This window comes from Antechinus flavipes, chromosome 1, assembly GCF_016432865.1.
Source record: "Antechinus flavipes isolate AdamAnt ecotype Samford, QLD, Australia chromosome 1, AdamAnt_v2, whole genome shotgun sequence".
NCBI lineage: Eukaryota > Metazoa > Chordata > Mammalia > Dasyuromorphia > Dasyuridae > Antechinus > Antechinus flavipes.
Genome location: NC_067398.1, coordinates 308,510,569 through 308,723,093, shown reverse-complemented (window position 1 = coordinate 308,723,093; position 212,525 = coordinate 308,510,569). Strand labels below are relative to the sequence as shown.

Genomic DNA, 212,525 nt, shown 5'->3' with positions numbered 1-212,525 from the left:
AGAAGAGTTGGTTTAGAGATAAAGATAATGAGTTCAGGTTTGGAAATGTCTAAGATATCTCGAGACCTCCAGTTTTAAATGTCCAGTGAGCAATTGGTGAACTGAAACTGGGGAATTAGAGGAAGGAAGGAATATAAAATCAGATGAAAGGGGAGCAATTAAAATGGTTCAATTCTAAGACTAAGATATGCTTACAGGGACAACATCAAGTCAGCATTCCCCAATATCTCCCTATTTCAATCAACTCCCAATTTCTTTTCTCTTTTTTGGGGGGGAGGGAAGGGGATCATGGTGATGGTGATGAGGCAGTCATACAGCTAGTAAGTTTTAAGTGTCTGAGAATGGATTTGAACTGAAGTCCTCATGCCTCCAGGTCTGGTGCTATATCTACTGTACCACTTAACTTTTCTCCTCCCTCCCCACTTCCATATCAATAAGCTCTGAGTGAAGGGGAAGGGAAACTGTTCCATTTACTGAAACTGTGTTCCCTTTAAGATTATCTCTCTCAGACTGTATTTCCTTTTGATGTGTTATTCCTTTTGGAGTCTCAGCCCCTCCTAGAGAAGGCACATCCCCCTGGATAAGTTATCTTTCAGGGATGCCAGACCTTTGATTCAATTAGAAACCCTGGTCAAAAGGCACCCCTTTGAAGTATTGTTAATTCCAATAGGAGATCTGGGCTGAAAACTGATAAGCATCCAAGCCTGGAAAACCTTGGCTTCCCTCAAGCCTCAAGACTCCTTTAAAAGGGCAGTTTTGGAGCTCACTCTTTGCAGAGGGCCAAAAAGCAGGACATGCCATGCCAAGAAAGCTCTTTCTCTCTCTCTCTCTCTCTCCTTGGCATAGCTGCCTTTGAGGATCCTCTGTTCACTGAGAGCATTAACCCCTCTTTATCTTACCTATTTCTCTAATAGGACCTTGCAGAGGGCCAACCAATTTGCTAGGACCCTCTGCCCACTGAGAAGGCATTCTTTTCTCAGTGCAAGAATCCATTTCCCCAATAGGATTTTGCCACTATAGAAGTCAGTCTCTTAGCAAATTGGTTTCTATCCAACAACAAACCTTCATTTCTTCCATTAATAATTCAGGATATACATATTAATTGAATTAGTTACAGTAGCCTATTTATAATAGCTAAGAATTATTTTTTTTTAATGTATATGGTTATGGATTGAGGAATGATTAAACAAATCACAATACATGAATTTTATGTAATATTACCAAATTGTCTGCAATAACTAATGTGATGATTACAAAGAATCCTGGAAAGTTCAATATAAAGAAATATAGAATAAAATTAAATAATATAACAAAAAAAAATTCAGTGAATTCTTTCACTTTAAACTTGCGGCTGACTAAAATAGATATTTTTAACAACTCTTATTGCCACTAACCTCATCACTACCTGGAATTGAGGGGATACAAACCTCATCATGAGGGGAAAGGACCTCTTTTTCATAGATTGTTAGAACTGGAAGGGACCTTAGAAAAATCAAAATCAAGCCTTTTCTTTTACAGATTGAAAAGAGTCATAGAGAAAGAGAGGGGGTCTCCCAATCAAGAAGACCTGGTTTTAAATGCCTGCTCTTACATATAATAGCTTTGTAACCCTGAACAAATCAGAATCTCTTGGTGCCCTTAGGGAACTCTCTTAAACTCTCAATTGCAGAGAAAGTACATACCTGCATTGGAAAAAATCTTTTGCTAAAGAAAGAAGTCATATTTGGAAAGAAAAAAGAAGGAAGGAAAGAAAAAAGGAAGAAAAAAAGAAGGAAAAAAGGAAGCAAGGAAAGAAAGGAAAGAAAGGACTAAAGAAAATGATAAAGGGTTGGGAGAGAAAGGAAATCAGAGCACATCTAATCTTCCCTGAATGAGGGTATTATGAGAAATTTTTTAATTTTTGATTTTTGTAAATTTTTATTATCTGGAGGAAGAGTGTCAATGCTATTTCTCCCCTAGGAGGTTATTGAGCTGGCTGAAACTTGTCCCACAAGATGTGAAATTTTACTTAAGGCCACAAAGTTCCTTAGATAAAAAGGGAGTAAAGACTTTCCAAAATAACTTCTTTTCTTGCCTTATTTAAGGAAAGACCCCAAATGTCAATTGTATCAGACTCTTTGGTATCTTGGTGACATATTAATTCCTTTCAGTCATCATTGTGAACCCTCTAAATGTAGTTTAATTTATAACATGACTTAGTTTATCTTTAAAGTCTTATTTGTTTTCTTAGGTGATATATGAGATTATGATTCTGATTTGCTAAATTCATTCAATTTTTATATCATTGAAGTTTAAAACATGGGATTACAATTCTGTTTTAATCTAGCCTAAAAGAATGTATGAAATTGAAACGTATAAAAGAATTTATTTCTTAATGTCTCTGATGTAATTTTCTCATTAAAGCTTATCAGAAAGTCCAACTTGGGTTCAATTATTTTTCTAAATCCTGAATTTGTGCTTAAACATAATAAAATCTGGGTCTACTTTGTGGTAGATTTATTTTGGCAGTGGTAACCTGCAGGAACTCAAAGAGGAGTTATTTCTCTCATTTCAGCAGAAAGTTATTCTACCAGTCTAAGGAAATAAGGTGGTGCAGAGAAAGACAGACTGTTGTTATTGTTTGTCCTTATTTCTCAAAGAGAACCAAAGACATGCTAAGTGATGTTTTGACTTGAGAATGAATTGACTTTAAGTGAGGCAGAATGGCACAAAATCATCAATCTCATTCTTTCTTACCGAGTCATCAAAGTCCACCAGTGACAGGATAATGCAGTGGATGACTTTGATATCTTCTACGCCTGACCAAGCTCCATAGGTCCTCCTTTAGCTGCCTTCATGGCCATTGGAACAAATTATTCTCATCTGCCCATTCTGCCAGAGGAAGTCTTCACATGCTTAGAGTAGATATTCCCTTAATTCACCAGCTGGCTTGAGGTATGTTGGTTTCTCTGAACCTGGTGGAGGCTCTCTACTGAGATGATTTTACCAGGGGGTGGCTTCTGTGCATGCTACATACAGCTTCTTGGAGCCACAGCTGAGAATGGATGAGGAACGATACCATAGGTGCTAGTCCTTCCTGAACCCCAAAATAATCTCTTGAAAAGAGCACTTATCTGGGAGTCAGAGTGATGAGGTGCAAAGGATGAGGTGAGAATTGGGGTGGGAAATGCCCTCTGGTCAAAGCAGCTCTAAAGGGAATTTGCAAACCCGAAATCTGTGAGAAATTTTATTGTTCACTAAGAAGGAAGCTTTCTTAATGGACAGAGATGATTGACAAATCGTGATTGTATGGGATATATGTTGGTCTGGGCCTGGGAGATGTCTGGGCTATTCAATAGAGGACCATCAGATCTCTAATTGAACAAAATCACTTAAACGGAGAGTTGGAAGGCTTTTCCCAGGGTCTGGGAACTCCCTGAAGGGAGTACAGTTTCCAGGCCTCCCAAAAGATCTGTTTATGTCACCCCTCCTTGGGCCTCTTGCAGAGGAGAGTTTGGACAGTTTCCGGGTTCATCTCCATCAAGAGAATCCTAACAACATGTTGTTGGGCTGTGCCTCTGCTGGAATCAGCTCTGTGACCTTGATACAATATCTATTCTGACCCTTTCACAAGGTTGATGGAAGCCTTCCGAAGCTATAAAAGGGTTCTAAACAATGTAAGTTGTTATGATTAAATTATAAAGATAATTTCACTTTCATTACAACTGTTAGTTCAGAGTCCACAAGGTGATTTGATCAGTGCCAGTACAAGAGAAAACTTATGGTGACTTAAAAAAAAAAAAACAAAAAAAAAAAACCCCAACTTGTGTATAGGTATGTTTTAACATTGATAGACATATCCCATTGCGGGGAATTCCTGAGTCTCAAACTCTCCCAGCCTCTTAGGAGGGGCCACACCCATGTCCATAATGGAAACCAACCCAGCCCAGACTGGGGAGAATACATAGACATATGGGGACAGGGGGAAAAGATTGGGGTCGTTTTGTGTGTGTGTGACTCCAGTAGTATTTTTTTTTCCAACTACATGTAAAGAAAGTTTTCAACATTCATTTTTGTAAGATTTTTAGTTCCAAATATTTTTCTCCTCCTCCCCAAGACAGCAAACATATACAGATTTTACATGTATGGTCTTTTTAAACATATTTTGTTATTTGTCATGTTATGAAAGAAAAATCAGTACAAAAAGGAAGAAAAAAAGTAACCTCTTTTCAATTGGAAATATAGCCCTGGGGCATAGTCAACATTGAATGGTTCAAATCCCGTTTAAGTGATCTCATTCAATTGGAGATTTCATAGTCAATAGTCCTCTACTGAGTGGCTCATGGTGCTCCCCAGTGCCCAGCCCAAAGTCTACTGGATATAACCAAGGGTTGGTCAAACCTATCTCGGCAGCCATCCTGACAGGACCTTGCCCACTACTGAAGATATTTTCTTCTCAGTGTAACTTACCTTTGCTTTACCTATTTAACTTTACCTATTCCTTGCCCACTAAGAAGTCTGTCTTCCTGGCAAGCTGGCTTCTTAGTGCAAATAAACCCATCCTTTGCCACAAACCTCATGCCTGTATTCTTTGGGGTTTGCGAATTCTTTCACAAAGCCTACCACTGGCCAAGAGAATCTCACTGCTGTTAGGGGCTCTCTTTCTCTCAATTCTCACACCTCATCAATACTGTTTCGTTTTTTCTCTCCATCTCTAGCATTTAGCAGGATTTTGAATTAAATTGCATGAAATTTTCTACCCGCAGTCATATTTGGGAATTTCAAAGAATTCTGACAAAATTTTGCATTAAAAAGATTTGTGTCATTGCTGGTACATTCATTCACGTGATAAAAGGATGTAAGATTTGGGTATCCTGGGCTTTGTAGATCCTGGAGGCCCTTGTTTTGATTTAGAAGTGAAATTGCACTTCTGCATAACTGAATCTCTGGCAACTAACCCAGCCCAGACTGGGGAGAATACATAGACATATGGGGACAGGGGGAAAAGATTGGGGTCGTTTTGTGTGTGTGTGACTCCAGTAGTATTTTTTTTTCCAACTACATGTAAAGAAAGTTTTCAACATTCATTTTTGTAAGATTTTTAGTTCCAAATATTTTTCTCCCCCTCCCCAAGACAGCAAACATATATAGATTTTACATGTATGATCTTTTTAATCATATTTTCTTATTTGTCATGTTATGAAATAAAAATCAGTACAAAAAGGAAGAAAAACAAAAAAGAAAGCAAACAAGGAAAAAAGTGAAAATAGTATTCTTTGATCTGCATTCAGTCTCCATAATTCTCCCTCTGGATGCAGATGGCATTTTCCAGTTCAGATTTATTGGAATTGTCTTGGATCATTTTGTGTACAATGTTCTAGTTCTGCTCACTACATATCTCCTTTTTCCCCCCTGAAATCATCTTGCTCATCATTTCTTATAGAATAATAATATTCTTTTATATCCATGTACCATAACTTATCCAGCCACTCTCTAGTTGATGGGCATCTACTCAATTTCCAATTTCAAGGCATCACAAAAAGAATTGTTACAAACATCTTTGTACATGTGGGTCCTTTCCCCTCTTTTATGATCTCTTTAGGATAGAGAACAAGTAGAGACACTGCTGGATGAAAGGGTAGGCACAGTTTTATAACTCTTTAGACATAGTTCCAAACTCCAGAATGGCTAAATGAGTTCACAACTCCACCAACAATGTTTGTTGTCCCCGTTTTCCCATATTTCCTCAACATTTATCATTATCTTCTCCTGTCATCTTAGCCAGTCTGATAAGTGTGAGGTGGGCTGTGAGGTTTTAAAACAATAAATTAATCCAATCCATTAAGCATCAACTGTGTGTCAGGGCACTTTTCTAATTGCTGAAGTTATAAAAAGCAGCAAAAAGATAGTCTCTGTCCTCAAGGAATCCACGATCTAAAGTCTACAGATGTAGAAAAAAAGACATTGAATTCTTAAATATGGGGTGAAAAGAAAACCAGCCCAATAGATCAAATAAATGTAACCCAGAGGTTGGATGAATTCCCTTGGAATCTGGAGCTATACTCATGAATATTCATACTTCACTATCTACAAGTCCTTTCTGCTTTGTGGGTGAAGGAATAATAAGCTAAGGAAGCCTATACCCACACTTTTGCCCTTTGTTTACAGAAAGTACAAAGTGAACCTTAACTTTAAAAGGATATCAACATTGTCCTTGGCATTTGACTTGAGTTCTGTGACCTTTTAGCATTGTCTTTTCACATATTGCTGTAATTATTGTGTATATTGTCTCTTAGCTCTACTTTCTTTGCTCTCCATCACTTTATACACATCATCCTATATTTTTGTAAATTATTCACATCTGTGGTTAGTTATGAGAATTTCTGGCAAGGCCTACATCCTTAGAGTTGAAAACCTAGTGGTGACATCAATAATTGCAGATCAGTATAATAATGTTTTTGTTTTTGTTTTTATATTTTATTTTATTTTATAATAACTTTATATTGACAGAATCCATGCCAGAGTAATTTTTTTTACAGCATTATACCTTGCACTTGCTTCTGTTCCGATTTTTCCCCTCCCTCCCTCCACCCCCTCCCCTAGATGGCAAGCAGTCCTATATATGTTAGATATGTTGCAGTATAGTATAATAATGTTTTAAGGCTTCACATTTTAAAAGTGATCTTGATACAATATTTATTTTGACCCTTTCACAAGGTTATAACCCACTTTATTAAGATTGTCAATAGGACAAAATTTGGAACCAAAGCAATAAAAGCATTGTCCTTTATAGAAATATTAACATTTTCATTCTTTTAAAAGTTATAATTACATTTTCCTCTAATACACAACAAAATTTATTTCACATCTTTTTAGCTTTCACTGGAAATTTTATTTTGTATTTCAGATATTATGGAGATTGAAGTTCAATTTAATTCAATTCAGTAAACATGTATTAAGCACCTACTATGAGCCAGGCAAGGCACTGTGTCCTGGGGATACAAACAAGAAAAGTTGAAAGACAATCCTTGTCCCCAAGGTCAAGTGCAAAGGACAATGTTTTCATCATCTTACTAAATCTAAATTTTATTTTGTGCCCATCTGTAAACAAATGATTACAAGTATCAGCCAATCAAAGTTAAACTGTACTTGTTCTGTTATGTAAACAAGAGATAAAAGATGAAGGTACTATTGCCGCAGGTTAGGTTACAATTGAATGTGGAAAGACAGTACAAGAAAGAAATCAGAAAGGTTCAGAGCCCTGCAACCTGGAAGGTTTTGTTGTTGAATTGTGTCCAACTTTTTGTGAAGTTATTTGGGGTTTTCTTGGCAAAAATACTCAAATGGTCTGCCATTTCCTTTTCCATGTCATTTTAGGAATGATGAGGAAACTGAGGCACTTGATTTCCAAGTCAAGTACTCTATGCACTATGGCACCACCTATTGGCTGCAAAGAAAGTCTTGGGGAGGAGTTAATTATTCCTCCCTCCAGCCATCTGATCTGAGGTGAAAGGCAACTGAGGGAGATGAAAATATGCTGATGATGTTTGTCCTATCTTTTCAAAGAGGAGGGCCATGACATCAGGGAGGTGATGCTCTGACATACAAGTACATTGGATTTAAGTGAAGGAGAGCTAGACAAGGTCACCTGCCTCACTTTCTCATATAGAGCCATACTTGACCACTGGATCCAGGATGACTAGGAATGGCCATGCAATGGAAAACTTTTGACATTTTTAAGCCAAGGTCTTCCAACAGGTGTTAGTTTAATTGGGGCAAAGAAAGGTCTCCTTTACCTACTTAAAAAAATCCAATCTGAGAGGGGAAGAGCCTTGGGATTTTTGGCCAAAACAGAAAGAACTGCTATTTACATTTATTCTAAGCCAATCAGACTGTTGAGGTGTGAGAAATGAGGATCAGAGATTCCCTGATTGGTGCCACAGGTTCTTTTTTTTTTTTTTAAATAGCTTTTTATTTGCAAGTTATATGCATGGGTAATTTTATAGCATTAACAATTGCCAAACCTTTTGTTCCAATTTTCCCCTCCTTCCTCCTACCCTCTCCCCCAGATGTCAGATTGATCAATACATGTTAAATATGTTAAATACAATATAAGTATATATGTCCATACAGTTATTTGGCTGCACAAGAAGAATCTGACTTTGGAGTAGCGTACCATCAGCCTGTGAAGGAAATCAAAAATGCAAACGGACAAGGATAGAGGGATTGGGAATTCTATGTAGTGGTTCATAGTCATCTCCCAGAGGTCTTTGACTGGGTGTAGCTGTTTCAATTCATTACTGCTTTATTGGAGCTAATTTGGTTCATATCATTGTTGAAGAGGGCCACATCCATCAGAATTGATCATCATATATTATTATTGTTGCAGTGTATAATGATCTCCTGGTCCTGCTCAAGTCTCTCCAGGCCTCTCTCTATTCATCCTGCTGGTTGTTTCTTACAGAACAATAATATTCCATAACATTCATTTACCACAATTTATTCAGCCATTCTCCAATTGATGGGCATCCATTCATTTTCCAGTTTCTGGGTGCCACAGGTTCTTAATGAAGAGGGTTGTGGTCCCTTGAAGAAACTGCATTTGTGATTCCTTTCAAATTGATCTGTGATTCTTTTCAGATTCCCTCCTGGCTGACACATTATCAATTCAGAATGCCAGGACATTTGATTCACAAATTCTGGTCAAAAGCACCTCTTTGAATTCCAATAGGAAATCCAGGCTTGTCCCAGCCCCCATCAGATCTGAGCCAATTTGGGACATCCCAGCCCCCATTCTGATGATCTGCTGTAAGCAAATTCTAGCCCTCCTGAAACCCAGGGAGGAGCCAACTTGGGCCTCCACCCAGGGCCCCCTTTAGCTAAATCTCTCATTATAAAAAGAGCTAAACTAAGATCCTATCTTTGCAGAGGTTCCAAACATGTTAATTATACCATGCTTGGCATCTCAAGGAACCTCTGCCCACTGGAATACTCTTTTCGAGTGCCATATTATTCTCTTTACCCTCACCTCTTTCCTTTTTTTTTTTTTTAATTTTTTTAATTTTTTTAATTTTTAAATTTTTTATTTAATAATTACTTTATATTGACACTCGTTTCTGTTCCGATTTTTTTTTCCCCTCCCTCCCTCCACCCCCTCCCCTAGATGGCAAGCAGTCCTTTATATGTTGGATATGTTGCAGTATATCCTAGATACAATATATGTTTGTAGAACCGAACAGTTCTCTTGTTGCATAGGGAGAATTGGATTCAAAAGGTATAAATGACCCGGGAAGAAAAACAAAAATGCAGATAGTTCACATTCGTTTCCCAGTGTTCTTTCTTTGGGTGTAGCTGCTTTTGTCCGTCATTTATCAATTGAAACTCAGGTCTCTTTGTCAAAGAAATCCACTTCCATCAAAATATGTCCTCATCCAATATTGTTGTCGAAGTGTATAATGATCTCCTGGTTCTGCTCATTTCACTTAGCATCAGTTCATGTAAGTCTTGCCAGTCCTCTCTGTATTCATCCTGCTGGTCATTTCTTACAGAACAATAATATTCCATAACATTCATATACCACAATTTACCTAGCCATTCTCCAATTGATGGGAATCCATTCATTTTCCAGTTTCTGGCCACTACAAACAGGGCTGCTACAAACATTTTGGCACATACAGGTCCCTTTCCCTTCTTTAGTATTTCTTTGGGGTATAAGCCCAATAGAAACACTGCTGGATCAAAGGGTATGCACAGTTTGATAATTTTTTGGGCATAATTCCAGATTGCTCTCCAGAATGGTTGGATTCGTTCACAGCTCCACCAACAATGCATTAGTGTCCCAGTTTTCCCGCATCCCCTCCAACATTCATCATTATTTTTTCCTGTCATCTTAGCCAATCTGACAGGTGTGTAGTGGTATCTCAGAGTTGTCTTAATTTGCATTTCTCTGATCAATAATGATTTGGAACACTCTTTCATATGAGTGGTAATAGTTTCAATTTCATCCTCTGAAAATTGTCTGTTCATATCCTTTGACCATTTATCAATTGGAGAATGGCTTGATTTCTTATAAATTTGAGTCAGTTCTCTATGAAAGGCCTTTATCAGAACCTTTAACTGTGAAAATGTTTTCCCAGTTTGTTGCTTCCCTTCTAATCTTGTTTGCATTAGTTTTATTTGTACAAAGGCTTTTTAATTTGATGTAATCGAAATTTTCTATTTTGTGATCAGTAATGGTCTCTAGTTCATCTTTGGTCACAAATTTCTTTCTCCTCCACAAGTCTGAGAGATAAACTATTCTATGTTCCTCTAATTTATTTATAATCTCGTTCTTTATGTCTAGGTCATAGACCCATTTTGATCTTATCTTGGTATATGGTGTTAAGTGTCCTCACCTCTTTCCTTAACCAGACTTTAACGTTACTTCCAATCCCCATGATAAACCTCTTTTATCAATCTAGGTTTTCAGGTCTGTAAATTCCTTTACAGAGAACTTCTTGCGCTCCAGAAGGGGTTCCCCAAAACTCCTTACTCTTGAACCGAATCCTAAGGGGGTACAGGGGAACCAAACCTACTTTGAACCTTGAACCTGCCACTAGACCTCATTTAACTCCCTGACTACCAGAAACCTTAATTTCATTTGGGTTCCCTAAATCTAAACCTCATCATTGTGATGCGGTTTGTGGCAAAAATGAGATTATTACATTGAGAAACAACTTCCTCCGTGAGCTAAATCCTGAAAGGAATTTTAGCAAAGATTTGGGATTCAGCCTTTGACTATATTGGGTTTTTGTGGCCTAAGGCTAGAGAGCAGATAAATTTGAAGGACTAATTTTCAATTCAATAAAGGGTCGTGATTATGCCCCAGGCTAAGAACTCCAATTGAATTGTAGATGGATATTAACATCTAGAAGTTTCCCCTAGGAACAGGAGGGTTGGGTTGCTCTCAAAGATCTGGAAGGGTTGAGATTCAGGGCCTTTTCAACCCAAATCCACCCTTTTCCCCAAAGATCAGGAGGACAATTTACATCAAGGCCCTCAAAAATGACCAAGTAGGGCTTGTCCTGGTACCTTTTGTTGGCCAATCAATGATTAAGGCTATGTAAGAAATTATGTTCATCTCTTATTTCCAAACCTTTGAATTGGCTGTCCATCAAAGCTTAATGTACTCTCTCCTCTCACTAGTCTCTTGGAACCTCTGGTTTTCTTCAAGGATTAGTTCAACATCTTCTTCATAAAACTTTTCATGGTCCTACTAGCTTATAGGTCCCTCCCTCCCAAGGGAAGTATATATCTATTTTGTATATATATTTTGTAGATCTGTTTTGTATCCCTTTAGAGTGTAAGTTTTTTGAGAACAGAGGCTTTTTATGCTTTGTCTTTGTATTTCTAGTTCCTGGCACAATGCTTGGCACATAGTAGGTGCTTAATAATTATGTTTAAGTTTCATAGAATGTTTGCTTAGGATCCGTAGGATTTTTTATCTACAATATAGCTCCCACCAAATTAACCTGAAATGTATTCAAGGTGATGAAAACCTTATATTTGGTGAATTGTAATAGCATGTAGAATAATTCTCTTCAGGTCATTGTTTTGTTGTATTTTCTATATCAAAGTAAAACATAGAAAATTCCAGATGTATATTAAACAGAGAATAGCTAGTTGACTCAGCTGATATGATGAGGTGTGAGAACTGAAGGTTAAGAGATCCGCTAACGGCAATGAGATCTCCTTGGCCAGTGGCAGGCTTTGTGAAAGAATTTGCAAACCCCAATGAGCACAGGTGAGAGGTTTATAACAAGAATGGGTTTATTTACACTAAGAAAACAGCTTTCTTAGCAGGCAAACTCCTGATTAGAAATTAGCTAAAACAGGTTTACACTGAGAAGGACCAACTTCTCAGCAGTCCTTCATGATTAGGAATTAGCAGAGATGGATTGGCAGGCCTTTGATTTTATTGAGTTTGTCCTGTCCGCAGCTAGGGCTAATCTTCAACTCTATAGCAGAGTTGACCATGCCCCAGGTCGAGATTTCCAATTGAATGAGATTACTTATCTGGGAGTTATCCTCATGATTGGCTGTGGCCCCTCCCAGAGGGTTTGAGAGTCAGGAGCACCCTTCCCCACAAAAGTTCCTTTCTGATCCTCCCCCCCCCCAAAAAAAGGGGCACAGTTTACATCAGGCCCCCTCCCCCAAAGATTAAAGGGGACACAGTTTACATCAGATAGAGCACCAGAGAAATGGAGTCAAGAAGATCTGAGTTTAAATTTAACTACAGACACTTTATACTAGCTGTGTAATCCTGGGCAAATCACTTAATCCTGATTGCATCAAAACCAAAACCAAAACCAAACAAAAGTGTATACTAAACAACTAAAATAATGTATAATTCGAGGATTATATTTAAAAAAACATAAAAATGGGATCCTAGAATTATCAACATAGATTATATTTGAGCACAAAAGAAAAATATGGAAGGCTACAGTCACTGAGGCATTATGATGTAACAAGTGTTAAGACTGTTGCAAGAGTGACAGGATTATGGAATGTTCTTGTTTCCTAACAGGCCAACTGACTCCTTCCTGAAAACAGTACCCTGTCATTTTGTTTGTATTTCCTCATCTTTTTACTGTTACTCTGTTTATTGGAAAATACTTTGTGAAAGCTAACATGACTAACAGGAAATTTCCACACATTCTGTCCAATTTTGAGATTCTGTGAATGTAGTACTGGAACACTTTGGTTTCTGACACCAGCAACATAGTAACATTGGCAGAGATGGGTGTAGGGGTTTCCTTTTGAAAAAACTCTCAGAACCAGTAACAAAGAAAAAAAAAGTACATAATGGAATGAATCAAAGAAGGACTTTTTTCTTCAGAACCAAGGACAAGCAACCATCTGCTATGATATAAGGGCATTATATGTAATGGACACAATCAGGTTGGAGAAACTGATGAGGTCCTGGTGCAACTAGCAGAGAAAGCTTAAAGTACTGATAAAATGATTCCCTGAGGCAAACAGGAAAGGGCACTGATAGAAATCAGTTCAACCTTGTAGGCTCAGACCCTGTGGAGGTCTTGGGTAATCCCACCTTGCTGTGTCCAATTAGAAATCCAAGTTATGTCAAACTCCAAAGATTAAATTTCCCCTATGAATCTGTCTGTGGCTCACATCTTTGCTAAATCCCTTTTGGGTAGTCTACCACATTCTGCTTCGGGGTGAGTTTTCTCTCATTCCTTCACCATAGCTCATGGTGAGTTTCTCCTAAGCAACTCTTTTAGGATGCTAAACTCTATGGATTTAGCCTCAGTCAATGGAGTACTTGCAACTCATGGTATATTCCCTTTCTCCTGGTTAATTGTGAATATTTGGGAACTTGTCTTTTCCCCTGTTTATTAACAGGGGTATTGTTTAAAAAAACAAAACAAACAAACAAACAAAAAAAACACCAAACCTTTCCTTAGTAACTATATGCTCTCCCAATTCTATTTCATATTTATCATTTCTGGTGTCTATTTTTCCTCTTCATGTTGTGTGAAACATCATACATAATACATACATAAATGTACCTTTTACCAAAGAGAATGACCACTGTGAATTCATCACATGACCAAATCCTTACATTTGGTGACAAACCCCAATTGCTCTTCTAAATCTCATCATTTGGTGATGAACCTCAAACACATCAAAACTACTTGGAGAAGGCATTTGCAACAGAACTATAATACACAATGGCATAACTAGCAAAGAAGTGAAAAGGCCAGTCCATGGCTTTGTTTCAGAGCTAACAAAAGCTCCTCCCAAAGCTTAAAACTGTTGGATATACTAACCTATAATTATCCTAGGTATAAACTGTTTATTTGTTCTTGCCACTCAAAAGGGCTAATGGCACAGGGATTAATATATACAGATTCTAAGACTGGGAAAGCCACAAGTTAATTAAACAAAATAAGTTTATTGAAGACTTGCTATATGTAAAGGCACTGAAGAAGAGTTGGATGGTACTAATGTGATTGCAGCAAATAATTTTAGCTTTGTAAACAGAACTCATCTAACTTGCTTTTTAATAAAACTTTTGCATTTTAACATGTTTTATATTTTTGTGACTCTGAACTCTACTGAAACACATTTTTGTTCGAGAAGAATTAGGAATAAAAGTGCAGTCTTAGAAATAGCTTTAATTGATACAAAGGAAAAAGGATGTCTATTATTCTTAGTAATCTTAGCACATTTTAATGTTGCTCATTTCAGAATCAATTCTAATATCTGACCTTATCATAAAATTTTGCATATGCAGTTTAATAAATACTATTCCTAAGCACTTCACATAGTAAAACTACCACAAAAAATGAGCTAAAAAACAAAAAACAAAAATTGAAAATGCTGCAATGCTCCCACTTTGGTGGGCCTAAATTTTTTTTTGAAAATACATATTTATTTTATTTAAAAAATATATAACTTTTTATTGATAGAACCCATGCCTGGGTAAATTTTTACATTATCCCTTGCACTTACTTCTGTTCTAACTTTTCCTTTCCCTCCCTTCATCCCCTCCCCCAGATGGCAAGTAGTCCTATACATGTTAAATATGTCACAGTATATCCTAGATACAATAGATGTGTGTGCAGAACTGAACAGTTCTTTTTGTTTCACAAGAAGAATTGGATTCAGAAGGTATAAATAATGCGGGAAGAAAAACAAAAATGCAAACAGTTTACATTCATTTCCCAGTATTCTTTCTTTGGGTGTAGCTGCTTCTGTCCATCCTTGATCAATTGAAACTGAGTTAGATCTTCTCTTTGTCGAAGAAATCCACTTCCTTCAGAATACATCCTCATACAGTATCGTTGTTGAAGTACATAATGGTCTCCTGGTTCTGCTCATTTCACTCAGCATCAGTTTATGTATGCCTCTCCAAGCCTCTCTGTAGTCAGCCTGCTGGTCATTTCTTACAGAACAATAATATTCCATAACATTCATATACCACAATTTACCCAACCATTCTCCAATTGATGGGCATCCATTCATTTTCCAGTTTCTAGCCACCACAAAAAGGACTGCCACAAACATTTTGGCACATGCAGGTCCCTTTCCCTTCTTTAGTATCTCTTTGGGGTATAAGCCTAGTAGTAGCACTGTTGGATCAAAGGGTATGCACAGTTTGATAACTTTTTGGGCATAATTCTAGATTGTTCTCCAGAATGGCTGGATGTGTTCACAATTCCACCAACAATGCATCATTGTCCCAGTTTTCCCGCATCCCTTCCAACATTCATCATTATCTTTTCCTGTCATCTTAGCTAATCTGAGAGGTGTGTAGGGGTATCTCGGAGTGTTGGAGTTCAAATGTTGGGTTCTTGTTCTTCTATAAAATATTATAAAAGTTTCTCTGGGTGCCTTCCCTGGAATCAGGATTTTGTCGGTCCCTGTTCGGGCGCCAAAATGTGGTGAGCTTTTTCTTCTCAAAACACAGCCAGGTGATAAAAGTTCAGATCTTTTATTATCTCCAATATAGCCCGGTTAGCTTAGAGGCCTATCTCTCTGCTTGATTCCAAGAGCTCCCTCCGAATGTTGCCAAATCCAAAGGTTTTGTCCTTCAGCCTCTGCTTCTGCTTTCTTCAGCCTCCAGCCAGCTCCACTCTTCATGTCATTCCGGTGAAATCTCTCAAAGTGCTCTCTGTCTGCACCAGAGTGCTCCTCTCCAGTCCAGCTGAACTCTCTTCTGCCACCAGCCAGCCAAGTGGAAAATATTCTCTCTTGCCTTGCCTTGGAGAGAGGGCTTCTGGTGTAATTCTGCTGAAATCTCACCGAGAGCCTCTGTCTGTTTCTTTTATACAAGAGGGAGGAATTGTGGGATACGAGAGAGAGGGATTATGGGTTTTCTCCCATAGTGCTCTCTGGCCCTAAGAGCTTTAAGGGAGGTGTGAATTCCCAAAGTTACAAAGTTTACTTTGTGAAGCTGGCATACTTGTGAACTCCAATGAGTAAAGGTGTAAACACAAGCATTGTACTAATTAGTTCTACTTAGTACCTTGTTTCAGGTTCTGCCCAAAACATCTTCTTGTAAGATTAGATCAACTCTAATTAGTTAGCAGTTTGTAAGGATTCCAACATCAGAGTTGTCTTTTTTTTTTTTTTTAATAACTTTTTATTGATAGAACGCATGCCAGGGTAATTTTTTACAGCATTATCCCTTGCATTCACTTCTGTTCCGATTTTTCCCCTCCCTCCATCCACCACTTCCCTCAGATGGCAAGCAGTCCTTTACATGTTGAATGGGTTGCAGTATATCCTAGATACAATATATGTGTGCAGAACAGAACAGTTTTCTTGTTGCCCAGGGAGAATTGAATTCAGAAGGTATAAATAACCCAGGAAGAAAAACAAAAATGCAAGCAGTTTATATTCATTTCCCAGTGTTCTTTCTTTGGGTGTAGCTGCTTCTGTCCATCCTTGATCAATTAAGGCTCTCTTTATCGAAGAGATCCACTTCCATCAGAATACATCCTCAAACAGTATCGTTGTTGAGGTATATAATGATCTCCTGGTTCTGCTCATTTCACTCAGCATCAGTTCATGTAAGTCTCGCCAGTCCTCTCAGAGTTGTCTTAATTTGCATTTCTCTGATCAATAGTGATTTGGAACACTCTTTCATATAAGTGGAAATAGTTTCAATTTCATCATCTGAAAATTGTCTATTCATAACTTTTGACCATTTATCATTTGGAGAATGGCTTGATCTTATAAATTAGAGTCAATTCTCTCTATATTTTGGAAATGAGGGCCTAAGTCTTTTTTTTTTTTTAATTTAATGATTACTTTATAATGACAACATTATTCCTTGCACTCGTTTCTTTTCCGATTTTTTCCCCCCTCCCTCCCTCCACCCCCTCCCCTAGATGGCAAGCAGTCCTTTATATGTTGGATATGTTGCAGTATATCCTAGATACAATATATGTTTGCAGAACTGAACAGTTCTCTTGTTGCATAGGGAGAATTGGATTCAGAAGGTATAAATAACCCGGGAAGAAAAACAAAAATGCAGATAGTTCACATTCGTTTCCCAGTGTTCTTTCTTTGGGTGTAGCTGCTTATGTCCGTCATTTATCAATTGAAACTTAGTTAGGTCTCTTTGTCAAAGAAATCCACTTCCATCAAAATATGTCCTCATACAATATCGTTGTCGAAGTGTATAATGATCTCCTGGTTCTGCTCATTTCACTTAGCATCAGTTCATGTAAGTCTCGCCAGTCCTCTCTGTTTCATCCTGCTGGTCATTTCTTACAGAACAATAATATTCCATAACATTCATATACCACAATTTACCCAGCCATTCTCCAATTGATGGGCATCCATTCATTTTCCAGTTTCTAGCCACTACAAATAGGGCTGCTACAAACATTTTGGCACATACAGGTCCCTTTGAGGGCCTAAGTCTTGACAAAAATTATGTGATATGACAGTCTAAATATTGGAAACTGCCTTATGAGGTATATATGCTCTCTCATATGTGGATCTTCCTATGAGGAATGATATGTGAGTTCAAACTAAAGTTTTTCTCACAGTTGGCACAGTCATAAGGTTTTTCTCCTGTGGAGTACTTGATGAATAATGAAGTCAGAATTTCTACAAAAACTTTTATCACACTCAGAACGTTGATAGTGTTTCTTTCCTGTGTGGGTTCTCTCATGAATAATAAAGTTAGAATTTAGCCTAAAATTTTAACTTTTTCTCCTGAATGAAGTCTCTGGTGAGTAATAAATCTGTTCTCCAATTTAAGTTTTTTCTGTACTTGTTACAGTAATAGAGTTTCTCTTTCTTGTAAATCTTTTGATGCTGCACAAACTCAGTATATAAAGTGAAGCTTTTCCCACATTCATTTCAGTAGTGAGTTTTCTCTCTCATATGAGTACTTTCATGTTGAAATTTGTTTCCACATTCATTACAATTGTGGATTTTCCCTCCCATACTAGTAATTTCTTTTCTTACAATAAACCTAGTCTTCTCCCTTCAGACTGATGTGGTGCAGCCATTAGGAAGGATGTGGCAATAATCCTAAGGCCACCTGGCCTTGGAAGTTATGTAATTGGAAGAGATGTATTTCTTACCCTAGATTATTCTCCCTCAGTTTACTCTATATGATCAGGATGCTATGGCTACAAATATTGGCTGGCTGTCAGATAACAGCCTGTTGAGCAGGGATGACAGAGTCTCTGAGACTAATAAGCAACAATAATGAGGTACTTAAAGCTGATATAAGTGCAGAACAAAATTGGGTATTCATCATTTGGCTTAGTGACATTTCAGACCTAAAAGCACACTTCTAGAAGGTCCGCTCTCTGCCCCCAGCTTTGCCCAGAGAGTTATGGTACTGAATCTGTGCACAGTCAGAACCAGACCACTCCTCAACTCTACCTCTAAACCAGAAAATTAGCATATCAGTGACATGAAGCAATTTATTTCTCTAACTTTTTCCTATAAATCTATCTTTCCTGTTCCTGGTTCTTTGCTAACTTCTTTTGGAATTTAGCCTGCTTTAATTGGCATTTCAATTATAATAAACGTTGTTCCTTGATTTGGAGATGTGTGAGAGCTTGCAAATTCTTTTGAGACACCTCACAAGACACTCGTCTTGAATCTCAACAAGACCTCCTTGGTTTATCTATAGCCATTTTTCTTAGCTCAGAAATCAGTTTTACAGACACTTCTAGAGATAGCCTACTCTGTATTCTCTTGCTAAAGTATCCTCTTTGTTTCCATTTCCTGATAAGACAAAAAAAGAAATTTCAGGTATAATTATTTTCCTGGTTGAAAAAAAAGGAAGCTGTGTATTGCAAGATTGAAAAACTGTTGGAATCCTTACTAACTGTTAACTAATTAGAGTTGATCTAATCTTACAAGAAGATGTTTTGGGCAGAACCTGAAACAAGGTACTAAGTAGAACTAATTAATACAAGGCTTGTGTTCACACCTTTACTCATTGGAGTTCAATGAGTTCATACCTCCCTTGAAGCTCTTTGGGCCAGAGAGCACTATGGGAGAAAACCCATAATCCCTCTCTCTGGAAGGAGCATAAATAGGCCAATGGGCCAGTCGAAGAAGTTCTTCAGAGTGAAGAAGCTACAAGTTGGGATTTCAGCAGAATTACGCCAGAAGCCCTCTCTTCAAGGCAAGACAGATTCAACTTGGTACTGGCTCTGGAGGCTGAAGAAAGCAGAGGCAGAAGCAAAGGACAAAGCGGCAAGAGCTCTTGGAACCAAGCAGAGAGATAGGCCTCTAAGCTAACCGGGCTATATTGGAGATAATAAAAGATCTGAACTTTTATCACCTGGCTGTGTTTTGAGAAGAAAAAGCTCACCACATTTTGGTGCCCGAACAGGGACCGATTCAGATCCATCTGAACTAGATCACAACATTTTGGCGCCCTGAACGTGGGACAAACAGACCCCTCAGTGGATTTCAGTGGAAAAGCTCCGATCCTGATTCAAGTGGAAAAATCTCTGATCCTGATCCAGTGGAAAAGACTCTTCAACCCAGAAATTAGGGTGAGTGCAACAAAGAAATTTTGTTAGAAGAGTTAAAGTAGAATTTCATCTAAGATGGGACAGATATTTAGAAAACAGCCTGTTTCTGTTCAAGGAAAATGTTTAGAGAGCATTGTCAAAATTATGAAAAGCCAAGGTTTAATTATAAGTTTACAGCAAATCACTGAATTTTTACAAACTGTAAAGGACATATGTCCTTGTTTCTCTCTTGATAAGGAATTAGATCTAAATGAATGGAAATTGGTTGGAGAGGATCTTTGTCAATTCTATGATAAAAATGGGCCTAACTCAGTAATTAATACATATAATGTAATACAATTGGCTATAAGAAGTTATTTAAGTGATAGAATGATGAAAAGGAAAGTACAGGAGGAAGAAGTGCCAACTTTACTAGGTGAAAAGGAGGACGAATCAGATGAGAATGGAGTTAATTACAATTCTGAGTATGATACTTCACAGCAGGAGGAATTAGGTGATTCCACATCTCATGACCCTCCCCCCGCAATTAACCCTTCATGGGTGGAACAAGGGGGAGGGAGAGAGACAGAAACACAGTCAGCTTCTCCTGTAAAGCAGAATTTGACAAGATTAGAAAAAGCATTAATTAAAGCAAAAAATGAAGGAGAAGATATGTCTGATTTTATAAACGCATATCCTGTGATTGAAAGGATTGACTCTTCAGGTCAAAAAGAGAGAAAATACACTCCTTTTAATTTGGGAAAAATTAAAGATTTGAAAAAGGGTTGCACTCTTTATGGGGCTACATCATCTTATGTGAAGATGTTACTGGATAATTTGTCTTATGAAATCCTAACCCCGAATGACTGGAAATCCATAGCGAAAACTTGTCTAGAACCAGGACAAAATTTATTGTGGCTTTCGGAGTTTCATGAATTATGTAGGATTCAAGCCCAACGCAATAGGCAAACAGGAGCTATTGTACAAGTTGCTTTTGACCAACTAGCTGGTGAAGGTCAGTATGCAGAGAGTTCAGAACAGATTTATTATCCCATAACAGTGTATGAGCAAATTTCTAAGGCTGCAATAAAAGCTTGGCATTCTCTCCCTGGACAGAAAGATGGAAATAATGTTTTCACAAAAATAGAGCAAGGTCCCAATGAACCTTTTGCAGATTTTGTGGGATGTTTACACACAGCTGTAATAAGAACCATTGGAGACAATGCAGTAACAGAAATAATGACTAGACATTTGGCTAAGGAAAATGCCAATGAGATTTGCAAGAGAATTATATGGGGGCTAGACAAAAATGCTTCTTTAGAAGAAATCATTAGACGCTGTGCCACAGTGGGCACAAATGCTTATTATGCCCAGACTATGATGAACATGGAAAGACAAGGTCCTTCTTGGCAGAGGAATTCTAGAGAAACTCGTCGATGTTTTCAGTGCGAAAAAATTGGACATTTGAGAGCTCATTGTAGATATGGAGATAGAGTGAGAAGACAGGGTGAGAGAAAACCCAAAACCCCATGTCCAAAATGTAACCGAGGCTTTCACTGGGCCTCTAAATGTATATTGACCCAGAGGAATGAGAGGCAGGGCCCAGCTCTAAAGTATCAATCAAAGGACAGGTGGGGCATGATAGCAGCTGAGGTTACACCCAGAGAGACTTTAGAAATTCAGAACTCTGATGTCATCAACCAACAGAAAAGCAATCAGGATTACAGTTGGGAAGAATACAGGCCTTTTAAGACAACAAGACAATATCCAATGCAAACAGCTCCAATGTAATTACCAGATGATGAGGAGAAATCCCAAAAGTGGTAAATAGAAGAGAATTAGATAGGTTAACTGCTTGGGGAAGAGTATCTGCTTATATTTCCACAGGTGGAAAAGGAATCAGATGGCTAACAATGAGACTGTCAAAAGAACTTTAAAATCTTCAGCTTTCAGTTCCTGAAAAACCAGCAAGAATCACTGGATTCCCTGAGATGAAAAATTGTTGATGAGACTTTTTGCAGTACTTCAGAGCTTACAGGAATTATTAGATTCCTGGCGCATGAACTAATGGACAATGGATTCCTTATGGACTATTTCTAGGACTTATGGACATTTGTAAATTTTCAGGTCGATTTATGTTGTTACATTACTACTAGCCTGTGTTATATTACTATGTGCTTATGTATTTTAAGCAATTGCAAGAATCATTGGGTTTCTTGAGATGAAAGATTGTTGATGAGACTTTTGCAGTAGTTAAATTTTCGTGTTGATTCATGTTATTTGTTACATTACCACTAGCCTGTGTTATATTGCTGTGTGCTTTTGTAAATTATGTATAATGCCTCCCATATTGATGGATTTATGTATATCTGTTACAAAGTTCTGGCCCATATTGATGGATTTATGTGTACCCCCTCAGAAACCCCCTATGTTTTAAAACAAAAGAAAGGGGGAGATGTTGGAATCCTTACTAACTGTTAACTAATTAGAGTTGATCTAATCTTACAAGAAGATGTTTTGGGCAGAACCTGAAACAAGGTACTAAGTAGAACTAATTAATACAAGGCTTGTGTTCACACCTTTACTCATTGGAGTTCAATGAGTTCATACCTCCCTTGAAGCTCTTCGGGCCAGAGAGCACTATGGGAGAAAACCCATAATCCCTCTCTCTGGAAGGAGCATAAATAGGCCAATGGGCCAGTCGAAGAAGTTCTTCAGAGTGAAGAAGCTACAAGTCGGGATTTCAGCAGAATTACACCAGAAGCCCTCTCTTCAAGGCAAGACAGATTCAACTTGGTACTGGCTCTGGAGGCTGAAGAAAGCAGAGGCAGAAGCAAAGGACAAAGCGGCAAGAGCTCTTGGAACCAAGCAGAGAGATAGGCCTCTAAGCTAACCGGGCTATATTGGAGATACTAAAAGATCTGAACTTTTATCACCTGGCTGTGTTTTGAGAAGAAAAAGCTCACCACAAAAAACCATTTGACAGTTTAATCCAAGATGAAATAAATATATAACCAATGTAAGTAAATAAAAGAAGCAAAGATAAAAAGCAAAAATTCATGACAGTAACATTTTTAAATTTTCACAAATTAAAAGAAATCTGAAGAAAAACTTGTTGTGAAAGGAAATTTGAATCAAAAGGCCTTGAATATAGCCTTAATATCTGTGAGTTACAGAAAGGTATTGAGGAAACTCAGTGATTTGTGAGCCCAAGGAAGCTTGTAGGGTGAGTTAAAATTGTATCTTATTTTGGTATAGTAAGTAGGTTGTATAAAGTAACAATAGCAAGAAATAAGATTGCACATTGTGAAATGATCAACTATTGTACTTAGCTCTTCTCACTAATGCAAAGATCCAAGACATTTCTAAGGGACCTTGGCAAATGTTGGCCACATCCAGACAAAGAACTATGGAGTCTGAATGCAGATTAAAGTATGCTGTTTTCACTTTGTTTTTTTTTTTTTTCCTTCTCATGGTTTTCCTCTTTTGTTTTGAGTCTTCTTTCACAATGACTAATGTGGAAATATAGGTTATATATGTATAATATGTATCAAATTACTTGCTGTCTTGGAAAGAGAGGAAAGGAGTGAGAAAAATTTGGATCTCAAGATATTACAATAATGTATTGTAGTGTGCTTTCTAAAGCCCCCAAATTGGGGTGCCAAAATATACCATTCAGGACTAGCCCAAGTCCTTGGTCTTAGTGGAGGAGTGAAGAAGCAGGGGAGCCATGAGGATGGTCAAAGATGGAGTCCATTTATTTCAAGTGCTCTCAGCCTCTAAATACCTTAGTATGATGATACACTACAGCACACTGAGCATGTGCCAACCATAGAACCATTACATCACTACATCACCACAGCTAACAAGTGCTTACTATAGTAGCATTACATCACTACAACACACTGTACAAATGGTAACTATATGCACTCTGCTATTGATATGTTAATTCCTCTTATTGTAAGTATCCCTTGTTTTAAGTAGAACACAGGTGATCAGGCCCTCCTTGAATTCTCAGAAAGGGTGAAAGGGAAATGGGGAGCCAAAACAGACATTGTCAGCAGGTTCTCTCTGGGCTTATAAGGTCTTATACCTTACCCAGAGTTCCCCTACTATCTGTGGCCCTCTACAATGAATGTTAAAAATAACCTTAATATGTAATTGCCAAAAAATACTATTTTTTTTAAAAAAGAAGATTGCAAAGAGGAACCTAGGAATCATGTACAGACAACCCCAAAGATCAAAGGAACATAATTTGAATGACCAACTCTGAAATCAGGAGGATCCGAGTTCAAATCTGACCTCAGACATTTGACTTACTAGTTGTATGACCCTGAAGCATATCATTTAACTCCAATTGCCTTGCAAAAATAATTTTTTTAAAAAGGAACATAATTTGCAAACTGCCTCATATATATTAAAATTTTTTATATTGTACATGTGTTTTTTTTTTTTTTTTTTTTTTTTACATATTTCCATATGAGTCACATTGGAGGAGAAAAATCAGAACAAAAGGGAAAAATCAAGACAAAGAAAAAAACAAGAGAAGGGAAAAAAAATGTGAAAACAGTATGCTTCAATCTGCATTCAGTCTCCATAGTTCTTTCTCTGGATGCGGATAGCATTTTCTATTCCAAGTCTATTGGAATTGCGTTGAATCATGGCATTGTTGAGAAGAGCCAAGTTCATCACACCTGATCATCACATAACCTTGTTATTACTGTGTACTATATTCTCTTGGTTCTGTTCACTTCACCTAGCATCAGTTCACGTAAATCTTCCTAGGCTTTTCTGAAATCAGCCTTTTTTTCATTTTTTATAGAAAAATAATATTCCATTATTTTCATATATAATAACTTATTCAGCCATTCCCCCAATTGATGATTATCCACTCAATTTCTAATTCCTTGTCACTATAAAAAGGGTTGCTACAAACATTTTTTGTACATGTGGGTCCTTTCCCCTCTTTTATGATCTTTTTGGGATATAGACCCAATAGTGGCACTACTGGATCAAAGAATATATATAATTTTATGACCCTTTGGGCATAAATTGTATCATATAATAAAAAAAACACATGTTGGAAATATGTGCTAAATCGGAGCAACTCTCTAGGTCAGGGCCTTTTATAATATGTAGATCTCAAATAAATTCCAGACGTCCACAGACCAGCAGAACACCAAATGGTGCTGAGATGACATGGATATATTAGCTTTAAAGAATTACCCATAAGTTTGAAGTGATTTGAATATGTTAATGAATTAACCCTAATATGACACAGATAGAAGTTAGTCCATTTCCCCTGTCAAAATCCTATAAAAATGAGATCTCAATTATATATTTCTCCTGCCTCCAAGTATTCTTCCATCTCCATCAAGATGGAGGTCCATGATGACAGGTGCTCCCAATATTAAGTATACATATGAGTGACCTTATGTAGCTCTCCCTTTCCCGTTCTCTTCCTCAGGATGTCTGCCTTCCTCCATCCATTAACCTATCCCCATTCCCACACCATCTGCCTCTGTACCCTGCCCTTTAACTGCTTTTCTTTGTACTTACTGTGCCTGTTTGCCCCTGCACCTTCTGTCTCTAATTTTTAAAATGTGATTGCAGCAAATGTTTGTAGCAGCCCTGTTTGTAGTGGCTAGAAACTGGAAAATGAGTGGATGCCCATCAATTGGAGAATGGCTGGGTAAATTGTGGTGTATGAATGTTATGGAATATTATTGCTCTGTAAGGAATGATCAGCAGGATGAATACAGAGAGGCTTGGAGAGACCTACATGGACTGATGCTAAGTGAGATGAGCAGAACCAGGAGATCATTATACACTTCGACAACGATATTGTATGAGGATGTATTCTGATGGAAGTGGATTTCTCTGACAAAGAGACTTAACTGAGTTTCATTGGAGAAATGATGGACAGAAACAGCTACACCCAAAGAAGGAATACTGGGAAATGAATGTGAACTATTTGCATTTTTGATTTTCTTCCCGAGTTATTTTTACCTTCTGAATCCAATTCTCCCTGTGCAGCGGGAGAACTGTTCGGTTCTGCAAATATGTATTGTATCTAGGATATACTGCAACATATTTAACATATATAGGACTGCTTGCCATCTTGGGGGTGGGGGAGGAGGGAGGGAGGGGAAAAAACGAAACATAAGTGATTGCAAGGGATAATGTCGTGTAAAAATTATCCTGGCATGGATTCTGTCAATACAAAGTTATTACTAAATAAAATAAAATTAAAAAAAAAAATGTGATTGCAGCCTTACTTCCCACTGTCATTGTGGTCTTTTCCAATAGAAACAAAGAACTGGATTGCCTTCTCCCTTTTCATAATTCCATACATTTATTAGCAATTCATGGAGAATTTGAATAATGCTTGTTAATATGAAAAGGAAATACAAAATATTCCACAAGTCTTGACTGAACAAAGAGAATTTGCTCTAAAAAATTATTTGGTCTCTCTTAGTGATTCTTTGTTTTATTACTAACATTTCAATGTGGAACTGAGAATTACATATATATGAAAAAGAAACAGCTCCATAAATATTAGTTTCTTTCTTTTTAATGAATAGGACTCCATCTAAATTAAATTTTGCCAACTAGTACAGCATCTAATATAATGCCTCAGATGTTACTGTCACTCAATTATTTGTGAATAAAGATTTGCAATAATTCCACTAAAACAAGACACCAGCCATGTAAAGGGGTGAGAAACACTCTTCTAGGAAAGGGGAGGAACCTTGATGTTAAAACCAATTATCAGAAATATGAAGCGTAGCAGCCAGATGAAATTGCTGTGGAAGATGGCCACAATTAGGAAGTTGTTGACTATCATTATTATGAGGCATTCCTTCCACTATGAGTTTTTCTCCAGATTTTTCTTAGACTAATCTCTCTGCTTTAGCACTGTAGGAAAATAGACTGAGTATTTGAAAGGTTGTTAAAAAGAACACAGTTCCTTGTCATTCTTTATTTCAACTGAAAACAGTATAAAAGAAAACAAGCTTAAATCAAACAGAAGAAAATATTTATATTAGCCATAAGAAAACATTTCCCAGTTGTTAGGAGCTATGAGACACTAGAACAAGTTATTGGAAAAGGTTATGAAATAGCTTTCCCTGAAAATCAGGAAGAAAAGGATGATCAACTAAATGTTTTTAGCTCAGACAAAATCTTTGGAGACAAAAGGTTGAAATAGCGAATAGTGATTGTTGTATATGTGGATTTGTGAAGAAGTCCAAGTATTTTGAAAAACAATTTCAAACTATAGTATAGAAGTGATGAAAAACCACTCCCTACTTCTGTCTAAGATGACAATATTCTGAATGTAAAGTGAAACCTTAGTGTTGTTTTGTTTTGCTTGCTTCTTACTAGGAGAAATTAGGAATTAGGAGTGTTGAGGTGTGGGAATAAGGGGGAGAGATTCCCCTTATTCTGCTCTGAGGCGCAGGTGCAATGCAAAAGAATTCGCAAACCCCAAATCTGTGGCAAAAAGGAAGTTTTATTGTTCACTAAGAAGAAGCTTTCTTAGCTGGCAAATTCCTATTGAGAAATTTGGCAAAGGTGTGTTTGACAGACCCCTGTTTTAAGAGCAAAATGTTGGCCTGGGACTGGGAGCTATCTGGGCTAATCAATAAATGACCATCAGACAGACATCTCTAATTGAATAAAATCATTTTGAAGGCTTTCCCCAGAGTCTGGGAATTCCCTGAAGGGGATGGGGGTGAGGGGCAATCCCCAAAAGATTCGATGGAGGGTTATTTGACCAAGATCTCCAATCGAATGACATTGCTTCATTTGGGAAGAGCTTGTTGAGAAAATATGCTTTTCCAGGGTTTGGGAGTATTGGGGCCTCCCCTAAAGGTTACATCACTTTCCCCCAAAAGATCTCAGTTTATATCAAGAGGAATCAAAGAACTGAAGACCTTGATTAAGGGCTTCTTAAACTTTACCACTTGTAGCTCTTTTTGCCTGAGAAATTTTTACACAACCTCTAGTATATAGGTATATAAAATAGATATTCAAATCAAACTCTGATAATAAATCATAAATTTTTTTGAAACAACTCTTTGGTATACATACAATTTTACCATTTATTAAAGACCAAAAATTTGCATCTAAGGAGATGTGCTTGTTTATTTTTATACAAAGAATTAAATCTTAGTGGAAAATCTGATCTCTTTCATTGTTGCCAAATTTTTTCATGACCCCCGCATTCAGTTACATGACCTCATATGGGATCATAACCTATGTTTAGGAAACTTTGCCATAGATGGTACAAGGAGAATCATGTCCACCTGGGATTCCACCATACCAAGAACCACTACGAATTCCTTGTCTTCAGTTGGCTCTTGAATGCCCTTCTCTAACAAGGTGAGAATCCCAGACTACTGGAAGAGATAAGAAGTCATTCTTATTCACCCAAGGAACTGGAAATTCAGTGGATGTCCCTCAGTTGAGAATGGCTGAATAAGTGATGGTATATTAATATAAAGGGATATTATTGTTCTATAAGAAATGATTAGCAGGCTGATTTCAGAAAAACTGGAAAGACTCACATGAACTGGTGCTAAGTCAAGTGAGTAGAATTTAGAATATTATACACATTAACAAGATTATGTGATGTATGGTTTTGCGAAGATGAATGCTGAAAATTATCTTTGCATATATTTTTAAAAATATCATTAAAAAAGAAATTGGAAGAATTATCCTCCAAAAAAGATTCATTGTATGATCAACAATGAAGTGATTCAAGGCAATTCCCATAGACCTGGGATGGAAAGTGCCATGCACATCTAAAGAGAACTGTGGAGACTGAATTGCAATAAAGGATAATATTTTCAATTTTTTTACATTGTTGTTTGTTTGCATTTTTTCCTTTCTCATTTTATTTTCCTTTTTGGTCTAATTTTTTAATGGACACCATGATAAATATGGAAATATATGTAGAAGAATCGCTCATGTTTGACTTGTATTAGAAAGCTTGCTGTCTTGGGATGAGGAAGTAAGGGAGAAGAGGGAGAAAAATTTTGCAAGGGTGAATGTTGAAAACTTTTCCCTTGCATGTATTTAGAAAAATAAAATACTATTACAATAAAGAAAATGATAACAAAAAAGAGGTTATCCACCTCTTGGGGATTATGTATCCTCAGAACTGTAGTAGGGAGAACCCAAATATGTAAATAACTGGATATCAGCTCATTTGCAAAGAGAACATCAGAATGAAGAACAACACCCTGTCATTTTGATACCGAAGAAATCCTCTTCATCCTGCTCTCATCTTTTCTAACAGAAAGCATATAAATTAGATTTGTTGTCTCATAAAGGCTTCTTTTTAGAAAACAGACCCAAGTCCTCTCCAACATATACTATTATAATAGCTTCCTATTTGGTCTCCCTCTCTCCAAATTCTCTTATTCCAGTCCATTCTTAAGAGAACAGACCTGTTAATTATTAAGGAACAGATTGATAATGCTAAGAGCTCTGGAAGCTCCAGGGATTCCCTATTGTCTTTAGAATAAAAGACAAATCCCACTATCATTTAAAGCTCTTCACAATCTGCCTTTAGCCTTTTCCAGGATCATTGCACATACATTGTTTACTGCAAAACTGTCCTACTTGCTATAGTTCTAGATGCCTAGTAGAATTCAATTCCTCCTAACTTCTGCCTCCTAGATTTCCTAACTTTTCAAAATTCTTAATTGCTACCATCTTCTACAAGAAGTCATTCCTGATCCTCTAAGTTGTTAGTGCCTTCCATCCTCTGCCAAATTACTTTGTACACATTCAATAATGATATAGTTGTGTAAATATTCCCTCTCCCAGCTGCCCCTGACCTAATATAAGCTACTTGAGAGAAGGGACTATTTGGGTTTTGTCTTTGTAAACACAAGATCTAGCATAATATCTGCCACACAGCAGGTGCTAGTTGAATGAAGTTAAATTCCTGACATATGCCCACTCATGTGTCCTGAAAAATTTTGCTAGGATTGTAATAATAGTTAACATTTAAGTAGCCATAATTTTGTGCCAACTACTACACCAAGCACATTACAATTCTCATTTGATCCTCAAACAAACCTCCAATGTGTTAGTCCAATTTTACAGATGAGGAAACTGAGGCAGAGATTAAGTGACTTGCCCAGGTTCACATACTATCAGAGGTACTTGAATTCAGGTCTTTTTGATTTCTGATCCAGCCTTCTGTTTCACCACCCAGCTGCCTCTTTTCCAGGAGTCCAGAAAATAAGACAAACTAGTTTTCCCCTTCCTTCCTCCACCCCTTTCCTATTGGCTAAAGTGCTATAGTACTCAGAAGAATATTTATCTATAGTATTCAACTGAACTGCCAAGGGTCAAATAGCCAGGATGTTAAGAGATTGCACTTGAATCCAGATCTGATTCTAAGACCAATTCTCTGTCAGATGCCTATTAACACTGGAGTTAAAGTTAACAGGGACAGAGCCTTCTGTGTCTCCTAGTGCACATTCATGAATGCTGCTGGACATTGCCCTTGGCTATCTTTCTGGCCATTGTGTCCCTCTCCTTCCCATGATGCTCCGGGTATATCCTCATGCCCCCAGCCTCAGTCCAAGATTTTGCTTTTACCCCTCTCCCCCTCCCTTTTTGGACAGATGCAGGGATGGTTTGGTCAATTAGACCGGAACCAGCCTCTAGCCTGTGGATGGCTGGAGCTGAAACAAAGCAGACCAGAAACAGGAGAATCAGGATATAGACGCAAGTTTAATTTCAAAGTGAGAAAAATTTGGAAGCCTCCTTCCTAGGGGTGACTTTACATGCCGGACAAAGGCAGGCCCACAAGTGGGCAGGATTGTGAATCATTTTTAGGTCTTGAGTTACTATTTCCACAAGCCCCTGTGATTACAGGGCTATCTCAAGTCTTGAAGACTGGGCCACACCCAGAGTTCTATGATGGGGTGTGAAGTACTTAGCAGGGACAAGGAACAGGGATTGTGAACATGTGATGGGATGGCCCCAGGTAATAGGGGGAGCTCAATCCCTATAAACACCCAGTGCTACTCCAAGCAATGAGCTTTGTCAGAGGGTGATATCCTGAGCACAAAGGATTAAGCCAAGCTCAGGACACAGCCTTCGTGCTGGGCCTTAGCTCTGGGGAATAGTTCTCTCTAAAATATTTTGATATTCTTTTATTCCTTCCTCTGTCCCCCTCCTCTCCCCCCAGTCTCCAAGAAGGAAGGGTCTGTGAGTGCTTCCAAGTGCCCAGGGTGGAAACTGAGGCACAGGATGTGAGATGACCTGGTGTCCAATCTTGCACCTTCTCTGGAGTGGGACAGGGCGAGTTGAGAATGACCCCCATCATGGCTGGTGTGGGACCCCAATTTCTGCTTCCAGTCCTTTGGGTATCCCTTGCAGGAGCCAGTCATTCGTGGTCACAGCTTCACCAGCATCTCAAGAGACAAGCCAAAGGAAGTGGAAACAGCTGGAATTGGAAGGCCTGGAGGAAGCAAGGAAAGCTCCCAGTATGGTGGGTGAGCCCTCTGTGATGAACTTATGGGAGGGCATAGACAAGAGCACAATATGGACAGACATAAGGGAGTGGGAAATATCTGCATCCTGGAGATTACAGATCTTTTTAAAGTTCTTGAGGTTATATTGTATTCCTTCACAGCCATCTCCCCAGTAGAATGTAATGTCCCAGTGCCAATATGGAAAAAATGGAGGTAAGGAAAGTGTACGTGACTAAATAAATGTTATCCGTCTTTGTCCTTTACATGCTACTGTTAAGTAAATTTCATTTTGTGTTGAGACAGTCTACAAGTATCTCCATTTTGTTCCAGTTCCAAACCGAAATCACTGGACTAGCCTGTGACCGTTTAAAGCCTGGAACAGAACAGAGACCCATTGAGGCCAATCTTTTCTTCTTACAGAAGAGGAAACTGAGGCCCCAGGAAGTTAGGTAATTTTGTCCAAAGTGATTTTTGTCCAGGGTAGTAAGAGGCAGACTGTGAATGCTTTTATTAATGAGTCCATCTCATCATAAATTTAGAGCTAGAAAAATCCTTAGACATCTAGTATAAAGCTTCTTAAACTGTGGGTCATGAGCCACATAAAGGTCTCATAACTGAATGTGAGGTCATAGAATTGTTATCAGTAAATGTTTGATTTAATGCCTGTTTTATATAACTGTATACCTGGGGCTGAGTAAAAATTTCTCAGTTGAAAAGGGATCAAGAGTGGAAAAAGTTTAAGAAGTGCTAATCTAATACAAACCCCTCATTTTATCTTTTAACTTTTGTTTTTTGGAGGCAAACAGGATTAAGTGACTTACCCAAAGTCACACAGCTAGTAATTGTTTGAGGCTGGATTTGAACTCTGGTTCTCCTGACTCCAGGGCCAAAGCTCTATCCACTGTGGTACCTCACTGCTCTAAGCCGCTTGTTTTACAAATGAGGAAACTGAGGCCCAAGGAGTTTGCCTAAGACGTGCAGGTATGATATATGACATACCTAGGATGTTCATTAATGCCAAATCCAATGTGCTTTCCCTGCCCTAAGTCATTGGAAATTCAGAGAGAGAAATGGCCTAGGAGCCATCAGGAAAAGCTTTATGTAATAGATGCGATTAAATGGCTGGGTCATTCTCTCTTACCTTATACCCACTGATGCTTTAGGTAGAATATAGGCTGCAAAATTTGTGGAAGGAACCTGGAATGAATTTTAATCCTGTACAAGATTTAGGGCAATGATTTGTTCAACAAAGTGCCATACTCAGTGAATACTGGTTAATGATAAAGTTGATTACCGTTGGGACCCAGAAAGTAAAAGATCTTCCTCCCTCTCAAGACTGTTCTGGGTTACTTGTGTTTTAATCTATAGGCTGGTTAAGGCAAAGCTTTTCAAATATCCTAATAAGCTGTGACATACATGTATCTTATGATAGAAGGAAAAGGTAGAAAGATATGAAGGATATACAATATTGAACAAATAGATGAAGATTTCTGGGAAATGTAATCATGGTGAATAGTCAAGTGAAATCAACAACTACTTGCTATGTTATCTCAAAGTGGGTTTTGAAAAGGAGTTTGGAATGGATAACTTGTCCATGAGGAAATATGTAATTTATTTAGGGATTACAAGTTTCAAATGCAACTTGTAAGTTATACTAGGTTAAAGTAAGATTGAGGCCAAGGAAACCCTACAAATCCTACAAGACTCCTGGCAATTGGGCCCAGAGAGTCTTTTGGTTATAAAAACCTTTTTTTAAAAGTTATATTTTTATTCATAAAAATTCATTGAAGCGCAAAAATCAAGCAATTTACAAAGCACAACTTTTCAAAGGCAAAATTTCTAACTTGATACTCCCATAGTTAGTACAAAGATAGGAGAATGGTTGGAATTGGTGGGACCAAGGCCTGCTTTCTTGAGAGAACCCAAATTTATCTGATTGTGGTTAAAAGGGTAAAGCATAAAGAAGAGTTGTGAGATTGAGAGTCTAAGGGGATTTGAGTATGAGATGTTTGAGAGATTTGTGTGTAGTATTGATTCAGCAGCCACTTTCTGTGTCCTCTCGGTTCCAGCGCTGGCTTCGGCTGGTTCCAGCAGAGGTCCTTCGGGTGGGTGGGCTCAAGGTCACCCATCCAGCCCCCTTTGTTAATAGGTGACTCTCATTTAATCTGTGTACTCGATAATTTTCATAGTGAACATTATGGGTGATGTCTTTAAGGTCCTGCATATGGGAGCTTGAGAAAGAAGGCCATCTAGTCACTTCAGACCTCTCTATACCCTCTTATTCCCTTTCCCCCATGTAGGCCTCTTCCTCTCAGGATCCAACTGAACCCAATATGTCTCTGCCCTTCTTTGTGCCCACATAACCCTCCCTAGTTTCTCTCTTACCGGATGAGCAAGTCTCTCAGGAGTGGGAATTCACAATGAGCCATGTTCTCCACTGGAATAATAAAAAATAGCCAACTTTTACATAGCACTTGAAGCTTAAAGAACTGAACAAATTGAGTATAAAGGCTCTTTTTTCCCTGGTATCATTTCATTCAATCAATCAATATTTATTGATTCCTAATTATGTGCAAGGTACTATGCCAGCTTTAACACCAACCCTTCCTCCACCAATGTTTCTTTCCCAGTATTGAAGCCTAACCATTATTAATGCCATACTCTACATCCTCTCAGATTCTCCTCTCCCACCTATCCTGTACTCACCTTCAATGATTCCCCATTTTGTCTTCCGGCCAAGGACACATTTCCCATTAACCATATGTTCACGATCTGCCCCAACCACAGCAAAAGGGATCTTCTCCTGAAGTAGTTACAGAATTACAGGATTACAGAATTTCAGCTTTAGAAGGAACTTCAGCAACCATCTAGTCCAATTCATATCTGAAAAGGAATCTCCACTACAAATCTCTACCTTCTGGAAAATTTTACTTCAGATCTGCCTTTTTGCAACTTCTAGCCACTGTTTCTGGTTCTGTTCTCTGGGCTAAACAGGAGTATTCTGCCATCACACAACAGCCCTTCAAATAATCAAAGATAACTATTATGTTCCCACTAAGCAAGCTTCTTGTTATCATCCAGGTTCCTTCTTCTGGACACTCTCTAGCTTATTAATGTTGTTGCTAAATGTGGTACCCAGTATCGAACACAATGTTCCTGGTATGTTCTGACCTGAGCAAAAGACAATTTTATTTCACCTCCCTATTCCTGGAAGCTATGCCTCTCAAAGCAGACAAGAGTTTGAAGGGCTTAGTGGGAGTATGGAACCTGGGGTGGGGGAACAAAAAGGGAAAAGGTAAATTGAGCAGGAAAAAGTGAATGGGGACACTGGTGTAGGGGAGGGAGTATTTATGTAGAGGAGGAAGTCTTCAACTAGATTAACTGGGAGAAATCAGGTCTATGAGTAAAAGTTTTTTTTTGAAATCCTAAGATTTCAAAGAACGGAGAAAAGCGTGAGCAAGAGGGAAAAAATAGAATAGGTGGTTGTTCTTTAATGTCAGGGTCATGACACAATATGTCTGACTGACTATTCAGATCAAATACAATCTTGGAAGGTTCTACCACAAGTCAGACACAAACAATCCATATGAACATTTGGGGTGGAAATGTCTGTAAATGTGCACAGCTCATTTCTTTTGAGCTATTACATTTTTGCTTTGCTCATGGATCACAGCACCTTCTTTGATGAGGGTACATTACACTATGCCCCAGCGCCAGTCCTTTGTTAGCATTTCCCATGTCGTGCAACCAATTCTAAAGTTCTTCAAGGAGACCTGAAAACCACCATTTCTCTTCACATGAAAATCTTACTTGCATGACTTCTCTGTTCAAATTTTTTAGGAAAGCATATGTTTGGCTTTCAAAATGCCCATCCCATCTGAATTGTTTCCTCTGCAGTAGAATTTGGATGATTGGCAGTTTATCTTGAGACAGGAAGTAAAAGACTTTCTAGAACCCCACATGGGGCCTCATTAACAGAACAGGACGGGTTGTGAAATTATAATTATCAGTAAATGTTTGATTTTTATATCTATATAACTAGGGGCATGTAAAAATTTTTTGGACAAAAAGGGTTTATAAATGAAAAAAGTATAAGAAGTCCTGCCTTTTTTTTTTTTCAAATAGATTTTAATAGCAGAAAAGAGAACAAGAAGTAAGGAGGAAATAAAAGGGTTAGAAAGAATAGTTACCATTGGAGCTGCAGAAGGAGAAGATCCATAAAACAGAAGGTAGAGGGCTAAACAGAAACTTTTCTAATTTTACAATTTTGCTGATGGGCAGAACTTGTTTGTCAATGTCAGGGAGCGAGTGTTGAAAATTCCAAAGAAAGAAGCCCCTCCCCCCCAAAAAAACAAAACAAAACAATTGTCGACTTTATTATATGTTTTAAGGTTTGCAAAGTACTTATGATCATTACTTTGCTTGAGCCTATAACTATCTATATGCTAAAATTATCCTACTTTTACAGATAAGGAAACATATTTAGTGAGGCTGTTTCCCAAGATACCCAAATGGGAAGAGTCTGAGGCAGGATTTGAACTGGTGTCTTCTTGATTCTAACTCCAGTACTAGGTCCACTCTAACATGCTGCCTCTTATGTTCCCCTTGGGGATGATATTTGGTTGCTTGCTTTAAGCTCCAGAACACCTTTCATGAGATAATCACTAAAGAGTGATTGGTCTAGCTGTCCAAATAGGAGGCAGGAGAAGTGGATGAGGAAAGCCTATTGCCTATCCCATATGTAGCTGAATGAAAAGCCCTAGAGCATTTTATCCCTATTCATATCCCCATTATCTCATAGCACATAGTAAGATATGCCATAAACTGGATAATGTCATAGCTGGGAAATGTTCCACAATTAAGTAGGAAGAAGACACCAGATTGTATCATTCTTGGAAAATTGCACAACTCTTTGGTTGAACCCCAGCTGCTCCAAACCCTCAAGGCTAATTTTATTAACATCAAGATCTTTCCAGGAATGTCTTACAAACAACATGATCCCAGTAGAGTCAAAACTACAGATGACTCAAAAGTCAATGTAAAAATTCATAGTATGTCTATCAAATCATTGGAAAAGACATTATCAGGAACATGTATGGCCAGAAAAGAAGGTGGGCCTGTCTGAGGCAAACTGGGTTAAGTGATTCACTCAGAGTCACACATTCTAGTAAGAGTTTGAGGCTGGATTTGAACTCTAGTTGATTCATAAATAAATAAATTCATGAATAAATTACTTATAAAAGGCAGGGTTGCTTTAGCATCCACAACATGTTGAAAGAACCAAAGAAAGGTCTGCATCATGCTGAATTTTTTCCGGAAGATTAATGGAAAGACATAGACAAAAATTAAATAGCATAAAAGGGCATCATGAATTACCCTTTAATAGAGTATGTTATTGTGAATCCATTTAAATACCAACGTCCACTCTTTGCTCAGACACACTAAATTGTTTGGTTTTTTCCCAGCAGCTCTGCTTGTCCTTGTAGCTATTGTTTATGTCTTGATTTGGAGGCGAGTTGAACTGTACAAACTTATCCGCCTCACTCTCTCCTTCAGAGAGCTGAAAGGAACTTTAGAAATCTCTAGTGTGAGGCTCATTTTGTAGATGAGGAAACTGAGATTGAGAGCAGCAAAAGTAACTTGGGCAATGTTACATAAGGAAAAAAGTAGCAGACCCCAAACTTTGAAACCAGGTTGAACCCTTTGAACTACATCATGCTAATAGGTTGAAAATCCTTTGAGGGGCAGCTAGGTGGTACAGTTGTTAAAGCACCAGCCCTGAAGTCAGGAGGACCTGATCAAATCTGACCTCAGACACTTAACACTTCTAATTGTGTGACCTTGGGCAAGTCACTTAATCCCAATTGCCTCAGCAAAAAAAAAAAAAAAAAAAGTAAAAATCCTTTGAAAGGGGGACCAGGGACTACTTACCTGGGGATGATGAACTGCGTGGGGATACAAATGAAACTGAATTTAAGGGCAGAATCTATAGACCCTTAGGAAAGAGTTTTATCGATAAGTAGGATAAAGACCCCAATTGGGAGAGGGACTGATCAGTTGGATGAAAGGTGGGAAAACCAGGAGAGGACTTCACTTGGGGTTGATAGTGAGTTTGGTGGAAAGCCTGTTTTCTTCAAGAACCAAGAAAACTTGAGATGGTTCTGGATTTTGGATTGTAGTGCGAAGTCAGATGAAAGCAGAAGAGAGGTCAGACTTCTGCAAAGGTTGCATAGAGAAGGATTTGGAATTAGAAACAAGCATAATATCTCTAAGAAAGCCTTCTTTTAGGTGGACAAGAAGTAACTCTTTAAGCACATTGTACCCTTATCAATTGTCCAGCTGTAGGACTCTCAGGTTCCTCATGCAAATGAACATAATTTGTTTGCTTATTGGGGAGTGGCAATGCAGATTCACATAGGTACTAAGTGTCTTTAGTCACATTTAAACTCAAGTCTTCCTGACTCAAGGGCTAGTGCTCTATCAAATGCTCCACCTGGCAGTCCCAACATAATTTCTTGTACCTGAAATGATGGGATCTGGATATACATGGTAATAAAGAGAGATAAGAGGGGATAAAAGGCTGCCATTTTGAGGTAGTTTTCCAAAAGAGAGGTCCCCAGCCCTTTGGTGATCCCATTACTGTTATCACTTGCTCCCTCACCCGGATCTTGTCATTCAAAGTTTTGTCATTAGTGTCTTCATCAAAGCACTTCTGGGGGTAAACAAAGATGCCATTGTTCTTCAGATCCTCCTGAATCTGAGGGAGGCAGAAATTGAATGTCAGTCCTTACCAGGCCATGGACCATCTCTCTCTGATATGGCTCTCCACCAAACTCCCAAACAACCCCAAATGAAGCTCTTTCCTGTTTTTTCCACTTCTAATCCAAATGATCATCTCTCTCCCAACTGGGGTCTTTACTCCCATTTATCAATGAAACTCTTTCCTAAGCCTGGGAATGAAGTCTCCTAGTCAGCTCTCTGAACTGTTCAGCATCCTGGTGATAATGGTCCTCCATGTCTGGCCCAGTTCCTCCTTACCTGCCACCTGAAAGCTTCCCTCTCTTCTAAGGTGAGGCTGTCTGCCCGGGCAATAACAGGAACAACATTTACCACTCGACATAGACGCTTCAGAAACTCAATGTCTAGAGGCCGAAGGCTAGGAAGCAGGAAGGTGAAGGAGACAATGAGCCCATTTTCCAGCTCAAATCGTCTAGATTCCTCTCTTTACCCCAGACTCTGGTAACACCTGGAGCTTTTAATCAACAATATTAGTGAGGATTAGGGAATAGGGACACATGGCCTCTAACGGAGGAGAGCCCCACGATTCATGTGTGTATGTCTAAAAGTGCTATCCCCTCACCCTGCCAAAGGCAGCTTCCCTTTGCTCTCTCCTCACCAGTGCCCTGTGGGAGGCACAAAGTACACACAGATGTGCACTCGTGTGTCAGGGATGTGGTGCTGCCGAGTGATGAGAACTTCCTCCTGCAGGTAGCGCTCATATTGATCATTGATGTAGTTCAGGATGGGGTCCCAACTGGGAAGGAAAGGGGAAAAACAATGGAAAAGCTCCTGAGCATCTCATTTAACCGTTCTTACCCTGCTGATACATGGTGAGGTTCTTTGGAATCCCACCTTTCTCATTCCCCCACCATGATTATCACCAACAGCAACTTAAGAACTGGGGGCAGCCAAATGACAAAGGGGATAGAGCACTGGCGCTGAAGAGGATCTGAATTCAAATCCATCTTCAGACACTTAAAACTTAGTAGCTGTGTGACCCTGAGCAAGTCACTTAACCCCAATTGTCTTACACCGCCCCCCCCACCCCTACATAAGAAATAAAGGTTACAGAATAGTCAAAGATACAATTCCCTTTATGTAGGGTATCCATATGAGAATAAACATACATAGACAATAGCAACACAAGGTAACCTTTAGCAAGTTCTGCAAGAATAGCAGAGATTAGTACTTCAGGATATTTGAAGGAGAAGTTATCAATGAAGCCTGAGTGATTATGGAGAAGGTGGGACTTGAACTGGACCATGAAAGATGGTCAGGCCTCTCACAGCCCCTCCTTGCACTAACTATAGGGATCTTAAAATAGCTGTCCTTGCTACAGGATTCTCTAAAGCAGAGCTAGATTTCACTACCCATCCATATCGTGTATCAAACATTGGATAGATGGAAGGATGGCAAAAATTTAAGGAATAGGGAAATGGACAGAAAGAAAAGTGTGCCTTAAATAGGGATAGAATTCCCAAGAAGGAACATACCACTTATCATTGTTGATCTGGTCCCCAAATCCAGGTGTGTCTGTCACTGTCAGCTTCAGTTTCACTCCCTTCTCCTCAATTGCTATGGAGGGAGGGTTGGGGAGCATCATAGAGGGACCTCAAACTCTGAGGAGCTATCAGGACCAGAGGAAGAGTTGAAGGAGGGGGATCATCTCTGGAGGGAGGACAGTTTTGGGAAGTTGGGACAGTTCTTGGTAGGTGAATAGGGTGAGGAAGATAAAGACGGGGTACTCACTATGGGTAACAGATTGCAGTTGAAGGGTTTGAGGTAAAGGTCCCAACTTGTTCACTGGTGATGATTTCCACACCTTGGACTTGAACAAAGTGTTTACCATTGTGGACTTACCTAATCCACTCCTCCCTGGGGATATACCAGAAGGACACATTCATGAACAGTGGGATAGGGAGGGAATGGAGATACCTAATGGAACGAAGAGCAGAATGGCATGTGTGGTCACAGACTAGGTTAAGCCCAGACACCTGGGTATGGTTGAAGGCAGCAGGGTACAGTAGAAAGGATGTTTTCTTGGGAATCAGAAGACCTAAATTCAAAAACTGCCTTTATCAGATAATATCTGTGTGGCAATCACCTAATCTCCATTGACCTCATCTGTAAAATGAGGGCGGGGAGGTTAGACTAGAGAGTCTCTGAGATCCCCTTTGAGATATAAATCTAAACACTTATGGTGATCAAGGAAATAAAATCATGGAGGGATTGGTTATTGGGACATAGAGTTTGCACAGGTTGATGAATGGCTTGTGGACCACAGAGTGGAAGAGAATTGAATTAAGGAGAATTAAGGGAACCTTGAATTGAATTCCTTTTTCTTCTCCCCTTCAACTTATTTTTATTTTTCTCTTTCCCTCCCACCTTTCTGGCCTCTGATTCACTTTTGCTCACCAACAACCATGATGTTGAATTCAAAACCAGTTTTCATAGCTTTGATCTTCAGCTGGTCCAGCACAGCCTCAATCCCCACATAGCCAAACATCTCGCAGGAGGAAGCTCTGGGGCTGGAAGGTTGTGGGGAGCAGGGCGAGGTGGGACGTTTTGAGGTTCCTGCCATGGTGGTAGGTCTGTGTGCCCAGTCAAACCCTGTTGTTGTCATAAGGGAGAGGAGAAAGGAAAAAGGATAGTTTGCTTCATAACACAGGAGCAAAACTGAATCATGATCCCCCAATTTTGAGGCTTTTTCCTTTTTCTTTATCCCTAACTTCTGACACCTCTCCCTTATTGTGCAAGGTATACGAAACCTTATGAACACCAGCTTGGTTGTCTGAAGTTCTAGGAAGGGTTGGAGTAAAGCATAACTGACCAACAATAGAAAAAGAGATGGCAGGGAGATTTGGGTAAATTGGTGGATTAGTTGAAGAAATCCTTTATCGTAGGAAATGCCCAGCTAGAGATATCACTACTCCCATTTCAAAAAAGAGAGAAGCCTGAGTTCATAACTACCTCATTTCTACTCCTCTCCTCAAATGGGTTATTGCACAGGGTTCAAATGCACTGACTACCTGCCTGGTTACAGGTTCGATATTTTCTCCATATACTCTCCCACTAGAATAACCAATAGTCAAAGTCTAGGCATATTCCAGTATTACATATTCCATATGTTATTGTAGAATGTAAGCTTCTTGACAGCAGGGACTGTTTCACTTTTCTATTTGTATCTCTGGCATATAGTAGACACAGTAAATACTTCTTGATTGACTCATTGATTGGGAAGCATATTCCATTTGGAGAATATACCTTCGTCTGTTGAAGAGTGGGGAAGGGGTGATCTGTCCCCATCAATGGAAAGGTGACAAGCTCACCTTCCCGTAGAAGAAGTGGGACTCATCAAGGGGAGATTCTTCCTGACCAAGAGTCCATTTATCCTGTTGGTGGTAAGAGTTGGGAAGACAAATAAATAAGGAAATTAGATAACAACAAAGAGAAATAAAAAGATGCAACGAGACAATGAAAGAAGCACAGAGACATTGAGGCAGATGAGAGGTAGGGACAGAAATGACAGACACCAAGAGAAAGATATAAATGAATCTAGACAGAGAAACAGATGAACAAGAGGTAACAAAAGATAGACCAACAGAGGAGAGAGACATAGACAGTGACAGATGGAAAAGAGAAAGACAGACTAAGCGCTGCCCTCTCTTGATCACCTGGTCACTCTGAAGGGAGTCAGCTATGGAGAGAGGTCACCTCGATCTCGGAGGTTCAGTGTATGACTGTAGTGGGGTGGGGGGGGAGTAGATGACAGTTAACTGAAGAATCTGAGCTCTTCCTCTCCCCTTCCCCCCTTCTTACACATCCACCCCCACCCCCAGCCCCCCACAAGAACTTCCTAGCCTGGGACTCTCCTGGTGTAGGAAGCATCCAAGTTAGACACAAAGTCTAGTGTTTATTTAGGATAGTAATGTTATGAAGAATACTGGGCATTAAATCGGGCATCTTTGGAAGGTTCATACTAAATAGCATCTGCCCCATAAATATGCATCTCAATGTAGTGGAAAGGGTAGTGGATATAAAAGCAGGAGCCCTGAGTTTAAATCTTAGATTTGATATTTACTAGCTGTGTGACCTGGGAAAAATCACATGTTATCAGAAAGCCCTTTCAGATCTAAATCCATGATCTTGAATGGGAGCAGAGGAAGCAAGTTGGGAAATCCTTGTACTCCAATCTCAATCTTCCTCTTCCAATTAATGTTTGCTCCCTCCCTACTCCAGTCCAACGATTTGGCTTGATCCAACCTCCTCTCTCCTTCCTTCCCTGTCTAAGAGACAGGAAACACATCACATATTTCAGTGACAATTAGTTTCACTTTAAAAAAAATTGACCAGGTCTCTATCAGATTCCATAAGCCTGTCTCCTTGTCACAGCTCTGTGATGCTATACTTTCATTAGCTAATACCAAAATTTAATGTGAATAAAATATCTTCATGTTTGGAAAAAAATATGATAGGTCACAATACTATATAAATGGTAGTCGGGAAGATACATTTGGGAAATGTATCTGTGGAAATATTTCAGAATGCCTCCCATCTTCATAATGAAAACTTTTAAGGAGAAAATTATAAGAAAAAAGGAACAACAATTAATCCATGATGGACAGAATCAGCCCAGAGAAGGAACACTGGGAAATGAATGTAAAGTGTTTGCATTTTTTTTCCCCCCAGGTTATTTTTACCTTCTGAATCCAATTCTCCCTGTGCAACAAGAGAACTGTTTGGTTCTGCACACATGTATTGTATCTAGGATATACTGTAACAAATTTAACATGTAAAGGACTGCTTGCCATCTGGGGGAGGGGGGTGGAAGGAAGGAGGGGAAAAATCGGAACAGAAGTGAGTGCAAGGGATAATGCTGTAAAAAATTACCCTGGCATATGAACTGTCAATAAAAAGTTATAAAAAAAAAAGAAAAAAGAAACAATAATGGAAAGTATGTCTAAGAAGAAAAAAAAAAAAACAGATCCAATAACACACCCATTTTAATCTTTGTAAGAGACAGAGGTCACAGCAAAGAATAATAGGTACATACACATTCGTGGAGCACAATGTAAATAAAAATTGGCACTCAGTGGCAACAAAACTTGAGCTATATATAATATTCAATGTTAGTGCTGTGGCAGATGAAAGATGAAATGATGAGAAAACAAAAGTTTGAGTTTTTGATCATGTTGATTTATTAAGCAACACATGGCAATTGCCCAATAAACCAAGACTAGATCTTCTCAGCTTACCCCTGGACCCTGAATATAGGAAGAGACAGACTGATTTTTAATTATAGAAAAAATTAGAGACTTTACAAGTTGGGAGGGGGAGAGTGAACAAGTGTGATTTCCTGAATTCAGAAAAAGAGTTGTCCCACTTCCCTCAATATCTGTAAACAATCAAAGGAACATGGAAACAATACTGATTGATCTATTTGAGGCTAGTTTTCAGATAAGATATACACGGGTTTCTTGAGATGTACAATTGTGAGAAGACTTCTTGCATTAATCTTTGGTTCTGACTTTTGGGAGTTTCTGTAAGCATAATCTAGGTCCTTAGTTAGAGGTGGTTCAGTTTCCTAGCCAGGCAGGTTCAAAAAATGCAATAATGTTTCTCCCTCCCCCCAATTTGCACAATTGAATAAGGTTTTTTTTTTTTTTTAATAGCTTTTTATTTACAAGTTATATGCATGAGTAATTTTACAGCATTGACAATTGCCAAACCTTTTGTTTCAATTTTTTCCCTTCTTCCCTCTCCCCCTCTCCCAGATGGCAAGTTGATCAATACATGCTAAATATGTTAAAGTATAAATTAAATACAATATAAGCATACATGTCCAAACAGTTATTTTGCTGTACAAAAAGAATTGGACTCTGAAATACTGTACAATTAGCCTGTGAAGGAAATCAAAAATGCAGGCAGATAAAAATAGAGGGATTGCAAATTCTATGTAGTGGTTCATAGTCATCTCCCAGAGTTCTTTTGCTGGGTGTAGCTGGTTCAATTCATTACTGTTCTATTGGAACTGATTTGGTTTATCTCATTGCTGAAGAGGGCCACATCCATCAGAACTGATCATCATATAGTATTGTTGTTGAAGTGTGTAATGATCTCCTGGTCCATTTCACTCAGCATCAGTTCGTGTAAGTCTCCAGGCCTTTCTGAAATCATCCTGCTGCTCATTTCTTACCGAACAATAATGAATAAGGTTTTCTTACAGGACAGAAGTTGGACTAGACCCATAATTGAACAGAAAGGGAATTGAGTTAGCTCCAGAATTTTCATAAGATGGAGTCATTGTTGTTCATTTAGTTCCTACAATTAATCACTTGCTGTCTTAATCCCATCAGTGCAACACCAACAAAGTGAAAAGAACTCAAGAATAAAGTACAAAAATGGCAAGGAGCATGTATTATCAATCAGTTCTTAATCATTGTTTGTTTTTCTGGGAGCGTATTCTATGATTTTGGGGGGCATTTTAAAAACTTTATTTTGAAATTTATATTTTTTGTTGTTTTATTTTATATTTCCCCCCAGTTACATTTTAAAAAAAAAACATTTTTTAACATTTGTTTTTAAAATTTTTGCATTCTAGGTTATCTCCTTATCTGTACCTACAATTAAGAAACCGCTTGTGAAGTTATGCAAAACATTTCCATAAAAGTCAAATTATGAAAAAAAAAATGGCTCTCCCACCCTAATGAAAATAAAACCCTCAAGAAAAATGAAGTTAAAAAAAAAAGAGAGAAATAGAAAATGAGCATGCTTCAGTCTGTATCAGACACAGTTACTTCTCTGGATATAAATAGGATTTTTTATCATAAGTCCTTCAGAGTAGTTGTTGATGATTGTTCTACTGAGAATAGCAAGGTCATTCACAGCTGGTCATCGGGGAACATTGCTATTACTTTGTATACGGTACCTTTCACTATGCTTGAGGTTCATGGAGAACTTTCCAGGTTTTTTTTTTTTTTCCCTGAGAGTATCACGCTCATCATTTTCCATAGAGCAATAATAATCCATCATAAACACACCCCACAGTTAATTGAGCTCTTCTTAGGGGACATTTTTTGAGGGAAGTGACAGGCCAAATTTTTTTTTTTAAACTTTAAAAGCTAACAAAAAAGAAGGGGCCACAGGTATTTAGCAGAAATTATGATATTTCATATTTACATAACAATTTAAAGTCCTATGTCTCTATCCCATATGTTGTCTCATTTGGTCCTTATTATCAGCCCTGGGATTTAGGCAGAGTGGGGATTAGAGGCACCCAGATGGAATCCTGGACCTCCAGTTAGGCCCAGATTAAGACCAGTTCAAATCTAGCTGTGGATACTCAATGGGCAAATCATTTGACCTGTTTTAGCTTCTTCAATTGTAAAATGAGGATAATCTGTACCTCCCAGGGTTGCTGTGAAGAGCAAATGAGATATTTGTAAAGCATTTAGCCCAACTGGCACATAGTAGGTGCTATTTTTTATATAAGCTATTGTTATTATTGTTCCCAGAAAGCAATAAACTTGGGTTATACACATTTTATATCTGAGGAAACTAAAAGGTAGCAAATGAGAATTTGTTAGGGGTCATGGTGTCGGTCAGTGACAGAACTTGGGTTGGACAGAACGCAGGTTTCCTGGCTACTAACTGATGGGTCTTTCCCTTAGGGTAGAATGTGGAGGAATGTACACTGAGTAGAGTTACTGATGATGGATTTCTTGAAGTTGCTACTCTGAAGCCTGCCCTCCTTCCTTTCTGCAGTCCTCACCATGCCATGGTAGCCTCCTGGGTCCTCTGTTCTCTCTGCTCCCTGATTCTTGGAGTCTTTCCAAAATCTCTTCTCTCCTCCTGGGGCAGAAAGCCTGATGCAGGAATTAGGAGTGAGTGAAGGGTGTCCAAGGAGAGACCGAGGATGAGTGATCGATAGATACCCCTACTTTCTCTAGGGACTTTTAGGGACACATTTTGGGATATTGCAGAGCTCAGCCCTTTGGAGGGGAGGCATTTTCCTTTCTCACCCTCTGTCTGTTGCTGTGGTAAACCTGCGCTGTTTAGACCCTCAACTCCCTGATTTCTGAAACATTAGCTACTACTGAGCTGGGCTGGGCTGGGCTGGGCTGGGCTGAGACTGGAGGAGGAGCTGGGTGGCCACAGGTGCAGCCAGACTAGGAAGCAGGAAGCCGAGGTGCTCTCCCCGAGCCAGGACAGTACTCTCTAAGGTAAGAGCATAGAGATTTCACTGGGGCAACCAGTGGGGACTTTCTTAGGAATTTGGGGGAGTTAAATAAGGGGAGAGATCAAGTTAGGTTAGGGTTCTCTGGGTTTTCTGTACTCCGTGAAGGGACAACAAAGGATGGAGGAAGAGGTAGAAATGGAAACTTCCTGTTGGCATCTGTGTCCTGGGCGAGACTTGGAAAGGAATGGACTGCCTTGGGATCTTGTGATTGCCTCACCTCAGTCACAGATCCAGAGCTGGAAGGGACCTTAAAAGACTGTCTCCCTCATTAGAATTACAGAATGTGAGGCCTCTGGAAGTTGTGATCAAGGTCACACAAGGAGCTGGGAGTCTTTCCCCCCAGATTTGGGCTGAGTTGGAGCCTGTGGAAAGTTGGGGGAAGGGGATTTTGGGCTCTATAGGCTCTTGGTGTTCTTGCGGAGATGATAGGTGCCCAAGGACTTGCAGGGATGGCCCCGTCCACCAGGGATGTGGAGAGTGAGCTGCAGGAGACGGTACAACAACTGCTGGGCAGGCTGAAAAGCCACAATCTGTTTCAGTCCGAATGGGACATTGCAGCCTTCACCGTCTTCTTCACCTTCGTGGGTGAGTATGTCTACAGCCTTCCAGATCCCCACCTCACCCCTGCCAGCTGACACTCCCATCTGTTCTTGTCCTTCTTCACTTACTCTCACCTACTTGGGTCAGTGTGGCCGGTGTCTCCAAGCCACCTGGATGATATAGTCCTAATTCTCTCTGATCCAAGCATCTTCCTCTCCCCTGCCAAGATCCCAGTGACATCTTTTCTCCTGCCCCTCAGGAACCGTCCTGGTGCTGATGCTCCTTGTCCTCCTGCACTGCTGCTGCTGCACCTTCTCCAGCCCCCCAAAGGTATACCACTTCTGTCCCCGAAGCCCCTCCAGTGGAACGCAGACTCCAGCTTAGCTCCTTTCCCATTTCCCTTTCATACCAGGGACTATCCTAGTCACGTTGGGTCTCTTTTGGAGTAGACTGCTTAAACCACACTGTCTTTTTATAAAAACTTCTCTTTCTTGCAGAGAAGACCTAAGGGAGTGGACAACTTGGCCTTGGAGCCATAGTCCAGCGCCACTCACCAGATAGCCTTGGATTCGGACTGCTTGAAATCAGGACCAGCACCAGCTCTTCCATAGCCCATACATTGAAGCAACATTAAAAAATCATATTGCATCTCCCTGGAGCTTCTCTTTAGCAATCTAGTCTCTTCCCACCTTCCTTTTTCATCCCCATGTAAACACACAATAAGGTGTGCTCTTGCTGCATTCCTAACACCCCTAGATACATAGCTCTCTGCCTTTGGCCCAGGAACACCATGACAGCAAGCCAGGCCACTGGAGAAAAGACTGAGCATATCAAACAAAAAACAACCTTTGTCTCAGGGGTGCTTACACATATTCCCCCAGGGACATCTGGGGAACATCAATCTCCAAGTCCTCCCCATCCCCCAAGACAGACACAGGTAGAAAGGATTGGGTCTTGACTCTTTATTTTTTAGTGGATGACTGATACCTTTGCAGAACATTGCCAGTCACAGGCAGCCAGCCCTTTGAATGCACTGTCCCCACTCTCCCTTCTTCCTCTATCATGGTCCCAGCCTGCAGTGCCGTCCCCACGGGTGCAGTTTCTCAGGGAAAGCTCTGGTGTTAAGGAGAAGGGAGCAGAAGCGGAGCCCTTCTCCCTGTGCTCCGCCTTCCCTTTGGGTCCAAAGGTCATCAATACCCCAGGAAGCTGGGGTTAGGAATGCAGGGCTAGCCCTCTGGCCTCAGTTCAGCCTTAACCTTTGGATTTCTATTTTCACAAATGTGCGTCCTCAGTTTCTGATGGCCCAGTGCTCCCGAGCAAGGGCCTCCGTCACCCAACGCAGCTCTACCTGAAGAGTTCCCTTCAGCTTCTAGTCTGGCCTCAGAGCCACTTCTCTAGTATTCACTATCATTCATGCAACTCTTAACAGGCAGAGAGGGCCTCTCAAAGCTTGGGGACCAGGAGAGAAATAAATAATGCACTTTTCCCATGCAGAACCAGCTGCATGCTGCACCTTGTCTATACTGTACCCTCCAGGAATTCACTCCTAGGGGGTGGCTCAGCCTCTTTAGGGACCAAATCCATTGGCTAGGCATCTCCTTTATTGGGAAAAATTGGTCAGAGGCTTCTCTTGGTCAGAAGGGCCTGTAGCTCCAGTAGCTGGAGAAGACTGAGATCTGGGGACAGAGCAGAGCAATGTCAGAAGTAGCCCTCTCTGCTTCATCTCCCCATCCCACCCCTAACCCTGCCATTACTGTCCTCCCCTTCACAAGCTTCTAGTTGCCTTCCTGACAAAGTGCCCAAAGCAGCTTGAGCACCTGCAGCCTAAGGTCTTAGTTAACTGTTTTAATGTACTATATCCTTGGCTTGGACCTGCCAGGACCCTCACATTAGGGTATGCTATACATGGATGAATTCTTCTTTGGTTCTAACTATCCCCTTACGAAGGCCTTTGAAAGTTCCTGCCTCCAAAACTACACCAACGCTGGCTGCCCACCTTGTCCTTGAGCTGCTGGCAGAGCTGCAGGGAGACAGTGAAGAAGACGAGAGCATCATTGAGCCAGGGAACCACACACTCGACCTTGTGTACGTGACTCACCTCCAGTCGTTGGGAACCCCACTCACTGCAGTCAACACAGGGAGGGAGGAGTGGGAAAGGTGATGGGCAACTCTAGGAATGGGCAAGAGAGAGGGAGGGCCCAAGCTGGGACTCTGTGACAAAGGACTACTCCTAAAGTAAATGGGGAGAGGTCAAGGCCTGGGGACACATGCTCCTTCCATTCATTGCCTCAAAGTGAGTACTTACAACATGGCTCCTGGACTGTGAAGTACAGCACCCCCCGCGGGGCGGAAGTTCTAAACAAAGCAGCAGACATAATGAGGTTAGTGCCAGGGTGGAACACCCCAGCAGGCAGCAGCACCTATGCTCAGAACCTCCCAGGTAACCGTGGGATTTCTCTTGGTGAAAGCAAATCCAGGATTTAGCTTTTAGGGTCCAAGGGTGGGCCCAGAGCTGCCTGGCCAGTAGCTGGGGAGTAATGTCTTAGCGAGCTCATTACCTTGGTGGAGCTGGGCTGCAGAGCATGTAGCTGGTACACAGTCAGGCAGAGTTTATTGAGATTGATGTAAAAATTCACTAGAAGGTCTGCAGGCAAAGCAGGAGCAAACATCCTCTGCAGGAAATTTGGATGCAGCCTCTGGTTAGACCAGCCGCTCAAAATGGCAGAAGTCAGAATCAGGGGGCGGTCAGAGGGAGTAAGAATGGCCCGCCCTTTGGATGGCAGTCTATCTCCCACCCTACCTTTCTCCTGCCCATCCCAGGGCCCAACTAGAGGGAAATACAAGGTCTTTGCACTAAAGTTAAAGCTGTCTCCCTGAAGCTCTGCTACTGAGAAAAAGCTATGACCTTAGGTGGACTCCAAGCCTGTTCCTCTGTATAGCAGGGATTCTTAACAAGACTCTGTGCTGGCTGAAGCCTTCTCAAAACAATGTTTTAACAAACATTTAAAAAAAATAGGATTATAACAAACATACTGAAATAGATCATGAAAACGAGAATGATGACCAAAAGAAGAACATTCCAATCCCCAAAGAAAAGCAAGGCCCAGATCCCAAGTTAAAAATCACTGAACCAGAGAATGGGAATGACACACAGAAGGGAGAAAAGCAAAGAAATGAGGGTTACTGATCTGTCTTCTGCAGATCCATTTGGTGGACTATCACTCAATTTTCACTCTTTTAGCTACTCTTCACCTGGAAATGATGGGGATGGGGACCTCTACCCCGAATGAATCACATAAAACTGCAAGTATGTTCTGAGCACTGACCGTCAGGCCACTGGAGGCGATCTCAGGCAGGGTGAGCGTAGCTGGAGTGGTAAGCCGATTTCGTGCTCGGGTTAGCTGCAGCATAACTGCATCCATTAGCTGAGGACAGACATGATTGTCATAGCAACTCCCAAGGGAGAACTGGTCAAAGCTCCAAGCTCCAGAAATGCCATTTCTCAAATGGGGAGGTAGGTGGAGTAAGGGCCATCAGTTCCATAGTCAAGTGGAGCTTCAGAGCTCAGGAAAGCTCTGAACAAAGTCTACATAGTTATTCCTGTGACTGGGGGGGGGGGAGCAAAGGTTCCTCTAGACACCCCTATGCTTATCCTGAAGGTGCTTAAGAGGCATGGCTTTTCTCTGAAGCCAGTGGGCGAGCACTGTCTCTCCCATGTAGAAGCTGCCAGCAAGAATTGGGGGTTTTGGGGGCTAGGATGAACTGCTTTTCTTTTTGAGATGGTGATAGCTTTATATGTTAAACTGTCATAATCTGTGGACAGTAAAAGTCAATGAGTATTGAGGAGATATACTTAAATATAAGAATTAAATAGTAATAGCCCCCACTACTTTCACTCATAACCTATTTTCCACTCATTGTTCTTCATTGATCAAATCTGGATTTCAGAGACCCAAACTTCTACTCTCTAATGATGGCCATGAAAACATTCTGGAAGCAGAGGTCTGAAGGCTTTCAGAGTTACAGAATTTGTCAAGAGTATGGAGAGAAATATAAGTAAAACAGCCTTTTTAGGATGGAGGGAATTGAGGTATAAAAGGGAAGCCACCACCAAATAAGCATTTTCCCCTTCAGAATCTTTCCCCCAGATCAGTCTCTGTGCTCACCTTGAGGACCTCAGCTCCTGTCTTGAACTGGTAGCTCTCATCCCGGTTGGCAAGGAGATAAATTGCTTGGCTCACATGATTCCTGGCATCTTGGATCTGAAGACACAAAATCCACAGCACCCACCCGGTATGGATTGGGGGGTGGGGTGGGAGGAGGAATACTCTATTATGAGATGGCTTCCCAGTTAATTTATCATTAGTCAGAACTGAGAATCAACTCAATAGGCCTCTAGGTGACCTGAATCACTTATACACATACATACATAAATAAATTCCTCTTTATGTCCAGAGTTTATGTGTATGCATGCATGAGGAGAGTTTTGGGGAAACAGGAGTACTCATGCTTTCCAAACATGCATGCCCAACACTCATTCCTGAACCAAGACACTGGGTGATGGAGGAATACCAATCACAGAATCCATGGGACTGGAGATTCTAACTCTTAAAGATCTCTGGCAAGGAGACACCCATCTCAGGCCAACACTTTAGTGACTAGTGACAATTAAATGAATATAGCTGCACAGACAGGGAGAGAATTACCTGTTGCAGTTTCCACTGCTTGTCTTCTCGGAATGCAAAGTGTAACAGCTGGTTATTTCTGGGCATTTTCAGATTTACATCCTGAGAAACAATAAAGAGTAGCAGCAGATCAAATGGAAGATGCTTGAGTTTTCTATGCCAGTCCTATTATGTGTCCTATTTCTTTCTTCCACAAAAACACAAGCAGTAAGAGCACTTGGACTATCAGTAGGGGTTCAGGAGCAGTCAAGACCCACCACATTCATTATGGGGTTGGATGGTTTTATGGAAACCTGAGATCCTGGGGAATGATGCTGGATCCAGACTCTAGCCCACAAAGAAGGGAGATTGGGAGGTGAGGAGACAAGAGAAAGGAAAGCTCTTCTACTTGATTTGGTGATAGTGATCTTGGGAAGAATGCAGCAAATAGCTAGACTGTAAGTTTCCTGAGGGCAAAGACTGTACCTCACATCACGTTATGTCTCGTTCTACTTGCTTTAGCAAAAACTCATATCGTTAGGGTAAACAGTAAGTACTCAAGGAATTTTTGTTGATACTATTGAGACCAAAGTGAGAAGGAAAACAAAGTCAAATACATGGGTAACAGTAATAAAAAATCTGTCCAAACAGTAGAACCAAAAAGTTTGTTCTCAGAATCTAGCAACAAGAAAGAGGCTTTCTGCTCTGTTAATACCAACTTCCAGGCATCTATTCATTTAAGAACCTTTATTCAATGCCATCTGTGCATAAGGCCCTGTATTAGGATGCTGCCCTCAAGAAGCTTAACATCTAGCAAATGGGGAAAGGAAAAAAATATGCAAATGAAGGTCACATGTAAGAGGTATAAAATGCTACGGAATTTTAGAAGGAGAGACATCACATGGTGAAGGGATCTAGGAAAGGCTTCATAGAGAAGGTGGGAATTGAGCTAGGTCTTGTACAAGATATGGGGTTTTAGCAGGCAAAGATGGGAGGAGGATATTATAATTTGAAAACACACAAACAAAAGGAAAAAGGTGGGAAAGGCCAGGGTCTTTCCCTTAAAGACTCACCGCTTGGCTCAGTGCGTCCCCTTGCAGAGTCAGCACACCCTTCACCTGGTCTGTGCTGTAACACATGACTGTCAGGGCAAAGCTTGTTCCCTCTTCAAGCCCACAGACACTTCCCTCTACTTTAGTGTAACCCTTGACCTTCCCTCAGACTCAACTCACCTCCCCACCCAAATCTTTCGATAAATACTCTCATGATTTGTGAAGAGATAGCAGAGACCTTAATACCTCTGGCAGGAAGGGAAGTACTTAGGAGGCCATACTTAGGGTTTTACCATAAACAAAAGTAACTTCTTGTACCTTATATGAAAATCAAAGCTGCCAACATTTAAGATGAGATTAGATAACAATGATGTCCAATCTGGGTTATTCTCTATTATTGTCCCTCATTCTTTTGCTCCTACTTTATATCCAAGACTAGGAGATGATGCATAACGGCCCTCTGCATTAATTCTGATTCCGTACTAGTGCTGACCTTAAATCTCAGAGATGACATGTTTCTTGGAGTTAAGCAATCCCAAATTTCTTCCCCAGACTTACGTGGAGCTGCCTAGGATGAAGTTCTCTTGCTTGGCTGGTCCTTCTGTTCCTGTCCCAGGCAGAGTGAATCGGTAAGAGGCTTCCTGTTGTGCATTAGGAGAGAAGAGTAGTAAATTAAGAAAAAGATTAAAGTTAATAAATATTACCACATAGAGGTGAATTCTAAGCCCACTGGGAAACCAAGGGAAGCCAAGAATAAAACTTCTAATCCTAAAGCAGAGACAGCAGTTAATCAACAGGCAAAATCAGCATATCCACAAGTCTATTCATTGCCCCAAGGCTACTGTCACAGCTAGAGGTCCATTCCAGTCTTTTCCCCAGGGTAAGTATAACCACAGTTTCAAGGTTCAGAAGTCTTACACACCTCCAGGATCTCTCTGGGGGTCAATGAAATGCAAGAAGGGACAACAGGAACATAGATTTAGTTTTGAAAGGAGGCAGTAAAGTTGCATGGGGTTGGAATCAGAAAGATCTGAATTAAAATGTGAACTCAGACAATGGTTGGGTGATCTTGATTTATCCTTTCTCTGCCTCCATATCCTCAACTGTAAAATGGAGATAATAACAGCACCTATCTCCAAAACCTGTGGTGAGGATCAAACGAATGTAAGGCTGCTTGACTTAATCCCTGAACACTGAAGGCCCTTAAATGCTTATGCCCTCTCCGCCCTGCTCAATTTCCCGAAGAGGAAGCTGCGGCTTGGAGAGATTAAATGACTTGATCACAGTCACACAAGACTGTCTGCAGCTTCGGAACCTGAACCCCTGACATCTTAAATACAAATCGAACCCTTTTCCATGAAATGATTTCTGGCTGGACACCCAATGGGCTATCTAGGAGGTGTCCAGAAAGTGAGTTTCACCTTCCCTACTCCCATCAGCGTCACAAGGGTGGGTAGAGTGTTGTAAAGGGGAGTGCAAGGGAACACAGTGGGGGGAAAAGAATGAGGGGGGAAAGAGGAGCGGGGGAGGGGCAAAGGAAGGTTACCTTGAGAATGTCCTGCAGTTGGCGCAGCACAGCGTGAACCTCGTCGTGCAGCAACCATCGGAATTCTTCCTCCTGTTCAAGGGGAGAAAGAGATAAGCGACACCCCCAGCCCGGCCCGAAGGGGCACTGATGGTGGGGTGTTCCAGGCTCCAGACGCTCTCAAGTACGGTGGTGGGTAAACAGGCCCTCCGGCTAGGCAGGCCCCTGTTACTTAGGTTCGCAGTGCAGCCCGAAGCTCGGGGGGTGGGGTGGGGTGGGGGGTGCGGGGGTGGCAGGACTCGGCCCGGGGGTCCAAGCTGGACTCGCGAGGGCAGGCATCTGTGTGGTGTGAGTGTCCAGGAGCGGAGCCTGCCCGGTAGACTCACCAGAACTGCCCGCTCAGCCGCCGTCGCAGCCATTGTAGTCGCCATCACAGCTAGGAGCAAAGCGTAGCTCTGAGCCGCCGCCACCCGCCGCTCGCCTTCACTCCAGCCCTCGGATACGACGCGATCGCCAGGTCCCGCCTCCTACGCCACAGCCAATAGGCTGACAGGCCCCTGTGAACGGATAGGATGCCTCCGAAGCTCGGCCTTCGCTCTGATAGGTAGTGAAGACTACCGATTCACAATTTAATTGGTTCGTCTCTTGCCCCCTTCCTATTCGGTTGAACTCTCGGAGACTGAACTCCACCCACTCTTCTCTAGTGTTGACAGGCTTTTCCTTCATTTCCTGGCATATATCCCAAGATCTGGAAAGCAGCTGATTAATGTATCTTTTCTCCAGCCTTTCGGTTGCTCTGATTGGACACCCCACTTCCACTTTACTCGCCGATTGGTTAACAGACAAGCGGAAATGGATAAAAACCGTTTAGCGAAAAATGGTTGGCTCTAAGGTCTGCAGGACCCTCCACCCCTTCAAGCCCTCCCACTTGATTGTAAAACTCTGGATGCACATCAACACGATTTTTTACCAAGAAAGGTTTTATTTTCTTGCAGTAGCTTTGTTAATTGCACAAAATCATTTTATTTTGCCATTTAAACATTATCACACAATCCTATTCTGAATGACAAACGTTAATTAAAAACAAAGCAAAAATAAAAATTCACAACCTTAATTACCTAGAGGGTTTGTCATTGAAAGGGGAAATAGGAAAACTGCTTTTCTTACAGGCTTTTCACAAATGTCACATTTTCTCTTTTTTAAAAAGGAGTCAAAAACAAAAGGGAAATAGCTAAAACAGAAAGTCATAAAAAGGAACTTTACAGAATTGTCAACAATATTAAGACAACACTGACTAGCCAGTTTCATTACAGCATCTCCCAGATCCAGAGCTTCTCCCCTCCCTCCCCCCCACCCTTTAGCCCCTTCTAATATCCTGGCCAGGTACAGAACTGGCATATTCAGAGACAGATATAAGGACAGTAGTGCCAGTGAAACAAACATCTGGACCAGAATTTGATACTGAATTTTCCCTGTGTCCCCTCTCTTCTTCCATAAGGTTTCATTTCTCAAACCTAGGCTGTAAGAGATAAAGGGGAAAGAGGGACAAACCTCCAGATGCTGGAAAAAAAATAAAGAAAAAGCCAAACTACACCCATAGAGCTGTCACTGAATCCTTCCCCTTCCCCTTCCCCTCCAATGAATATCGATCTTAAGCTGTATGTGACTTCAGAAAAGCATCCCACATAAAGGGGAAGGTAGATTTAGGATTACAGGGATGACAGCCTCTCTTTGTTCCTATGTACCATTTCAGTCCCATGCGGGTACCCTCCCCAAAGAGAACACAGGGATCTCCAAGATGGATGTGGGTTTACCTTTCCAGTCTGTCAGGACCCATCTCAGGCAAAGTCTTCTTTTTCCCCAAACAGAGGACCTTGTGGCCCCAGAGGCACAAAGAACATGATGCTGGCTGGAGTGCAATTACTCATTCCTTTACTAAGAACTGATCCCATGATTGGTCAGTGTTGGTTACCCAGGGCAGGGGAATCTAGGTCTGCATCAAAGCAGGTAAAAAGATACCCACTGTCTCTTCAAAGGCAGGGGTTGCAAGGAAGAAAAAGGTGGCATGCACAATGGGGCTCTCTTGTATGGACACAGATGGAAGGGCCTAAAGGGGATGATCAGAGGACTCCACAAGCAGTAAGAAGAGCATGTGACATAACGGAAACAGAAAGGAGTCATTCTTCCACACACACACATCTCACTGCTCTCTTGTTGGTGCGCTCACTGCCTTACCCATTGCCTATGCCCGCCACCCACTGCCTGCCCCCCAGGCTGGAGTGCAAATCCAAACACTAAAGTTAGCCATGGCTAATCCCATCTACACTAGATAAACCGCTTCCAGTATTCTCACAAGGGCCCGGGATTCCAATTTCAGCCAGGGCCTTACCAGATGGTAGATACTGTGATGGGATGGTGATGGTAGGGGTGGGCCTGTTCTTCACTCAAACCTGCAATTTTTCCAGTTTACAAAACCACGTAAAGAGTAATTTGAATTAGTTTACTAGAAGTTCTCTTTTCAGAATGTTGGTGGTTTAAACACCTAAATGCTCTCCAACTGGTTGCTTGTAGCCTGAGGTACTGCAGGCCCCTTTCTGGAGGCCACCTCACTGTCCTCTTCCCCGGGGAATATGCTGACAGGGGAGACCCAGGTGGCCTCCCAATGGAGCAGCCTGTTATTTCCATGGAATTCAGGGTGGGATCAAAAGGAAGAAGAGCCAATCCCAAGAGTTTTGAGAAACTCGGACTTCACAACTAGGACACTATGGAAGCTGCTTCTTACAACCCCAGTGAAAGAGGGGGAAGAGGGCACTATGTACTCTGGCCCCCTTTTCTAGGAGAAACTCAGACTCTGACAAACTCAGGAAGGAAAAAGAAGCCAAGCAGATTCTGGCAGCATCGCTTCTGGGAGTCAAGGGGGGTAAGAGGGCGGGGCCTGTTTGAACACAGCCACCATTCTGATCCAGGCAGCAAGTGCACAGCAGGGCTGCTCATCAGTTTTCCACAATCCAACATTACCTTTTCCAACCCCCTCCCCCCTTTTCCCTGAGCCCCCAGGAGAGGCCTGATGCTGCAGCTGCACTCATGGCAAATCTTTTCAAAGTCTGTGTATAAAAGGAAACGTAGAGACAGATGGACTGGTCCAGAGTTAAGTCCCAGGACCCTGACCCCATGTAAGGAATGGGGATTAGCAGGAAGATAGGGCCTCAGGGCTTAGTGTATATAGGCTCGGTACACAGCAGACATGTCATTGTCAGACTGGTCCAGTGCCTTGGCTCGTTTATATACCTGAAATGACAAAATGTTACAGTTAGATATTTGTTCTCAGAAATATCTAAAGGCTATAAGACAGCTATGTAACAGCAATCAATAAGTATTTATTATGCATGATATAATGATATAGAGAAGATATAGGCTAATTTACAATCACAAACTTTGAATGTCTGAAAATCTACTATCTAATCGGTCAGATCCCTTCAATTCAATCCCACAAATGTTTTATTAACAAATGCCTACTTGGGGGAGATAGGAGAAGTGAAAAGGCATATTCTTTGTTCAAATGTTTGATTCCAAATATAGTAATATTCTTCCTCTTGTTTGTGGGATAAACTGGCCCAGTCCTACCTGTCAAATTTCTCCCCTTATTGTATTCTCTGACAATTACTTAACAGTTCTTCAGACTTTAATTTTCCTTCTCAGAATAAGAAACAATCCTGAAGGTACCTCATTTGCTGCAGCTGCCATAGGAGTTGGGTGGTTGACAGAATCACCTAGTGCAATGGCTAATCTGAGATCCTTCTGGATATACTTCAGGTAGAAATCAGGTTTAAAGTTCCCTTGTAGGATATCTAGAAGGGACAAAATAGAATTTTTTCAAAACCACAAAAACCTAAAAAAGGGGAAGAAAGGGAGAGGTAACTTTTGGTAAAAGTCATCGAAAAAATAAATTTCTTCCAGAAAAATACACTAGCAGTTACATTATCATTGACGAAGACGACTATCCCTAAATAACACACATCCTTGGAAACTCAAGAAACCGAGTGCTGGTTCCAGAATGTACAAGTTCTACCACTGAACTTTTCTGTAGTCCCTCTGGCACAGAACAGTACAGAATAGTAAGAGATAAGGAACCTTATGAAGGAAGCATTTAGGCTTCCTTTACTCAATACAAACCAAGATCCTCAAGCTTAAGATGTTGAGTTCATTCACTAAGTCACAACAGGAGGACATTTGATGTAAAACAGGAAGGAGAAAATGACAAATACTTTACTTTGGCACTTCTGATCCAGGAAGATGCTAGCCAGTTGTCCCTGATTGAGGATGTCAAGCAAAGTCTGTTGAGACTGTCCTGTCACTTGGGCCAGTGTCAATCCTTCAGCTATGGTAGCCATGAAGCTGCCTTGGACCATATTCACAATCAACATCATCTTGGCTGCATTCCCAACCTCACCTGCCCAGGACAAAGAAACACGGTCACTTCACAAAGGACTCCTGTAATGGACACCCTCATCCCTATTCTGATAACCATCCACCTGGACCCACCTCTAAACCCAGGGGAGGCCCCATTCACCTGCCCCTGATAGAACTTGTTTTGACCCTTCTGGACCTTTGCATCTTCCTCCTTCCAGGTACTGAGTGTGCAAATCAAAGGAAACCTTCCCACTGGGGGACCCAGGCAGAGAGGCTGTAATTGACGCTGTCATCAGTGCAGTCTACAAGGGTATATGGCCCAACCCAGAATCCAGGCCTGAAGTGGTGGGGCGGGCAGGCAGGCAGGCATGTTACCTAGAAAGAAGGAGGTCTTCCCCATTGCCTGGAAGCAGCTGCTGCAGTCTTCATATAAGCCCCTATCACCGGCTGCTAAGATCACCAACATCCCATCATTAGACAGCTGCTGATTTCCTGAGACGGGGGCTTCTAGAAATCGACCGCCCCTGGACACAATCACCTGGAAAGGAAATTCACAGGTTCTGAAGGCTGTTCCTCCCACAGGTGTCCATGTAGGGTTGATGTTCTCTAGGTATAGAACACAATGGACAAGGGAAGATGGTAGAACCTACTGGAAAATGTTGCTTTCCCACTCCCACTTAGATTTAATTTGTAAATAAGTCTGGGTTTTTCATCTTCTTCTCACACATGCATTTAGAGGTGCAGGAACTAAAAAACTTGGCTAAGTTTGAGACCCCAAAGTTCAAAACTTTGTGCTATATGAAACGAGGCTGTGGCAGACATTACTTCAAGTGGAACTAACAAGAAACAAGAAAAAATACTGCTGTCCCACCAGTATTTATTAAAGCACCCACTAAATATAAAGCACAGAATTAGAAAGATGGATAGGAAGACAAAACAATAAATAGTCCATGACCTCGAGTTTATTTTTTACTGAAAGGGTGGGAGAGCTGTAAACAAATTGATATATATATATAAAGAGAGAGAGAGAGAGAGAGAGAGTTATTTGAGGAAAGAGAAAGCACTGGCAAGTAAGGGGAATCAGGAAAGGCTTCCAATAGGTGACGGCACATGAGCTGAACTTTGAAAGAATCAAAGGATTCTGAAAGGCAGAGATAATGAGGGAATATAATCCAGATCTCCCACAAAGACATGGGAGATGGAAGGTTGTATTTAGGCATGAAGCAAGCAGAATGTGTGAAGGGGAATTATGAGAAATAAAACCAGTAAGCAGATTGTAATGGGTTTTAAATGGCAAGGGAAAGAGTTTGTATTTTATCCTCAAAGCAAGGAAGAGTCCCTAATGGTTCTTGAGCTGGGAGTAAAATGGCCAGACACGGATTTTAGGAAAATGTTGGCAATTGTTTAGGGGATGGAATGGAGAAGGGAAAAAGGCTCAAGTCTAATTAGGAGATTTTATTTACTCTGAATTTTCCTAGTGAAATTAAAGCATAAGGAGTATATATAGCACAGCAAAAATTTCGCTAGCTTCAGTGACATTTATTGTTCCTTATGGTCCTGTTTTTCACAAAGAATGCTCAGGTGGCCAGTTACATTGTGACTGACTTCAACCACCCTCAAATAGAAATGCTTCACAGAGGCCAAGAGAAAATATACAGGCCAGTGGTTCTGGAGGAAGCCATACCAATCTTCTGAACAAGTTTATGGAAGAACTGCTTTCATATATCTGGGCCAAGGAAGACAAAGATCTGAGGATTTCTAGAGTTTGTTCCTGTGAAAACAAATACTTTTTTCTGTATCAGTTAAGAGAAAGCCTATGAAACCAAAATCTACATTTTGATAGATTATGATAGGATGCTTTTTTTTTGTATAGTCAGTAGTTACAAGAACCAATGCTCTAGCCATTTAGGTAGCAGCTCTCCAAAAACAAATTGAACAATACTGCTTTTAAGGTTTCACTAAAATCATATTAATGTTGTTGAATCACTTTTCTATGGACTAGTCTCTAGAATGGCCAAGTGAAAGAGTGCTCATTCCTGACCCCATATTTCACTTAGGGAGGGTGGGAGAGTTTGCATTGGACTTCTACCTGGGCCAATTCAGTAACCGTGTCTGCATCCACCGTTGACATGTCTACATAGCATTTTCCAGGGCGGATCCCTTGAAGTACACCACTAGGGCCCAGCACCAGCTGTGGGAACACAAGGGAAAAGCAATAGCCCAGGCCCTCAACAGCCTCAAGGCCTCTTTCCTCACCCTCCAGATTCCAAATAATTTTTGATTCTCCATATCCCTTCCTCCCCCAATAATATTAAAAGGAATATTGGTAAAGCCAGACCCAGATATCAGGCTGACTGTAGAGGCAAAGCAGGAACTGTGGAGATGTGGTGCACCTGAGCAATGTCTTCTTGAATGGCATTTGTACTATCATTAAACATAGTTCAGTCATGTTCCTATACTATCTTCCCAGATGTCTAGGGACTAAATAAATAGCCTAAAAAAGAAGAAAAGGCTTTGTTTACCTTCTTTAGAACTTTCCTTTTATTTACTCAGGTCTCAATCTTAAATAGCTTAAAAAGGTGACCACTACCATTTAGGCAAATAGGAAACAAATGGCTACCAAACATAGAATATTTTGGCACATAGCTTATAAGTATAATAAGAACAAGAATTTAAAGCATATAAAGAAAAACAAAGATTATTGATAATGGAGATATCAGAGTTCTAAATCTATGATTTGAGATGAAAGAAGTTTGTTTACAAAAATTGAGTCTATTTTATGCAAATCAACTTCATACAAACATAACTAGGAGATATGAACTTGAATTCCTCTAGTTTGATGTACACTATTTTCTGAATGGGAAAAGGACAAATGGCCAATCTCTCACAAGAGAGGCAACTACAGAAAGAAAAGAGGGGATGATCCTTACGTCCTTAGCTGCTTTGGGATCCGACACACAAGCGAAGGTGATGTCACAGGTGGAGACCACTTCAGCGGGGGTTCTTCCCAGACGGGCCCCCTCCTGGATGAACAAATCACACTGCAAAAGTCACAGATCCAAACGTAAGGAGAAGGTAGCATATAACAAACATGCCCTCTAGGTTTTATGGCCTCTGATTGCCTCACCTTATCTCCAATGGCCCCACAAGGCAGATGACTTAAGGGTTCACTCTGTCAATGATAACATCTGACCAGCGGCTGAAAATATCACTAATTAAGGAACGGTGACTCCCTGACTAGATTATAAATGAGAATAACTATGTCTCTTTTAACTAAGTTCAGTGCTTTAATTATAATAGGTGGTTAAATGTTTGCTGCTATTGCTAATGTGTTTAAAAGGGTGAAAGGGGAACAGTTGAGTCCACTTTAGCATATTATTAAGGATGAATCCAGTGGATCCAGTGTGGCTGACTGCAAGAACCATCATGATGAATTGTGGAAGATTTTGTAGTCAATTCTGTAGTACATCAGCTCTTGGGGAGGTTCTATCCAAGTCTCAATAAATGTACCCCACAAAAGACAAAGTACTAACAGTCTCCACTTTTTGGCTTGAAGGAGTGGGGAAGTATCAGAATAAATCCAGCAGCCTAATTCAAAGTGTCAGTTATGAAAGTATGGCTCCTAATAACTTTTTATAGATCCCTTCTAACTATTCCAATGCTTTCATTTGGTTACTCTGTTATAAAATCATACATTTAGAATAGAAAGGATACTACAGATGAGGAAATTGAGGTCTAGAGGTTAAATGACTTGCCCAGCATTACAAAGATACTAGGTTCCATTAATTCTTTCATGTTTAGGGAAGAACTTGGAACATAACTCAAATGTTTCATCATATCTCTTACTGCTCAGAGATCTCTGACAGTTGCCTATTGCTCACTATAATTTACACTATTTAGCCTGGCTTTCAACATTTGCCATCATTTCCTTTCCAATTCAGTCACTTATTATTTTTCTTTTCTTTCTTTCTTTCTTTTTTTTTTCTTTTGCTGAAGCAATTGGGGTTAAGTGACTTGCCCAGGGTCACACAGCTGGGAAGTTTTAAGTGTCTGAGGTCAAATTTGAACTCAGGTCCTTCTGACTTCAGGACTGATACTCTATCCACTGCACCATCTAGCTGCTCCCATTTATTATTTTTCAACACAAGTATGGCTCCAGTCAAAACTAATGTACAGATCAAAACTGTTCCTTTCAATTAGAATACTTTCTATTTTCAACATTATCAATCTAAATCCAAAATTTCCTTCATAAGCTTTGCCATAAACTCTCTCTCCTTCCTGGAAGCCCTTTCCTGATCAGCCCTATCTTCATTCTGTTTGCTTATTCATCCCAAATTCTTTCAACATTCAACATTGTTTGCAACATTTTAATTTGTTAAAACATTTCATATGTGAACATTCTGTTTCCTTATCAAGATCTTAAGCTCCTGGCACTCTTTTCTTAACTATTGTGCTGTGTATAATACCATGAAAAAAAAAATAGCATTCTGACTCTCCTGTCTCTACTACATGCCCAAATCTGTGTAGGGGTACAACTATGTTTCAAGTTTTGTTCCAGGAAGTGCTCTCTTTACAGAAAGTTTGGTTCCATCTTTAAATAGTATCTTGCCTCCCCATCCTGCCCTCTAGTCCCACTGGCCACAAATCCTTACTTTTTCTGCTGTCCGGTTCCATACAGTGACTGTATGACCCATTTTTAGTAAATTGGAGACAATGCCACTTCCCATGAGGCCAAGGCCCAAAAATCCTATCCTGCAAAGAACAGAAAAGTTAGTATGAGGGAAGTTAAGAGTATGTATTTATATATACATATATGTATACATATATATACACACATATACATATGTGTGCACAGGACAACACTCACAGTAGAGCAAAAATAAACTCAACACTGCTGAGGAATGAATTTAGGTCACTAGATCTTTAAACTGCTCAACACACTAAATTAAAACAGGCACTTGTGAGTCTTTGACATATGGAGAACACTGAGGACAATGTGATCAGTATGACTTAGGGTAAGAATAAAGTTTTCTCCTATTTTGATAAAGGGTCAAAGTAACCAGTATATATATTAGTATGTTTAATTTCTGAAGCAATTTCCTGGATTGAACCTTGGGTGTTAGGCTTCCAGATGCCATTTTAAAACAGATATTCCTAGGAGAAAGCTATTACTAGGTTTTATATTACTTTAGGAAATCTTTCTGCAATGGATACTCATGAATATAATTTCTTCTATTGACATAGAATACTTTTTTTGAACTGGTAAATTGTTATGCATTTTGAATCCTCCCTGATGTTCTGCTACACACATGACAATGTTCTTTTTTTTGTTTGTTTGTTTTCTTTTGTATTTCTTTTCTATTTTTCTTTTTTTCTTATTTTTTTAAAAAATAAAATAAATTTAAAAATAAATCTTTTTGGTTTGAATGATTAACAAATATCCCAATCCAGAAGCTTCTGTCCAAATAGCTCTTCTTAAATTTTACAAAGAATCCTAGAATCCTAGAACTAGAAAGGACCTTAAGAGAAATATCTAATCAAACAACTCTGGCTGATCAATGAATGTTTTATACAGCTCGACCAAAAGATAATTTTCAGCTTCTAAAAACTTTCAGTGAGGAGGAACTCATTACCTATTAAGACAGCCTATTGTGTTACAAGATAGTGCTCACTGTTAAGAAGTCCGGCATTTTTGGCTAAAATTAATCTCCCTATAGCTTCCAACTGGTTCTAGAGATTCTAGTTCAGCTTTTGCATATAATTGCCCTTTAAATATCTGAAGACAGTTATCCTATCTTCTAGTCTTCAATTAAGTATTGCTTGCTTCCTGAACCAATCTTTTATGAAATGACAGTTTCAAAGTGCACTCATCATTGTAAATGAATTCTAAATATATCATGTTCCACTAAAATGTGGTATCCAGAACTGAACAAAATATTTCACATACTGAGCTGGCACACTAGCAAAACCACTATTTTTTTTTTTTTAAACAATTGCTATTTGGAAATCAAGGGCATATAAAGCTGTACCTTTTTCCATTTTGAGATCAAATCTTCTTTGCATTTACATATTTGTCTTTTCCCTTTCAAAAGTCAATTCCTCCTTCTTGGCTTTGCCTCTGAAGTTTTCCAAACTTGAGAGAACTCTAGCTCTCAAATTCACTCTAACAACTTTAATTTTTAACTTTTCTCGTTGACTTTTCTATTGTTATGCTCTGAATTAGAGTTAAGTATGTTTGTGGAATCCAATCCACTTTCTTTTGGAACCCACTGTTCTTATCAAATACTATTCCATTTTTCCATAACTAGTCATATCTAAACTGTTTTTATTGGTAATATATACTTCTTGTATCCAATTTCTTATCTTATTGTTTAACTTCTTTACCTGGCCTTTAGCTTCATTACTTCTCTAAAACTGGTCTCACTTCCTTACCTAGGGTCACCAATGATTTTCTCTTGCGCTAGTTTCTTATCTTTCCTATTTTTTTTAGCTGCATATAATGTGGCTAACCACTTATTCCTTTAATGGCTTCTCTTCTGTGATAACTTGTTTCTGTGATGCTCATTTCTCCAACCCTATTCCATCCTTCTTCCAATTCATTTTTATTTTCCTGCTCTTTAACTGAGTGCTGATCAAGGTTTACTTCTGGGTCTCTCGGTTTTTCTCTTACTTTATTAATTCCTCTGGGAAGCATTCATCTCATTTTTTAAAGCTACCATTTATATGCAGATATTATTCAAATCAAAATCTCCAGCTTCTACCTCTTAGCTTACTACAAATATTACATATCTAAGAAAAAAACCTTTGTCCTGCTAGTTGAAACTTATGTTGAAAGCTTAACGAAGTATCTTTTTTCAAGAAAATAGCAACTCCTCCCTTCTCCTTATTACCAATATCCAAATGATAATCATCTTGCTAATTCCTCTAGTCTTTCAGATTCATTATTTCCTTTTCATTCAGACAAGCCACCATTTTAGTCCAAATCCTTATTATCAATTATACTGTGGGCCTAAACTATAATAGTTATCGTCCTACTTGATTTCTTTGCATTTCAGAGTAACCAATATACAACTGCCAGAATATTTTCTTAAGTACTGTTTTTCACTGTTTATTTAAGTGCCTATAATATCTCATCTTTTTAGTAAAAGAGTCAACTCCTTAAGCTACTACTTAAGGTTGAGAAGAATGAACCATTACTCGCCCTCCATTCTTTTTTCTCCTCCAAATCTACCTGTGTACCTAACAATCTCTTTTAAAATGACTATAATCAATGTTTATGGTTTTCTTCTTTTGCTGACCCATTATCACTTCATATACATCTTTCTGAGACCCTGTAGTCCTAGTGTTAATTTCATAACAATATACCAATTATTACTATGCCATAATTTATTCAATCATTCCTCAATCATCGGGCATATATAAGTTGTTCACAGTATTCTGCATTATGAAGTATATATTTTTGGGTTGCTATATCTTTGTATTTTACTTATTTGGGATTAAGTCTCAACAATGGGACAACTGAGTTCTTATATATTACCAGACCAATGCAAACCTTTTATAAAGCATGCTGACCTACCAGCAATTTGAGACCTGTTTCCTTGCATTCCTGAACATACAATTATAGAAACAATAAAACAATTTGATGAGAATAAGGTGGTATTATATGGTATAAGATGATCCCTTAGTCTGTTCAGTTCCCTATTTTATCACTTCTGAGTACAGCCTTTCTACTTAGTTAGTTGGATCAAAAAATACTTATAGAATAAATATTCTGGTTTTGTTTTTTGTCTTTTCCCTCTAAAGAACAAGGTAAAGGATGAGCTAGGAAAGGGTACAGTATTTGAAAGACAAACTTGAAAACTCAGTGTAAACACTTTGTTCAGAACCATTTATTTTTACTGAAGTCCCTGATTTCTAGGTTAAATATATTTTTAAAATACAATCCACATGACCCCTTAGAAGGCAAAGTACTAGTTCCAACTCCAAGGTTCAAACATGATCTGATCAGATTCTAAGCAATTTTATGTCTTAAAGCTTACTCTACCCAAGAATCAAAAAGGAAAAGCTAGGACACTGAGGCACAATGGAAACAAGTGGTAAAAGTAACTCCATGCCAGAGATTGTCATTTTCCTCACATGTTAGCTTTCTATCCAACTCCTTCAGATTCTCCTTCCCAAACCAGGGTTTACTGGTGTTTCTATTAGGGATAAGCTTAACAAGTGTTTTATCCAGAACTTAACATGAATCAGTTAATGAATGACCTATCAATATGTAATCAAAGATTATTTAATAATTTAGTTTTGACTGAATCTCATTTTAAAAGTATGGGATATTAATTTCTTTGCTATCTTTAAAAAAAGATGGAACCGATAAAAATCTTACTATCCAAAATATATAAAGAAATACTATATACAACCTTAATAGCTAGATTCCACTAAGTGGTCAAAGATAATTGGACAAAAACATGAGAAAAAAACAATAAATCTTTACATGGGCAAAATCTTGGCCTCATAAATAATGAAAAATTTAAACCAAAATAGCTTATTACACATTTACATTTCTGATATCTATGTAAGTTATAGTCTTGGGAGAATTGCCTAGCACACTAAGAGATAATGTTGCTTGCCCAGAATCACATATATTTGTATAGTTATTCAAAGTAAGTACGTGGGCTGTGTCAACATGCAACAATATAAAGGTATTAAAAAGAAGCAGACCAAGTCATGTAATTGCTAAGTTCTTAGATAAAAATATATGAATAAGAGTGGAAAATAATTTAAATCATGTAGGGTTTTACATTCAACAGATTAACTTTTTTCTTATAAAGTTTTTCAGTTCCTAATTAAAGAATAACCATAAAACCTTGGTCAAAGCCAAGGGAGCATGCCCATAAGGGGTTATACTTTTTGTCCGTGGGAGTGATGCTGCCATTCACTGCTGTGCTATCTGCTGCTTGGATAGACGTGGATCCAGTTTCCTAGGGAATTAAATGACAGGGTCATGAAGTTAGAATGTTCATGATAAAATCCCCAATGAAACAAGAAAATTCAAAGGAGAAAAATCTGCATACCTCTTCACATACTTTTAACTTCTTTGTTATTGCCTGATAACAGACAGCTGGCTATCAAGAGAAGAAAACAATCATTTGTTAAAACAGACTATGTCCATTATAGAACCAATTTATCAACTTTTTAATCTTAAGAACAAAAGGGAAAGAATAGGGAAGAATAAAAAATAAAGAACAAGACCCCACTACTTGGAGTCATACTGCGAAAATACCTATTAAAACCATCTCACCCTCCAAATTTACAAAGTATTTACACTACAAATACACAAGACAAAAGCTCAGCAAGCTGCATATAATTATTTAATAAGTAATGTATGGTACTTTTAGACTCTGTGGAGTAAACAGTAATCATGTAACTTATTTGGTTAATGGTAAAAATATGGCTTTTGAGTGTCACAGGTTTACATACATAGATCAGTTCTAATGAACTCCCTGATCAACTCAAAGACAGAACTGGCTAAATCAATTCAAACAATCCATTATTTTTGTCTACGTGACATCACTTAATCTGCTTAGCTGAATAATCTTTCAAACTGTTTGCTTTGCCAAAATTACATATGGCCTAAGTGAACCCTGAAAAATAATAGAATAATAGAGTAGCTCCTATGAAGTATTATATGACATCTTTAGTCTGTTATTTTATTCAGTGTTGACTGACCTTTTGCTAATCCTCTCCCACACAGTCTTGTTCCTGACAGACTGAGAATCAATAATTCTAAAGATCAACTCACCTTCTCTGTTTGGCTAAGTAGAAAGTGATGGAAATGTGGGTCCCCATCTTTTACAGGCTGAAATCAGAAAATGACTAAATAAGAAACAGTTTATCTTCTATGGAATGCACCATCCTTTTGCCTTTCCTGAGAAACCTCTTTTATTTTGTCACCTGTTTGGGAACTATACTAAATGTCCATTTCAACCCCCTTATAAAATGAATACCCACTCAGAAAACATATTCAATAATTGCAAAAGAAAAGAAATAAAGGATGTTTATAACCAAGGATTCATCTAATCTAAGAATATTTATGTATCTGTATTACAAGTTATTTAGATTTTAAGGTATCAAGATATATACCACAGTTAGATCAGGCAACAATGGAAGTTTTTTCTTAAAGAATACCTTGCCCTGAATGGCTTAGAGAGTCATCTCTCTGGAAAAGGCAGAGATCATCACTTATTTCTTAATATTTCTTCCATTTCTGTGATTCTGTGAAGTCTTTTGGAAGTCAATAACTTCCTTAAATACAGAATTCTGTCTTGTATTATTCCCCCAGGAGTCAAAGATGATAGTGCCTGTAGGAATTCTAAGTACATTCTTTTGAAGTCTATTAGAAATAGAAAACTTCTTCTGAAATTGTTGAAATCACTTAAAAGAAGGAGCTTATTACCTCGCTTACACTTGGTTGCCATTTAAACCCAGCCATTGTTCCTGCCACCATTCCTTTCACTGTACTGGATTCTGGAATTGTAAGGTCCTAAAGGAAGAAAAGCCAGATTGGCAAGATGCTGCTGACAACCTCACTTATAGACATTATCTACCCATAATTAGATAAGCTTTATAACTCATATAAGATCCAACTGAAACAGAATAGTTAAGACAATAGAGAAACTTTGGACTAAAGGAAGGATTTTTATTTGGCCATAAAATCCTGACATGAATAACACCTATCTTAAAAAGAGTTTGTAGTTCACTTTGGCATAATGAGCTATTATATATAAAGAGAGAATGAACTATTCTCATCAACAAAAGGAATTGCAATTTTCTTGCCTTCATTTCTAAAAAAAGTAAAATGCATTTTTCTGCCAATATATCACAAAAACAGTAATGATAAGAAAGAAGAACAATGGATTAAAATAAAATCAACCACCAACAGTAAAATACCAGTGGAAAGAATATGGGATTTGTATATAGGGAATCTGCCCTGACTTGGGATGATCGTGGGCAAGTCAGGGTCTATATAGGCCTCAGTTACTTCATTTGTATTATGAGATTAATCAAGATCATCTTTGAGGCCCTTTTAGCTCTAAATATGTAAATATGAACTATTCTGAGTTAAACAGTGACATAGAAAATATAAAACAACAGTTAAGCTACAAATTATTTAAAACAGCATTTAGTTTTAAAAGATGTTTCTGCAACAAAGGAAGTCACTGACAAGAAAATTCCCATATGCAAATATAAAGTAGTTATATATTATATAGTAGCACTTTTTGTAATAGTAAAAAAAGCTGGAAACAAAAAGCAGCACTTTTTATGATAGGGAAAACATGGAAACAAAAAGCAGATGCCTATTAATAGAAGAACAGCTAAATAAATTATGGAGCATGAATGTAAGGAAATATTACTGTGCTGTAAGAAATGATCATGTGATGAATATAGAAAAGTATGGAAAGTCCTATACAAACTGCTGCAGAGTGAAGCAAGCAGAGCCAAGAAAACATTATAAACAATGATTACAATAATGGCTCAAAAAAAAAAAAAAAAGAAATGAGACTCTTTTCTCTCATTCTTTGGGGAGATGGAAGGTCCACAGGTGTTGTATTGTGCACATGTAGAATTTGAAGTAGTCAGTTATGAATTTTTCTTCTGTCTTTAAAAATACTTTTTCCACAGGGGATGGGTCTCTGGAAGGGGAAGATATACTGGAGAAAACTATCATGATGTAAAAAAAAAAAAAAAAAAAAACCAAACAAACACAAAAGATGCCAATAAAAATATTTAAAAACAACAAGTGTCAAAAGAGTCAATCAAAAACTCAAAGCTCAATCTGTTCATTATAATGAACAAGTTTAGCCCTGTGAGAAAAGCTGAGAAAATGCACGTCTCTCTATAGCAGTGGAAGAGAGATTATGTGGAACATCTAGTATTCTGTCTGATATGGTCTGTATATTAGTTTTGATATACTTCCTTTCTCTTTTTGAAAGGATGGTTCACTAGGTAATAAAGGGGAAGAGATACAGTTGAAAAGGAATGTCATGTCAAAACAAAAAGTATCTTTTAAAAAGATTGCTACATTTTAGTTTACATTTTTGACATCAATATTTCAAAATAGAAAACTATTATAAAAGTCTAGCTAACTAGATTCTCTCATAGCTTTCTTCCCATGCTCAGTATTTCTTCTATATTCTATGATAAAACCATGTATTCCAAGGCTGATACAAAGTATGAAATTAGCAGAGGTGCAAACTTGCTGGTTCAAACCTTTCCCAGGAAAGACAAAATAGTTTTAGCTTTAAAATCTATTTACATTTTTCCAGGCTACAGGAAGCAAATATCTGCTTTTATGTATGTTTAAGTGCTCAATTAAGCAAACATGTTAATGTATGTGAAAGATTACTTTTTATGTGTATAACATTTTTTCAACTTTTTAAAGTGTTCTGACGTATACTGCTATTTGATTTTCAAAGTGTGATAGATGGGATTAGAGTTTAGGTGCTTGATCCCTAATCTGTTGTTTTTGCACCAACTTATTTGGTGCAAAGCAAAAGTAATATTCTATTTTTGTAGCGTGAGTCCAGAGTTCCAAATCTCAAGAAATCATCAAGAAATAAAGAGTGACAAAAAGTTGTTCCCCAGAACTCCGATATTAAAGCTTGCATAAAGATGTCCTATTCCAGTTATTTTCAAGAAAAAAGACCCTACTGTTATTAATGTCAAGCCTTAGGAGCAATGTGAATCACTGGCAACACTGAAAATGCACTTAGGAATACTATGAATTCAAATCCTTCCTCACTTACTAACAGAGTGACTATGGGCAAGTCACTTAACTACTTTATGCCTCAGTTTGCTCATGAGGGAGCTGGACTTTAAAGTATCCAAAGTTTCCTTCCAGCTCCAAATCTATGATCCTTCAAGGTAATCTTTTCAGAAAAATGCAAAAAATCTGTACACCAAGTTGATTAATCTAGCATCTTTAGAGAGTCACTAAATCATAAAAGTTGAACTATTTATTTCTTATACCTAATAGGACTTCTGTGACTGATTATTTGGCTTGAGCCCAATTTGTCCAACTAGAATGTAAGCTACAAAATTGTAGCCTGCTTCTTTGTACATTTAGCACCTATTACAGTGCCTGGCATACAGTTGGTGCTTAACACTTATTGATAAGATTACTCAAGGCATGAGCTTCAGGCATGGGGGATGGCCTGTGCAAAAACAGAGAAATGGGAGATGGAATTAGTAGATGAAAAACAAGTTTAAGTAGGCCAGTTTGAAATCTTTTGGTTTTTTTACTTTCTCCTCCCTCACGCTCAACTTCTTACCAAGTTCCTCCCCTCTCCCCCAGTTCTACTTAGCATCTCTCACAGTCTACTTCCTTCTCACTGCTCCCATTCCAGTACTGGTTCTCCTTACTGTCCATCTTTACCATTCCAGCTTTCTAACAAGACTTCCTTCTTTCTTTCTCTTGCTCTCCCAACACCAAAGCCATTCTTTATAGTCTTACTAAATGGATCTTCCTTCTGCACAGTTATGATCATGACACGGCCACAAATTTTTTGTGGCTTCTGACTACTTCCTCAGAAAAGTTTCCTCTTTACCCAACTATAATCTGGCATTAATCCTACCCTCCCAACTTATTTCCCCCCTTCAAAAACTTTCTTCTATAACTGGATTCCTTCACCCTGTGCTACTCCCCCTCCCCCCCCTCCTTCTTCCCTTCCCCCCCCCAACCACATTTCTTTATTCATGTTAATCTCTATGTCTGACATATCTTCCTTCCCAATTCAATTATTTGGTTTCCATCCTTTCTTTGAAATATAAATTATTGCCATATTTTCCATGAAGCCTTCCTTTCTCTCTTTGTCAGGAATGACTTCTCTTGAAATATCACCCAGGCACTTTTTTTTTTTTTCCATCTCTTTAAATGTAGTTTTGTGTCAATGTTATCTTTTTATGAGATCATGATACATAATGATTTCATCAGCTCAATATAAAAATTCAAATCCTAATTCTTAATATGTGAGAATGAGGTTTTAAACTACTTTGAGAGTAAAGCCCAAATGACTACTTCTATAGGATGCATCTTCAAGGATCTTCTGCAACCCAGCTTTTATCCTATCTTTTAATTTAGCTGAAATGAAGTAATTTAATTCAAGAACTAGGCCAGCATTATTTTCCCCAGCTGAAATGGGGCAAATTGGGCTCAAGCCAAATAAATCATTCATAGAAGTTCTATGAGGTATGGTTAAAAAAAAAAAAAAAAAAGCAATTCAGCTTTTGTGATTTAGTGACTCTTTAGAGTCTGGTAAGACTAATCAACTTGTAAGGTACAAATTTCAAGCAGAGGAAACAATTCTTTTATAATACATTAGTGCAAAACAATTTCACGGGACACTAGCGGCTGAAGTCATCAAGAAAGGGACTCAGTGGATGCCCGTCAGTTGGGCTGAATAAGTTGTGGTATAAGAATGTAATGGAATATTATTGTTCTGTAAGAAATGAGGAGGCGGCTGATTTCAGAAAAGCTTGAAAAGACTTACATGAATTGATGCTAAGTGAATTAAGTAAAACCAAGAGAATATCATACACAGCAACAACAGTATGTGATGATCAAATGTAATGGACTTGGATCTTTTCAACAATGAGGATCACAGCATAGGACCATCACTTTTGTTGTTGTTGTTGTTTGCTTTTTTTTTTCCTTTTATTTTATCATTTTGATATGCTTTTTCTTGTGAAACATGATAAATTTGGAAATATGTTTAGAACTATATACATTTAACCTCTATTGGATTATTTGCTGTCTAGGGGATGAGGGAGGTGGAGAGAGAGGGAGAAAAATTTGGAACACAAGATTTTGCAAGGGTCAAGGTTGACAATGATCTCTGCATGCATTTTGAAAAAAAAATATATATATATATACATATATATAAATTAAATAAAGAACTCAAAAGAGGTGGTCCTTGAACTGAATTTTAAAGAAAAGGAAGGGATCCTTGGAGAAGGAAAGTAAGGAAGGCATCTTTTCTTTCTCTCCAAACCCAAAAAGGTATTTTATCCTTCTTTCCTATTCAGTTATCTTCCCTTCCAAAAAAATTTTTTTTAAAAATTGCTATGTCAAATACCTTCCCTATCTCACTATTCAATCTTTCCTTATTTGTAATTTCACTTTTGCTTCCACCATTCTGCCATGAATGCTCTCAGAGATGACCCAGAACTTTCTGAAAGTGACATTCATTGGCCATTTTTTAGTGTCTACTACCTCTGTTTTTTTAATACTATTAACTACTCCCTATTTCTGGATCTTTTCTTCTTCCTTAATGTCAGAAACAAATCATGTGCTTCTGGTTATCTCACCTGCTTTTCAGTTGTTCTTTTTCCTTCAGTGAATCTTCTTCCTCTTCTCGAAAGTATGCATTTCCCCAATGTTCTTTCCTTGCCTCTTTTCTGTCTACATTTTCTCCCAATTTCATTTATGCATGGCTTTATGTATCAACTTTCAAGTATGACTGCTCTTCTGAGTGGCAGATTTACATCTCCAAGTGCCTACAGAACATATCATCTGAATACTGCATTGGTTATCTCTTATATTTAGCTATCTTTCTAAAAGATGTTAGAGAGATAGATATGTTCATCCCTCTTACTTTGCTATATTTGTGTCTGTGGAAATTTCATTTTATTGTATCTCCAGAACTTAGTATACAGTAGGTGCTTGGCAAATGTTTAATGAATGAATAAAAGTATGTAGTATATAATTAACATGGATGACTTATGATTGAGGGTTCAGTACAATGGAAGGTTGAATGGCATGGAATGCTAGAAATATGGGAAAATACTTAAGTCAAAACTCAGTAAGTATAATACATTCACATTATACAAATTCTAACTTAATAATTTTTGACTTACATCAGTATGCTTTTTAGTCCTACTCTAAACAAAACATAACAAAACAAAAGCATATGACTGGTTTCAGAGACCTCCGATACATACAAACCTTCTCATCCTTTGGAGGGCGACCTCGCTTTCTGGGACTCTGTTCCTGAGCCCTTTTTAGAGGTGATTTGGAGCCTCTTTCTGCAGAAACTGAAGAGACTCTTTTCTTTCCTTCTCCCATATTCTTCCTCACCTTCCCTTCAGATAGGCCAGCTTTGCGTTTCTCATCTCCTGAATTCTGCTTACTTCTTTCTTCACTGGAATTACGCCGATTTTTTTCTTCAGCAGAATTATGGGATGACTGAAGGAATACAGAGTAAAAAATGGAGGATAGATGTGTATTATTTTTTTAAAAAAACCACCAAGAGCCTACTAAATTCAGTGAAGGAACTCTACCAAAAAAAAAAAAAAAAAAAAAAAAAAAAAAAAAAAAAAAAAAAAAAAAAAACCAACCTACAAAATATTTAAGAAAGGCCAGATTTTTTGGATTGCTTGGCAGAATGGATTTCATATATAGGATAGGCCAGAAGGGGTAGATTTATACCAGCATTCTACAAGCTATTAATTTTGCCAGTTACTTTAAAACAAACTTTTATAAGTATTATTATTTCTCCTTAAAACAAATTATATAGAGCGGTACCCAAAAACTTACTAAAAATGTTTGAGAAGAGAGTGAGTTCCTAGAATTACTCCAAAATCTCAGGAATTCTCTTCTGCAGTCTTAAAATGACTAACTGCTAAATTCCTTAATGAATAATACCAAGACTTCCAGAATCTGCTAAGATGTTTTTAGTGGTTCAGTAACTTTGATTATTTATTTTTATTTCTGTAGTGCCAATGTGGTCAGAGTTATAAAGACAGGGAAAAAAAGTATTTTACATTTTTCCTCTTTTCTTATAACCTAATCTCCTGGGGAGAGCCTAAAGTAGAATTAGTCTTATTTACTGAGGCAGCAGCTTCAACTATGAAAGTTCACCAATCATTCCTAGTGTTTTCTTTAGTTACAGATTTTAGAAGGTTTTTTTGCTGGCTACATTTTAAATCTTTCAAAGTAACAGAATTCGGATCACAGCACAAACATGACAAAGACATTTTACAAATACAGAGATAGATACAAACAAACAAAAAAAAGAAAGTGAGCAAATCTAATTTTACTTGACTTGGGGTATGCAGGGGAAAAAAACCACAACAGAGATGCATATAGAAGGCAAATTACAGAGTTATCTCTTGTTTACTAACTGAACTCTCTTATTCTGCTGGGGGATGAAGCTAGAACAGAGGCACGTAAAAGTTTGCTGTGGATGTCAAAGTCAAGACAGAGAAGGCAGGAATTGCTGGTTTGGAGGTTGATAAAGTGGGCAGGAAAAAAAAACAAAAAACAAAAAACTAGAGCCATACAACAGTAAATTTACAAAGACCAGATGCTATTTATTCTCACCAGAACTGGGTCAAGATATGGGACTTTGTGAGTTTTTCTCACAAAGAAAAAGCAAGTTCCATCAAAGGTGAACTGGGATTGGAACAGGAACAAAGGACAGACTACAAAGAAATAAATTTCTCGTGATGCTTAGTCCACTCCCACTGGTACTGAAAAGATCACTTGATTCTGTTCCATGTCCAATCTCACTTCTTATACAAATTAACGTCAATCACATCAGAACCAGACTCTATAACTTGATCAGAGCCGTACAAAGCAGACCAGAGATGGAAAAGTCAAGAGACAAACAGAAGTTTAATTTCAGAGTGAAGAAAATGTTGTTTGCAAATGGAAGAGCCTTTTCCCTTCTAAAAATGAAGGCTTATCTTGCTGGGGGACCATATATATATATATAAAAACTGGGCTGGACCATGACATAATAATTTTTAGGGCTTGAGTTGCTGTTTCCCCAGCTATTCTTATGGGAACAGATCTTAAGTTTTGGGAGTCATGATTACTCTATGGCTGTAGAACCAAAAGTTCTGTGATAGGAACAAGAGTATAAAGAATAAGGATTGTAACCATGTTAGATTTGTGTTGGAGGATGGCTTTTAGATCTCTGGGAAATAGGGAAAGCTAAAATCATAAATCCTTCTGTGAACACCTGATGCTGGTCAAAGCAACACACTTGTCAGAGAATGAGAGGATTATTGTTATGCCAAACTCAGGGCACAGCTTGCTTGCTGGGCCTTAGCTCTGGGAAATGGGTATCTCTGAAAAATATTCTGACAATAGATTTAATATTCAATAACATAATCACATAAAATAACAGTCAATTCTCCATTACGAATAAATCAAAAAGAAGAATCTTACCTGGTCTTTGCTTTTGGCTTTTTTGAGAAACTCCTCCACAGCATCCACAGCTTGCTGAAATCTTTTACCCTTGTTAATCTTGATCATTTCCTCTTTATGGGGATGATATGGCTTTAACTGTTCAACCTTGATCCAAGCACTAACAGAAAAACATTGAAAAATTGTGATTTATATCATTAAAAGCAGAGACTTGAATGGAAATGTGACTTTTAACATCATAACAAACTTTTTAAACAGGCAAAAAAAATTTTCCTAACACTAAATTGAACCCAAATATCAATTATATTTTGCAGAATTCTGAACAACAACAAAAAAACTCACCATAAAATAAACACCTAATGAATCAAGTTGGAAATGTGGCAGGAAATTAATTTCAAAACATTTTTTCTCAATTATATGTTAAAAATTTTAAACTTAATTTAAAAATTTTAAATTTAAAGAAAAAATTTCACATTTCAAAGTCACTTTCTCCCTTGAGAAGGCAAGTTATTTGATATAGATTATACATGCAAAGTCACAGAAAACATTTTCATATCAGTCATTTTGTTAAAAACTAAAACTAAACCAAACAACCTTCCCCAAATTAAAACCAAAAAAGCCTTAGGACTAAAAAAACAAAAACAAAATTGAGAAAAATTAAGTTTTAAAAATGCTTTGATCCATACCCCTTAAGTTATTTCCCTGGAGGTGGGTAGCTTTTTTCATATGCCTTTCAGAATTATCTTGGATCACTGTATTGTTGAGGATAACTAAATCATTTACAGTTGATCACAGTGCAATATTGCTGTTACTGTTTACAATCTTAATCTGCTCACTTCACTTTTTATCAGTTCATATAAATGTTCCCAGAGTTTTCTGACATCATCCTACTTATCAATTTCTTGTAGCACATTAAAATTTGTTCAGTTATTCTCCAATTGATGGACATCCCCTCAATTTTCAGTTCTTTGCCAACATTTTAAAAAAGAGCTGCTATACATATTTTTATGTGTGCTGTATGAATATATATAAAATTTCCTTTTTTTCTTTAATCTCTTTGGGATACATATCTCATAGCATTATTGCTGGGTCAAAGAGTATTCACATTTAATAGTGTAGTAAAGTTTCAAGCAGTTAATGTTGAACAGAAATGGAGAACAACCTATATGATAAAATTATATATTTTATGTAATACATGATATATATATATTATATGAAATAAATAATTTTATCATATAGGTTGTTCTCCATTTCTGTTATATATATGTGTATGTGTGTGTGTGTATGCATGTATGTATGTATATATATATGCAGATATAAACATAAAACCATAATCATTGGTTTGGTTGAAATGTGTTAGAAGAAGATTAGAAGGGAAAAAATAAACTGGGAAAACATTTTTACAATCAAAGGTTCTGATAAAGGCCTCATTTCCAAAATATATAGAGAATTGACTCTAATCTATAAGAAATCAAACCATTCTCCAATTGATAAATGGTCAAAGGATATGAACAGACAATTCTCAGATGAAGAAATTGAAACTATTTATAGACATATGAAAATATGCTCCAAATAATGATTAATCAGAGAAATGCAAATCAAGACAACTCTGAGATACCACTACACACCTGTCAGATTGGCTAGAATGACAGGGAAAGATAATGTGGAATGTTGGAGGGGATGTGGGAAAACAGGGACACTGATACATTGTTGGTGGAATTGTGAACACATCCAGCCATTCTGGAGAGCAATTTGGAACTATGCTCAAAAAGTTATCAAACTGTGCATACCCTTTGATCCAGCAGTGTTTCTACTGGGCTTATACCCCAAAGAGATACTAAAGAAAGGAAAGGGACCTGTATGTGCCAAAATGTTTGTGGCAGCCCTGTTTGTAATGGCTAGAAGCTGGAAAATGAAAGGATGCCCATCAATTGGAGAATGGTTGAGTAAATTGTGGTATATGAATGTTATGGAATATTATTGTTCTGTAAGGAATGACCAGCAGGATGAATACAGAGAGGACTGGCGAGACTTACATGAACTGATGTTGAGGGAAATGAGCAGAACCAGGAGATCATTATATACCGTAACAACTATACTATATGAGGATGTATTCTGATGGAAGTGGATCTCTTCGATAAAGAGAGCTTTAATTGATCAAAGATGGACAGAAGCAGCTACACCCAGAGAAAGAACACTGGGAAATGAATATAAACTGCTTGCATTTTTGTTTTTCTTCCCGGGTTATTTACACCTTCTGAATTCAATTCTCCCTGTGCAACAAGAAAACTGTTTGGTTCTGCACACATATATTTTATCTAGGATATACTGTAACCTATTCAACATGTAAAGGACTACTTGCCATTTGGGGGAGGAGGTGGAGGGAGGGAGGGGAAAAAATTGGAACAGAAGTGAATGCAAGGGATAATGCTGTAAAAAATTACCCTGGCATGGGTTCTATCAATAAAAAGTTATTAAAAAAAAAAAAAAAAGAAATGTGTTAGAAGGTTGAGGGAATTAACACATTAATAACATTGTTGTTCAAGTTATGAAATAATACAACTGATTTGAAAATCAATTTGGAATTATATGAGCAAAGTTACTAAACTTTACTTGGCATTGCCACTGAAGTAATAATAGGTTATGCATATCAAATAGGTTAGACAGCAAGGAAGATCCCACATATACAAAAATATTTGTAGCGGCATTTTTTTGTGTGTGATAATAAAAAACTGGAAACAAAATGTGTCCCCACTGAATTAGTGACTGAACTGTATAAGAATTTGATGGAAGACTATTACATTTTATGAAATCATCAATGAGAAAAATCAGAATAAAACAAGGGAAGACATTCATGAATTGATGCAGAGAGAAGTAAACAATACCAGGAAGAAAATATATACACAGCCACAACAATGTAAATGAAAACATCAATAAAAATCTCAGGGAGATTAAATGACTTGTTCAAGGGCACATAAGTCAGTGTCAAAGGCAGGATTTAAACTCAAGTTTTCTCATTCTGAAGATATTAAAGTTATCATTGTGCCATGTTGCCTATTCCATCATTGGGATCTGATAAGGCAAACATCAATCAGTATCAACTTTATTATAAATATCTTAAAAAGTTTCATAGCACAGCCTTCAAAGTAACTATGATGGGTTAAGGATACAGAAATTGGGTTGCTAAACCACCTCAAGATTGTAATTACAAAGAAATTGTTGGTTGACAATAAACATCAGTACAAAAATATGATACCCATTTATATAGAAAGATGATACCAATGCTGGGTGAGGTTAGGAAGATAATCTGTGAAAAGGAACACAGAAAATTAAATGACACAAAGGGAATGAACCCATCAATCTGTCTCATTAGGCTATTTTATTGCCTTAATTCAATTCCTGAGTCTTTATTAAGCATCTCCTTTGTGCCATACACTATGGAAAGCACTGGGATATATTAAGCCAAAAATAAAACAGTCTTTGCTCTTGAGGAACTTAAGGAGGGAGGAGTGAGATGTGGACAGAACTAAGTAAATATGAAATACAGACAAGGTAACTACAAAGTAATTTAGGGGCAGGAGCACTAACACTCTCAGGATTAGGAAAAGTCACTTGGAGGTCATGGCATCTGTATGGAGTCTTGAAAGCAGCTAAAAATGCCAAGAGTTGTAAGAGAGTTTGGAAGTATTCTAGAGCATGTGGAACAAGGAATGTTGTGTTCCAGATAGCAATAAGTAAGATGGGTTTAGCTAGAAGGCAGAATATACAAGAGGAAGCAATGTGAAAACACAGGGTGCAACCAGATTGTGAAAGGCTTTAAATAGTAATCCGAGGAGTTTGTATTTTATCCTACAGGCAACAGGGAGCCACTGAAACTTCTTCAGCAATGTACTTCTGAAATACAACTTTGGCAGCTCTGTAGGATGGACTAAAGAGGGAAGAGTCTTGGAGGCAAGACTATCAATTGGGAGAATATTGTGAGATCTAGGTGAGAGGTGATAAAGGCCTGAATTAGGGTGGTGGCTATGCAAGTGAAGAGGAAGGGAAGAATGCGGAAAATATGGGGGAAAGACTTGGCAACGATTGAATAAGAATGAGAGAATTATTGTGAAAAGTGACTAGAAGGATGAAATGGGGAAATTAAGGGGGGTGCTATTATTATTATTTTTCCCCTCTCTTTTTTTTTTATTAGAGCTTTTCATTTTTTTTTAAAATTTTAATAGCTTTTTTATTTACAAATTATATACATGGGTAATTTTACAGCATTGACAATTGCCAAACTTTTTGTTCTAATTTTTCCCCTCCTTCCCACCACCTCCCCCAGATGGCAGGTAGACCAATATATGTTAAATACAATATATGTATACATGTCCATACAATTATTTTGCGGTACAAAAAGAATTGGACTTTGAAATAGTGTACAATTAACCTTTGAAGTTAATCAAAAATGCAGGCAGACAAAAACAGAGAGATTGAGAATTCTCTGTAGTGGTTCATACTCATTTCAATTTTTTGCGCTGGATGTAGCTGGTTCAGTTCATTACTGCTCCATTGGAACTGATTTGGTTCATCTCATTGTTGAAGAGGGCCACGTCCATCAGAATTGATCATCATATAGTATTGTTGTTGAAGTATATAATGATCTCCTGGTCCTGCTCATTTCATTCAGCATCAGTTCATGTAAGTCTCTCCAGGCCTTTCTGAAATCATCCTGCTGGTCATTTCTTACAGAATAATATTCCATAATATTCATATACCACAATTTATTCAGCCATTCTCCAATTGATGGGCATCCACTCAGTTTCCAGTTTCTGGCCACTACAAAGAGGGCTATCACAAACATTTTTACACATACAGGTCCCTTTTCCTCCTTTAAGATCTCTTTGGGACATAAGCCCAGTAGAAACACTGCTGGGTCAAAGGTTTGATAACTTTTTGAGCATAGTTCCAAATTGCTCTCCAGAATGACTGGATGTATTCACAATTCCACCAACAATGTATCAGTGTCCCAGTTTTCCCACATCCCCTCCAACATTCCGCATTATCTTTCCCTGTCATTCTAGCCAATCTGACTGGTGTGTAGTTAAGTAAGGGGTGTGTTATTTAAGAGACTGTGGTAATTCCTTTTTAGACTTTAAACTTCTTAAGCACAGGCAAGGTGTCTTCTTTCATCTCTGCCTTTTCCCTACTGCCTATAATAGTACTCTACACAGAGCAGATGCTTAATAAATATCTAATGAATATTAAGTTGAGTCAAATGAATTTAAAAAATCACTAATGGATACTACCTACTGTAGATCAAACTATTTAGCAGTTTGAAGATTCCTGGGAAATGGCTGAACAAATTATGGCAGATGAATGTAATGGAACATATTCCATAATAAAGAACAAAAGGAATGGTTTCTACCAAACCTGGTGAAACTTGTATGAATTAATGCAAAACAATACATTCAGTATAAAGAACATTGTAAAAAAAAAAAAAAAAAAAACCACACACACACACACACACACACACACCAATAAGACTTATATGAATACAAATCAATGAAATGATCATTGGAGTTAAAATATGATACTCCTTCTCTGGGAGGCATGAACAAGATATATATCTTCAAATATGGGCAATGTAAGGCTTTGTTTTACTTTCCTCTGGATATCTGATAAAAAAGGATTTTTAAAAAAAAATCTTGCAATTGGAGGGAGGAAGGGAGAAAGATAATAAATGACACAGTTGCCAAAATTTATTTTTAAAAAGAAGAGGAAAAGAATATCATTGAAGCACTGAAAAAGGCACAAAAGGGAACAGAATGAAGATCAGTAAGAAATGCAAAGCAGGATATCTTTGAAAATAACATCGAATTTGGTTAAAATATGATACTCCTCTGGGAGGTCATGAACAAGATATATATCTTCAAATATGGGCAATGTAAGGCTTTGTTTTACTTTCCTCTGGATATCTGATAAAAAAGGATTTTTTAAAAAAATCTTTCAATTGGAGGGAGGAAGGGAAAAAGATAATAAGTGACACAGTTGCCAAAATTTATCTTTAAAACGAAAAGGAAAAGAATATCATTGAAGCACTGAAAAAGGCACAAAAGGGAACAGAATGAAGGTCAGTAGGAAATGCAAAGCAGGATATCTTTGAAAATAACATCGAATTTGTTGTATATTTGGGAATAGAAGCAAACTGTCATAGTGCAGATTTGCAACTGCATATGCAATCCTCTTTTTCTGTTTTGTATATGGAAATTCTGGTCTTACATGAAACTTTAGTTCAAGAGATAAATAACAATTTTCTTTTTTTGGCAGGTGAAAAGGATGAAATATTACTAGGAAAAAGGGAATAAAATTTTTGGAACACTATCCAGATATTTAGCCTTCCTTCCCCCAAAGTAAATGTAGAAATAGATGTGTATCCAAAAAATGTCAGAAAATGTTGTAGGGTCAAACAAAAATAACAAACAATGATGCTACATCATGATGGATTTTTTTCTTCAAAGAGTGTCTAGTCAGAAAATGAGTAAATAATGTTCTAGATGCTCCCATTCTAAATTCAATATAACCTCCTCCCCACCAAATCTTTAGCCTGAATCTTTTTACATTTGGGATATTCAAATTTCTTTAATAAAAGACTATAAAAATGTCCTTTCCCCTGCTCTTTCTTGACAGTGGAAGGGAGGGAAAATGAAAACCAAAATATTTCTCATGAGGATTAGTGGGAAGGCTAGTTCTATGATTGAACAGACACCCATGAAACATATCAAGAAAATAGCAAATTTGTCAGAAACGTACTCATAATAAAAACTTTACTATTTCTAATTTGTACTATGGAAGTGATCCTGGATTTTTGAAGAGTACATGCCAGATGAGTGCAAACTCTGATGTATCCAAATAGGCCGAAAATGCTGGAAATAAAGTAAGATATTTCTTGACAATTTGAAGTTTATTACACACTAAGTTGGCTGGGGGTCTGTGTTGATAACAATGAAATCAGATCTTTGAAGTGTAAGACAAGTAAGACTGGGCTATGCTGAAATAGTTTAAGATATGCAAGACTGAGCTAGACATTGAAATAAAGGCATCAAAAAATTGAAAGTTTTTTTCAGACTATTTAAAAAAAGAATTATACATATAGTGAAAAAATTTGCAAACAGGACAGGCTTGACAGATTTTATTTTAATCTAAAAATTTTTTAAGGCTACATCTTACCACATGCTTTAACAAGTTTGTTTTTTTTTTTTTAATTTTATTTTTTATTATAACTTTTTATATACAAAACATATGCACGGGTAATTTTTCAACAATGACCCTTGCAAAATCTTTTGTTCCAACTTTTCTTCTCCTTTCCCCCACCCCCTCCCCTTAGATGCAGGTAGTCCCATACATGTTAAATATGGCTTTAACAAATTTTTAACCTGTGCTGCCCATACTCAACTGACCCAGGTTTTTCCTCCATGTCACTCAGCTATATACACTATACCTGCTAATGTGCCTAACTCAGACATCAGGGGAATTATTTCCCATAGCATTAAAGTATTAACAGGGTTGAAAGATAGTGAATGATTATTTTAAGTTTTTCTAGGGTCTTATTTTTTCACTCTATGGGGCCATTAGTATTAAACTTGATACTTCCTGCTACTAAAAACCTTATAAAAGTGTCCTTCATTATTTAATTTCACCATCTTCAAGTTTCTTCTGCCATGACTAATGTTAAGGATTGTATGTCAATCATAACGAGAAGGAAAAGAAGCAAAAAAGAAAAAACCAAAGAAATAAATGACAATGTAGAAAAAATAAATCTGTTCCTTGAGAAGAGTCAGTTAACAAAAGCTAAATACATCAGAGGTAGAGCTGTCTCTAGTTATTGTGACTTAGGGCAAATCAGAATCTTCTGTGCCCCATTCCCACTCTTTCTTACCATCACTTCCCTCAAATACCTTACAACTACTCCCTCACCCCATTTTTCCCCCAAAAAAGTTTTAATGAAGGCAAAATCTGGCAAAATGAATATGGTCAGTAAGGGGGAAAATGTAATTATTTCTCTTAAACAAACCAACCAGCTGGTACTTGGAAGGATGGGAGATAATGTTGTCAGGTCACCAAAGGTTATATAGTATGACTTTACTTTTTGGTACTGACTCTATATAAACAAACTTTAGGTGGTTTTTTTTTTTTTTTCCTTTTTAAAATCTAGATTATCAGCTGAATGATGCACCTGATGTCCCTTGCTTTCATAGATTCTCCTAAAGCAGAACTTCTTAAACTCATCCCACCTCTTTTTTCCCACAGAAATTTTTATGCAACCCTGGGTATAGGTATATAAACTATGCATGCAAATCAAACATTTACTAATAATAAATCAGAATTGAGACCCCTGCCTCCCCATGATCAGTTATGAGACCCCATATGGGTCATATTCTACAGTTTAGGAAGTTTTGCCCTCAACACTGGGTCACTTTAATTTTTCCTACTTAGGATCAGCTCTGACTAGAGAAAAGACAACTGGGGCTTCAGCAAAATTTTAATAAATGAGAAATTAAAAAAAAAGAGCAATTCAATTGGTCCATTATCTCAATATCACTTTTTTGAGAACCTTTATGAAATGGTATCAATTAGAAAAAAATCAAGCAATTTCTTAGAAGTAGTTAAAATAAAGTCATGGTAATTTCTTTACTGGTGCAAGTGAAAGTGTGTACAATTAGTATTATAATCCCACTGAAGTGACCCTTAAAAAAATGTACTACTGTCAATATTGTAGTTCTTATTTCATTTTCTTCTGATTTTCACCAAAGAACAGAGTAAAGATGTTGTAGTTTTAAAAAAAGATGGAAGTACAGTGGGGAACATGATATCTAACTTAAAATATCTAAAGATAAGTCATGTGGAAAGATTAGACTTACTCTTTACTGCATAAAGGGCAGGACTAGAAGCAGTAATAAAATTATAGAGATTTAAATTTGATGTAAGAAAAAATCTTGACGGAACTGTCTATAAGGGAAATGGGGTACCTTAGAACTTAGTGGGTTCCTATGATTGAAAGATTTTGGATCAAGGATTAAGGACCACTTCTGAAGGACATCTTTGTTCAGGTAAAAGTTGTAGTGTGGAAGAAGATGAAAACTAGAGAGAGAAATTGATTGAAGGGAATTTCAGGGAGAAGATAGGATTAAAGATATAGATAGAAAAGTTGACTTTACTAGATTTATCTTGAGACTGGAGCAAAGGAAAAGAGAATGGAAGCTGAAGTAGGTGCTTCTGGAAGGGAATCTTCATGTGACTTGGTTTGTTTCTAGATATTTTTCCATTTACTAAAATAGCTTTGAATTCTGTTTTTATCCTAAACAGTGCTGACGATAGCTCCTCCCAATGCCAAGCTTAATCACACCTCCAAATTTAATGAACACACACCACATTCCAATTTCATCACCTAACTTTAGCATGAAAACTTCAAGCTCTATGCAGAGACCAGGCCTGGATGAACCTCTGCAACTTGTGTCTCTCCATCCCAAATTCCTCCCCCTCTCTCCTCAGCTGATCTGATTAACTTGAGAACAATCCTTTACATCTGCTCTTCTAGCCAAAGGCACTCTCTTAATTAGATCATGCACTCATTACTAAAAATCTTATTAAAGTCAAGATCTCTATCACACTGATCTATGAAGTCTAAAACTGTCAGAAAAAATTGGAAGATCTGTAATCTTTATGGGTATTTCTTCTCTTTTTAAAAATAAATGAAGTACAATGACCTTTAAATCCTCAATTCTTAAACACAAATTGTTTGAAATAATTTGGGTAAATTTATTTCTTGGGTCCTGGGATAAAAGAGAATCAAGACTTTCTTAAAATGAATTCAACATTAAACATTTACTAAATCCCTACTCTTTTCTAGGAACTGTGTGCTAAATACTGGGGATACAAAGAAAAGCAAGATATCCCCCCATCCTCAAGCAGTTCACTGTCTAATGGGGAGACAATATGCACATAACTATATATAAGCAAAATATATACAGGAAACACTGGAGATGAACCCAGAGGGAATGCACTAATGAGTTCCCCAATTCTCATACCCAAAAAATAGTAATCTTTTTAGACTGTCCTCATATAGCTAATCCTTCTAGATGCCTTGTTTCCTGGACTTTCTCTAGTGCTTAGAAGTAAGGTTAGAACTATACAAAAATATTTCAGTGTAATGAAATCATGGTTTTTATATAAAGATAGAACCATGTTTTGGGATTCCTGATGACATTTTGTTGTTGTTGTTGAAACAGCACTGTGCTAAGATTTGCAGGGAATAACCTATAATGAGTTTCCCTTCATAAGTTATGATCAGTAATTCAGTTTTATTTTATATGCATATTAAGAATCAAAAGGACAACCTAAAGGATAGCAAAAAGTTGGAAGATAAACATATTAGTAGTTGAAGCATGTTACTGACAGCTTGTGTATGACAAGTAGTAAAGGATGTTATCAAGGACTGGAAAATAAGATGTAAAATCCTCTATTAGAGGATTTATGGAAAGACATGGACAAAAACTGTAGAATCAGAAAGCATGGTATAGTGGTGTTTTGCATCAAAGGAGGGACTACTCCTTTCAGTGAAATCATGGCTCTTAACAGCAATGTGTTATCTTTCAGCTGTTCAAAATAAAATTCATCTGCAACTTTTTTTGACCATTCACAAAGATGTCTAAGATCTTCCTGTTCATTTTTTCCACTCTCCAGAAGAATTTAATATTATGAGAAATTTCTTTCTTCAGAAAAAGATTCAAAAGTAATCCTAATCACTGAAGAATCTTCTCCTTATAATGCATCCATGAGTACCTGTTCATCCTTACTTAGTTTCCACAATCTAAGCCAATTTCTTAAATATGACAAAACAATTCTTCTCCCTGTAATTCTCTGGTAACTTGAATTTTAAGGCAGCTTTTAGTAAATAACCTTGTTGAAGATTTAAAAACAGGAGTATCTTAGATATTTTGAATTCTTCCTTAATCCACATACTTATTCACTTCTCAAATAATTCTAGTGAATTCATAAGGCCTTCAAAATCAACGTTGCTTTTCTCTCTCAGGTTATTTTGTAGTTCTTCTCTTTATAAACTGTCAAACTTCCCAAACTCAAGTCTTGATTCCAAACAGTCAGTCACATTGTTCTCTTCAGTCACACTCTACCACCCTGACTAGAAGTTCTTACTCCTTTGTCAACTGTTATAGTATTCACCTACTCTTAGAAAGTCAACAAATTAAGAGATGAGAGGACACCATTATTCCCAATCCACCTGTATGTTAAGGTGAGGAGAACATAGGTATTAGTGTTTAGGACTTTTTAGGGATTTGGAGCTTTTCTTTTACACCTCCAGAAGTTAGCATAGTTCCTGTACATAGTATATATAAAAACACATGAGAAAGGCTTTGCTAATATTAAAAAGCCAATTAAATATGAGCCGTTATTATGTATTGATGTAGTAAGAGCATTAACTCCTAGTTCCTTATCATGCTGGCTATTCTAGTTTTAGCAGATATTAAATAGTACTTGAGAGACAACTGGTCCAGAGGACTAATAATCAAACCACTGACCTAGCTTCCTGGTGGCCTAAGCACAAAAGCCTGTATAGGAAAACTCAGGATCTCCTCTTTGAGGTTTCTGATCATCTGCCTAGCATGATCAACAAAGAGACAGGGAAATTGTACCCAAATGAATTAATGCTGCATACTTGCTGAATGGCTTTTCAATAGTTATACCCTAACTTTTGTTAATCTGCTAGATGTTTGACAAATATCTCATTTTGTTCTAATCCTGAAATTGAATTTTTAGAGGATCCTGAGCTAGGTAAGAAGGGAAAAGGAGGGTTTTCACAAGTGATCATTTACCGCAGTTCACTTTTATAGTCATATAACTGAGTAGTGAATACTTAAGTTTTTTTTGAGTACTTAAAGCATTTGGTAGAACAAAATGTGGATTTAAGTGCTTCTCCTTTTAACACATTTCCCATGGCCATCTTAAAACAATATATCCTGAAAGATATAGTCTAAGACAACTGTTCAGTGATTCTATGATAGAAAATATCAAGTAAGGCTTTTTTTTTTTTTTTTTTTTTTTTAAAACAAGAAGATTATGACTCCTTGAGGTGTCTGTCAATGTCATGGACAATGTCCAAGAGAATCCAAATGGAAGGGTTAAGTAAGTTAGTAAGGTCCTCTGGATGCTCTTGTCTGCAGGTCAGAGAATCATAGTGAGGGAGCTGGAAGGGACCTTACAGGCCATCTAGTCCAACCCACTTTTTATAAGTGAAGAAAGTGAGGCCCAAAAAGGTGAGGTGTTTTGCCTGAATCCTATTTTTTCTGATTCTAAAGGCAGTGTTCTTTTAACAGTGCTGCTTAGAAGATATTGTGCCGTGTACATCAAGATTCCTGGAATGCTGGAAAGTTTCAGAAATAGATCTATAACTACTTATAAGAATTCAGCTTAACTAGCCACAAAGAAAAAACAAGTAGGTGAAGAAAGTCTATTGTCTGGACAATAGTAAAGATTTGGATGACACACACTTGAATGATGAAGTTGAAAGAAGTTCTGTGCCTAGAATTCAACTAGAGAAGGGTTGTATTTAGGAAAATACACAGTGCTAATTTCTTAAATGTCCTAAATTTCTTTTGGAAACAAAGGCCTGTCTCTTTTACTATGGATATTCTTCATGTGGTTCTATATCTGAGACATGAAATACCAGTCTCCTTAAAAGTGAAGTTGTAGGTCATCTAAAGGGAAACAGGAAAAATGATAGATATGCAAAGGCACATAGCATATCACAAACAAGAAATGAGCAAGAGTTCAAGAAGCATTTATGTCATTCTCAAAGAAATGTATGAGTGGGAAAAGATGGTGGTTCTGTCATGTAGTATAAAGAAAGCCACAATCAGTGAAGGGCTTGGGTACTCACACAATGTGAACAGGAAGTTCCTTTATTCCTGTAGATAATTTGAGAGGACAAATAGAAAATCTCCACAAAATGAGATAGGGATGAGTTATGATTTGCACCTCTGAGGGATAGTATCTACAGTGATGAGATCATCAAACAGATCCATCAGAGTATCAAAACATATTTGAGCAAATATTTAAACAATAATAAATCCATATAGAACATTTAAGTTTTGGCCACAATATATCTATAATATTATATGTGCTAAATATTATTTCAATTTTATAAAAGAATAGAAAGACTCAATGCTAAGTGGCTTTTTTCTAATCACATAACTAAAAGTTTTTGAGTTAAGATTTGAAGTTCTATCTCCTGACTCTAAATATCCTTGTTCTAATATGTGATCTTGTTTTAACTATATACATAGCAGGTATTTAATATTTACTGAATGAACTCTCTTTTTAAAGCAGTGGGATGGCCTTTTCTTATGTCATGAAAAAAAATCTAGCTTTGCCTTCACATATAAAATGGCTATTGTATTTCTTCCCTTCTCTATGGGTGGAGGAGGGGTAGAGGAAGAGAACTTTTTAACTGAGAATTTTTTAAAAAGGAAAAATAAATCTTGATAGCTAATCTTTTATAATATCCACGCCTTTTCATGTTAGTTTGTAAGAACAAACAAATCATCTTTAACTTCTGAAGGTAGCATAGTATATACTGTAGTGCTTTTAAGGTACTCACATTTTGTAAATATTTACAAGTAAATCTTTTAAAAACTACTTTGACAACATCTAAGTCTCTGCTATGTCAACAGTGTTCATTAAGTGTAATAATAATGTACATCAACACTGCATATGGTTTCCCAGGAGTTATGTCCCAAGAATTAGGTCTTTTTAAAATAGTTGTAGATAATTTTATAAGCCAAAGCTCTATTTCCTTTAAGATTCACAACAAAATTAAAATTGTTTTAAAAACATCAAAAGATCTGTTAGTTGTACATAATACAACTTAATGATAAAGCTACTCAGAAAGCTGAATAAATGAATGAAAAAAGCAAGTGGTAGACACTTTTTTATCTGGTTTGTTATAGAACCTTGGACAGGACAATGGATTTCAAATTTCAATGGCTTTGGTTTTCTGCTATCTAAAACAAGAGTAGTCAAATATTTGGTAATGATTAGAATTTAGTCATCTATTTTCACAAAACAAAGAATAAGTCTATGCAACTAGTGGAGTGGAAATAGTTTTGGATTTGTAGTCAAAGGACTTGGGTTCAAATCTTAATTTTATTCCCCGATCCTAGAGAGGTCACAACATCTACAGCCTTCTTTCTATTTGTAAAATGAGAGGGTGGGTCTAGATAGTCTTTAAGAATGCTTAAAAAAATTATATGAGTTTATTAACTACTTTACAGAGAAACCATGCCTTTAATGTCAACATAATATAGCTTCTACATAAATAAACTATCTTCAGAATTTAGTTTGTCACTTTCTCAGCTTCTTAAATATATTCACTTTCCTTTGTATCAATATCTTCAGCCATGCACTGCCTCAGGTTATTTACAATTTGTACCAGACCAGTATCAAGAATAGTGTCTTTCTTCCATAGAAGAAAGTCATACTATTTTTATGGGATACAAATAAGACTTATGTTAGGAACTAATTGGCAGACAATAAGTTCCCTAATTGGTACTGTGGGTTATTTATTTTTTAATCTACTAGCATTGAGCACAATGCTTTGGATATAAGAGCCAAATCAATTCTTATTTGATCAAATTGAATTCAGGGATCTTTTCTTTAGAGCATGCCTGCTTGTTTGCAGGCTTTACATTATGATTAAGAGAAACTTTCTAAAGTTCACAAAGTGGAACTCACTTGTGATCTTGCTGATCTTACCCACTTCCTTGGCTATAATTATAATGTTTATGCAGATAACCTCTAATTTTATATATGTAGCCCTAAACTTTTTCAAGTTCCAGTTTTGTATTTCTAATTAGCTATTTCATACTCCACCTTGTATACAAAACAGAATTCAACCTTCCCCACCCAAATCTGTCCATCCTTCCAATTTCCCTTATTAACAGCACCTTCTTTCTCCTAGTCACCCAAATCTGAAATCTCACACCCCTGATGTGATTGGCTTCCAAGTCCTGTTAATTTAGTTCCATACTATCTCTCACAGATATATGTACTTCTTTATCAAATCGATACCATCCTAGTTCAGGTTATTATCATCTTTCTTCTTGGATACTATAATAGACAATCTTTTTAATTCTCTTCCATCTCAAATTAATCCTTCCTAGAGCGGCCAAATTAATCTTCTAAATGCATAGCTATAATGACCATGTATACCTATACCTGTCTCCTTATAAATCTAAAATTGCCTATAGAATAAAATCCATTTCTTCTTTCAAAGAAGACTCGGTTTAGATACCACCTCCTCCACAAAGCTTCTCTCACCAACTCAGATCAAAGAGATTTTCCCCTTTGCCCTTATCACCTTCTACTTTGTGTCATCGTTATCTACTTGTCATAATACCTCATATTAAGTTGTAATTCCTCAAGACCAAGGACTTTTTTTTTATCTTTATATTCCCAGTCTATATAACAGAGCAGGTGTTTATTAAATCAAGTGAAGTTTACTCACTGATCTTCTGTTCCAAAAAACTTCACAAAGAAGCACTTCTTTCCACGAGGTTTCTTCAAGTCTTTGGGTGGATTTACAATCTACAGGACAAAAGAGAAAAAAGGCTCAGTTATGACAATTCAAATATTTATTAAGCCTGTAATGTGAGGCTCTATGATAATCACTAGAGGAAACAAAGGAAAAAAAAAAAAGCAGTACCTGCCCTTAAGAACCTTATAAAGCTTACCAAAAGAATTTTTTCCTTTATCTTTAGCTTTTCAGAGAAAAACCCATGGAAAAATACAAGAGGAATTTTTACTAAAATATCCATTGGCAATACGTAATTTTCTATCATGTTAATAGAAAACTTTCAAATATTGAAGATCTTATAGACAGATGCCTATTGTGTAGCAGAGATGTTCAATTATTTCACAAGAGATATCACCTACTTGGTAAAATTACTTGCTCACTGTAGCACATTAGAATACTACTGGTAATATTTGACAGTTTGGGATTTCAATAAGGGCCATGTACATGTGGTTAGAAAATTATCAGAACCCTCCAAAAAGCGGATCAAAGTACACAGAGAGAAAACAAATGACAAATAAATAATTAATAGCTGTGGACTTTTAAGGACATTAGATTAAAAAAAAAAAAGACTGACAAATATTTCATTTACCTGTGTCAAAGAAAATAAAAAAAAGGGGAACAAGCAATATATAAAGAATATGAGAATATGAGATACCAAATCTTTATGAGTTACTTGTTGCTAGAATCAATAGGATTATAGAATCAGAAATGATCCAGATTATAGTGTTCAACTTCCTTAGAAAAGGAAACAGACCTAAAGAGAAGTGACTTAAGGTTATGCATGAAATTAGCAGCAGTCAACATGTAACTATGGATTCTCTTGCCTCTATATCCAGCACTTGCTCTATTCCATATCCCTGCCCCTCTCTGCAATTTTGCTGAATAAAAAGATTTTTAAAGGGAAAATATTTTGACTATTGACTTAAAAATGTTAATTTTCCTGCCTCAGGATTTAAATGCCTTTTGAGCATTTAAAAAATATATCCCTCTAAAATAAGGTCAATTTTGTTTGTTGGCGAATTTTGCCTCTCCTTCCACATTATTTCTTTAATAGAACAAAACTAGAGATTTCCTTTTCTGAATCAAGAAGTAATTCAGATAGGCACAGCTTCGTCTACATCAAAATCAGATTTGTTAATTACTTGGACTTTTGGCAATACACTTCAGTTTTTCTTAGAACAAAGTTAGAAATATTCCTCTGGCATAAAGACTCTTACCTTTCCTGGCCAAGGAGGATACCTGCCCAGCTTCCCCCTAAAGAAAAAGCAAAGAGTCAGCTTACTTATACTAGAAAATCTTGCCCATCCACTCCAACCCACCTTGCCTATAATTTAGGTCCCAAATCTGAGTTCACACCTTCTAAGTCCAAGGACAAAGCTTACAGTCCTTTCTATACAAGACTTCCCTCTTCTCCTTCAAAGTGCAGTTTTACTGTTTCAAACGAAGCTTCTTAGTATCAAGAAATGAATTACACAAACCAGTAGCGGTAACAGTAAATCTTTTTTTCTCTGGCAATCCAAGGGCCACGAGGGGAGGTTAAGAACGTCCTGCGATCTCTGCCAGCTTAGAGCGCACAAGAGAAGTCCCTCCCCCCACTATTTCTTCATAGAACTGAGCCAACGGTCCGGTTTCAACACCACAGTTGGTAGGTCCCCGCGGAGTCGCCACCGCAGCGGTTCGGTCCGGTTACTTCGTTGCGCAGCTAGATAGAACCTGTTCCACCAAACGAGCCGCGAGGCTTGGCCATCTGGATCTTCCTGCCAGAGAGTCCCGAGTCGACCCCTGGGACACGGTGACCCGAACAGCGTACGATCTGAGCTCACCCCATGGCACCAGCTGGAGCCGGCAGCGCCCCGCCGGCCGCACTCTCCCCCTTCCAAACCCGGGCGCCCGGAGACACCCCAAGGAGAGTCTTCGTAGCGGGGCTTCGGGAAGGAACGGCAACCCATTGAGGCCATCTCTACCTCCGGCCACCCCCCTTTCCCCTCCAAGGCCGGGCTGCCCCTTCCGTCCGGCTCCTCTCCCCACCCCAGCGCCCCCTCTCTCGGTGCCGCCTCCGTCCCTCAGCTCCGTTCCTCCCTGCCAGCATCTAGAGACAAGCCAGAAAGCTCAGAGTGTTTGGGGCAGGGCTCGGGGTCTGTAGCTTGGGGCGGAAACCAACGTTCCCTGCTTCCCCCATCTTCCCGAAGGGGCTCCGTCGCTACTCACCATACCAAGTCTCCGAGCCGCAGACTCACAGTCGCCATCTTACCGACTTAACCACCCACAGCGCACGGGCTGCCGGGACTTCAGGCCGACTCGGTGCCGCCCATTGGCGTGGCTCTTTCCACGTGACAGGGGCCGGCTGTCATTCCCACGCTGCTCCGTGACGCCACCACGCCCCCGAAAGGCATTGGGTGGTTTGGCGGCACGTGACCTTAACGCCGGGCCTCCGCGCGCCGAACCCCTAGACTTCCCGTTACCCCTCCCCCCTTTTCGCTGCCCCCCCCCCTCCCCGCCTCCGGCGCGTGATAAGCGAGCGCCCCCCGAACCGTGACGGCTGTGGCTGAGAGGACGGGATCGTAACGGGGGCGGCTACGACTGTGGGGACGCACGGATCCGAACAGCTGACAGATCCGGCCGCGCGCCTTGCCCCGCCCCCCCGGCAGCGCCGGTAACCCTCCCCCGCCCAGGGCCCCGGGACAGCAGTTTTCCCCCTTCCGTCCGTTACGGCGGTTGGTCTCGATGCGTCCCATCCCCCTGCCCCCACCCCCGCGGGTCCTGGGGCTGTCCTCTCTCTTTCCTCGATTCCACTGTTTGGCCCGAGCCTGAATCCTTGTTCTTTTCCCCAACCCATCACTGGGCCGGTCCGCTGCTTTCTCCCCAGGAGTCCCCAGACGGAGCTTTGGACTCGTGCCCTCCGTGCGGCCTGGAGTCTGTTCCTTAGTCTGCACCTGCGCTTTCGGCTGTCCCCAGCCTCGGTGGGTTGGGGACAGTGTTCCGTGTTCCTTACGTCAATGTTTCAGCCCCTGTGTCCTGGGGCAGGGGAGGCTGCTGGGGTCACTGCTCCCCCTAGGGCTCGGGATGAGGCGACCCCTGAGGTAGTTAGTGCTCGGAGATGCCTACTCTTTGGCCTAGGAGCCCTAGCGTGGGCTGTGTCCGGCAGTGTAGGGCGCCGTCGGTTAGTTTTGAGCCCCTAATCTCCCAGGGCCATTAGTGCCCTGGGTCGAGCCACCTTGGCCACATTTCTAAAGCCTGCATCCGGAATAGCAAGTTCCCAGAATAACTGGAAGTCTTCCTGTTTTCCCTTTAGTTGTTTCAGGTGTCTTGAGGGCATTTCTTCAGAAAGGGCTTTCAAAGGACTCGTCACCTCTTCATAGGACTCGTCACCTCTGGGAATGGGCATTGAGGCTAGATGGGCGGCACGTTTGTAGACATGCTTGAAGACCCAGCGGATAGACAAAGTTGTGGCATATGGGTCTTACCCCATCATGAGGAAAGCCGGCTGGAAATCGGGTCCATTTCAAGGTGCTATATCTCAGAACAGCACTTGTGACAAAGGTGTGTTTCATTTTTGTTTGACAAATATTTTCTACATGCTGTAATCTCTTAAATTCAGACTGATTTTAGAAATAAAGTTATTATAAGAAGGGATAGTTAAAATTTAGTTAAATGTAAAAAAATATACACTTCAGAATTGGGAACAAGCAACTTCTATGGAAACTATTCTGTACTGGAATTTTGTTATATTGTTACTAGAAATGAGTAAATAGGTGGTCTTTTGGGGATTTTGTGGTATTGTTATGCAGTTCTTCTTGTAATGTTATTTGTGGTAACGAGATATCTGTATATAATTTAGCTCTTTGGAAATTAGCTTCTCTGAAGTAACTTAATTTGAAGATAGATAATTTTTCATAAGAATTCAAGATCTGAAATGTTTAAATTTTGAGCTTGTAGGCTATTATCTAGGTTTGACCTAATTTGTTATTTATTTATTTATTTTTTGAAATTGACAGAAGCCATTGCAGTAGCCACTGCCAAGACTTGAGTGTAGCCATGACTGAACCCCACAGGGTCCAGTTCACCTCTCTCCCAGGCCCTCTGAATCCTACATTTCTGAAGAAACCTCGAAAAGAGGAAATTGGGGGAGCAGAGCAGCACCAGGACTCTGAACCAGCTGCAGCAGCTGTTCGAATCACACTTACCCTCTTTGAACCAGATCATAAGCGCTGTCCAGAGTTCTTCTACCCAGAGCTAGTGAAGAATACACGTGGAAAAGTGAAAGGTCTTCAAGTTGGAGACAAGGTACACTTCATATTACCGTGTCATTCTGCTTTTCAGAATCAAAAGTGTACAAATACAGTTTTTACAGAACTTTGTCAGACAAAAAAAATTGCAATGGTTCTACCCATGTATAAAATCATCTTATCAAATTAGAAATAAGAACTAGGCTTGTTGCCATGTTTGTTGAATTAGGACTAACACTACATACCTTAGTCTTTCAAGGACACTAGAATAAATACTGCTCTCCCAAATTCTAGGAAAAATGTGAGCGATCTCTTGGGCTAACATAGTCATACATATTCTGTTTCCTCTTGAGTTCTTTGCTTTTACTCTCACTTGGGAATCATTTTCTCTATAAAGTTGATTCCTTATTTTAGCTTATCTCTCTCCTAAGCTGTCCAACTGTTGGATGTTTTAAGGGTTTCACTTTCTGTTCAATCAGCCATGTTTGCTATCATGGAAGCATTGTCATTTCTTCATTTTTACCTTGTCATCTTGCCACTTCCCTCCCCCTCCCCTGCCCCCCCAACCTTGTCCAATAGTGGTACCTGTTAGTTTTCCTCCACGGCATATTTCACGTCTGTCTTCCTCTTTTGACTGAAAGCCATTACTCATTAAGGTTTTCACCCCATCTTTCCTGGGCTCCCTTCAGTAGCCTCCTGATTAGATTCCAGGTTTTTAGTTTTTTCTCTTCCTAATCCTTCACTTAATTGCAAAATCAATATTTCTTTTTTTTTTTTTTAATTTTAATAGCTTTTTATTTACAAGTTATATGCATGGGTAATTTTATAGCATTGGCAATTGCCAAAGCTTTTGTTCCAATTTTTCCCCTCCTTCCCCCCATCCCCTCCCCTAGATGGCAGGATGACAATACATGTTAAATATATTAGAGTATAAATTAAAATAAATATTTATAAAGCATAGGTGTCACCATGTCACCCCTTTTTCTTAGAAGTTCTGATGATTCCCAGTTATCTATGATAAAATACAAACCCTTTTGTATTAAAGCACTTTATAACGTGGTTCTTGTCTTCCTAAATTTAGTACATATTACATAATTGATACATATATTACATATGTAAACTTATTACATAAACTACATTTTTCTTCATGGTACTCATTCTAGCCAAATTTACCTACTTGCTTTTCTAAAATCTTAACATTCCATCTCCTATCTCAGAGCCTTTGCACAGCTTCTCCACCATGCATACAGTGTACTCCATTCTCAAGAGATATCTCTTAGCATCCCTATATCCCTTCAAATCTTAGCTCTAGTGTTGCTTCCTACTAGAGGCCTTTCTGATTTCCTTCCACTCTTGCTGCTGTTTCTTTACCTCCATCACTCCAAATTACCCTTTCTGTGTTTGGTATTTGCTTTTCTGTGTCCTTATGTTCCCCAATAGAATGTATATTCCTTAAGTTCAGGAATAATTTGTTTTTTGCCTTCATATTCCCAGTCCCAGTGCTTGTTGATTATTAAATGAGGATAAGATCTTTAGTATTTAGCTCATAGAGTAATCTGGAATATCAGTTGTACTAATATATCTAAAACACTTTGTAAATCTCTAAAGTGTTACATGTAATAATCTTAACAACCATTTTTAGAAGTTGTCTTTTTATCTCAAAGAATATTATCATGTTCTGTCTTCCAGACGGGGTAAAAAAGAGAGGGCAAAAAACTTAGTTTTCGCTCTTAGTATGTTGGAAGATTTTCTTTTCCTTCGATAGTTATAAATCTTCTGAGTTTCCAGAATTGTAACTTTTAGGAATTTTTGTTTCAACAATAATTCATTCTTATTAAATTTGATGTAGTAATTGAAATATCCTTAATCATTTACTTTGAAAATCTCCTTTGGGGCTCATGCTATGGGGACTACTTTGTAGATTAATCCTTATGATGAGGTTCTTTTGATAGTTAAGTTGGTGAATCTCCTTGTTTTAGCCTTCACTCTTTTCTTTTTAAGATAATTACAATTCAGTTATTATTCTAGAATATTATTCTAGAATGACATTATATTCAGAAGTCAAAACAAAATACTGAAGATTTTGGAAGGAAGTTCAAAAAGGGGACATATCAAGTATATATGAAATCTTGCAAAAATAATCTTTAGATATTTCATACATCTGCTGTTTTGTCTTTTCAGAAAAAAAAATTATGGATAGCTTTTATTACATCACCTTCATTTCCATATATTTATATATGTGTATATATAATATGTATGTATAGTATTCCTTTATCTCCTATAACTAAGAACTTTTTTTAATTAAAAAAAAGTTCAGTGAAATAGCGTAGTGAATTTGATAATATTTTGTGTTCCATACTCACTGTCCTGCTCCAAGGAAGGTAGGCAAGTATATTTTTTCTCCCTTCTCCAAGTTTAAGCTTGGTTATTATAGTTAAAACAGTGTTAAATATTTTTACAATTCTTTTTATATTGTTGTCCTTGTATTGATTGTTTTCCTATTTTTTGCTTGCTACTCTGCATTAACTCATATGAATCTTCTCATGTTTATCTTAATTCTTCACATTTATTGTTACAGCACAGTAATATCCCATTACATATATGTATCATGATTTGTTCAAACATCATAATCAATGAAATGTTCTTTATTACTACCACAAAAGAATTTTGGTATAAGTGGAATTTTTTGTTTTGTCTTTGATTTCCCATATTTGCTGATAGTAGTATCTCTGGGTCAAACTGTATGAATGCTTCTTCCCTGAAAAAATATAAATTGCTTTCTAGAATGGTTGCCTCAGTTCACAAGTTCATCAAACAGTACATAATATGCTTGTATTTCAACAACATATACTCAGCATTAACTATTTTCATCTTTTGTCTTTTTCTTTGCCAATTTTCTAGATGTGAAATGAGGGTTTTATTTCAATTTTTATTAGTGATTTGGAGCAAATTTTTCATGTGGTTGTTAATAATTTGCAATCCTTAGGAGAAATGTTTGTTCTTTTAAGCCACTTATCCATTAATTGTTCTTGGTTTTACATATTTGTGTTTAAGTTCTTATGTATTCTGGGTACTATACCTTGATAAGAGATATCTGATGCAAAGAAATAAAACAATTCACAGATAGACTTATGAAATAGTTTTGGAGCAGAAATAGAAATTGGACACGAAAAGACAATAGGTTACAACTGCTCCTTAGAAATAGAGAGGTTTCTAAGAATAGAGAATGTCACGAATCAGAGGATGGATGTGACATTTAATAGCACTGAGAACAGATGTACAAATGTAGCATTTTTTTTTCCTAAATAGTGTTTTTTTCCCCTAGTTACATGAGAAAATTTTTAGCATTCATTTTTACAAGATTTTTGAGTTCCAAATTTTTCTCCCTCCCCTCTTCTGAAGATGGTATGCAGTTTAATATAATTTATACATGTGCTATAATGTAAAATATATTTCTGTTATTAGTCACAGTTATGAAAGAAAGCTCAAAAAGGAAAAAAATTAGAAAGAATAAAGTGAAAAAATATACTTCTAGCTGCATTTCAGATCCATCAATTCTTTATCTGGTTATAGATTTTTCTTTTGTGAGTCCTTTGTACTTTGTACTGCTCTTACTTAGGTCATTGTGTTGCTGAGACAAGCTGATTTAATCATAGTTGATCATCACTCAGTGTTGCTGAGAATGTGTACAATGTTTTTCTGGTTCTGCTCATTTCACTTTGCAACAATGCATAGAAGTCTTTCTAGGATTTTCTGAAACCTGCCTGTTCATCATTTCTTATTGTAAAATAATATCCTATTACATTCATGTACCATAGCTTGTTCAGCTATTCCCCAATTGATGGGTGGGCATCCCTTAGTTTTCTGTGTTTTTCCACCACAAAAAAAAAAGCTGCTGTAAATATTTTTGCATATATAGGTTCTTTTCCTTTTTTAATGATATTTTTAGGAAAGTATAGCTTTTGAAAAAAAATAATTTTTCTGAGTAGCTCTAAAATGTTATTCTTGGAATTTGATTGAAGGTGCTTTGCCATTAGTCTTTTTCTTTTAAAATTCATATTAATACCAAAAAAACCCTACCCATTTTCACATGCAAAGTAAAAACACAAGAAACATATATGTAATTTTGAATGTTTTTAAAATGCTTGCTTTTTCAAAGAACTATCTCATAAATTTAATTCATTACTCTCTTTTAAAAAATAGATTTTTGTGATCTTTTTTATGTCATCTATGGGTTTTTCTCATTCTTTTCCCCTTCCAGGAAATCATTATAACAAAAAACACAATTTAGCAAAACTGTTCAATATATCAAAAAAATCTAGTATGTGCAGGCTTCTATACATCTGTGTACGAGGCAGATGGGGGGCAGTGTGGAAGAGTGATGCCATTTCTGCAAAGGATGAGAGGTGGTGTCTTCCCTCTTTGGGGCCAACCTTGTTATTTAGATATAATTTCACAAAATGAAATATATGTGAAATTAATTTCACAATGTTAATTTTTGTTGCTTTGGGGTGATCCTTTCCACTTAACATTATTATAGATAGTAATTTTGTATATTCAAGTAATTACTTTCAAAACTGTCCTAAATGACTTTTTTCCTTCTTTTGTACTTCTCTGTACACTTTTTAAAAAATGTTCCATTGGCTCTCCTCTTTTTTTCTTTTAGTTGGGGGGAGAGAGTTACATTGGATCACTATTACTACCCCAATTTGAGATCATCATTTTTCAAGAATGACATTTTGTCATAGTTCTCCTAGAGGATAGTTGGTTGTTGTGTTGACTAGAGTTAAGTTTTTCAAAGTTACTTTTTTCCCCCAGCATATTGTTCTGGTTCTACTTATTTTACTGTTTATCACTTCTTCCCAGGATTATTTGAAATAATCTTTTGTCATTTCTTCTGATACATTTTCAATACATTCAATACATTTTCAATGACAATCTCTTCAACCATTTCTACTCGATGGGAACTCCTTTAGTTTCCAGTTCTTTTCTTTCCTTTTTAGTCAACTCTGCTTTAGGAAGTTTTGTTGTTTGTGATAATTCTTCCCCAGTGTCTTTCCCAGTGTTGTTTCTCCTAACCTTCCCTCATCTCTATTCCTGTTTTTCCATGTTGAGTCTGGTACAATTATTTGTGTGTTTTTTGCGTACATGGTATTTAGCCCTCCTTTTATCTGGTTGATTCATCTGATGCCTTCTACTCTTTCTGCCATGGTTCATATACTTTTCTTCTTATAATTGCAGTAATGAGAAAAGCAAGTTCCTACTCCCCTTTTCTTCCTTTCTACACTAATTGATATCTTTTACACTTTTTTTTTCTTGTCTTCTTAAAATTCCTTGAATAAAACTTAATCCATCTCCAACTATTCTTATCCCTAATGAACTCTGGCAATATCCTTGAAGACATAAAAGGTTCTAAGATGACAATTGTTTCTTCTCTTCCTGTTGGATTGGCACTGTTTCATCCTTATTCCCTTTTCACGTAGATTTATCTTTCTAGGTTTCTTTTGATCCTTGTGTTTGTATTGAAACGTTCTTATTCAGCTCTTTTACTTGAGTATATCCTTGAAAGTCACTATTACCTTAAAGATCCATTTTCTCCCTTATGGGATCATATTTGATTCTACTTGACAAAAATTATTCTAGATTGTAAGCCAGGCAGCCTAGCCTGCTTTTTTTTATTTTTTGGAACATTACATTCTAAGATAAAGTTCCCTGGTACTTGAAGAATTCCTTTATGGATGTTTGGAGTATTTTTTTCTTTAACCTGGAAATTTTTGACATTGATTTTAAGGTCTTTTTTTTTTTTTTTTTTAAGTTTCTCTGGATTCTTTCTGCTTTTACTTTTCTTTCTTTTTTTTAATGTGTCTGATCATGTTTTTATTTATGATTTCTTGAGGCATACAGGTTTTGTGGGTTTTAGGGAATCTTTTTAAGATTATTTCTTAATTCTGTTTTCCAGGTAGGCTGTTTTTGATACCAGAAATGTTGCATTTTCTTTTTTTTCCTCCCAGACTTGATTTTTCTAATGTTTTTTGCTTTTACATGAAGTCCAACTAATTTTTGTTGAGCTTATTATCATTTTCAGTGAATGCATTACTTGTGTAAGTAACAGTATAGTATTTGTTTTGTACTTCATTTCTTTCCTCCATAGCTTTTATTTCTTGTGTAATTTCTTCTAAGTATTTGTGTAGTTCTTTTGGAAAATTAATTTTTCCCTCTGTGGTTTAAGCACTCATTCTCTCTTTCTAGGATGTTTAGTTATCTCTTGATCTGTTAAATTGTAGAAGTCAGTGTCTTTGGTTTACTCAACTCCTAAGCTTAGTTCTTAAATTAGTGCTTTGTACCATGCTTCTCTCCGTGCTGTGCTTTTGGTTAGTGTAGTAATCTTGCTTAGTTTCAACTTGGATCACTTGGACCAAACTGCACTTACAAAGTTTAGGGGTCTCTAGAATCCTTGAAATCTTCATAGCATACAATCGCATCTCAAAGATGGAATACTAGGAATCTTAGAGTTTTGACAGGACTGTTCATTGCTGTTTCTTGTAGTTTCCAAGTTTCATGCTGTGGATTGGAAGCCATCCTGAGGCCTTTTTAGGAGCACCTTTCATTCTTTGTTTCAGGATACATGTCCTTGTTATAAATTTCAGTTTCCTAACTCTGATTCCACTGTAAGAGGCTTTTAGTTTGTTTTTCTACTTTTTGTTGGTTGTGACACCTCTTACTACTTTCTCTGATCTTCTGTATGACTTTTTTTTTTTTAAACTTTTTATTGACAGAACCCATGCCAGGGTAATTTTTTACGACATTATCCCTTGCACTCACTTCTGTTGCTATTTTTCCCCTCCCTCCTTCTACCCCTTCCCCCAAATGGCAAGCAGTCCTTTACATGTTAAATAGGTTACAGTATATCCTAGCTAACTGTATGACTTTTTAATGCAGTTCTGAGGAGGCTGAAGTCACTGTAGTTTTCTGTTAGATTTATTGAACATTTTTCAGTCTTACACTATTTGTGGATTTTTACTAGTGTAAATACATGAAAATCATTTTGGCCAGAAGTCTGTTAATCTTTTCCAATATATGTCATACACAAAGTAGGTATCCCTTCAGTCTTTGCTGAATTGAAATTATTCTTTTTTAATGCTATTGCCACTCATGTTGGTGATAATGAATTGAAATTATTATTTTCATTATCACCAACATGAGTGGCAATAGCATTATAAAATGTAATCTGTCATTCCTTTTTGGAATAGTACTTCTTAATTGACTAGTATTATTATAAAGAAGATTTTATGAAGTTTATTTGTCCAACTTTTTTGTTTTGGGGTAATAATGACCTTTTTTTTTTTTTCCATAGAAGAAAGATGTCTTGGACCCTTTCAATGATGAAGAAAAGGAAAGGCATAAGGTGGAAGCTCTTGCCCGGAAATTTGAAGAAAAATATGTAAGTCTTCCCTGGTAGGCTAAACTAACTTTTATTGGGGAAATAAGACATTCTCTGGGAATTTTATGATATAAGATGATATGACTAGGAGTTTATAACATAATATATGAATATTGAAAAGCAAGGACAGAAAAAATATTAAACTAGTAATGATTCATGATTAGTAAAGTACACATTTCTTGCGGAAAATATTATTTATAGCTAAGCTAGAGGAAATTTTTCATCATTTAGAATCTTAGAGCTAGTAAGGATTAGAAAATATTATTTGGTTTATTCCTTAAACTGCTGCATGAACTAAAAAAATTATATATCTTTAAGGAAGGGAGTTTTGCAACTTTTGATAATATATAGCAATTCTCAGTCATTAGTCAAGATATAAAGTGGTACTAATATTTAGAAGAAAAGTAGATATGAATGATTTTTTTTTTTTATTTTAGGGTGGAAAAAAACGCAGGAAGGACAGAATACAGGATTTAATTGACATGGGTTATGGGTACGATGAATCTGATTCCTTCATCGATAACTCTGAAGCAGTGAGTATTCAACAAAAGTGATAACAGAACTTTAATCTTCCTGATATTAATAATAAAGAGCAAGAAATTCAGGGTTATGGGAACAGAATGGATATTTTGAGCTATAAGAACATGCAATTTCACGGAGAAGGAGCAGTACTGCCATTGGGGAAGGGGGGGATATGTCATGCTGTTTCAGAATGAAAGACTTGACATTAATTTTTCTTGGATCTTCACATCCTTGAGGTGTATTTGCTAATAACTTAAAGCTAACATTTTGTGGGTTCCCCCCCCCAGTATGATGAGCTTGTTCCTGCTTCTCTGACTACAAAATATGGAGGATTTTATATTAACTCGGGAACACTGCAATTCAGACAAGCATCAGAATCTGAGGATGACTTCATTAAAGAAAAGAAGAAGAAATCTCCTAAGGTTAGAAATTTGCTTTTAAGAGATGTTTTGTTATGTAAAATTCTAAGAAAATGAATTGACTTTACCAGAAGGAAATATGAAGTTTCTAGAAAGAACACTTGAGTTTTTAATGGCTCAGGAAATTGGTTGTAAATAGTTGCTAGTTCAGACCTGCCAGGTTGGCAGTGACTTGACAGTCCATCTCTGTCTGTTCACTGATAAATGAGCTGAGTTGGACTTTGGAGCTGTTTCTTCAGCTGGTAGTCAAAGTGTCCATATCGTGGAGTTTTCCTGTCAAAATTGGTACTGACATTTCAACAAAGTCACCAATGATTGGGCCTTGAAGATGGATCCCTCAGGGTAGTTTTTTTTTTTTTTTTTTGTGGTAGGGCTGAGGTTCATTAAAGGTGTGGAGCTTAGGGAAGTTTACACTACCCATGCTTTATCTGTTCTGTGGACATGTAGAGGACTTCAGTTCCCAGGGCTGTCAACCCAGTTGTTTTTAAACAGCCCCAAGATATTTTTTAAAATTATCTTTACATATACACAATAAAATGTATATTTTAAAAAGATTAAGATTAAAAGATTAAATTTTTTTTGTAAATGTATGGGCTTTGCTTATATTTTGTCCTTTTAGAAAGCTCATTTCAACCTGAGGAGGTTCCTCTTGAAGGGCTAAAGAAATACCCCACTGTTGCCTCAGTCCCAGGCTTTTCCAGCAGTCATTGTCAACAAGATTATTGCGTTGACTTGCTGCGGGTTTGTGGTATAGAATCTTGTTGCCCAGGGACTGATCTGAAAAATCATTGTTGATGAAGGACATGAGGCTGGTTTCAGAGTGTGTCCTGGGAGGAGCAAGGCCAGTGCTGTGTAATGCACTTGCTCCCTGAGCTAGGGAGCTGTGTAACTGTGCCTTGTCTTTAATTCTCAGAAGCGGAAGTTGAAAGAAGGTGGTGAGAAGATAAAGAAGAAGAAAAAAGATGACTCTTATGACAAGGAGAAGAAATCGAAAAAGTCCAAGTTTCCCAAAGCCGGGTGAGAGGCAGCAGCTTGTGTTTGATAGGATAAAATTTGAAATGTTAGGGCTAGACACCTGGGAGCTGACTTACCCCTCTTCCACACAGTATCAGAAGAAGCAGCAGGGACTGACCTTCCCATCCTCTCTCACCCCTCCCCACAGTATCATTTCGGGGCATATTCAATACTCTCCCGTCTCTGTGTGGTCAGGTATCCAAAAGTTGTATTTGTTACACTGTCAGTGTCAGCATCTATTTCTGTCTCTAGATGATTGCTAATGTTTCTTAATTCTCTTTGGGCACTTCTCTGTCTTTGGCCCAATTCTGTTTCTGTCTTTCCTTTGTCTCTTTTCTGGTCATGCTTACTTCTCCTCACTCAGTCTCACCCCTAGATGCTCCACAAGTTGCTGCTGTTCTCTGCTGCTTCAGCTTTCTACTTTTAAATCTTTCTCTTGATTTCTTTTGCAACCTTTTATTTCAGCCTGGCAGTGGTATTTAAAAAAAAAATCATCGGATATTAGCATTATGTGACATTGTTTTGCTAACCTGTGTTAAATTTTAAGCTTTGGTCTCAGGAAGAAGGAGCTCCATATGCCAGGAGGAGGGAGGAGGATAACAGGGTGGACTTTTGACTATAAGGTCCACATGGAGACTGTTGAGTCTGAGAGAAGGTGTGAAGTGCCTCTGTGCGTTTCCCTTTGGGAGATTTTTGCAGTCATTGTAACCTATTTCCTCTTTGCTTTTAGCTTCACAGCACTGAATGCCAGTAAGGAAAAGAAGAAAAAGAAATATTCTGGAGCTCTAAGTGTTAAGGAAATGTTAAAGAAATTTCAGAAGGAGAAAGAGGCCCAGAAGAAGAGGGATGAAGAACATAAGCCAATATCAGTGTCACCTGCTGAAACTCAGAGTACACGAGAAGTGGAAAGCATGCCAGATCCCTTGCTCTCGTTCTTTGGCTCTGCTTCTGACAGTGACCTGCTTCAGGCAGCCACTGCCATGGACTCACTAACTGATCTGGACTTAGAACAGCTCCTCAGCGAGTCTCCAGAAGGAAGTCCATTTCATGATGTGGATGATGAAAGTGATTCTCTTGGGGTGGGATTGGACCAAGAATTCAAACAACCCCCTTCCTTGCCAGAAGGCTTGCCAGTGTCCCTCGAAAAGCGTATTAAGGAACTGGCTCAGGTATGGTGATTAGATGTAATTATATAATTAAGGTCATACCAGTATCATAGGAAACAATTATTCCTAGAAAGCCTAGTGAGATGTTAGTTATAGCTGCTTTTTTAGTTTTATCTTTCTTTATGCTTGGGTATGAGATACAGTACAAGCTTTCAGTTGTAAAATTGTTTTAAATGTCAGTGTAAATTATTCCTAGATTCTTTTGTATTCGAAAATATTCAAGCCACTCTTTGTTGCTATGTTGCTTTCCCTCCATTTATGTATTCTATGTCTTCTGTCACTTTTATATTATATGGTATTCACTGCTCTTCTTTTGACATGAGGTAGTGTACTATGTTTCACTTTGAGTTTTTTAGCACTATCCTGCAGGAATTTGAAAATATCTAAGGAGAGATAATGTAGAAGGTATTTCTCAATGAATCTCACTATTACTTTGAATTACTTATTGCCAAAGATAGGCATTCATTTCATTGACATAAAAAGACAAAGTAAACATGTATGGACATTGTGATACCCTTTACAGACAACTTTTTTCTGAATTTAGCATCTTGAGATGGCAGAATGCTTAAGGCATTCATAACTTTTAAGAATATAGCATCCATTAAGTTTCTGCTACTTTTTCCCAGATAATGGGAGAACATTCTCTATAAAATGAATTATTATAACAGTAGCACATTACTGAATTTATAATTTCACATGGACTATTAGGCATTTTGACCTGTGATATATCCTGTGCTTATACTCATCTTAAACTCCAGACTATATTTGAGTTAGAGAAAATTCCTTGATCTTTTTTTAAAGAAAAGTTGAATACAACTACATAACTATTTTCTTTCTGTTAGTGTTGAAGGTAGAAGTTCAAATGCTTTTGTTGACATTTAATGATAGGAATAAATGATGCCATCGTGAGTAGGAAGTCAGATCATAGTTTAATGGCATCGAATTTGAAGATGATGAATCTGAAATTGATGTTTTTGGCCTCACTCTCCTATATATTTGCATTTGTATCATAGGAGAATTCACATACTTTCCCATTCCTTGTACTGGATAGCCTTTGTAATAAGCTAACTTGAGGATTTGACACTTGGAGTTAGAATTTCATGGGCCTCCTTTAGGAGTTAATACTGAATTACTGAGTTATCACATGATATTGAATTACTGTGCTAAGATTTTTACAATAGAATTCTTTTGTATTTGTCACAAAAGTTTTACCTCAGCAAATGAAGTCTGTATAGCATCAGAGAAAAAATGAAATTGAATTCCTCAATTTTTTGCTCTTTTTCCATAAATTATGTTCTTATCAGATAGGTAATACTTGGTGCTTTATCTTTATTAGTCTATTTTAATTGGAAAATGAAGCATATATATTGCTTATATATACTGTGTAAGTGCTCTTGGGTTGTAATAGTACAGGAAACAGTTTTTTAGAAGAAGGCTGTGTGAGTAAACTTATTATGAAGTTATCTTAAATTGTTGGTTACTTTTTGGTTCTTGTTTATGTATATTGGTGATAGAATGGAGATTGACAACATTAAGAAAATAATCACTAATTTTTACATGTGGTACTTTTAAGGTTTATAGAGTATTTTTTCTACATTAAAATGTGGTTGGTTGTGCCCTGATGGTGAGGAGGTGAAAGGAAGAGACTCATTTTGATATGATGACATTTAATTTTGCAAATCTGAAATAAAAACTCCAGGAATTTCAGTTTTTTCTCTACCTTTGATCAAAGAAACTTACTTTAGGAAATTGGAGACCTCTCTGTTTTAAATGGGATGTTAGATTTAGATGAGGCAAATTGATGTTCACAGACATGGTTCTAATTATCTGTAAAATGATAGAATTTGGATTAGATGGCATCTAAAACCACTATTAATTTCAGATTCTATGATTCTCTGACCTTCCCAGCTTATAAACCTTTTCCATATGATACATGATTTCTGATATTGAAACAGACATTGCATTTTTGCATTGATCTTAATCTGTTGATCCTAAGAAGTTTACTACTTATAAATATGTTAGTAATTTTATGAGTTATTTTGTTACTTTTACTTTTGCTGTAGTATTTTGGCTTATTCTTAGACTTGGCCAAAGAAAATTCATAATCTGATTGATGTATATTAGTTATATTGCTGTGAGGAAAATTCCAGGTAGCTTGGTCAGAGTTATCTTTTGCTATAAATATTGATAGATAGTAGGTTCACTTCCTACTTTGGTACTTATAGCACCACTTAAAAAATATCTCTAGTGTGTAGCAAAGACTGGAAAGAGATCATGAATTGGGAAAGAAGACATTTTTACAGCTCAGCATTTGAGAAGTAGAGGCGAAGTAGGAAAATATTTTAGGCATAGACATTTCTACCTAAGGTAGATGTAAAAGTCTGAGCAAAGACATAGAAATGGAGATGAAATAAATGTCTGTAGGGAAATAATAAGTAGGCCAATTTGTCTAAAATATAGAATAAATAAAGGAAATAACTTACTCCCCTTTATTTGCTATATTTCTGAGAGAAGACTAAAGCGGAACTATCTGCCCTCAAGCAATTTGTATTAAACCTCTTTCCTCATTTTTATAAAATTGGAATAATTACTGTACCACCTGCTTTACAGGTCTGTTTTTTCAGTAAAGTGCTTTGCAGACATTAAAGGACTGAATAATGTGAGGTAGTTATTGATTCATGGGAAATAGTCTTGGCAAGAATTAAATAAGTTGCTTTAATTTAATGAGCAAACTAGAGCACAGAAATTTTAAAAAGTTGTTTATTGGACAACTTAAAGATTATTAAGGGAAAAGCATGGCACATTTTTGTAATCTTTATTACATACAGTCTTCTTAACTTGCTCTCAGTTTCCATCTGAGGTAGATGTAAAAGTTCTTTAGTTAAATTTGACTATTGATTCTGTATAGCTGAAAAAGGTAGATTCAGTGTTGATTCTGTACAATTCATGTATCCTGTTGAATCCAGATATTTTGAGATAATGATCTTTTACTTTTTAATTCAATTTATTTTAACTATATCAGCTCCACTTTATTGGCAAAGCCCCCTTAATTGTTGCTAGAATGTTCGGAGAAGAAGAAAACAATGGTTTAAGGATAATTCAGGCTGTCTTCTTGGGTAATGTTGGCAGTTCTCCCACATTGTACTTTCATGTGACCCAGGGTCTTATTGGACTTTTGAATTTAGCATCAATGTTAAAAATCTCAGGAGGAAACAAAGGAATTAAAAGTTTTTGTTCTGAGCACAAATGAAAGTGAGCATCAGAAAAACGCTATTGCTTGGAGTTAATTATAAAAGCTTATAGATTTCTTAGAAGTGTGGCTGTCCATATTGAAACTAGTATTTCCTAAAATGAGTAACCTGAAATCATACAGTTAAAGTAAATTCTGAATATTTTTCCAGGTTATTGAAAGTTTGTCCATTTATATACACTTGTGGGGAAAATTTGGTTCTTCAAAAACTTAGGGATCTGTCTTAATTTTGGTGCCTTTAATGAATTAATTCCTCTCTCAAATGCACACAAATATGTAGATACAAGCATTTACCAATTACAGATAGAAATTAAAGCCTAAAGGTAAAAATAAAGTCCATAAAGTTTCATTCATCTTTCAAAAGTCATCATAAGAGATGGGCAATACTGAAAAATACAAGTGATTAGAAAATATAGTTGGAAAATAGTTGTTAAAGTTGATTTGGAGAGACATTAATAAAAATTCTATGGTGAAGTTGCTTTTTGGTTATTAACTAATGAAATAAACCTAAACTATATGGAATGAATAATTTACCCCTCTACAAATTACAGCTACAGTTTTTGTAGGATAAAAGTATCAAGATAGAAAGCAGGAAGTGTCAGAAGTTTATTAGATAATGGTGGATTAAATGAATCAAATAACTATTATTACTAATGATAACATTGAGATGTGTGGGAAGCATGGCACATAGTATATAGAAAACTAGTCTTGTAATCAAAAAGACCTGTGTTCAAGTCCTATCCCTGACCCATATTTAATATCTATATGATCTTAGGCAAATGATATAATCTCTCAGTTCTCCAGGCAATTTTCTAAGACCATAAACTGAATAACAGGTGCATATTTAAAGGGATTACTGGTTCCATCTCTGTTCTTTTCTTTTTAACATTGATGCATTAAGGTTTGCGAAGCACTTTACTCATTTGATCCTCACAACTCTTCTAAGAGGTCAATGCAATTATTAGCCCCATTTTAAAGTTAAGGAAACTTGAGTCTTGAGTGACTTATCCAACAATTATATAACTAGTAAATAAATGTCTGGAGATAGACTTTGAACCCAAGTCTTTCTGACTTCAAGTCACACTTTCCCTTCTTAAAAATCTTAGCATTTGGGAATACCATTTGTCTACTTTGTATTCTGGATTCCATGTTTCTGACCTCTTCCTTTAGAAGAATTATTTCTTCATTGTACTGCAGTGACAGTCCACTCTGATATAATTTCCTAGTTAACAGAAGTTTTTCTTTGACTATACTATATCAGCCCTTGGTGACTAATTAGCTATATATAAAATCTTGTAGTGTTCTTTTTAAAATATTTCATTTTTTCCCCAGTTATGTGTAAAGACAATTTTTCACACCATTTAAAAAAATTTTTGAGTTTCAAATTTTCTTTCTTCCTACCTCATTTCTTCCCTTCCTGAGATTGTAAGCAATTTGATAAAGGTTATACATGTTCAATTATGTAAAACATTTTACCACATTAGACAAGTTGTATGAAAGAAGACTCAAGGATCGACCCAAAGGGAAAAAATTCCCCACACCCATTAAAAAATTCAAAAAGTGAAAAATAGTATGCTTCAATCTTGTAATGTTTTTTCATTTCAGAAAGTGTTTTTCTCCCTCTCTTTATGGCCTCAGTTGGGTTTGTGCATTAATCTTTGCAGTATAGGTTTCTCCTGGTTTATACTGTGACCTTATAGAATCAGAATTGGAAGGGACCTTTGAGGTCATCTAATTGAACCTCCTTATTTTCCAAATGTGAAAACTAGGCCTCTCCCTTACCACCAGGCAGTTTATACTATACTTCCTTCATGAACTCACTATCCTATTCTCCATAACCTATTCATCTCTCCTCAAATCACCTAAGCCCTCCTTTCACACACTCAGCTGAGAATCTGTGCTCCATATTTTACAGAAAAAAATTGAAGCTATTCATTGTAAATTCTTTTTTCTCTCCTCTTCCTCATCTCCTAATACTTAGTTATCTTCTGCAACTCTCTTCTTTATCCTTGCCTCCCATGATAAAGTGGCCATATTCCTTCCTAAGGCTACCATGTTTACTTGTTCAGGTGGAATGGACTAGATCGAATCATCCATTCTGCTCTAATAGATTGCTATCTCTGCCATTCCCACTCTCATTTTTTTTCTGTACTAGCTCATTTCCTATTGCCTACAAATATACCCATATTTTCCCTGCAAAATAAAACTTAATTTCTACTATCAATCCTATATTCTGCCTTTTTAAGCTAAATTCTTCAAAAAGGCATTCTGTAATAAGTGTCTCCCCTCTCCTTTCTTTTCTTAATCCCTTATACTCCAGCTTCCAGACTTATCATGCCATTGAACTGTTCTCTCCAAAAATGATAGTTTCCTAGTTGCTAAATTCAATGGTCTTTTCTTTGTCCTTATGCTCCTTGACATTTCTATAGCTTTTGATGCTGTTGATCACATTTTTCTTGGTACTTCTCTCTAGACTTTTCAAATACCATTTTTTGTTGGTTTTCTTTCTTCCTGACATCTTGTCTGCGTTCTTCTGGATCTTCTTCCAGATCACACTCTGTGTCAGAGTTCTGTTTTGGGCTCTCTTTTCCCTCTACTTCACTTGGTGATTTCATCAGCTCCATGGATTTAGTTACCATCTCTATGCTAGTGATTTGCAAATCTGTCTTTCCTTCCCCATTTTCTCTGCTGACTCTCAAATTTCTAACCGCCTAGATATCTAGAACTGTGGATATCCACTAGATATCTTACATATGTGCAAAAAGTAATTATCTTCTCTCCCCAAACCCTCTATCTATCCATTTACTTTCCCTATTAATATAGAGGACAACACTGTCCTCTCTGCTCCTTGAAACCTAAGGCCCATTCTGGATTCTTCATTGTTATTCCAGTCAAGACAAATCAATACAGTATCTGTCAATTATACTTCTTTTCACCTTCAAAACTGCCACCAGTATGGTGCAGGACCTTATCGTCTCATACCTGGATTATGATGAATCTGCCTGTTTTCAAGTCTTCTCCCCACTCCAATCCATCCTCCATTTAGCCTCTAAAGTGATGTTTTTAAAGCACAATTTTGATCATATCATATCCATATCCCAATGGCTTATTATCAATAATGTTTAAAGTTCTTCATAACTTAGCAGTCTCTTCCAATCTTTCTTTTCTTAAACCTTTCTCCCTGACTTATATTCTTAGATCCAGTGACACTGGTCTCCTGGATTTACCATCAAGACAGTGTTTCACAGCTTTTGAGCATTTTCTCTTGACTGTTCTTCATGCCTAGAACACATCTTTTTTTTCTGCATTGACTATTGACCTCTTTGGCTTTAAGTCCTCCCCCTTCTGCAGGAAACCTTTCTCAACTCCTTCTTAATTTCAGGGCCTTTAACTCTGTTATTTATTTTCTATTTATTCTGTATAGACCTTGATTTTACACACACAGACACACACACACACACACACACACACACGTTTGCATATTGTTTTCTCCATTAGATTGTGAGATCCTTGAGGGCAGAGACTTATCTTTTGCCTCCTTTTTTATCTTCATCTATTATAAGCATAGTGCCTGGCACATAGCAAGTACTTTATTGATATTTATTGATTGATTGAAAACAGACTTGAGAATTTGAATGACTATTTTGAAGGCCACATATATGCTAAATGACAACTAGGATTTGAACTAGGTTCTTTTGATTGCAAATCTAGTACTCTTTCCACCTGCCCCCATTGTATTGCCTATGTTAATAAGCATTTTTATTTATTTATTTATTTTTTTGCTGAGGCAATTGGGGTTAAGTGACTTGCCCAGGGTCACACAGCTAGGAAGTGTGAAGTGTCTGAGGCCAGATTTGAACTCAGGTCCTCCTGACTTCAGGGCCGCTGCTCTATCCACTACACTATCCAGCTGCCCCCAATAAGCATTTAAGTATATGCTACATGCAAGGAACCAAGTATCTACTGGAGAAAAATAAAATCTTAATCTGCCTTCCCTTCAGAAACTTAGGTTCTGTGGAGAGAGACATTTAAGTATGCACAAAATAAATTCAGATTTGGAGTATATTATATCGTGGTCCTGAGTGATATTTTTGGGAAGAGAAAAATATCCCTATTTAATGGCCTAGTCAGATAATAGGATGTTATGAGTATAGATTGTTATGATTCAGATGTTTTTCAGTAGTATCTGAGTAGTAAGTGTAAGCTTGTAAGTGGCTAAGGCCAGATTTGAATTCAGGAAATGAATCTTCTTGACTCCAGGACCTAACACTCTTACCTAGTATGCCACCTAGCTGCTCTTAGGTTTAGGTTACTAATTTTTTAAAAAAATGCTCATATTATGATTTGTTGTCCAACTATGTGTGTCCCCTTTTGAAGGTTTTCTTGCCAAAAATACTGTGGTGGTTTGCCATTTCCTTCTCTAGTTCATTTTACAGATAAGGAAACTAAAGGAAATAGGTTTAAGTGACTTACTTAGGGTCATGTAGCTAGTTTCTTAGACTGAATTTGAATTCATGCTTTCAGGCCTGGAATTAATATGATATATACCCCATTAAAATTAAACCAAGTACTTTAGGACCTTGAAAGATCATCATTGTAAACATTTCTTGTCATTTCTTAACTAGATATGTTAAATGATAGGAACCAGTTTTGTACTGTATTGGTTTAAGGAGAACTTTCTGTAGTTTACTATACTGGCTTGGCTTTAGTTTTATCAGTGCTTCGAGTCCAAGAATGCAATGCATGGGTATTTAAAAGGAACTTTGGGTATATCTTCTGTGGAGGATGTTGATATACCTTGTTTTTTTGAACATAGGATAGAATAGAATAAAGGATTTAATTGTTGAAATTTGTTGGTGCTTAGTCTATTCCTCTTAAAAGATTGCTTTCTCTTGTGCCCTTTTGGGTGTGTGTGTGTATATGTGTATATGTATGAATGTGTGTATATGTTTGTACACTAACAGATATTACTGTCTAATGTGAACCAGGCTGCCAGAGCTGCAGATGGAGAGAGCAAACAGAGATTCTTCACCCAGGATATTAATGGCATCCTGCTAGAGTGAGTATTTTTTTTTTTTTTTTACTTATTTGTATGTGTTCCTCACTTATTGAATGTGTTTGAATGGAGCAAGACTTGGGAGATTCAGGAATAGGAATAATGTTCTTGGGCCAAAAGAATTGACTTGAAACTGAAAGGAATTTGATAAAACTGTAAAAGTGAAAAAGAATTGAATTGGTTTGGTGGTGTTTTTGTTCAACAGCAGTGTTTGTAAGCTGATTTCTCTGCCTCCAAGTAACTATACTCCAGGGCCCACTTTTTTTTTTCTTTTAATTCCTGGTAAAAGGCATTCATTATAGGAGCATACTGTGGATGTGGTAGTCACAGACTACTGATAGAAGGTCTTTTTTCTAGTTTAAAAGCTTCCAAGTCTCTTGGCATGTCTGGGATCAGAAGAGGACATGCTTTTTTTTTTTTTTTTTTTCCTTTTCTGTCAAGTCTCTCTGGGAGTCTAGACCTTGAATTTAGAAGAACAAGATTGAATATCACCCTGATGAAGTTACTGAGAGTACTTCCTCTATCCAGAGGACCATTCCTGGTCACTTATCAAAGTCTTCTTGTCAATTCTTTTTCTTTTTTCTTTTGTTCCCTATAGGAATTGATTTTCAGATCATCAGCATCATCCTCTAGATTGATTTTTTTTTCTTTTTAACGAAGAGGTATATTTATTGTTGACTTTGATTGTATAGTTGGCAGCTTCCCACCCCTTCTCACAGTTTTATTGTGGCATAGAAAAAGACCGGCTGCTTTCCATTTGGAAATTTGTTGTGATTTTGTAATGATCGTTGCAGATTTATATTTATCACTCTGAGGAAGTGGAATTTTCAGGAAAATTATTTAGGAATTAGCATTGCTCAGTGGGCTTTGTACTTCATAACCCACTTCATGTGAGGATAGGCCAAGTTGGATTTTAAGAAGAAGATAGGTATTTTCTCTTTGATGTAGGTTGGGAAATTGAAGCATAGCAAAGATAAGGATTTCCCTGCACTTAAAGTCTTGAATAAAACTGAAAATTGAACCTGAAAGCTTCTAAAATGTGCTGTGATGTTTTTAATTAGTATGACAACAAGCAAGTCATTACTTTCAACTTTTAAGAACTTAGGTTTTTCTTCTGTGGAGAATGCTATATATTTAAAATTTTTCTAATGGAGTAGACTTTTTGCTTAGACTTTGTCTTTCTTTTTAGACATCCCTTTTTGTTGTTTTTTGAAATGGTAAACTTGTCTTATAACTTGTTGTTATTCCATTAGAAAAAACTTGCTGAGGTTGTGGAGTTGTTTTTGTCTTAAGAATTTTTAAGGTTGTGTTGCATTGAATTTTTTATGACAAGTGTTTGGGATGGATTGAGTTATCATTTCTCTTGACTACTCAGAATTTTTTTTCCATAGTAGTCATTTGATGAGATACGTTAGAGTGAGTTGCAGGCCATTGATCATTTTGTTTTGTTCTTCAGCATAGAGCTGCAGTCTCGGGAGCTGAATAGCCAGATCCGTTCTGGGGTATATGCCTATCTTGCTTCATTCCTGCCCTGCAGCAAGGATACCCTGGTCAAACGTGCTCGCAAACTTCATCTCTACGAGCAGGTGGGTCATGTTGGAGGTAGAGTATTGTGGCCTTTGTAGCCAACTTCTGAGCTTTAGCTCCTGCTGTTTAAGGGTAGCTTTTCTCCAATTCTGAGCATATTTGAGATCTGTACTTTAAGGTGCCACATCTGTTACTGCATTGCCAGTGACTTAACTTGTTGCTGAGAAATATTCTTAATAGTAAACTAGAGTTTGTATAATGCTTTCTGCAGGGAGGGCGTCTGAAAGAACCTCTGCAGAAACTTAAGGAAGCTATTGGCAGGGCAATGCCAGAGCAGATGGCCAAATACCAAGAAGAGTGCCAGGCACATACGCAAGCAAAGTTTGCTAAGTAAGTGTTCCCTTCTCCTTATGTGTTACCTTGCTCTCTATTTTCTTATTTTCTTTACTCCACTGTCCTATCTCTGAAGATTTTTGCTTGTATTTTCTGAATGGGACTATGAATCTTGGCTTAGCTTTTTTAACTTTGGGGGTTGGTATGAGCTAATAATTGTCATCTTGGGGCCCTGGGAGGAGGTGGTTCTTCTGGGTGATCTTAAAGTACCACTTAACAATTACATTCATCCTATAGGATGCTGGAGGAGGAGAAAGACAAGGACCAGAGAGAACGTATTTGTTCTGATGAGGAGGAAGATGAAGAGAAAGGGGGTAAACGCATCATGGGACCCAGGAAGAAATTCCACTGGAATGATGAAATCAGGTGTGCCCAGACTTTGAATCAGTTGGAAAGTTTGTGGAGTATAATTCTAATGGCATCTGATGGGTTAGAATCATTCATCCTCATCAGTGCTTCTGAGAACAAGTATTTGAAACATTGAAGAAACATTTTTTGTAGTCTGACCTGAAGTCTGCTTTCTGCCTCTGCTGCAGGGAGTTGCTCTGCCATGTGGTAAAGATGAAACTGGATGGCTATGAGTTGGAGAGGAACAAGGCCCAGTCCTGGGAAGATTATGTGAAAGCTTTTCTGGATGCTGAAGTGAAACCTCTCTGGCCCAAGGGCTGGATGCAGGCCAGGTGAGGGACAATGAGTGTAGGCTTCAATATCAAGATTTACTGATGAGATATGGCATGGAGTTTGAATCATGAAGAATAGTTTTTAGTTGTAGTATTCATTTTTTATTCTTTAGGAAAGAACAAAGTATCTTATCTGTTAGCTTTTGTGTTGGTTATTCTTTATCCTCTATCATTTTGAGGTAGGTTGAATGTGAGTTTTACCTTTCTCTCTTTGAGCAGTGTCTTAGAATAGACATATGGGAAAGATATTCATCTTGATTAATATTCTAAACATCATTTAGACTTCTCTAGAAATACTAGGCCTGGGCATAAGAATTAGAGTATTTTTAAAATTCTATTTGGAGACTTATCTTAATTTTAAAAAATACTCTCTGTATAATATATTTAATAGGATATAGAAAGGTACAATGTTCAAGCTGGTAGAAGGAGCATATATAGCATTCTCTGTGACAGGATTATAATCCTAGTATGGCCCTGATTCAGCATGTAAATTTCAATAAATATTGAGCCTGTCTGTAATATGAAAATTGTGTTCTCACAGTTCACTTTTAAATGTTCAGAATTAATGTCTGTATAGATTTTCAGGAAAAGGCATAATGTGGATGATACCTATTGATTTTCTCTTCAAAAAGGAAAGAATAGAGTAACAAAGGGTATTACCTGCAGAAAAAAAAATGGAAGAATTGGAATCTGTTCAACAGTTGTCCTTTACAGAGTTGATTTAATTGGCACAGTTGCAGTCTTATGTGATACCAATCCAACTGATTAGTCAAAATTTGTTAACCATACACTATATGCAAACTGCCAGCTGTGTGAAAATGAAAGAAAAATAGAAGATATCCCTACTCCTAGTCAGTTTATGTTCTTAGTTTCATGCAGACCTAATTGCCAGACCAGATTGCTTATTGCCATTGTCTGTTTCAGGACTCTATTTAAGGAAAGTAGGCGAGGACATGGACACCTGACTTCAATCTTGTAAGTGTTTGATGTTTTCACTTCTTAGATTACTTTCAGTTGTTTTCTGTAGCTATTCTTTGAACATTTTTTTGTGTTAATGTTTTTTAATAGGGCCAAGAAGAAAGTCATGACTGCTGCCAAGGTCAAAGTGAAGGTGAGTTCCTACCATGTGATATTCTTTGTTCTTATCTTCATCTTATCTTCATTGGCTCACATGTTGAGTGATATTGTGACTCAAAAAAATTGGTACTTCAAGGTGATGAATGTTTATATACAGCTTATGATGTTGTATTGAAAGATAGCATAATTCAATCAAAAATGCCTGTTAGTGGGAATCAAGGCATTTAAGAGAATTCCCTTATTTTCACTGGATCTCAGTTTTTCCATCTGTGAAATAGTAATACCTGTCCTACTTATCTCACAGGGTTTCTGCAAAGATAAAATAATCAGATTTAAAAGTCCTTTGAAGACATATTCAAATGTTAGTCCTTGTTCTACACCTAGGAATTGATTTGGCCATTTAAAAGTTGGTTCATTATGTTAAAACTGTAGTAGAATGGAGGATTAAAAACTAAAATATTTCAAAATATACCATTTTTCAATTTATTGAGCTCTAAGTAGACTATAAGGAACACATGTGACTCTCTTTGAGAGGCACTGAGGTATAGAGAAAGAATATTAGAGTCAGGCCTGAGCTGGAGGTACTTATATCTATTAATTGTGCAAATCATTTCATTTGGCTTTAATTTTCTCTGTGTACAATAGGAATAATACTTATAGGATTGTGAATAAAGTGCTTTGCAAATTTTAAGGATATATATAAATTTAGTCATACCATGAGTAAGATATAAAGCAAAAAAGTTAAATTTGGAATAATTACTGAGCCATTTAGTTAGTCCACAAACATTTAGTAAATTTAAAAATTAGGAAAAAATTGAAAATATCTTTTGTTTTTCAGGGTCAGAGAGTATAATAGCTGACATATAAATGGCTTTAAATTTTCAAAAACTTTTTAAATATATTCTCATTTGACAGCCTCTGAAGGAGGAACTTTTATAATTCTCATTTTGCAGATGAGGAAACTGAAGTCGAGAGGTTAAATGACTTGTTCAGGATTATATAACTACCTGATTACAAATTCCACTTGATTTTAGTCTGTCCATTATACCATACCATAGTGAAACATACATGAATATACAGAATCCCAGCCAGATGTTAGAAAAGTGTGAAATCTATATTCTTTTTCATTTCTCATCACATAGAGAAGCATAACTAGTTGATTGACTCTTTTTTCCAAGGAATATTTAATAATTTCTAATTATTAATATTCCATTCATTCATCCATTTATTTATTTTAGGATTCTTCCACCAAACCTGATAAAAAGGTATCAGTTTCATTGGGACAATCCAGTGGCTCCATTACTTTGTCTTCAGAGCAGCATCAGGGAATGGGTGTGAGCATTGGTGCTCCAGCCAGGGAGTTGTCATCTCTGGGTACTTCTCAAACATCCAGCAATATTGCTAATCCTGCTTCTTTTAACCTGGAGGACTCACTGGATGAGGACTTAATTCATAATCCAGCCTCTTCATTGGAAGCAGTGTCTAAGGAACTGGCTGCATTGAACAGCAGAACAAGTGGAAGTCCTGAATTCATTCTTCATGCACCCCCAAAGACTTCTACAGATAAAGTAACAGGTCTTACAAGTTCTGAGGAAAAAAGACATTTTCCTAAGTCCAATTCTTCTGCTCCATCACCTGCTAGCTCACTACAGTCACCTCTCAATTTCTTGGCTGAACAGGCACTGGCACTGGGGCAGTCTTCTCAGGAGAAAAAACCAGATAATTGTAGTTACAAAGAGCTCTCTTGCCAGGCTTCTCCCAGTAAAACCTTGTCCGAAGCACACCAGTCTAAACTTAAGCACCATAATTTGCCACGGACATCTCATGGATCACAAACATCACCTCTGGTGCCCACCCCCCAAGTTAAAGTTTTTCACTCAAGTAGTCAGCAGCAGAAAAGCTTCACATCTCCAGCTCCATTTGTCAATAAGCTCCAGAGCCCAAAGGCTGCCTCCCCTCTGTCCCAGCGATCCCTTCTCCAACAGGTCAAGACTTCGACCAAAGCTCCAAGCTTCCACTCTTCAGCACCTCCTTCTTCGGGTAGCAACCCATCTTCTAGTAATACTCATAAGAGCCCTGGCTCCTCTACAACTTCTTTGGGTTATACAGGGAAGCATTCATCCAGTTCTTCAGGACAATCTTACAAGTCTCCCTTTGTTGCTGGCTCTATCTCTAAACATGGGGTTTCTTCTAGCAGTTCTTCATCTGGAGCATCTTCAGTTCAGAGCTCTGCATCTGGAAGTTCACTCTCTGGTATACAGGCTTCCTCTTCTAGCCAGCCTTCCAGCCGTCCAGTACAAAGTAATACATTGAAGAAACCTCCAGTTTCTCAAAAGCTGACTTTAGTGGCGCCTCCTGGTGGCCCAAATGGAGATTCTAGTGGTGGGACACAGGGGGTGGCCAAATTATTGACCTCTTCCCTTAAGCCAGCCGTGGTTAGTAGTGCAACATCATCTACCTCCTTGCCGGTGAGTATTAGTTTTTCCCAATATTTTTAGAGAAACAATTCTTGTTATGCCAATCTATCTGAGTTGGTTATGTGATAGTAAACTGGCTTCAGAAATCCCCTGGAGAAGACTATGCATTGATGTTATTATAATTCTGTATTGTTACAGTGGTTGCTTCTGTGAGTGGCAGCAATTCTAAGGACTCCCTAAAACTAAGCAACTGAAACTTTGTATGATTCTAGGTAGTAATTTGAGGTTCTTTGGGGAGTTGAGGGGAGGTTAGTTTTGCTAATAAAAAACTGAACTTGGTTTTCTGACTGAGTAGCATAATGTGAAGAGCCAGCAGTTGTTCATTACATAGATTATTCTTATGCCAAAACATATGGAGAAAAAAGTTTAGCTTGTTTTTTGAAATCATTAGTTAAGTGGAAAACTTTTCCTAGGAAAATATTTATGGTATATAGTGTTAATTCTATTGAATAGATCAAAACAATCTGTAGTACAATGAGGGATGATTGATTGAATTAGACTGTTAAATCTTGTTTAGGATTTATGAGGCTGGGCTTTGGAATTAGGGTCAAAGAACAGAAGAGATCATTTATATTTGCGTTTACTCATGTATAGGAAGTCTGTGTATTTATGTCACTCTGTATATGAGAGAAAGAGAAAGAGAGAAAACTGTTAACTACCTGAACTTTTAACCTTTTTTATTTTCCTTTCCCAGAAAGGAACAAGTGGAGCTGTACTGCTAACCAGCTCCTCTTCCTTAAGTGTACTGTCACCATCCTATAAGTCCAGTAGTTCTAAATTGTCCGGAGGCCTGAACTCAACACCACTGGGGATTTTATCTCCTCTCCACACTTTTCCTCTCCATGTGATCTCCTTTAGTGCAGACTCGTCTCCCAAAGCAGGAGTCTCCAAGGATGCCATTGTTACAGGCCCTGCCCCTGGAACTTTCCACCATGGCCTAAGTCACAGTAAGTGCTTCTTTTTTCCACTTTTGGAAGTCCAAAAGGTGCAGCTCAATGTCTATAACAAATGAGTTTGTTATTGTGTTCATATGTTTTGTGTCTCAGGTGTGTGACTGTGGGGATGTTACTTTGAGAACTTTGCTAATTTGGATTTTGGGCTTCTCACTCATAAGTGGCCCATTAGGTTTGTTCTGGGCTCTCGACAGCTATTGCCACTTTTCTGTTTTCCGTCTTCAATGTGTGTGTTTGTTCTTTTCTTCCCCCTCCTTTCTTTGTTTTTCTCTCTAGGTCTTCTGGCTGGCTTGCACTCCAGCCCGCACCATGCAGCGCCTCTCCCACACTCTGCCTTGTCTACCCATATTCCGCAGAGTCTGCCAGGTAATTGTCAGATAGTCTGTTTGCCATGACCACTGTGAATCATTTCTTATCCTTCACCCTTTACACCCCTTGTCTGGTGCCAAAACACTGTCTTTACCTTGTCTTCACTGGTTTGATTTCTGCTATTTTTATTAAAAGATTACTAGGGTTTCAGAAGCTCTTTTTTACTGGCATTTTACTGGCCTTGTGGATGAGAGTGACTAGAGTATAAATATAAAGGTTAAAGGGTCTTATAATTTTTTCCTATTACTCCTTATAAATGCTCCATGGAATAATTTGATGAAATTATATTTGTTTTTGATGCACTTTTAGCCTTATGCTTTGGGTTAAATGTTTAATACTTATACATTCATTTATGAAATGGTCATTAGAATTTGGGCTTTAGTAAAAGACAAGGCTGCCTTTGTTAAAAGTAGAGGTGCTCCATGGAGCACTGGGAACTCATCTCAACTTTTTCCTTTGCTTTTTTCAGTAGAACAGAAGGGGAGGCAGTGCACTATCCCCATAGGGGCCAGTAAGGTCATGGCAAATCTCCTAAGGCCTGTCTGCAAATACCATCTATACTTCATCTGTTAAGAGCTTTCTGTGCCTAGGTTTAATAAGAGGTGACATTCCTAATGACTCTTTATCCTCTTCCTGATCCCTTAAGGTGGGTTTGACCAAAATTCTATATTTAGCCTCCTTTTCTTCTTTCTCTATGCTCTTTTTTTCTTGATCATCTCATTTATGCCTACCTTTTCAATTTTCATCCTTACACTAGTTATTTCCACATATATGTATTTGCATATTATTCTCTTCTTTCTTGAGCTATAGACTCCCAAGTCTCCTAAAGCTAGCAAAACTCTCTACCCAGCATATCAAACCACCATGGTCAAAACTGAATTTACCATATATACCCTGATACTTTACCTGCCCTTTCTTTTGACTTGACTATTTCTGTCAGTTTTATCACTGTTTACCTACTCTAATTTTCACAACCTTGGTATTTATCTTTGATTCTTCCCTCTCATTTCTCCCAAGCATTCAGTTCCACATCCTATCTGTTCTATCTCTGTTATATTATAGATTCCTCTCCTCTATTCTGTCACCATTCTAATACAGATCCTCATTGCCATCTTCATGGACAATTGCATGGGAATCTTAATAAGATCTGTCTTAAATTTACCAAATTAGAGTCTACTCTGTAAGGAGCTTGCATTCCACTTTGGAGGAAAAATATGCACAGATATGTGTCACCCCAAAGTAATTTTGTAGGGAAGACCTTTTAATAAATTGAAAGAATCAATAAAGTCTCACTTAAGGAGGTAGCACTTGAGCTGTGAGTTTTGCAGGAAGACAGAAATTCTAATCGGTAAGAAGAGGGAATATATTCCAGATGTGAAGGTGCAGCTTGTGCATAGGGACAGAGGCAAAATATGAAAATTAGTCTATGGGAAAGAAAAGCAGACCAGTTTGGCTGAACTTTAGAGCATTGAAGAAGAAATAATAGGAAATCAGATTGGAAAGGCAGGTTGGAACCAGTTTATAACAGGCTTTGTAATAGGCAGGGATGCCAATTCAGAGGCTATGACAAACAATACAGGTGTAGGTAATAAGGGCCTGACTTTGGTAGCCATATAGTTTGAGAAAAGCGAATGGAAACAAAAAGTTTTATGGAGGTAGAATCAGCAAGATTTGGTAATCTAGATATGGGAAGTGACAGAGAATGGAAAGATGAAGATAACTCCAGGGTTATTAACAGTTGCTACCACATAAAGGCTAAGTTCAAAAAACTTATTTACTTAAGCCTGGCATTTGAAGCCCTCTGTAATTGGGTACTTCCCTTCCTTTTGATTCCAGTATACATTTATTAAGTGTTCTAAACCCTGGAGATAAAAAGACAAAAACAAAACAGTTCCTGCCCGTAGGGAATTTATTTTCTGCCGGGATTTGAAATGTAAATAAGAGAGGTAAATTCGAGGTAATTTGAGGCAAGGGAAGTAAACTATTAGTGATATTGGAAGATGCTTTTTGGAAGAGGTGGCATCTTTAATTGAGCCTTGGAGGAGGGAACTTGGAAGTTCTGAGCTGAGATAGAAAAGTGAGTACATTTCAGACATAGGTGAATACCATATGAATAGATAGACACGGAGATAGATGTAATGTTGATTCTGGAGAACAGCCATTTTGGCTAGAACATACAGTACACTGGAGAGTAATATGAAATAAAATTTGGAAAGATGGGAATTGTATTTTGGAAGATTTTTAAATATTAGACTGAGAAGCCTATAGTTTGTCCTTAGAAATAATAGGAAGCAACACAGGATTTTTGAACAGTTAGAAGTATTATTAAACTTGTTGACTTAGCGGATGTCTAGATCCTCAGATGGAAAGATGGGAGAATTGAATCAGAGAAATTAATTAGAAGGCTATTGCTGAGGTACAGATGAGAAGTGATAAGGGCCTCTCTCATGTCAGTAGGGAAGGAGAATGATTGACAGCTTGGGGAGACATTACAGGGAGATGTTAAATAACAGGATTGACCCTACTTGGCAACACATCAGATTATGGAACATGGAGAGAAAAATCAAGGATGACTTTTAAGTTTGTGAATCTGCTTTACTGGGAGGACGGTTGTATCTGTAACAGAAGTATAGAGTATTTAGAAGAGATTCAGGTTTAGGAGGAGGGAGCTGATTTCCATTGCAAACACTACTTTGAAGATGCTGGGAAATCCAGATGGAAGTGACAGTCAATTTTTGATTCATGAATCCAAGAGAGGGATTAGAGGTAGGTGTAAAGATTTATCATCTGTATTGAGAGAAAACCATTTGGGAGCTGTTGAGATCAAAAGAAAACAAAGAAAAAAAAAGATCCCAGGACAGAATTGTTCAAGACAATTCTTACATGTTTAGTAGACAGAAATGGATGATGATCCAACAAAAGAGGCTGAGGAATGCCCAATCAGGTAGAGGGTCTAAGAAAGCTATACATGTACAGAAAGAGGGAATGGTCAAATACAAAAGCAACAGAGAGGTGGTAGAATAAAGACTAAGAAAAGACCAGTAGATTTATCAGTTGACATGGATAACTTTGGAAAGAAAAATTTCAGTAGCCAAGAGGTGTCAGAAACCATATTACAAGGATTTGAGAAGTGGATGGTCAGTTGGAAAAAGATACAATGAGTGCAGACAATTTATTATGGGAGTTTGCCTTTGAAAAGGAGAAGAGACATAGGATTGTACCTTGCAGGTATAGTAGAGTCAAATGAAATTTAAGGATGTGGGAGACCTGGTCATGTTTGTAGGCAAGGGAAGAAAACAATAAAAAAGATTGAAATTGAGAGAAAACATTGAAATGTTTGGAGGGGAAATATCCATAAGAACCCAGAAGAGATGGGATCAATCAATCCATAATCAGGGGTATAATTAGATTGATTGGGTTTAAGTCAATAAGGAAAAGGGGTCACTTCTTTTTTAGAGACTGGAGCAAAGGAGGAAAGGATAGAAAATGTGGAAGAATTCTGAGGTACAGAGCAGGGGAGAGAGAGAGAGCTTGTGGTAGTCTTTATTCGTGAATGTGGGAAATAAGGTTTTTGATGAGGTTGAGGGGAATAAGATGGAATATAGGGAACTTGAGAAGGGAAGAAATAAAGGAATTAAGAGGCATGGTAAAGATGGTTTGGAACAAGGCAGGAGCACAGAGATAGAAAGACAGGAAGTTAGGATCAGAGAGAAGAAATTTCAGCATCCAACATCATGGAGAATATAGCACATTGGAGATCGTGGTGAGATCAAAGGTATAACCTGTATGTCGGTGAGGCAGAGTGAAGATGTAAGTCACAAGACTTGAAGATGATAATGTAAATGAAGCCAGTGTGTTTGAAGAAACATCAGCTTCTATGATTGAAATTCCAGAACATCCTGTGGTTGTCAGGATGGAAAAGACAGGTATTATTGGAAAAAAAAAAAAGGGAGAATGACTTAAGAGATTGATAGCTGACTAGATCTGAATAGGATAATATAAATGAATAGAGTCATCCTTAAAGAAGGAGAGGCTATGAATGATGTTTGGAAAGAAATGATCTGGAAGTAGTAATTGGGAGCAAATTGTATGCAAATACTTCTTCTTCCTGTCCTAGAATGTAGGATGCGTGAGAGTACTTGAAGAATACTCAGTACCTGAGAAGATAGGTAGGCTTAGACATGAAATACTTTGCTGAAGGATGATTCCTGATAAGTGGAAAAACGAACGAAATGAATTATCCGATAAATATCAGCAATAGAGCAGTGTTTTCACAAGATACAGTGAAAGATAAGGGATGCTATGAGGGTAGCTCTTAAATATATGGGTAGGGATGATAGAAAGTAATGGTAGAAGAAGATTTTTCATCTTGGATAGTGACTCAAACATGAGATTTGGGAAGGAGGTAGAAATGGTGAAAGGTGAAGTGGCAATTGACATTTCACAACAGGTAAAAAAGGTTGAAATAGCTAGATAGATGATTGATAAATTTTCATATTTGTCACCAGTTCCTACTTCTGATCCTCATTTGGAGTGAATTCCTTAGTATACTACCTTATAGTAGAAATATAGAAAGAATAGCACCTACGAACATTCAAATATCTAATAAGGACTGACTTTAAAACAGGTAGTTGGCTTTTAAAGTGAGATGCTTTTCAGAGCTTTTCAGTTGGGCTTGTGTTTTTCTGTCAGAAACAATTTTTTTTAAAAAAGCAGTGAACTTGTGCACAAGCTTTTATATGTGCACAAGCTATATAGTCCTATCTGTAGATGAATGATTTAGAGAACTGTATATCTCCCTGACTTAAACTTTAAAAAAATAAAATAAAATGACACTTAAGGAACAGGGAATTATGGGAATCTTGAATTGTTTGGGGACAATGTAATTATTTCATTCTGAGAAATCAAATAATTGATGAGTTGTAGGAAGCTTTTCATCTCTATGTTGGGATAGTAGGATTAGTAGGAGCTAAGATTAAAGTGGAACAAAAATCAATGAATTACATATTTGACTTAGCATATTTTTATAAAGAGCAAGTTTTTTTCTTCCTCTGCACTTCAGACAGATGTTAAGATTAAAAGACTAAGCTGTTAATGATTTAAAACTAAGAACTATCTTTTTGATGTTAGCTTTGATGTTTTTGTATATTTGCTTTTCTTGGTATTTTTTTGCTTTACCTTTCTTCATGTAGTGTGATTTGTAGTACCTTTTATTATTCCATCCTTATGGGAGCTTGAGAGTACTTTGAAAATAAAAGAACTTCAATTTAAAACTTTGCATTTAATAGGATCTTTTGGCCTTAATACCTACACTGTGGAATCCCAGCATCCTAAGGGGGGGGTGGGGGTGGCTGTAGGTGAAGTTGGAGAATTGTAATAACCTTAGATCTATAGAAAGTCACATTTCTTGGGAATTTTGTACTTCAAGACACCTGTCTTCATTTCTCTGATAGTTCTCGGAACTACTGTATTCAGTGTAACTTCTGCTACTAATAGAGATTTTCAAGTAAATTTCATTTCTTAGCTTGTTTGAATTCTAAGAGGCTAAAATTCGGGCACTTTTTTGTGATTTTTTTTTCACTAAACACTCATATTGAAAATCAAATATCTTAAAATGTTTTTCTTTTTTTGCCTGTCTCCTTTTAGATGCTTCTCAACTTCATGGGAAAGGGACCAATGTGCAACAGCGGAAATTGTGACATCTGCAGAAGAAAAGCTAATTTAGAACAAGGCACAACCTGAATGAGTAGGTCTTGAAGACTGGATATTGACTGTATTCGTCTTTCTGCCAACTGTGTTTCTTCTAGCAGCTGGAGAAAGAGTGAGCTCTGAGTTTCTTGGCACTTCTAACATGCCTCGGAGTTAGTGGGAGCTTCGTGCTCTTTTAGGGATGCTTATGGTGCTCTGTGCTTCACAACCATGTCATGTGACAGTGATTGAAGTGGCAGATACTAAAAAGGAGAAAATGCTGGACTTGGGGTATGAGAGTATATGTGTGTAATGATTCCATTAAGGTGGCAGATCCATTTTTTATCTATATTTTAAATCTGCCAAGAACCTCTGTATACAGTTAACCATACCTCATGACTGTCCATAAAATGGTGGTTTGTTCCAGCTACTGTAGGATCACTGCCTCTGGATTGGGACAGTTATGGTATCCTCATTTTTAAATTGTATTCTCAACAAGAAGAAACCCATGCTGGAGCATAATGGGAAGAAATTTAGCTTTGTCTCTTTGTGACTATATAAAGAAGATCTGATAACGCTCATTGTGCAAAGAGAGATGGAGGGAAGGGGTCAATTTCCCTTCTGAACATGAGAATGAAGCTCTTTATAGAAAAAACCTCTGCAGATTGCATTGGAACAATTGTAATAGGATTTTCAAAATTATTTTTTTGGCTCAATTTTCATTATTACCATTAAATGCATTGGATAGAATGGGACTGTTCTTCACATGTCACCTGTATAGGAAGACATAATTCCAGTGCCTTTATGGTGGAGCAAAATTTAATAATAACACATCCATTTTAGCCCTCTACCTGCTCCTGAAAAGAGATTTTTTTTAAAAAAAAAATTCTGTATTTAAGACATATCCGTTTATATTTAATTGAGCTTTTCATGATTGCACATTGAAAGCTGCACTGTCCTGACTTGAAGGTGATTTGGTTCCTGAAAGCTTGGTTCCAAATCCAGGAAGAGCACCAGTTCAGCATTTATATATATATATATATTTGGGTTCTAGGGCCCAGAAGCCATTCTTGATCAGAATTTTCATCTCTGTGGGTAAACGTGAGTTCAGAGTCACTGATATACATTCCATTTTTTTTTTTTTTTTTTTTTGTTCCTAGAAATCAGCAGTCATAGAACTTCAATAAAAGACTTCGTTAGTGTTCATTTAATGGACACAGGCTTCAAAATCCTGGAGACTCTCCAGGTAATTGATTGGACTATGCATTAACTTTAAGGGTAATATGCAGTTAGGTTTGGAGAGTCAATCAAAGGCCAGATGGTTAGGCACCAGCTAGAACTGGGTATATAGCTAGAAGAGCAGTTCCCAAATTGCCAACCTGTTCACACTTAATTACTATCTGTTTTGCAAGAATTTTAAAAGTGCTTTCTTATTCCTGTGAAATTTGTGCTACAAGGTATGTTTGAACTGGCTACTCAGACTGAATTATAAGTCAGATAAGTTCAGTGTGAACAGCATTATCTGTGGCATTGAAATTGATTGTACACATTTTGTGAAAACACTAAGTTGTTTCCAGGTTTCCTTTATTTAGATTCATTCTTAAAGCTTCCAAATTACAGTGTACAAACTATCAATAATTCATCCTTTGTTCTGGGAAAGGCTTGAGAGCCTTCCCAAATTTGCATCTAGGAACAACAGACCTTCCCTCAGCTGCACTGGTAGGCCTCTGCTCATACTTTTATTTTATTTGCTTTGGTCAAACCCAAGACACCTTTCAAATTCAAGCTAAGCGACTCCTTAAGATCACTTTATTATATTTTTTTTAATTGAAACTTGTATTTCCAGTTTGTTTACAGAATATTCCTAGATAGTAGCAAAAGAGCCAAAGATGAGATTTGTATTGCTGAGCTCAGAACAGGGCAGTTATCAGTAGACTCTGAGCAAATGGGATTCTCCAGAATTCCCTTCCCACGAGCTCTCCCAGGTACCAGTTCCACTCCCTCTCTTTGCTTTCCTGCCAGTGCTCCCTCTGTACCACATACCATTGAGTTTGTAGCTGGAGCAGAATACCCTCATTTTAGGAATCTAGTGATGCCTCTTGCCTCAGGGAAATGTTTCTTTGATGGGGATTCTGTGGGATTTCTTTTTCTTGTTTATGCTTTACTTGTGGTAATGAACGAGTGAATGAATTAAACAGAGCCATGGCAAGGCAGAGCTGCAGGCTGACACTGTAGCGGAAGGATGGAAAATGGATGGAACATCCCAGGCCATATGTCCTGGGTGTAGCAGCTGTAGATGTTTCCTTTGGTGAGGGGAGTCTCTGAGCACTTACTGGGTATGGCAGTTTCTTTGGTGTAAAAGGGGCTGCAGCTTTTGTGCAGGGACTGTTGGTATTTGGGGTGGTGGGGAAATTGTTAATCTTGTATAAAGCAACTCAATAAATTGTTTCAAAGTTTCCAAAACATTCTTTCTCATTTTTCCTATTTTATCAAATAGATAACTTAGTGTCTCTTCCTCCCCCCATGAGTGATTCTAAAGGTATTGATCTTTTAGGAACAACCATTTTGGCTGAAAGCCAAGTGTAAGTGGAAGGATTCTTTTCTCAAAAGGAAAAGGTAAAAGATGGGTATCAGAGAAATGAAATTTAAGCCACCAGATTTTTATTTTCATACTATAAATAAAATTTCCCTATCCATCCCCATTTTCATACAGAATGAGATATACATAACTGGATATTTGGTAAATAATCAACATTTTTTTACCTAAATGCCATGAGGTAAAGCAAGACTCATAAAGGCACTGCTACCACTGTTTATAGTAACATCTTTTACTATTAAAATTTTTAAATTTTATAGTAATAAAGCACTTATTTATATAGTATAGTTTTCAAGGACACAAGATGGAAAAAAATGCCAGTTGATTAAATTCTACTTCAAATATGTCTCATACATTTGCTATTATTTTTTCACCTTTCCCAGAAAAAATCCACTATTTCTTCTCAGGAGAATAACAACTGACAATTTTTGACCAGACAAGTAGAGGAATATAAATATTAGTAACTTTGGATATGTTTATGTTCAGTTGGATGAATGAAAAAGTATATAGACCAAACATATCTTTGTCTTTGAAGTTTTATCAATTGGTTGGTTTTAAGGCTATGACTGTGGTGTCTTCTCAAACTATTTCTTTGCCAGGCTTGATTAATTTTTATAGTTTTGGGATACTTTTATTCCAAGAAGTCACAAAGAAAAACCAAAAACATTTTAAAAGGAAGAAAGTTTAGCAATAGAGGAAAAAAGTGCATATTTATTAAATTAAACCATTTCATCAAAAAAAAAAAAGGGATTTTCCTGGGAACATTTCCAGATAATAAGCTTAATTAATGGTTGGGGATGTTTCCTTCATTCTTAACAAATATCCCTTTCCACATTGTAACCACATTAGCTTTGTCCTGAGCAACTATACAGCAAGAGTGTAACTAAAATGCTGACACTGGGTATGAGGGTATGTTTTAGGCAGAATAGTAGAAACACAGTATCATCTTAGGTGAGAAAACCAATCACCTACTTTTGAAGATTGAAAGGAAGGATATGGGCTTGAAAAGATCAAAGCCTTGTTTACTTTTGCCCAGACACTAAAACAGCTAGTTCCTGAATGGACATATCTTTGTTAACATAACGATCATACTGAGCTGGAGTTAGCCTTCCATTCTTTAAGGCATCTTCAATAGAGAATTTCTTTCCAGACTTTCTGTCATGAATCACAGAAGATTCTCCATTTGGTCCTTTAACTGATATCTCTTCCCAGTCACACTCCTGGCTTCTAAGCTTCACAAACATGTTCCAATCAATGAGACCAGCCCTGTGGGCTTCCTCAGGGGAGAGCTCTCTACCAGTATCTGGGTCAATAACCACAATGGAGCGACGTAAATGGTTCTCTCTTTGCTCCCTCTTAACTGCCACTGACCCTAGACGCTTATGTAATTCATCAATCTCATTATCTTTATCTCTGGAGATCTTCTTGAGATCATCCAGCTCTCTTTCCAGGGACCAGAGTCTAGAGTCCAAATTTGCCCCACAGTCCACTGAGGTCATGTTTCTTAAATCTCGAGTTTCTGTTGTGGTCATTTCAATTTCTGATTGTAGCCTTCTAGTCTCCATTTGTAGATTCTGCTTTTCTAAATGAAGTTTATGGTTTTCCTCTCTTAAAAAGTCCAATTCCTTGGATGACTTGGAATTATGGAATTCCAATTCAGATAACTTGGCCTCTAGTCGACTCACCTCTGCATCCAGCTCTCTTTTGATCCTACTCTCTTCCTCCAAACTGTTCTTCAGTTTCTGAATTTCTTGCTCTGTGTCACCTTTTTCTACTTGAACACTTTCTGAGAAGACCACTTTTTCTTTGACCTCCATCTTCTCAAGGCTAAGGAGTTTCTTTTTCAGGGCTTCAAGCTCACTCTCCAATATTTGCCGTCGGTGCTTTTCTTCTTCCAATTGGAGTTTGAGAAGGGAGTGTTCCTTTGCCTGTTGGGGGTCCTGCTGGAGAACCACTTTTTGTTTTAGGGTCACCTTTTCTTTGGTCTCCCCCTCTTCTTTCTCCAGATCAGCTAGCCGAAGCTTCAACCTCTGGACCTCAAGCTCAGCTTCTCTTCGAGCTTGCCGTTCTCTCTCCAGTTCTTCTAACTGATGCTCCAGCTCAGCCCTTCTCCTCTGCAATTTTCGAAGTTCTCCTCGAAGATTGTCAATCTGCCTCAGCTCAATGTCAATGCTTTCTGTGAAGGAATCTACCTCGGCTCTCATGGCAGGGTCTTGTTCATATTTTACAACTTGTTGCTCAAGCACTTTTTCCTTTACCTGTGATAGTTCCTGTTCCTTTTGTTTGATTTTATCTTCTTGTGATAATCTTTCTCTCTCTAAATCTACCTGTTTCTTCTGTTCTTCTGATAATTTTACTCTCAGGTACTCTACCTCCTCTTTAGTTTTGGGGTCTTCACGGAATTGGAGTATCTCTTGTACTACCTCTTTGGTTTGCACTTGGGGTTTGGTATCTTTTAAGGACTGAATTTCTTGCTTCAGTTGGTAGATTTCTAAATCACATCTTTCAATCAATCTGGTTTTGTCTACAATTTCTTCTCTGAGTCGCTGAAGTTCCTTCTCAGTTTCAGGGTCAGTCTTATACTTAATTACTTCTTTTGTTACTTCTTTCACCTCTATCTGGGGGCCTCGCTTCCGAAGAGCTTCCAATTCACTTTGATAGCTCTTTAGCTGTTCCTCTGCACCTCGGTATTTTCTCTCCTGTTCCACAAGTTCCAAACGAAGATTGGCTACTTCACTTTCAGCCTTGGGGTCTGGACGGACAATTTCACGTACTTTTTCTTGCACAACTATTTTGGAATTTTCCTCCTCTAGGGCCCAGATTTTCCGAAGGAGTTCAGTCTTTTCTCTTTGGCTGGAGCGAGACTTTGATGTTTCATCTTCATACTGACGTTTGAGGTCATTGACTTCTCTTTCTATTGCTGCATCTTTTTCCACTTTTAATACTTCCTTTACTGTAATTTTTCCTTCAGCCATGGCTCGTTCTTTCTCTAATCTCTTGAGCTTGTCTTGCAGGAAACTGAGCTCTTCTTCTTGCTTTTCCCTTTGAGCACTTTCCTTTTCTTGCTGCTCCTGTAGCAGCCTATATTCACTCTCCAATTGGGGATCATTCTGTAGTTTCACTACTTCCTTTTCTGTGACTTTCTCCTGCTCTTTGTTCTTCTCCTCAGACAGAGCAGCAATTCGCTGCTGTAAGAGAATGATTTCAGTTTCTCGGGTCCCTTTCTGTCTTCTCAGTTCTTCTAGCTCCTCTCTTAATTTTAGGACTTCATCAGCCTGGGCTTTATCTTGCTCAATACGCAGTACTTCTTTGACCACATACTCTTGACCTCCTTCCCTTGTTTCATGCTCCAATGAGCGTAGCTTTACTTTCATATCCTCTAACTCATCTTGCAACTCTTTGTTTTTACGCTGCTCCTCAGATAGGGTTTGCTGCATTCTGTGGAGGTTTTCTTCCAATTCAGGATCAGGTACCTTCTTTAATACTTCTTTTCTTATCACAGATTCCTGGGGCTTCTTATTTTTGAGGATGACAATTTCTTCCTGAGTGCTTTTGACTTCATTTTCTAGCTGCTGTCTACGCTGTGTCTCATCATCTAGTGCTTTCTTAATTCTCCAGGTTTCTTCTGTCACTGGTTCTTTGCCTTGAATGGATTCATGTGTCACTTCTATCTCTGGCTGCTGTTATTGAAAAGAAAATGCATCATTTAAAAAATGGAATTTCACTGATGCTATTATATAATTCCTTACCTACTCAGAATTGATCTAAGGCATTTAAGGAGGAATCTGTCAAAATTAACTTTGTCTTGTGATCTATGTAGGATACCCTTGGATTATATTTGCAGTATGAAATGTAAATGTTAACTTATATTGTGTGTGTATACATATACACACACATATATATTTAATTTGTTTTATAGTACTGTTGTCTGTTTTGACAGATCATTACGAAGGATGTTAGCTTATTTTAAAAATACCAACAAGTAGGCAAAATATCACAGACTGCTGTTTTGGAGTAGGAAAATGTCATATAATTTTTCAATTACCCAGGGTTAAGTTTTTAAATTTTAAACTAAGCCTTATATCTGTTACCTGTCTCAGAAGATTCTGAGCAAATTCCAAATTCTGTAGTCTTTGTCTGTTGATAGCATTAACTTCAGTGAATTTGGCAGCAAGGAAAGCTTCCTAGAAAACAGTTATTTTATGGTAAGAAGTTAACACAATGAAGTGGCAAACTTAGGTTAAGGCTAGAAGGCCCATTAACACAGAGAAAGGAGCTTCAAATTATGGGATTTCAATTCAGTTATTCACATAGATAGTATCAAAGGGCCAACAAAGTCACTATTTGATTAATTGGTCATGTTAAAATTTAAATGCACTAACAGATCTTGGTATTTAAAGAAAAAAATTTAATAGTGAATAATTTTGTAGATAAAATTCACCCCTCTCAAATCTAGATTTTTAGTATTTAAGGTTTCCTTAAGGTGAGAACAACTGTAAGGGGTGTATGTGTGTGTGTGTGTGTGTCTTACTGAGACAATTGTGTTCTCACCCATGAAAGACAATACAGCATAGAGTTGGAATATACTTTAGAAGTTATTTAGTCCAATTCCTGTCAGTGGATAAATGTCTTTTACATTACAGGTTCTCTGCTTGAAGACCTCTAGTGACGGGATTTATTACCTACTGAGATATCCTTTTCCATTTTGGGCCAACTCCAATTGTTAAAAAATTCTTCCTCATATTAAATTGAAATCTGCTTCACTATAACTTCTACCCACTAGTACTTTTTCTTTCCTTGAGAGGCAAGCAGAACAAATCTGTAACAATCCTTGAAAGAGTGAATGCAGGGAATATGTGATTTTTTTTTTTAACCTTCAGATTTAATAATTCCCATTTAAAAAAAAATTTTTTTTTCATTTACAGTTTCAAGTTACTTCAGTATCTTGGTCCCTTTTCACTTAAATTTAACTTTTGTCAGTGTCATTTTAAGAATGATTCTTGGAATTGAACAAAGAACTTCAGATGTGACTTAAATAGTACAAAATATACTTGAATGACCATCTTATTTTTATGTGGTGGTTGCTCTGTGATTTTTAAAAGTTAGGATTCATTTTTTTTAAAACTCTAGTGTGAATATTGTATCTGACTTCTATTTTACCTCCTCTTTTACTTTGGCTGCAGGTGATTGGAGTCTAGTCTTCTTGTTTGTATGGATGTTCCTTCCATTTTCCAGGTCAAGAAGGGATCTTAGTTTTTCAGCTTCTAATTCATAGTCCTAAGTAAATTAACAGAGATGCTAGTGAACCAACAAGAGCAGTGAGGTTCCCAGATTGTGTGCCTCATATACCCATCCAAAGACTCCTCTGAAACTGTAACTTTTACACCTTCTTAGTGAAGCTTTTAAGAGGTTTTTGAGTCTCACCTTTACAGCCTGCTGGTACTGCTGAGCATGGTCATAAACTTTCTGCACCTCTTGTTCCCGTCCTCCAATTTCATCTAGGAGATTCTACAAAACAACAGAAATGTCCACAAAAAGCCCATCCCACAACAAACACAGCTGCTGTGAATGAATTTGGTGCTTCAGATCTATAATTAGCATTCTGGAGAAAGAGACATACTAAAAGATCTTATAAAGTTACCCCCAAATAACTTTTAAAGCCCTTTAGAGAGCCAACAGAAAAGTGGAAGGGAAGTACAGGGGGTTCAACCAAACTTCTGGAGCAAAATTTCCGCCACTGAGCATTCATTGTTGTTACTGGAGTCCAGATGACTTTGTCCTTTTTTTTTTTTTTTTTTTTGAAGGGAGTACACAAGCCAAAAAAGGTCTTTTTGCTTCCTTGACAATTGTGGAGGGGCAATTTCCATTACTGATGTAGGCATTCTTATACACAGAGCATATTTACTTAGAAGAGATTCTAGATTAACTAATTTCAATCCCAGGGTCTAGGAAGAAAGCCATTGGCCATTATTTGTAATCAAAGTGAAAGATTTTTTTAGGTCATCTAATGACCTAAACCAAGAATTCTACATGTTTTTCCCATGATTTGTAACCTACACTGGAAAACTAATGTGTGGCCAAAGTGAGCACAATTTCTGAGGATGAGGAACTAGCTACTTGTCATTTCTTTTATCAAATTTGACATTTGCCTTTCTGTGACTTCTAACCATTACTCTTTATTCTACCCTTTGAGGCCACACTGAACAAGTCTTAATTACTTTTGCCTAAGATCACCACCTGAAGAGAGAAAGTCTACCTAACTCTTACATAATTATCTAGCAAAAACCTGAAATTCAAGCCACGATTACTGAGAAATATGAGAACTAAAATAAGGGACTTCTTCCATCCCAGAGCTATATGTGTGTACATGCACACACACACACACACACACACACACATGTGCATGTGCATGCCAGCCTTCTAGAAGCCAATAACAGGAAAAGGTCCACCAGCAAAGCCAGAATTACCATCAGCAAACTAGACTTTGAACCTATTTCTAGAAGCAGCAAGAGAACAGGACTCCCTGGAGAAAGCCCCAGAATGGTCAGAAATCCACTTAGTAAACTTTGGGAGTTAACCAAGACCACATCAGTAAGCAGTTCTGCCCAGGGACTCCAGTAGTCTGCTCTGAGATTCCAGAAAGGGCCTTGAAGAGTAGAGAAAGTGGGAAGGGGATAGAGGCAATACCAGAATATAAACTAAGACTACACAAGATCCACTGCCCTCCCCAAAAGTGCAGCAGGAGGTGGAGACTGGTCCTGGCAAAAATCCTTGTTTGGGAACTAAAGCTGGAAAGAGGAGTCAGCCAGAGAAGACACCAACCAACCGAAGTCTAATATCTCTTCCACATGTCTGCCTTTGAAATACTCAAAACAATAATTTTCTCTTAAGCTTTTTCTTCATATGAAACATCCCAGTTCTTTCAACTACTCGTTTTATGGGTTTCACACACTATCTTACTTCAGAACACCTGACATGCTTTTCTTCAACTCTTTAAATCAAAATCCTGAGCTTGCTTCAAAGCACAGCTCAGATACCATCTCCTGCAGAAGAACTTTCCTGATTTCCCTATTTACCCTTTCCTCTAACCTGAAATTTGTCTTTACACTGTATAGTCTATATGGACACTTATTTATAGCTTGTTTTTTTCTCCAAGTAAGTCAGGAGCTCTTTCACTTTTTGTCCAACACACTAATAAATGCATATGGAATTGAACTTCACTTTATTAATGGTCTTCCAAAATAGGGCATTCAAAACTAGACACCATATTTTAGAACTCGCCATATCAAGGCAAAGTGTGACAGAATTATTCTCTCAGCTTTTTTTGGCTGGCAGACTACATTAACTCACATTGAGCTTGCATTCCACCAGAAACTTCACATCTTTTTCATATGAACTGTTCCCTAGCCATGACTAGACTTAATTTCAGTACTTAAAAAGTTACTGCCATAAAATTTTTTTTATAACATGTTTATCCTTATTCAGCACAATCTTAGATTCAGTCCATTTTTTTCTCTTTGTTCCTGATCTGTTGTTCAGTATATTAAATATTTTATCTTTAGCTTTGTTATTTGCATATTTGATAAGCATGCAACCTATGCCTTCATCTAAGTTATAGATAAAAAAAACAAAAAAAAAAAAATGGAATAGAACAAAGCCTAGAACAGATTCCTGAGGAAGGTGGCCAGAGACTCTCATGTTGCCACCAATCATTAGTCTACTCTGAGTGTGAGTATTTAGCCATTTTGAAATCTATCTTTTCTCCATCTATACCTTCCGTCTCCCTGATAGTAATCACCCATATTCTACTTGATTCCTGCTCTTTGATGCAATCTCTATAAGGAGAGGAAAGAGCCTTCTTACCTTTTGATTCTTCAGCTTTGTTTCAATCTGACTTAAGGTATCAGTTTCTTGGGGCTCATAACTGGGGATATTGGACAGAAACTGGGTTACGTGATCATAGCCACTGCGGTAGTCAGCATATGCACCTTTAGCTTTCTGTAGACTCTGGGACCTAAAGGGAGGGAAAGGTGTCTTTTGTTTTTAATACATTAATGGTTTCTATGGGAATTTCTCTTGTGCCTTAAACCATGAAGACAGCAAATCTGACAATGTGTATTCTTCTCCCCAATTTGAAGTAAAGGAGTCACATTTTTATCTTAACTTACCTGTTGTTGATCTGCTTGATGAGGTTGTCAAATCGTTGATTGAGTTTGTTGACTTCTGCTTCCTGCCGCTCAATGTCTGCACAGTGCTCCTGAAACCGGCTTGCCAGAGTACTAGAGCACTTCTTGGTCCTTTGAAGATTTTGGTCAGCCTCACTGAGGAGGGATCTCTTGGCTTGCAGTTCAGAGGCAATAGCCTAAAAAAGAAAGAAAAGTAATGACATTGTAACCAGAAATTTTGTGAGTTCTACTCAATTAATTTAAACTATCTCTAACACTTGGGAATCCTTAAGTAGAAAGACATTCAATTCTTAAGAGAGGAGAAAGTTTCTGTTCAAAACAAGTCTACTCAGTGTGGTTTCAAAAGTGATATAGATTTGTGAAGGGAACTCATAGATTATCATTTAGTCCAATCCCATCTCATTGTGTAACTGAAAAACCTGAGACAGAGTCTCAAGACATTAAGTTACTTGATCAAGATTATTGCAATAGATCTGAAGATTCAAATCCAGTTCTTTTGACTCTAAATTTCGTGCTCTTTTTTTTTTTAATCACACCATCCTAAGCCCTTCTAGTCCATATAATACAGGGGACACTCACTGCTAGCTCCTGCTTCTTGTTATCCAGTGACTGGCCATTCTCAGGCACTGTATCATCTATGGATAGCTGGTTCTCATACTTGGACAGCAGCTCTCTACCTTGCTGAAGACTGCTTTCAAGGCGATTGGCTCCATCTACCCTACAACACAAAGATATGAGTACAGGCATGGTGGAAACTCCTTCCCTCTCCATGACAAATATAGTCAGATTTCATGCTTCCCTCCCACTTACTTTTCCTGAGCCGAATTGAGTAGTTGAACAAGACGATCATATTTGTGGTTGGTATCTTCTACCCGGGTTCTTAGCAATGGAGTGCTGCCACTGTCAGGAAGGGCTCCAATAAAGGTGTCACACTCCTCAGTGCTCCGTGTTTTCTCTGGCTCAATTCGACGAAGTTCGTTGGTGATATTCTACAACAAAGGAACCCTAAGGATTCTGTGCTAGAACTATCCATCATTTAGGCACTCTGATTTGAGGATTTTGGCTTCCAGGATAGTAGGATGGGTTGGGTTGGAAAAGTGGAAGAGAATAGCCACATTGCTTGGTGGAGTTTGGGCTGACTTGCTTTCTGATTCAAGTGGGAGTTGGGGATGTCTTGAGAGACACACAGATTCTCTAACCACATCTCTCCTGGTCAGGATCAGATCCTCTGAAGGAGTAAAATCAAAGGTCTGAAATTTACCTGTGCTTCTAGGTCTAGCTGCTATGTGACTTGTTTTTAAAATGTATGCTTAAGGTTCATGTGAACATAAATAAGGATGTCATAGGAGTCATTGGAAATGTGGACTTCCATCAGAGTAGAGAAGCTGGATCAGGCCAGAGCTTTTTCCCCTATAATGTAACACAAGCTCTACAAGATTCTGAGTGAGGGTGTTTTCACTTGATCTGTAAAGGCACTGGAGCTAGAGTTAGTCCTGCCTTTTTACCCCTTAGCTTTCTCCTTTTCCCTGTCTAGTACCTTGAGGTCCTTGGCCCGTTCAGCACTGTCCTGCACTGCTCGACTCTGTTCAAGTGGAGGCCTCAGGATGGCAGTGATTGCTTTTTCCTGTCTTTCTAGGTCACTGTTCACCTTGTCCAGGCTTGCAAGCAACTGCCGGCCCTGGAGGTCAGATGCATCTAGGGAGAAAAGAAATAGAGAAAAACAGGGAAAAGGCTAAGCTATAGGAAATGTGAATAGGTCATCCAAATAGAAGGAAAGGACCTGCCTAAGGCAAGGAGAAAGTCATGCTGCAGTTTTTTCAATAGATATCTTAACTTCATAGTTAGCTATAGCTATAGCTTTATGTATAGCTATAGCTATGCAAATGGACTTCTTCCATTCTGGGGACTTGTTTTCTCTTATATTGAGACCCCCCCATAGCCTGATATGATAGGACAATATTAGACTAGCATGATGGAATCTGCCCATATTTTAATTTTCTTTGAGTAAGCAGCAGAGATAACCTTCCCCTACTTTCCCCTTAAAGGTATAGTTGACATTACAACTACAGAGCTGACACTTTGGGAGAATGCTTTTAGTCCTTCTAGTCTACAACCCTCACCTCTCCACTCCTCAGTTTCATCTTTAATGATGTGACCACTTGGGCTGGAGAGCTAAAGTATTTCTGCAGAGATAAGTGAATCACATTCCATTAAAGTAGAGATTTAGTTCTCAGCCCTGATCCTTCCTTCCTCCCTTATTTTACAATTTTTCTTGGAATTATAGCTTTCAAATGAGAAGGAACCTTTCTTTGGCAGTTTAGGACCCAAGGTATGATTCATATTTCTCTACTCACACCTCAGAACATACACCATTATAATTAGATAAGTTGCTGGAGTTCAACTTACTGTTGCTTTCAGGTTAGTGTTTTCTATACTTTAGTTTCCCCAACTAGGAAAAGAAAATTCAGACTCTTCAAAGGAATCTGAATGGGAAAACTCGAGAAATGTATTAGACTTAGAAGAGTCAGTGCTCCGGGCTGAAAAGAGAAAGGGAAGAAATATGCTTTTGTACTTACCTCCAGGGTTCTCTGTCTTGAGCATCTCATACCTCTGTTTTAGAGCAGCCTTACTTCCAGATGCTTTTTGCTTTACACTTCGGTATTGATTACTTAGGCTGAAAACCAAACAAATACCTCTGAAGTATGTTGTATGCCTGAGCCATTCATCCCCAAGTGTGAACAGTCTAAGTATAATGTCCAAGTATATATATCCCTATATCCCTAGACATAGCTCCATGATGCTGACCTTTTTGTCTTCTGAGTCCTCATGAGGTTAGTTACATTAGTCCATACAATATAATGCTCAGGGGCAGTAGTGCTATTAATATCCCCATGAAACCAGATGAGGCTAAAAACTTCAAATCAATTATGTTTATGAATGAAAGACACCCACCAAGGAGCCCAGAGGAAAATCCCAGGGAAAGATGGGTAGAGGGGCAAAATCCCCTTGGCATTTACTAACAAATCCCAACCATTCTTCTAGAACAAGGAGACTTTCTGTAGCAAACCTGTCAATTAGTGCAAGGGCCTCAGGGTCTGTAGGAGGAATCATGAAACAGACAGCAGGAGCGCTTAGCTTATTCCCAGAGCTATCTGTAATATCCCAGCTCTCCCCATTGTTCTTCTGTAGAGTGTAGCTATATCCACGAGAAATCAGGCCCTAATGGGGACAGACAACAAGAATTAGAGAAGACATTTCACCTAACTATCTCTGACAGACAAGTCCTAAGTAATGTTATCTTTTTATCTGCCTAAATATTGTTTGTTCTCCATTTGCTTCTCAGGCAGTTTGGGGACATTTTTGTCCTGCTACTGATTCTTAAGCTACAGACGAGCACAGAAGGGATCTAGGAAAATCCCATCTTCCTTTAAACATGGTAATTTTGCTGTAGCACTGTTTCCTTAGAGAAATGCACTCAATGCTATCTGTCAGGGAGGGATTACCCTCTCCAACCTCCAGAATGTAAATTTTCATCATCTTAGACAAAAATGCCATTCAAGCTGAAGAATCCCTGAGTGACTGGCAGGTTGGTTTACCTGTTCACTTTCAAAATCACAGAGTGCTTCCACAGGGATAGGTTTGAGAGGTGTTTCACGGCGGTATTTGAGGGGGACCACTTGCTGGCCACGTTTCTGTAGAGACCGTATCACATCATCGTATTTGTCCAAAGCTTTTTCCTGATCCTGAACAGAAAAACATGAGGAAAATAGGAAGATATGAAGACATGATGAAGCTAAACAATTCTCCCTGGAGATAGGTGGGCAGAGAATATTCTCAGGGCCACCCTATCAAAGGGCAATTGCATATGTCAGTGGTAGACTAGAATCCTAACGATGTCAGAAGGGGTAGTTTCCAAGTCCTGGGTTAGAAGATTGAGATATGGGAGATGGCCTTATGCCAGTTATGGGATGTTTGGTACAAATACTTACATCTAGTTCCCGTAGCAAGGATTCAATTTGGTATCTATCCTTGAATTCAGGACTATATTTCTGGTTTAGGTCTGTGTCTACCTTCCTCAGCAACTCCTGGGCATCTTTGACATCTTTATGAAACTGTAGAAGACAAAGGTAACAGCCATTACAATTAGGAAACCTACAGTGACATCTGAGAGCTACAGTTTTGATGCAAACACACACACACACACACACACACACACTCTCTTGAGAAGGAAATTAAGGGGAGAAGCTAAGCATCTTTTCCTCGTCTAAAACAATGATATGAATAGGTGATCAGCTATAGCTACAGAATTGGACTTCTTCCATTTTGGGGACTTGTTTTATCTTCCTTATCTTGAGACTCCCATAGCCTAAGCAAGAAATGCTAAGGTCACCCTTGATGCATATATGGATCACAGATGTAGGAAATCACTGAGGGGCTCTAGGACTATTTGAAGGGATATCAAAATCACTCCCCTCAATCCCCAACCCCAACTCATTAAAGGTCCTGTTTCTGGCAACACAAAGTTTTTGCTAAGTAACCCAGTAGTTGATGCAGAAGGTATACTGTTATGAAATCAGTATAGTGGATCATACCAGCAGACTAATGCCACACAGCCTTCCTGGTAGTTTACATCTTTCCATGTAGCTGTATTCTTCATACATTTTTCTTCTTTCTACTCCTGCCCCCTAAATGTGTCCATAGGCTAAGGCTCAATCCTTTACTCTTTTCTCTTGATACTTTTGCTCCTGGAGATCTCATTCATTCTCTTCAATTATCACTCCAGCCTAGCCTCTTTATCTGTTTTTTTAGTCCCACTTTTCCAAATTTCTGCTTAATATCCCTCAATATATCTAAAGCTGAACTTGCTATCCCTCCTTTCCAAGCTGCCTCATGATATCCCTTATTTCTGTCAATGCCTGTCATTTTCCCTGTAATTAAAACTTTGGAATCATTTTAAAATTCTTTGTCTCTTCTACCTTCCATATTTATTTGATCACTAAGCCTTGTTGGTCCATTCATAATGTTTTACATCTGTTTTCTTTCTTTTCCCATTAACTCTCCCTTTCCTCTCCTGACTCTTTCCACCCCCCAGATTTTATCACTTCATTCCTGACGAATTCATTCTCCACTGGGTTCCTGGTCTTCCTACAAGCTGCCATCAGCTAAATCTAATTCACATGCCATTTGCATGTAATTTTTCTTGCTTAAACAATCTCACTTGGCTTTAATAATATTAATCTTGCAGTATAATGTTTTAAGGCTTATAAATTATCTAATTTGATCCATACAACAATCCTGAGATTTAGGAAATACTATAATTTACACTTAACAAATAACAAAACTGAAGCACCTAAGAGTTAATTTGCCCAAAGTGCTTGGTTCCCTAGCATCAAAATTGATAAACTAAAATTTACACCATGTAAATCCCACTAGCCTTCTAAGCAATGACCTAATGTCTTAGAGTCCTTCTTGGAATCCAATGTTCAGTGGTCTCTGTCTCCTCCCCACAAAGTGATATCTCAGGATATATCTATGCCTACTTCTTTCCCCTCTCTGGGGTCTAACTCCCAGTACAAATGATTTGAAGGAATATTTAGTGCAAGTACCCTGAGAACTGTTAAGCTGTTTATGTGCCAGAATTACTAGCTATGGCTTCGACTCATATCCATCTAGTGTTTTTTTCCCTACACTGTGCATTTTCCACTGTTTCTCTACAAAAACAGGAATGATCTATCAATTCATTCTGTATATTTTTGCCCTTACACTTTTGTTCATAGCATTTGTTTCACGTCAAATGCCTGCCCTTTTTTCTTTATTTTTTCTAAATCCTATAAATCTTTAAAAGTTACAGTTTAAGTCTTATGTTCTCTGTCAAACCTCTGCTGACCATTCCAGCCCATAATAATCTATTCCTCTTCTAAACTCCTTCAGTACTTATTAACTGTATATAGCAATATGTATTGCCTTATACTATAAATATCTTTTTACACATATACAATTGTTTCTCCCAACTGAAAGTAAATTCTTTGGAGTCAAGGATTAAGTCTCATATTTCTTTGAATCATATTTGGAACTTAACCATAGTTCTTTAAACACAATAAATAATAAATACATGTTGACCAATTTGGGGCTCCCTCTCCTTTTAATTTTCTCTTTCTAGAACTCCTGGTTCTCATAAATGATGGAACTGGAAAAATTCTGGAGGTCTTTGGATTCTGTCTTTAGGTTTTCCTGTTTATATTTGTTCCTCTTGAAAACACACACAAAAAGGGGATTTCTGACAAGATAGTTGAATAAGAGATTTATAAGCCCCATTTCCCCATATCATCTCAAAATAGCTAGAAATGCATTAAATAGACAAGAAGAAGAAAATGCAAAAAGTTAGGCCTTTTTGGAAACTTTGCTATATCAGCTGTTTTAGGAACAAACAAAAGTTTTTAGGAGTCAGTTCACACAACACCTGGTGATAATCCTCCATGTATTTCAAATGACTCTCCTCACAGATGAGCAGATTCAGATATTCCTTCCAGTCAGCATGAACTGCCTCCATGTGAGCCTATGAGATGATGGAAGACACAATATAAGCATTCAAGTTGCAGTAGAATTACAAGTGATAGGCATATATGGATAGAATTCCTGAACACAGAGAAGTTAAGTTGGGAGTCCTGGTCAGGATTGGAAATTGCCAATCAGAAGAATATTTACATGGAATCTCTGTTAAATCAGACTCTTACCATATAGAAATCTGACTTTCCTCACAGAGAGAGCAGTAATGAGAAGAAATGAGGGAGGTCATTTTGAGATTGTCTACATTACAGGATGTCTAAAAGATGGAGTGAGTGAGAATAGAATTGAGGCTTCAGCACAGAGCCAAAATATTGAGAATGCCTTTTTGAGTGTGCACATATGGGTACAGTGTGGTGTGGTTGGGAGAAGCAGATGAATATACTCATTGAAGAGAGTGGAAAACATCTTATTTAAATTGCTGAGATGTTTGAGAACTTGGGAGTGACTGACTTCTGGTTCTCATATAAAAATGAAGTGGAGAAACTGTTCTTGAGCTCTTTGAATTGGGCAGTACCTCAATTGAATTCCTCCCTGGGTGTTCAGCAGCCAGCAGCTGATCGCCTTCACTGTGTAGCTTATTAATCCTCTCCTCTTTGGCCTCCAGGTTCCGGTTGATGAAATTCTAGGAAGTGCAATTATATATTTCTCTGAAACTCCATCCATATTTTTACCCTTATTATATTGTTCAAATTCTTTATCACCCACTCAGGCTCTATGAGTCTATTCACTTATCTGAAAATCCTACGTGGTCTTAATTGGGCCTTTTCTAAAAAGGTATGACTTAAGACTTTGAGACTTGTGCTCATATATATATAAAGAAAGAAGAAATGTTCTCATAGTTCCTAAGTGTAAGTAACTTTAGAGGCTATCACATTGAATGCCCTGATTTTACAGATGAGGACCTGAGGCTCAGAGAGTGATTTGCCCACAAATGCCAGAGGTTGGATTTGAAATTTGAACTTCATATCCCTTGCTCGAATAATTTTTTAATTTTATTTTGCTCCTGTGGTTGGGATGAAGGCTCCAGCTGGCTTTTAGACACAAAGGCCTCCTAATAACTGACAGGCACTATGACTTTGTGTTAGGAGATATTCAAAAGCCTTAATAGTACTGTAGGGAGCAAAAGTCAGTTATCACTTGTTCTGGACACATCAAAAACCATTGTCCAAGAGTGTACATTGGAATAAGTACCTCATACTGACGTCGGCGGCTAGGGTAGTCTAGGTTACGGTCACTCCAGTCATACTGCATTCGGCCTTTGGCCTGCTGGTCCAACCAGTACAATTCATTGGTACAACGCTGCATATAGTCCTGAAGTGAACTCAGGTGCTGCTGTCTTGCTTGGGATCCTGCCTGTTCAAGATAAAAGAAACAGGTCTTGGATCATGGCTACTGCCCTGCCTTCTTCTGCCAGACTGGTATCCTAGGGCATCTTCTCTGTCGCTGACACATTATTGGGAGAATAAGATTTCCCAAGCTGTACCCCAATAGTAATTCTGTTCCTACTTGACTATTAAGTCCATCTCTATTTTCTTATTGCTCCATGGTCCCATCACTCATGCCTGGTCACCATCTCCTCATATTTTGATAATTTCTTTACCAACAAAAAGAAGTTTCTCACCAATAGTTTTTGATACTTGGCCTGGAGATCATTGTTCTGTTCCTATGAGTAAAAAAGCATAGATTAGAACACAGAAACTTAGACTCCCTGCTCCCACTCCCTTCCTATCCTTGAGAGTTTTCTGCTGTACCTTATCTCCTTCCTTGGCAATATGGGGTCCAATAGCTTTGACCTCATTGTGAAAGATGTTGTGTTCCTCTACCTGGTGGTCAACTAATGGCAGGTCTGTCCCAAAGTTCTGATTGCCAAGCATGTCCTGGGAAGGCAAGAAAGTTGCAGAAAAGAGAGAGAAAGCTAGAATATAAAAAGATCTGTGCCTGAGCAGACTGCCTTGTGCCCATTCATTTACCCCTCACCAGGTCTTACAATCAAATCTTTTCTGCCTCAATGAAGTATTCTTAAAGAACCCAGAGTTATAAAGGCTCTGCTGAATTCCTCTTGTCCTTGAATTATAGACATCTCCCATGTATCAGGCAAGAGCCAATGGCCAATTATAATAACTACATATGTTATTATAGCATTTATAACTACATACATTAATAAAGCCTTTCTTTTATTTCATCTCACTCGGTCTATGCCATAACATGTGAAATAGGGCAACTATTATCCCCATTTTATAGATGAGAAATGTGTGGCAAATGAAGTTAGGTGACTTTTCCTCAAGGTCAAATAGCTATTAGATAGCAGAACTAGGAATCTTCTGATTCCAAATTCAGTAATCTACTGTCCTATGCTGCCTCTTAAGGGAAAGAGACAGAAGGTAGGAGGCAACATTGCAATATAATAGAAAGGTGTCTGACCAAATCCAGAGACTATCTCCAGAAAGCAATGAGCAAGTTCTGACTCTCACGTAATAGTAGTCCATTTCTCTATTACTCTACACCTTACTGAAGAACTAGTACTTAAATAAATGCTTTGAGGGCCTTGTCACTTGCAGGGTCAGTCTTGTGCAGAAAGGATCATACCAGTTTCTCATCAACCACAGATGACCAGTTGACCTTTGGGTCCACTTCTTTAACAGTCAGATTGTAAATCTGATGGTGCTTCCTCCGTAGGTTTGCCACTCGTTCTTTCAATTGACGGATGCTGAGGAGAAAGAGAATCCAAACACATCAGCAGGGATCTGTAAAGTGCTGATTTTGATCTGTAACTTCAAAATCTGCATGAAATGGTAGAGAGCTAACCTGAAACCAACAAGACCTAAGTTCAGATTCTGCCTCTGATATTAAGAATTCTTTGAGATTATAAATTGAAGAGCAGGTACCAACTTATATTTTTTTCATCTAGGAATTCCCTATACCAATAAAATTATAGGTCTGAGTCCTGTCCCTACTTGCTAGCCCTTATTACTCCCTTGGATATCTTGCTCAATATTTTTCCGTGTTTCAAGTGTCCTCTGATTCCTTTTCCTCTTACCTTAGTCTACACTGATCTCAAATCCAAGAATAAGGAGTCTAGTACCACTACTTCATGGTTCTGTCTTGGTGGAAAAAACTAAAGAAACTTCTGAGGGAAGATACTGTTGAAGTGGAGTGAATACCCTGGAGTCAGGGGACAACAATGATTCTTATAAAACTTAACTTAAATTACTGATGGGAACTTGGTAAACTGGGGTAAACTTTGGTTCTTTTCTTTGATTCTAAGTGAAGCTGTTAACCCTAGATGATCTCATCAAAGAAGAAGACTGAATAATCTGAGTTAGTAAAGAGGCCACGTTTACTTGTCAGAGGCATAGTTTTGAAAGATTGAGGATTAATCTGTACCATTTTGCCCTTTTCTAGGAGGGGAAATTTTCTTCTTCCTCTTGTCTTCCTGTCTCCTTTGTTTTATTTCTCTTCCTCTCTCTTCCTAAATAATCTTCCAATGATTCAGCATTAGGAAAACATGGCTTTGCTCAACCCTGCCAGTGATATACCAGGACCAAGGTTCAGATGGAATGTGATGGCCTTGGGTGAATGCAGCATCCTCACTAGACAGTATAATCCCACAAAGCAATACTATAATCCCACAAAGCAGTACAGGCCCCCTGTATCCACATGCCTCTGGGCAGAGAGCCCACTGCGTCTGATACTAATAGGATTTAAGCAAAAAACCAAACTAGACTTACTCTTCTGCAATCATATCTCCCTGGGGGTGTTTCATATGCTTAGCAATAGCTGCATCTCCCTCCAAAACATAGAGAAGTTTTTCAGATTCAGAAATCTTCTGCAGTGAGAGTTCTCGGTGTTGAGCAGGTTGGCCCTCCTTAATTTTTGCCAGGTCCTGTGGGCAGAGAGAAAAAAATCAGGTGGGAGCATCGAGCACTGTGTGAATAATAATACTGTATGGGCAAAACACCATGAGTTAAGAAAGGGAAAGCATTTCTTACAAAATCTCTCAAATTCAGCACAAACCAATCAGCAGGGTTATATGGTCTATGTATATGTCTAACTTCAGTATTAACCTGACATTCATAGAATGTTAGAACTAGAAGAAATGTTATAAATCACTGTGTCCACATCTTTATTTCACAAGAAAGAGCTATTCTGGGTGGCAGAAATGCTGGCAAAGATAATAACTTTCTATGTAATCATATATTAGCAAGTGTTGGCGATGATCTATACTTACACTAGGTCAGTGGTTCTTAAGCATGATCCAGGGACCCTATGACATTTTCAGAGGATTTGAGAGGTCAAAACTATTTTCATAATAGTGACAATGTTTTAACTTCAAACACTGTGTGAATATATATGTATACACACATGTATTTATATATATACATATATATCACATAAAAGTTCTTTGTGGGGAGATCCTCAGTTCACAAAACTAAAAAAGGGTTCCTAAGACCAAAAAATTGGAGAACTGTTGCACTAGATTATAGGATTGCTTTAGAACTGGAAGGGACCTTAGAGGCCATCAATTTCAACTCTTTCCATTTTGCAGACAAAGGAACCTAGGCACAGAGATATTAAGGAACTTGCTTATAGTCACACAACTAGTCTGATTCTGAGGCAGGACCCCAAGTCTAACATTCTTTTTCCTATTCACTGTGCTGTCTGATGGCCTCTACTAAGTATCTTTGAATGATGGTGATTAAGAACTTATCTAATTCAATGAAGGTATTTCTGCTGTCTCTTCTCCATAGTGCCTATTATAGTGATGGGCACAAAGCAGTAGTTCAGTATTTGCTTGTTAACTAACATTGCTGAACCCTCATGATTTCAGTACAAACATTTTAAGTATAAAATCAGTTTTAGTTTCATGTGCTGTAAATTAGCATCTGCATATTACCAATGATTATTTGTACAAAAAGAATAGTTTTTCAAAAGGTGTGCAAAAAACATTAAAAAGTAGCATAGAATGTGTGTCATCAAATAAGGAAATGGAGAGAGACAGAATCAGAGACAGAGACAGAAGCAGCGTGACCAGATAAAGAGCCTTATTTCAGGAATCATAAAATAATAATAAAAGAGTTAAAGGAAATATGTTGGGAATATCTTTTGTGGAGGATTTATAGAAATTCATGGAGAAGGATCTTATAGGATAAGAAGGTGTGAATGAATGGAAACTTGCACCTGTGAAGAAGGTATCCACTAAAGCTGATGGAATCACAGTCATCAAAGTAATAAATTCAATTTTAGCATCTCCAACCATCCAGGATCCACTGGAACTTGGCAAGCTCTTAGTTTTGATGAGACCTCTTAATATTGTTCTTTGTACCCTATGTTCACAACTGGCATGATGTAAGAGCTCTGCTTGGAGTTGGAAACATCATTAGTATCCCTTCAAGAGGCCAGCCTTATATTAAGGAGTATGCTGCTCATTCTTATCTCCTTACCCCGGAGGAACTGTGAAGTGGAGTAAGGAAAAGTGAGAGATGAAACACAAAGAATAAGATTGAAGGTGATTTGTAACAGAAATCAAAGGACAAGGTAAGAGGTAAAAAAAAGGCTAAGGATGAAGGGTAGGGCATATGAGGTAAGAGAGAGAAAGAAGAAGGGGAAAGATGGGGTGCGCATATTGCATTCATCTGCAAAGATAATAATTGAACCCATGGTAGCTGATGTGATTAATAAGGAAAGAGTATAGAGGAGATTGAGAAAAAAGCCAAGGACAGACCTTTAAGCAACATTCATGCTAAGGTAAAAGGAGATTCATGATCCAGCAAAAGAGATTCAAAGAATAATCAGACAGATAGGAGAAAAATCAGAAGAGAGCAGTATCACAGAAGCCAAGGGAAGAAGGAACATCCAGGAAGGGTTGTTCAACAATATCAAAATTGCAACACTCAAATAGGCTATAGAATTTAGCAGCCAAAAATCATTAACAGCTTTAGAGAGAGTACTTTCAGTCAAGTAGTAGAATTGGATGTCAGATAAGAATGTAAGAGATAGAGGACTGAGAGTGGTGAGGAAATGAATGCAGTAAGAATAGAAAATTCTTTCTAGGAGATTGGCAATGAAAAGGAATAGAATTAGAATATCTTCAGAGCCATGAGTGAAAATATAGCAGTTTTTTTTCCTTTTTTTTTTTTTTTTTTTGCTGAGGCAATTGGGGTTAAATGACTTGCCCAGTGTCACATGGCCAGGAAGTGTTAAGTGACTGAGGACAGATTTGAACTCAAGTCCTCCTGACTTCAGGACTGGTTCTCTATCCACTGCGCCACCTAGCTAAGCCAAGGAACTTTAAGTATAGAGCAAGGTAGTTGCAGGAACTCATATCAGTGACTCAGATTTTTAATAAAGAAATGACATCTACTAAAAGAGAAGGAATTAAATTATTGTGGACTCAAGACAAAGTTTGGAAAAGCCACTGGGGGCACTGGGATGGACATTCAATCAAGGAAGGGAAAAAAGGGTTATCAATTGGCAACCGGGGACAGATTAGATAACAAGAATTTGTAATGTACACAATAACTTCTTGGATTGACATTCAGAAGATGGGGTAATAGAGGACTGTGAGAACTGAACGTGGATCACCACATAGTATTTTCACTTTTTTATTGTTGTTTGCATTTTGTTTTCTTATTTTTTCTCTTTTGATCTGATTTTTCTTGTGCAGCATGATATTTGTGGACATATTTATAGAAGAATTACACATGTTTAACATATATTGGATTACTGTCTAGGAGAGGGAGTAGGGGGAAAGGAGGGAAAAATTAAGAACACAAGATATTTTAAGGGTGAATGTCGAAAATTATCCATGTATATATTTTGAAAATAAAAAGTTTTAATTTTAAAAAAGTTAATGGACATCCTAGCATGTAGCTCAAGAAAAAAAAGCTGGATTAAACTCTTGGTTGAATATTGGCAGGGTATGAACAGGAGTAGGACAAGAAAGTAAGGAATCAAGAATGAGGACAATGTAGAATTGACTTGTTAACTACTGGATCAAGACTGTTAAGGGAAAAAAGTAAAGGGTAATGAACTATGTAAATGGGGAATGAGAGAGGAACTGGAATTATGGGGAAAATGAAGGATATTTATAGGAGGAATAAAGCAAAGGGAGAGATGAAGGGCAAGAGGTTTTAAGCAGAAAAGAGAATTTTAGATCAGAATCATGGAGACACCTTAGTTATAGTTGCTGATAAGTTGAGGTCTAAGCGATGATCAACCTTGTAGATGACTGAGTTAGTAAAGATGCCGTACAGGTGTTCAGTTGCCCTTGGAACTCATCTTTCCTTCTTCACCAATACAGCCGTTTGTGTTTTGGAAAGAGCATTTCAGTTTTTGCAGGAATAGTCAATGTAACACATCGTGTCCCTTGGACGTGGAATTAAACATAGAAGTAGTTTCTTTCCTCATGGTCACTAAATTTAGTTTAAATTACCTTCTTTCTTTGAATCACATTCAAGAGCAGTATGAAGTCTGAACTTGTTCCAAAGAGGTACAGAGGCAGTCAACACCTGAGATAGCTAGATGTAAGGGAAAATGAAGTTGGGAATCATGCACAGAGCAAAAGAACAGCTAGCTCTGAGGTGGATTAGAACTTTTCAAAGAGGAACCACACAAGAGGGGTGAATTAATTGTTGTCAATAGAGATATGGTGGGATAAGATGATGATTATAGAATGGTAAAGGGCCTGATACTTACACTTTGCATCTTGGAGTCAGTATCCACGATGTTTCGCTCCACTTGATCAGCATTTTTTTGAAGTTGCTCAATCAACTCTGATAGCTCTTTACTGGAGATACTGTGAAGATAGGAATTAATGTTTTGAGCTTGTTTTTAGGAATCATTGGCAGAGATTTGCTCTTAGATTCCCCTAATAACAAAACATGGCTTCTCAATTAGTCCCTCAATCTGATATCTTCCCTTCTGAATAAGCCTCTGAGCTTACTCCTAGTTTCTCAATAGCCAGACTAAGAGCTATCGACTACTGAAATCACAGATCTGGGGGGAGTCTCTCTCTGATCTTGTGCATTTCCAGAGTAGACCCAAAAGAGGGTTCTAGTAAGAGGATCAGTCCTCATGGTTCCCCTTAGTTGATTCCTATTGTAGAACTTGCAGCTGATCCCAGCCTAAAAATCAAATGAAATGTATAAAGCATTTTGCAACCCTTAAAGTACCATAACATAAATGTCTATTATCATTATTTAACACTTTTTGATAAAAAGTGCATTCTTCACAACCACTTTGGAAAATGTGCAGCATAAAGACCATTATTCTCATTTTATAGATCAAGAAACTAAGATTTAGAGATTTGAATTGCCTTATATATTTGATCTGTCTTGTAGCTGGAAAGTGGTAACACTGTAATTTGAACCTCGATCTCCTAACCATGATTCCACAGTATATAAAATAGAGTATATTAGACTATATTTCAAATGAATGATTGGTGACTTCTAGAAAATAATGATCCAAAAAGCTAGCATGATTTCATAAAGATCATACAACTAGAAGAAAATCAAGAAACTGAGGTGGGGGTGGGGGATCTTTACAGTAAGTATCTCTGTTTTAGATCTCGTTTCATAAAACATATCTAAAACATAAATGTACAATTTACAAGAATAAGAGTCATTCCTCAATTGATAAAATGATCAAAGAATATGAGTAGGCAGTTTTTAGAGGGAAAAAAAATAAAGCTATCCGTAGCCACATGAAAAAATACTTTAAATCACTAAATTAGAGATATTCAATTAATGGTATACAAATCAAGCATTTACTGACAATAAATTTATTTTAAATCAGTTCATTTATTAAAAATGAAAGCAAATTTACATGCAAACGAGAGGGATGTGCTTGTTTATTTTACACAAAGAATTAAATCTTAATGGGATATTTGATACCTTTTACAGTTGCCAATTTTTTTTGTAATCTCTACATTGTTATGGGACCCCATATAGAATCACAACCCACAGTTTTTTTTTTTTTAATTAGTATGTTTTCAAATAAATGTAAAGGCAGTTTTCCACATTTGTCTTTGCAAAATCTTGTGTTCCAAATTTTTCTCCCTTTATACCTTCCTTCCCCCTCCTCAAGACAACAAGCAATCTAATATAGCAACCCACGGTTTAAGAAGCTTCTCTTTAGGCAACCGTCTAAAACTTTTAAGTTATAGAGAATGCATCTACCTACATTGATAGAGGTATTTCATATCTGGTAGTTCCTTTTGCTAATGAAATCAAAGGTCCATTCTCTCTAACCCTACTTCAGTAGCAGTTCAGCGTAATGCTATAGATACCTAGATTTAGATCTGTCAACTTGCAGAATGTTCTCTAGTGGAGTGCACCTGAGAATTGTCCTTAGTGGTGTGTTGTTTAATGTTTTTATTATCATATTTGCAGATGTCACAAAGCCAGGAGGGGGAGCTAACACTTTGAATAATAATTAGGAACCAAAAAGATCTCAGCAGGCCAGAACAATGGGACATGTCTAATAAAGTGATATCTAAGAGAGATAAATATAAAGTCTTACATACAGATTCAAAAAATCAACTTCACAATCTCACAAGTATGAAATAGTGGGAGAGATAGTTACATTATAGTTCATATGGAAAAATCCGAAAGTTTTAATGGACTGCAAGCTCTCTGTGAATAATGTAAAATGGCAGCCAAAAATTTTTAATGTGATCTTATATCAATTAAGAGAGGAATGGTGTCCAGAATAAATGTGAAGTATTATATTTAATTCTGGGCACCACATGTTAAGGATGATAATGAATCAGAAAGCATACATCAGAAGGCAATCAGGATAGTGAAGAAGTTTAAGTATGATTGAAATAACTGAAGATGCTTAGTTTAGAAAAGGGAAGTTTTAGGGGAAGCCAGTAGCTACTATCTTCAAGAACTTAAAGGCTTGTGATGAGGAAGAGGTTTTAAACTGGTTCTTTATGGCCCAAGAAGATAGAAGCAGGAACAATCAATAGAAGTTGCAGCAGGGTAAAATATAACTAGATGAAAAATTCCTCAATGCAATGAAATCAGCCATCTCTTGTGGTAATGGGTTCCTCCTCAGTAGAGATTTTCAGATGGGAATGTTATAGCAAGGTTTATGTTTGTTTTGAATTAAATGGCCTATGAACTTTCAACTTGGAAATTTGGCTATTCTTCAAATCTTTGATCTCAAGAGACTAAAATTAACAAGACAAGACACTAACATAAAAAAAAATATATCATAAGTTAGTATCAAATGAGTAGGGTAGAAAATAAACCCTATGAATTCAGAGAAGGGAGACATAACTATAGGTTGAAATTTTCAAGGAAACCTTCATGAAAGAGGCAGATCTTGAAGGATTATCTAAAATATGGATAGACAAGAATTAGGTCTATTTTGCAATGCCCTTAAATTGGAGATTATAGAAAGACTAAGGGAAGGATACTACATTGAAAATTTCAGTGTTAGACAAACTCTGGAAAATATACAGTTTTTTCATATAAAATTTTCAGCTATCCCTAATTTAAATGAGCTTTCCTCTACTGTAAAAATTTTCCCTGGTATTTTAGGGCTGACTGACCTTAACTCCATTGACTTTGCCTGACTTTCCCTGTTGGGTTGTAAATCATTCTAATCTCAAATCATTCATTCTTTGCCCAGTTTGTCTATGGTGTCCACCTCCTCCCAATCCTAATATTGTGACACAGAGAAACTATGTTCTTACTCAAATAATTCAAATAAATAACCAGTGATTGTTCTCTTCTTTGAAGGAACTAAAGTATTAGGAAGGGGATTTTGCCTCTCCTCTCATTCGCTCACCTAGCCCTAAGCCTCAATGTCACATACACACCAGGCTGGTTCCAAAACCAGTTCTCTAGTTTTTACCTCCCCATTGGCTTCATCAGGGATAGAATAGGGCTTTTGGACCCCACCTCAGACTATTTTTCAAATAAAGAAAAGTCTTTGCCACCCAACAGTTGAGTGATTCTGCTGAGATAATGGTCAGTTCTGTGGGCTTTGTGGCTTGCATTCAGGAGAAAGGATGAAAATTAGAGCCTAGAAGGATTCCAGAGCCAGATCCTGTCTTTGGAAATGTAGGCACCATCCAACACTGCTTGAGACCAGAGAGATTTAGCTTTCACATGGCCCTGGAGTACAGAAATAGAGCAAGTATCTCATAAAGCAAAATGGTCCTAAATCCTTCTTCCTTTTCTGTGATTAAGGATGACCTAGAATCATATAATCCATAGAATATTAGAACTGGAAGGGATCTTTAAGAGATGATCTAGTCCAAGTTACATATATACATGTGAATGTGTTTATGCATTTTGTATGTAATTTTGTGAGTGGTCTGAATTCTGGTGCCAGGAGGTGCCTGGAATGTGGGAGGGACCTGGAATTTGGAGTGAGGTAGAGCTCCTCCAAGTTCCAGAAACCTGTAGAGCCAGTCAAAGCCCTTTCATCTTTGTAATGAATATGTATTTGGGCAGCCAGATGTTTCACCCAGTCTGTCAGAATGGCTGATGAAGCTGATAGGGGCCCCTCCCTACCATCCACTTAGTACCAGCCCTGTTTCTGTTCCCACCCTCCCACAGTCCAGTACAGAATGGTAATTTTCCTAGGAAAGAATAGGAAGGACCCCTAGGGGAGGCAAAGAGGGATGGAGCTGAAAGAAAGGGGCCCCTTGGAGATAAAGAAAAAGGAAATGAGAAAAAGAAAGGTGGGCCCCAAAGCGAATAGGTAATCCACACATTTTTTTTTTTTTCTATTCTACTCACTGCTTTTTCACATTGGCACACAGTAGGCAAAAAGAATTCATTAGCAGATTGATTTTCTAGAATAAAACAGCTGGAAGCAATATAAATCAGACTTGCTTTCCACTCATTTACCCCAATGCACTCGGGATAGAAGGAATAACCCTGGCCTTTCAAATCCTTATATAAAGGTTGAGAATAGGTGCAGGCAAGAGAGATCAGAAACCTATGGCTTTAATCTCATCCCATATCCCAAGAACTCAAACTGGGTTCTTCCCTAAAATCCCTCTTCTTCTCTGTCCTAAGGAAGGAAGAGATAAAAAGGACTGTAGAGGACACTCCAGTTATCCAAAACTCTGCTGTTCATAGAGCTAAATTTTTTTTTACAATTTCCACAAATTATTGGAAAATTTTATTCACTGAGACTGACTCAGCAAGTTGAATTAAATGCTGGCACTTTTCAAAGGAATAATCAAAAAACAAAGGAATAGAAAATAGGCATGAAGGAAGGAAAGGAGCTAGGTTCTCATCTAGGAGGGGAAACTTCAGATCTAGTGAAAGGATTATTTGCTTTATGGAAAACCCCACCTTCCTGAAATGAGACCAGCATCACTTAGAAGATGGACTATGGAGGGTGAGGCAGAACTGGAACTGGATCTCCAGGAGATAACCTTTTTATATTTCCCTGTCTTTGAGCCGAGGTTCTTAGAGTTGATGCTGAAGAACATGTAGTCAGTCTGCAGAGACCAAGAGTTCCAAGGCTTTATTTCACAATAGCAGTCAGGAAGAGTGGGTGTAATAATGGAGAACAGATTCAGAATATATTTCTCCAGAGTATCAGACCTTGTTTTCTTCTCTTTTGGCTTGTTATACTAGAACATGGATTGTTTCCAGGAAGATTCAGGGAGGGTCTCTATCCAGAGTGGTAAAGAGGAATTCTTGTTTACTCATTCTGTTTACAATCTATTTACTATATTCCCTGGTAAAGAAGGGAACACTTGGTCCAACTCAAGACCCAGAAGGGCTGAACTGTCTCTTATTGGCCTGGACATAGAAGTCAAAATTCTCTGGACTGGTTTTTTCAGAGTTGACGCTGCTCCAGGATAGTGTTTAAAGGACACAGAATAACCAAACCCAGCACTATCTGAGTTTGAAACCTTAGGTGCTAATACAAAACAGCCTCTTCTTTGTCTTCTCTCTCTCTCTCTCTCTCTCTCTCTCTCTCTCTCTCTCTCTCTCTCTCTCTCTCTCTCTCTGTGTGTGTGTGTGTGTGTGTGTGTGTGTGTTGGGGAGGGGGAGATTTGAGGAACCAAAGGTAAAAGAAACAGGAACTTTTCCAGCACAGATCCAGAATCCCTACTTTACTTTCCTAGTGACTTACAATCAAAAGCTCTGTGGAAGCAATGCAAAAGAGGAGAAAGCAGAACAGTTGAAAAGGGGGGAAACTCCTAAGGTTTCTTTCAGGTTCCATCATTGCCCATGATGGAAAACATGGGTATTGTGCTTGGATCCAAAAAGAGAAGAGAAAATGCAACTCTTTCCCTTTTTTGCAGGTGTGGGGGGAATCTGTGGATGTAGAACATTGCATATGATGTTAGATTTAGTTGAATTAACAAAACTTTATCTCTCTTTTCCTTTTTAAATCTTTGTTTCAGGAAATGGCTCTCTGGATAAGAGAAGGGAAAGGGATATATCTGGAAGTTCAGGTGATCTAAAAACAAATTATAATTTTTTTCCCTTAAAAGATAAAATGTGAAAAAAGAATACTCCTGATCAAAATAGGTCAGAAAACTTTCCTTTTTTAAAAGTTTGACAAAACTACCTAACTTACTATTTATATAGAAAAAACATAACTTTTAATTATGGGAATATCCCGTCAAATCCTCACTGCTTTAATTTTCTCACTATATCATAGAGTCTTATTTTATATATAAGAAAATTGAAATGAGTTGACAAGTAATTCTTTCCCATACAGTCTGTCTGACAGAACTAGAAAAAACCAATCTTGTTGCATTAACCTGTCCTCCAGCCGCCTACGGATTTTGGAGTTGGGTCTGTGAACCTTTTATGGCTATTACAAGAACCAGTATCCATGGCATGATGTCAAAATCAGCTGGCACTTTAAGAACTAAAAAAAGTGACCTGGAATACTTAGACTATTTGAGCTGATTCTTTAGCAGGCTGGAACAGGCTCTTGTTTAGAGTTCTGGAAGTATCTTTGACACTGGAATAGGAAATGTGGAAATAACAGCAATATTTAGAAATCTCTGTTCAAACATCTGGAGCTGCTCTAAAAACAAAGAGATAAAATGAAAAACTTATTGTTGATGGAGATTTAATTAGGACTTTATAATCCTCCAGCCCCAAACTTTCAACAAACTATAACAGAACCAGATTGGAATGCAAAATATCATCTTTCTGCAAAATCCTCTTCTGTTTCCATCTTCATTTAAGTAGCTACCTAGATTGAGTGGGCTTTGGGAGGTGGAGGGAGGATGGGTCAGTGTTCATCACCAGGAGGCTGTACAGGAAGGTGGAAAGGGAGCTGAATTTGAGTCATGCAACTTGGAGGATATCGGCACTGATACTTCCTAGCTATGTGAGCTTGGAGAAATCACTTTACTTTTCTGGTCTGGGTCCTCTTTTGTAAAATGAGAGAGTTGAACAAGATGTCCTCCAATTTATGATATGTGTAATCTATAGTGTTCTTGTTTCTCTATCAAAGCCTGATTTGTTTGCAATGATGGGGGAATGAATGGTAGGAAGAATTTGGACACAAAGGTATTCAGAATAACACTTTACAAACTGGTTTTCACTCTTGATCTGGGAGCAACTGGCAATAAGATTCTAACCTAGGGAAAGAGAGAGCCTGCTGCTAAGCACTCTGCTCCTGGCAACAGCCGGTCCTTCCACATGCCTTGATGGATAAGTTGCACTTCTTGTCCCTCAGAGGAAAAAAACCCAAGGATGTGAGTATGGCTCTCCAGAGATCACCATCATCCCCAGAAGAGAATGTGTAACCAACAGGAGAAGAGCTGCAACCTGGGGCCATTTTTGTGGGGGTGTGACTCAGAGCCCATACTTTGAACTAAGAGCTCCTTTTGCTTAAAGGCTTTTGGCAGGACCTCTAGATACTTATGTACCTATTTTAGAGGAGCAGAGCTTAGGTATGAAATCCCCAAACTGCAACTTTTGGCTTCCTGCCCTGAGTATTTGGCCAACCCTACTAGCCTGCCTGCTCTGGAGCCTTCCTCTAAGGCTGTGTCTGCCAGTCCAACTGTGACCACCTATAACTGAGAAAAGCAATCCCTGAGCACCTGGGTCAGTCCTTCCTCTCAACTGCATCCAACCATATCTCGTTACTTGGCCTAGGAGCACCAGGTCACAAAGTCCATCCATGATTAAAATACACTTGCTGGGCCATACCAATTATCTACAATTTTTTTTTTTGAAATTTTCTTATTCTCGAGGCAGCTAGGTGGTTCAGTAGATAGAGCACCAGCCCTGAAGTTGGAAGGACCTGAGTTCAAATATGGCCTCAGACACTTAATACTTCCTAACTGTGTGATCCTGGACAAATCACTTAACCCCGACTGCCTCAGAAAAACAAAAACAAAAAACCAACCAACCAACCAAATAAACAAACAAAAAAAACCAAAAAGAAATTTTCTTATTTTCTCTAGATCTCCTGAAGGGGATTAATAAGAACCAGAAAGCTCTGTTCCCTTTCCAAATCATGCCGGCTCTCCCCCTTCCTTTTCTCAACTAGATCTCTCTTGCCATGGAGTGATAGATGGGAGCCTGACTTGGATTCTACATTGTGAGAATGAGGCCACCTTTTTGACAGGGCCAGCTCACCTTACTCTGGGGCTGCTAAACAGTTCTCCCGAGGGACTAGGCTTGTGTTTTAAATAATCTGGGCTGGATTGGAGCCCAGGACAGAGATAATGTAGCTTTTCATCAGACTCCAGGCCAGCTATTTTTACCTGCACAGTCTCTGTCCCCTGGCACCACCCCTCCTGGCCCCCAGCTGTCTTTAAACACCTCCAAGTGAAGTCTTCTAAACTCAGTAAAGAGTAAACTCTTGGGGAGGTTCAGCAGAACATTGGCCTGAGAGCTTTAGTACAGGGTGTGCTCTATGGAAATAATCCTTGCCATAACCAATTTCATTTTGTGTTTCTGGCCCTGAGTCAGTCCCCAGCTCTTAGTCATTTTTATAATCTGGCAGAATCCTCCCTTTTGGGGTTAATTTCATCTCAGAAACTTCATGAAGGGCCAGGGAAGATGGGTGGTGAGGGATCAAAGCCCCAGCCTACAGAGCTGGTATTTCTGGAATGTAGCTATGTCCACACCTCTCTGACACCCATTTTTTACCTCTTTCCCTCCTTACATCCTACAGTGGCAGCTGAGTTCTGGCATGGTGAGTGCAGATCAGAGAAAGAGCTAGAAGAGACCTTAGAGATCATTTCGACCAACCCTCTCATTTTTCAGATAAGGAAACTGAGGCGAAGAGGAAGTGAAATAGCATATCCAGGACAAACTGCTATTTTAATCACAGAGCCCAGGATTCAAACCCAGCAGTCCTAATTCTCAGCGATAGTGTCCTTTACACTACATTATGTTCTTGCCCCAGCGAACTTGGCTTACAGTGTTCATTTCATTCAATCAGTTGATCCTGGCTCATTAAGAGTGTCCAGGGCTCTGGAAAAGTTAATGGGGATGAGGGTGTGGTATAATCATACCAGAGGGAAAATTAGTTCTTCCCTCTAAGATCTATTTCCTGAAACTCACCTTTTCCCTCCCATCCATACACCTCCAACTCCTTCAATGTACACCCTCTCCCTTTATAGCCAAATTTTAGAGAACAGCATCATGGGGCAGCGAGGTGGCACAGTAGGTAGAGTGGGTGACATAGATTCACATAGTCATCTTCCTGAATTTGAATTTGGTCTCAGAACTTAACTAGCTGTGTGACTCCTGAAGCAAAGAATCATAGAATCAAATTTAGAGCAGAAAGGGACTTATGGGTCATTCACTCCATTCCATTCTTTTAACAGATGGGGAACATGAAGCTCAAAGATTTGCCCCAAAGAAGCAGACATGTAATTCAAGAAAGTTTGAAACCAGATCCCTTGATTGTAAATTCAGTATCTTTTCATGGTTCCACAGTGAGGGGTTAAACCAGAACTTTATGAGATAAAGCAGGTAGAGTGCCTAGCACTGTGCCTTGCATAGAAGCAGGGTGTAAGAAATGTTTCGCAAATGGAAATTATGTTAAGAGTGTGTCCTAGCTCTTTTCAACAATGAGATGATTCAGGCCAGTTTCAATGGTCTTGTGATGAAAAGAGCCATCTGCACCCAGAGAGAGGACTGTGAGGACTGAGTGTATATCCACTGAGTGGATCATAGTATTTTCACTCTTTTTGTTGTTTGCTTGCATTGTGTTTTCTCATTTTTTTTTTCCCTTTTTGGTCTGATTTTTCTTGTGCAGCATAATATGGAAATAAATATAGAAGAATTACACATGTTTAACATAGATTACTCACTATCCAGGGGAAGAGGGTAGGGGAAAAGGGAGAGAAAAAAATTGGAACACAAGGTCTTGCAAGGATGAATGTTGAAAATTATCTATGCATATCTTTTGAAAATAAAAAGCTTTAATTAAAAAAAAAAAAAACAAAAAAAAGAGTGTGCCCTAGAATGGCCACTGACATGATATCAACTTGCTTTTCCCCCCACCACCTAAACCCCCTTATATCCTAATTGCTGAGAATGACATCCATTTTTCTGGCCTTATTTCATAAGGCAACTACTAAATATTAGTTAATAAGGTGCAGGTCAAATGTAAATTTGCTAGATATGAATATTCAGTCATAGAAAACTTTGGTTCAGACTTGACTTTATTGAGATAAGGAATATCAAATTCCTTTACAATATAATCTATTCTATAATTTATTACCTTAGAAAATCTCTTGAGGCACTGAAAAGATAAGTGACTAGTCCAAGATCATCTAGCTAGCACTGTTAAAGGCTGGGCTTGCCTTCCTGCTCTGAGATAGCACTTCCTCCATTTACCTAAATTGCTTCTCAGATACCATAATGCTGGAATAACAATATTATTGAACAACCAGCCAGAGCCTATCATTAGGACAACTTAATCCTCCAAGTGGAATAGCATATATGGGGGAGAGGGAGGAAGAGAGAATGGTGGTAAATTGAGGCTGAATCACAATATAACATTCACAAATGAGAAACCAGGTCTCTCATTCCCAGGCTGTGTCTGGCTTACAATGCCTTACACCCCTTATTTCTTCAAACAGGTTGTACTGGTGACGAATGAAGTAGAATGGAATTCTTCCATCTGGTTCTTTTTCCCTTGCTCTGATTGCCAGGAGACACTGAATAGTGGGTCATCTCCTTAACTCCTCCTCTTTGTCTACATCCATATGGTATGGAATTTGAGCTCAAATGGATTTTTAGAGATCCTGCCCAATTCCCCTCATTTTTATAGATAGGGAAATGGAGGTAAACAGTTTTGAAGTGATTGGTTCAGAATCACATGGGTGATAAGTAATTGAGTCAGCTCTTGAACATGGGCTTTGGACTCCCAAGTTCCACTGCCCTTTCCATTTATCAGGGACAAGTGGGTAGGCTCCCTTAGCAAGGCTTTGGCAAATGGGAGAGCATATTTTGTTCATTTTAGGAACTAATCACCTGGGTTTCTACCAGGAGTCAGTCTGTTAGAACCATTTGAATTATGCCTTTTGTGATCTTGGGCAAGTCACTTAAAACTCCTGTAGGCTTTATTTTCCACTTCATAAAAAGAAAGGGGTTTAACAAGATAATAAGATCATAGATTGAAAGCTAGAAAGAACTTTACAAGTCATTCAATCTAACTGCTTCATTTTACAGAGGAGTAAGCCAAAACCAAGGAATGATAAATTATAGCTAGCATTTATTTAGTACTTTATTTAGGTCTGCAGATCATTTTACAAATATAATCTCTCTCTTTTCTTTTTTTAAAATAGTATTTTATTTTTCCAAATACATGTAAAGACAGTTTTCAACAGTCATTTAAAAAAATTTTTGTATTCTAAGTTTTTCTCCCTTCCTCCTTTACTTTTCCCCTCCCCAAGACAGCAAGCAATCTGATATGTTAAATATGTGCAATTCTTTTAAACATATTTCTATATTTTACAAATACAATCTCATTTAATTCTCTCTTTTATATAATAATAGCTTTTTATTTTTCAAAATACATGCAAAGATATCATATGACTAGCAATCACACAGCAAATAGGTGTCCAAATTTGATTTGAACTCAGATCCTCATTCCAGGTCCAGTTCTCACTGCAACACATAGCTGAATTAAGATGTAATGAGAATGGTGTTCTGGCTCCAAAACCACTGATTTTCCCATTGAACCATATGAGGAACCCTTTTAATTCTAAAGCCATGATCCTTTGAATAAATACTTGTTGACTGATTAATTAAAATAATACTCTCCCCACAGGAAACTTCTAGGTAATTAGAGTGAATTACTGTAATGATAGGTATTAATCAGGAAGGCGGAATGTAATTGGTGAAGCAGCAAAGCTTTGCTTAGTTTAATAATTGGATCCTTTCCCTCTATATGACACCAAAGCCAACATGCCATGGGGTTTGAAAAGGCTACCACATTTTTCATGGCTCAAGGAAGAGACCTGTGATCCCCTGACCAGAGACAGACATTGATATCTTTTGCATTCTCATAATGCACATGTAGCATAAATGCCCTGTGATAGGATATAGGGAGGTTAAAGGTGACAATTACCTCCTCCAGGGTTCCAGACTATTCCCCTCTCCTTAAAAGTGGTCTAAGGGACTAGGCTATAATAGTGGTCAGAGAATAATAAAACCTTTTAGATTAAAGAGTTATTAGACTTGTCCAGGAGCAGCTAGGTGATGAAGTGTATGATAGAACACTGAGCTTGTAATCAGGAAGACTCTTCAAGAGTTCAAAATTAGCCCCAGATACTTAATGGGGGAAAAAAAAGCCTAAAGTCTCCAATGGACATCTTCAATCATCCTGATCTATATTTTGCCACTGGACTCAGATGGCTTTGGAGGAAAGAGAGGCTGGCGACTTTGTACAGCCCTCCCTCAAATTAGATGTATTCCTACTTACAGATAGGGGACTCCTTGAAGAGTTTAGGGCATAGTTATCATCCCGGAAACAGAGACAAACATATTAACTGATCGCTCAAAGTCACACAGTTAAGTGTCTGAGACTAGATTTGAACTCATTATCTCCCTGACTCCAACCCCAGCACTCCATTTCCTATACTCCTCCAGGGGCTAAGTGGACCATCAGAGTCACTTTATTTTACCATTTCTGTTCTACACTAAGAATCAAGTCAAGACTTCCTTAGATCATTGGTCCTCTTCAAGAACAAAGGACAAACAAGAACAAATACTAGCACTGAGATGTGATTCTGGACAAGTAATTTAACCCTATTTACCTCAGTTTCCTTATCTGTAAAATGAATTAGAGAAGAAATGGCAAACCATTCCAGTATCTTTGCCTAGAAAACCCCAAATGAGGTCACAATGGTTTGGACAGGACTGAAGAACAACAATAATAACAAATGCTTACTGAATTTAATATGTTGTAGAGTATGATGTAGAGGAATTCTTGTTCAGGTATGGTCTAGACTGACCTAGAGGTCCCTTGGACATTGAAACTCTGTGATTAATGTCCTTAAGGAATTTGCAACCATTTAGATTTAGCTCAGGCTGCATTCCATGGTTCCCCTGTAGATTTCCCACAGTGTTAGTTATTTCAAAGATAGTACAGTAAACACATGTTCAGCTTTTTTCTCATTGACATTTGAAACATAAGAGCAGTCTCAAACTTCTAAACCCAGTTCCTTGAGTAAAAAAGTCTGATTTTTTCAAGACAGAAGATAATTTAAATCTTCAAAGATGTCAGCCTGTAACCTAAATCCAAACAAATAGACTGCAAATGAATTTTGAAAAGTTCATTTCTGCTTTACTCCCATATGCATCTCTTCACTAACAAGCAGAACAGCCAATGAATTTTACTCTCGACTCTCTTGTTTATCTAATAAGACTTGACATAAAGCCTCTACCCAGGGAAGGAAGAAAGGGAAGCCAATTTTAGTACTGATTCTCATTATAGAATAGAAATGGTAAAATAGAGAGCCCACTCTTAATCTGATGGCCCACTTAGCCTTGTAGGGAGGTATAGGAAATGGAGTACTGGGCTTAGAGTCAAGGAGATTTGAGTTCAAATCTTGCTTCAGACACTTATTAGCTGTGTGACCTTGGGCAATCAGTATCTTTTTTCCAGGTGATAACTATGCCCTAAAATCTTCACGGCGTCACCTGAGGAAGTCTTTTGTCTGTAAGTAGGAACACATTTAATATAATCTAACTAGAGAAGAATATTTTCTATGTTCATTTAAATAAATAAATATGTGTCTTTTCAACCATAAAATGGGGACCATCAAAATACCCACCTCTCAGGATTGTTGCCAGGAGAAAATGAGATATTTGTAGTAGATGCTTACTAAATGCACTTTTTTCTTCCTTTTCCATCACTCAACTTTGTGTTATAATTAATAGCTCTGGAGTAACAGGTTGTGGGTTCAAACTCTGCCTCTGCTACTTACTACTTGTGTGATAATGGAAAAGTCACAATCTTCCTGGATCTTGGTTTCCTTATCTGGCTTGAACTAAACAACCCTGGTAGTTTCTTCCACCTCTGAATTCCATGGTCTTTAATAGTTCTCTGGTATGGTTAACTGGCTAATAACCCAATAGATTCAGGAATAGTTAATTTATGCACTCTAGCAAAGTTTGAAAATTGTGCTCCTGTGGGTCGATGGAGAGTCAACATGGCACACATAAAACAGAGTCAGGAAAAACCTGTATTCAGTATACTGGCTATGTGATCGTGGGCAAGGGAACTCTCTTAAGACATCTTTTGCAGAGCAAATGTCTGAACTGTTAGTGAAAATTTCTCCCAACAATTGTCTCTTCCAATGAAAATATCATGGCTAGTCCCTAAAATAGAGGTGGAGTGACACCATAAAATAAGTACCAGCCTGCCATGAAAAGAAGAATTTTCTAGAGTTTGAATATTTACATTTATAGAAAGTCATATTTAAAAGTATTGTTCAGCACATCTCCATTTGTTCAATTCAATTAAAAATATGTGCTCAGCACCTACCGTGCACAAGACATCGATGGTAAGTGTATTTTTACCTTGACTACAACTAATCTTAGTTCTGCTCATAGTCCTTCACTCAGAGGATAACCCACCTATTCTACCTACAATCTCATTAGCTCCATTAGCTTTTATTTTATTAGGGAGAGTATAATTTACTCCTAAACTTCCTTTCCACTTAAGTTCTTAAACCAGAATTTCTTAGTTCATAACATCCACAGGACTTGCTTGTTTCTCCTCCCTTTGCTTCAATATGTTCTCCTTCATTTCCTCCTTTTGACTCTAGTCTTTGCCCCTCCTTTTTCTGGTCTCACTTCCTCCCCAGCCCCTGTTCCAGAATTTTCTGTCACTCAGGAGCAACTTTGGGAACATGTGAAATAAATCACCATTCATTGGTTCACATGCCTTTCTTCTTAGGCCAGCTTGGAACACCACCTTACACCCACCTTCTGACTATAATTGACTATTTCATGACATGTCCTACAGCTTTAAAAATAAAAAGTGTGTGTGTGTGTGTGTGTGTGTGTGTGTGTGTGCACGCGCGTGTGTGTGTGTGAGATAAAAGATATTCTAATAGATGAATTTTGATCAGCTCACAAGTGTTTTAAGGGCTTCCTCAGATGACCCCCTTGAAGAGTTTAGGGCATAGTAATCATCTCGGAAGAAACCTATTGGACTAAAATAAAAGGTACAGTTTTCCAGTTATGGATACCCAAGACAGGTTGCAGCAAGCCTAGAGGGAGGAGTATTGGGCTATCGCAGGCAGAACATACAGTAGTAGAAGGGAGGGTGTGGCACTTTCTAGATTTTAAATCTCACCTCAATAAAACCAGAAATTTCATCAAAATAATCCCTTTATTTCTTCTCCCCCATGAAATTTTCTCCTCCCTAGGCCTATCAGAGAACTGGCTTCTGGAATAAGGGAAGGTAGGGTTTAAGTGACCCATTTTCAGGGATGCTGGGGGGACTCTCTGCTGAAACTCACAGAAAATTCTGGTTAAGTATTTCCCAGATATTTTTATATGTCATTATCTCCTGGAATCTGAGTAGAGGGGGAAAACTGGGGCACAAACAGTGATACGTTGGTCGATGCTTAATAACAGGCTCCCCTAAAAGCTACAACATATTTTTAAGTTTAATCTGCATCATCATTTTCTCTGGTGATTTCTTTAGGCAATCAGCAGAACAACAAAATAATAAATCAAACTATAGCTTGTAGTTTGTCACTTTCCAAGGTGTAAATGGTCACAGTGAAAATTTAACAAGAATGTCTCAAGAGTCAATCAGTTTGAGCTGGCTTCAGCACACTGGAACTCATCAGAGAACACGGATCAATTCGATTAAAGGAATTCAATGCTGAGCTGGGGCTAAAGCAACAGAATGGGAATTCTGACTTTCTCTAACACAGCCCTCTTTCTCTGGTTAGTCAGAAAAACAGTCCCTAAATCATTTGTCAAATGAGGAACAGTCCAAACTTTCAAAGAAGTCAATTGTACTACCCCTCTATCCAAATGACAATTTGATGCTAGTTCTACCACCCCTGCAGGGCTCCCATAGTGGAAGTTTGACTATTAGATCTCTACTTTTTTCACAGGCTTTTATTATTAGAAGGAACGATAGCTGCTACAAGGGTCTTAGACACTACAGACTACCAGAGGGCTATTTTCTCCTACAGTTGAGCCTAGGGCACTTGAGCTGGCTCTGAAAAACATCTCAGATATTTTTAATGAGAAGTCTTCCCCAGGAATTCTTCTGGGTTTCTATATATAATATCTGTTATCTGGGCCATTTGTTTGATGCTTCTTTTGCATTATTATTGAACATGTCCACACATCTTAATTCCACAACTATGCAGGCTCCTAGAGAGCAGTGACAGTATCTTCTTTGCACTCCACCCCTAATACAAGACTGGGTACATAGCAGGTGTTCACTAAGTATATAGTGAATGAAGGAAAGAAGGAATGACAGGGCTGGGAATAATCCACTCTTTCCCCATCAAATCTCTGACCTCTCATGACCTGCAAGGCCCCAGGCACCAGGGCCCCACCAGAGTGCTCACACTATTATTAGCTGATTGTTCTAACACCCAGAACTTCCAGTAGTGCCCCACACCTATGATTAGAAGCCTAGACAATAAGGAAGATGTTTCATGCTTTGCCTTCTCCCCAATTTCAGTTGCTAAAAGATTGAAGATCATGGAGGGGGAGTGGCCCTTTCCTCTTGTGGTCAGCCTTGACTTCTCAGAGGATCATAGATCCAGAGGGCATCTAATCCCCAGTTTCTTAAGCCATGGGTCATGACCTCACAGGGGTCTCATAACTGAATGTGAGGGCCACACAATTATGATTTATTATCAGTACATGTTTGATTTGTATACTTATTTTATACATCTATATACCCAGGGTCACATACAAATTTCTTGGGAAAAAGGGGATCGAAAGTGGAAAAGTTTAAGAAATCCTAATCTAGTCTAACACCTTTATTTTACAGAAAGTCTGAGGCAGGATTTGAACTCAGGATTCAGAGCTCAGCGCTTTACCCCCTTTCCCTCCAGTTTATGGGTTTCTTTGCCTCCTGAGCTTTAGGGGGAGAACAAAGGTCTTCAAATCCCAAACCCCATTCCCCCCAAAAGCAAAAAATCAGGCAATTTTTCCTGTCTTCTATTCTGGCTAGCATAGTACTAGACATATAAATAAGGACTCAGTAAATACTAACTGAATTGAATTTCCTTTGGTTTCTGTACCTTAAGTTTCTCAGTATGAAGAGTTTAGAGATCTGGAATGATTAAAAAAAACACCTCTATTTTAGCAGACATCCCTCCTCCAATTACCTCCAACTATGATTCTATGAATAAATACTTGTTTAATTAATGAAAACTCTCCATACAGGAATCTTCTAGGCAGAATGACATTAGTTTCCACCCTCTCCCTCCCAAGTAATTGGGGTTAAGTGACTTGCCCAGGGTCACACAGCCAGGATGTGTTAAGTGTCTGAGGCCAGATTTGAACTCAGGTCCTGACTTCAGAGCTGGTTCTCTATCCCTATGGAATTTTTTGACTGATCAGTTGAAGAGGATTCATACAGCCCTCTGCCCCATCCTTTTTCCTTTACAATCACTAAAGACCTGGGATGAAGCTACTAATTTCTACAGTGATTATTTTTCCTGGAATTAGAACCAAGAACCTTTCCCTTTAAATGTGTCAAAAACCCCTACCTCGGTGGCCTGGGAGAAAGTCCCACATCCACCTGCTCATTTATTTTGAGGAGGGGAGTGTGATTTACTGAGTCTTTGCATAGTAGGAGGAGAGGTGGGACAACTGGATGGTATCCATTATGTATTCCATTCCCCCCATCTCTGTGCCATCTGTTTGCCCCTCCCTCCTACCCTGATTCTCCCTTTGCTTCTCCCCACCAACAGGGAAGAATCCTGACTCCAAACAAGTCAGGAAAGGGCATTTCTTTCCACTTGCTTTGCCCAGAGAACCAGAGCCATATTTATTTCCCACTTCCCTTAGGGTTTTTTATAAGTGACCAGGATCTTTTTTTTTCCTTCCAGCAGACCTAAGCCTTAAAGTGATAGAAGATAAGGAGAGAAGTGAGAAAACAGAATCTGAGCTACCCAGGATTTTCCTAGGAGGCAGAGTGGTGTAGAGTAAAGCAAGGCAAGGCAAGATGAAGTGGATTTATAAAATAATGGGGTGGGGGTATATAAGGGCCCCTTGCAGAAGAAGAGCTTTCTGAGACTGGCACAGAGCATCCGATTGTGTAACTACACAGAGAACAGCAAGGAGAAGCTGACCCAGCCTGGTGTTGATAGCTGGGTCAGGATACAGTCTACTGAAAAGAGAATTAATTGTCCTTTACTTTTCTGCTGCCTAGTCCAGACTTTATAATCTTTTGGGAATGGGGATATAGGGAGATGGGAGACCTTGCAGAGAAAAGGAAATGGAAGTGGAATAAATGTTAATTCTCTAGAAAAAGTCAAGGCATGAGATTTTTTTTTTCATCACTCTTTCCTTTTAAAAATTACTTTGTATTACTTTCTATATATTTTTTTCTTTACCCCAGCACAGCTCCTAATACATAGCTGCTCAAAAAATAAAGCATGTTGAATAGAGCTAAGTAGCTTTGGAAAATTATTTATAAATAAGGGGGTTCTGTGATAATCCCCCCCACTCCTTTTAAAATTTTATTCATAATGATATCCAAATACCTGCCTGATGACCCAAAACTGCATCAAATCCTGGGCAAAGACTCAGAGCCCCAGGAGCAAACTTGTTCAGGGAATCTGAAACCCAAGTTCTCACTGACTTCTTCTGGGAAAGTCCTATTTTTCAGTCTCTCAAAGGGAAGGGTTCAATGAATGAGAATGGGAGGAGGTAGATACACAACTGAAGAGAAAGGAGATAGGAAAAGCTATGTACATAGGGATAAAAATTGTTTTTAGAGACAGGAGTCAGTGAGATGGACTATTTTTAGAATACTGATATTTTAGGACAACTGATGCCCCTTCCTATTGAGTAGAGAATTAATGTGGTTTAGTGGGATGATCCCATTTGGTGTCTGGAGATTTGGTTTGGAATTTCAGCTCTAACATGACCCTGGACCTTTAAACCTCTCTGAGTCTTAACTTTGCCGGTCTGCAAAGTGGGGATAATAATACCTGTGGTACCTTTCTTAAGGGACTGTTGTTTGGAAAAATCAGTATTAAATTCTGTAATGTGAGTTATTATTCCACCTCCTTTAGAAATCCCTTCTCATCCTAAGCTCTCAAAATACTATCAAAAAGCTGGACAAAGCTTTCCTCAATGGGAGTCAGAGGACCCCAGGAGTCCATGTCTCATCCTTTCCACCCTTAGGAGGCCAGAGGAGTTCCACCCCGTTCCCACCCCTCTCCCATCCTCCCCTCCCCAAGCTGGCTCTGCCTCTGTGTCCACCCTCTATATCTCAGTGAGGGTTTTTCTTAAACCAGTTATTAAATGAATACATTAGTACTTATCAGACCAACGTGGGCTGTGGCTTTAATCCAAACACATCAAGACATGTTATTCTCTATTCTCAGGCAGCTCTTCAAACCTGAACTAATGAGGTGCCTGCCAGTTTCGGGGCTGGGAGGTGGGGGAGATGAGGGAGGAGGGGGAAGGCATGGAGTGAGCCCGGAGCCACACCCCTGCCCGGACTGAGCACGGACTCCGCAGAGGCCAACCCCAAAGACTGTTGCGCTTCGTGGTTTCGGCCCCCCACATTTCCCCCATCCCCGCAGGTTCTGACCCCTCTCTAGCAGGACCCCACCGCGGCAGTGGCGCCCACGGCACGCACAGCAGGTAGCCGGAAGTCATTCGACAGGTGGCCTCGCGTCTCCTCTCCCTATGCAGCCGGCTCTTTCCCCTCTCAGCCGCCAGTCAGCTTAGAGCTTCTCCCTGGGGCAGAGGAGTCCCTAGGTACCAACCCGCAGCCCTTCCTCACCTCTTGGTCTGCACCGTGGGGCTATATTTGCCTTTGTTTCTCTTCCTGAACAGCGAATTCATCTTGCCCTCGGTGTGTGCACAGCTTCTGGCCGCCGGGTGCGTGTGTGTGTTTGAAGAACTGGGGGTCTGGACCCGGCCAGCAGCGCGCGCAGGGTGGGTGGCAGCCTGGGCAGGTGTGAGAGCGGCTGTCAGGAGAGCCCCCAACTGCCGCCCACAGCTCTTGCTCCTGGTCACTACCCCAGGGGGGCGGGGTTGCACTGTCGGGCTGGGTTCAGCTCCAGAGGCTGTCGGTCGCTCTCCCTTTCCTGAGAGAAGGTGGTGCTTACCTTCATGTCACCCAGAAGGCGGAGCTTCCCGCCCCGTCTCCCTCCCTCGCTCAGTGTATACCCGCACTCGGTGTATGAGGCGGGGACCCAGAACCAGTGCACACATGCATGGAGTGCGCGTGAGAATGAAATTTGTCTCCTTTGCATATGCTCCCGATGTTTAAAAGGGAAATGATGGTGCAAGCATGGGACTAGCAGGGGTGGGGGTACAGCAGACAGACACTGAGCTGCAAGTTTAGTTATAAATTGTGTGCAAATGCCAGCCAAGTTCCCTCCCCTTGGCCTGGAGTTCTGGCTGTGACCCAGCTCTGCCCCACAGACTACAGATCCTAAGGGGGTGTCTGCATCTGGCAGAAATACCTAATGAAACCCCTCATAGCACAACTCCAAGGGAGAGCTTCCTTAATTTGGGCACACCCAGACAGATATTTATCTCAGCCCTGGCAAACCCAGAGTGTGGTTAAGTGGGCACATAGGATGAAGGATCAGGTCCCAGGTGACTGGTTTCTGTACATTGGAAATTAAATAAAGCATTCATGACATATTACCTCTTCTAGTTCTTGTCCAAGTTTCAGGCTCAAGAAATTAGGTTGTGGGCATGTTAGAAACAATGTATCAATAACATCTAAAAGTTTTTAAATTTAGAACAGTTACATTATAAAAGCATGTTCTTATTTCTGATCCTTTCTCATATAAAAATGCCTGCTATAGATAAAAAATGTTTATCTGGTTCTCTGGTTAGCAGAACAAAGACTAGAATAACTTTGAGAAGAAAATAATTTGCTTTTCTATGTCAATCATAGATTATTTCTATCATGCTTACCACCCAAATTATTCAAGTTTTAAAACTGGATTAAAATATTAAGGAAGATTTTATGTTTTACAGTTAGTTTAGAATTAGTAAGAGCGTAACATAGAAGTCGCATCAAGAGTATCACCAGAGAAATGTAAGTCTGGACAAAAATGATGGGCATGTCACATAGTGAAGGTGAGGGGTAGCCAGTGTATTCCATTGGTATTTGTGCAATGTCAAAAAATCTGAGGAAAGCCCATAAGTACATTGGGTGGATCCACTGTGTGGAATTTATGGTAGGACAGATAGGAATTGCTCAGTATTATCAGATACTGATGAGTTGGAATCTGCTTTGTGAGACAGAATACTCACATTGATGAAGGCACAGATTCACTGAACGTGACAGAAGAGGAACTATTTTTGTGTCTTTAGCCCAGGGAACTGTTTAGTGTATGAGCAGTATATCTACCCATGGAATCCTTGCTGGGAGTAACCACCCCTCCTTTCCTAATCTCATCTCCCCTTTTCTTTGAAAACAGATAATCCTGACACTAAGGATCATTTATTTTTCTGGTCTAGGCAGGGGATTTCTGCTTATCTAGTGTGTAAGGTCCCCACCCTCAAGGATGCCTAGATCTACAAACCTGTTCTGCCTAAACCACCATTTATAGAGCTTAGTTAAGTTTTCTGGATGGCTCTAGAAGAGTGCTAGGTCTGGAGTCAGGAAGAACTAAGAACAAATCCAGCCCCAAATACTTGTTACTTACATAACCTTAAGCAAATCATTTAACATAAGTTAAACATAAGTCTGCCTCAGTTTCCTCGTTTGTAAAATGGAGATAATAATAATAATATCTACTTCAAAAGATTGTTATAAAGCTCAAATGAGATATTTGTAAGCACTTAGCCTAGTGCCTACCATATAGTAGGTGCTATGTAAATGCTTATTTTTCTTTTGTTGGGATAATGCATTTTGAGCCTCAGTTACATTCATCCATTCCTCATATCTCTAGCTCTACTCATGCATCCTTGAAGCATCTCTTAATAGTTTGGACCTGGCATATCAGAGCTTGGTTATGCTGGCTGGTTTCCATGTCTACTCAGGCAGGTGGCAGATTATCCCAGCCAAGACTTCTGTCTATGAAGTTAAGGCCATCCCTGATACTGTCCATCTCATCTATCAATAACTGCTCATGGAGTGCTCCCTAGAGGCGTAATCCTACCAACCATAAGTTGTTAATATATGCAACCAACTGAAATTCAACAAACATTTCAGTTATTGTCCACTGTATATAAAACACTGTTAGAGGCACTAAAAAAAGTCTGAAGATAAATTAGACAGTGCCTTTGACCTAAACAGAAGTGTTCAGTCTATCAGGGAAAGCTTGCTTTTGGACAGAAGGATAGAAAGAAGCTCTGTGCAAGAAGTAGCAGCATGTGAACTTGGTCTTTTAAATTACAATAAAATTATAATAGTCAGAGGTGGAAGATAGCCATGAAGATATTCTTGAAGATAAGGAGATCAGGATCAAAGGATGTGGGAAAATGTAGGGTATATTAGGGGAACTGTGAATACTACTTTGGCTAAAACACAGAATGGGTGAAGGGAGGCAGATAACAAGAAAGCTAGAAATCAAAGATCATCAGACTGCTACAATTTGAGTGGGATTGAAGGACAGTAACAATAATGAAAAGTGATTTGTATCAATCAGATTAAGCCTTGAATCAACTGGGGATTCAAGGGAAGAAGTTACAGAGATTCAGGTAATGATGGCTGATATTTATATAGCATTTTACATGCATTGTTGCATGTAATCAATCCTTAAACAACTTTGTGATGTGAGTACTGTAGGTTTCTCATCCCCATTTTACAGATCAGAAAACTGAATCTCAGATATGAAATAACTTGATCATGGTCAAACATCTAGCAAGTGGCAGAGCCCAGATATAAACCCAGATCTTGTATGCCATCAGCTATGCCAGCTTGCCTTTCATATCACACTTTTTAGAAGAAGATTTGGGATGGCAAAAGCAAAGAGGAACAGTGGGCAGGAAAGATAGGATATGGAATCCAATAAAGAAAACAATAGGAATAAGTGCTTTGTAAATATTGTTTCAAAACAACTGTGGAAATGGATATTACTATGAGCCTATGAGCCAGTTGGGAAAACTGAGGCAAGTATTTTTTTAAAAAGTAGCTTGCTGAGAGTCACAGTGTCTCAGGTTGGATTTGAACTCAGTTCTTCTCAATCCTAGGTCTAGTATTCATTCAACAAAACTCAAACTGTCAAAACTCTCATGTCCTCTGGACCCTGAATCATCTTTCCCCACTCAAAGAACCCCTCTTAATATCTATACCTAGAAGAATGACAAGTTGTATTTAGCTTCAGGAGGAGAATTTTAATGTGTCATCCCTATGGGCCTGTCTTTATTGTTCTAAGTCTTTGATTAATAAGAGGGTCTCAGATTGATCTCAATGGGTATGCAACATGGCTGTCCAAGATTGGAGAATAGCCATAGCTTTTTGTTTTCAAGCTCTTCTACTGACTCCTTGGGATGGGGTCTCCATGTCAGTGTCTGAAAAACTGAGGGCTCCAAACTAGGCTGACCCAGTTAGCAGGTTTGGGAAGAAATATGAATTGCTGCTTATGAGGAGGCTGTTTCTCCACCTTTTAGAGATTGGAAAATAGAGGAGTTTGTGTACCTACATATTGTGCATATAAGTCTCCACATAATTTATGTTTCTCTGTATGTTTGAATCTGAATAGAGCAGTGATTATCTGAAAAAGCTTCTTTATAATATGAATGCAACATATCACAATGGATAGAAAACTGGCCAGTAATGAGGAAGACTTGGGACCCTGGGTAAGTAACTTAATATGCCCAAGCAACTCTTTAATATTATGAGTTTCAATTCAAGAGCTGACGGGTGCTGGTAGTAGGAGTTTCCTCACTTGGAGATATCCATTCCAATGAAATCACAGATCAGGTTCAAATAAGCAAAATTGGCTATCTGCATGTGGTAGAGCTTTTTCAGAAGAAGGGGATAGGACGATTGCTGCTGGAAGCCTGTAGAATGTTTTGCTGATGCTAATGGTGTTTTTCATATGTTCCATAAAACATTCTCAAGCCAAGTGACTCATAGACCATCTTGACAGGGGCAAACCTGCTCTGTTTGGTTCCCTAAGATGGATGTTTGTTTTTCTAACAATGTTTGTTTAATGGTTAACTTTCTTGATGTCTTTTTTTTTCGGGGGCATCAATTGCCATGATGCTTCCTGGTTTTCTTGAGACTCATTTCCTCTACCCAGTGTTAGGCCCAAATTGGAGGTTATTCCATGACCCAGAGCTTCTGTAGATCCTTTGAGGTTCTTTAAAGGGAAGCTTCCATTAAGCTTTCTACTTGTTCACCCTCCATTATTTGCTCAGAGTTTGAGTGAAACTCAGGGTTTTCATCGTTTTCATCACTCAGGGTTTGAACCAGCTTAAAACAAGAATTGCTACATTCCAAATGTTACTTCCATTGGAAAAGGAAGGGGGGAGACAGAAAGCGGAGGGGAGTCCTATTGTATTTCCAAATATGTTGCCCACAGTCTTTCCCCACAGATCAACCTTATAGAAGACCAGAGTTCAAGAGCAAAGCCAGAGATGCGTTCTCTAGCCTGCAACAGGCTGCTCACTGCACGTGGGGAAGGCTTGTCTCATCTGGATTTTGCAGAAGAGGGGAAGGGAGCAGGTCTGGAATGGCTTCAATTTATGTTTTGTAACATTATTTATTTTTTACTAGGACAATGAGAGGGATGGAAAATAATTTGGCCAAGGCCAATGCAGAACCAGAGCTGCCTCCCAAAAGAACTGATTCATGGGCCTAACACTGGCAAGCCCCCAGGGTCACTTCCCAACCTTCCTCTCCGTGCCAGAGTTGGGGGAGGTGCATTGGCAATGACTCCGTGGGGGAAAGGAGAGGGCCTATTTGGAGAGGCTGGTATCTGTGGTGAGTCATCAGCACTGGAAACACTGAGCCTATTTCTGAGTCATCTTATCAGAATGCTGAATAGGTTCCCCCGTCCTGCTGTCCTTTCCCCCAACACCTCCCTCTCTGATCCCATCTCACTGCTCCTCCCTGGATGCTTTCCTCTAATTGTCCATCCGGGCTCCCTTAGTATCTACTTCCTCTTCCTTAGCTAGAGTATAGGTTCATAGATTTAAGGCTGAAGGCAATCTCAGATTTCATTAGTTCAACTTTCTCATTTTGTTGTTAGGGAAACTGAGACTCAGAACAGTTAAATAAATTTCCAAAGTCACCACTTCTTCCCATAATAGCCCTCAGCTCTTGATCCTGGATAGGATGCTGAAAACAACTTTTCAAACCCCAACTAGCTCTTATTTCTTCAGCCATATTATTTTAGATTCCATGTATCTAAGCTTCCTAGACACTTCCCTCTCAGACCCTAATCCCAGGTATCTTCCTGAACAACCTTTATATTCTGTCTCTAGTCCTCCTGGAGAAGGTATCAGTCCATCATCAAATCTGAATGAAATATTAGTATTCCCCTGACAGACCCTGTGTGGCTGCGCCTACACCTGTCTTTTCCTGTCCATTGTCTTCTCAGACTAGTTCTAGTGAAAGCCTTGAGGAATGGCTGTTTCAGGGACCAGGGCAGGGCAGGGCTAAGATTGGGTGGGGACAGACAGGTTCTACAAGCCATCCTATTTAAAATAGGACTGAGGCTGCCAAAACCCCAAACCTAAAAGGTTGCAAAGTGTGTGTCCTCCTCCTCTCCCTCCCTTCCTTCCTGCCTCTCCCTTCAGCAATGACAGTACCAGGCTTTGCCCAGGTCTGACCAGTTGAGCTACATTGCTGGTTACAAAGTATCATAGGCTTAGGATTGTGACTCTGACCCCAGACACTGACCAGAGTCAGGAATCAGTATTCATGATATCTGCCATCTCTGGAATTTTAAAGTTTTATTTATTAATTTATTTCAAAGATGATTACATTTGTTTTATTATATTTATTATTTTATTAACATTTCCATCATCAGTTTTTTGTCTAGAAAGCCCTGTTTTATAATGTTTGTTAATTTTGAGATATAAACATCCACACTGACAATTTAGCAATGGACTCTGTGAGCCTTGTAACCATGCACCTGCTTATGGGTACAACCAGGAGCTCTTGGGTTCAAGTCTGGATATTTGCAAAAGACTCTCCTCATTGATGGAGAGAAAAATGACTTAAGATCCCATGCCTGCTTACGGGCTGGAATCAATTGGTGCTTGGCTCCTCACCCCTTTAGTAGGCACTGGTCATGTAATCATTCTCTATACATGTGAGGAGAGTTATATGCAGATGTTCAGGCTCGAAGCCTCATTTACATTAGTATATAATATGTAAGCACACATACACAATGCACATATAAGCACATACATATATAAGCATGTATTGGGTATGTACATATATGTATATGTGTGAATCTGTGTATATATGCATGCATACTGTGTTTATATAACATATGTGACCTTTCTTTCCATCAAGCTTTTCTGTTCCATTTGCCCAGGATCCTAAGGACATAGTTAATCTTATGGAGTAATTGATTGATATTGCTCTAATTTGGTGAGAATTCAAGGAAAAAAAAAAAACCCTTCCTTCATGGGGGCTTCAAAGTTCATGACTACCTCACACTGGAGTCCTTTTCTAAAAGTCTTTCTGGGGGGGGGGCCTTTCCTTCTGCCAGTCATAATTGGTGGAAAACAAACCATAATTCCACTTGGAGAGCACAAAATCCAAATCACCCAACATTAAGAGAATCCCCATTAATCAGCTAGTCAATGAATAAACAAGTACCTACTATGTGCCAAGCATTGTGCTAAGGGTTTGCCAGGTTACCTGGCTGTGGTTGATATGGTGACCTTAAATGGCAAAGACAGAAAATAGCTTGAGGCTTTGAAAAGCTTTGTGAATATGGAAAAGGATGAAAAAAGGCAACTGGAGTGGGAAGATGAATGGATGCTATATTACCAAAACTTATCATGAATTCTGGTAAATGAGGGTTAGAAAACCTTCCAGAGGAACATTATTACCTGAAATTGGGGCCAAGATAGAACTTTGTTTTTCTGGTAACAAAAGGAATTTATATTGTTATGGAAAGGATGATTGCACATGAAACTGCTAATCCATTGTATACAACTTTCCATTCCTTTTAAATATATAATAGATTTTTCATGTTACTTCCCCCCCCTTTTTCTTCCCTCCCTCCCCTGAGATAGCTACCATTAGACATATATATTTGCCACCTCTCCCACATACATGTAAAATCATTCCATAATACTTCCATTTATCAGCTCTTTCGCCATCCAGACAACCATTTATTATTATAAATGCTTACTGTGTACTAGATATGCTAAGTACTGGGAACACAAAGAGAGACAAACATGTCTTTCTGCTTTCAAGAAGCTTATGTTGTAACGGGATATAGACCTATCAAAGGCTTCCAAATTGTTCTCTAGAATGATTGGATCAGTTCGCAGCTCTACCAACAGTGAATTAGTATCCCAGTTTTCCCACATTTCCTCCAACGTTCAATATTTTCTTTTTTTGTCATAATAGCTAATATAATAAGTAGTGGGTGGTACCTCAGAGTTGTTTTAATTTGCATTTCTCTAATCAATAGTGACTTAGAGCATTTTAAAAATATATAGATAGCTTCGATTTCTTTATCTGAAAATTTCTTGTTCATATCCTTTGTCCTTCCATCAATTGAGGAATGACTTGTATTTTTATAGGGAGACAAATGTGAAAATAACTAAGTACATACAAAATAATAAGTCAATAGAAGGCAATCTCAGAGGGGAATTCTGAAATTCTCAGAGGGAGGTAATCTCCACATTTTCAGAGACTGTGAAAGGCCTCACTCATGAAAAAGTGTAGAGGGCTGAAACTATTGAGTTGATGCACTGAGGTTAGGACTGCTGAGCACTTGAGGCTAACTACCAATTGGACAATATTCTATGGGTATATGCTTGGAAAATGGTCCTTCCCCTATCTGTTCTGGCTCAATGATTGATATATACAGAGGATTGTAGGAGGGACTAGGGGGTGGAGTAAGACCAGCCAGAGTCACTTTTTGGCGGTAGATGAGGAAGAAGAGGGTTGTGGAGATTCTGTTTCCATTCTGTTCAATCCTGTGTCTAAGACCAAGAATAAAGACTGAGGACTTTTGCTTATCCTGACTCCGGCTGATTCTGGGGTGTCCTGGGTGCTAGCATGGTCATCACATTAAAGATAGGATGTGATCTGAGACTTGAATTAAGTCAGTGATACTACTTGGCAAGAGGGGAGAAAGTGGGGAAAAGAGGGGAGAGGACAGTCAGTGCAAAGGTGCTGAGGTGGGAGGTGGAATGGCATGGACAAGGAATAGAAAGTAGGGTAGTGGTGGTAAGGTAATTTCCATAAGCCAGCAGGTTTGTTTTTTGTACGTGTAAGATTCCCTTGAAACATAACAAAATAATTTGTAGACTTTAATTGATTAATCATGTGTGGTGTTGCAGTGAGAAGGAAGGAAAGACTATAAATAAATAAAGACTATAAAATCTTAGGGATGGTTTTTTGGAAGTCAATTCTCTCCTGATCTTTTAATTGATAGCAGCAAAAAGGTATCCTAGAAACTGCTTGGGGAGCCTTTCTTCATCTAGAATTCACCTTAGAAACCACATTTCATCAGAGCTTTTGTTAGAGATGGATAACTCCATAAAAAAAAATGCAGACACATTTTTTGCTTGAGGTTTACTGATGGAAGTTAGTTAGCCGCAACAATCCTGTACATTCTGCTTTGAACTTCTTACTATTCACATGGTACATTCCTCTACACAAATACAGGTAATCTTCCTTATCTGAAATGACCAGAATTAGCAAGGATGACTTTTCTTGATGTTGCAATGTCATGGGACCCAGCCTGCCATTATGGCAAGGATATAGTACTTCTGCTTGGCAGAATAGTGGGAAAAATTAGAAGTCTCTATGATAATTCTATGATTTCTATGTCTAGTGAGAGTTCCATACCTCCTGCTTGCAGAATTTCCCTATTGCTAATAATAAGTGAGGATCAATACCTATTTCTTCCAGGAAGTCTTATGGGGTTCTCTTTGTATGGTCAATGTATCTGAAAAATAAGAAGATAATAATATCAAAAATAAGGTCTATTTATCTTGACAAATGGTAGTAGTTTTCAGCATGTGAGTAGGAAAAGAATTCCAAGGGGCACCATGGTATAGGGAGCTCAAGTATCAGCTCTGTCATAGACTAGCTTTAAGCCTCAGTCTCCTTATATGTAAGAGATAGACAGACAGACAGACAGACAGACACACACACACACACACACACACACACAGAAAGTGAGAGAGAGAGAGACAGAGAGAGAGAAAGAGAGAGAGAAAAAATAATATTTGTACTGCTTTCTTTGTCTAGTAGTTGGGAAGGAAATATTATGTAAATATGAGCTATTATTTATAGGTATTTTAAGTTCCAATTATTTGTGTTTCAAACTCTCCAGATAATGTTCCTGTAGCAAAAAGGAAACCTTAATAGTTCAGAACTTTCCCCTCCTAAGAACTATGTAGTTCATTTTGGCTCCCAACAGTTTTCATAAATAAAATGTTCAGAGACATTCCTTGTCACTGGTTCTGTGGGGATAGTTTTATTTGGAAGAAATATTGATTTTCATCATGTATTGTCAGATAAGATTGGCAGTTCTATATATTGAGGTAGTAGTTAAAGTCCACTTCTAGCTTTCAAGTATTTCTTGATATTCTGCACTGTGCAAAATTACTTATTATTATTGATAGCAACTGGTTCTACAAAAAGCAGACAATCACTGATGCTGATGACAATGCAGTGTTTTTCAATAAAAACTACTGGGTTCTTGAAACTACTCAGGATAGCTAGGTGGCACAATGAATAGTGAATATAGTACTAGGCTTAGACTCAGAAAGACCTGAGTACAAATTTGTATTCCAACACTTACCAATTAGGGCAATAAGTGGTGCAGAAGGTAAAATAAGATTTGGAATTGGAAGGTCCTGAGTTCAAATCCAGCTTCAGACATTTTACTAGCTATGGGACTCTGGGAAAATCATTTAATTCTGTTTGCCTCATTTTCCTCATCAGTAAAATGAGCTAGAGAAGGAAATAGCAAATCACTCTTTTCCAAGAAAACCTCAAATGTAGTCACAGAGTCAATTTGCCAAGAAAACCCCAAAAGGGAACATGAAGAGTTGGCCACTACTGAAAAAGTTGATTAAACAAGAAAACTTGTTAAACAACAACAAAATTCACTAATTGTGTGACTCTTGTCAAATCGGTTAACCTATTTAGTCTGTTACCTAAGCTATAAAATGGGGATTATAATATCACCTATCCCCCAGGATTACTGTGAGAGGTTGCACTGTCATAGCTGCTTAATAAATGCTTGTTTCCTATATTATGCTTCAATTGAAGTTAAAAAAAGAAAAGCAGGGGTAATGATCTTGATCTCAGATCAAACAAAAGCAAAATAGCTCTAATTAAAAGAGATAAAGAAGGAAATGAAGGTTGTCATAGATAGAAAAAGTTTTATTAAGGCTTTTTATTTTCAAAACATATGCATGGATAATTTTTCAACGTTGACCCTTGCAAAACTTTGTATTCCAATTTCCCCTCTTCCCCCTACCTCCTCCCCTAGATGGCAAATAATTCAATATATGTTAAATATGTTAAAATATATGTATTCATATTTATACAATTATCTTGCTGCACAAGAAAAAACAGATTAAAATGCTATGTTGTGATCCATGCTCAGTCCCCACAGTCTTCTCTCTGGGTGCAGATGGCTTTCTTCATCACAAGATTATTGGAACTGGCTTCAATCATCTCATTGTTGAAAAGAGCCACATCTCTCAGAATTGATCTTCTGATATTTTTTAAGCTTAAAAATTCAAGAAAACTTGAAGTGTAGCCCAATGTAAAAGCCTTTGCCACAGATACACATGGAAACAGAAGAATATAAATACAAACACATAAAAAAGCCTAGCAGGGAAGCCCAGACTGCACTCTACCATAGTCACATTGCTCTCTCTCACAAAGAGGTTTCACCTGGCTTTCTTATACTTCCTTCTTTCCAGTTTTCTCAGCAGCCACAGGAATAAGTGCCAGTTTAGAAATACAAGTTCAGAATTTTTGGAGTCTCTCTCTTCCTCCCCCCCTCCCCCCGCCATTGCCTACAGGTAACTTTAGAGTATGAAAGAGACTGATGCCCTTGTTAGGATTATTGGCAGTAGCTGTTGTTTTTCTTACTTTTTCAGTTCAACAACCTGATTCCTTCATTCCAGTCACATCCATTGTATTTTGTGAATATTTCAAGGAACTATGGAGCTCTAAGAGAGGCAGTATGACAGAACGGCCTGGATTCTCATCTTTGTCAACATAATGACTCTTTTACTCTGGGCAAGTCCTTTAACCTCTTAGCTCTTTGTGAGATTACAAATTACAGAGAAGATACCAACTTTGGTAGAGGGAATTTTCTCATCTGGAGTTCCTGATAACGAAATCAATGGAATAATAGGTCTAATCTCTATCTCCTATCTCTTTGGATAATACAATAGTCATAATATAGCTATAATAGCTGAAATTTATATAATGCTTTGAGATTCATAAAGCATTTTACATATATTATCTCATTTAAGCCTTGAAATAACCCTTGCAAGTAGGTACCTCACTTTAAAGATGAAGAAACTATGGCTCACAAGTGAGCAGAACCAAGAGAACATTATACACATTAACAATATTATATAATAATCAACTGTGATAGACTTGGCTCTTCTCAAAAATGAGATGATCCAAGGCAATTCCAATAGTTGGGAATGGAAAATGCCATCTGCATCCAGAGATTGTAGGGATTGAATGTGAATTGAAGCATAGTATTTTCACCTTTTTGTTTTCACTTTTTTTCTTTTCCTTTTTCATGGCTTTCCCCATTTTTAATCTTATTTCTCTTATACAACAAGATAAACATGGAAATATGTTTAAAAGAATTAACACATTTAACCTAGATCAGATTGCTGTCTTTGGAAGAGGGGAGATAAGAGAGGAAGGGACAAAAATTTGAAACACAAAGAATTACAAAAATGAATGTTGAAAACTATCTTTACATATATTTGAAAAAATAAAATACTATAGAAAATTTTTAAAAAAGAAAGAAACCAGGGCTCAGAAATGTTAAAGGATTTGTCTAAGGTTATGCAGCTGATGTCAGAGCCAAGATTAAGACCCAGATCTTTCCAAATTCAAGTATAGCATTCTGTTCATGAATCATCAACTAATGACCCAGTTAATTTATGAGACATGAAATTCTAGTCAGAAGATTCTCCTACTATTATAGGGAGGTATGTGTGGGGTGTGTAGTGCGATTTTGAGCACCAATTTTTTTGATGTATCATTTCCAGTTTTTCCTGTATATATTTTGTTTATATATATTTATGTGTTGTCTCTCCCATCAAACTGTGAGCCACTTGAGAGAAGGGACTGTATTTTGCCTCTCTTTGTATCTCCAATGCTTAACATGGTACCTGACACAGGAGACACTTAGTACATATTTATTGACTAACTGGTTGATTGATGGATGTAGGAAGCTCATGTTCTTTCCTATATTTACTAGGACTCTTGATGTGACATAATTTGTTATTGTTATTTAGTCATTTTCAGTCATGTAGAACTCTTTATAATCCCATTGGGGTTTTCTTGACCATTTCCTTCTCCAGCTCATTTTACAGATGCAGAAACTGAGGCAAACAGGATTAAGTGACTTGCCCAGGGTCATACAGCTATTAAGTGTTTGAGGCCAGATTTGAACTCAGGAACTTGAGTCTTCCTCTTTTTGGACCCAATATTCCATTCACTGTGCTTATGTGTATATTATTATGTGTATATTATATTATGTGTAATATTCACAATATTAACTACTAAACATTTTTAAAGTGCTTTATGGTTCACAAAACATTTTACATATATTTTTGTCTTTTATTATATCTCTAGTACATAGCATAGTTCCTAGCCTATAATAAGCACCTAACTTTTTGTTTGTTGACTATTATTTCATTTGAACTTCACAATATCAGTGCTATTATCACCACTTTAAAGATGAAGAAATTAAGGTTCAAGATGTTAACTGACTTGCCTAGAGTTACACAGCTAGCAAATGTATAAAGTGGGACCTGAATCCAGTGCTGACTTCCAGTACTGCATTCTACCCACAGCACCAATTAATCTAATTGCATCTAATGACAGATGATGAGTATTTGCAGCCAATGCTCTAAGTTTGACATTGGCTGTGTATTGGAGAGAATGGGGTGGGGTAGGGCAAGGAACTGTGATGGGGAGGAGAAGGAGTTCACATCTTTCTTATAAGTGAAATTATATATTTGTGTATGGAGCTAGACAGAGTGAGGAATGAAGCTAGACAGACTGTTACCTTTGCTACCACTGCTCAAGGACCAACCCTCACAGGGTTTACAGCTTTAGTTGTAAATAAAAGGTTTAACCTTTTATCTGTGACATAAATCCCTTCTGCAGTTTGGCAAAGTCTATGGGCCTTTTCTCAGAATAATACTTTTAAGTGCATAAAACACAAAAGAAACCAATCACAATGAAATAAAGTTATCAAAATATTTTTAAAAATAGTTCGTGGACCCCAAGCCTTCTCTAGAGCCTTGGAAACATTACCTTCCTTTATCTCTCCTCTTTCTGTATCTGTAAGTAGAGATTCACCCTCTGGAATGAATAGCAGTTTGACACGTGTCAAAGTTGTTTACCGACAGGTATTGAAAGCTACTGAGTGTTACTGTGCAGTTCAGTGACAGCTTAGGAATTAAATCTTGGTTCTCTCAGGTATGGATACCTTTGTCTAATCCATTCTTAATCAATGCCTTTCTCTACCTGGATGTCTAAAGACTACTAAAGGAAGAACCCAAATTAGATGATCTCTAAGGTTCTTTTCAGTTTTAAATTTCTAATAATCCTATGACCAAACCTGATATTATCATTAGAAGCAGGTATAACAGTGGAATACAAAGAAATATATAAGTACATGGTCCCTTTCATTAAGAAGCTTGAAATTGAGTTGTGTAGATAAAACAGGAAAAAATAGGAGAAAAAAATCTTTTTTTGGTTGGGGGAACTAGATATGTGATATCATTGATGTGAGGAGCTCCCAAGAAGAAAACTTTCTCTATCAATGGAGATTGGTGGCTACTCTGCAACTTATGGTCTGAGGGAGATATCTGGGAATTGAAAAGTTAAAGGGTCTGCCAAGGGATACATAGAAGGTATGCATCAGAGTTAGGATTTGAATCTGTCTCCCCGACTTCCACACCAGTTTTCTATAGTCTTCTCTATGTTGCCTCTCAAAATCCAACAAAAGAAAAGAAAAAAACACACCAAAAATTGGGTAAGACTCCCATGCAAAAAATGTCATTTAAAATATGATTAAGTGCCAAATGAAAAATGGGAAATAAATGATGAAAGTTTATAGAATCATGCATAAAGAGTTGGAAGATGGTTGAAGTCATTGAATCAAAACTCCTCATTTTACAGATGAGGAAACACATAGAGAAGAGAGTAAAATGCTCAGAATAACATGATTTTTAAGTCCTAAGTATTTAGAGTGAATCTGTTTTCTTGACTGCAAATTGAGTGCACTAATCATTATAGAACACTGCTTTTCCTTCAGAGGAAAAAGAGATCACTATGGGCTGAAATATACAGGGTGCGATTTGAACCAGGCCTTGAAGAACTGGTATGTAGAGAGGAGAATACTGGTATTTATAGACAAGGGAAGTAGGTTTTTTGTTGTTGTTGTTTGCTTGCTTGTTTTAATTGAAACTTTTTATTTACAAAACATATGCATGGGTAATTTTTCCAACATTGACCCTTGCATAATTTTTTGTTGCAAATTTTCCCCTTCTTCCCCCCACTCCCTCCCTTAACTGGCAGGTTAAATATGTTGAAATATATATTAGATCAAATATACACACACATATTTATACAATTATCTTGTTGCACAAGAAAAATCAGATCAAGAAGGAAGAAAAAGAAAAACTGTGAAAGAAAACACAATGCAAACAAATAACAAGAGAGAGTGAGAATGCTATGTTATGTTCCACACTCTGTTCCCACGGTTCTCTCTCTGGGTGTAGAGGGCTTTCTTTGTCACTGTACAAGTGGAACTGGTTTGAATCATCTCAATATCGAAGAAAGCCATGTCCATTAGAATTGATCGTTGTATAGTCTTGTTGCCATATATAATGATCTTCTGGTTCTGCTCATTTCATTTAGCATCAGTTCATCTAGGTCTCTCCAAGCCTCTCTGAAATCATCCTGCTGATTGTTTTTTGCTGAACAATACTATTTCATAGCATTCATATTCCACAATTTATTCAGCCATTCTCCAACTGATGGGCATCCACTCAGTTTCCAGTTTCTTGCCACCACAAAGAGGGCTGCCACAAACATGGACTAAGTTCTCCTGAGGATCCAGATCCCAGCACTATGTTGTCCCCTTCTGGGAAACATCTTCATTATTCATCAGTATCTCCCTTCCAACTTCTACTAGCTTTTGCTAACTCATTACTAACTCGTTTTTGCTCTATATCTCCTGCTTTTATAAGTTACTTTCCTCAACACCTGAGTCCTAAGCTGTTTTTGAGCCTTCCGGTCTTTGGAAGTCTAATCGCTTCTGATCCAAGTTTCCTCACCACAAATAGTCTTTGAGTCATTTAATATATGTAAATACACTAGCCATTCCTATATAGTACTGACCTTCCTGGTTATAAATGTATAGGAGCATGGACTTAGGCCATAATATCAAGATAACTGCCAGTTTTGCTCTTCTCCCTTCTGTTTTTTATTAGAGGAGGAATCAGGGTTAAGTGATTTGCCCAGGGTCACACAGCTAGTAAATGTCAAGTTATTGAAGCCAAATATACATGAGGGACCTAGCTGCCATCTAGCTGCACCTCCCTTCTGGTTTTTTTTTAAGCCTTCTCTGTCCTTCAGTGTAATCTATATGGCCCAGCTTTAGTTGTCTTGTGTCAAGGATGATGTGTCTTGAAAAGATAAATAGAAAAGAAGACAAGCATTTACTTCTAGATCCAAAGAGAAGAAATTCAGCCTGACCCTATAGGGGGAGGGATGGGGTAGTTTGGGGGTACAATCTATTTCTTAGAGCTCATTCACCCAACTCAGCTCAGAATAAGAATTGGAGACCATTAGTTGAGTAGAGTAGATTATGAGGCCTTCACAGGTCCTTTGGAGGTCAGCCAAGTGGGGTTGTGGGCCTAACTAACAAAAGAGTTGGAAATGTGTTGACTAGACCAGAAGCAAACTTGGCCCTGGTTCTCTCATTGTAAGACCTTTAATGCTTCCCAGAGAATAATAGACAAAGGGAAGTATATATGAGATACAGAAGAGATAACATTTCAATTAAGTTTAGCAAACATTTCTTTTTTAAAAGTATTTTTATTGATACATTTTGCTTTTTTGTATCACCAAAATTTTCCCCAGTATCCCTTTCTCCCTCAACCAGAAAGCCATCCTCTAATAAATATATTCAAATTTTTTATTTTATATTTTTTCCAATTACATGTAAACATAGTTTTGAACATTATTTTTTTTTAATTTTGACTTCTAATTCTCTCTACCCCTTCTTCCCTTATTCCCTTCTTGAGAATTAAGCTAATTTTAAAATAAATTATACATGTATAGTCATGCAAAACATATTTTCATGTTAACCATGTTGTAAAAGAAAACAAAGAAAACAAAACAAACATGAAGAAAGTTTTAAAAAATACGCTTTGATCTTTATTCAGAATTCATCAGTTATATCTCTGGAGTTGGATAGCATTTTCCATCACAGTCCTTCAGAATTGGCTTGGATAATTGTAGTACTGAGAATAGCTAAGTCATTCACAGTTGATCATCATACAATGGTGTTATTGTGTTTAGTATTTTTCTGGTTCTGTTTACTTCACTTTTCATCAGTTCAGATAAGTCTTTCCAGGTTTCTTTGAAATCATTTTGTTCATTATTTCTCATAGCACAATAATATTCTATTACAATCATATACTACAACTTCTTCAGTCATTTCCTAATTTGTGAGCATCTCTTCAATTTCCAATTATTTGCTACCACAAATATAACTTCTATAAATATTGTATATTTTTCTTAAATATTATTTGGGAAACAAACTTAATGGTATTGCTGAGTCAAAGAATATGCATGGTTTTATAGCCCAATATTTATCATTTTTCTTTTCTGTCATATTAGTCAATCTGATAGGTATCAACTGGTATCTTGTAGCTATTTTAATTAGCATCTTCTAATTAATTTTCTAATTTAGAACATTTAGAACCGTAGACAGCCTTTATTTCTTTGTCTGAAAACTACCTGTTCATACCCTTTGACCATTTATTATTTGGGAATGACTGGTATTTTATATATTCGACTCAGTTCTCTATATATTTGGGAAATGAGCACTTTATTAGAGAAAAGAAGGTGGAATTTTATCTGGGACTTGAGGCAAGCCAGGATGCAGAGATAATGAGGGAAAACATTCTGGAAATGAGGTACAGCTAGTGAGCCCAGAACAAGGAGATGGAAGAGTAAGGAGGCTAATGACAAAGGATCAAAAAGTATAATGTGGTATATGGGGGAGAAGGGTATGATAATATAAGGTATAAGAAGACTGAAAAGGTAGATGGTAGATCTGCTAAGGTATGAAGGAATTTGAATGACAAACAGAGGATTTTTATATTTAATGCTGGATATGGTAGGGAGCCATTGGAGATTAATGAGTGGAAGGTAGAGTGGACAGTGACATGGTCAAAACTGGGAAAATCACTTTGGTAATTGAGTGGAGGATGGATTGCAGTGGAAGTAAAGTAATATATATGATGGATAGACAAGCAATAGTAGGTTATTGTAATAATCAAGTTATGGAGATGAGGGCCTACACAAGGTTAATGATAGTATCAAAAGAAAGAAGGGGATATATTCAAGAGATGTTAAAATGGTAGAGTTAACAGGCTTTGGCAAAAGATTAAATATGGGAGGGGGTGAGAATAGAGTCCCCCATAGTAACACTTAGGATTCACTTATGCTTGGTGGATTACATATGAATGATGTCCTGCAAATGAAACTAGGAATGAACAGTCAGACAGGTAAAAGGACCAGGAGAAAGCAGTTTCATGAAATCCAAAGGAGATATTAACTAGGAAGAGGGGGTGATCAAGAATGTCAAAAGCTTCAGTAAGTTGGTCAAGTGGAAAGAAGAGTAATAAACAGCCAGTGGATTTAGCAGTGAAGAGATCATTAATCCATGCAAACTGGCAAAGTTAAAGAAAGATGGTAACAGTAAACATTGTAGGGACTATGAGAAGAAATGGTAAACTACCACAGTAATTGTCAAGAAAAACCTCAAATGAGGTCACAAAGAGTCCAACATGACTGTAAAATGACTGAACAATAAAATATTCCTATTCCTTTTTTGGGGAGACCCAAGATCTGAGCCAAACTTAAACTTAAGTAATTTTTCTCTTCAGCTCTGTGATGGTGGAGTCCTCGAAGAGCCAGACTACCCTCTCTGTAGAAGAAAGAGGCTCTCATAGTCTGAATTGAATTTAGGAATTAGAAGTTAGGAAGAGCTGCTGCCTTGAGGTCTATTATTTCATCTTTCAATAAAATAAAATCCAAAATTTCCTGAAACATATAGTGAAACTTAAGACACAGCTTTTAAGAACTATTGATGCTTTGTATTAGTGATGGCTTTTACCCTTTCTAAGGGAGAAACTCTTTGAGTGAAAATTCTAGTCACTTCCTATTTGGAACAGTCTTTAGAGTTACTGTAAGGTAAATCTGATTCACCATTATAACAATCTTTTCAAACTGGTTTGAGAGTTTTGCCTCTCCTAAAGCTGAAGATTTATGTATAAATTGTGAAAAAATTGTGAATATAGATTTTGAAATGTCTTTTTAAAATATGTTGAAATAAATAGACTGGGGATAGAAAATGCCATACGCTTGCAGAAAGAACTGTGGAGACAGAATGTGGATTGAATTATAGTATTTTCACCTTTGTTGTTTTCTTTCTCGTGGTTTTTTCCCCTTTTGGTCTGATTTTTCTTGCACAACATGACAAATATGAAAATATGTTTAAAATAATTGAACATTTTAAATCTATAACAGATTGCTTGCTGTCTTGGAGAAGGAGGAGATGATGGAGGGAAAAAAATCTATAATACAAAGTCTTACAAAAGTGAATGTTGAAAACTATCTTCTTTACATGTATTTGGAAAATAAAATATTATTAAAAATTAATATATATGTACATATATATCGGAATAGAAAACTGGAATAATTGGCCCTGTAAAGTGACTAGTCTCCATTTGGAACTATGCCCAAAGGGCTATAAAACTGTGCAGACCCTTTGATCCATCAGCTCCACTGCTGGGTTTATATCCCAAAGAGATCATAAGCGGGAAAAGAATCCACATGTGCAAAAATGTAGCAGCTCTATTTGTGGGGGCAAAGAATTGGAAAATGAGTGGATGCTCATCAGTTGCAGAATGTCTGAATAAGTTATGGCATATAAAAATATTGGAATATTGTTGTTCTATAAGAACTGATAAAGAGGCTGATTTCAGAAAAGCCATATGAACTGATATATGCACTGATGAATGAAGTGAGCAGTATCAGGAGAACAATGTAGATAGCAACAGTAAGATTGTATGATGATCAACTATGATAAACTTAGCTCTACTCAGCAATTCAATAATCCAAAGCAATTCCAATAAACTTTGGATGGAAAATATGCCATCCACATCCAGAAAGAGAACTATGGAGATTTAATGTAGTTAGCAGCATAGTATTTTCACTTTTTTTTCTTCTGTTTTTTTCTTTCTTTTATTTTAATTTTTTCTCTCATAGCATGACTCATACAGAATGGATATACATGTAAAACCTAAAAATAAATAAATAAAGGTGAAGATGGAAAAAAAAAAGAGCATCTATTTTGCACTGAGGTAGAGGTGGGGTTGAAATAACTTATTAGAGTGCTTCATCTGGCTAAGCACCACCAGGTGGTATTCCAAGCCCTGCTTTCCTTTCCTCCTTTCCTCCAAGTATGACAAGAACCTCACAGGTCTAGGTCCCATTTCTTTTCATCTTCCCCATACATTCTAGGAGATGACCAACATTTTTCTCAAAGGCTTAGAGCCCAAATAACATTATATATTCTCTAGTTAGAATATGATAATTTATATTTTTTCAAAATGGTTCAGCCTTGAACTCACACTTGAGATTTCAATCTTCCCAATTATGTATGACCTGAAATGACTACTGACTCATTTACAGATTAGAGTACATTTTATTTAAATGAATCAAAAGTGAAAGGTATAGCATTAAAATTCTCAACTACTCAACCACTAATGAGAACTACTATTCCTATCAAGGTTAGAATTTCAGCTTTACCACCCTACCCTGCCAAATTTATGTTCCCACAAATACCGAGGTGCTTTTTTTGCTCAAGGAAAATTATCTTCCACTCCATTTTCGAGATCTAAAGGGGAAAGGAAGGGCTCTTCTCACTCTTGGCTAACCAGCTTAAAGAGCCCTCCTCCTTGTACTTCAGTAGAATAGTCACCAGAGCTTCTGAGGTAAGCAGCAGTCTTGTCTCCGGGGTCACTGCTGTGCATCCTTACTCCTAATCCAGAATTCCTCTGCATACTATTGGAATCCAGGTGGGTAGAGTGCTGAGCCTGGAAGCAGGAATTCCTGAGTTCAAATGCAGTTTCAGATATTTCGCTGCTCTGTGACTAGGCAAATCATTTAATCTCTCTCTGACTTGTTTATTTAACTATAAAATAGTGATAATAACAACATAACAACATTTACTTCATAAAGGTACTAGGCTAAAATAATATAGTATTTGTACAGTGCCTTATTAATGTTAAATTGCTACATCATCATCATCATTGTTATCGTTGTCATTGTCTTCTTGTTCTTGTACTTCTTTTCTCTGTTATTAATTTGTGTTGTTGTCAGAGTTGGGTCCAGTCAAAGTAACTATCTCTGCTGTGTTTCCTATAAAGCAGAGAGACTTTATCTAAGGAGACAAGGTGTATATAGTGCCAGATTTGGAGTCAGAAAGACCTGAATTCAAATTCTTCACCATATACTTCCTAGCTCTAGTTATTTGCCTTCCTAGGCAAGTCATTTAATCTTTCTCAGCCTCAGTTCTTCATCTATGAAATGGGAATAATAACAGCATCTATCTCACAAGGCTATGGTGAGAATCAAATAGCAAGGTGCTTTGCGAACCTTATAGTTTATACATTCTAGCTATTATTATTCGAATTATATGAATGTCTGCTTCATAATTCCACATTAGCATCACCTAATCTATTTTTTGAAGATCCTAAAATTAATCCCTCTGAGGTCTCCAAGATGATAGCAGTGCTAGATAATGAAAAAGAAAAGAAAAATGACCAAGTGGATGAATAATAGCAATAGAGCATCCAGAACAGAAGTTGGGCCAAATCTGAACAAGACGAAGCCTAACTCATTTTAGATCAATGATTTGGGGAAACAGAAGGACCAATGATTTTGGTGCTGTGGCAGTTTTTACAGCTGATGTTTCAGCACCTGAACTCTATATAGTGTCTTATGTACTTTATGTACATAATTTGGAGTAGAGGTATCATTCAGGAGTCCAGCAATACACTGAGGCCAAAATTAAAATTAAACAACAGCAGCAACAACAAAATCCCAAATAAATAAAAATACAACAAAACATAGACAATGCTAATGTATAATTTTCTAAGTCAATATACTACATGAGATTACATATGGTTTCCTAGCCACCATTTCTATTTGAGTTTAATACCACTGATACAGAATATTATTTTATGTTTTTTTCATCCCAAGTTGAAGAACTGTTTGAAGACGATGATTCCTCTACTATTATGTATTATTATTAAGTAGTGAGAATGTTGAAGTCAGACTGTCTGCATGGCTTCCCTGAAGCTTGTTTGCTTGTAAATCTGATTTAGTCATGGTTTCATATATGTAGTAGAATACTTCTACTTTGGTCTACTTACTCAATTAAAAGACCAAATTTGTAATATTGGTATAGAGAGATACTGATGAACTAGAAAACTGTTTTCTGCCCCCTACCCTGGGGAAATATCAGTAGATTGTTTTTAAGATCATAACAAGATCAAAGATCTGGAACTTCTATTTTACAGAAGAAGAAACTGGGGTGTGAGGAGATTAAGTGACTTGTCAAATATCAACTTGGGCAGCTAGGTGGTACCATAATGAACGGAATGCTGGATTTGGAGTTAGGAAGATTTCTTGAGTTCAAATCAGAGTCTCAGACACTTATTTAGCCATGTGACCTTGTTACTTGGCCCTATTTGTCTCAGGGACTGAACTGGAGAAGGAAATGGCAAACCACTCAAGTGTCTTTGTCAAGAAAATCCCAAATGGGATTACAGAATTGGACATAACTGAAAATACTAAACAACAACAACAACAACAACAATAATCAACATTAACATTAACTGGTTGATATGCATCAAAAGTAAGATTTGAACTCCAGTTCCCTGGGTCCTGAACCAGTGCTCTTTTTACTGCAGCATGTTTAACTGGAACTTGTAGATGATATATTGGAACATACATTAATGAATAGCTCTGTGTGGTGCTTCTGAAAAAAAAAAAAGAAATTAGAGCAGTGGAAAAAGAGACAAGAGAGTGGTAGTCTTTTTTGTTAACTCCTCTCTTGTTTATTCTCCTTTCCACTTTCATGGTCCTTGATCTAGAATTCTGCAGTCCTCTTTTTTAGGGCACTTTGATTATAGAAGACAAACTTCATGAATTGGCAATTCTGGACCCAACTTTTATTGGGATCAGAACAGGATGAAAGAAAAGTAGTCCCAGCATAGTTATAAATATTTAGGACACTTTTTGTAGTGACTAAGAACTGGGGAATGGTATAGTATATGAATGTGATGTAATATTATTGTTTTATAAGAAATGATCAGCAGGATGATTTCAGAAAAGGCCTAGAAAGACTTATATAAGTGATGTTGTATGAAATGAGCAGAACCAAGAGAAGATTGAATACAGAAACAACAAGATTATGTGATGATCAATTATGATGGATTTAATTCTTTTCAACAAATTAGATTATTGAAAGCAATTCCAATAGACATGGGAGGAAAAATGACATCTGCATCTAGAAAGAGAGCTATGGAGATTGAATATAGCAATATATAGTTTCCCCCCCCCCCCTTCTTGTTGTTCTGTTTGTTTGTTTTTTCCCCCTTTGACCTGATTTATCTTGCACAGCATGATGAATATGGAAATATAGTTAGAAAAATTGCATATGTTTAAATCTATATCAGATTACTTGCTGTCTTGAGGAAAGGAGCGAGGAGTGAAGAGGGGGAAAAATTTGGAACACAGAGTTTTGCAAAGGTGAATGTTGAAAACTATTTTTGCATTTATTTGGAAAAATAAAATACTATTGGAAAAAATATTTAGGACAGGTAGTGAAACTTGGGATTCATTTACCTTGCCAGGAGCTTTGAGGAATTTGTCAGGGACAAATAGAGAATATTTTGTAAATAACTATAGAATTCTACTGTAATATTTTTCAAGTAGTGGTATTTGTGACAAATGTGTGGATAAAGAGAATACAGTGAGGAAGCAGGTACATAGAGGGGAAAAGAGAATATTGTAGTGCATATGAAAAATCTGGTGGATACTGTTAAAATAATAATTTTTATTGACCAAAACCAAATGTATGAGATTTGGCTAAGAAACTCTTTTCATGTTGAGTTAGAAAAAATTAGCACTGGACCCACTGAAAGATGAAATAGTTTATCTCTACAATAACCAGAAGCTCTGAATTTGATTTCTAATCAATCTAATTATGGAATTGTGGTTGTACTTTTGGAACAGCATTTCTTATACTCACTAAACATAGTCACAAGGTTTTAATTCTTTTAAAACAGCTTACCTTTTATCATCAGTGTTCTTAGTCTAATTTCTCAATCCAATATACATAAAGAAACAAACCAGAAGTTTAATATGATTTGTGCTGTTTCTTTCAATAACTCTTTTGAGAATAAAATCATTTGTTCACAAGGAATAGAAGCAATGACCTCAATTGATTTGACTTTTTTCAGATAACAAGTAATAGCTTGATGATATTAAATAATATTGTTACATATGAAATGTTTTCTTTGTGAAAATTAATATCATTTATATCTCATGTACATATGCATAGTGTATTTTAGAATTATTTCCTTTTACATTGAGTATGGGAATATGAGATTGTGAAAGTCAAGGGATCTAATGGAATTGGATGTTCCAGTCCAATGACCTCTGGGTGAGCATAATGAGTAATCTTGAGAAGAGGGGTGATAAATGGGCTCAACAAGGAGGGATGCTGTTGAACAGGGATGAAGATGTAGTAAATCTATCAAGGGTGGGTACTTTCTTCTGAGAGGTCATTTATAGGTTAAGTCTTTCTTCCCTCATATTTAACTTTTTTTTAAAGGATAGTTGTTTAGGAAAGAGTGGGAAGATAAAAACAGTGGGAAATATGGGTGATACAAAAACTAAAATGTATTTAAAAATATTAAATGCATTTTAAAGAAGAAAAATATTCATTTAAAATACATTTTAAAGAAGAAAAAGAGGATAAAAAGATGAAACAAACTCTTCCTCAAAAGTGGATTTATAAACTTTTTCAGATTTGGTTCTCTAGGACCAGTTGAATTTTGAATGTTTGAATTGTGGAACTCCTTTTGATTGTGGGATTGCTTCTTGTCATTATTGTTGTATTGTTAAATTGAACTCTGTTGTCAGGGAGGGGATGTGTGTCTAATTATATATGTTTTTCTTGACTTCATCCTGATGGGAGGAGATCCTACCTACCTAGTTGGTTTATAACTGTTCCATAGTTAGTTATCTTGAACTATAGCCAGCCTGTCTAGAATGTCACTCTGTATGTGACAGTGACAATATAGGAGTCTGCATACTCCTATTGGCTGAATATGTTAGGAGAATCCAGAGAGGGAACACTTGGTATTAAAGAGGCTGTCCAAGGAGTCAGTATCTTATGGAAGTTATCAGGTTTCTCTGAGTTTTTCAAAGGGAAAAGAATGAGATAAAGGTGAAATCAGGCTTAGATGTTGACCATCCTCATGCATAATCTTCATGGGGGAAATTACCTCATTTTTGTCTCCTGCTGTTTCATTTTTCTCAATCATTTTCAACACTGAGATGAGACTAAGATAATTGAGGGTTATGTTCTGATATTGCCTCATCAATTATTAACATAAGATTATTCTTATCAATTAATTAATTCTAAGCCCAAACTCTAATCTCTCAAATATTATTTATTTAATAAATCGAAGAAATCTTATTGCCTTTGAACTTCTGCCTTTCTGTATGTATCTGTCTCAAACAACCTAATTTCTTAGCTTTAAACAAACATCAAGGTTACTAGGACACAATTTATAACAGTGTAACAAACAATAAAACAAAGATAAACAATTATTTACAGTGTATCAGCTATGAGAATGTTTATGGCTAGAGAGTTGTCTTTAATCATCATAATTGCTGATTTTTCTTCAATTCTGGAAGTAGAGTACCACTACTAAATTCTTGTACAATTTCCTCTTATATCTCCTAAATAATTATCTTCAGGAACTTTTGCAAGATAAAAGTTAAAACCATTCTCTCAGGACATAAATTCTTTTAATTCTTTTTCTCTCTGTAGTCCACTCAATCTTTCTTTAGCCATGACAGGTAATAATTTATCCCAAATAACAATAAAACTGTCAGGCTCTCAAGATTTGATCGCCTCTTAAAAATCGCTGTCTCTAAAATGAAGGGGAAATTACTAGTAGTAGATGGGATGGGGGGGAGAGGCAGTTTGGCACTTTGAACATAATCTGACTTTATGGGGTAGGGGTGGGGTGGGGAGAAAATCTGGATTCAAGCTCTGCCTCTGACACTACTGGCTCTGTGGTCCTGGGTTTAATATAACCCTTCAGATTATTCTCTAAATAATTAAGTTGTAAAGAAGCTATTGATCTGTATTTAATCAACAGCCATTTTTAAAGCTCTAATTGGCTAGATACTGTACTAAGCATGGGGGTATTTAGGCACACACAAAAATGAAACAATTCCTATTTACGAGGAATTTACATTTTAATGATAAAGACATTGGTGTAAGAAGTTCCTTGAAAGGAGCCCCCTTTACCAGTGACATCATAAATCAAGTTTAAAAAAAAACAACAAGATAGATTGGGTACTTAGAAAGTATGATTAAATGACAAAGCAGAGGAAAATGTGAATTGTGCAGGGGTAGAGATGAAGTCATTCAAGATAGAGTATGGGGAAAAGTAGTAGGAAAGGATTTTTGCTCCACTAGACTGACTGAATTACAGGGTTAAGTAGAGAAGGAGGTGTATTTGCCAGCCATAAAGTGGAAGAATAAATAGTATATAAGAACCCCATGTTTCATGAAGTTATAATGACTTCCTGTAGAATTGGATGGGAGGGAGATATATATCTTTCGATATAGTATATTCCAAGATGTATGCAATTCAAGGCTAAACATTAGAGATTTAGAGGTATAGGAGCTAAATATAAATGACAAAGTATTATGTCTGAGTTTTTGGAGTTGGAAATGCCTGATCTTGGGTCCCCTGAGCTGCTTCTGCTAGATCCAGTCTGTACTCCAATAATCACCTTTCCTACTTTCCTACTGCAATCATAGATTCGATCCCAGGAACCACCTTGGGCTCTGATTGACCAGTTTTGATCTTCCCTTATTTGGTTCTAGGCCTTCACAGCACTTTCTGGTTGTTTCTATATAATGACAATGTGATTGTATGTTCTTCTCCCCCAACTCTTTTAGCTCCATTTTATTCAAAAAATATTGAATAAAATTGAATTGAAAAATAAATTGAACTGTTTTCTTCTAAGTAAACTCCTTTGAGGGCAGAAACTATCTCACTTGTTTTTATTTGTATGCTGAGTGTTCACTACAGTATCTGGCACATAGTAAGTACTTAATAAATATCCCCTCTATCTATTCAGTCTGTTTATTTAGCTTGGGACACACTGAACTCACTTACCACTAACTCTATAACCTCCTCCCAAGAAGGGTGTGAAAGATATGATACACCCAGAAGATACTCTGTATTTGGCTTCCTGATTCTGAATCTTTGGAAACATTTTAAGTTTTTACTAAAGAACATGTCAGGAACACTGGCAAAATCAGCTTTGAAAGAAAGTCTTTCAGACAAAATGCTATGGTGTGATACAGACAGTTCTGAGGGTGGGAGGAAAAATTGCCTCTCTGGCGAGACTTACATGAATTGATGCTAAGTGAAATGAGCAGAACCAGGAGATCATTATATACCTCAACAACGATATTGTTTGAGGATGTATTCTGATGGAAGTGGATCTCTTCGATAAAGAGAGCTAATTCAGTTTCAATTGATCAAGGATGGACAGAAGCAGCTACACCCAAAGAAAAAACACTGGGAAATGAATATAAACTGCTTGCATTTCTGTTTTTCTTCTCGGGTTATTTATATCTTCTGAATCCAATTCTCCCTGTGCAACAAGAGAACTGTTCGGTTCTGCACACATATATTGTATCTAGGATATACTGTAAGCTATTTAACATGTAAAGGACTGCTTGCCATCTGGGGGAGAGGGTGGAAGGAGGGAGGGGAAAAATTGGAACAGAAGTGAGTGCAAGGGATAATGCTGTAAAAAATTACTTTGGCATGGGTTTTGTCAATAAAAAGTTAAAAAAAAAAAAAAAAAGGAAAAATTGCCTCTCAGATAAAGATATTGAGGACCTGTTTGTAAGCAGGGTACGGAGTTAAAGAGTTGCATTGCATTGTGGCTTATAGACTTATTTGCACGAAACTATTTTCAGATTTTTGAACCAAGAAATTGTAAATCAAACAACTGTTTGGGGATCATGGGAGGTTACATTTGTTCTGTTAGTAGTCATATATGGCAGAAAAGTAGAATTTTTGAATTTTACATCATAAAGAGAAATTCGTTATAGCTAGGAAGAGGCATTTGGAAATTTAGAAGCCGGAAGAGAAGAGATAACCAGATGAAGGTAAAAGTAGTAGAGAAAGAGGAAGATAGGAAGATCAGGGACAGAAAACAGAGGAGGAAATAAGATACAACTTTTACAGGACATAAAAGCAGATCAAAACTAATGGTTAGGTTTTGCAGCTGTTTTGTTGCTAAGTATAAGATAGTAATTGCATTTCTGTGATCTGAATTTCTGGAGAAAGGCCCCTTAGTGCCATCTACAGACCGACACAGGAAAAATCTCTCAGGAATTTGCCTGTGTTGTCCTATTCTCTCTTTTTTTGAAGAGGAGAAACAGGGAGAAAGACAGATTTTGCATTTACTTTCCTGTGAAAAAAGGTGGGCATTTTCTGAAAACTTACTAAGCAAAACAAGAGTCTCCTAATATTTGAAGAGATAGCAGGGGAAAAGCTATAAGGCTTGAGAGGGAGAAACCAATCAGAACCCTAGAACAGATCTGAGAAACTTGACAGTTCTCCACTTTAAGGGAACTGCATGTCACTGAAAGAACATTTCTTATTCTCAGAATCCTGACAAAAATGGCTTCATGCTAAAAGAGTTTGTCACTGCTTAGCTAGCCTAAGATAAGCAGAGGAGCAGCTTTGCCTAGGAAAAGAGCAGTAAGTTCAGAAGCGAAGCAAAGAGGAAAGTAGTTTTGTCCAGCACTTGTAAGTATAATTTAGTCTCTCTTCTATAAAGAGACTAAGGCTATCAAGGACAGCCATCAAGAAACATGGGTTGACTCAGGTCCATAGGTTTCCCTACTGATGGGTCACCCAGATAGGTATGCTCATTATCTCACTTTGAGCATTGGTAGTAAAGTGTGACTCAGATTTATGGGTACATCATTACATTTTGATTATTCTTTTTTTTCTATTTAATATAAATTGTGATGTTAGTTTTATCTTATTATTTAATAAATATTTAATGTTTTAAAGCTAATGGTATCATTGTTACTGAATTATGTGAATGGGAAAATAAGGGTTGGGGCTTAAGAGATAAAGTGGAGAGTTGTAGGAATGAACTTACTCCACCCATACCCATACCCATATACACATCAGGATTCTCCCCTAGAATTCAGAGAATTTGAATATATATGACTATGACTGTGACTGATCTCTCCTCTTCATAAACTATTCTTACTTACTAACATGGATACTGGTGAGGAGATCTAGCCCCATTTCAGGAAAAGGATCAAGTTGGAAGGTCAGAGGCATGATTGGACTATATAAGTCTCTATGTTCATCTGCAAATAGGTTGGTCCAAGAGGAGAAATATGACCTCAATTATTGTTATAGCAATAAGAAATGAAAACATCCTGAAGGCTGATGTCGTTGCTATGCCTCCTGAAGAATGAGTTTGAGGAAAGGGTAGAATTGGAAAGAGGTTATACTATATAGGTTAGTGCCAAGCTCATGGGCCAGAGAACTGGCCAAACAGAAGCTATTAGGAGAAAACCCAAATAAATCAGACAATGAAAAGAAAATATTTCCAGAATAATAAATATATGTGTCCATCTCTGTTTTGATTCTAGGGTCTTCATTATTATGAAATTAAGAAAGAGAAGAAGAAAAGAGAAGAAGAAAAAGAAAACCTTGTGAGCCTTGAGAAGTAAGATGGTAGAGATGGGCCAGCAATTGGTTATCCTCACAATGTTATGATCTATGCAAACACACAAGCACATTCTTATCATAATTCTGCCACTTCATATAAGACTTTTGTGAAACCATCCTACTTGTTATTTCTTATAGCACAATAATATTCCATCACAATCATGTACCCCAACTTGTTTAACCATTCATTCCCCAGTTGATGAGTATTCTTCCAGTTTTAGATTCTTGCCACTGCAAAAAGATATGCTATAACTAATTTTTTTTCTTGTACAAATAAGTCTTTTTACTTTTTCTTTGATCTCTTTGGGATACAGACCTAGCAGTGGTCAAAGAGTATGCACAATTTTATACCATAGTTCCAAATTGTCCTTTGGAATTGTTGGGCCAGTACACAACTCCATGAACAGTGCATTACTATCCCTATTTTTCTCATACTCCCTATAGCATTTGTCATTTTCCTTTTTTGTCATGTTAGCCAATCTAATATGTGCAAGTTGATACCTCAGAGTTCTTTTAATTTGCATTTCTTTAAACAATAGAGATTTGGAACATTTTTCCATGTGACTATTGGTGGTTTTTATTTCTTCTGAAAACTGATTGTTCATATCTTTTGACTATTTATCAATTGGAGAATGGGTCTTATTTTTATAAAGTGAACTATGTTCCCTATATATTCAAGAAATGAGATCCTTATCAGAAACATTTATTGTAAAATTTCCCCCCAGTTTCCTGATTAACTTCTAATTTTTGATGCATTGTTTTTCTAATTTCATGTAATCTAAATGATCCCTTTTATTTCCCACGAAGTCATTTGGTCATAAAATCTCTTATCCATGCATCTGGCAGATAAATTTTTCCATGTTCCCTTAATTTATTTGTGATATTATCCTTTATGTCTATCACGTTATCCTTTACATCTAAATCATGTGCCCATTTTGGCCTTATTTTGGTACATGTTGTGAGGCTAGTTGTATAAGGAAATTATTAGGCCTATGTCTATCCCTGACTCTTTTAATTACTAAATTCCTCCTAAGTCCTTCCATATTTCTTTCACTGTCTTATGTTTTTCATAACTGCTTCTCTGTACTAGGGATCCACAATAGCCCTGGCCAAGGATTCTAGGTTGGGATTGACCACTTCAGAATTTTCTATGAGCTAAGGAAGTCCTGTGGGTTGTCTTTTCAGCAATTTCTACTCAAGGATACTTGGGTGATCCTTTTATCTGTTTCTTCTTTGCAAAAGAAGAGACATATTATAGATGGTAAGCTGAGACCCACCATGGGGACTAAGCTCTTTATAGGATTTTGATTTTTTTTCAACTCTTCAGAGCAGATATTTAAGGCCATGGGATCAACTCAACAAAATCCAGGCATTGTCTTATTGGGCAAAGCTTGAATAGTGGATGATAAGGGCCAGAATATGATATTTGGCAGATATGGTTGGGCAGTTCAAGGCCAAGAAATGTTTCTCAGCTTAGATAAATGTAAATGGGGAGTCATTGTGGGGACTAAAAGACTTGAGGGAATGTCTAGATCCCATCAAGAATATGTGGATGAAGGGAACAGGATTATTTCCCACTCTGGGTTCTTTGAGATCCCAAGAAGAATATCAGTGAACATTAGCTATGCAAGACTGGGGAACAAATAAAAGATTAGGGTGCTAAAGAAAACTGCTCAGTCTGGAACAACTTCTCCTTCTTAGGATATGGATTGGATTTATAGCTTCTTAGGCTTACTTGGAGAATACAGGCAATTAGTGGTATTCCCAGGGAAAAAGAAAATGGGTGGAAAATGTGAAAGGATCCTAATCACAAGATTTGATAAACATCAGGTTTGTTCCTGTGGGAAAAAGCATTTCTCTGGGGTTAGTAATATCAAAGTTAATGGATGCCTCTTTAGAGATAGAATCAGTTTTGTCTATCCAGCGCTTATTAATAAGGAGAAGAATAAAGATAGAGGAGATGTTTCCTCAAAACTCATAGCACTTATATTCACCCTCCTCCTTCACAAGTTATTTTCATTTCTATTGTGGGAAGAGAGTGGGTGGTTTCCCCAATATTGGGGAGACAAACTGCCTGATTTTGAAAGACTTAGGAACTCTGATCAACACAAAGACCAACCACAATCCCATTGGAATCAAGATAAAATGTACAATTCACCTCTTCCTCAGAGAGAGTTGATAGAATATAGACAGATATAATTTTTTGTTTTGTTTTTCTTTTTGAACATGGTCAATTGGAGATTTTGTTTTACTTGACTATATCTGTTTGTGAAAGGGTTTTGTTTTTCTTGCTTTCTCAATGGGAAGTTGAGGGGAGGTAGGAAGGAGAGAACGAAGATCTGAAAATGAAATTTTATTTAAAAAAGAGCAAACTAACTGGGAAGCTTGTGGCAGGGCATTGATCATTATCTTCTCACATCCATCCAGAAACAGAGACCAGACTTTACCTCAACTCTTAGGCTTGTAGCACATAGCAAGCCTCCTCCTCCCTGCTAGCTGAGACAGGAAAGAGTTTGGAGTTCAGAAGGTTGGAAGTTTGTCTGGGATCCCAAAAGTAAGAAGTTAATCTCTTTCTGCCCTATTTGTATCTGTGTCCTCCTCATCTAACCTAAATTCATTCTCCCTTTCTATTCCAGCCTTTGTACTTTGTTTCTGTTCTGCCCACATACGTTCTGGTAACTTTGTACAGGGCTCAACCTTGCTCCCTTTGCCTTTTTTTGCCACAGATCATTTGTCCCCTTGACCTCACTGGGCCTGTCAGTATAGAATCATTGATTTAGAGCTAAGGTAGAACTTAGAAAGCAATTAAGTCCAACCCTCTCATTTTACAGATAAGGAAACCAAAGCTCAGAGATGTTACACGACTTTGCCAGGCGCACAGTAAGTACAAGAGGAATGATTTATAACTAGGTCTTCCTGACTCCAAGCCAAGTGCTCTAGGATCTCTCAGAGTATCTCTCATGCAAAGAGCTGGGAATGACTTTAAACATAGTTTAATCTTTGTCTTTGTTTCTGTTTTTGCTTTTCCTCTCAGCCTCTTTCTGTCTCTGTTTCTCTTATTCTCTCTCTGATCTTGAACTTAAGTGACTCGATCAGAGTCACACAACTAGTAAGTGTCTGAGATGAGAACTGAATGTGGGAAGATGAGTCTTCCTGTATTCAGACCCAGCCCTATCCTCTGCATCACGTAGCTGCTTCTTCCTTTTAGTTCATGTCTAGTCATCGAACAAGACAGGTCTTTTCTAAATCTGATGAGCAGTGAACATAAGTGGGAACCAGTTAAGTGGACTTTGCTGGTGTCTCTTAATTGTCTTAATAGAATTTATGTGCCCAACATCTTAAGCTCTCCACTCACCCCTTTATTGAGAGCTCTGTCAGGTCAGGGAAAGAATAGGAATTTGGAGTTAGTGAACCAGGGGTTGGAGTATTGTTAGAACTTGCTAATAATGTGAGAGAAATGTCTCTGATTCTTCTAAAATTTCTAGCACTTGGGGATCTCCTCTATAAATTGTGGAGATCGGAAAAGATGATTTCTAAGGTCCATTCCTGTCCCTTCAATTAGCTGAGTCCTGGCTTCATAGGCTATAGTTTGCTGCCATCTACTGGATATTGTGGGGAGTTCAGTTGCATAGTTCAGCCTCCCAATCGTTTTGGTCCCCTGACCTTACTTGTAACTATAACCAATCATTTCCCTCTTGTTTCTCTGACCTTCCCTGTCTCCTCTTTCTTTCCTTTTTTTTTTTTTTTCTGTTCTACTGATTCCCCCCTTTCACTTTGCTTTTCTCCCTATGAATTATCTTCTGCTATCTTTTTTCTGTCTCTTTCCACCCTTCTCTTTCTCTTCACCCAAGTACTTCAGTACTTAGGTCTGAAAGCTTAGGAAGATAAGTTGCAGAAGGTATGCCCAAGCCTAGAGACCAGCATTCTGAGGTCCAGGCACTATGAGGTAAGAGGATAATTCAGTCTTCCATCATTTAGGAACTTCACCAATTTTTTTTTTTTCCAATTGGAGAAGGATTGAAAGGGAGAAGGAGACTAGAGATAGGACTCCCTGTCCTTTCCCTAATCTTCTAACACAAGAAAGAACTGAAAAAAATCACTGACAATGAGGGCAACATTAAAACTTACAGGTTGGATTTATTTATTATATGCTTGGAAAGTAAATTCTATATAATAGAGATTTATAGTTTTATGGCTGTTCCCCATGCCTCTTTTTTTTTTTTTTTTTAACCTTCTATGCTTCCTTCAAGTCTCAGCTAGAGTTCTAGCTTCTGCAAGATTCTTTTCCCAGACCTCCTCAAACTTAGCACTTGCTCTTTGGAACAACCCTCAATTTATCTTTCACGTATCTTGTGTGTTTGTAGTTGTTCACAAGTTATCTCACCTATTACACTATGAACTCCTTGAAAACTGGGAACTGTTTTTTTCCTTTTCTTTTCTTTTTTGTCTTTCTATACTCAACACTCATAGTAGATAATGAATGTTTGTAGACTGATATTCTGTGTTCTAAAACACAGAAATAATTTTGGAGTTTGTTAAGTTCAGAATTTAGAAAACAAGAACTTTCACATTCTGTCAAGGGATCTGCTTGAACAGAAATTCCTAGAGATTGTCACCTTGTCCTTGACTTTTCCTATAGGTCTAGCTCATATTGGCCTAAAGAGAAAGGGTCTGCCCAGGGGTCAGGAACTGGGGTCAATGTTGGGGATCTGGAAGAGTTGGAGCTGAAAGGGAAAAAAAATTGACCTTGTCCTTTTTTTGTACTTCCTTCTCTCTTCCTCTAGGTAATCAGACTTCCTTCCAAGATCACTGTGATAGGGGAGGAGATGCTGGATATAGGGTATCTCCAACCAGCACTCTGAGAAGTGAGCTTTTTACTGGATGTTAGGCTGCTGTAGTATGCAAAGTGTTAGCTTCTGGAGACCAAGAATTGTTTCATATCTGCCTTTCTATGCACAGTGCATAGCACACAGCAGATATTTAATAAGCACTTGTTGAATTATATTGAGCCAGTTAGCATACCAACTACTCATCTGCTGCTCAGATTTAGCAGTAGTCCCCATTATGTCAGGGGAGATAATATGTATTATAATTAAATATCTAGAAAATTAGGGGGGCAATAAAAACTGGTGCTTGAACTGAGCTTTGAAAGAAAAGTAGATTCTAAAAGGCAGAGGTAAGATGAGAATTCATTCCAGGAATATGGAGAAGAGTTAGGAAATGGGAACATAGCCAGTACAGAGGCATGGAGATGGAAAATGAAGAGTTGTGTGTGAAGAATAGCAAGAAGCATAGTTTGGCTGGATGATAGTTTGTGGAAAAGTATCTTGTAATAAAGTTGGAAGGATAGAAACTGATTGTAAAGATATTTAAATGTAGGAGTAGTTTGTATTTGAACCTAGAAGTAATAGGGAACCACTAAAGTTTGTTGAACAAGGAAATGACCTGGTAGACCTATGATTTAAAAATATTCTGGCAGTTGTGTAGAGGATATATGTTGGAGAGAGAGGATACTTGAGCAAGGGAGACGAGTTAGTAGGCTATTTCAATATTCAGATAAGAAGTATCCAAGGGTCTGAACTAGGGTGATGACGGTATGAATGACACAAGTTTGAGAAGTATTTGGAAGTAGAATTAACAAGGCTTGGCAGCTAATTGCATATAATGGGGGGTGGGGGGCAGAAGGTGAAGGAAGTTCTTAGAAGAGAAGATACAGATCCTCAATTAGATGATTAGAGAATTGCAGGACTAGAATTAAGGTATCTGTATCTTTTCTGTGTTTGACGGTAGGGGCCTTTTATGATGGGGAGGAACCCACATTTGGCTTGGAGGGCAGATAGGCTGAATGTGGATGGAGTAAAAAGAAAGTTACCCTCTGGTTTTCTATTTCACCTTAACCTATCCATATCCATAGCCTCTTCACATTTGACTTAGAGGGAAAATATTCCTTCTAAGTCAAATGTGGATTCCTCCCCATCACTTTCCAACACAGAAAAGATAACTGTAATGGGCTGAGGCTTGAGTTGATGCACTGAGGTCCCAAGCACATGAGGCTAAATAGTAATTGGACCATACTCTATTAATATATAATCTTGGAGAAAGAATGGCTCCCGCCCACTCTTTGTGCAAGTCCTGATGTGTTGTATAGGAAATGACGATTTTGGTGGGTGGAGGCAGGGGAGTGGAAAAGGAAGGGGAAGGAGAGACTTTTGTAATTGCCATTGCCACGGTTGGCTCAGCTCACATCTCTCTCTGTTAGCTGATTTCCTGTCGCAGCTGCCCATATTGCTATCGCAATCTTTCTTGCCATATTTGCTATCGCAATCTTTATTCACCTCTTCACTTGAATAAAGACTGAAGATTTTTCCCTTAACCTGAGTTCCTGACTCCGGCTGATTTTAAATACGCGATCATTACATTTGGCGTAGAGAAATATAGGAAGACATATGAACTGACACAGAGTGGAAAAAGAAGAACCAAAAGAATAATATATACAATCATTTAATCATTTGATTAGCACATATTTATTAATCTTCTGTTATGCTAAGTGTTAAAGAAGTACAAGGAATGAAATGATCTGTATTTTAAATGAGCTTACATTCTAATGCGGGGGCGGGGGGGATTGCAAATACATAGAAAATATAACCAGCATAAGTGTAAAGTGTATATAAAATAAAAATATATATGTATATATATGTATACTAAGTAGTTAAATATAAGGTACTATGGGGAGGGAGGACACTAGCAGCTTGGGGGGGGGAGGGATTAGGAAAGGATTAATGCAGAAGATAGTATCTGAGCTTCATTGTAAAGGAAGAGAGGGACTCTATGAGTCGGAGATGAAGATAAAGTACATTCTAGGCAGGGAAGATAGACAATGCAAAGGAAAAAAGATGGAAGATGGAGTATTGTAAGTGAAGAAGAAAGAGAAATCCCATTTGTCTGGATTTCAAAGTGCAAGGTTGGGGGGAATCTGTTAGAGAAATGATCAGAGAGGTTGGAAAGATAGGTTGGGACAAGATTATATAGTGAGGATTAAAAAAAAAGCTGAAGAGAAGAGCACAGATTTTATTCTAGAGACAACAGGTCATGAGTTGGTTGAGCGGGAAAGATCTATGATTAGATCTGTGTTTAAGGAAAAGCATTTTGGCAGCAGTGTATACAAAGAAATGAAGTGGTGAGAGACTTGATAGAAGAACATTAAGATGCTTTTACAATCAATGAGAAGTAATGAAGGAATGGTAGAAAGAATGGGAGAGATATGAGAGATGTTGTGAAGTTAGAAATAAGATTTAACAACTGATTGGACATATGGGATAAAGGGAAGTGAGGAGGAGAGAATAATGTCAAGATTATGAACTAGTTATGATGGTGATGGGGTAGAAGGATGTTCCAGAATGAAAAGGTCACAGATAATGAAGGAATCAAGAGAACAAACATTTATTAAGTGTCTGTTTTGTGCCAGTCACTATTTGAGACACTGGATACACAAAAATAAAAATAAAATAGTCGTAGAAAAGTTGATGAACTGGTATTAATTGCCATGATCAAGCTTGATCCTGGAGAACAAATTATTAAATACATCTTCCTTCTCAGTAGAGAGGTGGTAGCCTCCAGGTATGGAAAACTACTTATGATGATAGGTTTGGTAGATGTATCAATTGATTTTTCTTAACTGTTTTTCTTTGTTTTAGGGGAAGGTTCTATGGGGGGGGGGTGGTGGTTAATTGTGAAGAGATTGTTTTAAAAATAAAAATCAAGCAATAATGACATTTTATAAAAATGAGAATCTGGTGGGTTAGAGATTTGGGGGAAGGGACAATTTAAAATTGCACTTGGATTCTTTCCTCTCCCAGAGAGGCATCCCAGGACTGAGAGGAAGAATTCAGAAGTCAGGAGACAGTCTTGAAGCTCCAATTAGAAACTATGCAAATTTACCTTGGGAATTAAGGGGTCTTGGGCAGTTATAGGGAATAAAATCATAGGCTGAGATAGATTAGTTATGGAATGGGTGTTGAATAGTCACTTAATACTCATAAGTCTATAAACCTAGAAGGGGCATCAGAGGCCATCTAATTCAATCTTCCTCATTTTACAAACGAGAAAACTAAAGTCCAAGGTTAGGTGACTTGTCCCATTTGAACCTAGGTCCTCTGAGTAGAGAGGTAGAGGTCTTGCCCCTGTTCTGTATCTCCTAGTTATACAATCTTGTTGATGATTGTTTATATACTATGTTGGATATCTTGAGCTATTTTCTATATGTGATCTTCTAAGGCTAAAATTCATTTTTCCCCCTTCTCCTTTCTCGTGTATGTTTTCATAGTGCTCAGTCCAATGTTGAATATATAAAATAACTGAAGAACTAGAGAAGAAATGAGAAGCACTCATTTCATATACAAAAAACATAGCAAGAAGCCCCTGACCCCATTCCACTAGCACCCCCACATTCCTTATCACACCTTAGGAGCTCCTCTGTCTCTGTTTCTGTTCTCGTGACTCTCTCTTTCTATATCTGTCTCTTCCAGGAGTATATACTAGGCACTGAATTAATTCAACTCAAGCTGGAGATGGAGAGAGTACCTCATTGCCTATGATGAATTCAAGTCACAGGACCCTGATGAACTGGATATGATCTAAATTTTCAGTTCTCATTTGCTTCTTCAGCTCAAGTCTTTTATTACCAATTACCTGGTGGACATCTCTACCTGGATATAGTCCTATCTTAGATTCAACCTATTGAATGAAGAGCCCATAGTTTCCCCCCTAGAATTGCCCACTCTTCTAGATTTCCTGTTTCTATTTAGAGTATCATCCTTCCAGTAATTCACATTCACAACTTTCTTTATTCTAGACACTTCCTTCTCCCTCTCTCCCCAGTTATATAGATTTGTTCATTCTATCTCTACAATACATCTCTCCCTTCTTTCCCATTCAGCCACACATAGTTTTCAGACCCTCAAGATAACTAATGTGACTATTGAAATACCCTACAAATTGACCTCCCTGACTCATGTTTTCCTTCTCTGAACTCCATTTTATACACATTTGTCAAACTGATATTTGTAAAGCACAAGTCAGACCATAGCATTCTCCAGCTCAAGAAGCTTCAATGACTCCCTATTCCCTCTAGAACGAAATATAAACTTTTTTGGAATTTGAAGCTTTTCACAACCTGGCTCTAAGAAATCTTTATCTTTATTTATTTATTTACTTATTCATTAAATTATTTATTATTATTATTATTTGCTGAGGCAATTGGGATTAAGTGACTTGCCCAGGGTCACACAGCCAGGAAGTGTTAAGTGTCTGAGACCAAATTTAAATTCAGATCCTCCTGACTTCAGGGTTGGTGCTCTATCCACTGCACCACCTAGTTGCTCCCTAACTAATCTTCAAAGGCTGATTTTACTTTATTATTCATTCAGTAGGCATTTATTAATTACTAAACATTGTGTTGGGCACTGGGAATAAAAAGAAAAGAAACTAAGCAATCCCTGCTCT

General features: G+C 37.9%; 6 protein-coding genes across 20 annotated transcripts; 2 read left to right on the top strand and 4 right to left on the bottom strand.

Annotated features, from left to right (window-relative positions):
- Positions 1 to 30,217: 30,217 nt before the first annotated feature.
- Positions 30,218 to 41,542, bottom strand: SEPTIN12 (septin 12). 6 transcript variants are annotated; one of them, XM_051964420.1, is made up of 11 exons: positions 41,437 to 41,542; positions 41,092 to 41,154; positions 40,178 to 40,372; positions 39,512 to 39,637; positions 39,256 to 39,337; positions 38,379 to 38,516; positions 38,021 to 38,138; positions 37,644 to 37,739; positions 33,689 to 33,785; positions 33,368 to 33,419; positions 30,218 to 30,969 (listed from the first exon to the last, which is right to left on the bottom strand). In XM_051964420.1, exons 3-11 carry the CDS (start codon positions 40,341 to 40,343, stop codon positions 30,924 to 30,926), a joined length of 921 nt encoding a protein of 306 aa, XP_051820380.1. In that variant the 5' UTR covers positions 40,344 to 40,372; positions 41,092 to 41,154; positions 41,437 to 41,542; the 3' UTR covers positions 30,218 to 30,923. The 6 variants fall into 6 exon arrangements, with proteins under 6 accessions (XP_051820380.1, XP_051820389.1, XP_051820358.1 ...); XM_051964429.1 differs by having other exon boundaries at positions 30,218 to 30,922; XM_051964398.1 differs by lacking the exon at positions 30,218 to 30,969 and adding an exon at positions 32,166 to 33,213 and having other exon boundaries at positions 41,027 to 41,154.
- A 4,328-nt stretch (positions 41,543 to 45,870) lies between these two features.
- SMIM22 (small integral membrane protein 22) lies at positions 45,871 to 47,189 on the top strand. Of its 2 annotated transcripts, none has more exons than XM_051964371.1 (4): positions 45,871 to 45,984; positions 46,424 to 46,586; positions 46,801 to 46,871; positions 47,039 to 47,189. In XM_051964371.1, exons 2-4 carry the CDS (start codon positions 46,424 to 46,426, stop codon positions 47,078 to 47,080), a joined length of 276 nt encoding a protein of 91 aa, XP_051820331.1. In that variant the 5' UTR covers positions 45,871 to 45,984; the 3' UTR covers positions 47,081 to 47,189. The 2 variants fall into 2 exon arrangements, with proteins under 2 accessions (XP_051820331.1, XP_051820341.1); XM_051964381.1 differs by having other exon boundaries at positions 45,881 to 45,984; positions 46,431 to 46,586.
- A 299-nt stretch (positions 47,190 to 47,488) lies between these two features.
- ROGDI (rogdi atypical leucine zipper) lies at positions 47,489 to 54,308 on the bottom strand. The gene is made up of 11 exons (XM_051964359.1): positions 54,169 to 54,308; positions 53,804 to 53,875; positions 52,816 to 52,898; positions 52,279 to 52,333; positions 51,248 to 51,328; positions 50,708 to 50,803; positions 49,868 to 49,966; positions 49,100 to 49,213; positions 48,847 to 48,896; positions 48,538 to 48,664; positions 47,489 to 48,217 (listed from the first exon to the last, which is right to left on the bottom strand). The coding sequence occupies exons 1-11, from the start codon at positions 54,211 to 54,213 to the stop codon at positions 48,176 to 48,178; spliced, it is 864 nt and encodes a 287-aa protein (XP_051820319.1). The 5' UTR covers positions 54,214 to 54,308; the 3' UTR covers positions 47,489 to 48,175.
- Positions 54,309 to 54,744: 436 nt separating this feature from the next.
- Positions 54,745 to 94,366, bottom strand: GLYR1 (glyoxylate reductase 1 homolog). 3 transcript variants are annotated; one of them, XM_051964337.1, is made up of 16 exons: positions 94,237 to 94,366; positions 93,246 to 93,282; positions 91,960 to 92,039; positions 76,422 to 76,560; positions 74,193 to 74,432; positions 68,646 to 68,732; positions 67,992 to 68,048; positions 67,264 to 67,314; positions 67,097 to 67,170; positions 62,845 to 62,944; positions 61,123 to 61,233; positions 60,282 to 60,380; positions 58,568 to 58,730; positions 58,053 to 58,232; positions 57,506 to 57,630; positions 54,745 to 57,070 (listed from the first exon to the last, which is right to left on the bottom strand). In XM_051964337.1, exons 1-16 carry the CDS (start codon positions 94,272 to 94,274, stop codon positions 56,996 to 56,998), a joined length of 1,656 nt encoding a protein of 551 aa, XP_051820297.1. In that variant the 5' UTR covers positions 94,275 to 94,366; the 3' UTR covers positions 54,745 to 56,995. The 3 variants fall into 3 exon arrangements, with proteins under 3 accessions (XP_051820297.1, XP_051820288.1, XP_051820306.1); XM_051964328.1 differs by having other exon boundaries at positions 60,282 to 60,383; positions 94,237 to 94,365; XM_051964346.1 differs by having other exon boundaries at positions 60,282 to 60,383; positions 61,123 to 61,215; positions 94,237 to 94,365.
- Positions 94,367 to 94,517: 151 nt separating this feature from the next.
- On the top strand, positions 94,518 to 136,019 carry UBN1 (ubinuclein 1). 7 transcript variants are annotated; one of them, XR_007948041.1, is made up of 20 exons: positions 94,518 to 94,681; positions 95,321 to 95,568; positions 96,024 to 96,312; positions 103,609 to 103,695; positions 104,133 to 104,228; positions 104,505 to 104,639; positions 105,550 to 105,653; positions 106,381 to 106,819; positions 115,031 to 115,125; positions 116,579 to 116,708; positions 116,921 to 117,039; positions 117,280 to 117,408; positions 117,579 to 117,722; positions 118,647 to 118,697; positions 118,791 to 118,833; positions 120,038 to 121,267; positions 121,971 to 122,223; positions 122,506 to 122,595; positions 128,245 to 129,532; positions 135,526 to 136,019. XR_007948041.1 is itself a non-coding variant. In XM_051964303.1 (19 exons), the coding sequence occupies exons 3-19, from the start codon at positions 96,064 to 96,066 to the stop codon at positions 128,295 to 128,297; spliced, it is 3,423 nt and encodes a 1,140-aa protein (XP_051820263.1). In that variant the 5' UTR covers positions 94,518 to 94,681; positions 95,321 to 95,568; positions 96,024 to 96,063; the 3' UTR covers positions 128,298 to 130,749. The 7 variants fall into 7 exon arrangements, 5 of the variants coding, with proteins under 5 accessions (XP_051820263.1, XP_051820236.1, XP_051820247.1 ...); XR_007948040.1 differs by lacking the exon at positions 135,526 to 136,019 and having other exon boundaries at positions 128,245 to 128,419; positions 129,447 to 130,749; XM_051964303.1 differs by lacking the exon at positions 135,526 to 136,019 and having other exon boundaries at positions 115,055 to 115,125; positions 128,245 to 130,749.
- Positions 130,926 to 173,425, bottom strand: PPL (periplakin). The gene is made up of 22 exons (XM_051964267.1): positions 173,065 to 173,425; positions 153,331 to 153,430; positions 149,364 to 149,518; positions 148,222 to 148,342; positions 147,387 to 147,512; positions 147,257 to 147,298; positions 146,827 to 146,988; positions 146,150 to 146,257; positions 145,529 to 145,624; positions 143,058 to 143,180; positions 142,665 to 142,811; positions 142,136 to 142,287; positions 141,645 to 141,742; positions 140,606 to 140,763; positions 139,879 to 140,057; positions 139,648 to 139,786; positions 139,051 to 139,244; positions 138,746 to 138,896; positions 136,307 to 136,390; positions 136,043 to 136,159; positions 134,974 to 135,066; positions 130,926 to 134,562 (listed from the first exon to the last, which is right to left on the bottom strand). Exons 1-22 carry the CDS (start codon positions 173,124 to 173,126, stop codon positions 131,905 to 131,907), a joined length of 5,265 nt encoding a protein of 1,754 aa, XP_051820227.1. The 5' UTR covers positions 173,127 to 173,425; the 3' UTR covers positions 130,926 to 131,904.
- Between the last annotated feature and the right edge of the window lie 39,100 nt (positions 173,426 to 212,525).

Coding starts and splice junctions, on each gene's coding strand:
- SEPTIN12 (XM_051964398.1), bottom strand. CDS start 40,343: ATGGCAGGAACCTCAAAACGTCCCACCTCGCCCTGCTCCCCACAACCT. Junction 39,338..39,511: donor ACTGCAATCTGTTACCCATA/GTGAGTACCCCG, acceptor CTCCCTCCATAG/CAATTGAGGAGAAGGGAGTG. Junction 33,214..33,367: donor CTGAGAGACTTGCTCATCCG/GTAAGAGAGAAA, acceptor TTCTTTCTCAAG/CTCCCATATGCAGGACCTTA.
- SMIM22 (XM_051964371.1), top strand. CDS start 46,424: ATGATAGGTGCCCAAGGACTTGCAGGGATGGCCCCGTCCACCAGGGAT. Junction 46,587..46,800: donor CGTCTTCTTCACCTTCGTGG/GTGAGTATGTCT, acceptor CCTGCCCCTCAG/GAACCGTCCTGGTGCTGATG. Junction 46,872..47,038: donor CCTTCTCCAGCCCCCCAAAG/GTATACCACTTC, acceptor TCTTTCTTGCAG/AGAAGACCTAAGGGAGTGGA.
- ROGDI (XM_051964359.1), bottom strand. CDS start 54,213: ATGGCGACTACAATGGCTGCGACGGCGGCTGAGCGGGCAGTTCTG. Junction 53,876..54,168: donor CGGCTGAGCGGGCAGTTCTG/GTGAGTCTACCG, acceptor CCCCTTGAACAG/GAGGAAGAATTCCGATGGTT. Junction 49,967..50,707: donor CAGGAGCTGAGGTCCTCAAG/GTGAGCACAGAG, acceptor GTCTGTCCTCAG/CTAATGGATGCAGTTATGCT.
- GLYR1 (XM_051964328.1), bottom strand. CDS start 94,274: ATGGCGACTGTGAGTCTGCGGCTCGGAGACTTGGTATG. Junction 74,433..76,421: donor AAGCCAAAAGCAAAGACCAG/GTAAGATTCTTC, acceptor GTATTCCTTCAG/TCATCCCATAATTCTGCTGA. Junction 68,733..74,192: donor GCCCTCCAAAGGATGAGAAG/GTTTGTATGTAT, acceptor TTCTTCCTTTAG/GACCTTACAATTCCAGAATC.
- UBN1 (XM_051964276.1), top strand. CDS start 96,064: ATGACTGAACCCCACAGGGTCCAGTTCACCTCTCTCCCAGGCCCTCTG. Junction 106,820..115,030: donor GTATTAAGGAACTGGCTCAG/GTATGGTGATTA, acceptor GTACACTAACAG/ATATTACTGTCTAATGTGAA. Junction 117,040..117,279: donor ACGCAAGCAAAGTTTGCTAA/GTAAGTGTTCCC, acceptor TTCATCCTATAG/GATGCTGGAGGAGGAGAAAG.
- PPL (XM_051964267.1), bottom strand. CDS start 173,126: ATGAATTCGCTGTTCAGGAAGAGAAACAAAGGCAAATATAGCCCCACG. Junction 149,519..153,330: donor CTGACTCCAAGATGCAAAGT/GTAAGTATCAGG, acceptor CTCTGCCCACAG/GACCTGGCAAAAATTAAGGA. Junction 135,067..136,042: donor CAGCCAAAGTAAAAGAGGAG/GTAAAATAGAAG, acceptor ACTGTTTTCTAG/GAAGCTTTCCTTGCTGCCAA.